At 43.4% G+C, this 281574-nt stretch overlaps 12 protein-coding genes and 1 long non-coding RNA gene across 32 annotated transcripts in view; 6 read left to right on the top strand and 7 right to left on the bottom strand.

The window, feature by feature from the left end:
* MCU (mitochondrial calcium uniporter) overlaps nt 1-21687 on the top strand; it is a 97426-nt gene extending 75739 nt beyond the window's left edge. The window contains exons 2-8 of one of the 2 annotated variants that reach the window (XM_074591085.1): nt 6850-6919; nt 11018-11188; nt 12130-12234; nt 15447-15607; nt 16080-16283; nt 18411-18527; nt 19730-21687. In XM_074591085.1, coding sequence (XP_074447186.1) covers nt 6850-6919; nt 11018-11188; nt 12130-12234; nt 15447-15607; nt 16080-16283; nt 18411-18527; nt 19730-19846 — 945 coding nt within the window. In that variant the 3' untranslated portion in view covers nt 19847-21687. Of the gene's footprint in view, nt 1-6849; nt 6920-11017; nt 11189-12129; nt 12235-15446; nt 15608-16079; nt 16284-18410; nt 18528-19725 lie in introns of both variants that reach the window. The other variant, XM_074591086.1, reaches the window with a different exon arrangement.
* On the top strand, nt 20228-52214 carry OIT3 (oncoprotein induced transcript 3). 2 transcript variants are annotated; one of them, XM_074591080.1, is made up of 10 exons: nt 20228-20364; nt 21785-21928; nt 30478-31447; nt 31934-32044; nt 36057-36179; nt 39074-39196; nt 43974-44134; nt 44796-45211; nt 49635-49734; nt 51222-52214. In XM_074591080.1, the coding sequence occupies exons 3-10, from the start codon at nt 31204-31206 to the stop codon at nt 51411-51413; spliced, it is 1470 nt and encodes a 489-aa protein (XP_074447181.1). In that variant the 5' UTR covers nt 20228-20364; nt 21785-21928; nt 30478-31203; the 3' UTR covers nt 51414-52214. The 2 variants fall into 2 exon arrangements, with proteins under 2 accessions (XP_074447181.1, XP_074447180.1); XM_074591079.1 differs by lacking the exons at nt 20228-20364; nt 21785-21928 and adding an exon at nt 21943-27360 and having other exon boundaries at nt 31073-31447.
* A 3331-nt stretch (nt 52215-55545) lies between these two features.
* PLA2G12B (phospholipase A2 group XIIB) lies at nt 55546-69726 on the bottom strand. Its single transcript, XM_074591088.1, has 4 exons — nt 69411-69726; nt 61286-61374; nt 59350-59515; nt 55546-56752 (listed from the first exon to the last, which is right to left on the bottom strand). The coding sequence occupies exons 1-4, from the start codon at nt 69643-69645 to the stop codon at nt 56634-56636; spliced, it is 609 nt and encodes a 202-aa protein (XP_074447189.1). The 5' UTR covers nt 69646-69726; the 3' UTR covers nt 55546-56633.
* Nucleotides 69727-75186: 5460 nt separating this feature from the next.
* P4HA1 (prolyl 4-hydroxylase subunit alpha 1) lies at nt 75187-111679 on the bottom strand. Of its 5 annotated transcripts, none has more exons than XR_012587524.1 (15): nt 111505-111629; nt 104375-104491; nt 103352-103448; nt 100685-100836; nt 98104-98241; nt 95920-96159; nt 94531-94721; nt 93808-93984; nt 89875-89945; nt 84321-84420; nt 82544-82679; nt 80523-80588; nt 79944-80012; nt 79186-79282; nt 75187-78714 (listed from the first exon to the last, which is right to left on the bottom strand). XR_012587524.1 is itself a non-coding variant. In XM_074591082.1 (15 exons), the coding sequence occupies exons 2-15, from the start codon at nt 104460-104462 to the stop codon at nt 78644-78646; spliced, it is 1611 nt and encodes a 536-aa protein (XP_074447183.1). In that variant the 5' UTR covers nt 104463-104491; nt 111505-111679; the 3' UTR covers nt 75187-78643. The 5 variants fall into 5 exon arrangements, 4 of the variants coding, with proteins under 4 accessions (XP_074447183.1, XP_074447182.1, XP_074447184.1 ...); XM_074591082.1 differs by having other exon boundaries at nt 82626-82679; nt 111505-111679; XM_074591081.1 differs by lacking the exon at nt 82544-82679 and adding an exon at nt 82743-82796.
* A 5464-nt stretch (nt 111680-117143) lies between these two features.
* NUDT13 (nudix hydrolase 13) lies at nt 117144-125461 on the top strand. 7 transcript variants are annotated; one of them, XM_074592192.1, is made up of 10 exons: nt 117153-117280; nt 118766-118877; nt 120171-120310; nt 120958-121065; nt 121457-121563; nt 122479-122604; nt 122694-122805; nt 123444-123598; nt 124159-124261; nt 124915-125461. In XM_074592192.1, the coding sequence occupies exons 2-10, from the start codon at nt 118795-118797 to the stop codon at nt 124968-124970; spliced, it is 990 nt and encodes a 329-aa protein (XP_074448293.1). In that variant the 5' UTR covers nt 117153-117280; nt 118766-118794; the 3' UTR covers nt 124971-125461. The 7 variants fall into 7 exon arrangements, with proteins under 7 accessions (XP_074448295.1, XP_074448294.1, XP_074448289.1 ...); XM_074592190.1 differs by lacking the exon at nt 124915-125461 and adding an exon at nt 117415-117499 and having other exon boundaries at nt 124159-124794; XM_074592188.1 differs by lacking the exon at nt 124915-125461 and having other exon boundaries at nt 117152-117280; nt 124159-124591.
* Nucleotides 125462-132307: 6846 nt separating this feature from the next.
* Nucleotides 132308-144445, bottom strand: ECD (ecdysoneless cell cycle regulator). The gene is made up of 13 exons (XM_074592248.1): nt 144207-144445; nt 143870-143987; nt 143578-143665; nt 141789-141967; nt 140861-141053; nt 139840-139968; nt 138596-138721; nt 137569-137654; nt 136672-136778; nt 135635-135812; nt 134147-134214; nt 133798-134018; nt 132308-133189 (listed from the first exon to the last, which is right to left on the bottom strand). Exons 1-13 carry the CDS (start codon nt 144394-144396, stop codon nt 132959-132961), a joined length of 1914 nt encoding a protein of 637 aa, XP_074448349.1. The 5' UTR covers nt 144397-144445; the 3' UTR covers nt 132308-132958.
* A 221-nt stretch (nt 144446-144666) lies between these two features.
* Nucleotides 144667-157742, top strand: FAM149B1 (family with sequence similarity 149 member B1). The gene is made up of 15 exons (XM_074592250.1): nt 144667-144800; nt 145444-145548; nt 146157-146289; nt 147282-147424; nt 148131-148250; nt 148858-149028; nt 149946-150133; nt 150406-150536; nt 151117-151170; nt 151630-151742; nt 152331-152537; nt 154263-154389; nt 154722-154847; nt 155662-155743; nt 157581-157742. Exons 4-15 carry the CDS (start codon nt 147318-147320, stop codon nt 157652-157654), a joined length of 1500 nt encoding a protein of 499 aa, XP_074448351.1. The 5' UTR covers nt 144667-144800; nt 145444-145548; nt 146157-146289; nt 147282-147317; the 3' UTR covers nt 157655-157742.
* Nucleotides 157743-157923: 181 nt separating this feature from the next.
* Nucleotides 157924-164213, bottom strand: DNAJC9 (DnaJ heat shock protein family (Hsp40) member C9). 2 transcript variants are annotated; one of them, XM_074592252.1, is made up of 5 exons: nt 163616-163869; nt 163026-163166; nt 162579-162833; nt 161713-161796; nt 157924-160953 (listed from the first exon to the last, which is right to left on the bottom strand). In XM_074592252.1, exons 1-5 carry the CDS (start codon nt 163793-163795, stop codon nt 160834-160836), a joined length of 780 nt encoding a protein of 259 aa, XP_074448353.1. In that variant the 5' UTR covers nt 163796-163869; the 3' UTR covers nt 157924-160833. The 2 variants fall into 2 exon arrangements, with proteins under 2 accessions (XP_074448353.1, XP_074448354.1); XM_074592253.1 differs by lacking the exon at nt 157924-160953 and having other exon boundaries at nt 160996-161796; nt 163616-164213.
* Nucleotides 164214-164452: 239 nt separating this feature from the next.
* Nucleotides 164453-173239, bottom strand: TFAM (transcription factor A, mitochondrial). Its single transcript, XM_074592254.1, has 7 exons — nt 173100-173239; nt 172866-172996; nt 170707-170777; nt 169268-169417; nt 168010-168105; nt 166866-166922; nt 164453-165373 (listed from the first exon to the last, which is right to left on the bottom strand). The coding sequence occupies exons 1-7, from the start codon at nt 173165-173167 to the stop codon at nt 165167-165169; spliced, it is 780 nt and encodes a 259-aa protein (XP_074448355.1). The 5' UTR covers nt 173168-173239; the 3' UTR covers nt 164453-165166.
* A 1943-nt stretch (nt 173240-175182) lies between these two features.
* On the bottom strand, nt 175183-193411 carry UBE2D1 (ubiquitin conjugating enzyme E2 D1). Of its 2 annotated transcripts, XM_074592256.1 has the most exons (8): nt 193268-193406; nt 184901-184964; nt 184775-184806; nt 182483-182600; nt 181946-182023; nt 181581-181686; nt 179155-179248; nt 175183-176075 (listed from the first exon to the last, which is right to left on the bottom strand). In XM_074592256.1, the coding sequence occupies exons 4-8, from the start codon at nt 182531-182533 to the stop codon at nt 176030-176032; spliced, it is 375 nt and encodes a 124-aa protein (XP_074448357.1). In that variant the 5' UTR covers nt 182534-182600; nt 184775-184806; nt 184901-184964; nt 193268-193406; the 3' UTR covers nt 175183-176029. The 2 variants fall into 2 exon arrangements, with proteins under 2 accessions (XP_074448357.1, XP_074448356.1); XM_074592255.1 differs by lacking the exon at nt 182483-182600 and having other exon boundaries at nt 193268-193411.
* A 799-nt stretch (nt 193412-194210) lies between these two features.
* CISD1 (CDGSH iron sulfur domain 1) lies at nt 194211-208886 on the top strand. Of its 2 annotated transcripts, none has more exons than XM_074592258.1 (3): nt 194211-194351; nt 200288-200493; nt 205925-208886. In XM_074592258.1, exons 1-3 carry the CDS (start codon nt 194282-194284, stop codon nt 206012-206014), a joined length of 366 nt encoding a protein of 121 aa, XP_074448359.1. In that variant the 5' UTR covers nt 194211-194281; the 3' UTR covers nt 206015-208886. The 2 variants fall into 2 exon arrangements, with proteins under 2 accessions (XP_074448359.1, XP_074448358.1); XM_074592257.1 differs by lacking the exon at nt 194211-194351 and adding an exon at nt 199522-199900.
* Nucleotides 208887-210838: 1952 nt separating this feature from the next.
* On the bottom strand, nt 210839-216603 carry LOC141745100 (uncharacterized). Of its 4 annotated transcripts, none has more exons than XR_012587674.1 (4): nt 216223-216603; nt 215931-215982; nt 214375-214513; nt 210839-212618 (listed from the first exon to the last, which is right to left on the bottom strand). It is a non-coding gene; the product is annotated as an uncharacterized LOC141745100 (long non-coding RNA). The 4 variants fall into 4 exon arrangements; XR_012587675.1 differs by having other exon boundaries at nt 210839-212515; XR_012587673.1 differs by lacking the exon at nt 210839-212618 and adding an exon at nt 213608-214196.
* Nucleotides 216604-216776: 173 nt separating this feature from the next.
* On the top strand, nt 216777-262948 carry IPMK (inositol polyphosphate multikinase). Of its 2 annotated transcripts, XR_012587671.1 has the most exons (7): nt 216777-217020; nt 221717-221802; nt 238796-238892; nt 245067-245239; nt 256390-256471; nt 257053-257775; nt 258930-262948. XR_012587671.1 is itself a non-coding variant. In XM_074592249.1 (6 exons), exons 1-6 carry the CDS (start codon nt 216777-216779, stop codon nt 257685-257687), a joined length of 1317 nt encoding a protein of 438 aa, XP_074448350.1. In that variant the 3' UTR covers nt 257688-262948. The 2 variants fall into 2 exon arrangements, 1 of the variants encoding a protein (XP_074448350.1); XM_074592249.1 differs by having other exon boundaries at nt 257053-262948.
* Nucleotides 262949-281574: the final 18626 nt, after the last annotated feature.

The following is a 281574-nucleotide window of genomic DNA, read 5'->3' as shown; positions in this document are numbered from 1 at the left end:
AATAGCGAAACTGTGATCTAGCATCACAAAGTGCAAGGGAGTGGTTCCAGCCCAGCTTTGGGTTGCCTGCTGCAGATAGGAAAGACTGGGCGAAGTTTAGGTGAAAGAGGGAGTATGGTGATCTGATGTACTGTACATTTCAAGTAGGAATAGCATAATTCGCGGTAAGTGGTTGACATTTGCAATAAAATTAAAAAAAAAGACTGAGAAAAGGTTTTGGTTTGGGGTTTTGTTTTGCTAGGGGAAAAGTGTGGATGGTGACAAGGGAAGCACAGTTAAAAGCAGTACAGACTGCTTGACCAGTGTGTGTCTGTTAAACTTTTTCCCCTTTCATTACCTCCTCTTCCCCCTCTTGCCTCCAAGAGGCTCTATCAAAGCCATCAAAAGCAGTGATATTCCTGTTACAAGACTCATTGTTGCAGCATCTCCACAGCAGCAGTAACGCCTGAGAGAAGGGCGCAATGAAGAACAACTGGCAATTACTTCATCCCTCTTTTTTCTTTTTATTTTTTTTCCCCCTCTTTTCTGCGAAGAACGCATCTTCTTCCTCCTGCCCCTGCCTCTTCCTGGACACTGTGGATTACCTGTTTCTCTTTAGGCAGATGGGCAAAGGAAACAGGATGAGAAGGGAATATTTATAGCTCACCTCCTGTTTATGTTCCTTTCCTAGCAGATGTGATAAAGCTCTGTACTAACACTGGAAGAAGAGAAAATTCAGGCAGGAATGAGAAGTGTGGCAAATGAAGACCATTTGCTAATGTGTAGGTCGTACGAAGTGCTTCCACATGCAAAGATTAACACTTCCTACATCTTACTGGCATTGCCTTTTTTGTGTCCGTCTCCTCAGCCTGATTTTTAAAATAAAAACGAAAAACAAAACCAAAGAGGAACAGTTCTGCAGTTCAGATGGGTTCTCATTTGCTTGACCTTCATCTGCAGAAGCGTTGCCCTATGGAGGCAGCGGGTGCAAAATGTTTTTTTGGGGGCAAAATCTGACCTCTCGAGTGGGATGTGATCAAGGGCGTACTGGCAAAGAGAATGAGAAAAATGACTTCAAGCCAGTGGGATTTAATCAGGCGAGTGCTCGGGTCCTGGGAGACAAGCCTGTATGGTTTAAAAAGACAGCCCTTGCTGTTTTATTGCATACCAGGCTCTCAAACAGAAGCACGGTGTGTGCCTTGAAGGGAGATACTTCACGTAATATTTAATATGCGAACGTATCCAGAGAAAGGTTGGAGGAGGTCTTCCATACGAGGTTACTGATTTGTTGAGGTAAAGTTGGGCTCAATTTCAGAGGAAGATTGAGATTTTTTATTTTTTTTCGAAGGGAAATCATGGAGGCAGGCCAAGGTGTCCAGATGTCTCAAAAGAACGGAGGTGGCGAAGAAGGGGGTGAGAGATGCAGGTGGAGATCTCCAATGCCAGACTGGCCTGTTTTTATCTCTTTGGAGGTTTCTGAGGGTGCTGAAGGAAGGCATGTGAAACTAGCAGGGCTGTGCTTGGGCTCTGGCAGCAGCAGGATCCCTCTTGGCTAGTATCATGGGCGTAAGGGCCACCAACAAGTCTCCTCCCTGTGGCCATGCTGTCCTCAGATCCACGCGAGGGACTGCTGTAGGTGTCCTCCTTGTCTGAGGGCTGGAAAAGTCTTGTCTGTGCTCAGAGCTGTGAGGTGGTTCATAAGCAAAGGGTTTTATTTGCAACCTTTGCTTCAATCGTTGCTGTGTTGGGTGCCCGGGGGCTGAGGGGTCTCTGTGAGGAGAGGCCGGGGCTGCCTCAGGCCGGTTCCAGCTGGTTTTGGCTGCCTCACAGCTGGGCACAGCCCAGCCTCTCAGCCCCGATGGTGCTGCCTTGGCAAATCTGAGGTAAAAAAAAAGAGAAAAATGCTGGGAAGGGGAGAGGAATGAGCAAAAAAGTGTGAGGAACAGCCCTGCAAGCACTGAGGTGGGAGGAGGAGGAGCGGTGGGGTCCTCCATGGGCTGCGGCGCGGATGTTTCCAGAAGGAACCGCCATTCCCTGGCACCCCTCAAGGCGGGAAAAGAGTTGGCAATGAAAGGGTGGGGTAGATCCTGGAAAAAGGGGTGGGGTGAGGGGAAGGTGGGTTAATTTCTGTCTGTTTCTTGCTATTATCTACTTTAATTGGCAATAAATTGGCTTTACCCCAGTTGTCTGCTGTGCAAGCGAGGGCCCTGATCCCTGAGCTTTTTCATCTTGTGTCCTCCCTCCTCTTGAGGAGAAGAGGGAGAGAGCAGCTGGCCACAGCCAATCCACCACAGTTATATGTACTTAAATCCAGCAGGAGCTTGCCTACTGGTGCAAAAATATTAGTAGTTCTGATAAGTTATGTGTTGTGGAGCTTGGGCAGCAGATTTCTGGTCAGAACAGGGTTTCGCTCTGCGTCTCCTCCTTTGCAAATACAGCTGGTGAGAGGGGGAGGCAAAATGGGAGGACAAAAGGGGACTCTACAACTTACGATGAAAGTCCTGTTTCAGAGAGATCAAAATGTAAAGCTGAATACAGGATCAGAAGTAGTTGGAGCCCTGAAGTGAGGGAAAAGATCGATAAACGGAGCTCTTTGTCACTTTTGAGGTGGGTGGTTTGGGTTACTGCGGTTGCTCAGGGAAGCTCGCAGCAATTTTTGTCACTGAGGTGCTGGCCAGGAGGTTTTAGGATAACCACTGTTGGAGCCAGGAAAGACTTTCAGTTTTTCATGCTGTGAGAGTTGGAATAGAGGGGAAAATAGCTGTTGCTTGTTGGAAAGGGTGAGCTGCTTCACATCTGACTTAAGGCAGCTTCATTTAAAGGAGGCCCTTCATACATTGCAAAATAGATGTTGCAGCTGGCACTCGCAAATGTATCTCTTAAAGATTTCAGTCATGGTAAGAAATTTTTACATGGAGAATAGTCTGTTTTTCACAAAAGCTCTACAGCTTTTGCTGCACTGGTTCTCCAGGTAATGACTGAGCAGCATGTTTTACTTGTGTTCTAGATTTAAGATATTCACCTTTTCCGTGCTTGAGGTGTGGGGGTTTTTTCTGGACAACTTCTTTTCTGATTTTAATTAGGCTTTGGAGACTTGGTACCCTAAAGTTGTTATCATTCTATCATTGTTAATTACCTAAAATGCAGAGCATGAGCTCTGCTAGATTGTTCCCTTTTGTCCCATCAGAGAGTACTCGCTGGTAGCTAAAAGGCTGTTTTTTCCAGTAGGTCTTTGATTAACTTTGTCGCCCATGTAGAATTGAGATAGCCACGTTAGGACCTATAGAGATACTGTTATTTTTACCTTTGGATTGTCCAATATAGACCTTGACAAGGCTGGAGGAAGTGTTAGTTTTAGACAAAGGACTGGGATATTTTTTTTTCTCTTGCTCCTTTAATCATTCTGGGAGCGAAGCTGCTGCATAACCCGAGCCTCTTAACATGCATCTTACTGCAGATAAGACAGGAAACAAAGGATCGAATGCATGTGAAAAGTGAATTCCTGCATCTGTTCTCTCGAGACCCAGAAAGTTATCCTGGCGTTTAAAGATTCTAATTTCAGTCGTCTGGCTTTGGTGCTTTTCACACTCCAAATATTGCTTATTTTTGAAGTAGTGGACAAGTCTGTCTTAACTGAAACCTGGATGTAGTTATTCCACATTTTGCTGCTGAAGTGGTGAGCTGTCTGCAGGCAAGCAGTCGTGAGATCCGGTCAGCAAAGCTTGAAACGAGTTCCCCTCCTCCATCCCATGCTGCTTCAGTCCCAGGCTTCAGCCTTCTGGCACATTTCTGTATAGAACTGTTGAATTGCAGACACTGGATAAAGGGTTCAGACATTTCTCTCCATCTCAATTTTAAAACAACAACGACCCTTCAAGGAATAAAAATGATGGATGATTCCTTAAGCTCTCACTAACCTTGGATGACAGGAGATGGCATTTAGGTCTCTGCTGACTTTGAGTTCATTTGTTCCTTTTTTTTCTTCTCCTAACCAGTAGAGACTGTTTTCCTAGATAAGAAACTTTTAACAGCAGCATATATCACAAGGCACAGTTCAGCACTGCAGGAGTGACAGATATGTGTAGTTTAACCAGTGTCTCTTTCTGTAAAATGTAATGGCAACATACTGCTGTGTGGGGTTAATGAAACAGAGTTGGTTCAGACCTGAACCAGGGTAGAAGAATTGTCAAAGAGATTAAATCTGGGGTCCCCTCAGCTTTTTGAGAGTCAGCTAAGATGCCCTGGTTTTCAACCCGTTTTGCCTTTTCCCCTGTTCTTGCCTCTATTGTATGAGGGCAGGAAGCTTCTGGAGCTAGCTTATACCTGTCAAATACTCATGGCTTTAAGGTAAAGTCTTTGCAGATGCTAGCTGATACCTTTGAGTTACGTAGCTGTTTTGCAAGAGGATAACATTGGGTTTAGTGGGCTTTAGGATTCTCTGAAAACAACTACAAAATTTTTGGGCTGCTGTGCAAATCTGGTAGAAGGGCATGCTCCTGATGTGCAGAATTTTAAAAAAAAAAAAAAAGATGATTAATCCATGTAAAAGAGAAGATTAAAGCAGTGAAAAGCATGTATCTGAAAGTGGCAGCTCTGCCATGGGGTCGGGTAAAATAAGTATATAAACAGTGCTTTGTGGTAGTGCTCTCCAACAGGTTTTGTGTCTCACTGTTTAAATTCTGCCCACTTATTGTTGTATCTGGTCTGATGCTATTTTTAGAAGGATTAAAATTGAAGTTGCTGGTTTCAAATAGGAAAAGGTCTTTTTTTTTTTTTAAACTTCCCATAGAGGCTTCCCTTCCTTGGGTCAAATTTGGTTCTGTAAACTGGCTTACATATGGTGCAGCTTCTGATGGTTGAAGTTTCTGACTTTTTTCATGATGTAATAGTGATACTAAGACAGTGGAGCTTGAGTTGTCCAGGATGTGAGGCTGTATCTGTGTTTTGCTTGTGTGTTTTTGAGTTTTAAAACTGGTTTTATTTGGGAGAGAAGGTTCCTGGTTGTTCAGCAGTAGCACATGCGTGTTTGTTAGTCCAGATGATGTGCTATTTTCAAATGTAAAAAGGCAAATTTGCCCTTTGGTTCCCAACACATAGGAGTTTGGTTTGTTTTGTTTTTTTTTAAATTACTTTTGCTAAAACATGCAACTTCCCACTTCAGTTACAGATGTTTAATGCCCAGTTCTGTTTTGCTGTTAGCTGCCTGTTTGACTTGACTGTGGGAAGCTGAAAATGCAATTGCAAGGAGGAAAATTGAAAACGACTTGGGGCATTGGACACAAGCTAGAACATAGGAAGTTCCGTTCAAATACATGGAAAAACTTCTTTACAGTGAGGGTGACAGAGTACTGGAACAGGCTGCCCAGGGAGGCTGTGGAGTCCCCTTCTCTGGAGATTTTCAAGACCCACCTGGATGCAGCCCTGAGGGATGTGCTTTAGGCAATCCTGCTCTAGCAGGGGAGTTGGACTAGATGATCTCTAGAGGTCCCTTCCAACTCTGAAGATTCCGTGATTCTGTGATTTTCATTTCTCAAAACTGACAAAAAAGGAGTGTAAATAGAGCACAAATGAGTGTGAATTTCCAGAGCTGCCAATGCACTGAGTGCCTGGGCCATAGGTCCTGCTCTCAAGAAAGACCAGTGTAGTTGAAACTATCCTCTATTTGCATAACAGGCTTCAGAAAAAAAAGTGAAGTAGTAGATAAAGCTATTTTAAGTAGATTATTGAAAGCAACCTCCCAAAATATGGAGGTATGGACAATTTGGCAGAGAGATAATTAACAGCCTGGGTTTTGTTTGCAAACTTCAGTTAGAAATTTACTTAAAAATCAAGCCCCACCTGTGAGATACCTTTATAGAAATGCAGGTTTGGCAGCTGTATTTTAGAAACCAACAAACAAACAAAATCCCAGACCATAGGAATCCCCATATGGGACTGCAACTGATGAAAATCTGAGTGCTAGTCACTGAAATATATACCACTGTAGCCAGATGAGAGCTGGTGTTGCACCTTATTCTTTTTTAAAAGTGGGCTCTTTTGTGCTAGAATTGTAATGTCACTGTTGTTGGGGGAGGATTAGCGTGTAACTAAAATAACTTATTCTAGAAGACAGACTTTAAATCAGTTTGATTCTAGATTTTCATGAACAAATTAGTCCCTTGCCAAGGTTGCAGAACATACGAATCATTCATGAGCTGTCTTGTCTTATTAGGCTCTTCTTTTATATATAGCTCAGTATCACAGTTCTTGTTTTTATCTTGAACGATTTTTTCTTCTATGAAGAGGCATGTTTACTTCTTGTATCTTAGAGTTTGGCTTCCCTCTGTAAGGCAAGAAAAAAAAATACTTGTGAGCAGAGAAAACAAACGAAGAGATTCAACCTCTTTATCTACAACTCCCTAACTATTCCTCATGGTTATGCTAAAACTTTTTTTTTTTAACCCTTGAAGAATGATGTTTTGTGTGATTTCTACTTCCTGTGCCTGTGTAGTAATCTAAATTGATTTCTTAAAACTGATTAACTCAACGTGGCTTTAAAAATACATTTTATGTTAAGGAAAAGAAGAAATCACAGCTGTTGCATTATACCTTCTCACTTTAAATGATGCGCGTTGAGAGTGAGGTGTGTAGAGGTGAACTTGGCTGTGGGAGGAAACCCTACTGGGTGGCAGATGGTAAGAGAAGAGGCTGTTCTTGACAGGCACTCCTGGTTTGTGGTTACCCCTGCGGCGGATGGGAGGAAGTGCCTAGCACAGGCATTGGGGTAGGTGATAGTGGGAGGGGGGGGGACAGGAGGTGGCACTGGGGTGCGACTCCGCGAGACGAGTGGCGCTGAACATTTGTCCTTTTTGCTGTGCTTGTATTTTCTAGGTGCATCAGAGGCTTTCTCCTTGGCAGAGTGTTAGAGTGGTCTATTGCAGTACAGTAGTGCCCTCTGATGGTGAGTACTGACATGGGGAAACTCTTGGCTCACTTAAGACTTCGCTAACTTAAATCATGTTCCCTGACCCCTTTCCTCGTTGAGGCTTTTTTTTGGCTAGGTAGTAATCCAGCTTTGAATTAAGGAAGTGACAGAGAACAAAGTCAGTCAAGAAGAATTAAGGAAATGATCAACTTTTTCTAATAACTGTCTTTACAAAACTGGACAGGCCTTATAAAGAAAGATGTAATTGTGTGCAAACATCCAAATTTTTTTGGCAGGCTTTTTCCTGTTGTAGCTGTGAGGACTGTGAGATGCCTAACTTTCGATGTACTGTGTGCCCTGTTAACTTTATTTATGTAATGATAGTGCAGTTCATACCAGCTACTTGCTCAAGCGTTTGAAAGCACTGTTTGCTGCAGTGAATAAGTTGTGAAACCAAGGCAATTTTATTCCTTTATTTAAATTCTGGGACAGCTCAGACATTAAGCTTTTTTAATAAGGTTGTCATAACATAAAGCAAAAGAATACCGTAGTGGAACTTTAAAAATCTCAGTATGCTAGAATGCAAAGAGGAAACAAGCAGCTTTGAGATCACTGCCTGAACACCTGCATGCTGTGCGCAAAGACTAGAACGCTTACACTGACTGACAGAGGCGGTTAGCAGATCCTCTCCCCGTTAAGGCTTGTTAATAAAGCCTGAAAGCTAATAAAGTAAAGGGTTCTGGCACAACGGCTTCCCCTGCCAGGATAGTGAGTGTGTGCAAACACAAAGAGAACATGACTGCTGTGAAGAACTCAAAATGAAAACCTGAAGGCTTAAGTAGGTAGAAGTGTAGAGGATAAATGTAAGGTTGAGAGAATAATGTAAGTGTGTGTCTGCTTGCCTGGTTGATTTTTACCTCTCCTCATATTGTGCCTGAATATTTCTTTTGTTATTTCTTCCAATAACCTCACCTTTACCCATAGTAAATGTTCAACACTGACTTATTTGGCCACACCCTTTTTTTTACTGTACCTTGTTTTGGCTTAATGTATTGCTTAAACTGTTCTTATTCAAGAACAGAAATCTTTAAAAAATACCAGTGACCTGTTACTGGTGTACATATGGTTGAGTCAAAACTTTGTGGTGCTTGGGTGCGATTCATACCTCCAAAGCAACCTCACGCTTAATATGGTGTGTAGAGCTTTTAAAATCCTCTATCGTCTTATTTAGCAGCATCTCTGGCCAGGGTTGTAGCTGTCTGTAAATCGAAGTGAAATACTGTTGTATACAATTACTTTTTTTTACTTGTCCCATGTATTTTAACACTGGTTTAAAATTTAGTCAGCGAAGATTAAGCAAAATGTTAGCTCTATAATTAGTGAAGTGTCCACTTAATGACTTGTAGCTGCCCTCATGCATGAAATCCACAGGGCTGTCAGAGCAGAGAAGAGCAAGGCAGACAGCTGTATCACAGTGTCTTGTTAATAACTCTTACTGGAGCTGTCTCTTAGGTTTGTGTTACTGACATGTCCTTCGGATTTTTTCTTTTTTTGTATTTGCCTCTGAGGTCTTCCCTCTCCAATGCAGTAAAAATCTGACCAGACATTACTTGTGTGGGAGGTGATGAGAGGATCAAACTGGAATTATGGACTTTCCCCACCGGTGAATTAGTCTACCAAATTACTTTTACAAGCATTTTGTAAGGAAAACATAAACCATCTGTAATTCCAGACTTTACTGAGCCTGTCCTCTGTAAGAAAGAATTTGGTCTCTAGCACTTCACCTGAGCTGGGAGATCCTTGAGAAAGACTTTGTGTGCTACCAATGCTGATGATGCTTGGTGCAGTCTGACCTATTGCATTTATTGCTGTGGTCTCTATCTGGTCAGTAGAGGATTAAAATGCATCAGGGCTGGTGGTGGTAGGCACTTCCTCCCCACCTGGCAGTCACAGAGCTGCGGTTGTTGTGTTGTACCAATGGGGATATGCAGAAAAATGTTGATGCACTGTGATCTGTTCTGCTCTACAATGAACTGGCTCGCTGCCTGTATAATCAAGGTAGCGTTTTAAATAAAGAATGATTTTCATGTCTTGTGGTTGTGTAAGCAGTACGTAAGTTAATGTTGTATATGCTGCTTACAGAACCACAGAATTCAATACTTAAGTGGCTATTTTAAGCTTCTAGACATGTTGATCATTCCATTTGAGCCTGCTATCGCAAGTGTAGCTAATGGTAATCTATTTCTTACCAGTCTCTTGCTAAAATACTTCAGTGAAAGAATGCAAAAATCTGATAGCTGGTGTCATAACAGCTGTTGATAAAGAGCTTGAAATTCTGTCTAACTGTCCAAATAAATTGGCAGTCTGCTTTATTTTTTCCAGTAAATATCTGACTGTTGTCTCTGAGTTTTAAGCTTTGAAACACTAAAGCTACTAAAATCATGTCAGTGGTCTGAGTCTTGAGAATAGGCATCTATAGGCTTCCAAAAACTGGGGCCTCTTGGGATGCTTTAGTCATTTTAGATGTCCACACTTGGTCACTTCCACCTAGTCTATAAACATGAGGTGAGGACCTCTTTGTCAGCACTGGGTAGCAATTCTCTGGAAGAAGAGGGGGGAAAAAAACCTTTGTATGCTTGATTGAATTCATGAAGGCATGTGACAGTAAACTCAAAAGCCTGAGAGAACTCTTTTGGCTCCATAAAAGTGTACTTGGTGCATCCTTTCTCAACAGCCATGAGCCTCCCTTTTCACAAAGGCATATTGCCCCAAGAGTTGTCCTAACATGCAAATGATCCTTTGATAAACAATTCCCTCATCTGGCAGCAGACCGCTGGTATAAAGGAGGTTGGTGGCAAAACTTTCTGAACAGTGGCATGCTGAGATATAGTTTCCTTTGATAGTCAAAATTACATTATTTGCTTCTATTTCTACTTGCATTGACTTCTTTGACCCAACTAGTTTTGATGTCAGCTGCTTAAATTGACTTGGCATGTCAATACATGAGTTAGATGAGTTTAAGTAAATGGCGTGGTTCATAGAGTTGGCCAAAGCTACAACAGGTGGGAATACTGAGCCAGATGCAGCGTGGGTGGGTGTGACTGTACAATCCTTGAGACATGGCAAATGCTCTGTGCAATAAAAAAGACCTTACGTGTTTTACATAAGAAAAATACGTAGCAATCCAAAGTGAATCATTTTTAGGTGTGCTGCTATATCTTAGCAACTACTGCACTTTGGTAAAATTTGGACTGTTTGTGACTCAGTAGGGGGCTTAGGGAATATGAACTCTTAACTTTTTTTCTATGTATGGATATCCTGAAGCATACAGAGTGGGCTGTCTTCTGGCAGTAAAATAATAACTAGCTTACAGTTCATACCGGTCACTACCGTAAATCTTAGAAAGGTGCACTGAAATCCATAAGAATTTTCTTGAAAAAGCTCCTGACAGCACTAAAGAAATGGAAAATGTTGTTTTATCTACACCTAAGTAGTAATGTCTATCTTCTGAAGTACAAAGTGTATTGATTCCATGAATTTTAGATGAAATGACCTTGAAGCTTAAACTCAGCGCTCTTCCTACAACCTCATACTCCTGACTGCTCTCTTAAATATTTGTTGTCTTAGGACAACCAGGAGGAAACCAGTACTAAACAAGAATAAAAAGGTTTGAAGTAGGTCCTTCCTTGATGTTTCCGAATATACACAGTCTGCCTTTGTATTATGGGCTATAAAATCCTGATAAATTGCACAGTGTTTTGTCTTCTGAAGTCCAAATTACTTTGATTCTCAAAAACTAATCAAAACATACTGTGCTGCCATATTGTGGCTTTTAGATATCATGTTGCCTTTAGTGTAAATGTGATTGTGCTTGGAGTAAACGTATTCTACTTTTCCACAAAGCACAGAAAGTTTAACAGATACTGCCAAGTCGATGGGAGTGAAAACCTCTGTCATCCCTCCATTTTTCTTTGATGGACACATCTCTTGATAAAAGATGAACCAAGAATTTAAAGTCTCTTTCATATTCAGCTCATAACCTTGTTTGCCTTTCTCCATGGGACAAATACAGAACTATTACGAGAAGATCTGTTAATTTTTAATGAGAAACTTGCATTTTTGTCATCTTTGTAGAAGTGACGGTGGTTTACCAAAACGGGTTACCTGTGATTTCTGTGAATCTTCCATCCCGGCGTGAACGTTGCCAGTTCACGCTTAAACCGATCTCGGACTCTGTTGGTGTGTTCTTACAACAGCTGCAAGCAGAGGACAGAGGAATTGATCGGGTTGCAATCTACTCAGCAGGTACTGCTGTTTACAAACTAATTGATTTACTTGCTTGCCAGCTATTTTCATCAGCCTTTTGCTTTTTAAGTAAAAGCTTGTTATGGTGTGAGTTCCTTAATGTTCCTGAAAGAGTAGAAGGTAGAAATGCCATTCCTAGAGTAAGAATATTGTTAGCTGTCCCTTTACAGTCAGGTCTGCCAAGGAAATCTGACTGTAGAGTGGAGGAGGAGAAAAACATTCCTAATGCTTAGCTTACCTCCATTAGGACTAACATCTATGTTTTTGGTGAGTTTCCTACTATTTAGATGAAAGATCCAAGCTATGCAACCTATGTAAATATTCTAATTGATTTGTAAGTAATTGGGTGTAAACGCGATATGACGGAAACAGTATCTTGCTTAGCTATGAAAATTCAGTCATATTTGACTTAATGTCGTGTTTTGCTATGTTTTGCTCAATTGCTACGTGTCTGCTAGGCACTACAGCTCTGAAACGATGTGAGGATATCTTCTGAAAATGCTATCAAAGCAGATATTTCCTTAAAAGTCTTGGCCTGAGAGGGAGGTGTTTGCTAGGTTAGTAAAGTCAAAGCTGTCCGATACCAGAGATTGAAATAATCACTTCTAATGCTACTGGGGAGAGATAAAGGTCACTTAAGTGGATTGTATTGCAAAACATAGTAAAATATTCAAACTATGTGGGATGACATGAACTGCTTTTTATAAGATGGCCCAAAATATCACAAATTTAGAAGAGCAGCTGCATACATAGCTCAGCTAGTATTAGCCATGTTAAGGTCCCCCAAAATCTATATATCTGTCTTGACGAAGAGTATTGTCTGTGGGAAAATGCGTAAGTCCAACAACAGGATTTGGGATGGCATTACGACTTGCTTAGCCACAGTGTGTTTAGGTACTTTGTTTTCACTGTTTAATGAGTCACCTGTGTTTGCCTTACAGATGGCACACGTGTCGCCTCCTCCACAGGCATAGATTTGCTTCTGCTGGATGACTTCAAACTGATCATTAATGATGTCACATATCATGTTAGACCACCAAAGAGAGGTAAACAAGCCTGGTTCTGGTAAACATCAGAAATAAATTTCAGTATTCAGTTTCCTGTTTAATCGCAGCATGCTTTATTAACATTAAGAACATGAAGTGTATTTCTGAAGGAAACCTTGCAGTTTCAAATCCTGCCCTTGGAGTCTAATTTAGTGATATCCAAGTAATCGTAGCAGTCTGTAATGAAAAGCAAATATTCATTCTGCTCAAAGCCAGTAGCCCCCATAAGAGGAATAAAGAAAGAAATGTAACTTCTTTTAATTTATACATTTTTCTTTTTTTTTCTAATTACTGAAAAATAATTTAATTTAACTCATTCTGAAGGATTACAATGTAAAATGGGAATTAGATTGAAACTTATGTTAACTGATTTGGAAGAATAAGTCGTTCCCTTACCTGACAGTTAACATTGTTTCCTTTTAAGTGTGGTACTTTTAATATTGCAAATAAACCTTGAAACCTTATTAGCTAACAAACAGTGAAATAAATGAGACCTTACAAGGTTACATTACTAAGAATTAAATAGGAAGGGAAACCAACCTATTTTGAATCGATTAAAAAAATCTTTTTAGAGTAATGGGCTTTGGATGTGAAAACTTGCAAGAAGCTTTTGAGACACTCCAGAGTTACTGGCAAAGGCAGGAATTTGGTATTTTCATCTATCATCTACTCTTTCTCCTAGGCAACTTTATAGGCTTCATAAAGCACCAGCTTCTTGCATGCCTGTACTTACCTCTGAGGACTTAAACGAAAGGATCAGTTTTGGAAATGTTTCCCTGCTTGTTGCTTGACTCACAGACAGTGGGGGATATTTGTTGTTCTGTTATTGTTGCGGGCAATAACACAAAGTTTGCAAGCAGTATTTCTCTAAGAGGAATTTTTAGCCCTGTAGACAAGAAAATAAATTAGTAAGGATCTTTAACTTGACTTGCATGTCCAGTTGAGGTTAGATGGTGGAAATGCCTTCCCCTATTTACCTGGATGTTTTCCCTAGTGTTTGGGCCTTCCTCTCTTATGCCTCTCTTCAAGCAGTAGATAATGAATAAAATAATTCATAAGGCAAAAGCTGTGAGAGAGCTGTTAATGTTCCTTTTGCCTTAATAAGGCAACATGCTAAAGGAAGCTGATCTATCAAAAATCAGACCGACCATATCTTTTGGGTCTGAGACTGCCCTGGGCGGCTGACTTCTAGGAAGATCTGCTGATATGTGCCATCTTCCTCTGTAGATGTAGTTACCTTCTGAGGACATTTTTGCAAGGAAAATAATAAAAATGTATTCTAGCGTTTTATTGTTCACAATATAAAAATACCAAGTGAAAAAAGGAATTTCTGACTGGAGGAACTTTGTGCAGCCACTTGTCCTTAGCGTGCAGGAGTCTCTGGAATTGGGAATTCAGCACTGGGTGAGATGATGTTTCTCCCCTATCTGTGGAGACCTCCACTAGCGATGTGTTTTTTTTTCCAATCTCCTTAACAGCACCTTGACAGAAAACTCTCCATTAAGACTGGATATCTAAATCACTGGATATCTCACACACACAAAAAGTTACTCTCTGCTGTCTCTTACCTTACTGCTCTGTGTCCCGAATGTGGTGTTTTCACACACTTATAAGATATTGTAAACCGGAGAAGTGGATTGGGTATTTTAACAAGGTATCTCTTCCAACTGTTAGCCCCTGAGAGCAAGTGATGGTATCAAGCCTAGCTGGTCTAGTCTGTAATTTGTAATACCACTAAATGAGAATGCAAAGCTGGTGTCTCTTTCTGCACTGGAGAAATTGCTGTCCCATGATAAGGCAATCCATACATCCCACTAACATAGTGTTTGGGAGAGCAAAGTCTGTGTCTGTGAGTCTGTGTATTTTTGGTTAGCTCACTTGTGTGATATACCCATTGTGCGCTGGTAGGTGAGCTCTGGGATCACCTAGGTTACATGAAATGCTGCCTCTGATTCATTTGCCAAGGAGATTTCTATAGTTAGCTTGTATTAAAAGGAATGTGCCCCTAAATAGGCACTGAGATTAGTTCTGTTAGACTTTTCAGCAATTGCTTTTCCATTTTTACAAAATCACCTCGTGTATTTTGAAATGGAAGTGCCAGAACACTGTAATCTTAAATACTAAGTACTTTTTGATGGTCATTTCATAGGAATACTCTTTTTTTTCTTTTCTTTTTTTTTTCAGAGGGGGAACAGCAGCCCTTTAGCTGGGGCAGGGAATATGGTGTGCTTCGTGTGCCTCGGCATAGAGAACTGAGTCACTTCTTTCCCCTGAGCTGACAGTGTTAAAATTTAAGCTGTCCATAGCTTTTTATGAATCTAAACTCTTTCACTTGTTGTTCGTTTGAGAGTTGCAGACAAAGTCTAGATGGGTTGTTGCAGCTCTGCCATGTCAGTTCTGTTTTCTGTGTTGATAAAAATCGTATTTTAAGGTAACAGAAGGAACAAGCCCAAGGATGCTACCAAAAAAAATAATTTTTTTTTTTTAGATTATTTGGCTAATGTCAAGTTCTTTTTGCTTTAATTTGAAACTTGTGGGTTTTTTTCCATATGGAATGTGTAATATACCACTAGTCACAACTGCTTTACAAGTTGATGTCCTTTAGGAATCCTTTTTGTGTTGAAATGCAGGGATAAAAGCAGTTTCAATTAGTGGCCCTGTTACTGTCTTTTTTTAAATACTGTGAGGAAGAATTTCATTGTCCTGTAGGCATCACAGCATGGGGATCCCCACAGAGTGCTGAGAAACAATTCCTGGCATTGATACTCAAAACAATTATCATAAGACTGCGTGTTCTAGGGTCACGAACCCAAGATCTTCGGCTGCCATCATCAATAACCGTGGTTGCTGATGGTCTGAATTCTGGCTGTTTCTTGACAGCTGGTGTGATGCATCATACTCATTTAGTTGTTCATTTGTCTTTGCTAAGTCTTGTATGTAAATATGGATCAGAAGTAGCTGTTGATAATCTAGCAAACTAATAGCATGTATCTCTTTTCCTTGTTCTTATCAAATTTTAGGAATATCCAGTAATAAAGCCTGGTTTTCTTTGTAAGAAATTTGTATGGTTTTAGAGTGCTGGAATCTTCCAGAGGCTTCTTTGTTGCAAAGATAGTTTAATGTGTTTCCTGTGTAGACTAATAGCATTTTCTGAAGATTATATGAGAAGTTCTGTGGATAAATGCATATAAAGCAGTCTCTTTTTTTCCTAGAGCTCTTAAGCCATGAAAATGCAACGACGCTGAATGATGTCAAGACATTGGTTCAGCAGTTGTATACTGCCTTGTGCATTGAGGAGCACCAGCTGAACAAAGAGAAGGAGCTGATAGGGAGACTAGAGGAATTGAAGGAGCAACTAGCACCACTAGAAAAAGTGAGAAGTTTCTCATTGTATTTTACTTATCCTCCAAATGCAGCCTTAATTTATTTCAAGGTTTTAATTAGGTCCCTGGCATGCTTAAAGATCACTGAAGCAGAAAAGATGCAGTAAGTGTATCCAAACCATATCTGTTTCTGTTTTCTATGGAAGTATTTTGTTTCTTTGCTTTATATAATTGGAAATGAACTTGGTAGTAAATAAAGACTGGGGCTAATGCAACAGAACATCTCTGAACATAGAGAAATAAGCAGCCTTGCAAGGTATCCAGAGCATGCTCAGAGTAAAATATGGATGATGGGAAGATACTGATAGAAAAGGAGTCTGGATTTGTCTGTATAACTGAGACTCAAATCGTGTGTCTCAAACAACTTAGGATTTAATATAAATACAAGGTGTTATTTTCACATATCTCTTAATTAATGTAATATTTTTGAGAATGTAAGGCGTGTACTTGTGTCTCCTGCAGGTAAGGATGGAGCTCAGCAGGAAAGCAGAGAAGAGGACAACCTTGGTGTTGTGGGGAGGCCTGGCCTACATGGCCACTCAGTTTGGGATTCTGGCCCGCCTCACCTGGTGGGAGTATTCTTGGGACATTATGGAACCAGTCACCTATTTCATCACCTATGGTAGTGCCATGGCAATGTACGCTTATTTCGTAATGACTCGCCAGGTAGGACTTGTTGTGCTGACATTGACACTTCAGTAGAAGACTTACTTTGAGCTCTACTCTCTAGAAAATTAGGAAAATTGTGCCTGTTAGAAATCGCTTTGCCCCTTCCTTATCCTGTCAGAACCTAATGCCACTTGATTTAATTTGTTCTGTCCAGGAAGGTTGTATATGGTTGTGGGGGTCTGCTGGTGGTGGTCATTGCTGTTTTCTTGCTTGTCCTACCATAAATGCTTATATATGTTCTGTGATTGACTGCTTTAGCTATACAGGTTCATCTACTGACAAGTAATAGTTTCTGCACCCACACACACGCAGCCTCACACACATTGACTTGCACTGGAGGCCTCCAAGTGCTGTGATTTATCATCCCAAACAAACTATGGGTGCATGAGGTACCTTTCTGAGTTCCAAGGAAGAACACATCTCTGACATGAGACACTGGCTTTTTTAAAGAGACAAAGGTTCATGGATCACGTTGGAAATGCTTTTGTGTAGGTGTTCCATGGATCTGGCATCCCATCCATCCAGATGAAAGATCCTTCTCTGGATCTTTGTAGTTGTGACAGACTCTGCATGAATTTCTAGTACACGGTTTGTCTCATCACTCACATTTAAACTTCATAATCCCACCTAAATACTGAGGGAGGGCGGGCTCAAAAGGTCTCTGCTGTCACAAGACCATCAGAAGAGATGCTGCAGGTATTCCAGTGTGGTGTCCCAGGTGTCTTTCAGCTGCATCATTTCAGGGGCTGGGGACAAATGTGCTGCAATAGTTCTTGCCAAGTGCAGGTGGAACTTCTGCCATGTTTGAACTCAGATTTGATGTTTTAATCGTCATCTGTATCAACTAGTACCTCTTCTACTAGACCTTAAAGCCTCAGCGTTTCAGGGATGGCTTGACTCTGAATGCAGCTTTTCTCCACCTGACAGCTGTGATCAATGGATGCATACCAGACACAGGGGCTGTGTGATGTTCCAGTGCAAGGAAGAGTTAACTTCGGCAGAGGCAGACCTGTGCTTTGTAGAGGCTGTGTGGGATTTGGTGTGAACAGCTCTGCTGCTCTGAGTTATCTGCTTTCTCTAAAAAGCTCTGACTTTTTGCACTAGAGTATCCCTGGCAAAAGCTGTGGTATTGGGTTCTTGTTCTCGCTTGCATGGCTTGGTTAAGAAATGAGCTCACAAGCAACTATTGTTGCTTTAATTAGCTACTGCATGTTTATGACCTTAAGAAAAAGAGAGTAAGGGCCATCTTACAAATGCTTATTCTGGTATTTTTAGCTTTTTCTCCCTTTCTTCCCACAAAGTTGTCAGTATTCGAACTCCGAAATGTGTTAGTTTTTGTTCTCTCTGTGTGGAAGGATTCACGCATTCAGGGCGGGAGGGAGGGTGATGGTAACTCACTGCTGGAGTGTAACATACTAGTAGAGAAGCAAATGCCTGACCATACTGGGTCTGGCTGGGGTGGAGTTAATGTTCTTCATAGCAGCTGGTATGGTGCTTGTTTTGGATTTGTGACCAAAACAGTTGTGATAACACGACAGTATTTTTGCTGTGGCTGAACAGTGCTTGCACAGCATCAAGACCTTGTCTGTTTCATGTTGCTTCCCCTGCTCCCCCAGGAACAGGCTGAGGGTGGGTGAGGTGTTGCAAGGGGACACAGCCAGGACAGCTGACCTGAACTGACCAAAGAGATATTCCATACCATATAATGTCTTGTTCAGCAATAAACTGGGGGAGAGTTTCTCCAAAGTAGCTGTTTCTCGGAGACTGTCTGGACACTGGTCTGCTGGTGGGAGGTGGTGAGTGGTTGCTTTTGCATCACTCCTATGGGGTTTTGGTTTTTCTTCACTTATTAAGCTGTCTTTATCTCAACTCTTAAGTTTTTCTTGGTTTTTGCCCCTTTGATTCTCTTCCCCTGTCCAGCTGTGGGGGAGTGAGTGACTGGGTGGGGGCTTAGCTGGGGTCACCCCATCACACTGGGTGAGCTTAGACAGTGCTGTCTGGTCTTGTGCCTTTGCTGACAGGAACTAGTCATCCTCGCAAAACACACCTGATACATACTGTGCTAACGGTATCCTGCGTTGCATCCTGTTGTGGCTTTATTCTTTTCTCCTTTTTTCTTTTTAGGAATATGTTTATCCAGATGCCAGAGACAGACAGTACTTATTATTTTTCCATAAAGGAGCCAAAAAGACACGGTTTGATCTAGAGAAATACAATCAACTCAAGGATGCAATTGCTCAGGTAACAAGAATTTTTCCAGAAATAAGACAAAGAAATTACTGCTTGCAAGTTCGTACCTGCTATTAATAGATGCACCTCAAACAAGAATGGATGTATTATAAGTTTTGAGCCCATTTTCTTGTCACAGCCCCAGTGCAATCACTGAATTGGCTTTGATATGCCCAGGAAAAGAACTGCTGGATGTGTAAATCAACATGAAACTGTTGCCTCTATCTATCTGTAAGGGCCATTTAGAAACTGCTGGCAAATCTTGAGTTGCTTCAGGCACTTCATGCCTCAGAGGAGCCTAATTCAAGATTTCCTTTCTTCTCAGCTCCTACACACCAGATGGATTTAGTGAGGAATGAAGACTTGCATCCATTCAGTTCATGTCTTCCTGACATAGCACTTCAGTGCACTGGGTTGCAGTCCTGGAAAATAACATAAAAAAAATTTAGTTGTATTGTTAGAGGCAATGGGGGCAGATTTCTCATGTCCTGGAGACGGACACTTTTGGCAGACTGTCCCCATTGTGGGATTTGTTCAACAAAGGAGTCAGAGATCTTCCCTTGTGTTTCTGAGAGCCTTTCTGCAGAGGGATAGCATAAGCAGAAAAAGCAGAGCTACCACATTCTTTTTCACTGCTCCATATCATTCTCTGTTTATTTCTAGGCTCTGGAAATGACAGTGTAGGATATCCAGGGCAAGATGTGTTCTCCCCCTGCCTTGGAGAAGGAGCTACGCAAGGAGTAGAGGGAGGTCAGGGCTAGGCTCTCTTGGTATCATGAGAAAACCCAGAAAGATGTCTGGGGTTTCTCATGCTGTGTTGAATGAGATACCCTTGGGTAGCTGTGTTTTCATGGAGCTTTTCTTCTAGAATCAACCATTAATTGGTTGTTTGGTGTTCTGTGTTTTGTTTTGCTTTTTTTAAAAAAAAAAAAAGGTTCCAGTGATTTTTATGGGAATCAGATCTTCCCTGCCATATTCCTTTTAAGTGTCTGCATGTAGACATGTTTAGAGAAGTACAGAGCAAATGTCTTTCAGTAAGTGCTGAGAATGGTTTTCCCAGCTGTAAGCCTGTGACTTTGCTTTACTTTTTGAACACTTCCCTTCTGAACAGGAACACCAAGGAAATATGGAAAAGCTTTCTATTCAGCAAAGGGGATTGGATGAAGGTGTTTTGAGAGCTTGTTCTTTATAATGTGTCTTTTACTTTTAGGCAGAATTGGACCTTAAGAGGCTTCGAGACCCGCTGCAGGTTCACCTGCCCATCCAGCAAATTGATGAAAAGGACTGATCAGCAAAGAAGTTTTGAACCCCAGCAAAAAACCTGTTCATAGCTCTTGCCTTTTTAATTAAAGCATTGCAGGTGGAAGCTGGGAGGTGGTGTGGGGGTGGAGGGTTTTTTACCTTTAATCAAGACGAAAGACTGTAGGGGGGGAATCTCTTAAGTCCGAAGATGGGACATTGTGGAATGTTAGTTCTCAAAAGGGCTTGGCAAATAGTCACATTTAAAAAACCGACTGAATGGCAATTGTGTACAAGTACAGGATTGGGGGGTTCATGAAAAGAATGTAATGCTGGGGTGTAGGGGTGTCTTCTTCCAGCTTTGCAGGGTCTGCCTCTTGAAAAGACACCAGCAGCCTGCTTAGCTTTTTAAATTTTCCTTTACCTGATTCAGATCTCTCTTTCTCTCTCAAAAAAAAGGAGAAAAAAAAAAAAGAACAAAGAATCCAAGCCACCTGGAGCTATGGCTGGTGATCAGAACTTGCACTCCACCGCCATTAACACGCACACTTCTGATCAGACCTGGTCTCTTTTATAAAGTTACTACAAGACTGCTTTCTACTGGAAAACCGTGAGCTTCCCCTTCCCAGCCCACCCCATGTGCTCCACTGACTTCCTCCTTTGCTTATTTGTAGCACAGATTGGTTGTAGCCAAGTGAGAGAAGGAACACGTTTTCTTCTGGACATTTGATAATTGATATTTTGGATTATTCCATAATAATTATATAAACTTTGCGTCCCATTGCCCTTGAGCTCCTTCTAGAAATCAATGGCAGCGTTGCATGAGAGGTTTTTTATCTTCAGTCTTAAGGGAGGGAGATTCCCCTCTTCCTACCCCAAATCTGATAGCCACCTGGACTATGAAATTCTGAATGTTTAAAAGATCATGAAACTCTCGCAGAATTGTGACTCCTGCTTAAATGAACAGTTTTGGAACATGGAATAATTAAACTTGATATTTGACTGCTTGTGTAACGGGATAAAAGGTCTCATATATGGTCAAAGCATTTTCCTTGCCCAGAGGCTTCTTGAAAGCCTGGGGCTTCTACAGTGCAAGACACAGAACTACTTCAGTTCTCTAGCACTTTCCCCTACTTAAGTAGCTTTAAATGAACTTTGCACCCACAGGTCAGAATTTCTTAGGAGTGGCTAATGACATCTCTTGTTCTTAGCTAAAAGAAACAGAGGAAGGAAAGTCAACCCGTTGCCCTCTCTTCTAGCCAAGGCTGGCTGATTTCTAAGCAGATAAACATCTCTTCATTCAAAGCGGGTCAGTCTGTTTTAGCATCCTGCTGATAAATACTGTGGAGACAGGATGAAGGTGGGAGAAGGGCACTAAGCTTTATATACAGAAAGGCTGGCTGCTTTTTTGATGTTTCACTACTACTCCTCACTGTGTCATGGAAAGAGGCTTCTGCGGTTTTTGGAGAACCATGTTTAAAAAAAAAATAGGAAAGGAAAAAACAAATCAGTATTAACTAGATGCCAGGTGCCTTGCAGATGTGGAAACACAGCTGGGATTGCTGCCTCTTCTCACTCAATGGCATGTTGGACCGAATGGGTGCATGTTTCTAGGTTGTTTTTTCCCCCTTCCCCTTTTCCTCTGTCTTTCAATTTAATTACATTGTGTGATTATTTTTTTATCTGTTTTATCCTGTTTGTGTGGTGAGTTTTAAAGGGGAAAAAAATGAACACGATCCTGTAGCTGAATCCTTGGTGTGTGTTTGGGATGAGGGAGGGAGCATGGAGAAAAGTCCTTCTTTAAAAAAAAAAAAAAAACAACAAAAGAAAACAAAAAAAAACCTGAACATGTGTAAAATCCTGTATCATTTATGAAATATGTATAAAAGAGCAATGTACTTCTGGAACAATAAATAACTATTCAATTTTTGAATCAGTGCTCTTGAATAATGTTATTTTCCCCATATGAGAAGAGAACATTGTATGTGTGGCAGCTGTCTCCTGAGTTTCCTCCATTTCTTTTTGTTTAGGTTGTTTCTTCTTGACCTTACATCACCGAGGCCATGATGAATGCAGATAATAGCTTTCCTGAAGAAGCTCGGATGGAGATCTTGGTGCCATGCCTAGCTGCGTAACACAGGGATCTCAGGAGCAGTTGAGGTGGTGAGGTAGAGGTAGAGATGTTTGGTCTAACAAAGATCTGCCTTTGTTTGACTGGCACAGTAGCTCTATGTGGTGGCTGACAAAACCTGGAGACATGTGGCACGTTGCAGGATAAGAATATATATGAGCGTGTAACGCCCAGCAACCTAAAATGTACCAAGTGGTGTCCGTGTGTTTCTGTATTGCATTGAAGTGCTGTTTCGGAGGAAAACTGGTTTTAAGCTTCTGTTACTGTCTTTCTGGGCCCTTGAATGGCTGTGGTCTGATTTGTCATGGTGACGTATCATTTGCTCATTAATTTTGGGAATCATCAGACTGTACTTTGTTCTAACTTTATGGGATGTTAGCTTGAGACATTTAGTGACAGAAGATTTTTATCATGTCCATCAACTGTTTAAAAAAAAAAAATAATCCATGATTGGCCAGTTCCTAAAATAGCCAGCTCTCTCCTGTGTTTTTCTTGAAGTCAGAGAGGAGGGGCTGGAAGCTGGTAGTTGTTGCGACCTACTGACAAACCCTCTTCTTCCAAGCAGCCCTCAGTCTGCTGCTGCGTACAGATGAGCTGCTGCCCTTCCTAGCCAAATTGCTTGGAACAGTTGCATAAGAACTCGTCCATTTTGGTTTCCAGAAGAACTGAAGACTTTGACACCAAGGACCATTGTCCCCATTTTGAAAGCAAGAAAATGGTGTGACAAAATTGTTCTTGCACATGCTTTAACGTTGTTCTAGGGATGACATGGGAAAAGGAGTAAAATAAGAGTCTACAATTGTACCCTTAAATATGGGCTGTCCAGTGGGTCTTACTAGTCTGTACCTCTGGAAGACTGCTGTCTCACTCCTCTCTGCACCACCAGTGCACACGTGGTCTCTGCTGGGGGTTGATCACATGCCACAAACCTCAGACTCAAACCTCAGTGTCTCTGCTAATATTGATGATGTTTGCTCTCCGGATATACACTGTTGTATATCAACACCAACAAACCCTCTTGCAGTAGCTATTTCGTGCCTCAGGGCCAGGCAGGTAACAGGGTCCTGTCCCACTGGCAGCACTGTAGAGCAAGCGGTGCTGCCTGAATCTTAATGTAACACTGCATTCTTAAGAACCTATGAAGGATAAACAGCAGCGTGTATTGCAGTGTTCAGATGTTGCTTTTTCTACTAATTTTGTTATTCGTTTGGTTAGCCTCTGTTCCCTGCTTTTTCTAGGAAGGAACTTTCAAATAAATACATGTCAAATTCAAAATTGTCTGGAGAAATGTATTAGGTTTCCTTTTTGACATGCCTGTGAGGCTCTACCTTGCAAGCCTCTCCAGGGGTGGTGCTCATGGCTCCTTTTTCCTGAAGAGCAAAGAAAAAATCCTTTTTCTTTTCCCCTGTAACTCTTCTGACCTGGCAGACAGTGATGATGATCACCTTGCTGCAAGTTCTTACACCTCCATGTTGACTCTAAGAGGGTTTGCATGATGCTCTGAAGCTGCTGTTGGCTGTCAGACCCTGGCACTATGTCAATCAAGTGAAGCTGGCCAAGTTGTCCTGTCTTTCTGAACAATTTCTTTGATCTCATTTGTGGTTTTTGTGTGGAGTTGTGAATGCTCCTCGCTGCTTTCTTCTCTGCCACGTTGTATGACTTTATTTTCACGTAGGAAGGAGATTTTTATATCTTAAGTATTTTTCTGCCTATCCCAAGAGATTCCAATTACTCCCTTTAAAAAAAAAAATCAGTTTTATTCCTACACTGACATTAAGGGAGTAAAAAGTAAAATACAGGAATAAAAATTAAACTTGCAGTGTATCTAAGCCCTGAAGTATAGGAGAAGCTGGTGTTAAGGTGTCTCATCGTGGCTCTGTGAACTTGTAAAAGATGAGTCCTAGTCCTGTTTCTGCCCCTGACTAGTTTTGCAATTGTGGGTGTGCTGTCTATGCCCTAATTTCTCCATCTAGAAATTGAGGATCAAGGAAAATACACTGGGTTCTGTAGGACCTGTGGAAAAACACTCTCAAAATACCAAGTTCTGCATCACAGGGCTCCACTAAGGGAAAGGAATTAACTACTACTCTTCACTAGGAGTTACGTGCTTGTCTGATTTTAATGGGTTCTTGGTGTTTTACTTGTTCTTGTGTTGAGTTTGCTCATACTTCAAACTCGTGTTCACTCCCTGATCTCAACAGCCCTTCCCATTGGCACCGTGTCCTGGGACAAGTTGTTTACAGAAACAAGGCCTATCTCTAAGTCCTTGACATCCGTGCAATCCATCTTAGCAGCCTGTCAAGGCTTATTGTGAACATACATCCTCAAATCAATCGCAGACAGGGATCCTGTCGTGCGTGTCGGGTTCTCCTCTCTCTCAGCAGCAGGAAATGCTGATTAGCTCTTCCGCCCACTCCTTCCAAGCAGGCTGCAGGAGTTACTCCTGCACCAAGAGCTGTTCTTCACACACCTCGCTTTCATCAAACGGTGGTATGTCTTGAGCGGTGGCTCTGACAAAGACAAGGCCAGCTTCAGCAAACACCAAAGAATCTTTATTCATTAGTCCATTACAAAGAGCCTGATGCTTTCCAGCCTACCTAATGCTTTGAAGAATTTGAGTTCCTTGTGTAAGGATGGTAAACCCCTCCAAATCTCTGGAATGAGCGAGAAGTGCAGTTGCCAACTGCAAAATAAGCTTTCTTGCTTACATTAAGAACAGACATACCTGGGCTTAGACTGCAGCAAATTTAGAAGATCCTATCTCTTGGGTTACCAAAATAAAATCCTAGCCCTCTATTTTAATATTGTCTTCCCTCTTCCTATCTTTAAAGCTGTGCTGACGAATACTTTTAAGAAATACTGACTTGATTCTGATTCTGCTGGGGAAGTCAGGCTCACTGATCTTTGGATTAGGGAAGTAGAGGTCAGGAACAACAGATTTACCAGATCTGTCTAGAGAGTGCAGGCCCTACAGCATCTAGAGTACTCTGTTAGAGTTGTATCCTCTCTCCAGAGGGTCTGTTTTTTGTTTTATGGGGGTTTTTTCCTCCCTTCCCCTCTAAGGAATAATTTCTGTAGCTCCCTGAGGCATAGATTTGCAGTGGCCTACTCTAATATAAGCTACTATTGTTTGTGGGGGAACTGGAGCCATGTATGTCACCTGAAATAACTTGCAAAGCAAAGAGCAAGTGCTGATAGAAGAGTTGCCACTGCTGGTGCTTCTTCCAGAAGACTGAGACAGGCTTTGTCTTTCCTGTGGATCCCAAAAATGTTTAGAGGCAGCACACTGAATCTTGTCCACCTTTAGACTGTTTCTTGGAATTGATAGTTACAGTGGTTTTAGCATAGCATTATCTCTGGGAATGCTGGGGCATCTCCTGCTTTAATCCCTTTTGGAGAACTTGATATGCTATGATGCAGTTTATTTCCTTATGTTAATTGTCAGTTGTCAGTCACTTACATATAACTGTCAAAACATTGCTAGAGTCAGACCTAATATACCACCTACAAAAATGAAAGTAGCTTGTAATGAAATGGTTCAGAGAAACATACACACCTTTAACACAAATAGAAAATTCAATTCAGACTTGTCAGTTTTATTTACCAAGGACTGTATGTATGAATCAACCTCTCAATGAAAATGGCACAATATAACTTCCTGTGGCTTGGTGTATTATTCTCTGTTCAATTTTAGTTTCTCTTCTGGGAATTCACATAACCACCTTTTGAGGGTTATCTGCCTTGCTAGCTTTGCATAGTGAATTTGTTCTCTTTTCCTGTTGTTGAAAAAACTTTTCTGGTACTGTATAGCTGTCAGCACAATATAGCCACAAAGATTTTTTTAATTTTTTTGTGGTGGGAGTAACGATAGTCATTTTTAAAGCTTCTTTTGATGTTCCCTAGAGTCATTCGCCACTGAAAATGACTCCTCTGCTGGGGTGGAGTAGAGCGTCATATTGTACATCACTGCCAAGGGAACACCCAGACAGAGAGAGGCCATTGAGAACTTTCTATAACATACAATCTCTACAAAGCAGGCAAATACCCAACTCCTTGTCTCAGGCAAACTCAATATGAAAATAACGCAGCTAATTTTTTCCTACTGGGATTTGAAGCTACTGCATCAACCTTGATGTTATCCCTTAGGCCAGCCTCCTGCAGAAACACAGGGTGCAAAGGAAATGGGGAAATGCCTACATTTGTGTGATTGTGCAATTACTGTATTCTTTGCTGATGGAGAGCTTTCTGCCTGCCAGAAATCCAGACGATTTCCTGGAGTATGACCATTGTTCATAAGCGGGGAAGGACCTGTAGATGTGTATATGTATGTATATGCTAAAAACAGAGTTTTAAGTCTATTCTCTATAATAAGATCTACAGCTAGTGGGATGAGAGAGAAGATCCCTTTCTATTTGTTCATGCTGTCCTTGGTATCTCTTACTGCCAATCGTGGTGATTGGTTTGCTTTAGTGGAAAACAGATTTCAGTGTACTAGGTCTTATCTATAGCCAGAGCTTGTGGTTATGACCTGCATTTCAACCTAGTTTGGTTTGAACTGGTAAGGCAGAGGTTCTTAATTACTCAGTTTTGCATGGAAGTTAATTCAGTGTTGTTGGGTTTCTTGATTGTTGGTTTGGTTTTGGGTTTATCTGTTGGTTTTTGTTGGTTGGTTTGTTTTGCTTGTTTTAAAGACAGAGATCATAAGACTGCTGCAGAAAAATGTCTTTATTTGCCTTGTTTGATAATCTCGCTGCAACAGTCAGGTTGTGTGACCAGGAGTGGAAAGGGTCTTTGTGAAGCATAGGAACAGCTTATTTCCCTGTGGGACATCAGTCTTTCACTTTGACTGATGTTCCCATTGTAGCTCTGCTCCACACACTCATCTGCAATCTCTGCTCGGAAGGATCAGTTCTCCTCCTTTGGCCACTATTTCCTGCAGTTAAGCCTCTCTTGCTGGTGTTTTCTGCCTGTAGGGAGCCATGAAGTCGTATGACTTGTGGAAGGAGCAGAGATAACAACAAGCACCCATCTGTTCTTCTTTTCCATCCCTTCGGGATGTCCGGGTGTCTCTGGTTAGAATTCTTCTCCAGATAAGATAGAGGAGGTGTCACTGTGGGGTGGTCAGGCTAGAAAACAATAGCGGGTTGAGTCCAAAAAACAAGGTTGATCAGTAAGTACATCTCTGTTGTCAATAAGGGGCAGAACTGCTCTGTGGAGGTCAAGGCTGGAGCTGTACCCCACATCCCTTCAGCTTCTTCCTCTGATAAACTTCCAGGAGAGCTATCACACTTGCTCTTCAGAAAGCTTGGGGTCAGAAGCTCCACCGAGAGGAAGGCTGCAAGAGCCACAGCGTGCGTAAGGGCTTTCAAGCCTCTTTTACTTCAGTGGTAACTGTTCTTTGGCCGAGTGGAATGTCCCAGTACTTGTTATTCTGTATCTGCTTCATCATCCAGTTGCAGCCAGTGTCTTCCATGGGTGAGTAAAGAGGCATTGCCTTCAAGCTTATTCCTGTTTGCCACCTTTAAGGTTCGTGCTGAGCCTTGGTGTTCTTAAGTGAAAGACTGAAAGACATAAGAAATATCCTTTTTCTTTGAAGGTGGTGTGAAATTCTTTCCAATTGGAAAGATCTTTCTGTCACAGAGCTTGAAGCCTCCCATATCCAGAGAATCTCTACTGCCAAGGCGCTGTGGGATTTTCCTCTCCCTTTGGAGGGGAGACTCTGAGTAGATATCATGCTACTTCTTCACCTGCTTCTTTGACAAATCTTAATTTAATTTAGTGTCATAATGCAGTGCTGCTTATTTCATTGCTTAGTCGTGCCACAGCAGAGACCTCCAGTTACACAATACACACAGGATTAATCTCTTTGCAGAATGGTGGGTTTCCGAATGCTTGCTAGAGCCTGATTTGTCATCCAATATATATGCTAGCATGTCAGCTAGAGAACTAATGATATCATCAAGGTTACCAATGGAAAAGCTTTACTTCATAGCTAATGTTTGTCAGGCTGAATTGCTTAGGCCACGCAAGAAGTTTTGGGGAGGAAAAATTGAGCCAAGAAAAATGAAAAATAGAGGGAGTTGGAGACAGTTATACGTCTTGTGCAAAACCCCCGTGCTTTCATTGTTTGGGAAGAAGAGATGAGAGGTTGATTAGCTGCTTATATATTTTTGTGGAGTTTTTTTCCTTAAAAACTCAAGTTAGTTTTCAGTAGACTGTGCTGCCAAGGACTGCTTGGTGTCTGCAGCGAGGTTGGCTTGGGGCAGCCCTGGCAGTCCGAGGGTGTCCGTGAGGCTCTGCAGTGTTCAAAAGAGCACTGTCTGCTTTTTCTGCTTGTCTGTCTCCTCTTCACTTCTGCCTGAAGCTCTCGGAGAAATGGAAGATGGGAGGGTGTGATACCCTGTTCCCCTGCTCCCCTTCTTCCAACTCCCTCTGAGCTGCTGCATGTTCATCTCAGTAAATTTTATCTTTAAATTATCTTCTGAATGTTTAGGAGACAATGTGATCTCCCTAGATGAGTGTTTTCAGAGTCTATCTACAAAGAATATTTCATAAAGTTAATTATACTGTATGAAAGCTAATGAGAGTGTGTGTATTTTTGGTGCTCCCCAGCTGGGAAGCTGACAGGGCATTCCTTGCTTCTCCTCATTTGGCTTTTAACAACACAAAAACCTTTTTATCTTAGTCAGTGACTCACCCTAAGGCCATACCAAATCATCTTGTGGAAACCAAGTGAGTTACACTGAGGGATGCGCAGAGGAAGCTCTGTTCAGCTTCGCGCAAAGAAAGGCAGGACCCGTCTTTCCCTGTCGCAAGAAGTCCTCCAAGCTTTTGGAGGATGGGATTTAACAGTGCTGCTGCTGTCTGTGGGCAAGGGTGGACAAGGAGAGGCAGGTGAAATCAAGAGCTTATGGGGGATTGTCTGGTGAATCTCGGAGATTTTCTGCTGTGGTTCCCCTTCTGTTGCTCAGGGGAACTAAGGGCTGGTTGTGGTGGGGAGTGAATCTGCTCCTCTGTCTGTCTCCTGAATTATGGCACTAGAGATTCCCTTCGTAACCCAGACCCGCGCTCCCTGTGCCAGCTAGCAGCTCTGCAGCACTCTTATGACTACAGCAGCTGCCCCTGCCTTTTAAGCTGGATTCGAGGCCAAACAAAATGTGTCTATGGCTGAGGAAAGCGTAAGGGCGTTTGTCAAGAGAGTTGTTGTATTTGCGAGAAGGTACAAGATAGCATGTCAGTGAGACAGATATTTACAGAGGTTGCAGCTAAATAAGGGTGGCTTGAAGTCCATTCTCTGAAGCACTTGTAGTTCTCACTTCAAAGTCAGTGAAGCAAATCAAAATAATGAACCGAAAAGGTTTGTCTGCATCTGGAACATTCTAATAGAAGCAATATAACGTCTCCCCCCACCCAAATTGCATCATCCTATTGTTTAAATAAAACAAACAGCGCAATTTTAAAACTTGAAAAGAAGTGTGATGTGGAAAGTACAGGGTATGCCAGTCTGAGATGCATTTAATCAGAGTGATTGGTTTTATTAGCCTAATTCTAGCAAATGGTAATCAATTCTTCTTACTCAAGACAGTATTAGCATTCATTTTGCTTAATAGGGAATAGCTAGTCATGGGTAAGTGGTGCTTAATCGCGTATTAGATGTAAGTGGAAATGAAACCTCTGGACTTTTAGTGAGGAAGCTGCCAAATCTGGGTTAATTAGAAGACTGAAAATGTAATGAACACTTCAGTTCTTCATTTTTTGTCTCCCTATGGTATTCTTATGTTTAATTGTTTGCAGAAGGTTCAGAAAGGCCTCTGAAAAGGGACACGCTCTTCAAGCCCTGCACGAACAGACATGCACATACCAGGAGGTCCTTGTGTTTATATCTTGTCCTCATAAACACTCACTTCACTCACAAACATCTGATCTCCTGTGGAGATCAGGAGGGTTTGTGGGCTTGCAAGGAACATGACTGCGTAAAGAATTGAACATTTTGCTCCCCAGAACATCCTGATTCAGACCTTTATCTTCTCTAGATTTTAAGATAATGAAAAGATTTTGGGAAGCTGTTTCAGGTGCAGGGAGGCAGCAACATCTCCTAAAACCACAATAGATACTGTGAATCGTGGAGGTGGTTAGCATTTGGCAGAGAGGGAAATGGGGGACAGTCTCTAAAGGAGACCAGGGCACATCTAAGTGGATCTGTAAATACAGAGGGCTGCCGCCTCTCTCTCTTGCCCCACTGCAGAATTTTACTCTTTCAGCTCACCTTGGCATAAATGTACATAGCTATAGGAGAGCCAGTGGAGAACAAAACTCCAGGAAAATGGAGCAGCGTCTCTTTCTCCTACCTCACTTCTCGAAGCATACACTCTGGTAGAGACAGCCTGCTGGGCTATAGATCAACTTTATTATGACCTGGGATAGCAGTTCTTGTATTTAGCTGTTTAAAATTGTACCCTGAAGTGAGTAGGAACTGATAAATTATGCTTAGAGTGTATATATAAATACAGTTATATAGAGGTCTAATAATTGAAACGGAATATTTTCTTTCTGTACACCTTAAAGGTAATATTCCTGTTGTGTATCTTGCAGTTCATGTTTTAACTGATGCTTTGCAAAGTGATCTCTGGCTTGCGGTTATGGTGACTCAACTGTGAGAGCTGAGGTGGGCTATGGATGGATTTTTACAGAGGCTGCATAACTTGTTTGAACTCTGTTCCTCTTCCCCAAGACGTGTGGGAGGGTTACCAGTGAATTCAGGATGAACTTGCAGGTACTCAGTTAGCATGTCACCAAAGGGTGGATGTCCTAGGTTTGATCCAGTTGTCCCAGGACATATTTCCTAGGGCAAAATCACTCCCTGGACTTCAATTTTATTTATATTACTTTTTTCCCCTGTCGTACTCTACAGCAGCTAAATTGCATGTCAGACTGTTGCATGATGTTGTAAGAGCTCTGTTAATTTACTTTTTCTTCCAACACATTTAAGTTGGGCTGTCAGAATTTTCCATAAAGCAATTAGTTAGCTGGTATCGTTGTTTTTCCCCGGAGATCTCTATCTATCACAATGGTTCTGTTAAGTCAGGAATAGAAAAAGAAATTATTTTGCATTCCTTGCAATTATCAGTCAACAACTTGATTTGATATCTACCAGATGTTCTCTGTTGTGTCTTGCTGCATGTCTCAGCCCTGGACCCCTGCTCTGCCTACATCAGCCTGAATGAGCCCTGGAGGAACACAGATCATCAGATAAATGGTTCCCATGGCCAGCCAACATGTGACAGTCAAATCGATGGGGAATGGTATCGCTTCACTGGCATGGCTGGCGATGCTATGCCAACCTTCTGCATCCCGGAGAACCACTGTGGCACCCATGCTCCCATTTGGCTGAATGGCAGCCACCCGCGAGAGTCGGATGGCATCGTCCCACGCCAGGCCTGTGCCAGCTTCAATGGGAACTGCTGCCTTTGGAATACCACGATTGACGTCAAGGCGTGTCCGGGCGGGTACTATGTGTATCACCTAACCAAGCCTAGCGTTTGTTTCCATGCGTACTGTGGGCGTAAGTAATTGTTGAGATCACTTTTCTGAAACCCCTTTGTCCCTGTGATGCAGGAGGGGTAGTGAGCATCCATGTAGCTGAGAGAGGTCGTGACTGGCTTCTAGCTTTCTCACCCAGAAGCGTGTCAGGTGATGCAGTGCGGATGGTGGCCTGTCTATAAGAGATTGATTAGACTGTTTCACCTCCTTGAATTCTAGCCTTTGTTCAGCTAGTGGAAATCCATAACTGACCTGGCCGCAGTGATTTAATGCTCTCTGTGGGCCCTGTGGTTTGTCTTGGTGTGCTACCAAAGCCAAAATTTACATCTCTGACTTACAGTAATTAAACTAGATTATTTCTCATCAGCTTCAGTGGTTCAGCTTTCCTAAAGTGGTCTAGGTCTGTAACTGATGGACTAGACATAGGGCATGAAGCTGTCGGGACAAATACAGTATTTTTGGTGCATGCTTAGTGGTTTGTGCTGACAACATTCTTGTCGTGCCCTAGATTTTTATGACATCTGTGATGTGGTGGATTGCCAGGACTCCTGCCTGGACACTGGTGACTGCACGTGTTCCCCAGGGACAACACTAGGACCTGATGGACAGACATGTCTTGGTAAGGGTGGAAATAACTTGTGTCAGTTACTGATGCTTTCTTTCCCCTTTGTTTTGTTGCTCACATCTCAATCCATTCTCTTAGAAAGCAGTGTAAAAAAAGGAAGAGTATTCTGAGAGGAGTTTTTCCCCCTGGCTGCCTAGAACAGGTCTTTGATTCTGTAAATGGTTTCAGATATCTCCCCGCAGGGTGAGGTATGACATCCCATGAGCAAATACACTCTGGTGCCCCTGGAGCTCCTTATGTACAGAGGGTAGATTTGCTTTCTGCATGGTGCAGCTGCTGAAGGCAGCAACTTCACTGTCAGTAGCAGTGTCTTTGCAAGATCACAGTTCAGCCTCATTGGTATTCAGGAATGGCTGTGCAGTCTGTCATTAGAGATTTCCTCTCACCCTCTCTGTTGAATGCCTCTTTTCTCCAAGAAAAGTTTTGCTGGCTGGCCTAGGGCTATGCACTAAGCTTCACCATACTTACTACCCTTGTGGGGCATTGTCCAGGGCCTGAGGTTTGAGGAGAGACAAAGAATTGGAGATCACAGCACAGCCTCAGGGGTTCTAGGCAGCAAGGCAAGGTGGTATTCAGGGGGCTGGCGTTTTGTGACTGCACTGGCAGAGACTAACATGACCAGGAGGGAGGTGGAGGGCTGCAAGTGAGAGCAGAGCAGGGAACATGGGCTTCAGGGATTTGTGAACCTCTGAGGTGAGGACAGCTGTGGTTGTGTGTGTGGTGCTGGGAGGAGAGCAGCTGGGCTGCAAGGTCTTAGGAAGAAGGTGGTCTGTGGGGCAATGCAAGGGGCTGGGAAGGGGGGGCAGCTGGGGAGCTGCAGAGCCTCACTGGTGGATAGGAAGAGGTGGCATGGAGGGAGTAAGGGGTGCTAGTGTTTGGGGAAAGTGGGATCACATCGTTGTCTTTGAGGCTTGATTTGGCAGAGAAATTGAAAGCAGGGTTGGTCCAGCAGGCTGCGTGGCAGATGAGTTTCTTCCATATGGACTATAGCTGACAGAGCAGGCGTGGGTGGTCTCTTTCTTCACACTCCTCATGTCTGTGGGCATCAGGGTAGGGGCCACAGTTGTTACAATCTGTGGAGAGAGCAGCCTGGCCCTGCTGCAGATTTACACTTGCTCACACCTATTCTACAAAATGGTTTTGCTAAAGCTGCTCCACATCTCTGCAGCTGAGTGGCTGACTTAGCTCTCTCAGCTAATTAAAAGCATCTATTGGCTGCTTCTCTGCAAGACTTCCAGGCACAGAAGTGCCCTTGACAAGCAGCAGCACCCCATAAATATGTGGCAGGCTCGCAGGAAAGGATTTCCTGCAGCAGGGAGTCATGCAGGAGTCCTGAGTCTGTCCGCATGTGCTGGAGCTGCCTTCATCCCCCCACTGCCAGGCCGGGAAGGGATTGTGCACTGCTGCTTCTCTTGACAATAACCAGATGGCACAACACCTCAGCTGTAATAATCACACTGGTTTACCCACCTGCAGCCTTTCTTGTGTATGGCTCGCTCATCTTTCTAATGACTTTCTGTTGTGCTGAGTAATTGTGCAATCACATATCTGAGAGCAACTGTGCCTTCCAGAGAAAGCAAACAAATCTGTACTAGCCTTTCCTATGTGGAGAATATTCTTCCTTTCCCAGCTCACCCTAAGAGGGGAGCTGAAGATGCTGCAGTAATGCTAAGCAGCTCTGTCTGTGAAGCTCCGTGTGCTAGGCTGACCTCTTCAGTACATTATATGCTTTGAATCCCAGAGTAGAACTACTGATCTGAAGTTTTATTTTCATTTGCTAACTTATTTAGGGGTTAGATTAGGTCTTTGCCTTTCTGTTATGGATCCGCCAACTAAGTGCGTTGCCATTGACCTCTTGAATACCTGGATCCATGTTGGACTAAGGCATGGTTAAATCTGTTCAGTGCACTCTCTGCCCAGTCTCAACAAAACCAGCCTGTATCCCAGAAGTGCTGGTTGTCACTGGTGCAGGAGAGCAGCAACGTATCTGCTGTGTGTTGTAGAGCTTGGAGGACCAGCAAGGTGAATTGTTAGGTACAGTTCTTGACCAAGCCAAGCTCTGGGACCTTCTAACAGCATCTCTATGCCTTTGCCAGTAGCCCTTTCCCTCTTCACCCTGTTTTAAGCCGCTTTAGTTTCATTGTTAGAAAGGAAAGCGTGGAGCCTGTCATATGTGTGAAAAGGGAAGTGTCTGCGTGCGTCTCCTGGACCTGCTTCTTGTCTCCCAAAGCCAGGGTACCAGCCATTTCTTTGGCTAAAAGTATTCAATTCACATTGCTTGTGGAAGGAGACAACACTACCAGCTGCAGGTACTGTGTATGTGTGGGACCACCTATACCTGGGAGAGCTCATCCCTGACCCGTCTCTTAAAATTTTTTTGTTTGTTTGTTTTAAAGCTTCTGACATCTAGTAAATGGTAACTTCTAAGCTGTTTTGGTGAAACCCCACACGACCCTTGATTGATAACCTCAGCATTCTGGCCTGCCTATGAGAAATCATTAGTTTTGTGGCTCAGCGATAGCAATGGCTGTCCCTTCCTCTCTATTTGCAGCCCTGAGTAATGTGCTCTAGGCAATCCTGCTTTAGCAGGGGAGTTGGACTAGATGATGTCTAGAGGTCCCTTCCAACTCTGAAAAATTCCGTGATTCTGTGATTTGATTCACTTTTTGCACACAGAGATTAAATCAGGTTGAAGAACGAGAATCTCGGACAATAAAGTACCTTTTGAAAAAAACAAACAAACAAACAAAAAAAAACAGAAAAAGACAGGCATAGAGGAACTTTAGTCTTTCAAACAGAAAATTAGGAGTTTTCAGGGCTTTACCAAGAGATTCAAAAGCATCTGCTGCGCTTTTTCCTCAGTAAATACCCTCAGCACCCTGGTGGGCTCTAATCTAGAGCTGAATGCAGCCAGCACAGAAATGTGACACAGGTACTATTCATGGGTATATTCCTTTAGGTTATAAAAACTCAGTCCGGGCTCATTACAAGGTTGTTCTGCAACCTTTATTGTGTCTGCTCCAGGAGGTGTGGGATGCCAGCTCGGGCACTTCTCTTTCTTCTGAGCTGGAAAGGTAGGAGCCACAGCTCTCTGGAGGGCTGCAGAGGAGCAGAGCAGGAAGGACCATCGTGGGGAGCTGAGTCCTGAGAGGGAGTAGCTCAGAACTGAGCTCTTCGTCTCATCTTTGGTACAGAGTGTCTAAATAGCCAACAGTTGTGGTGGCCTCTGTGGGCACCAGCACCCAGGTTAGGTCTCACACCATGGTGAGCTGGCATTTCTGTTCTGCAAGAACACCTGAGCTTTCCAGGGCAGGGAGCAGCCAGAGCTGGGGTAAGAAGCCAAAACAGTGACATTTCTCATGACGTGACTTTTCTTGGGGAAGCTTCATGGGGTTCATTGAAATGTTTTCGTTTAATTTCAGCTTTGTTTATATGTTTACAGCTATTTTTTATTCTCATGTCTTTTTTTTTTAAATAAGGGTTGAATCATTTAAAATTGCTATAGGACAGTTGGCCACATGTGGCAGTAGCAGGTGTGATAAAAAAAATAGGGTTTATTTTTGACTGATTCTGGTATTCACCTAGTTTTACTATGCAATGAAGTCATGTTAACTCCATTTTAATTTATTTGTGAGTGGGGTGGAGTGGAGCAGAGTTTAGGATGGGAAGATAAATGACAACATGAACTCCCCAGCATGTGGAACCATGTTTGGAGGTTTCCCAGTGGAACTGTGTCCATCTTCACTCCGAAATGGCTGCTGTGTGCCTGCTGTCTTCTCCCCCAGGTCTGCTGTGTTCCTGAGGTAGACACAGCACAGCAAAACACTCTGCTACTGTCAGTAGACAGTGGTCTTTAGCATTTAGTGGGAATATGCATCTCTGTTGCTCTGATCCAGGTCTCAAGGCCAGGAAAGCCAGTCCGTGGTCCGAGTTCAGTCCCAGTGCTCCCAGCTGTGTGTTTAGCAGGGGCATTTTATGACAGTGTGGTGTGGGTTTTTTTTTTCAGATGAAAATGAATGTGAGCAGAACAACGGAGGCTGTAGCGAATTTTGTGTTAACCTGAAGAACTCCTACCGCTGTGAGTGCGGGATTGGGCGCACACTGGGAAGTGACGGGAAAACCTGTGAAGGTGAGGTTTCAGCTGTCACAGTCTGCTGGAAACTCTATAAATCATTCCCCTTCCCTTGCAGCACTAGTTCCCTCTTGGCTCCTTGCAGCTGGGATTAAATGTCACTCATATCACTTCTGTGCTTGCCAGGGGGGTTGTTACTGAAATATCCTTCTAATCAAGCAGAGAGGAGTCTCCTTGCTGTTTTCCCTGTCTTGTTCATTTCTGTTAGGATTTGCTTGTATTTATCTCCATGGGGGGGAGAGGCAGCAGTGGATCTGGAAGATTGGTTGTCCAGACAGAACTAGTTATTGCTGGAGATGCTGGGATTTGGCTCTGGAGATTTGTATGATAGTTGTGCGGGGGCAGATTTAGTACTGCTGTTTTTTGACAGCTAGCATTAGGTATGGGGTAATGTCATGACATTAGACTGGAGTATGAGGATCACTTAGCCTCCCAGGGCAGAGATTGAGGAGAGGGGATGCCAGTCTGTAAACAAAAGCTCAATTTGAGATGAGAGCTGCATTTTGACTGATCTTTTTTAGGTGCATAGTTGTGGGCTCTGCTATGTGCAGCTGCTACAGTTCCTTCCTTGTGGTGGCACAGCCAGGTTGAAAACCCTTGATGAGTTCAGACTGGTAGTTTAGCAAGGGTTTAAAGACCAAATTGTAGGTTTGACGTGTTGTCACTAATGATTTACAAGTATCATTGAGCAGAAATATGAAAAACCAGCAAAAATTTACTTGTGCCTGATGTTTTCACAGGCAAAGCTGCTGTGTTGTATGTTCACAGATACTGTGTGGCCTCAGACAAGAATAATAGCTACATATGTGCCTCACTTCTGAGCTACCCAGTTGCCAGAACTGAATATGTCTGCAGCCTGCATGCAACTTTACATTAGCTGCTGTTTGGCAGACATCCCTGCTGCAGAGATAGAGAGAGAGGGATTGCCATTGTATTTTTGGACTGGACTCCACCCTTCTTTATGGTTGACTGACAGTTGGCTCCAAGCGGCAGTTTTTGTCCCTGTTTTCCCCCTCCTTGATACCAAAGCATGTTTCGTCTCGCTTCTGTGAAAATCTCCTCTCTCAGCCCTGTTAATAAAACATCACTCATCCAGGCAATGACGCTTCTCTGGGGAAAGCTGCTGTGCAGAGTGCTCCTTAAGTACTTGTTAACTTGTCTAGGGCCAAAAATGATCTGTGGACTTTGTCCCTTCCACATCCAGCACTGAGCTGGTGGGGTGTCACGTAAACCAACTGTGCTACATGGCAGTTTTTATTCCTGAGCTCTTCTGACAGGGCTGGAATAGCCTGTGCTTGAAAACTCGTTTGTTTCTGCCGTTCCCAAAGTTGGATTTTAGGGCCTTTGATATATCGTTTAACTTCCCCTTCCGTAAAAAGGATGGTGCTTTTCACAAGTTTAACACAGCTGCTGGGGATTTTTACAATCTTGTTAGTGAGTTTTATTTCTAAAGATGTGTCCTTAGCTTTGTGAGCCATTAGAGTATGTGATTTACTTGTGAGCCGCCTCACAGCTGTTGCTTTCAGCAAATGCAGGAGATTTAGTTTGATTGCATGAGCTGGTGAGGGCTGAGTAGGGTCGAGGAGCATCTCAAAATTTCTCTTATAATGCTTTACCCATTACTTTGACTCATGCGGAGTGTTCAGGCTGTTGTTTTCCAAGCAACGTGTAGGATTGAGTATGGGATTTTCATTTACATTTCAGTGAAAACTACAGTCCTTTCTGATGGCAGGCTTAGGGAGAAATATTTGGTATTTATGATTTCTTTATATTATATGTGCTGTTGTTTTACTGAGAACTAGCAGAATCTAGCAGCATTCATCCCAAAGGGTTAAAAAAATTAAGCAGTGAAGGTTATTTTTTTTTTTTTAAATCATGATACTTTGTTGTTTTCCTTATAATAGAAAGCCAACAACAACTGGAAACAGCCTTATTTGCCTTAGATTTTCAAAACTTCAGAATGTATTTGGATGACCTTTCAGGCTCTTTTCTGCAGCTCTAGTTGCTAGGAATATGTTTTACACAAAAACTCAGGTCCTTGGAGAATTGCCTCTACCTGAACAGAAAAGATGTAAAAAAAGATATGAGAAATCCCCCAATTAGCTGTGCTGCCCTCTCTCCTCTGCGCTTTAGGATGGGGGAAAATTAGGAGGGGGATTGACCTCACACCATGAACTTGTGTTGTTCTGTCCCTGTGATAATGCATCTCAGGATAGCCTACCTCTAAGCTTAAAACTTGCAAACTCATAAAATTCCTGCTAAACAAACTCCTATGAGCAGAGTTTCATCCAAAGCCTACAAAGGAGATGCAGGAATCCACTACGCCTACCTCCATCACAGCTGGAAAACCCACAGGCAAAGAGTGCATCATCTTCTCTCTGGTGTTCCCTGATGGGAACAGGACCTGGCTACCTGCGAGTCTGTCCTCCCCAAGACACCTCCCATGCAAATCTCAGGGCTTTAATTCTGCTGATGACTAAGGGAGTGAGTATGGTTCCACATGGGAGAAGTTTTAGAAGGATGTTCCCCTCACCTTTTCAAAGTAAGAAACAACATAAAAATTCAGTTTAAGAGGAGGTCTCAGAAGTTAGAAAGGGCCAAGCTGAAGATTGCCTATTCAGCTTTCTTATGTATGCCAGCATGTGATTTAACTTGGTAAGCTTTTGCACGGAATTCCTTCTTAACTTCATCGTGAAATGACAAACACAGGAAATTGTACAATTAAAAATAGGTTTCCACCACATTCTCTTGGAAGCAAGCTCTCACCATGCTGTTGCCTTCGAGCTCTGTGTTGGTCATACTGTGGTTAGTCAGCCAGGAGTATATGTTGGGGCCTGCGTAGCTGCCACGCAGCTGCCTGAGGAGTGTGCTGATTTTCCTTTCTTTTGCAGAAATTGAAGGCTGTCACAATAACAACGGAGGCTGCAGCCATACCTGTATTGAAGTGGAAGACACATACCAATGTGAATGTCCGAGGGGACTTGTTCTGTCAGAAGACAACCACACTTGCCAAGGTAGGTCAGCAAAATCTGCCCAACAGCCTCTGGATGACAAAAGTATGTTTGAAGAAACTTTTCTTCTTGTCTTTGTTGTGTTCTCTTAATCTGTCCTTTACAGAGCTTTGTCATTAGCTTTGTTAATGGAGCTTTGTTGTTAATGACAGATCATCCAAAACTGAGAGCCTGGAGACATTGCTCTTTTTACCAGGCAGGAGAACAGAGACACGGGACCCAGCTGGGTGCCTCTTGCATCACAGGCAGTTTTGGCAGTGTTCACTTACAATTAAGATTGCTTAACATCTCCCATTATATCGCTCTGTTTCAGCTATGTATGCCTTTGACAAATTCATGCTATTAGAACTGAAGTTTTCCATGCTTCAAACCGGGCTTTTAAAATTTCAGCTAAAGTGGTTCACTCTCTTCCAAGAATGGGGTTAAAGAGGGAGGTAGTTTTTTGCCTCAGTATCTCTGTAGCCATTCCAGTATGCATTCCTATGTCTTGAAGCAGGGCACTAGTTCTGACACTAGGTGTTTCTCCTGTCCCTTGGACAAGTGCCCAAGATAGCGTCTGAAAACTGACTGTTGTTTCTGATGCATAGAGGCAAGGGCAATGTAATCCTTGGAAGACTTTCCACCTGAACTTTATTCCATTCCTGTATGCAAGGAGTCCTTTCTGACTCACTTGCATCTATAGCATGCACATGGAATAAACATGTTCCCTATTTGGGTAGCAAGAGCTGAGTAAGATTTCCTTTGCAAATACATCCCGGCTCCCAGGGGTCAATTTAGCTCTGCAGCAGTGAGTGCAGGGAGAAGTTCCTGAGGGCACTGAGAGTTAAGCAGAGGGTCTGTAGCTCCTCATGCAGTGACTTTTTACAATCCAGGACTTTCACCCAGGATTATTCTGTGTCTCATAATCCCATAGCTAGCTGAGCCCCTGAGATGCTGAAAGCATCGAGCAGCCTGTGTGCCTTACAGAGAAGATGTCTACTATGAACCGCTGCTGAAGGGACATTCAGTCAAAACTGCGTGTTGAGGAGAGCTATGTGGGTATGTGAAAGGCAGAGGTAATGTTCTCTGGTGAGCCTCATCTGACTTGCCTGGACACTTCTTAGACCTGTCAGCCTCAGCACAAAGCTGGAGAAGGTACACAACTGTGCTGGTAGAGACAGACCTCATAGCTCTCTGCTTGTGTTCTGCCTTGGTGGGCCCGTGAAGAACTTGTGTGGTTGCTTTCAGACATTTCCATGGGAATTGGCTAATGGGCTGGACTTGGGATTTTAGATGGACAGGACTTGGACATTTTAGATGCCAGAGCGGCACCTAAAATGCAATAAAAGGGAGCCTCTCGTGGGCTTTAGATAATAACAATGAGCTGGTGTTACCTGGTGTGCTCAGAATCTCCCGTAGTCTGATATGTTACAAAGTGCCTGGACATCAATTAGAGGAACAGATCCAGACTTCTTGGTGGCCAACAAGGCCAGGTATGCCTCAGACAGGAAGTTGGAATGGTTCTACTTGATGAAATTTCTGCTTTTTAAGCTTTTTAGAAATGCGGGGTGCTGTTTTCAGGGGTGAACACTGCAGACTTGGGATTCAGTAGTGCTTAGTGTTCCAGCAGAGCCAGGTGGGGAGGAGGAGATGGGGATTTCCAAGAGCTGTGATTATACTTACTGATTGAAGGTCCAATTGATGGATAGAGGCCAGAAAAGAGCTATGTTCTTCAATCCTGGCTCCCTGAGGCAACCCCAGCAGGGTTAGAAGACCATGCGTTTCCCAGGCAGTGTTTGTCCTCCTTCTGAGGCTGCTAATGAGAGCAGCAGCACTGCCGGGTGCCCAGCTGGGGCTCGGGATATGGCATCTCATAAAGTGAAATTTCTTGGTCTTTTGCATTTCCTGATTTTATGTCTCCACGCAGTGGTCTGCAATTTTGAGCAGATATGACAGAAAATATCTGGAACTGTCCCACACAATTTTTTATGGCATCCAATCAGGTTTATAGTGGTACAACTAACAGCGCAGGGCAGGCACAGTTGCCTGAAGCAGTTGGATCTGCAGCCTATCAATCGTCCTCTGCACTGTCTCTGCATTCAGAACAAACATTAATAATCTTCCACAGAAATCACAATCTTGGCTACAATTTGGCTACCAGCCAACGAAATACTTGAAATTTTGCAGACCATCCTAGTACCCCACCTCCTTGTGAAGTGTGGTGGTGAAATGCTTTTCTCCCCTCTCCCATGCCCAAGCCTTGTGTGTGGCTAAGCAGGGTGCAATGGCATAGTTTATTTGTGTTTGTAGCAGTGGTTCAGGGCTCCCCGGCACCAGAGAGCCTGTTCTGAGCAGTCTGTGCAGAAAGATAACCTCTGCTCCAAGCAGCTGTACTTTAAAAGGTCAAGGAAGGAGCCACAGGCTGGACAAGGAACATGGTGCCAACAATAGCAGACAGAAAAAATGAGTGTTGGACTCAGCACAGAAGCTTCCTACCAAGGTCAGGGTACTTGCAGGCGCTGGCACAAAGCGGAGTTTCAAGCAGTAAATGAGGAGGCTTGAGAAAGTACTTACAGATGCTCTGCGGTGTATGAGCATGAAGAACTGAAATGTTTGACTGGCAAAGACTGAGTGAGGCTTTCGGGAGCCTCGCAGGCTGGGGTGAGCCCAGGGCAGGGATGCAAGAGATGGGTACTGGCAGCAAGTCAGGAGAGCGCAGCTCTTGAACGGATGCAAGAAATTGTGAATAAAAGTGGATTCATTGGCACCCAGGATAACTCATTTCTGCTGGGCATCTCAGTCCTGGCAGTCGGGACCTCATCACTTGCCCTGGAATAACATGCCTGCGTGTAGTCACAGCTTCCTTGCCAGCTCCTTTTCAGCTCCCCCTGCAACGCTGTTGCTGGCAGACTGTCTTGGGGTAATTGGTCCTGCTCGGAGCTGAATCATGCTGATGCACGCAGTCTCTCTGCTTGGACCACCACTGTTAAATTGGTAGAACTGAAACACTGTTCTTAGTATTGATTACTCTTGTGTGTACAAATGCCCAGGGTGGTTTGAATTACGTTACCAGTTACTCTGAGATGGTTAGTGTAAGTATTTTCTCAGAGGCTTTTCCCAAATACTGATGAATTGGCTGGAATCAAAAGTGGATCTGCTCACAGGTTTCGGTCACCAGTTTCTGTGCCCAGGTGGTGGGGTGCACACAGGCAACTCCTGCAATGTCAGAGCAGAGGTTAAATAGGTGTCTCCTCTTCCTCCCCCTTTGTGTCCATCAAAGACATTTAGAAACAGAGATAGCCTGAACCAAATTGGTCCTGAACTTTGGAGAATTGCAGTTGGGATCCAAACCCTCTTGCCCTGAATTACACCTTTATAAAAGCATTAAATTTTCTTTTTCGTCAAGGAGTCACTAGAACAGTGAAGCTTTAAATCCACATTGAGCCAATCAGTTCTCCAAAGGATATTCATCGCTGCATTGCACTATGTTCTCAAAGTCCCCTTGTCTCCTTGTGAGCTTTGCCATTTGACATGCTCAGTTATTCCCGCTTACCTTCTACTGCGGATGCAGGAAAAGTTAAGGTAATTCTTAGTTCCTTAATTTTCTGTTCTAACCCAGCAATGTCATTATGAGAGCATATTGCTTTGGGCATACTGCGTACATTTTAGCATATCACCTTGAAAAGATCAACGTTTAATAAAAAATACTCCCTGCAGGTACACAGTAGCTGTTACAAACACCTTAGCTGGGACAGGAGAATTTTTTTAAGGGGGGTAAAAGGCATGTTTTAGCAGCGTGCCTTGTACCCAAGATCCAGAATCCTGGATTATACAATTAAGGAAAAGCAGATCATATGAATGTCAAGGATTGGGACTATAATTAATTTTAGGAAAAAGCTGGGGGATCTAGTATATTTGCAAAAAGTTTTGTCATGTGATTTTAAAATATGATAAATGGAAATTCTGAAGGGGGGTTGTTTTTCTGGCTGAGAAGAGACTGGAATATGTGCACCAGTATGCTTGTCCTGGATCTAACTGAATAGATATGTATACCCAAGGAATATATATAGCAATTACTTTTTTTATTGAAGATTATTCCCTCTTCTTTCCTTTTTCATTTTGTCGAATCTCTCTGTTTTCTCCACTTCTTGTGTAATGGAATTTTAATTAAAAAAAGTTCACATGGAGATCCATATTAAAATTTGAAGGCTGGAAGGAGGTGGAATGAGTGAGCTAATTGGGTTTGTTTGTCAGAGCTGGGTTTATTGCTTATAAAAATATTATGGCATTTTGAGGTGCTTCCATTTTAGCTCAGCATCTCTGATTACTCTGCCTTGTTTTGACATGTTCTGGGTTTGATGTAAAACCTGATAAAGGGTCTTAAAAAATGGCTTTGGCTGGGGTGCTGTGAATCTGAGATCCATATCTGGGAAAGGCTCTTGCCAGGACATAGCAGTGCAAGAGAGATCTATCAAACCTGTGCTGAGTATTAAGTATAGCTGGAAATACTGCATAGCTAAGTTTCTGCTGCAAGTATAGCGGTCGTCATCATCATCTTTTGTGGTTTTACTGCAGCAGGAGAATTTGGAACAGTGGTAGCTTGGGAAGTTTGTGTTGTGTAGATGGGAATGTAAGATAGGTAGTTAGATTACTAAGCTTAGATAGTATCATAAGTGTAGCATAACGATTGCCCTTTCTTTCCCCCAATAGTAATTGGTATAGCCCTTCCCCACCTCCCTGATACTGATACTCCCTGATAGTTTTGTAGTGCAAACTGTTATTCTGGGGACTTTTCTTGCAGTTCCAGTGCTGTGCAAGTCCAGCTCTATTGAGGTGAGCATCCCAAAGGACCTGGTCGGAGGCCTGGACCTTTCCCTCATCAACACTTCCTGCAAAGGAGTATCCAATGGCACTCATGTCAACATCCATTTCTCCTTGAAGTCCTGCGGCACTGTTGTAGATGTATGTATTCCTGTCCTGTCTCTTGGGATCTCTTGGATTTGGGGATTTGGCTGTGGCTTACTTGGGGAATAAAGTTGATTTAGCTGTATCAACAGAGCAGTTTCCTGTGTTGCCATGCAGCTGGCCTCAGACTAGACCTGGGGTGGCATCCCAAAGTAGGAGAGCTTGTTCCATCTCCTCTCCAGTGGTGTGTGTCTCTCAGCATGGGTGCTGCTTTCTGCTCACGCAGCGCTTCACAGAGGCAGCTTTACCATCATTCTGGTGCAGAAAGCACGAGTGGTTTCACTCTTCACCCTCCAGTTGAGACAGAATCTGGTCCCCCAGTAATGTTTCAAAGGTTATACTGGCAACTGGTTGGGAACCAGAGCTCATCTTAGCAGATGGGTAGCAATTGGAAGCAAATTCCTCTGCTTCACGCACTCCTGTACTTCATGTACTCCTTACAGTGCATCAAAATGGACAGCAAACTGATACAGCCCCTTAGGTCGTAGGTGAGGATGAACATCATTCTGGTTGCAGCATATAAATTCAGAAGCTGTCCTTTCAGTGACTAGCTGATGTCTGAGCTTCCTGAACAAGGTAAACTCAGCTGCTAGTCTGAACTTGGGGACGTCTTTCTCTATGATCTCCCCATTCCCTTAAACTCCTGTCTTTGCTGCAGGTAATAAATGATAAAATCATTGCCACCAATCTGGTGACCGGCTTGCCAAAGCAGACTCCAGGAAGCAATGGGGACATCATTGTCCGCACCAGCAAGCTGCTGATCCCGGTGACCTGTGAGTTCCCACGCCGGTACACCATCTCTGAAGGTTATGTACCCAACCTCAAGAACTCACCCTTAGAAATCATGAGCCGCAACCAGGGCATCTTCCCCTTCACTCTTGAGATCTTCAAAGACAAAGACTTCGATGAACCCTACAGGGGTGCTCTTCCCACCCTGAAGCTTCGGGACTCTCTGTACTTTGGGATTGAACCCTTGGTACATGTCAATGGACTAGAGACACTGGTAGAGAGCTGCTTTGCCACTCCCACCTCAAAAATTGACGAGATCCTGAAGTACTACCTGATTCAAGATGGGTGAGTTCATTGTTCCCTCCATTGCTGGCTATTAGAGGGGAATGGGCAACGGGGCTAAGTTGCATTGCCTGTGTGATGCAGGAAACACTATCAGTTCTCCACAGCAGCCTACCTGCTGTGTTCCTGGCAATCACCAGCAACCAGGCCATCAAGCTGAAACCACCTGTCCCATCAAAAGTGATTGGGAGAAACAGTGGGAAGCGGTGAACGAGGTTACTCCCAGTGCAGCCTTTACAGGACATATTTCCCTGCAACTAGCCTTGTGGATAATTGAGTTGGCTCCAGTACAAATATCTTTCCTGATATCCTCTCTCTGCCAGCCTGCAGAGTGCCAAACCAATTGGCACAACCCCCTGACGGCTGTGTGCCACTGCCATGCAGCCACCGCAGCAACTGGAGCAAGTTTCTTAATTTTCCCATAATGGCCTTATTATAGCATGGGCCAGAAGACTCCATGGTTGGTCCTGGTTGGAGCTGCAGGAGCTACCCTTGCTTTGCTCTCTCTGCTGCCTGTCAGCGCAGTAAGCTTGTGTCCCTCGGTCTGGCTGTAATTTTTCAAGGTGTTTGGGTTTAGTGATCTTTCTAGGCTATTGCTAGTAAAAAACTCAGGGTGGATCTGTGGGTTCACTGTGACAGGGTTTGTGTCAGAGGTTTGTGTCTGTGCTCTCTGCTGTGGCTCCTATGATGAGCCCTGTTTTCAGATACTTGTCTGGGTGCTAACATGACAGTGCCACGGTGCAATGTTGCTGTGGAGTGTTTGCATCCAGCAGTGCCTGGCAGCTTAACCAGACAACGCTGTGGAAATGTCACAGTTGGGAACCAGTCTGCTATCCTCTAGGGAGGAAAGTCCAGCCAAAGTAATATGAAAGACATACCCAAGTGTCATAGCTCGACAGTCAAGGGACACTGCTTGTATAAGTCCTGTATTCTGTCTGCCAAACCATCTAATGAGGACAACAATTATTTCCTCAGCTGACAGGCTAAATCATCCACCATTACAACTGGTGATGACAAGTGCTGTGTGATTGTCTTGTAGCAAAAGGGTCCTGCAGAGTACAGTACACAAAAATACCGTTTACATTTCCTTCTGACAAAGGTTTCAGCATTAGCTTGCTCTCCCTCCATCCTAGGCTGCAGTCTTCTGTGCTGACATTTCTGGAGTTTATGAGTGGATTTGTAATGGAAGGATTGATTTATTGACTCCCTGGCTTGTCTGTTCCTGTGGATCCTTCACAGAGTCAAGGCTCCAAACGTTCATTCATTTCTCACCATGAGTGAAAATTATGGGATTCAAAACAGTGGCCAAAACCTGAGCCTAATAAAGGAGGGGGAAGGCAGAAAATGGCCTCTTTTGAATTCACCACAGCACTAACCAGAGGATTTACGGCACCAGCAGCCCCTTTGGTACTGTTATCCTGCAGAGGGCATTAAAACTTCACCGAAGGGAAAAGTGGGCTGGAGCCAGCTGGCTGGAGCCTCATCCAGCCTGCTCCACTCTCCAGCCATCACTGCAGGCCCCAGTGTCCCCAGACATGCCAGCCCCTGTGCTGTATTTAAATTGAACCCCTCACTTAGACCAAAGGCTAATGTTGTGCTATTTATCTAACTGGACTTCTTTGTCTCTCGGTGTGCTCACAGCAATTAAAAAGTAAAATTAGCTGAATACACTGCTGATTTGTCCCTGCTCCAAACAGTTCTGTAATAACCCAGTTTCCTTCCATCAACCCAGCCCCAAAAGCCCAAGGCAAATAAAGATGGGATTTTCAAATCAGTTTGATTATGTAGGATCAGACCTGCAGAAGTTTACTGCAGCTTCCAGAGGGAAACACCGTTTAAATTTGAGGGGATATACCTTAGGCTGAAGGATGGGAAAATTCCCTCTCCTGCCTTCTTCCCTGTTAATTCCCTGCCATCTCCAATTGGCAAGAGGTGGGAGCCTTCTTCTGTGGGACTTCTCAATCCTCTCCCTGTGCTGATGTGACTGTGCTGGAAATCAGACTTTTCGCAGATCCCTCCCTGCTGTCTCTGTAATATCCTGTATTGCTGCTAGCTCAGCCCACCAGCCCCAAAGCAGGTCTCCTGCTTCTGATCTTGCTCTTCCTCTTTCTCAAAACAAAAATAAATAAAAGGCATTGACCGATTGCACAGGCAATAAACATTGCAGCTCTCTGGGGCATGCAGAGCAAGGTCATGTCACTAAGGGCAATCCGTTGTAATCTAATGTGGTCAAGAGCTGCAATTTATCTGAGCATGACGTGGTTAAGGTAGTTCCATCAAAGTTTATCTTGTTACACCTCGGGCTGCCCCTCGTTGGTAGGCTGAGGTGGCTATTTTATTCCAAGCCCTCCTTTCCACCTTGCAATCCCCCAGTAAGAGGGTCGGAGCACAGCTCCCATGGCACAGCTACTCTCTGCTTCCCTAAGCTAGGCACATTACACACAGGAAAGGGTTATTTTCCCTGCATCCTGACCAGGGTCACCCATTTTCCTTCCATACCTGTGCTCCTGCCCCTTCTCACTTCTCCAAGGTGGGAAGAGGGATCTGGGGGTTTCCTATGAGGGTGGGACACGGTATGGCCCCGTGCACAATGCTGAAGGGTTTGACCCTGTCACTTGGAAGGCTTCTGAGCTCTTTTTGTCATGCCATAATGCACTTGTCAGAGTCCTCCGTAAGACATACTTACAGGCGTGGTAGGACTCATTGTATCCCTGCTTCCTCCTTGTTGTCCTTCCATTTTCCCCTCTCCCTAGCCCCAAACCAGTAGGTTTCCTGCCACCAGTGTGGAGAAACTTTGGAGAACCCGGGATTTAGGAGTCAGTTTGAATCTGTGTCTGAGAATCATCACAGTTTATATACTCACAAATGAGGACAGGTCTATGAGTTGACTTTATGGCCCCAAAGCTCAGCCTTTAGGATTTCACTTACAAAAAGTCTTTAACTGTCATTCTTTACAATCAGATGCCTTCAGGAATATGCTACTTTTAAAAGCAATTTTATCCTAAACGACTTAGTAACGGCTAGTGTTTGGCGTGAAGGGAGAGGAATCCATGTCAGTTTTTTCTAGGTGCAAAATGTTAATTTATTAGCTTCCCTTGGATAGCTTTTTATGTTTGCCTCCCAGGCAAGTTAACTAGACAGGCGCTGCCGACAGGGATATCCCTTCAGACCGTGACCTCCACTGGCTGAGAAAAGCTACAGAAAAACACGACGGTGAAAATAATGCTAGGATCAGACCAATGCCTAGTGCTCCCATGAGCATACACTGCTCTACTGTACGTAGCAGAGGGCAATTCTGGGAGGGATTGCAGTAGGCTGCCGCCCATGGAGCCGAGTCAGCCGAACAGTGCAGAGATTTCCAAACACACATTCCAGTGAAAGCAGAGCTCTGTGTAGATGTGGGGTTTGCTGCTGTTTGATAATTGAACGTGTCAAACGTCAGCATTTCTGACAATGCTTTACATATTTCTGGTGTAAAGATGGAAGCTAAAGGTTGCTGCAAGAGTAGGACTTTGAGCTGTCACACTGTTACCTCTTGTGTCTTCCATCACTGCTTTTTTTTTTTTTAAATCTTGAATTAAATTAATCTGGAATTAACTTGGTAGAAAGGACAAGCTGCATTCTAATGTAATATAGAAGCAGCATCTGGGCCTCTCAAAATGCCTAAGGCTTTGCAATAGGCAACAATAAATATCAAGTCACCATAACTTTTTGTCTTGAGGTTTCTCTGTCAAACTCTAAACAGGCTGTGATAGTTTATAAATAGACTGCATCTGAAATGTAACTTTTAAAAAAGTATTTTATTTTCTTGCAATTCTGTGACCTCTCGCATGACTGTATAGTGCTAGTGATGGGGAAATTGAAATTGTGAATTTTAGCTGCAGTGAATTTGAGCTGTCTGCTCAAGTCCAGCAGGAAGAAAAATGTAAATGATATAAAGCGAAGTAGATCTTGATTTTTTTAAAAATATCATTGGTGATATTTTGGTAATGTGGGTAACAGCTTATTCATTTTAAGTGTGAATTATGTGCATATATATGTGTACACAGAAAGTATATAATACATTACGTACTGTGTAAGAGTTCTGTTGATCACCGCAGACTGTTGCACAGGAAGGTGAAATGAGGATATACTTGCCTGCAGCTCTCTGGCAGTCCCTCTGCCAAGGGGACTGGACCATGTCCTGCCAGCTTGCTGCTGCTGAGCTCTTCGTCATCTGGAGATGCTATTATCATCGCTGGTGTTTTTCCCCATCATTCCGAAATTTTCTCCTGCGGCCAAACAGGAAGTAACAAGGATGGTAGCTTAGCTTGAGACAGCCAAGCCCTCCTTTCCTTTCTCTAGTTAAATAGGGTGCGATGGTTTTTCTCTTTGTTTTTCCATTTCTGTGAAACCCATTAAAGCCCCATTCCTCTGCTTTTCTCAGCTGTGTTTCTGATGATTCGGTGAAACAGTACACGTCAAAGGACCATCTTGCCAAGCATTTCCAGGTTCCTGTGTTCAAGTTTGTGGGCAAAGACAACAAGGTAAGCTCAAAACCCCACCTCTTAGATATTGCATCAGCCCTGATCTGACTGAAGAGTCTCAGCACAGTTTGCTGTATTAGAGCGCAAAGGGGAGGGAATGGCTGGCCCAAGGCAGATGCTGCTGTGCCTACTCCAGCAGTTGTGTCTTTCAGGAGCCTGACACAGGTACTTTAGGAGAGAGTGGTGAAAACAACTAAAATGAAATAAAGTATGAAGAACAGTTGTGGAACATTAATGCTATAGCAGGATAAAATCATTGTTGTTTCCAGGGTAGTCTTAGTGGACCCTTGTATGCTGGGTGAGAAAAGTGTACCCAGTCACCAATCAGAAACCCGGGGAGTTAGGCACGTTACACAGTGTCTGATTTGAAAACATGACAGTCTATAGTTTTGAATCTCTTCAACCTTATATCTTCTCTAGCACTTGTTAGTACAGATACCAGATTTCCAGATACAAGGCCACCACACTGTTTAATTCGATGTGAAACCAGGCCATCCAGGCTGGTGGCACTCTGGGGCAGAAGCTTTGTAGTGGGAAGACAATTGAAGGATAATGCCATTTTCCTAATGCAAATAGCTTTCCTTTGCTGTGCTAGAAGAAATCAGGTCTTTCAGTCACTGTTGTTATGCTCAGCCAATGCTGCTTGCTCCAGCTCCTGGAGAGCCTCAGTAGGGTTAAAGCAGATGAGATCTTTCAAAATTCAGAAATATTGCTTGGCCGTCTGATTGCTACTCCTGCCTCTAACCTGCGTCCTCCTGGCCTGTGCAATGGATTTTGCTTCAAACCTCTCCATTGATCAAACATTCACAGATGTTTGCTTCCTTAGTTGGTGCTTGCAGGGATCTTGCTTACTCTCTGTATCGTTTAGAGAGCAGGGAGCAGCAATCCTGTCACCGTCTGCCTTTACTGTGCAGAAAGAAAAGGCAGCTGTCTCCCTGCCCTTTGTGTTCTCCTTCTCCCCTCAACTACCAGTCTTAGACCCCCATCAACTTGCATTTTCCTCCTTTGCCCCTCGGTCTCCTAGTTTTATGTTTTCTCAGCTCATGTCAAATTCTCTTGCACATTTCTATCAGTCCATCTCCTTGTGAGGCTTCGTGCGTTCTTGGCCTGCTTCCTCCCATGCAGCTCCTACCAGTCCATGCCAGCTCTTCCAAGCTTATTCCTGGCATTTTCATCTCTTCCTCTGGAGGATCATTTCACACCTTCATATTCCCTGTCTAGCCCTTGGCTAACAGACAGACGCCATGCTCTGAGATCTCAGCCAGGCACTCTGGAAAACGTGCCCTCTCCTGGGCACATAAGAAAACAGATGGAGCAGCCAGTTTGTCTGTGGATGGTGATGGTGGATAAGGACCTTGTTGATGCAAGGACAGGAATGGCTGTACTATGGGAATGGTCTCGCTCACGGTCTCTGAGAGCTGGCAGCGCTGCCAGTCTGATTCCCAGATCTGCGCATTGACTTGGCCTGCTGTCTCGCCGCCTTCCAGGAGGTGTTCTTGCATTGCCGTATCCTCGTGTGTGGGGCACTGGATGAGAGCTCTCGCTGCGCCCAGGGCTGCCGGAGACGGGTGCGCAGGTCGGCTGCGATGGAGAAGGAAGAGGTGGAGGAAGAGGAATCTGGTCACGTGGCAAACCACATCCTGACAGGCGGCCCCATCAGAATCGACTTTGACGACTAAGATCCACGCACTGGAACAGCATCTCTGCCCGAGACCAGCCTTCCTTATTAATGCCTTCTTTCGTGGTTGTTTGAGAAACAAGAGGTATTTGGTAAAGCCCGACTTGAACCTCAGGACTTGTTTCCCTAACTGCATGATAATTATTTGTGAAGTATGTTGGGCACACAAGGCATCCCTCTGAGTGCAACCCAGACTGCAGAACAGTTTGGTTTTCACCTGTGTTTCTTCCCAACAGCCCTTCGGTCAAAGGGACCCTATTGCTTCGCAGGCCTGACTTTGTCTTTCCCTACATCTGCCTGCAGGCCCCACAGGACTGTTTGTCCTTGACTAAACAAATGTTACTCAAGCCCTTCTTTCATCAGACAATACAAATAGTATCGTAGCTGAACATGTTTGCTGTGTAGTTCTGTGAATGAGGCCGAAGCTTTTGGATATGCTGAGATTTTGGATGACTGTTAATAAAAACATGTATAAAAATACACATCTCATAACGTGTAAGTTCCTTGGAGCTTAAAATGAAATTAATTAGTTGCCATTACAGGCAACTAAAGCTCGAATTTATCATAACCACATTTAAATGTTATTTTTTAAATAGTAAAAGGTATTTAATAAAACTTGATTTTTTGTTCTAAGTGTCATCTGATAATTGCATGCAGTTTAACAGTGTTTCCTCTTGTATTTAGCGTATTGTTATTTTTCTCCCTCTTCTCCCGCCACTAAAAATGTGATGCCTTTAGTAAGTGCTATAGCACCTTGACTGTAAGAAAAACACCATTAAACATCTATAAACACCGCCCCAAAGCGTGCTGCTACCAAGTGTTTGTTTGAAAGCTGAAATGCATTGCCCTGGTCTAGAGAGGCTGTGGCTCTGACAAAGGGATTAGAGCAATGTACATGAAGTATTTATAGCAATCATTTGTAATGGGGGTAGGTCTTGGGACAGCGTTGTCCCCAGTGAGCCTGGTGACAGGAGACATGGCAGCCTTGTTTTGAGTGACTGTGTGCCTTTGCAGTCTCCCGGTGGCTGAGAGCTGGCTAAAGACACAATTACTGGTGATGGTGGCAGCATCGTGCTTGTCAGGGAATCCCTTTGGGCTGTCAAACTCCTTCCAAAGAAAATATAATGGATAATCAGCTTGGGCCCCTCTGGGCTTCATGGAGGAGCAGGAGCGCTGTGTGGTGAAGGATTAGAAATGTAGGGTGAAAGGAAGGAGGCACAGCGAGTAGTGAAGGACAAAGTAGGAGAGGCAGGGGTGGAGGGTGAGAGAGGAAGGCTCCATCTCCACCACTGGCTGTGGCACCACAGTGTGTTCATGAGGTTTTCTCCAAGAAGTTTCACGGTGTGCAGCTTTGTCCTGTGTGTTTGGAGGTGCGCTGGAAGCCCCCCTTAGTCCGCATTAGCTATTTTCTACATCGTTTGGAAGCAGCCAAATTGCTGACAAGGCCAAAATTTCTTGCTGCTCTCCAATGGATGGGAAGTCTGCTTGAAGGGACCATTTAGAAGGGAGTCACAAATCACCTCAGCAATATTCTGTTTTGCAGATTTATTTCTTCTGGTGACTGAGATTCCAGTGAGGAATGGGCATTTGATGGGCTGGGAGTTTCATGATTTTTCTAAATCACTTCATGGCTGCTTTTCCAATTTGGGAATATGTGTGTGCACGTGTGCATGTTAGAATAAATGAAAATGTTTCTATGATGATAAGTGGGTATAAGTGGAAAGACACTTTTCATGTGTTATCTAACCGTGTGTGAAAGAAAAAGAAATGAAAAAGCCTCCTCTTCCATTGCCGTACGTCTCCTGCTTCTGCTGATTCATGTCTGTATTAGGACCAGACGGGCAATTTCCCACTGTCACCTCTTTATTCAGGCAGCCCCTGCTAAATATACTTGTTTTGATAAAACAAGAGCTGGGAAATGAAATTAATTAATTGGTGCCTTCTGGAAAGGCAACTGGTGTTTTTTTGTTCGTGTGAAGGGGACTTGGGGGAGTGGTAGAGAGAGAGATTCGTTTCCTGGCTTAGTTATTGTGCGCATTGTTTGGTTCACCCTGACAAATTCATATGAAGCAGCCTTTCCGCTCTGAAGCTTTTTAGTTAAATAATCTGTAAGAGTAACGAGGAGGAAACACCGGTTTGTGTGGCCACAGTGAATGGAGCAGTCTGGGATGGTGTTTAGTTTGCTCTGCGAGTGGGATAGGTCTACTATCTGCCACTGCCCTGTGGCCATTCCTCCTGTGATGCAGAGGGGATGCCTCCTAGGCACAAACAAAACCATTTTTCAAAGTCTTTTAGCTCTCCCCAGTTTACCTCTTGCTTCCATCTGTCTTCTTTGTCAGCATTACAGCCCGGACGTGAAATCAAAGGCCAAACTCATCTGAGAGCCAAGGGGGTTGTTTGTCTGTTTAATTTAATCTGTCACACCACAGAGTGGGAGCTAAACACACTGCAAAAGCAGGCAGAGCATGTGTGAGAAGACATCGTACCCGACCAGTGCTCCCAAGGGTCTGACCAGCACTGCCAACCATAGCTCAAAGGCCAAGCTGCATCAGCGCTGCCCGACGTGTGCGATTGGTGTTCTGGCTGGTACCACCTCATTTTCTGATGTAAAGTGAAAGTCTGAACATTGAGTGTCCAGGAGTAAACGGTATTACCTGCTGTCCTAGTCCCTGCTTTTATGTCCTCAGCAGAAACACAAAGATTGCTGTTGAGGAACTGGGAGAGAGCCCACTGGCTGAATGGGTTGAACATCAGCAAGAGCTGCAAAAGATCCTGCCAATACACAAAGTCAAGAGGAAGCCATCGGGTGAGCACTGTGTCTTCTTCCTGTTCGGAGCAGGGTGGAGATGAAGATGATGGAGAGTTTGTGCGTTGACCTGTAAAATCCCTTGATCATCTACTTCAGTGGCTATGCACCACTATGTAGCAGAAGCGGCACAGAGGGGAAGTGATTTTTAGTTTGGCTGCAGAAGTTTTACTGTAGTTCACACACTGGTTTTCTCCTACGCAGGATTATCTGGTGATTTTCTTGAGTCGTTGGCACCACTTGAAGGCTCAAAAGTTTCCTTATAGAGCTGCTCATGGGGTTTTTCAGATTACCACAGTTTAACTTTGTAGTGAGAAGTGTGCTTATTCAGTAGCTGCCCTGCGTGCAGCAGTCTGTAGTGTTTCGGGATGATCTGAAAGCATTGGAGAAATTATGATTTATGTTAGTGGTGTCTCCGAAGTGTCAGTGTGTGGCTAGATGGATTTTGTTCAAAACCCTTCAATTTTTCCAGTGTATATCATTATCTGTCATCAGTTGCTTGGCCTGGCTTTAGTCTGATATCACTGGAACTATAAAATGCTTTAAGACATTTGCCAGCCAGTCAGCTATTGAGCATAGACAAGATAGATAATTTTTTAATTTATTTTGTCATTTAATTGTAAAAGTATGCTCACATTTAAAACTGGCAACAGGTACCATTTCACCAATGAAATACAAAATTTGGGATGTGTCTGGAACGAGGAACGTTTCCTTCTCATCCCTAGCCGAAAGTATGTGTTTCTTAGACAGACAATCAGATTGTCTGTCCAGCCTCATTCTCCGATAGACACACACTGTGATGGACCTTGGCAGTGCAGTATTCACTCTCCGGTGGCATTAGCACAGCTGAGAAAGGATGTTATTGTATCTAACCAGTGTAAATTAAGGTCCTCCTTAATGGAAAACATCCCAGTACACCTTGTGTGGTCACTTCCATTTTCCTGGTCTTCATACCCGTGGGCTCTTGTTGTTTCAATCTATCTGAAGCCAGATGAATGTCTCCTTGCTGTTCACTGTAAAGCAAAGATGACTGGCAAGAACAGGAATACAGGGCTTAAATAATTTATAGCTCTGTGCAGGCATTTAAACACAAACTAGAAGAAAAGTAACTAAGACACTTTCCATTCTTGTTAAATCACTCTTGTATGGTCTTAACTTTTCTGTGGCAGATGGAAGAACATAACCATAAATATGTTTGTAGAAGAAGATAAAGTATTTATGTGGCATGGCACGCGCACCCAGTAGCAACTTCCTTCCAACAAGAAACACAGATGAAAGCTGTCTGCAAATGTTATATGCAGATGAAATTCCATATACCTCTTTAAATTCTAATTTTTGCATGCAATAAAAGCTCCCGATAGCAGATGGAAGTATTAACCACGTTTTAGGAAGAATGCTGTCTGAGGCTGCTGATCGCTCCTCAGCTGACAGTGTCTCTGCCCCACAGAGGTAGCGTGTAAGCCCTGCCACCTGACAGATAAGCCTCCGGAATTTTGAATATCTCATCCAAGGCAACTGGGAGCCTCCCCTTTCCCTTGTGCAAAAGATGGAGGTGGATACGCAGCCATTTTCCGTTAAAAGGCATCCTAAGGGAAAAGCTTTGTTAAATGATATAGGAGGAAAATAATTAAATAGATTTGGATGACGCTGCAAAAGAAAAGCAGCTTCCTCTCCTGAGACTGTGGGAGAGTGCTGTGATTTCACATCTCAGACACAATGGGCTTTGGTCCCCTTCTGCCCAAACATGAATTGTGCCTGTATCAGACACACTTAAAGTCCTTCTTGTGCTTACCAAATCCCCAGATGTTTTGAATAGTTTTAGGATCCAACAAGTATTTAAATAAGCAGGGTTATTAGGGGGTGTAATGATAGGATGGAAAATGTCAGGGATGGGTGTGAGCAACATACTGAAAGCAAATTATCCCTCTTCTTCAGTCTGTCACCAGTGGTGGAAAAATGTAAATAGTGTCCATGGACTGGGATTTTCAGGGATTGCAGAAACCTAATGCCTTGCACTGCACGTTAGAGGGTTAAGGGGCAGAGGGAAGTAATATGCGTGTGTCTAAGCAAATGGGTAAAGTCCCTTGTTTATAACCAGTACGCGTCTTGCTTGCCTCTCCTGAGCAGTCTGTAGAGAAAATTGGCGTCGGATCATTCAGGCTGATGGACTTGGAAAGGGGTAGGGCTATTCAACTGCATCTGTGGTGGACAGCAGGCATGGCTGCCCTACATTCGTAGGCTGTCTCCCCTTTCACAGCCCTCCGCCCAAAAGCTGTAGTTGATGTGTATTGCTTGGCCCAGGTCCCCCCATCCCGTGCTCGGCCAGAGGGCTGATGAAAATCACTGTGCTGAAGTGTCGTATCTGAGGGGGGACGCTTGGCAGTGGGCTCATGGAGGCCGGGCATCTGCTCTTCCTCACAATTCATCTCGTTCTTCCTCACTGCAAATGCAGGCGCTCCTTTGGCTGTTCATGAAGGGCCGGCAGCCCAGGGTCCAGACGGCATTGAACACTGTGTCTGCGACGGATTCACAAGCTGCAGAGAAGGAAAAGATCCGTCAGGTACTCGGGTACGTGTGGGGGCTGGGTGGAAGCACCCTAACCTGAGCCCTGCACTGAGTTGTGTGGTGTTTGCAGTTGGAAGGGTGGGCTGTCTTTTTCTCTCTGGCTATTGCATTTTTATAAATCCAGAGGTTCCCTTCTGCTGAACTAAGGGCTGTTTTCTCCCTAGGGTGGCACCAATCTGGCACTAACTTCTCTCCCCTCTTGCTCCCCTTCTTTCTTGCCTCTCTCAGGCTTTTCTTGTTGCTGGATCATTTGGGGCACTACAAATAGTACTGTTTATCAAGCAGATTTCCCAGAAGACCTTCACAGTACTGTCTTTCCTGGCTCCCTCTCCTCTCAGTTGCCTATAGCCACCACTAACCAACCTTCTCTGCCTTTTGGGAATTATAATGCCGGCTGCCAGCCAGCATGAAAAATCCTACTGCGGTTGCAACAGCAAAGCTGTTGATAAGCTCTGCCTGACTACTAGCCCCTCCTCTTCCCAAAAAAACAAGCCTGAAATTGCTTGTCAATAAATAAATAGGCTAGTACCAGGTCTTTTAGGGTCTACTCGCTGGCACAAACATTGATTGCCATATGCGTAATAGGTTTGGGAAGGCTCTGCCTTTGGGACTGCCTCATCCCATCTCAGCCTCTCTGACCACCTCACTCTGCTCCTGCTGTGTTAGGAGTCTGTTCAGTTGGCAGGTGTTGGAGAGGCTGCGGCGAGTCAGTGGGAAAACCAAGGCTTTGCTTAACTGGCACTGCTGCAGCTGGGATGTTTGTGCCCACATGAACGGAGTGCAGCTGCTCTTCCCCTGTTTTCTCTGAACTCCTGGTGACTCAGTGGAAAGGATCCCAGATAAGAGGTGGGATGATGGTGGAGGAGGAGGAGGACTGTGTGATGGGAGCAGCCCTGAGGATAGGGGGTGGCAGGTATAGAACACAAGGCAAGAGGAGGTAGAGCAAGGGGAGGAGAGGAAGGCTCAGAGGTTCATTCACGTTAGCAATGCTTGTCCCTCCTTCAGTAACTGAGTTGGAGATGCTGGAGGAATCTTAGTCCTACTTGACTATAGGCAGAGGTGTCTTGGCTTAGCCAAGGCATGTGGGTGCTCTTTGACCTTAACTCCTTAGGGCCTGTCTGTTGGCTTCACTGCTGCAGGCAGAAAGGAAAAAAAGAGGGATCCGAAAAATTGGCAGGGGAAAATCTGAAGAGACAGGAAGAGGCTGGCTGCACGAGAGCCTGTAGATAAGGGTGACCATGAAACACTGGCTGTACTTGGCCTGTAGCACTTATATGTCAATCCCCATCTTTGTTTTCTCTTGCTGTCCTGGACGCTCTTTCCGAACATTTATCTGTGATGAGGTAGGAAGTTATCTGCACTAGTATCGGTGTCATGCAGACTTGCACGTGTGTCCTAATTAGGCTGCACCTTTGGAAAACAAAAGCATATTTAACTATACCTACAGCAGGACATCAGCCGTGGGGATGACCCCAGAGGGGCTTGCTGTAGTTACCTGGGAGAAACTGGTGGGAGCACCACCAGTTTTATTTGGCTTTGCGAATGGGCTGTTCTCAAGGGCTCTGCTGGTTTTTCAAACCAGATCTTCTGTAAAAATCTTTTAACTGTTTCAGTGTCACCTGCTGTTGGTAGGTCTTGTCTCTGCCTGTCCTGCATTACTGCCACTCAGCCTCTCTGCAAGAGATGGATCCCTGCCTTATGGAGGATGGGAACGCTCTGAAACAGCCTCAGGAGCAGCCTGGGGGAGGCTTTCCTGCCATGGCTGACCTCTGGGAGTGACAGGGCAGATTTTTTTCCCCCTCCTCGCACAGCGCAGAGGTGCTTGATGTTGGCACAGAGGATCAAGAGGCAGGCTCGGGCTATCACATGTGTAACCTTCACAGAGGTTACCAAATGCAGCCTTTACCAAAAAAGCTCTTCTCAAACTTGCAGACCGAGGCTGTTAAAATTAGGCAAAACCAGGGTGGCTCTTGAGCTGCTGACATGTCACTAGAGCTTTGTTAGCACGAGGGCTTCTGAGCAATCCACATCTTCCCTGCAATGGCTGAGCCACCACCCACGCTGTGGTGTGTTCCTGGTGCCATCATCATCTCTTATCTGTGAACCAGATCCCAGAGAGCCTCTGTCCTTGGCTCTTCCAGTCTGTTGGCCCTTGGCCACATACAGGTTTGTGTGTGGCTTACTGGCTCGGAAGGCCTTTTGATCTCCCATGAAGGTGTCTGAACTCTTAGGGAGGGCATCCAAGGGTTGAAGGAATTGCTTCTAGGGTTTTTTTGTTGTGTGGTTTTTGGTTTTGTTTTTCTTTCCACATGTGTTTTGTTATGTTTTCCAAATGTAAATAATTCTAGGTGTCTAGTCTTGGGACAGAACTCTGTATGTGTGTGTAGATCTCAGAACCATGTGTTCTCACTCAGCTCTGACCCATCCGTGACAAGCATAGGACAGATCTGCTGCTCCCTACTGCAGATTTATGTTTCTTTTGGCAAGGAAAGGGCTCCCTGCCCGCACTCTCCCATCCCTGCCATCGCTTGTTCCCTCCACAGGGGATGCAAGCCAGGAAGCCTACCTTCCACCTTGGAGACGAACCCGAGGCTGCGCTTGAGGTCGGAGCAGATGGAGTGGAGGCACCAGCGGAACTTGGCATCGCAGCGGTATTTGTTGGCCCCGCAGGTGTCGTAACAAATGTCCAGCTGATTACAGCACTTGGTCATGGCAGGGATGCCCAAATCTAGCTGGAGAAAGAGAGAAAAGAAGCGTGCCTTGGCTGCATCCGGGCCTCAGGCTCAAACAGCTGCAACTGGGTGAGGTTTTGCAGAGCCCAGCTGGCTTCTTTTCCAGAAGCTACTGCTGAAAGCTGGGGCAGCAGGAGGGAAAACATGCTTCTCCCTCACTGTGTATAAAAGTGGTGACAGTAATGCAGGTACAGTGCACGATAGACTGCATTCCCTTCTCTCGTGTCTGTCGCAGGGGATAAACTTCTGGTAGAGAGGTGGGAAACAGCCCCTCCATGACCATTTGGCAGAACTGGAACAGGCTGCCCAGGGAGGTTGTGGAGTCCCCTTCTCTGGAGACTTTCAAGACCCTCCTAGATGCAGTCCTGAGTAATGTGCTCTAGGCAATCCTGCTTTAACAGGGGGGTTGGACTAGATGATCTCTAGAGGTCCCTTCCAACTCTAAAAAATTCTGTGATTTGCTAGTTCTCGTTTGTCAGAGCTCACCGGAGAGCTTCATGTCCTTGCTAGCAGTGGCAAAGGCCCCTTTTCTCTTTCCTCATTTTCCCACAATCTCGAAAGTCCTGCTTCTTGGCCTAACAAATCTGCTGTAAGTGTTATTAATGCCTTATTTCTCACGGATGCACTTGCAAGGCCCAGGACAAATACAGCTTGGTGAGGGGAGTTCTGCTTGCTTGGAGGTAAACAGCAAGCTTAGCTAATAACCATGGGGGTGATGGGGCAGAAGGCCTGTGCCCTGGAGAGACTGGACTCATTAGCTTGTTATAAATTCTTCCTCTTTTTGGCCTTCCTTATGTAATATTTAGAAGGTGAGTTTTTTCTTCATTGCGCTCAGTGCTGATGACTGCCTGCGTAAGCAGGAGGAACCACAGAAATGCCCACAAGGTTTGCAATGAAATGTAGTTTAAGGAACTAGTCTAACATCAAAAATGGGCTCTAAAGGGAGGGAGTTTCAGAGAAGGAATCTGCCTAATTGCTGCAGACTTCATGTGCAGCTGTAATGCATGAGCTAAATAGTAATTCCTGCTCTTAGGGCCTCCTGGGAGTGTTTTTCCTGGCAATTCTAATATGATTTCATTAATTGCCTTTAAAATAACAAGTGGGTGCAGTATTAAAGCTCACAGGTTTATTTCAGTGCTTGGCAGAGGCAAAAGGCATGAGAGGGGATGAAGGGCCAGGTGTGGAGGATGCATTCCAAGTATTGCTGTTTGCACATTATGCTATGTCGCTGAGCTGCCCAGCGTTGAACATGTTCCCTGTCCTATCACAAGAGCATAGGATTGATCAGGGCCTTTACAGAAATAAATTTCTCCACACTGGTGCTCTGCTTGGCCACGTACCCCATTTTCTTCTTCTAATGCTAACCAGCTCAGGAAGCTTTCTCTTTTGGAGCCTACTGAGACAAACAGAGCAACAGGCCAGTCCTTTGTAAATGTAACTCCTGTCTACATGATTCCTGTTTCACTGCCATCAGCACTTGAGATCTTGATGCCTCCCTGACTGACAGTAAGTTAGGCAGTGACATGTTCACCTTGCTTGCTGTCGGCAGGCAGCCATGCCTTTGGCAGTCCTGGGCAAATAGCTTGTCACCTAACATCACATAAGTGACATCTCCTCCCTTTTCCAGAGCTCTGGCTTCAGCTGTGAAGAGAAGCTGTCGCACAGTTGGTGCGTAACACAGCTACGCATTTTCCTTCCCCAGTATTATTAGCTAGTTACTGTGGTTAGAGAATCACATCATTTGGGGTTTGTGGGTGTGACAGTACATACACTTTCGGGTACCTTGAGCCCCAGGAAATAGGAGCTACAGCCATTGGGTTCTTGGGGCTTGTAGTGAGGTCGCGGCATTGGAGCCTTCCCTGAGAAAGAAAGGAAAAATATTAGGAAAGCCGATTTTCCCAAGAGTAGCACCAAAAAGCAAGGAGTGTCAGGCAGCTCCCCTCTAGTCTGCATCCTCAAACATTTCATTCTCCTCCAGGAGATGCAGGAAGTGAAGGACAGGTACTGGAGCTGGCTGAGACACTGGCCCTGCTCTCAGCTTGGTTCTGTCGAGGCTTTAAAGCCTGACTTGGCTCTTGTTTCCTCTGGCATGGCCACTGGAGCACTGTGTTGTGTGTGAACTGGGTCCCCAGCACTTCTCAAATGTTCAGACTGGGCTGAGTCCAGCCTTAGGTCTGGGACTCTCCCCAGCTCTTACAAATGGTCGAGTCCCTCTTTGCAACGTGGGGTTTTGCAGTTGAGCAGCCCTCCGTGCTAAAGCTAGTGCCTCAGACCTCCCAAATCTCCTAGGAGCTTTTTCACATGCTTCCTGAGAGCTCTGCACAGCTGGGATCACCCAGCTGTGTTTTTAACTCCTCCAAGAAACAACTAGCTTAGCAAGGGGATTCCTTTCCATTCTCAGTTCATTCTGAGTGTTGGTGAGCTATGAATCTCTGCAAAATTGTGCTAGACCTTGCATATCTGATCTTGCTCAGAGTAGGAGGTCGTCTTGGCCTGTTTTCTGCGTGTGGTGATGCACTGCCACGTTTCGCAAATAGTTTCTATCCCTTTTTCTCTGCCCTCCCTTAGTATGCTTCTTAATATGCATAGAGGAGCAAGAATTTCCTCTGTGAATAATTTGTCCAATGTAGAAAGAGATGATCAGCAACAGCTTCAGCAGCAATTTAATCTATAGCAATTGGTAGGCACCCAGGGTTGGGGTGGAAGCGAGACTGGTCTATTCCCTGCCCTGTCTCCTCCTTTTTCTCTCATCCCTGCCTGAACCCCCATCTCCATCTAACCTAACACCTCTGGTTTGGGGATGACAAGTCTCCAGGCTGCTTGTGTGCCTTGACCCAGCTGTGCAAGGATCAAGGTGAGAGAGGATTCTCCCCTGGAGAAGTCGTGGAGTCACGTTTCTCTGTACTGTGTCTTGACTTGTGTTCAGTACTTGTTCCGTTTCTGTCCCAGCTGGATTTATAAAAGGAGGATCTCAAATGCAGAGTGAAAAGTGTTAAAACAAGACATTTGAACCCTGCTCTGGGAAAACTTTGTAAGCTGTGGGAATGCTCCAACAAAAACATGTGTGAGTTGAGGCTTCTGCAAGTCCATCACCTCTAGGGTTAAGTTTCTGCTTCCCTGAGCACTGCTACAGATTTTATATAGACATAAAATAGATCTGATTTAGTCCTTTAGTCAGGATTGGGTTCTTTTAAACTTGATTTCCCCTGTTTTCTTATTGTCATCACTGATAATCATTTAAGACGCTTTTCTGTCAAGGTACCTAAAGTACCGATGGTTAATACAGCCATAAAACTACAGTGTTCTTGAGAAGACCTCACAGCCAAATGCCTCAAGAAGTCTTACGTAGGAATGTTCCCAGCACCTTCTAAATTAAAAATTGCTGGAGTGGTTTTGTTTAAACAACAGATTTGCAACAAACAAACAACAAACTGAAATCCTGTCCAGCTGTGAGATGCCAATAGCCAATTTTCTCCAACCCTACAGAAACGCAGTGTGCACCAAGGATTTAGCGGTCTGCAAGCCAAGATAAAGCTCTCTAGTTGACATTACCACCAGGTGATGGCATTTATGTGGGAAGGTATTTCTCAGTACCGCAGCTACTACTGTGTTTCTACCTTTTTGGCCCCTTTTGAATAGGTCAGATCTGCTTCATGCTCCAGGTGTAATTTTCTAGCGCAGAAAGCATCGTTATTTTGAGCAGGTAGAGCCGAGTTAACAGTAGACAAAAAGCACAAATCAGTTGGTTTCAGCACGCCATCGTTATAGGATTATCGTCACACCAAAACATAACTCAAGTCCATTGAGGTACACTGACACAAGGTATTTTCTGAGTTCACGACACACTGCACATTACACTATTTTGGTGGTTATGCTATAGAGAGAAGGAATTATGTCTAAATATGGGCTAAATCTATAACCCAAGGCTCCCAAGCAATATAATGAAAGGAGTGCTGCACCCGGGTCTCAGTGCAATTCACAGCCTAGTTGCTCTTTTGGAAGGGGGTGAGAATTGGGACTCAGAATTCGAATGTTCTTGAACTGAGGTAGGAGGCAGAGGAAAGTTCAAAATCCAGGGTGGATTTTGCAGGATGGGGTCAAATTTTAAAGACTTGCTTGTAATACTGATGATAAGTTATGTTCCTGCAGCACTTTGTCAATTAATGGCATAAGGTGGCAAGTCAGAGTAGGAGTGAGACGGGATATGGAGATAACTGAGTTTCCAGAGAAAATCTTCCATTAAGCTGAAGTTACAGCTATTATAATTTCTTAGAAAGTTGTCCTGAGAAAAACGAAATCTCACTTGAGAATTGTGGTGATCAACAAAACATTGAACTGCCTTCAAGAGGAGCCCTTGTAGGAAATCTGCCCCCCTCCTCTCTGAAAAACAAAGCTTAATCATTTGTGAAGTGCCCCTTCGTGAACTCTTTCTCAGCTAGATAAAGTCCAAGACACCACAGTTAACCTCTCTCCCACATCTTGTTTTCTAGCTAACAGGAAGACAAAAGCACAGCAGAAATATTAGGCGTTCCTGACGCTATGTGAGCATCGACTCAGTGCTCTTGTTATCGTTTGTTGCTTGCCCATCCTTATTCCTTATAGGGCACATCCGTGATGGAGATGGGACTTGGTGGGTGACACTGGCTGTTTTGCTAGCTGTGTTTCACCAGGGCCCTGTTGTGGTCTGTCTGCTTGTTTCAGGGCAGCTGGGGAGAGAATACCAGAGGCCAGCTGCAAGCACAGCAGGACCTGCGCGGGAGCACGCTGAAGAGCCATGCTGATGTGTAGAAGGCAGCACTGCTGAGGAAGCCTGTTCTTCGGAAGAAGATATATTTCAAGGCACTGCCTTGTTGACGCGGCCTTAGGGGAGAACTGAAGTTGAGTTTGTAGTGGGAAGCAAGTTTCCCTGATGCATTTTAATATCTCCAGGCTGTTGTAGCTATGCCAAGAGACTGGAAACCAGCCAACTGGCTACAACAGCTGCTAGCACTGGAGGAGGTCTCAGACACTGCAGTACTGGTACCCTGGCAGGGGGAAGGGAATGTATTTCTGAGTGAATAGATGGTCTTGGGGCTCCTTGCTCTTTTGTGTGGTCCATTGTTATTTCTCTGCCCCAGGCAAGCAGGCTTCGGGCAGATGTGTCCCATACTCACCACAGCCTTGTAGCACTGTGCTGGAGAGCCTGACTTGGAAGGCTCTATTCCCACAGCCTGGATGTGCCTCCTCATCTTAGGCCCCTTGGGACCAAATGCCAGGCAAAACATTGAAGTCCTGCCTGGTCCGACAGCTGAAGGAAGCTATCAAGGGACTTACTCACAGTTCAGGCTGTTTCCCCCGTGAGATGCCCAGAGAGATTTTGTAAGGAGGAAATACTTACCAGCCAACGCTAGTGTAACCCTAATGTCCTGATTTAAGGGAGTAATCCATCAAGTTGTTTGTTTTCAGACCTCACTAGCTGCTGAAAAATCAGGAGGAGAGTCTTTACAGCCAGAACAGCCAAGCACTTCGTGCTCAGCTGAAGATGGATGTGGCAATCACAGGTGAGTCCTGACCTTTATTGTGGCAAAATAAGCTATTATCGGTGTCTCTTGGCTGAAATGAAAGAAAGTAGAAGGCATAATTTTTGCTTTGTGGCTGGGGAAAAAGCAATCAGGCCCTGATTCAGCAGCAAGATGGTAAAGATACTTTGTGTTCATTCTTCTGGGCACAGACACCTGGTCTCAGTGGTTTAGGATTGTCCCTGCACTTTTTCCACTTGCAGTTTGCAATATCTGCGCTAGAGACCAGCACAGGCAAATGGTCCTGGGAGGGTCCAGCAAGACCCTTGGAGGTATGCAGGCAGCGTTTCAAGAGTTTCCTCCTTCAGCCAGTGATTAATGAGTTGTTCAGCAGAGGATGAGAACAGGGCTAACAATGCTCTTGCTCGTTTTCCTTTCTAGGTGAAGCATTTCTCCAGTAAGACGCAGGGTGCTCTAGGGAGCAGGACGGCATTTGTGCCGCTCTGTGGAGATGCTCTTTCCCCCTGCCCAGGAGCGCAGGGTGGTGGGGACAGCGGCAGGGAGAGCCCCAGCCTCAGGACGTGCCCAAGAGCGTTGTTGCAACTTAGGGAAAAAAAGAGGATCTATGGCCTCTGGAAGGAAGGGCAGGCCACTCAAGACGACTACAAAGAGGTAGTTAAGCTATGTAGGGAAAAAATCAGGAGGGCCAAAGCCCAGCTGGAGCTAAACCTGGCTTCTGTTGTCAAGGACAACAAAAAAAGCTTCTATAAATATATTAGCAATAGGAAGAGGACTAAGGATTATCTCTGTCCTCTAGTAGATAGGGCCGGCAACATAGTGACCAAGGATGAGGAAAAGGCTGAGGTACTTAATGAAGTTTTTGCCTCAGTCTTCAGCAGTAGGACCAGTTGTTCCCTGAGCACCCAGACCCCTGAACTAGAAGACAGGGATGGGGAGCAGAATGAAGCCCCCGTAATCCAAAGGGAAATGGTGAGGGACCTGCTTCAGCACCTGGAGGTGCACAAATCTATGGGGCCGGATGGGATCCACCCAAGGGTATTGAAAGAGCTGGCGGAGGTTCTCGCCAGGCCACTTGGTATCATTTATGAGCAGTCCTGGACAACCGGGGAGGTCCCAGCTGACTGGAGGTTAGCAAATGTGACACCCATCCACAAGAAGGGCCGGAAGGAGGATCCGGGGAACTACAGGCCAGTCAGTCTGACCTCGGTGCCTGGGAAGGTCATGGAACAGATCCTCCTCAGTGCCATTACACGGCACATGCAGGAGAACAGGGTGATCAGGCCCAGTCAGCATGGGTTTGTGAAGGGCAGGTCATGCCTATCAAACCTAATATCCTTCTATGATAAGGTGACCCACTTAGTGGATGAGGGAAAAGCTGTGGATGTTATCTACTTGGATTTTTGCAAAGCTTTTGACACTGTTTCCCACAGCATTCTCCTGGAGAAACTGGCTGCTCATGGCCTGGACAGGTGTACTCTTCGCTGGGTAAAAAACTGGCTGGATGGCCGTGCCCAGAGAGTGGTGGTAAATGGAGTTAAATCCAGTTGGTGTCCGGTCACAAGTGGTGTCCCCCAGGGCTCGGTGCTGGGGCCGGTTCTCTTTAATATCTGTATCAATGATCTGGATGAAGGGATCGAATGCACCCTCAGTAAGTTCGCAGATGACACTAAGCTGGGCGGGCGTGTTGATCTGCTTGAGGGTAGGTCGGCTCTGCAGAGGGATCTGGACAGGCTGGACCGATGGGCTGAGACCAACGGTATGAGGTTCAACAAGGCCAAATGCCGGGTCCTGCACTTGGGACACAACAACCCCATGCAGCGCTACAGGATTGGGGCAGAGTGGCTTGAAAGCAGCTCGACAGAAAAGGACTTGGGAGTGTTGGTTGACTGCCGGCTGAATATGAGCCAGCAGTGTGCCCAGGTGGCCAAGAAGGCCAACAGCATCCTAGCCTGTATCAGGAATAGTGTGGTGAGCCGGACTAGGGAAGTGATCATCCCCCTGTACTCGGCACTGGTGAGGCCCCACCTCGAGTACTGCATTCAGTTTTGGGCCCCTCGCTACAAGAGGGACATTGAGGTGTTGGAGCGTGTCCAGAGAAGGGCTACAAAGCTGGTGAGGGGTCTGGAGGACAAACCTTATGAAGAACGACTGAGGGAGCTGGGGTTGTTTAGCCTGGAGAAGAGGAGGCTGAGGGGAGACCTTATCACCCTCTACAACTACCTGAAAGGAGGTTGTAGAGAGATGGGGGCTGACCTCTTCTCCCTGGTGACAAGTGATAGGACAAGGGGAAACGGGTTCAAGTTACGTCAGGGGAGGTTTAGGTTAGATATTAGGAGACATTTTTTCACTGAAAGGGTTATTAAACATTGGAATAGGCTGCCCAGGGAGGTGGTGGATTCACCATCCCTGGAGGTGTTTAAAAAAAGGGTAGATGGGGCACTGAGGGACATGGTTTAGAAGTGGCTCTTGTCAGGGTAGGCTAAAGGTTGGACTCGATGATCTTAAAGGTCCCTTCCAACCTCAACAATTCTATGATTCTATGACTTCTCCAGGACTTGGCGAGTCCTGAGACTCCCTGAAATGAGCTGGAGAGGGGCTGCTTGATGAGCAAATGGCCTCATCCTGTGCGCTGGCGTGATGCCATGGTGTGCATAGGGGTCTCCTCCTCCAGATGCTGCACCCCGTGGTGCCACCAATGGGCCCCACAGAGCAGCCGGGGCCCTCCTGAGCTGCTGCAGAGAGGCAGCACTGGCTGGGGGGTGCCATGGGGCCCCAGGCTGAGGGACTAAAGCTGCAGGGCTGAGGGACCAGGACCACTGTGGGGCTGAGGTGCCTGGCTTGGTGCTCCTTGTTTGCTGTTGTGTGGGACCTGGGAGGCAGAGCTGGCAGGAGTAGGACAGTTATGAGCAACCTGGTCTAGTGGGAGGTGTCCCTGCCTGTGGCAGGGGGGTTGCAACTAGATGAACTTTAACGTCCCTTCCAACCTAAACCGTTCTGTGATTATATATGTATAAAAATTATTTAAAAACAAAACAATACAAAAAAACCCCAACAACTTTAAACTCTCCTTGTGGTCCCACTTCAGCTAAGGGTGGCCTATCTGCCCTCTCTCTCTGACAGGGAGCTCGGGTCCCAGCCCTGCAGCATCTGTTTCTTCCGGCCCCCTCGCTGCTGGCCTGGGAGGGATGGGAGGTGCTTTCCTCTGCCTGCATCTGTGGGGGAGTGTTACAGGCAGCCCTGCGCAGGCTGGAAAGGCACAGCCTGTGGTCTGGAAGAAATGGGATGCCAACAGACTGAAACTGAGTCAGTGGGATCTCTCCAAAGTGGGGAGTCTGTGTCTGTGAAAACCAATGCTCGGGGAAGGAGGAGGGTTGAAATCGCCTCTGTGCTCACAAGCAGCTTGCCCAGGTGGTCACTAGGGACGTGGGATGAAGCTGGGGGGCAAAGGGCTGTCAGGCAGTTGTGAATGGGCAAGTTGAGGTGACAGAGGATGGTCATTGCTGTGGGGAGAGTTGTAGGAGGCTGGGGAGAGTACACAGTCTGTAGGAAACCTCCTTGCTGTTCCCAAACAGGTTGCTTCAGCGTCAGTACCCTGCTGATGGCTGGTGCTGCCTGTGCCTCCGCCCACCTAGCGCCCCACAGACCTGCACCGTAGGGGTCTGCCTCACTGCACCTCTGCGTGCCCAGTCCCTGCTCTCCCTGAGATGTCACCTCCTTTGTCCTGCCCCAAGGACAAACCAGGCTCTTCCTTTTTGGTAAATCACTCTAAAGTCCAAGGCGAGCAGTAGCTGCCTTGTTCCACCTTGAGTACTAAAGGTTCCTTTATGGTGACAGCAGGTCTCATTTACCTTCCTGTTATCTCCCCTCCTCCAGCCCACGTTATTAGCCAACTTGCAACTGCTGAATAATGACACTCCAAGGTTGCTGAGATTAGGGCCGCTGGCGACACTAACAACCCTTCTGAGTCAGGTCTGCAGGAGCTGCTCGTCCTCCCCTCCAGGACTTTGCTGCCGACCATGGTCCTTCTCTCCAGGGGTCCAGGCAGCTGGGCAGCCTGGTTACCCATATGCCCTTCCTGTAAAACCTGTGTGCTCTCCTCTTGTCCCCTTGCACACAGCACAGTGGCTTCAAGAACAGGCTCAGGCTGTTCTTGGAGAGAGGGAAAGATTGAGGATTCAGTGTCCCCGTGCTGGCACTAGCAGAGGTGTTTTGACTCTCTGCAGTGACTTTTCTGTGCTGGGCAGTGCAGGGGGTCAGGTCGTGGATAGGAGCTGGTTGTGGTCTCGGGGAAGGGGAGGTGCTGCGTATTCCGACACAAGAGGGAAAGAGGGGAAAGGGCAAGGAGAGAGGAGCCAGCAGGAGCAAGGTTCGCTTACCATATCGACATCTGTACTGACAAACACCATTTTTACCCCCAAGCAGTTCCAAGAAGGAGTCGAAGTAGCCGTTAACCGTTTCGAAGCTGTCCCGGATGGTCCCGATGCCCCAGTCTGAATAGAATGACTCTGCTTGGGGAGCTTGGTGAACGGTGTTCTCCTGTGTTGTTTCCTCAGCGCATTGCCCTAAGCCCAGGGTCAGGCACAGAACCGCTGCCTCGAAAAGCAGCCGCATGCTGCGGTCCAGCTCCAGGCCCCGGAGCCCTTGTCCAGGCAGATGTGCAGGCAGGAAGGAGTGGGAGCGATCTGTTGTGTGTAGGAGGCAGGTAAGCACCCCCTCTCCCCTGGACTTTAAACACTGCCGAGGGAGCCGGCATGAGGTCACCACAATCAGAGTGCAAAGTGCACCGGGGAGTTTTGGACCGAGTTTGTCTCGCAGAGAAACACTGGGGTTTGAGTTTGCACAATCCCGCTGGAACAGGCTCAGCCCCTGCGCCACCAGAGCTTCAGCTTCCCCAAAAGGGATGACTCCCTGGGGCGCTGAGCGGGGTCTGTGTGCCCAGGCTGTGTGGCACACGGGAAACCCTCCACCTGCCCCACTGAGGCACTGCGTGGGCTGCCCCCCTCTCTCCCTTTCCTGTTGGGAGGTGAAGAGTATCTCCTTGTCCAAAATTCCCACTGCTCAGGCAATGGGAATAATAGATCAGCAGCAGACTGAGGAGCACACTCTCACCTTTTTCTTAGGCCTCCTGGACACATAATGGGGTGGGACGAGACATCCACCCAGCCTGGCTGCTGTGGGGGATTCCTCCTAGCAAAACCTCTGGGACCGCAGGGCTGACACCCTTGTCATGTGAAGGGACTTCCCACATCTGCATGCCCAGGACAGAAAGACCTCGGAATGCCAGAGCACACCATGTCCTGTTCCATGCCGTGTCTTGCTCTGCCATGCTGTTGGGCCTTGTAGGGGCTAATCCAACTTCTAGAAGTAATTTGGGTTTAGAAACACTGCATTCAGGGCAATCTCTTGGCATGTGCCCTCCAGTTATAGGACCAATGATGTAGATGAGTATTTGCCTTTGATGGGGTTCCTGGAGGCAGATGTTAGATGGTTGGTGGTTACAGCTTTTGTGTAATGCCAGTGTTGCTGAATTAAACACGTAGCATAGATGTCCCAGAGTGAGGAAGGGCTGGCACCAAAACCCAAGTCAGGTAACGGATTTGTGGGGGAGCTGCAGGTCTTGGCTCTGGGGTGGGACTGGCCTGCCAGGACCTGCGGGCCAGCACAAGTGCTGGAGGTTTCGAAGTTACTCATTAAAAGAAAACAACCAAATGAATACCAACAGCAAAAGACAGCATAAACCACTGATAAAGAATAGGGAAGGGAGATGGCATAGGGAGGCTGCGGCTGCTCTCGGAAAGCTTTTGAGCTGTCTCCCAGCACAGCACTGCCTCCCAGAAACAGCCGCTCTGTCGGTAGATCGGCTGATCTCTGTGGACTCCAACGGCCACCTTCAGCAGTCACTTCTGTTTGAGTGTGGAAGTGGCCAGGCTGTCAAACAGAGTCTCTCCGGAGGGTGAAGGGGAGCTGGGCAGTGGGTCTTTCAAATATATGGCAAACATAAGGGAAAATTCTGACATTTTATTGCTTTGCAGGAGACTCAGCCCCACTGCATTGTTACTTTTGAAGCTACAGAGCCCTGCAGCACCTGACTGCCTACGCCTTTCTGCATACAGCCGTGTGTTATGTGCTCCTGCCGTGGTATAAGGAGGAGGGACCACAGCTGAGTCTTGGTTTCTCAGACAGGTAAGTCAGAGAAGTGGGGAAAAGGAAAAACAAGCTGGTTAGTCCCTTTCCTGTGAAATGGTGTGGAGCTGGAGCCAGCTGCTGGCTTCTTGTTGCATCTTGGTGCTTGCCACTGACTGCATTCATGCTCAGTGCCCCTCAGAAGCAGGTATGAAGGTTCTTCAAGTCAGTAGTTGGAGGTGACTTGGTTGTACAGCCCCAGCTGATACCTGTATGGTCCCTCCTTGGATGCTGCTACATAGCCCAAGCTGCACACCCCTGTCCCAGCCCGTGGGAGGACACTTGGCTGAGTTACTGCATGAGGGGACATATAAGGTATGCAGGAGGTCCCAAGGGAGCCTCAAACCAGATTTGTCTTTTGGGAGATGAACCCAAGGAGAGAGACAGAGAGTGTTGGGAAGGGAGGTTGGTAGTGTCTGAGCTGCAGACAAGGAGGGGGAGCACTCTAATGCCTGGTGAGAAATTAGGGTGATGTTTTGGGTTGGGCTAGAGGTGCCAGGTTGCTACTAGATGGTCTGGTTACCTGGAGTCTTTCTTGAACAGGGTGTCATCACTGGCACAAAGCAGTGAGGTGAGGACTCCCATGTGGAGCACTTTGCAGGGCAGAGCTCAGGCCTGTCCTCCTGTTCAAACCATGCTGGGGACTGGTCTGTCAGCCGTGGGTGGAAATGGGCCGCTGTCCCTGGAATTTGTTGTCAAGAAGCCCCAGTGACAGAAGAAATGGGTTCAACAGTCCCACGCTGTGTCTTGCCCTGAGTGGAGCCATTCGTGTCTCTGTCGGCTGAATCACTGCCCTGCGTGACACGCCGGTTTGTGGTCCTGGTGTTCCCCGCCCTTAGAAACAGCCTGGTGGAAGCTAATGTAAAAAAAGAGCAAAATAGCTATTCAGAAATAGCTTGGAAACGTTGTGTAGAGCCCCTGGGTGGCTGTGCTTGGTGCCGTGGTTTTGTGCGGAGCCTTTTAAGGTTGCTCTGGAGGCAATTCCAGAACACAGCTTTTTTCGTCATCCCTTATTCCCTGGTGGCTGATCCATGTGCTGCTGAATACGGAGAGAGAGGGGAAAAAATGCGGGCAGGACTGCAGGGGATGCAGAGCAGAGTGACTGTTGCATGAGCTGTCCATGCCGCGCCAGGCAGAACTTACAGAGCATGGAGCCCGAGACTGTTTGCAAAATCAATCGCAATTCGTTAGGAAAGCTGAGCAGGGCCGGGGCGGGGGAGCCGCTGGCAAAGTGCAGAGCCTGGGAAAAGAGGAGTCAGAAACTTTCCTGCTAGTTCCTCACTTCTTGTCCCAAAGCAAAAGTTTGTGAATAAAAGAGCAGCGTGCTTTCCCCAAACGTGGCAGCCCCTTTGCCCTGCCCTGTGGATGAGCCACTCTCCTTCCTTCCTCCTGCTTCCTTCCACCCCTCCCCACACCAGTCTCCTGAGATGTTTTCAGTCCAGCTGCAATTAGCTTGGTCGCACCCAAACATCAAGATCTAAAGACAAGGAAAAATGTAGGACTGAGTAACGCTAACAAATGCTATACAACACTTTTCCCCCCCCCTCCCCGAGTTATCTCGGGGAATTACTGTCAGGCTCAGCAGCTGCAGGAGTGAGGGCTTCCTGAAGGGGATGTGCAGAGTGGGTACCTGCAGGTTCTCTGACCTTCCTTTGACCTGCTGTGGTTGCAAATACCCTCTCCCTATGCCAATTTTTCTCCCTCTAAAGATTTTAGAGATACAGATGTTGTTTGCCATGATGGTGAACTCTGACAACTGGCTTCTGAACCTCGCCTTGACCTCAGGGTAAGCAGCTCCTGACTCCGTGCATTCATTTCTGACTCTGTAATGCTTAAATATAGAGCAGCCCTCGGGCTGTGATGAGTCACTCACTCCTAATGACACTATCAGACTGTTGGCAGCATGTTCTCATCAGACGGGAGGTAGAGCTGGCTACAGCCGTGTGGGGCAGACACCCGTCCCACAGCAGTGCAGCTGGACGTTCATGCCCATGTTCCCCCACACTAACGGCAGTGTCCCCGTCCCGGATGAAGCTGGGAAACCCTCTTGCTTTCAGGTATCAGCCGTGCCAAAGCAAACACTGACCCTTGCAACCTGGGCTGGGCTGCTGGGAGGGAGGTGCAGGGCCTGTTCCAGCTCCTTTTGTGCATTTCTTTTTCAGAGGCAGAGACACGGGGTCGTGCACTTTGCCAGGATCCTTCCCTTCGCGAGGAGGCAGAGGATGGAGGGACTGAGCTCTTTTTCTCTCAGTTTAGGCTGGCTTGATGAGTTGCTGGTTGATATTTAAGCATGGAAGCACAGCCTAACGGGGGGAACGGGCAGCTTGTGGTTAAGGTTAGTGGGTAATCACAGCCTGGTTTGGGAGCCAGATGACTCACTGATTATTGGAATGAGAAATGGAGCTCGATGATGAAATGCTGAGTCCCTCGCAGAGGCAGGTCAGAGTCCAGCGGCCGGAGGAGGATGGGTGGGTGGTTAAAGACGCTTTCCCTCAGGGAGGCTGCGCTCAAGTCTGTGGCCTGGTCCAGTCTCTCCAGGAGGCCCTGGACAAATCCCATCTGCCTTGTGCTGCCTTGCCCCATCCGTAGGTGCTGATACCATCAGACCCTTTCCTTTTCCTTTGTGTGGTCCTGCCCTGTGGCGATTTGCAGGCCTTTTTCCCTATCCCCACCCCTACCCTGCCTCGTTTAGCTGCCGCAGTTCCCAGTGCCCAGGCAGGGTTCCTCCATGGTGATGTGGTCATGCTCTAGGTGCTGCTGTGCTGGAAGAGCCCTGGATACCCAGGCAGGATGGTGGGAAGCCACAGTCCGTAAGCAAGGTTGAACCACACTCCTCCCCTTCCTCCATGGGAGAGGACAAAGGCCACCTAGGCACCCCCCAACTCCTGGGTGGGTGCCTCAGGCTACATGCAGAAGGCAGGGCAGCCCCTCTGTTGTCTCAGAGAAGAGAGCTGTGGGCTGCATCTCACCCTTTGCTGCCAAAGCCCCTGCGCTGCCGGCTCAGTACCACAGCTCTGTGGCCAGGCTGACCACACCAGCCTCACAAGACAAGTGGCCAGAAGCCCACAAACACCCCAAAAAGCCCAGAGGGTTGGGGTAAGCCCTGTCCTCTGAAAGAGCGCCATCCGGCTGCTCACGTTCCCCTGGCATTGGCCCACCCTGCTGAGGGGCATGGCAGCAGCTCAGCAGCACGGGATCCATTCCACAGGCAAAAGGATCAGGGGTTCTCACCAGCCTTTTCTGTGCTGTTTTGTGGGTTCCCGATGACCCCAAAGTATGCACAAGCTCCTTTGTTTTGAAAGACTGAAGCACAGGAAGCACTGTAGTGTATAAACTGCCTTGGTTATGGAAGAACTCAACCTGACTTTCCTATATGTAAGTGCATGTTCTGTCCCTCTACCGTGCTGTTGATGTCTGTGCTGCAGGACAGGCTGATCTTTCTTCCCCTCCCTGGAACTATTCAGGATAACTAACTGGTTGTTTGACCTCTTGGCTTCAGGAAATGGCAGTATTTGTCATCCCCGGACAAGGGTCTCTCAGCAGCTGACCCTCTGTCGTGCCTGTGTTGAGTTTCAAGCCAGGAGCTCGTGCGGTTCCCGCATCACTATTAATCCCAGACCAGCTACTGACAGAAATCGATGCATTGAGGAGACAAAGGGGCTGAGCCAGGCTCCTCCGGCCGAGCACGTCAGCGCCTTTTTGTGAGTTTTTCTGTACATGAGGCTTTCAGCCCAGCATTACTTGCCCTCCCCTTTTTGCAGTCCATTAGTGCTGTGTGTTCCTAACTGAGACACAAAGTTTGGGTCTGAGAACGTTTTAATAGTAATAATTTGTTGTATGAGCATCTCCGGCACCTGCCCGCCCAGATTATGAAGTGAAACAAATGAGCTCAGGTTCCAGGAAACACAGATGGTGATAAAAATCTGTGTGATCAGATTTACAACAGCTATACACGAGGAGAGTTTGATGTGGAGAATTTTTCACTGCTAATGGCAGTGGCTTTTATTTTAAGCCTTTTTTTCTTTTTTTACATTAAAAATTTTATTACAAAAAAATTTAAACAGTAAGGCAGTTTCTCACTTGTCAGTCACTATGAGCCAGTTTTCAATCATCTTTAATACAAAACCAGATTCACACAGGAGCCACGCTCTTGATCCAAAAGCCCTTGGAGAAGTGAAGGGGTAAGGCAGAAAGCAGCAGCACCACCTGCGTAATCCCTTACACCTTTAGTGCTGGGGGCATGGACGCTGCTGCAGTAGAGAAAAAGGAAATACGGATTGTCTGCAGTTTAGAAAAAAAAAAAAAAGCTTACCCTTTCTAATAATCTATCTGGAACGTTTCGGGCTGATGTGCCTCAGCAGGCTTGAGTTTGAGTTTTGAGGGATTTTTTTTTATTTAAACCAAGTGAAATTTTCCACTGTCAAAAGAGAAACTATTTTTCTTCCCCGAAGAACTGCAAGTCATTGAGTAGTCCACTGCTTTAAAAAGTCCTGCACTAAAACACTTTTACTCCCCAGGCGATGCCTCTCTCGGACCGTTCTTAAAATACTGTTGGACCCTGGCAGTACTCGCTGGGAGGTGAGGGAGGCAAGTGTTTAGCAAACTCCCCCAGACAGTCCACAGCTACTTTCGAGCTTCTCGTTAACCTTTTGGTGTTGGTTAAACATGGGGGGAACATCAAGGGGGAAAAACCAAACCCCATTGCTTAATATAACATAACTGTGATTTCTTCTGGCTTCAACCGTTACTTTCTTCATTCAACATGTAAGAGACCAAAGGGTTTTCTTCCACTACAGCAGTACCTAAAGCAGTCACTGACACTTTTTATTCAGTATTTCTCTTTTACTTTACATAAATTCTCCAATTTTTAGCTTTTAGTTATTTTAATGTATCAGGTAACACCTCTGCAGAATAAACCCAGCTATTCTGGAATAGCAAAACCAGGTGCCATTTCTAAACATGTTCATGGTGGCAATACATTGATTTTGTTTTGCGTTTGTTAACTACGCAGGATTGGCTTTTTAAAAGCATTTATAGATGCCTCGGAGCTACTGAAAGGAAATCAATGCCCCAAAGTAAGACTCCTACCACCACATTGTTCATTGTGTTCTTCTACTTTGCAGGAAAGCAGCAGGACTTACCTGCAGCCATGGTTACCTGCTTTTTGGAGCTTAAGAAAATCAAAAAGAGGGGAAAGAGAAAACCACCGACAGGAAGAGAGATGAATGTCTGACACGGTGTGAAAGGGAGACAGACACTCAGGTAAGTAGAAATGTTATGGGTTTTTTTTAATGATTACAATTTAGTGATCAAAAATATGCTCTGATAACCCACTTCTTTGGTGAATCTGTTTATATCAGATACTGCTCTAGCGTACCAGCTATTTTGCATAAATGAGCAGTACAGACATGAGGTGGCACTATTTCTGATTTTTCTTTTTATTTGTTTTCTTAAGTGCTGAATGGAATTTGTTTCATATCTGCCAAACGCACAGGCCAAATGTAAGAAGGTGCAGGGCTAAGGATAAACAGTTATGTAGGTCCCATTGCTAACAGGCTCAGTAGAAATTTAATAACGCATTTTCCAGCAAAGCTTTTAAAGTGTCTTCTGACAGTATGCAGTTTCTCAAACTATAGTACCTTAAACCGCATTCCCAGCAATTGAGAGGTATTTCTAATACGTTAACAGTTGGGTTTATCTGCCTTTTGGCTCAATTTTCAAGATTTTATTGAGGCAGAAAATCCAATTAACTAAAATTGGAATTTTTTCCTTGGTAAAGACTTCAGGATTGACCCCTAAATCAGTAAAACCGTCATCATCCAGAGAATCACTGTTTAGGCAGAGTCTGGTGCAGCTCACTGATCCTTGTCCTTGTGTTAGTGGAACATTTAGATGTTTTGCTGAAAATCCTGCTGTTGAAGGGAAGCAAATCCCTCTGCAGCCTCTCCCTGCCCTGCTTAGGGAGGCAGCAGGGATGGCTGTTATTCCTCCCACAGGAATCTGACGAGCAGAACAGAAGTTCAGCGGCTGCAGCAGCCACTTTCTTATCCCTTCAGAGGTTTCAGCTTCATCTCAGCGTAAGGATGACTCGTCACAAACTACAGTCCCTGAGAGTCACTGTGAAGGGAGTTCTTCCAGTGCAGACACCGCTGACTTTGGGGACGTTTTCTCTGTGTGGGTGGCGTGAATTCAGAACGGCTCCAGCCCTGGCTCATGGGAAGAGCAGCACCAGCGCCTCAGGAGGAGGCCCCTTCCCAGTGGCGTGAGGTGGAGGCAGCTCCACAAGGTGAGCAACACCGAACCAGCCACAGCAGGCACCTCCTCTGGCACCCGCTGCCAACAGTTGCCCCAGCACTACAGGCTGCAGCCTGCATTCAGCAGCCACAGCACAAAACACATTTGCAAAATAAAAAGCATCTAAAAAAGATTTAGGGTTATAACAGGCCATCTATTTCTCACAAAACCTTAAGAACTGGGGGGGCCGAGGGCGGAGAGCGTTCCATGAGGACTATGTATTACCTCATCACCTGAAGTCTCATAACCAATTTGAAATTCCAGCGTCCTAAGGCACGATTACTCTGATTAATGAAGATGGTAACATTTCCATCCCCACTGCCCAAGGAACAGATGTAAGAGTTGACTACTAAGAGAGAATAAAAGCAGCATTTGTTTATGTGGACAAACATTAAAGGGAAAAAAAAAAAAAAAAAGAGGGAAGATGGGCTGTAACTGCTGTCAGGCTGGCTCTGATGCAGGCACGTGTTTGACACAGCACTGCTGAAGCATCTCATCTACACGTATGTAACTGCTGGCCCATGTTTCCAAGGTTAAGAGCCACGGTCACCACAGAGGCCGAGAAGAAAGACAGTTTAAAAATTGGGGCTTTTGTGGAAGTGGAAAAACAGGCTAAGACATGATGATAACCTGTTCCCCAGAGAAACACCAACTGTGCCCGCAGTTCTCAACAGCAGTGGGCAGGCACTCTAGGAAAGCAAGGAGTCGAATGTCTGGAAATTGAGGATGAACTGGTTTAATTCAGCCTTCCTTAGAAGGGAGCCCTCCCATTATATCATCCTGCCCTTAGCAGACCAACAGTTGCAAGGAGGACTCTGAGCGGACAATCGCTGGCTTTCCATGCTGATCAGAGGGGCGATGGTGAATGGAGCACCACACACAACACCACTGTTTACTTGTGGCCCTGATCTGTATTTTGTCCTTTTTTTTTTCTGTAACACTGATAGACCTTAAAAATCAATATATTCTGTTCATAAAACCTTAAGGGGATATTTTAGAGGGAACTAAAAGCATGTTTGTTTTGTCCACAGATGAAACACTGATGTAGTTGAAGACTGAACCTGTAGTGGAGTGTTAGTCAGTTGTAAACTGCAGGAGACTGAATACAGAAGAGACAAAGGAGGATTCTGCATCATTCCAACTCTGATAAAGTGCACGGCCTTCGGAATTCCTGTCCCCGCTCGTGGAGCCATTTATTGGATACTGCAAAGACATAAAGGTATGTGATCACTGCACCTGCTTAGCTCGTGCTCTATTGAAGCCAAGTGTAGGCTATTGGCCAGCTTTCAGCTAAGCACAGGATTATCTTAGTTTTCTGAACTATTTTAATACACGCACACAAATGTGAAGATGGTCTAATAAATCCCAGAGGGGAAAAAAACCTCCCAGTAGCTGCAAAACTATGAAAGACTATTAAAGTAGATATAGTATTATGCGTGTTTTAGATACATAATAAAAACATGCTACTATATTATATTACTATAACATATCTAGAGAGAGAGATATGAAGCAGATGTAGATATAAAGTAGATTTCTTTATAAAGGACCTAATTTCTGGCTGCTTTTTCTTGCACTGTGATGCCCAGAGGCAAAGGAAAACCAAGACAACCCACCAGCAGGCCCCAGACCTCCAGGTGGCAGCCAGTAAGTGAGAGCAGTGTGAGGCGTACTTACCCCATTTGTTTCCGACTAGTACTGGGCAGGCCGCGTGCCGAGTGCTGTAATCTCCTTCTCCACTGGGAAAGAGATTGTACCAGAATACAGCTGTTCCCTGGAAATTGCAGTGGAAACCCTCAGGATTTTGCTCTGTGTGAAACATGCTCTCACACCAACTTAATGATAAATGTGTATTTGTTTCAGACATTCCTTTTAAATTGAAGGATCTTCTTCATATTGTAACATTTGCTTTCTTAAGGAATGAGTCTCCTTTGACTCATTCTCTGTCTTATATATACTTGGCTGTTAATTTTTTTTAAGCCCTGAGCCAGTTTCATTCAACTCTGACCAATTTTAGACAGCAAGATAATTTACTGAAAATAAAGCAAAGATTTGTGACCCTTCTGAGGAAAAAAATATAACAGGAACACATGATTCCCTACAGACACCCCAAGACTAAACCTACTTACAGATTTGAGTATTTTCAAAATGCGTTGTGAAACATTGTACTGTTTTGCAAAGTCTGTGTATTAGAAGCAGTCAAGTCCAAAACATAACTATGCTTTAACGTGCAGAACATGAGACACCCTTGGAGTCACCGGTACCACTCCAATTGATTCGGTTCATTGTAAGTACCTCTGTGCTCCCATGAACAGTGCTCTAATCTTCTTCATATAAATTCGTTTTAAAGCTTCTTTTTAAGCATTGATACATCTGTTATATTTTTGAGTAGGTGGCGAGAGGAGTGGTTACACTGGATAAAATGCTCCACTTACCTTTTTAGGCCAAACGCTGGCTCCTACTTCAGGAAAGACAGTAGCTCCCCCTGCTGACACATCGCTCATCTGAAAAGGGGGGGAAAGGCACAGGTAAGTTGCAAGCCGATACATCCCCAAGTGTTACATTTTGGTAAAATAAAATTGGGTTATTGAAAACTTAATTTCTACCTCCCAATTAGTGAGCAAAGGCTGCGTGATTAACAGCCTCAAATAAGGCTGAAACCCACCCTCTTTGTTTAAAGCACAACAGCCAGTCCTGTCCCTGAACGTTACATGCTCAAGTGTTTTGGCAGTGAGCACGCTATAAATACTGATGTAGATACAGAAATGAACAGTCAAATAATTTAAGCTGGTGCTCACCTTTGAGGAAAAAAAAAACAAAACCTCCTTAAGAACACATGGAAGAACCATGACTTACAGGTAAGAAGATAGCCCCTGTGTATTACTGCTAAGTGAGTGGCTGCCTTCATTTGCAAGTCACTTCAGTAAAAAAATGTAATGAAATCATGCAATGGCATAGACTATGCAGCAACAGATATTTTTGGCACTAGCACATGACAGAAATATATCACTTACATAAAACAACCAAGTAGCAATTCTGTTGCCTGTTCCCAATTCCTTAAAAGCATCTGGCTCATCTTTCTGTGAATAAAAGCAAGCAGATTTAATAAGCATTTCATTTTGATTATTGAGAGGAGCCAATGACACACAGCTGCAGAGCCAGCAGCAGACAAACTCATGCAGAAAAAATTAATTCAGTCCCTCTATTTGGAAGGAGGGGAGAATGTGGTATGAGCGTATCTATTAATTTAAATAAACCAGGCATTTGAAAATTCTGTAGGACAGAGAAGGCATAAGCCCAAGTTGCTGATGGGTAAGAACTGTACGGTCTGAAAACGCGTATATAAATCCTCTTCACAGCCACAAACTTAATTATTTAATTACACTCACTTATCCCCTCTTGTCCTTGGCCAAGAGGTGCAGCTGCAAGGGCAGCTCTTCAGTCCCAGGTTCACCGGGAACAACGCTCTGGCAGAGCTCTGCTGCAGGGGCAGCTCCGAGCATGCCCTGAGGGCAGCTGCCGGCCCCGCTCCCTTAGGGTGCTTCTGCCTTTGTGGCCCTCACCCCCTCTCCCGCTCCAGCCTTTCCCACCTCCCGCTGGAGCCCCAGGTTGCTGTGCCAGGCAGGCTGCTGTGCGACCTAGCATTGGGAGTGCCATTAAATACCCAGCGAGTGATTCATTAAGCACTGCACGATCCCAGCCCTCCCTGAAGCGTGCAACAGGAGCAAGGCACGTCCCTGCCTCAACACACGAGAACGTGCGTGGTATGGCTGCGACGCCACCAGCCCATCGCTGGGGTAAAAGGGAGGGGCCTCCTCCCCCCCACGCTGCAGCACACGTGTACCTTATGTGTGCATGTTACCCTTGTGCTGTCATTGCAGCTGGGAAGGGGGGAGGAAGCCGAGAGGGTCTCAGCAGAGCAGGAGCTTCTAACAGGCTAAACAACTAGCCCAGTGTGCCATGTGGTAACTAGGAGGGTTTTATCACTTGCCTTACAAGAACAAAACCCCATTTTGATGGGTTAGGATACCAATGTTTGTCACACCTCTATTCTTACTTCTAGAACCCACCCCCTCTGGCCCCTATTTGTGTGTGCTTAAAATTCTGGCAATCCTTACTCCAGAAATTAACCCATGCATTGCCAAACACTGTTAATCATTTGCAATGCTTTTGAGCATGTGTTTACAGAGCAGAGATCCTGATTAATAGTTGGTGACTTGGATTCACAGCATAAGGTTAATCTGAAGGTGTTAAATCACACGTAAGTATGCCCAATAAATAACCAACTGAATTCAGTGGCATTATTTCCAGCAGTCCACAATTTAAGCTGGGAATAGAAAGTGGTTGGGAATTTAAAACAAATAATAAAAAAAAAGGATGGTGCGATGAGAAGACCTCGGTAGGCTTTTTTCCAGTTTCAGGAGTCTGCTAGCGATCAGCATGTAAACTACAGTAACAGAGCACTTGTGTTTTCAAAATTTCTTCAACAGCACACACAATGCCTGCATCGTCTCGGCTCTGGGGAAAGAAGCCCCCTCTCCGCCCGGCAGGCCTGCAGGGTAAGCTGCAATGCAAGTTTTCCTATGCTGCCAACCAGGCCTTCCCCACAGAAGAAGCGTTAGGCTCTGTCCCGTGCAGCCACCTCTGCCTCACCCAGCGCTACAGCGCCTGGAGGCAGCTTCGCTGGTGCCACCATCGGCTGCCACACCTGTCAGGAGCACAGGATACACAGCGAGTTTTTATACAGTTTAGCTGTATATCCTTCAGTGGCTTTAAACAAAATGGCTTTACATGGCCAGCACCTTGGCCAACTAGAATATTTCTAACTGTTTCCTCAGATTTACAGTAAAGCCCTTTGCTCTGTTAAGAACTATCAGTCATCTCCTTAGAATAATTCTCTTTTAGTTATATTTTTGAAGAAAAAAACCCTTGTTGCTCTGTAATGCCTGAAGTGTTTATCAGTTCAGCTGGTGGTTTAGAGGGCTTTCTCCACTAACATGGATTAGAAAAGTTGAAGAGCTACAAAATTTAATACACAGTAAAGAATAAAAACTGTGCCACAGCCACGAGGCCCAGGCTTCACCAGGTGACTATCTCTCCTCCATCTCTTTACTTGCCCGTGCAAAGTCAAAGTGGGGTTCATACTGTCCTCCCACTCCATAATTTGCCACCTGAAAAAGAGAAACACAGTGCTTGTGAAGAAGAAAGAGATGCAGACAGAAAACAGGACTTACCCTTCCAAAATCAAAATGAGGCTCATACTGGCCTCCTACTCCGTAGTTGGCTACCTACAGTGAAAGGAGAAGCACAAAATCTAGTAAAGCAGTATTTTATCCAGACAAGAATGTGACTGTCATCTACAACCTTTCGACGGATGAAGTTTAAAAATCAAACCATAGGAAATTAGAAGTCTCAGCCAGCTAAACTGTAGCGTACACCGCAGAAGGCCTACTGGATTAATTCACTAATAGCTCTGACTTCACCCAGACTCCTCCTCAGCGTAGAGCCAAAACCTGACTGAGCTTTAGGGTCTCAGCCCCTCAGCCTGCCTTCGCAGCTCTCAACTGCACACCAGCTCCCAGCAAAGGCGCAGCTGAACCGTCCCTTTCCCCAGGGTCAGCTTTCCTTGAAAGCTCTTCTCTCTGCCCAAGCTGAAGGGGAAAAGAAGTTCTCCCATTCCTGAGTGCCTGCTACCGTCTGATCTCATGACCCTCAGGTCACGAACCCAACCATGAAACTTTCGAAACTCCTGCAGACCTGGACAGCCACCCCAAGATCTTTGGCTACAAGAGCAGCAGCACATCCAAGACTGGCACTGCAAGATGCGGTGTACTCTGGGGAAGGAATCTGGTCCTGCCCCAGGGTGGAAAAATATTTTTCTTATATAGAAACTTTACAGGTTACATTCTCTTCAAAATAGGTCACAGTACTTTTACATCATTCCAGTTTAAATCCCTCTTTGATCTCTATGTCAATAAAGAGGACCCACCGTCCTTTTTCCTCATTGATTTTTTCATTATTATAGTATCTCTTCTATGTATTCATAACCTCAACTTTCAACCAGATGCTTGGGCATTTTATCATCAGCAGTCTTGATGGAGAGGCACAGTAGCACAACAGCTTTCAGGAACCACTGTCTAGGTGCCGTGCTTCCCAGGTATCAATGCTTTCTCAGAATTGGAGAAGCAGCTGTTTGTTTAAAAGCCTCAAGGAAATGCATAAAAGTACTTCTAAAATAAAATTTACTCAAATTACATGTACAGTTGGTCTCTCCCACATTACAGACACACTGTTGGCCGCCTAGGACCAAGGATGGGATAGAACATCTATTTTTTGATACTTTTTGAACGCCCTTTCCTTTTGAACAACCTTTTGTCCCCTTTCGCTACGTATCAGTCAAGCTAAACTTTTCACCACCACCACAGCACCACCACCACAGCACCACAACACAGCTGATCCTGCAGCAATGCAACTCAGTTTTATTAGTATAAATAAAGAGGAATTACACATCCACTTCCGTGAACATCACGAACAGCAGTTATTACTGTTTCCCTCCAGCGACAGAAAAGCCATTTCCTACTGAAGTGAGCCTTACTTTCTTCCAACTTACTTTCTTCCTCCCTGTCGAAAACAACACCTATTCTTCCCACGGCCTGGAATCAAACCAGCCATCAAATCAGCTGCCCCTGGGCTGAACGAGCTTTTGTGGCCACCTCACCACCACCGCCTGAATGAGCATGGTGCTGCACATGAAGCCACCCACAATGAAATGCCAACTGACGTTCACCATCATCCGAGTCCTAAGAGTTTACCTGCAGCTCCTCTGCTGTGGAGACATCAAGTCCTGTTAGGTCCTGTATCCTCGTGTTAATGCGAGATACCACAGGGCTTTCGTAGCCAGACAACCAAGCACTGCATGGGAGGGAAAAATAATTACTAAAATATGGTAGTAACAGGCAGTAAGCTAGCAGCACAAATCCAACATTTGGAATTACTTTGAATTTGAGATTAATTTTTTAAACTTTTCAAGAATTTGGTAGGATGATCAGAAATATTTCCAGGGCATTATGAAGGCCTGCATTTAATAAACATGTTTTCTAGGAAGAACACTTACAACACTGGTTTAAAGAAGCTCTAAAACTAAGGGCCTTAATTCCCATACTGGACTACCAAAGGACTGAAGAAAACGTTCCAAAAAGTGAAATCTGCTTCAAGCTGTTTTCTAAAACAGGCACAAACCAGTTTTCCTCTTACCCGTTCCAAACAGCTAATTTAGGCTCCACATTTGATGCATTCTGAAGCAGCACTTGGGAAAGGAATAGGTGAGTTACTTTATTTTGCATGGGCAGAGCCTGTGTGACTGCAACTCAGCTCTTCCACATCAAGCACTTACAGGCAAGCGCGCTGGGATCCGTCCTTTCACATTACTTACCTGTGCAATGGTACTAAAAATAATTGTGAGAACAGTTAAATAATGCAGAGAACCCTTTACCATTTTCCCTATTCAACAATTTCTACCAAAATAGCCTATTACGAATTTGGCATTTAGCACGTTTCAGGTACACAATGATTTTTAAGGGGAAAAAAACCAAACCAAAACAACCCAATTATATTTTTTTTTTTAAATATAAATGTGAAAGGTCAGCCTCACAATTCCAAAAGCATCTTCAAAACGTCTGCCTCCTACTGCAAATTAGAACTTTTCAGCCAAAAATACCGCATTTAAACTAACTGGCAAACTAGTCAGCAGAGAAAGGCATGAACAGGTACAGAAGCAGTTCTACATGCGACTCACTGCCTTCACCCAGACCCAGTGGAGCACTTTCTACTCAAAGTGGTTGCTCCTTCTTGTCCGGTGCCTGACTGGCAGCAGCTACGTCACCTGGGATCACGGGGTTTGGCAGAAAAGGGCACAAGCTTAGTATAACCGCAGCTCTGCACGTCCCTGCTGGACCCTTCCCAGCCCTGCGTGAACACATCCAGTTACATGGAAACAAACACAGGCATTTTTCAGCTTTTTACAAGCTAAATGTTTTGTTCTTTTTGGAAAAAAAAAAAATAATCAATTTCATTTAGCCCCTATCTTTTTCTTTTTTCCCTTCTCTTTTTTTAAAGCCACTCATCTGCTCACATGATGCTTGTTTCTCATGCTGCTTTACTCAGCCCGTTCTAGCCCCTGCACCTTTGTTTTACCTGCTCCCTCTTTGCCTTCCCTGGCTCTCTTCTCTGTTTACCTTGCCAGTTCCCTACTAGTCACTAATACCGATCATATTGATGATTTGCGGCCCATGTTTTCCCCTTTTTTGCAGGACAATGGAGACAGCTAGTTCTAGCATCTAACTCGGCCTTTTGGGCTCATTGGTGGTTCCCGCTGCTTTTGCAAGACTGTTGGACAGAAATACCTGTGCCCAGAGCCTGGCTGGCAAGTACGTCATAGCATTGCTACTCAAATGAACTTTCACATCTATGCTAAATTAAGGTTGTTTTCTTCAATTAAAAAAAAAAAAAAAACAACAAAACCCTAATAATTAAAAAAAAAAACCCACCAAAACACTTTGCATGGGAGGAACAGTAGCATGACACGTGACACAAGGCACTGACACAGGTTACAGAATCTCTACGAGCATATTTTTTTTTTAAGTGACAAATGAACTATAGATAAAAGAAATAAGATTTTGCGAGACAGACTTGCACAAACACATACAAAGATTCATACACATCCAAACACTGTTAGTATAAGGAAATGTTACAATGTAACCCTCTTTGATTTAAGGTGGTAGGAGAATGCAAAGACTACTTGCATGAAGCATTCCCCCCCCAAAAGGAAAAAAGCAGCTCTGCAGCCACATGCTCCGCAGCCCTGCTGAACAGGTAACGCTCACAAGCAATCCTAACCTCACACTTAATATACGAGAAAAGCCCCATCAGCTTCAAAGTGCAGGCTCCAGCTCCCTCTGGCCAGGGGTAAAAGAAAGAAAAAAGAAAAAAAAAAAAAGCCAACCCACAAGCATTCTTACTATATTGGTTATTCAGACTTGCAATGAATACTTTCTACAGGGAGAATACTACATCCTTTCACGAAGGGAAAGTACTATATATATATTTATATATATTTATTTTAGAAATAAAATTAATTGCCCAAGGATACAACGAAAGTCTATGAAAGGTGGAGGAAACGGGGAACTGAAACCACATTTCAAGTCCCAGCCCAGCAAAGCATATAGGGCTGAATAGTTTCACCTGAAGAGTTACAGTGGGGTTTAACCCTGTCAGTGTCAGGAAATCTGCTTCCGTGGGGGCAGAGGGCTCAGGAGGGCCTGCAGAACCCTGCACCGACTGGCCAGCATCAGCAGGTCTCTGCGCCTGCCGTGTTTAAGACGCATAGTAAGGGCTTCTGCTGCTCTGCCCAGCAGCCCTACATCCTCCTCCTCTGTTGCTTGGCTGAGCCTTGGGCTTTTGCTGACATCAAAGTAAGCATGTGCCCCAGTTCAAGCCCATTTATAACAGGTATTCCATCACACAAAGGAAGCTTTTTACCCTGCTCTTGTCTATCACACAAAAAAACAGCCCAACCCTCCCTCACCAGTGGTGTATGTGATGCAGAACCACCTTAAATTGTGCTCAAACTTTTTTTTTTCCTTTTAATATATGTGTAGTCCAAGGTTGAGCATGATTCAGTAAATGCACACAGCTCTAATTCTTCACTGTACGTTTGTTCAATTAAGTTGCTTATCTGACACGTTAACTTGCATGAACAGCATTCTGTCATCTTTTTGACCAGCTGACACCTACGAGTCCACTACGGGCAGAAAACTTCCTACAAAAGGGACAAGCTTATTCCTGGGAAGTCAGAAGCATGGCAGTTTAAGATGTGGGTGACTTTAGGAGGATTTGGTATTTACTTAATAACTACCACACCAACCCCCAAAATTCCCTCATTACAAAGGTATGGTATTTTGGTGTCCCGCTTGGCTTTGTAAAAAGACACCTAAGAACTCAGCTAATATGTTATAGAAATTGAAAGAATTTCATTAGCATGCTGAACTGATGCTGGGGGATTGCTTTTCCTCTTCCTCACGCCCCAATCTGGCTTTTAACAACTGTTCTATTCATTACAAACAGCTAGCAGTGATCACATTTACTCCTCCCTCTTAGAATTCTGTATCAGGTATCATATTACAGACTTTTAATAGCACCATACTTATAAGCAGAAATATTTTTGTTTTTTTTTTTTTGTTTTGTACATTTCTAAAACGTAAAAAGTACCAGTAGAGATGCAATAGGGAGTGAATAAAATCACAGGCTGGTATTTCTGAAGTGGAAACTTTAACCTCATATGTTACAAGCTCTGACTGGCTGCTGGGAGCAGAGAAGCAAAAAAAAAAAAAAAAAAAAGGCAGCTTCTTTAGGATCGGTGTGAGAGTGGCTGAGTTTATTCTGGTGCTGCACACAGCAGGGCTCACTGGTGCTCCTCGTATTGCTGGCAAGGCGCCCCCTTTTATACAGCCTGCCACGTACTGCACTGCGAACAGTAGTCCTCTCAAAGAGAGGAATGCTGTAATTTAGAAGCACATTTGCTAGGAAAGAATGTTTGAAGGGGGAAAGCAGTCATCTATTAAAAAAATAAAGCAAGCATTTTTTGGTTTTCAGGAGCAATGATTCATCTGGAATGCAAAGCAGCTCAAACAGCTCTAACAGAAAGATGTTTCATTCCAGTTTCCAGTGAGATACAGAATTACAAAAAACCTTAGCTCAGTAAGATCTGATTTAATTCTGCAAGTTCCTTAGATATGTTGGAAGGAAGTCCCTGACTGCCACCTTTCTGAGCACGAAACCTTAAACATCTGAGGGTCTCACTCAGCAGGCATGAGACGCTGCACCAAGGAGGCAGCAGCTGCCCGTATATTTATCACAGCCCCCCTAGGCAAGGTACAGCGCACGGTTAACTCCAGAGTAAAGCCCTAGGAGAAATCATTATTTTGTTGTGTCACAAAGCCAATAGCAAGGTGATGGCAAACGGGATCTGGCCACCCTATCTGGCTGCACACGTTGGCAAGGCAATCGGCTTTTAATGATGGGTGTTGCCTAGTACTATTTTTTCTGGCTGTTCCCACTAATGAAAAATCAAAACTCTAAACAGAGTTCTTTTACGAAGGCTCATGTATTTAAGTAGAGGCCAAGTATGCATCGCAATTTCAATTAGCGCTCTGATCACCTTCTCTAATTCCTATTATTAGCACATCAAGTTTGACAGAAACCGTGAGGATGTGTTCAAATGGATTAACACACTTCTTCAGTAAACGCCCCAGAGCAGTCTCTGTCAGAGGACAAATCCCGAGACTGAATAAATGCTTTCTTTAAAATGCACAGTCACAGATAGCCACGACAGATAAGACACGGACAGACTTTAAAATTAAAAAAAAAAAAAAATTAAACAGAGCACACATCAAACAGGAAAAGGTATCTCCCTGAAGTTATCCTGGCGGGGACCCGTGGATGGAGGTAGGTTGGGGGAGCGAACCTGTAAGAGCTCACCAGACAATTGCCAGGGGACTCCCACGACCTGCGTGCGCTCTGATAAGTAGCCCGGTGTGCTGCTGAAGGTGCAAGGCAGTTCTCAGGTATAAAAATCAAAGTTTTCAACTTGCCACTACTTGTAACAACTACTTTAAGGATCAGACTTCAGCTACAATGGTTTTCTAGCTCCCATCAGAATTCTAACCACTCCTGAATCAATCAAAATCTTGCAATCCAGTATTTCGAAGCACTTTTATTTTTTTAAAGAAATTCACAGCTAAATGAAGCCCCTTATGCTACTAGCCATTCTAATTTCAGGGGTTTTGTTCAAAGAAGCTGAAAGAACACTACTTTACTGTTAATGAAGCAACTACTTTCAATCATTTAAACCAGGAAATTCTTTAAAATTATCAACTAGCTTTAATTTGCACTATTCCCATGAATGACAGCAGCTCCTCAGCACCTAGTTCAGAGCAGCACGTCTCACTCCCAGGTTTCGTGGCAGAGGTGAGTGATGCCGGCAACTCCTGCCGTGTGTTAGTGCCAGCAGAGCCCCGTGCCGTGCCAACATTTTAGTACGTTAGTCGCACTAGCCAAGCCATGCTAAGCAAAGAGGATGCTTCCATCTTGGCTCCCTCTAATTAGAACTATTTTCTATTTCCGCAGCCCGCTTGCTTTGTTATGTGACAGCTCGGTTTGCTTTAGGCCATTCTCTTTCTTCTAAAGAGAGACTAAGAATAGAAAAGTTATGCAAAAATCCTTATTTGCCCCAGGTTTAGAGATGAAGCAGCACAGTCCCAGAACGGACTTCCTCAGACTGGGCGTACCTCTGGAAGACGCTCCCCTTACCTCTTAGAGACTCTGTAATGTGCTGTGGTCAGTTTCCCAGTCTCAGGGTCATGAACAGTAGCACGGCTCAGCTACAAAAAGAGAAAGGACAAGGGCTTACCCACCTCGTAGGCTGCTTTTTCGCCAAGCCACAGGTGTTTGAAAGGGTTCCGATTGGTCTGGATGGTATGCAATGCTCTTAAATTAGCAATATTAGAAGGGCAACAGAAGCTGTAGCTGCCATGTCCAAATCAAAACAAATTGGTTGCAAAAAATTTGGTTAGATTGTCCTTTCACTTTTTTCCTCCTTTTCTTTTTTCTTTTTCCTTTTTTTTTTTTTGTTTGTTTTAAACTAGAGACTTTCTGGAAGTAATTTATGATGCTGAGTTTCACAGAGAATTCCTCTTCACCCAGAAGTTTAACTCCTTTCAGAATTTGGGGTTAATGCTGATGGAATGCCAATCTTTAATCACTGCTACTAAAACTAGGGGAGGGGGCGGTGGCAGGCAGGGAGCAGGTGGTTTCTTTTACAGCCAGCCAATTTTGGGAAACATTGGCTAAATTCAAGGCTTGTTGTACTTAATAGATGAGTTGCAAAGAACCAGGAGCCCAGTGAAAGAGCCTGCATTTGTGTCAGCAGGAGGTAAGAGCTCCCAGCCAGGAGCATGGGATTATGTGGGACAATGCAACGCTGTGCTTTCCTGCCACTCCAGCTGGCCTACGCGGTGAGGACCTGAGGCAGCTCTTACACATGTCAAGGCACTTCAAGTGGTCTGCTAGATTTTACAAGGGAAGGGAAGACAATTCTTGGTTGGTGAGAAAGGGAGTATTTAAAAAAAAAAAAAAAAAAAAACCCCAATCTAGATCTACTGAAGGTTTTATAGCATCACGTATTTTTTACACTAATTGTAGAGACCTGCTTCTTGTACAGATCATCATTTGAGAATGCGCACTGAGAAGGTGACCAAAAAAAGAAAAAGAAGAAATCAAAATACACCCCCAGAACTTCTAGCTGAAGGAAAAGCCTGAGAAACTCAGCAGTAACAGCCTGTTACAGATCTGCATGTAATAAAGCAGTGGACTACAAAAGCCAAAGTTGTCTTTTTTAGACCACCTTTTTTTTTTTTTCCCCATAATGAGCAGAATCTACACACTCATTACAGGCCCAAAACATCTGGCATAGAGCTCTCTTACCTTTTGCTAATTCTGTAATGTGCCGTCTCCAAGGCTCCTGTTATGGGGTTTGAAATGGTGGCTCGCCTCAGCTGTGAAGCGAACCATCAGAATAGTTGCATTACAAAGCACATACTGCATCACAGCAATCCGACCATTCAGAAGCCTAAGGGGAAACGTCACGCCACCACCACGCAAGCCACCCAGTCACCTCTTGCGTGGTTTTTCTTTAGTGGAGGGGGTGGAAATTCATAAAGCGGTGATGGGGAAGGAGGGGGAGTCTCCAATTTTACTAAAAGAGAGGGTTTTTTGGCTTGTTTATTTTAAACAGAGCATTAGAGAAGATCAGGTTTTCCAGGAAGTAATGTTTCCATTTTGGTAGCAAGAAGAACAGTCGTCTGAATAAAGCAAACTAGAATCTTTCATTTCCTTCATATTGCAACAACTGCTGGAAGCGGTACGACATTATGGCATGTGTACAATTGGTCCTTTGTTAGCACTCTGCACGTAAGATGAGTTTTACAGTTAAACTGAATCCAGGCAACACTGTCATCCTGTATAAGCGACAGACGAATCAACCGCTGCCTTTTTGATTGTCTCTGTACCAAAACCAGCACTGCACTCCTTTAACACTGACTGCTAACACCAACTAACTGCTTAGTCCATGGACATGTTTGCATTGTATTCCTAAATTACAGAGAGTGAGAACTCTTGCTTCAAAGCCTTCCTTTCCCTAAATGCGCTACACTTCCTTGGCGCCATCCCATCTATGTTAATACTCTGACTCAGAACCTTACGTGTGCCCTTTACCTTCGTTCGTGTACTACCAGACACTCTCCATCCTTCATAACCGGAAAGGCTGAGTTGCAGAGCCCAAATTTTGGAAGAGGCACAAATGGCATACCTAGTCCCAAACAATTAGAACTAGTTATTTTTCTACTGTTAAAACAGACCAAGTCAATCAAGGTTATGCCTACTGAGAAGAAAAGGTACTGGGAACTCTTAATATGCTGCTTCTCCTCTCATCCCGTGCAGAAGCATATAAGAACGGAGGCACAAACTACGATTCCTGCGAGACTCCCAAAGCTGAATAACAAGGCTTCATCCTGCCAGCTTATGGCCCAGCACAGCAGAAGGCTGGGCAGAGATCAGACAGCGCTGCCTTCCGGGAGGCGGCGATGGAACGTCCCAAGCATCGGGAAAGAGGAGATGACCTTTCAAGTCTCAAAAAACACGGTTCTCTTGCTACACTCATCACTGATCCCTGCAAGGCCTCGGCCATGGGAAATGCATGGAATGCTAACTGCATACAGATGCTTCTGTGTTAATGAACTACAAATCTCCAAGTCTTTACCACGAGCCAAACATTTGATAGGAAAACAATTATCTCAGCAAGTTCAGAAGGTAAAATCACCACATTCATAGGTTTTTATTTTCAATGCTGAGACTTAGTTCTACTCCATAAAGAAGTGATTCAGTCATATTCCTCAGACGTAATGCCAGAGCTTTTGCAGCAGCAAAGGGGCTTAATCATCTACAGCCAAAACACTGGGACTCTGATTTTCAGACCTGCAGCAAGGCTGCCTGACAGGAGAGCAGGAAGAGATGCTTTACAGATAAGCGAAGAGAATTGCTCGTACTTCTTGCTTACAGTTCAGAAATAGAACGCATCAGCCTTTAGGAAGCTTTAAAATCGCCTTCAGGCTACCTAGTGCTCAGTGCTGTGGCCAAGGACGGGCTCATCCTCGATGTGCCTGTGTATAACCCACAGCGGGTTTACTCTGCAGCGGGCCAAACTAATGGTTTGTCCTATACTTAGTGCACTTATCCCTCCATTTGCTCAGCTTTCTCTGGACAAAAAGCCACGTAGGCTAAAAGTAAAGAAAAATGCAGGAAAATTGCATTTCTGCAAGTTTAAATCTTACTTTAGAAGTAACTGGTAATTAACAGAAAAATAAATCAATTTAACTAACTAATCTGCAACACATCTTGAGATGCGGAGTTGCACCAACTGGATACAGAAGGTAGCAAACTGGTGGAGAAGTTTGTCGTTTGTCTTGGATGCTCCTGTTTGCTCAGACAGCGGAGCTGCCCTGGAGTATTCCACATTCAGAAACAAGAACCTCAGGATCCAGTTTCTGAGCTAGGATTTGACGAGCTGGCATTGGAAATAAGAAGCTGAGTACCACTGATTAAGTACTGCCCTCTTAAAGCTCTTTCATCTGCAAGTGACTTCAAAGCCTGGGAGACAGAAGTCAGTTTTGTACTGAATGGAGAATACAACCACTCATTCTTGTCTACACAATAACGCGGTGGCATTCCAGGACCAGAGGAATGGCTGCCTTTCCCTAGACAGCACTTTTCTCCACGTCACAACTCTGGCATATACAGACTTAAAAAAGAAAAAAACAAAACCAGAAAACCAAACAAAAACCAGATGACAGGCATACTTCAAGGCAACCTAGCTGCAGTACGTCTGTTTTCTGTTGTAGAACATCCTCCTCCTCATCTGAAACAGCACACGCTGAAACTGTGTCTGCCAGAAGAGTCTGACAATCCTGCACTGCTGTTACCTGGCTCTCTTAATTACATAGAATTTCCAGCTTCCCCACTGTCTCCTTCAAAGAATGTGTCACCAAAAGCTACAAGGTGCAAAAAGCAACGTGTGAGCACACTGTACACACAGCTGCGTTCAAGAGGAGACAGAACCACACATACTCACACAGAAAACTACACACAAAATTTTAGATTCCAAAAGGCAAAGAAGTGTAAGGCATTTACCCTCGGCTTTGCTAGTTCTTTCACAGTTTCAATCTCTTCATCAGAGATAATGTCAAGGAAGCGAACAATTCGAGGTTTGTCCCACTCATCTTCCTGTTTGACTGGGCCCAGAATGTATCTAGGATTCCTGTTTCCGTCGTAGTAGCGGCAGAAGAGTCTTTTTTGTCTCTGAGGAGTCTGGAAGCAAAGTGGAGCAAGAGACAGTCAGAGAACTTCCAGATGACACTAGTATCTCTAAGAAAGAGATAGTAAAAAAAAAAGATGTCCTGAGGAGACAGGAACAAGTCACTTTTCCTACCTTAAGGTTATCTTACAAGTTAAAGAGATGCTTTAAATTTGAGAAATTAGTACTTCGAGCACACTAATGTTACTCTGTAATACTGCAACAAACAGTACTTTACGCAGTCCTATTAAAAATAATTTTATCACTAAAAAAACCATGCTCATTCAATTCCGTATGTAATTCTAGACTTCCAGCATCCTTATTCAATTAATTACAATTACGTAGTGCATCCAAGTTAGTCAGCAGTGCCTGCGGCAGTATGACTTTTTGTCTACTAGACAGAATGAAATGGGGAAGAAATCCAACACACACTAATCCTCAGTTCCACGCACTCAGCCAACTGCTGTAACAGCTTCTTGCTTCCACACCACATACAAATTCTGGACATTGTTTTGTCACTGTTGGTTTCACACATTTGAAAACAGTCTACTCCACTTTACCATTTTGAGACCCTCCCCACGGCACAGCATTTCGTACTTCCTTCTCTCGGGCAGGTAATCCTTTTTCTTAACCTCAGTTTCCTTCTCCAGCTGATCTTCTGAATCCGTACTAGACTTATTTGCATCTTTTTCTTTAGCCATGATATATTCGAAGTATTTCATGTTCCCATTTGCTCTTTGATGTTCAGGATCTATTGACAAGAAGCAGACAAGTTATCACTGGCAAGTTTCCAACTTGTGAAGAAGTATCCCAAAGAGGCTATTTACAAAAAGAACAAGAAAACAGATGCTCCCTACTGCTTCTCAAAGAGCAATTAGAAATATCTACTCTGGTTTGAGAGCTTCCACAGGGTGGCTGAAGCGCTGAGCTAAGCTGGAAGTGATGCTAGCCTGCAGCATGCACGTATCCTTACTCATCTGCAGGAAAACACACAATGAGCTTTCAGAGCTAAGCGCAACTCAGTTGCAGTTAAGAAACCGCTGACAGTGAGGCCTGGGTCCTCAGCAAGCACAGGGGCCCACGCACTAAGAAAAAGGGTTTGGCCATTGCAGCCAATCTCACCAGAGATGGAGAGTACAAGGCAATGGGACAAGGAGAGAGCTGGGACAGCACAACCGGCTTTAAACCTAAAAACTTCCCTGATGGGAATTCAGATTTCTGGGGACAAAGCAATCACTAAACTTACAGATTAGCTTCAGCTCATTAATAAAGGGTTCTCACTAGCCTTTGCTATATTAGGATTAGTTCTGAACTTCCCACGGCATCCTTTACGCAGTCAATCAGTGTAATATTTACAGAAGCATAAATACTCTTCATATTTCATTAAACGGACAGAATCTCAGCTCACTGTATTGCATTCTGTATTTCTTATTTTTTCAAGGTTTTCATCTCAAGTATGCTTAATTTGCATTTAAATGATCTGCAGAGATTTTGGTATGACCTATTTAGTTTGAATTTCATTAATTTGTTCTTGCCTGTCCCTAAGGGGGAAGTAATCTCAACACAGCAAAGTAAGACAGAGGCAGAGAACCAACTTTCAGGCAGTAATGACTAAGACAGGTAAGCGGTTAGAAGCCGACAGAGGCAGAAAATAAGTCAACAGAAAGGAGCAATCCTTAACCATGACATTTCCTGACATGGCAGTTGAGACTAGAGCTGTCCATCTAAAAAAACAGTAGCAAAATATGACTTATGGTAATACAAGTCTTATTTTACTGTAAAACTACACACCAAGATATTAATGGTAACACCAGCAATAATCCCTTTTAAAAACCCAAATACAAGTCAGAATGCAGGCAAGAGTGCACCCCTCGGTACGAATCCATAGCCAGCACCTGCTCGAACACAGAGCTAGACCGTGGTGAGCTGCGGGTCCCCCTCTTGCATACCCAGTTCCAGAAGGCGTCTGGTGAGCATCATGGCTTTGCTCAGATCCCCCTGCTGATACACGGCATAACTCAGGTAGTCCAGAATGTAGACTTTATCCGCAGAAGACACTTCTCCCTCATCCAGCTGTTTGAGAGCTTGTTCCATCCAGAGCTCGGTGTGGTAGTAGTCAGCTTCGGTGTAGGCGATCTTTCCCAGCTCAAAGCAATCTTCAGCTGTTAAAAAGGATTTGTGCTTCACACCTGTATTTAAAGCAAAACAAACCAAACAGAGTTTACACAGAATTCCAGACACGTCTTCAGAGGAACATTAGGTTATTTCTTATTCTTCACAGCACAGTTTATTTCCGTTCTTCAACATCTGCCTTCTGGGGTGGCTATTTGTTGAAGACTCAGTTTAAGCATCTAAAGGCTGTAAATCCTTGGCAGAACACATAAGCGGTTAGATGCAGTTTTCCACTGCCAGAATAGCAGCAACTAGCTAAATGTCTTTACCATTAGTGGAAACTAAAATAAGATAAACCTTCCTTCTTCAAAACCCCAAACACTTTGAGCAAGAGCAATAGTAAGCCGAATACGAAGTTTCAGAAATCTGTTTTCAAAAGACATCGTATTATCACTTTCAAAATGTTACTGACGCACATCTTGTCAGCGACAACTTAGTGGCTAAAACATCAGTCAGTAAATTCCCAGCTGCTCAAGATTTTTTGAAGTTAGTCATTTTTAGAAACATTTGAAGAGGCCTCTGAAAGTAGTAAGCAAATTACAGATTCCTATTTTTGCCACTGTAAATTAAGGCCCAATGAAAAACCAAACTTAATCTTGTAAAAAGAAAACAGGACCTGCCAGTTTTACAGCTAAAATTACATTCCTGATTACATCTTAATACATCCTGAATGTCTAAGAGCGGGTCCCACAGCCGTGTTCCAACAAGGGAATTCTTCTGCTGAAGACATCCCTTAAGAGATTAAACAGCTGAAGAGACAGCCCGCCAAACACAGTACCCCACAGAACAACTCTGTTTCTGCTCACTAATTAAACACCTTGTGGTCCATCCTGCGATGGCCAGTGATTTCAACTTTCTGAGCCTGAAGCTGTAAACTCTGAAATAACACAAAGATGAGGGAATGGGGTGTGGTGGTGGCGGAGACAGAGAGATCTCTGGAATGAGTAACAGGTTGCGGGGCCATAGCCTGGTATTTAGAAGCAACATAACATCCACGTGTGATGTGGCAACTCTTAAAAGGCTGCTTAAGACAGCAATCATCAAATAGGGTTGATGGTTAATATAAAGAAACAGCACAGCCTGTAATGCAGGAAAGAGAATTAATAAGCGATATGACAGATTCTGATCAAATCTGGGTGATCCGACCAAACAGAAATTCCCTGGGAAAGAGCACAGACAAGCGTTCCTGCAGGCTGCTCCTCTCTGGAGCTCTGAAGAGACCAACCTATTCCCATTTATACTCTAGAACTTTTGGGTTCTGCAATTACACTTTATTACACACAGTCTGACAGCTTATTGCTTCAAAAGAAGCAATAAACTACAGTCCAGCCAAAGCACTTTGCCTTGTATTTTTGTGCTGGTTTAAGAAAACAATAATGAGCTGCTTATTGTAGTAGAATGAATGTGTACATTTTTGAGACAGGCTGGAACTAAACCCAAAAGCAAGGTTCTACATCATAACGTATAAAGCCAATTACCCTTAATTTTATTAGACATCTGACCACAATGAGTGCTTGCAAAAACACAGATTGTACAGAATTGATTTTTTGCCAGTTGGCACAATACTGTTTCCAAACAGAGGAAACAAGGAAAACTCAGCAGAGAAAGAGTCTTCTAACAAGAAAGAAGTGTCTTCTCCTGCATATGAACCTATTAAAGATTACCTCAGGTAATGCCACATAAACTCAAGTCTGTGTAAGCATGTGATACACCCTCTGTCTTTTGTTTTTCAATTTATACACTCCATAAAGTTTATGCTTAAAGAAACTTCAGTCACTCCCAACGTGAAAGGTCCATCTTACCCGTGTGAGAGGGAAGGGCACAATAAATGATAGAACTGCTTCGTTAAAATGCATTACATTGCGCTATAGAACTAGGTATCTGCTAGGTATCTGATTTGTAATCAGGACATTTAACAGAAGTTCACAGTGTCCCCTGAAAATAACATCGGTAACTCTTACCTGGAAGATTCCCCCTGGAGAGGGTGTCTGTGTCCAAATTATATGTGTCTTGAAGCCGCAAGAGGGCTTTTGCTGCACCGGTCTGATCTTCATCATTTGGGAAAAACTGCCGCTGGATAGTCATGTTGGAGATAAAGCCTGGGAAGACAGGGAGACACTTGGTCATCTTTGTCCCGGCAATTCTATAAACTCTAGGCATGAAATGACTCCCGACTCCGGGGAAAGCTAACATTTCAGGAAAAGCCAGTAACAAGTCAGGAAGAGCTATTAGTCCTGCAGATCACCAACAAATACCATAAGTTTGTTTAAAGGACAGGAGTACCCCTTCAGTGTCACACAAACTATTTCTGTCTTAACAAGTTAAAAAAAAAAAAAGGGAAAAACCAAAACTTACATAGAACAAAAAGACCACCCCAACTCAGAGAACATTACAGATAATATAACAGTAGTTTTTGCAACCATTGCACTCAATCTGCTTTCCAAAAGGCCTTTCATTTGATAACATGGAATTTACAAATAATTTACAAGAGGAGAAAACCAAACAATGCTAAGAATAGCAGTGTAAAGATTAAGGCTGGTCCATAAAAAGAGGAAAAACAAAAATGCTGATGTCTAACTGCAAACAGCTTTTGACAAGACTTTAGGCACCCAAGGAGCCACTGTGAACCTAACTGCTTTCTGTGGAATTGGGCATTAACATATTTACAGAGAAACATGAGAAGCACACAAAGTTAAGAAGGTTTCTCAAGATCCGTCTTCCCACAACTCTGACTTGAACTCAAGACACATGTTGAAAAGTCAGCATCTTTTTTTTTTTTTGTGAAAAGAAAGCGAAGGAACAATCAAAAAGAAATCTTGGGGGCTTTTTAAAGAAGCACCAGGGTTTATGGAACAGAAGACAAGCAGGTTCTAGAAAGTAAAAAAATATTCTCTCTAGGAAGTGTTCCCCGGTCATTAGAGTCACGCGTCGTCGTTTCCCCTGTTACGAAAGGCTCCTACTCCTCTCTGGTGAACACACCCATGGCTACTGCGTTACTCGGAGGGCCCTGCTGTAGAGCTAGTGCATTATCTTCTTCTCGGGGGGAGAACTGACGTTATTTTGCCCCTTCCGCTTCTGCAGAGTCACGAGGCCGGTGAGCTGTTTGCCCTGATGAGGGAAACAGAACTCCAGGGAGCCAGCAGAGCAGCTGAGGAGCACAGAACCAGCATCCTGGTACATGCAGCCACCAGAAGCAACAGCACCAACAGAGTCCACCACAAGCACCTTTCTTTGAACCAACTGACACCCACTCTGGCATTTTCAGAAAAGTAACTTTTCTACTCAACAAACTCTTTCGTCCCAAGATCCAGAAGCACAACAAGCTTTAGAGCATTAACTAAGGATGGTGCCAATATGATTTTGTTAACTTAATCTAATATCCACCAGCAGAAAACTAAGCAGCATGACCAAAACCAGACAATCCATAGTATGCAACACTCAAATGCAAAACCATGCAAAAAATAATGATCTGGCCCAATTTGTGATTTTTGCCACACTCTGGTACTCCTTTTTAACTATTCAGACCTGATAACACTATGAGTTTATGGAAAGGTATTCCTGCTTTAAAAAAATACCATATCCTTTCACTTCTGTGCATCCTTTCTCTTACTACACTATGCTTCTCCCAATATTTTCCTTTTTCGTGACCATTTCCTTAAAACAAAAACAGTCCACTCCTCCCCCACACACACCTCATTCAGAAGAAGGACTTAAGACGCACTGGTGCAGATCTCCGGCTGGCAGGTGCAGGGACCTTTCAGTTGGCATATTCAGTCCCTCACAGCAGCACCAGGGAAGCTGAATGTGCTGAATCCTTATCAGAGACTAACCCTGGGTCTTTTTTGAAAGCTCCACTTTTTTACATTTCTTACTACAAACCTACACCTGGTATTAGTTAGTTGCTGAGACAGATTCTCACAGGCCAAATATTATCATCCTGGCTTCCTCGCTGCTAAAAGTCTCTTTCACAGTCAACTATTTTGTGTCTTGTTCCCTACTGAAGAGCTGCCACTCTTGCAGAAGAGAAGAGGCAGCAAAGTGTTTGCTACACTAATTCAGTTCAGTTCCACAAACACTCAGTCTCTGCCAACATTCAGGTTTTGAACCATCACACCTTAACAACACTGGGCATATCAGCAGCAACAGTACTTGACCACACTCAAAGAGAGCCCCACACGTGTGACACACTGAATTTTCTTCCCTTTTTTCTGTTCAATGGAGCCATCACACTTAAGAGATTAAATTTCCTAAAATGCTAGTTTGCAAGCAGCAGCAGAGTACATGAAGCACGCCCTCATCACTGGCAAAATTTCAAAGTGTCCAAGGAGATTATTCAGTTTAAACATCGCAGTTTTTCTAAATTTTTGTAAAGCTCAAATTATAGCACACTGACAGCCAAACGGCAGGTCTTCTAGGATTACTTTTTATGAAGGCACCTCAAAAGCAGACTTAGAAATCTAATTCAAACCATGACACGTGAAAGACATAGTCAAGTAAACGCAAGTAGAATGTGATCCTTGTTCCTTCTACAGGCACACTTACCATCTGACATGTCCTTCAGAACCAGGCTCTCCAGCTCCCCCCACTCTGTGTTAAGCCGTTTCATCAACTTGAATGCATTCACAGGATGTCCTAAAAACCCCTCTGGGTCTTTCGTAGCAGTATCTGTCAGCTGATCCAATTTCTCTGCCCATCTATAATGAAAATATACATTCATTAGAGTGTCTTGTAAAAGTCTGCCAGGGCACTATAAAACTGATTTCAAGCTACTCAACAGTCTTTGCTAATAAAAATCCAAACACAAATTGCAAGCTTTTATATTATGTATACATAAGGCTCTCCTAGAAGGAACAAAAGGGGCTTTTTTCTTTGCCTGTTTTTTTTTTTTTAAAAAATCTTCTTCCTTAGCTGCAGCCTAAATCTTGTGTTGCTCTTGCGGTCTTTCTTGGAACTGCTGAACGAACTCCTTCCTACAAATACCAAATGCAGTATGCCAGCAGTTCCATTATGAGTTTTCATGCAGGATTAATCAAAAACAAAGCTTCACCCACATTTTTGATCTTTTTTCTAAAGTTTACAAAATGGTAGTTCAATGCTTGTCGCAAATCGTTTTACATTCAGACACACACTCTTAAATCTACAATGCACTCCTTGCCTCCCACCACCCAACTGCCTCCTGTGCTGTACGCTTGTAGTAAGAAACACGTCGTTCCCACGCTCCCAAATGAGGATCAACTTTCCAGTGCTCCAGTTCTGACTCCACAAATGTTTCTAACGCTGTCGGTGACATAAGCCCTTCACAACTCCAACACGCTCTGAAACAAGCACACCTTTCCACAAATACTCTTGTTCATCTGTTGTTTTAACGGAAACATCCAGGGAGTCTGCTGGGAGTCTCAAGTCAGGAAACACGTCAGCCATGCCATAAGCACCAGCGCTATGCTACTACACGGCTGCAAATCAACCAAACTTCCCCTCCCTATCCAAAACAATGCACATCTAGAACACCACCCTGAAAACAGGATAAATCAAGGTTAAAAAAGCCACACCCCACAGAGAATACCAAACAGACACACCAATATAAAGCAAATATGAAATCTGTAGCCTGGAGGGAACTCTGTACACACGCCAGCATCCACCTTGTTCCAGAATTTGCTATGCCTGAACTAAGTTTGCCTGCTTTACCTGAGACAGGTAGATGTTTACAGCTGTTAAAGGGGCCACTCTCTGTGTTCATTCTTCCCACGCTGCCTTTAGTTAGTTGTTTTCTTACACTCTGACAGCCCCTGTCCGGGCTCTTGCCAGCAGCAATGTGAGCGAAGGGGTTTCCTCCAAAATGGAGTGCTCAAAATGCTCCCCTGGACCAACTCCAGCTTCTAGCAAGCCGAAGGCTGAAGAAAGCAAAACTGTGCATTCACATTGCACGTGGTCAAACCCATCGCACATTTCCGACTGCATGACCATCAAACCTAACGAGTGTCCGAAAGTCACTGCAACTGTGAGCCACAACCACAAGGCCAGGATATCTTTCAAGTAGTTTCTGTTTCATAAAAGCCTCTACCACAAACCTCCCACAAGGTGCGAGCCATCCTTCATGTTTCAGTGAATTACCAGCTTTCACTGAGTTCAAGTCAACACAAGCCACCAATATCCTTCAGCCAAAGTATAGGGCCCAACCTCAACAAACTCATATGATGTCGGCATTTTTTCCAGGTTCTTCTACCTCTGAGACAGTTATTTTAACTTTTCTGACCTGACAGCAAGCACCTCTAATATAATAAAACCAGAGCTGCAATGCTTATATGATAAGCTGCATTTACACACTTTTGGATGTCCAGTCGGCATGCTCCCATCTTAATTTGTAGCTATAAAGAATATACTTTTAACATTTCAAACCCGTGAGCAATTCCAACTCTGTATTTTAAGTGATAAAAATAAATACGGTAGGAAAGGAGTATCTTTCTTCCTGGATGGTAGAATGTAATATACAAAGGCTAAAATAAAATCCATGCACTTATCTAAAACTGTTTAAAAATCCTCATGGCAGACTTAAACACATTTTTGAAAGCCGGCAAACCATCCTGTTCAGTGATACAAAATTTTTATTTCTAGCTGTGATAAAATCTGACATTGTGGGCTCTGGTCCTCATACCTATGGAGCCGAGCAACACAGTAATGGCAATGGTCAGGTCTCTTGTTATTTTTAAAAGCAGTAAAGAAGTTTTATTTTTCTTAATTTTACTTTTAAATCTAAATATATCATGTAGAAAGAGACTCTGCTCCGGCAGCAGCTTACTACTATTCATTGGTTAGCCACTCATTGAGCAATATGGCCACACTATTTTTAGCACTTTTACATCTAATGTATCATTGCAGTCCTTGAAATGCTTATTTGGAGACTTCTTGGGTTTTAGTTTCCACTAAGCAAATTGTCAGTCAAAAAACTACATCCCCTCGGGAATTACATGCAAAAGGAGTCCTAAAGTGAAAGAAGGTATTATACCAAAAGCAGGTTGGTTAGATTTCATCATTAGAAAGCTGCATAAAACAAACCACTGGCTCAGAGATAATAACTTAGGACAAAACCTGCTAGTTTAAGCTTTGCCTCAGAGGAAAAATTCCACAAATTTAATCAGCCTTGGGAAGTACTTTTTACATAAGGGTGTACTCATATTATTAACTATTAGCATTATGAAACAAGCTGCTTACTTTTTGATCTGTTCCAGCTTGCTTTCTTCTGCCTTGATGTAATCTTTCAGTGACACCACCAGATCTTTTTCTGTATTAATTAAGTCTGTCATATGACCTAGAAAACAAATGAGTTTGGTTAGACAAGGAGAAACAAAAGAAACCCTGAGAAGTGAGAATTAAGAGGCGTTCTTCCTCTCTTCTACTTTCTTCCCCTCTTCAAATCTCTCTTCCCCAAAGTCCTTCTGCATTTGCTTAAATAATCCTGAAGAAGCATTTGAGTAAGGCTTCTTGCCTTTTATTTTTTTTTTTTTGAAGGAGAAAATCTCATGTTGGACCAAGCTCGTTGCCATGGAAATTAACATAATATCACATATTTATTATTAGAACTAATTTAGCATTCATTTGGAAAAGGAAGTAGGTTGCAAGAGAGTAATCCTTCATCCAAGCATATATAATGTAGAGCAAATAAAGACAAAGCTACAGAAATATACAAAGACTTCAAGTTTGATATACAATACTAATCCAGTGTTTTATTTTTAAGATTACTTGCGTGACTTCAATGGGTCTCCTAACAGACTCTGTTATTAATTAATAATTGCTTCATTTCCTGCGAGGAGGCAGCTGAACTGGTTCATCATGAAGTGATACGGTCCTCATCTTCAGCTGTGTCACAGGCCATCACAGCCCAAGAGGGAGTACGCTAAACATACTGGTATCATTATGTACCCTCAGCAGCTGTTTTGCTTGTTTCTACATACGTGCAACAGTCCACACCAACATTTTGTTTGGAAGTCAGTACCAGCAAGAAGACATAATGAATACAAAGCCTAGCCTGGGCCATTAGACTTACTGGACTGACTTACTCAAAGCATTTTTCTCCCAAGAGAAAGAAGTCAGTAAGGTTCTAAGAACTTGTAAGCAGATTTTGTTCTGTACTAATTAAAGCCTTGCATGTCATTAACACATCATTGCAGAATCAGTTTTGAGAGCTGTCAAGAAATTCTTTTGGCTATGCAGCTTATACACCAAAGCACGTCTTACCAATGGAAGTGAAGAAGTCCGTATGGGCATAAGAAAAAGGCAGCAGAAGTCCAAGGGCTAGAGTATACCAAATCTTGTTGAATGCCATAGTTCAATAGCTGTCACCTCACCACGTACCTACGAAAGAAACATAAAGTAGGTAGAACTTCCCTATTCACCAGAGAGTTGAATCTACCTTCAAAAGAGACGGATTATTCTCTTGGGGCTGCCACTAGTTCTTGATGTAGCAGAACCTTGACAAGTTTGAGCAGCTCTCACAGAGGACTGATGCCCTTCTGCACATTTCCTTACACTCTTGCCTTGTGTGGGAAGAGAAGAAAGAATAGCTTGGAAGCAGAGTCTTCAACAAGCGCTCTTCATCTTTTTTGATATAAGACACACTGCAGACAGAGCTGCTTCACAAAAAGCACCAAAAAACGCAAGACCAAACACTGAAAAAACATGTAATACCAAGTTAAAATACATATGATCAAGTTCATCCACCCAATGGAAAAAAAATAGTTTCCTTTCATCAGTCAAAAAGATGCCAGTGGAACAAGTCTAAATGAAAACCCTGCATGACCAGTCCACAGTGAGTAAGGTACTCGCATGCTTCTGCTCTTCAGCTACCACCAGCAGGAAGCCAGCCTCCATACCTGACACAAAAGGTTTCTCTGTCGGCTGGTTCACAGTCAGTCCCTGGATCAGGCCGTGGCAGGCTCACAGGCAGCGCTTTCTCCCACAAACAGCTGCCAAGCTCTCAGCTTTTCAAGATCCTGAACCCTTTTAACAGCCTAGGATTTCCTCCCTACTGCATACTTTAAAAGTAATTACGCTGTCTGAGAATTCACAAGGTTTACTTTTTTCCAAACACAAAAGCTTAAACTCTCATGTATTGTATCTGGTCAGAAAAATCAAAACAAGCCCATGTACTAACACAAACTGTTTTTACAAGTCTTCCAACAGCAAGACAGCTAATGAGGAGAGAGGAGAGAGGAGAGAGGAGAGAGGAGAGAGGAGAGAGGAGAGAGGAGAGAGGAGAGAGGAGAGAGGAGAGAGGAGAGAGGAGAGAGGAGAGAGGAGAGAGGAGAGAGGAGAGAGGAGAGAGGAGAGAGGAGAGGGCAACATCACAAAGCAAGTCCAGCTACAAAGTGTCTCAGCCTATTTAAGGAAGAAAGCAATATGCTTTTGATGGAGTTGACAGTACTGATAGCAAACAACATAAAACCAGGTATGCCATTCCCACAAGGAAGGTGTAAACAAAATCAGGAAAGTGCAAAAGTCACACCCCACGAAAAATCATCCCACCCACCAGTGGGGGTATGAACAGGAAACTCTCCCTTGACTCCAGAGCACAGGGTCTCTTCTCACATTACACCTGAAGGGTCAAGAAGCGGTTCCCTCCTTTCTTTTCCATCCCCAGCACTACAGAAAGAGCAGTACTCGGGTTCAGATTTTCTGACTCTGTGGACTGCCTCTTGGACAGGACAAGCACAGTTTCACTGGCACTAGCAGGAACAGCAGGAAGCTCCCAAGAGCCTAGAAAAGGAGCACAATCTCCAACTCTTATAAATCATCTGAAATCTGCATGACCAAAATTGAAAGGCTGAAACATTCTGACACATTCACCAGATGAAAGCAAGCTGTAAAGTAAAATTTGGAGAGAGAAGCCTGGAGTCCTGCTTTTTCCCCAAGTCGAGTCAGGCGCCTCAGCAATGCTCTAAACCAGCCCTGCTGTCCACAGTAATATTCCTCACCTCCTCCTTGCTTGCTCATCCCCTCCACAGGCAGCCAGACAAGATCAATCAGACTATTTCAAACATAACTAATCTAAAAGAATCCCCCAAAAGCTCACTTCACCCTGGTTCAGTTCTGATACCGTTCACTAGGTAGCCATGTAACTTCCATGCCAGCAGAAGAGGGCAATTTGGAGGTGGGTACTGGCAGCCGAAGGAAGCCAAAACTGTTGTTTCTGGTAGCAGCACAGGTCCAATCCATTTATGAAATGCCAACCCTAAACACAATGAACAAGTATACAACCCTCCAGCCAGCCTGTAACATTTACCTAGTTTTCAGCATAAACCAGGGATCCTGGTAAGGTCTGTATAACTGTACCTACTTCTTCTGTGACTAATGCCAGTCTCATTAAACAAGAGCTCCAATTGAGTAGTTACTGCTGTAAATTAATGGGTCACTTCTGGAATCAAGTCTTCTTACTGGCAAATTTCCTTTCATTCTTTACTTAAAAGAAGCTGTATCCACATGCGCAAGGACACTGATGTGTACCTGCACTCTTATTAAAAATTCATATTTTGCTCTGCAGAAAGCCAAGTGCCTCCTGCTCATTCAGCACTCAAGCTAATACATCTGTGAATCAATTACAATGCAGAAACAGTTGTACTACGATAAATATTTGTTAATGTTATCAGTACTCAGAATTCATTGAGCTATTTGTTTACTGCACTCAGCAAAACACAAGGAAAGCTTCAGAAAGTTTACTTTTTGCTATTGATCAATATGAACCTTTTCTAAAACACAAACAAGCAAAAATCAAAACACCAAAAGGTGATGAAAATGTTGTCCCCTCTCCACCTACAGCTCTTGGTGACAGTCTCCCACCTCGCACAACAGAATGATGCCAGAAAGCCTGTTTGAGCAGCATGGCTTGGAAACAGTTTTTCCTTTACCTGCCTTTACAGCCCACTCCAATACCGAGACAACTTGGAATGCAGCTGCAACCCTATTCCCTCCTCATACGTTCACAGGCACATGGCAAAAGAACGACTGAGTAGCAATGGTCACAAACAGCAACAAGGGAAACTAAGTAGGTACAAAGAGAAAGTTTCTCACGGTGACGGCAGCTAGGCACTACTAGAGGTTGCCTAAAGAAACTGGATCTCCCATTCTTGGAAGAATTTCAAAACTAAATGGGACAAGTCCGCATGCAGCCTAACCTAACCTCCAAGCTCACCCAGCTTCAAACAGGAGGTTAGACTAGACAACATCCAGAGGTCACTTCCAACTTAATTTTTCTTCCCTTTCCGGCTTTTCTGTCATTTGCAAGGACTCAGACTCCCGTAACAGCTTTCAGCCACCCAAGACTACTTCCCTCCCAGCCAGAATTCAGAGCTGGAAACGGAGCCCAAGGCAGCGGCCAACCAAGCTTTCACTGCCCTAACGGCAGTTGCTAAGTAGCACGGCTTTCAAAACTACTGCAAAAGGATCAGCTACAGGTTCCCAAATCAAAGGAAATAAAGCTCAGTTAAGACAGACGCTGGAAATCTCTTAGACGCACAAGCTGCCAAATAAGTAGGCTTAATGTCTTCCTATCAGTGACATGAAATAAAACAAGATGGAAATCCTCTCTACATTATTCCTGTCAGTCTGACTCTCCTCCTCAGCCGTGTCCCTCAGGCAGACAGGGAGATGGCGGCTGAGCCATCCTGGAGAGGAGGGAATCCACTACCCACGTACAGAAGTGGGAGCCCAGCTGACAGCTTTAACACAGGAGCTTCCCGACTTTCCGTCAGGAGTACATTTCCTAAGCTTTGAAACAGCAAAACATGGCAGAGCAGGAAAAAAAAAAAAAAAAAACATGGGAAAAAAATAGCGAAGAACAAACAAACACAAAGATACAAGTAAAACAAAGCAGCAATTAGACAAATGATACTCCCAAGCACGGCACAGGATTCCACAAAGGGACACACAACAAATGCCATTTCAAATGATGAAACCTAGAGGTGGGTTTTTAGAGGGCTTCTAAAGACTTCTGCTCTGCAACTACCTGCAAGAGTCCCAGGAGAGTGGACATGCATGTAGCACCCATACAAGCAGAAGGAAAAGTGAAATTAATACAAACTACAGAGAGTAATATAACCTCACAACAATCAATGTCATGTTACTTGGTGACCAAAGATTGAAGCATTTAAGTGAAGATACTTATTATACAAGTCTCCTCACCACCGTTCCAAACTATCAGGTGCCAACCAGAATCAGAAAACAAGACAGGTGTACTTCAACATGGAATTATTCTGGAATAGCTCTGAAACAGCTTCTTTACTTAGGTAAGAAATAAGTGACCTATTCAAAATTAAGTCTGCTGCAAGGCCAGGAGTCAAAACTGTATCAGCAAGATCCTCAACTTTTGATTTGAATACTGACCCATTCTCACAATCCTTACTGTATCGCACTGTATGTTTAAAAAGTTAATAAATCAGTTAAACTGAGCTGAGAGGGAGGGGAGAAAGAGAGAGAACAGCACCACAAATGATAGCTGCTCACTGCACCAAAGTTCTCCTCTCTCAAGGACAACTCAAGTTATAGTCTTATGACACAATATGACTGGAAACACTACTCAAAATGAAAGAACTTTCCCAGAGTAAGTACCAGGAACATTTAGCTGTCATCATTGCTTAACAGTCTCACAGGACAGAAACACTAGAAACCAGTTCCCTAAGTTCTCTAGCATGTTATATTTAAAGGCTGTTTTAAAATTAAGATCCAAGCAGTGAGAGAAAAAAGGTTTTCTGGAATTGCTGCTAACAGAAGAATGTGGCATGTTTTAGGCTTTTATTAACAACAAAGTTGTAATATAAGTAATCTTATGCATATAAAAGTAATATAATAATCTAATAAGAGATGAGAATCAATTTTAGAGTCAATTAGGTGACACGTTTCAAGTATGACTTATTGCCAACTTGAAGGCAACATTTATGAGTCTGACTACAGAACAGGCGTGTTCCTACACAGATTTGTGCCCAAGGAACTGAAACTAGTATTTCCTTGGTTTCTTCCAGAATTAGATTGAATGGACACAGCCCTCTCAGAGCCCACTTGTTTTAACTTTCTAAGCCAAGACAAAGAACACTGGCGATGGAGCGGAGCACTTAGCTTATTAGACACAACAAGCAGAAGGCTATCCTTCTATTTATCCTTCTGCTCAAGGATTAGCAGAATATCTATAGAGATATACAGAACGTTTTCAGATATTAAGAGTTATTATAAAGAAAGCAGGGCAATCCCAATGATCTACAGCTGAGACACAGCAACAGAGGAGAGCTCTTTCAGGCTGAGGCTGTAGCCCCGCAGGTGGTTCTGCAGTAGCAGAACGCCTGCTCCTCTCAAGGGGAATGGCAAGTCATTCTAAAGTTATTGCAAGAACACTGCCTAGAAACACACAGCACGAGTGACAGCAAAGATGCTGGTTCAGCACAGACTTTATTTTCAGTCTTTCCCCAGTAAGACAGACACAATTTATCAAGACAGGTTTTTTCAAGAAGTATACTCTTTAAGATCACTTTCTTTAAAAAATTAAGTGTCCTTATCTATATGATCCTCAACATGGAGGTAGAGTTTTCCTCCCACAAACCACGCCTAGGGCTACACAGTAAATTAGCACAGGGTACTAATCCACATCAGCTACTTTTCACTGGGAGGTGAGGTAGCGATTTCCACCCTCCCCCTCATTTCTGATTTGGTTTATCAGATGTACCAGCCCATGTGAAGGGCAGAGATCAGGAACTGCTTAGGACAGCACTGCCACCAGACAGCAGTTCATCAAATGGTGCTGCTTCTCCAGCTTCTACTCCAAATGAGTTAGCAACTAGCAGAGAGGTGCCTGCCTATACCACAACCACTGCTTAAATTGCAGACTTAACACTCTTAGCACAGCAAGATTTAGGCACGTTCCTGTTATTTTTAGTTGGGGGGGGAGGGGGGGGGAGAAAGAGGGGGGGAAAAAAAAAATCAGTACTGGTTCTGTCAGCACATAATTAAGACGCAGTACAGAATATTCTAGGTCTAATCAAACACTTTGCAGTATGGCTCAAGATATTCAAACATATCCAGCAATGATCCAAAAGTAGCAATGGGTGCAGCACAGCACAGCAGAGGACATCTCTAACCCCAAAAGCAGGCCTCTGCTTCCCAGGCAAACTGGGAACTCATCACCTTTACTTTCCACCCCTGCCAGAGCACTGTCTGCATTCATAGCTGCAGAGTCTTTGGCATCGTAAGAAGCTGGATCTAACATTTATCTACTTGCCATAACCAACAGCTTCCTTCATTTATGAAAACCTTGACCACCAAATCTTTACATACACAAAGTAGGTGAACACTTAAGCACTGGAGCGCCTCTGCAGCTCCCCTTACTGAATTCATCAGAAAAAAAATGTGTGAAACTGAATGTGGGGCAAGGTTATCCTTTTGGGAAGGGTATCCTTTTGCTACCTTCTCTCTGTAACCCTGAAGTATCCTTCCTCTAAGGGCATCCAGCTTTTCAGGTAAAGCAGAAGATTTACCTAAGCATAGCTGACATTTTTATTTTCTCTTCATTCAATGGCATCCTCAAGACTCTATGCTGGAGCCTTTCCTTCCAGTCAGGTCACATCCTATCCAGATACCTGCTCAAGGCAGTTTAGTGCCAAGTTAGATGCATGACGGGTTTTACATAAAGCATATTGGCTGACTCCGACCCAAAGTAGTAGAAAGGGAGGGAAATCAAGATAAGCCTTATTCCCTGCGATGTAATCGTTCCACACAGCGCCCGTGACTGCAAACCGGGTGCGCCACAACCCCCGCAGCCCCTCCGGGGCTTGTGCAAAGCGACTTTTTACCCATCCCAGCCCGAAGCCCGGTGCCCGAGCGCTCTCCGCCTCCAAAGGCAGCACCAAGCTCCTCTCACGCAGCAGCAGCAGCTGCCGGCGGGTGCCCGGGACGTGCCACAAGGCCGGGGTGGCACCGGCGGCCACGCACCCCCGCAGGCGACCCGACCCAGGGATGCGCGGTGTGCTCCGAGCTGTTCGGGGCCGCGTTTAAACGCCGGGCCAGGCCCGCGGCTCCCATGAGGCGGCGGAGGCGGCACTGTTGAGTCTGGCAGCCGCGGGGAGCCGGGCGGGCCGGCCGCGGCCCTGCCTGCCGGCGCCCTCCCGCCCCCCTCCGGAGGCTGCCGCCTCCCGTTACGCAACGGCTCCGGGCGGTCCCGGGGCACCGGCCCCTCGCCGGGAGGGCGCCCGCCGCCACCGCAGCGCTGCCACGTATGGCCCCCACCCCCGACGCCCGCACACCGCCCGCCACCGCGCCCGGACCCCGCCGCTCCCCTCACGCCGCCCCGTTCCCCCCGACCTCGCGTTGTCCCCCCGCCCGGGCCTTACCTGAGAGGAAGGTAGGGGGCGGCGGTGCCGTTAACCGCCGCTCGCGAGCTACCCCGTGGCGTAACCGACAGCGCGCGGCCGGCCCCACCGCGGCTTTTTTATAGGCGCCCAGGCCACGCCCCCGCGGGGAGGGGCTGGGCGCGGCGCGGCGCGCGCGCTACGTGCGCTCGGTCACAGCGGCCGCCGCCTCCCACTGCGCAGGCGCCGCCGCTCCACGTGGGCGCGCGGGCCCCGGGGGTCCGTCCCCCCTCCGCCGAAACCCCCCGAAATGGGGCGCCCTGGGAAAAAGCCCCTCCCCGGCTCCCCTGGACCCCCTCCGGGAGACGGAAAGGGGTATCAGGTCTCCCCGCAGCCTCCTCTTCTCCTCCGGAAAACAAGTTGGAATCGGGGACGTTCATACGCAATTTTTCCTTTCTTTTTAGGTGTGATCTTTCAAATAAAGAGTCATCTCCTCACGCCCCTGGACAGCCTGTCATCTTCTAAGGGGGACAGTGTTGGTCACCCCGAGCCGGAGAGCTGTCACAGCAACAATTAATGGGGCTTAGAGCAGCCTGGTCTGGTGGGAGGTGCCCTGGCCCAGGGGGCGGCACTGGGTGGGCTTTAATGTCCCTTCCAACCTAAACCATTCCATGATTCTATGGTTACAGAGTGGTGGAGTCAAAATTCCTTTCTAACACTGGTTCTTCATCAGGGTTAATTTACCTGGAATCCCACCTCCAGCTCTGGGGTCCCCAACAGCAGAAGGACACGGAGCTGTTGGAGCGGGGCCAGAGGAGGCCCCGGAGATGCTGGGAGGGCTGGAGCCCCTCTGCTGTGAGGACAGGCTGAGAGAGCTGGGGGGGTTCAGCCTGGAGAAGAGAAGGCTCCGGGGAGACCTCAGAGCCCCTTCCCGTCCCTAAAGGGGCTCCAGGAAAGCTGGGGAGGGACTCTGGATCAGGGAGGGGAGCTATGGGACAAGGGGGAACGGTTTTACACTGAAAGAGGGGAGATTTTGGTTAGATATTAGGAAGAAATTTTTCACTGTGAGAGTGGTGAGCCCCTGGCCCAGGTTGCCCAGAGAAGCTGTGGCTGCCCCATCCCTGGAGGTGTTCAAGGCCAGGTTGGACGGGGCTTGGAGCAACCTGGTCCGGTGGGAGGTGTCCGTGCCCAGGGCAGGGGGTGGCACTGGATGGGCTTTAATGTCCTTTCTAACCCAAACCATTTCATGGTTCTATGATTCAAACCACCTCATCCATAAGAAGTAACTGGAGGTGGCAGCATGACCCGTAACTAAGATTTCTTCCCTGTACCTAATCCACCACCTCAGCTTCCGTTCCCTCACCAATGTCCTTTAAAGAGCAAACATCACAACGTTGGGTGTTATGCCCCATTTTGGCAAAGGCTAAGAGATATGACATCTCTCGTCTGAGAAACAAACAACATTAAGTGGATGCAGTCATTTCGCATCCAGATGTTGACACAGATGTATCAGCACAGCCGACTGTACCGACAGCACTGGCAAGCGCTGCTGCGCCAGAGCAGGAAGAAGGCCAGCTTTTAGTGGAACTGTCGGTCAAAAAAATAAGCCTTCCTCCTCTCCACTCATTTTGGTCATCTTCCAACAGAAATACAACTCCTACAACTAGCAGGAAACACTGGAACGATATCCAAGCTTCTAACTGAGGCATCTAGTTAAAGCCTTGTTATCCAAAGAGTCCACAGTATCTCGCCAGAGATTTTAACAGCAGCTTCTAGAGATTTGGCAAAACCTCGCACACAGCGGGGGTATCCAGATTCCTTCTAGCGAGATCCGCTGCTTTATCCTCACCTTTTGCGCTATTCAGATATTTTTAGAAAATAACGCAGGCAGAGAACACCACCACCAAGGAGTTTATTAGCGTGTTTAGTAGCGGGCTTGTTTGGCCAGCCTAGGGCTGAAGGCAAAGAAATTTCTGCTAGAAGGGGCCCGGCCTTTTGGCATCTACCAAACAATCAACTCAAGAGCTGTTTCCAATAGTCACCTTGCTCCGTCTCTGTCAGTTCGGTAGAGAGCACTTACTCATTTTCTCCTGCCTTCCTCAACTCCAGCATAGCCACTGTCATTCCAGTTGCATTAAAAGATTGGTTTTTAAACGGCTCTACGCTGGACTTGTGCGTTACCACCTGCTGTCTAATGCTGTCGGGGTTGGGCAGCTTCAGGCAGGCCTTAGCAGCGCGATTCGTTATGTCAGCTCTTGTTAAGAAACACCATCTCTAAGACCAAGTGCAACAGGAACGCTTCTCGAGAGACAACCACAGCAGAACAAGCGGCTTTCAGACTTTCTTTACGATTTGCAAACCCTGTGTGCAGAAACACCTGACTCCTTTGTAGCCTAACAACATCCTTCCTTTTCTGGGAGACCCTGTGGAAGCTCTCCGTAGGCCCTAAGCGGAAGGATGCTAAAAGAAAGGTCCATCTAAAACAAGAACGGAGCACAAGAGGCCTCATAAGAACACGGCTGTAGAGGCTCACACCAAAGCTTTCTTTTAAGCCCATGCTGCCTGGAATAATGTCACAGCCTCCAAACACGTTCAACCTGGGGATGTTCTCCGCCTAATGTGGTCCACCTATTCAGTAACCCTCAACGGAGTTCTCCGTTAAGCATTTCTCCTATCTTGAGCTAGTTCTGCATCCACAAGATCCTTCACTGGGCAGTTGCGCCATCCCTTAGCCAGGCCATGGAAAAGCACTTCTGCTTGTTCACTGGGAACGTGGCTCCAGCTAATTAGATTTGATTAACCAGGCTCCTGCATGGGATAAGACAGCGAACAGCTGGTACCTATCCCTTACGCGGGCTAAAGCGTCAGAGCGTACCTTGTTCCTTCCAGTGGCCGTACTCCAAGCCTTTGATCGTGCTCTTTGTCCTCTCTGAACCTTTTCCAGCTCTTCATCATCCTTTTGGAGACAACGGGCCGTGACCCGCATGCTGTGTTTTAAGACACGGGGTGAGTCATCTTAATATCATTTAAGTCTTTACCTGCAGCCAAGAGGATGGATCCCATATCACCCCTTATTTTGTGCAGTGCAGCCAATTAACGCCAGAATTTCAGGATCTTCCCAAGCCAAAAGCAGCAGGGAGCGGAAAAGACAAAGCACACACACCTGCTACCCCAAGAAGCTGAAGTGAGCAAATCCTCCTAAAAATGTCATTCAGGTGTTCAGATGTCTCCTCTACACCTGTGCAAGCATTAGGAGCACAGAATGCAATCAGCAGTATCAAATTAGACACTTTCTGTCTTTCAAGGTCCCCACCCCAAGTACGAGAAACCGTAGGAGTCCCTCTCCTATACGTAATATGCATGACAAGTCTAACTTTAGGGCAAGGCCAGATTTGGTTAGGGTGCATCTAAAATTTAATGATAGAGGGAAAGAGCACTCATTAACTTTCTCTTTAAAGGAGTGGTTTGTCTTTCCTTGGTCTCTTCCTAAAAAAGAAATGTTTTCTTACCAAGAAGCTTCTTGTGGCTGTACCATAAGTTTTCAATGGGAGTTTGCTAGTTTTAGGTATTTAAAGCAATTAACAGTTGTTTTGCAAGGGCCAGCTGTTAGCAATTCTACTGCTGGTGTCTGCTTATTGGGGGCAGCTGGAAAGACACAGAGCAGAACAGCAAGAAAAAGCAAGGTTACTAGAGTATAACTGTTATTAGCCTAGAATTACATTTTCCAGCCACTTCTTTGGCTTGAGAAATCTTCTACCAAGTGCTAATACCAATATGAGTACTCTACAAATTTTCAAAAAAATAAATCTTAGCAACACAGGAGCAAAGATTTGCCTATTTTGCGATCTTGCCCTGTAAGAGATCACCGGTATTTGTTCGCGCTGCTTGTGTCCTCCTCGCCTGCTCCTTTTGATGGCTCCTCTTGCACCGGGAGAGTCTCAGGGATTCACTTCCTCTGGTGGCCTGCCAAAGCTCAAATCAGTGAGCGCCAGGAAGCTGTCAGAGATGGGTTTATACGGCCAGGCCTCCACTTTCGCTCACAGGATGGCTTCTCCCATGGAGTGTAGCATCTGCAGGGGACAAAGAGCAGCTTAAAGGTGCAATTCACACAACCCAGAGCCCGCCTCGAAAATACTTACAAAGAAGCAACTCAGTGCTAAACTGACAACTGGTATTTGCGCTCCTTACGTTAAAAAATCACGGGAATAAATGATGAGAAAAGCCCCAGTTATTTTCGAAATCCTCTCCCCCTGCTTACATGCTGCAGGAATATTTAATTGGGCAATTTGCAATCGCAAGCAAGTGTATGGACCCATGGAGCAGGCACAAGGAATCTCTCATAGGCTTCCCACTGCTCAGATCACTCACGAAAGTGACTCCGATCTCACCTTCTTTGCATATCTTTGCACGACAGAGGGGCCAGGTATACACCATTGGGCTCATCCGCGATTTTTTTTCAGCTGCGTACAGCAACGAGAGGCTGCAGCACTGCACTGCCTTCGAAGGGGTCTTTACGCCGCAGCGTAGTGCTCTCTGACTTTTAATCCTCAGCGTGGACAGGGCTGCACTTACCAAAGGACCGGCTACTTTGGGCTGAAGGAGGTTGAGAGGCTGCCCCGAGATTCGAGGTCCAAAATATCTCCTCCAACTGCTTCCCCCTAAAGCCAGCTCTTCTTGCAAGATCCATTTCTGGGGGTGATTAGGGTCAATAAATCTGTTGGTTTGTTTTAACAGCAGGGTGGATACTTCCCTTAGAGATTATATTTCAATCCTTTATTTTATTAAAGGAAGATGCGTTTTGTCCATTAATCCAATTAGCCCGGTGGATTAATAAAATTGGGCTTGCTGTTTCAGGAAGCACACAAATAGCAGTCAAGCATAATTAAACATAAACTGGTAAGTAACGCTGGTAACAAGAGTGCTATTTCCCTGCATATTCTATTTATTATTTTTACAAGCTATGCTCTCAAATTACGTGACGCGAATTCTCGATTAGAATGTCTCAATTCACGACCAAAAAGCAAAAGGCTGCCCTGAAAACATTTACTTTCATATGTTTATAAAATTCTCTTTGTGCTAAATATAGGCAGGTAGGTCCTGGCCCAGAATAATGTTTTCAGTACTTGAGAGGAACCTGTTTGTTCAGTTATAAAATATTTGTCATTATTCTGACATCTGTCCTGGCAAAGCCCGCGTTCTAATCAGGGCTATTCACTTGCGAATTCAGCTGCGGCTTCGGGTGCTTGAACACTAAACAGCTCCGTCCTTTAGATACAGGCAGCTCTTGGCATATTTTCCTGTTTGAGGACATATGGTCCTTAACTTTAAACAATGCTCTTACGCTGCTGATACAAAAAACAGAGACACTTGGTGAAAAAAAAGAAAAAAAGAAAAAAAAAGAAAAAAGAAGAGAAAGAAACTAAGAGGAACAAACTCCTCTGCTAAGAACAGCTCAAATTACCACAGTAGCATTGTTCTCGTAACAACTTCTGCTTGGCAAAATACAGCAATGTGGATTTCTGATCGAGTGAAGCAGGTGTGGGGGGGAAAAAAAAAAAAAAAAAAAAGCCAAGAGTTTACTCTCGGGCAGCCTCACTGACTCCAGGAGTTAATCAGAATCCAGAGCCACCCAGCTCTGCCCAGGGCTGGCGAGCAGCCTGTGCAGAACTACATTTCCCAGTGCTCCCAGTGGGGGAAGCTCGGCTCAGCCCCTGTAAGGCTGTTTGCGGTGGGACCCCGGCTTACAACCCAGGTCGCGGTGGGACCCCCACCGCTGATCCCCGCTGCTGGAGGTGGCATTCCTTCTGCTGGGAGCCCAGTAAGTGGGGAAAAGCCATGGGGAATGATAGCCCGAGACCCTGCTCCGTCTGGCGGCGTGTCTGAGACCTGCAGGCACAGCGGGGGAGTTTGGACTGGCCTACTCCCGGCATCAAGATTTTACTGATTTTTCAGCCATCCTCAGCAAAATCTGGCGTTTTGGTGGTTCCTAGGAAGGAAGGGGTTAAGCGCCCACACACACTGCATTTCATCCTGCCAGGTACAAGCTCTTCCTCTTGTCCCCAGCCCGTCCAAAGTGCGGAGCTGTTTGGAAACTCCTCGACTCAAGAGATTTTTTTCGCACGTCAGACTGTATGAGATGGAGGGTGGGAGGGGCGCGGAGGGTTGGAGAAGTGACAGCCACGTAACCGTCGCGCCACAAAATTGTTTCCGACGGGGTCTCTGCGACAGTCACCGTCCTTGCACGCGTTCGCCTGACCGAGCCCGTCATCAGTGTGATGAGTTCCCGCTGTGGGGGCCAAATGGGGATGCCGAGGCTCCCCCATCTCCCTGGGGATCCCAGTGAGGTCCACCCTCAGCTGAGACAGTGGGAAAGAGGGATGCGGGGCAGAAATGTCAGGAGCCACGAGGCTAGAGAAACTGCCTCCATGAAGATGCAGCAGCATCTGCTCAGGCTCGGGAGCCATCACTGACCTTTACCGAAAGGAAGGACTCGCAGCCTCTTCTTTGGCACCGCTTATCCGCGTAAATCGAAGCAAACGCAGCTTCCTCCTTAAAGGGCTTCGAGTTCTATGGTTGAAAAGTTAAATACTCAAAAGAGTGGTTAAAGATTATGGGTCATAGTTTGTTTTTTTGTTGTTTCGGATGACTGCTGGAGGTGGTAGCGTCTCTGGCTGTTTTTTCTGACTTCCTGAAGCTGAGTTCAAACTGCAGTCTGTGACTGCCTGAGCTGAAAATGTGGCTGGATGCTTTGGCACAAAAAAAAAAAAAAAAAAACCAAACCAAAACACTCATGGCTGGAGATGATCCAGTTCAGCTGCGACTGCTGTCTCCCGTCTGACTCGGGGAATTCTCTTCCGCAGCTGATATTTTGTCTTTCATTCTCTTCTGGCATCAGTGCCTTTCCCACAGCTTTGCTGCGCGCTGCGATAGGATGTTCCGTTGGATCGAGGCTGTTACAACTGTGTAGAAAACAAATGAGAGTAGCCACCTTCACTGCTCTTTTCCCCAGGGACACTGGAGTTTAGGGCAGGAACATTTAATCTAGCCTTACAGCAATTTCTCTGCGACCTGTGCACACTCACAGATGGAAGCAAACCGAGGTATCTTTAAATAGTCGTAGAATTTTGCCTGGCACTGGGTTTGATGTGTGACCAAGAGCAAAGTGATCATTTTAGAAAGCAGACGCCAGCACTGTGCAGGCTCTCTGAGAGGGAGATTTCTGGTAGCAGTGAGTTATTGCACATTTTAAATCAAACTTAACTTTGCAGGGCTGCTGTGTTACATTCTATGCTTCTCTTTTTAGGCAGTGACGGCTACCTGTAGGTGTTGGTTATGGCTGCGATTTATCAAGTGGTGAATAGAAGAGCTTCCTCTCTTGCCTGCAGGTTGCACTCTACCTATGTTAGAAAAATGAGGTAAGTTCTCTGATTTTCTTGTGTGCAAGACCCAGATTTTCTTGTGTGAGAAGACCAGAGCTTGGCACTCGTGTCCGCTGTCACAAGCGGCCCTACCTCAGTCTAACCTGGGGTTTAATCTTTTAACAGCTCAGCAATCATCTAGTAATGCTGTGTGAGCTCTGTCAATGATAACCGCCAAAATCTCTCCACTCCCTTCACTGCTAAGAACTGGTTCTCTCTGGTTTTGGGGTTGTTCAGCCTGGAGAAGAGAAGGCTCCGGGGAGACCTCAGAGCCCCTTCCAGTCCCTAAAGGGGCTCCAGGAAAGCTGGGGAGGGACTCTGGATCAGGGAGGGGAGCTATGGGATGAGGGGGAACGATTTTAAGCTGAAAGAGGGGAGATTGAGATGAGATCTGAGGCAGAAATTCTTTGCTGCGAGGGTGGTGAGCCCCTGGCCCAGGTTGCCCAGAGAAGCTGTGGCTGCCCCATCCCTGAAGGTGTTCAAGGCCAGGTTGGATGGGGCTTGGAGCAGCCTGGTCTGGTGGGAGGTGTCCCTGCCCAGGGCAGGGGGTGGCACTGGGTGGGCTTTAATGTCCCTTCCAACCCAAACCATTCTGTGATTCTGTGATTCTCAGACTGAAGCTCTGTTAATGAATGCCTATGCTTGCTCACCTAGCTAAAGATCTCTTAAAATACAAGGCAGACTCATCTCATTCTAAATACTACTTCAAACAGTGTGAAAGCAGCACATCCTGACACCTTTTTTCCAATGCTTTCTTTTCCTAAATCTGGTCCCGCCCAGCTGCGCCCTAAGACTTCAGCTTGGTCTTTACCCTTCATGTCTGCATGACAAGTAGTACATGCCCTGCAGTAATGCGTGTAGCCTAGTGGGAAGCGTATTCAATATCCAAAACGCCCAGTTCACCTTGCCCAATAGGACCTGGAGCCAGCCAGCCAGGGCAGGATAAAAGGGAAGATCCTGCACACAGATGATCATGTCTATAAAGCAGACCTCTTGGATTAAGAGACTGGGTTACTGATCTTCTTGGATGTCCGAGACTTGAGGTTGCTTGTGTAGTAGTAACGATTGCAGTATTTTCTGACACATAGCACCTTCGCTAGAGGCTACAGCCCACCGGACAGTAGACCCAGCTATCGAAAACTCTAGAAGCATGTGGAATATGTAGAATCTGTACTGTCCATTCAGGCCTCCCCCCCAGCTCTGTGCAAAATAAACACATCCAAATAGGCATAACACGGGTAACCTCAACATGACCTGGAATTCATCTTCCCAATTCTTTTCTCGCTGCAGATACTTAAATGAGCTAAAGGAAGATGACAGCCTTTGTAGACAAGCCCAGACCTCAGGAACTTTCTACCTCTTTCACAACCTCTCCCCCTTCCTGCAGAAAGCTGGGAAGAAGTATTTGGTACCACAGCTCGGTGCAGCAGGTAAGCAGGTGTCCGGAAAGAAACACCTCCTGGACCACACAGCTGGAATGATACAGAGCCATTTGCAATAAGCAACCCCCCTTACACAGGGGTTGAAAAATCTATCAAGCTGTGCAGGAACATCCTGCTATATGCAGCAACACTATTTTTTAACAACCAAAGACTATTTAGAGTTAAAACCTTGGAACATGGACACAAGCTCATGCTCTTCACATGCAATGTGGTATCAGCATATACCTGACCTGTTTTGACACAAACATTTGGGACGGTGCCATTTGAAGAGAAAGGGCTGGCAGGAAAACAAGTAAGGTCTAACTGACCATGGCGATTGGGCGTAAGGCAGGAAAAGTTTTCTTTGAGAGAAAGGTATTGGCTGCTGTGGGACAGAAACTGAATGGACAGCTGCTCCCCTAGCATTACAACATTTGCATCTTTAGCCTGACATTGTCAAAACTTCCAACAGCTAGGAGCAAAGCCAGATTTTTGGTCTCCATCCGGGTGGGTCCACTTGGCTGGTCCCCTCTCTCACAGGAGCACCTGCCTCGAGCCAGATTGTGTATGCCTTGAAGATCCAGAGAGCATCGCGGTTGTACAAATTTGCTTTCATCACAGCTTCCCCCCCCCCCCCCTTTTCCCCTGCTCTTTAGAGATGAAAAGGATCCTGGAGAAATTCAAAGAGACTGAACAGTGGATAGAGAAGTCGGTGCTGATCGGTTGTTCAGATGAGCACGTACCACACTTTGCCCTGGATTTAGGTTGGGAAAACTCCTCTTCCGTCTGTGTCAGCGTCACGTTTGATGCACTGAGGTGAAGGTGCTGCTGAGGCAGCATCCCTAGTCCTTGCTGGGTAAACATTTGCTGCCAGAGAAGACTCAGTTGAGTCTCTGTCGGAGCTGTTGTGAGCGTGGTGGGTCAGAGCCACAGAACTGCCCTGCTGTGTTCCTGTGTTAGTAAAGGTGGGCTGTTGGCAGGTCACTTCACATTTGGTAATTTTACCACTGATGTGATGTCACTTCCACGGGAACTTCCAGAAATTGTATACCGGAACAATGAAGGGCGTAAAGTTGGGATAATAACTGCAAATTTATGAGATCAAAGATTTTTTTTGGTGGTGGTGGTTGTTTTTTTTTTTTTTTTTTAAAACAGGAGCCTTGGAGAAATCAGTCATTGAGTCTGAACTCCAGGGATCATTTACTGACATACGAAAGGCTCTCTTCGTAGTGGATGGGAATGATTCTTCTTTGCTGGCTTCGGTATTGTACAGGATTTTTTACTTTAAGAAGCTGCGATTTCTAACATCAACCTTCTCCTTGTCTTCCATATTGTTTTATGATTTAATACATATTATGGAAGTACCTACTGCACACTTTCAGTGACCTAGGTACAAACGCATTGTAAATTACAGCAGTTTTCCCAAATTTGCGATCCCAAAAGCAAGCTGCAACAGGAAGAGAAACAGACAATTGGCTTAAAAATGACCGGAGTAATTAGCCATTTAGCATCAACCTGCTGTACGTCCAGTGTGAAACATACAGATCTTACCAGCAGTCCCAGCAATCCCAGTTTGTCCTCAGCTTAACAACTATCAGACACTAGTCTTCTCTAATCTTCTAGGCAAACTGAATTTCATGAATGAACTTACAGACCTTCTCTCAGAGCTGCTCTTTTAAAACTACTCACTTATAAGCTGTTATTCTGCAGATGCCCTATGTTTGGAAGCCCTGAGAAAAGACCTGGGTGTGAAAATCAGCTGTCCTGACCCATAAGTAGAAATAGCTCATGTTTCTTTTCCTGCTCTACAATGTTTGTGGTGCTTGGGCTATTTTTCAAGAACATATTCAGGGTTGGAGACTCCTTAGAATAGTTCAGTTCCCATTACTACTCCCGTTATAACCCAATAAAGAACAACTCTTCCCCACCTCCCCCAAACATGCTCAGATTTGCATGCTAAAGCAAGAAGCATGAAAAACCAATTGCAGAATCTGCCATTTTTCAAAGCAGTACCCCTACTTCATTTACCTTTCTGAGACTTCCAAACATAATCAAGAGTTTATCCACACAACTGCATGCTGGGGAGAAGACAGCAAAGTGTTACTCAGGGAGACTGCTCTGAATCATCTCTTTGCCCAGCTATAAATAAGATTTTGTTTCTCTCTTGGTGTTCGCAGGCCCAGTCCCTTCTCCGGTGGCACGATTCCCACCAGTACTGTAGCAAAACTGGGCAGCCCACTCAGAAAAATGTAGCTGGCAGCAAGCGTGTCTGCCATGCCAGCGGAATAACCTACTACCCACAGGTGAGCACCTGAACAGCAGAGGTAAGCAACAATTTGCACCTACCCATTTGGTCTGAACTCCATGCTTCGCTTTTTGATGCATTTGCTAGATGTCTCCAGTGGTCATCACCCTGGTGTCTGATGGGAGCCGGTGCCTCCTTGCACGACAGCCCTCATTTCCCCAGGGGATGTACACTGCTCTGTCAGGCTTCTGTGACGTGGGTAAGGCGAGCTCTGGTCCAGCGCGGTGGCCTCGGATGTGCAGGGCACGGGGGCAGAACAATGGGACATCAAGCAAATGCCTGTTCACAGAGGAGGAGGGAAACATAAGTGACAGCAGGGAAAAACATACAGGAATTGAACAGACTGGTGCTGCCATTCAGACAGAATTCAGAACAGTTGCATGTATCTGAAGAAAATGGGAATTAGGGGCGTGGATCAGTTTCTCTAGTCCCTGATGGGGGACTCCCCAGGTTAGGATCCCAGATATTTTTTTAGTCCATTTTGTGTCTAGTGCAGTCTGTCTTAGAAGAAAAACTACAGACCTGTTGTTACAGGAGGGAAAATGGCTTAAAAAGGGAAACAATGAAGAGAGGCGGCATTGTTCTGTCCACCTTTGTCTGTATATAGACAAAGCCAAAAATGTCTCTGATGCCTCTGTTTAAGGGAGGTAGGCATTGTTGACGAATTTAATTGAGCATCCTGCTGACAAGTGTTTCCAGGTCAGCAGTCAGAGCTCCTGGGTGTGCATGAGCGGTCAGGGCTGGAACACCTCAGAAACGAGTGTGCCCACATTTTCTTTGCCACGGTTTGCTGCCCACAGCCAGGCTGTCCTCACACCTAACTTTGGTTGCTTCTAGGCGAGAACGTGGAGGAGACAGTCCGGCGAGAGGTGGCAGAAGAAGTGGGCCTGGAGGTGGAGTCACTCTGCTACTCGGCTTCTCAGCACTGGCCTTTTCCCAGCAGCTGCTTAATGATAGCGTGTCACGCCTCGGTGAGAGCGCAGCAGGCTGAGGTGAGCAGAGTCAGGTTCCCCTGTGGCACTGCGCTGCCTGCCTTACGTAGTAAAATCATCAGATCCTCTCTAAACACAGTTTTCCATCAGCCTCCTCTACAAGTGAAGAACAAACTTCAAAATAATCATATCTTCTGTTGCAATGTGCCAGATTTTGCACAGGTCACTGTATACGTACAAGCCCAGAGCCCCACATCCCTGTATTTTTTTCCTCTGAACTTTGCAGAGGAGATCTCTCTAGTATTAATACCATATTTGCCATAGAACACGCAGATTCTGCCATGTTAATTACTGTGCTCGGCCAGTGGTACATTGCAGGCCATTGCCATGATGAAACAGGGCTACCTGATTTGTGGCTTCCCTACAGAAACCAAGACAACAAAGCACCGGTGGATAGTGATGTCCTTTCCTATATTGGCATCAGCCCTTCATTGGGGCATGGATAAAGCACTCTGGGCATTCTAGCATAGGATATTTGTGGGTGCAAGAACAGGCAAAAGTACCACTGTCCACATTTAAGTCTGATCTAAGGAATTGGTACTTCTCTGAATTCTTTCCAGATCAGTATGAACAGCCTGGAACTAGAGGAAGCCCGTTGGTTTGGCCTGGAGGAAATCGTGGAGGGTCTCAAGAGAGAACCCAGATCTTCAAAGCAAGACGACGGTAGTTTTTTACCCTGGTTCCCTCCCAAACAGGCCATTGCTCACCAGCTGATTTGTGAGTGGGTTAAGCGGCAGACTTCCCAGCTGGCTTAGGCATGACTTCGCCAAGTCTGTGATTCTACCAGAACTACGAAAGCTCGATACAAAAGCTTCCAAAGTTACTGAAGGCAAAGTCTGCATTACAGTGAGGATAGCACCAGACTGATGGCAGTCTTACACTCAGATACATGGACCTAGAAAGCCATTTCTAAGCTGGTCATTCTCAGACATCACCTTTGAGATCCCATGACTTGCAGTAAACGTACAATAAAATTCTTCATTCCAAAGCATCAAACTTATTGCGAGCAGCTGCTGCTGTTGCCCAACAAGTAACAGAACAGCCCCTGGCACCTATGTTCCATTTTCCTCTATTTTATCCATCCTGAATGGATACCAAGTGTCCACTTTTTCCAGAAAAAAAAAAAAAGGGGGGTGGGGACGGACAGTGGCGCCTTTCAATGTTCACATTTACATGGATCTGGAAGAACTATGGGGAAAAAAAAAAAAAAAAAAAGAAGAAGAAAAGCCACTGCCTGTATGCTCTCCCCTTCTTCTGTTTCCCTTCCCATTTCATCTCCCAGTCTCATACAAAACATTCTGGGGTTTTTTTTGCAGATGTTAAATGGGCTCCTATTTTGTTGATGTATCTGAACAACTATAAATATCTCTAGAAGCACCATTTTTCCCACCAGTAAGACAGCGTTACTTCCACCCCAAGGAAGAGAGAACAGAGCTATCTGGTGGTAGAGAGTGGAAGAGCAAAACCCACACGTGAGCATATTAGAAGAACCCAGATAACGCAAAGGTGAGAGGAACTGCTGCAAGAAAGGACTGCGCTTCTGACAGAGAAAAATCCTGAAAGGCACAATGCCTCTCTCTTACCCTGTGCCAAGAGTCTGTGGCTCGCCGGGAGAGCTGGTCTGTTTTTTTCTGATGAAATGGTGTCAATTCTCTGGAGGGAGAGCGATAAAGAGACAGCCTGGGCAAGAAAACCTTGGTAAAAAAGACAGATGGAAGGATGTCTGATAGCATTGAGACATGCTCAGAGTTAATTCTACTTTAGGAGGTTGGGAGGGCATTCTTTCAGGCCGTGGGTGGCATGTGCAAACACCTTTCCCACCCTCACTAACTCTCAGTCAATAAAACCCACGTGTCAGAGCATATCTTTCATGTTTATGAACTCGATCTGTCAGTCACCCTGATAAGAACGTACTCGGTACAGCCAAGGCCATTGCTCCCTCCCCGCCAGCCCAGCCAGACACACCACAGGAGCCCACACACCCCCAAACTTAACTGCAACACTCTGCATCCAATTTCCTTTGAACCATCTCTTGCTGCCTCTCTTAGTAGTAGTTCCTCCTGCTTTCTCTCCCATCACACCATTCTCAATTCCCAGCATTTACCTCTTACCCTCTCATCTCTGCAATCTGCCATTTTCATTTTCAGCCTCCCTCCTTTCTTCCCCTGCTTTGCAGTAGAAGATATTGAAGAGTTAGATACCTGCCAGCAAGATGTTCCTCTCTCCTACTTCTCCTCAATGCCTTCCCAACTCACCCTTATATAGTTCATTAATGTGCCCTGAGTTTGCTTCCAGTGTACAACATCCAGCTCGATGTACTTAGTACTTTTTAATATCCACATATGATCTGTTCTCCCAGTGTCAGAAAAAGGACCAAGAAGTAAAAGCAGCAAAAAGTAGTATGTGTAAGTGAAAGGAGGAACGGCTGTGTGACTTCTGCAGTAATCTGAGCTTTGTGTGTTTTGGTTTTGTACTTTTACAGAACATATTCGCAGTGTATGTCTTTATCAGAGCAGCTGCAGTGTGATCATGTTCAACATCAGAGAAAATTCACCTGTGTTTGGGCAGGCTGGTCACAGGAGGTGTGATCATTACTGCTGCCCCCTCGCTCGACACCGGCGGGTCAGACACTGCCCAGGCTGAAGCTCTTTGCTTCTGTGACTTGCCTTTTAAAACAGCTTTAAACATCTGCATGTTCCTTTTCATTATCAATAAGAAAAAAGTCTTTCCCATCTACTCAAATACTTTTTTTTGGTAAAGCAAGAACAACTACAAGGCAATATTCTCATTGCACCTTTTGAAGAGCCTTAAATTTTAAACTGTTTTATAAAATCCTTAATCCGTACCCTTTGGACTTAGGTACGAAACAATAATGCAATAATGGTGGCCTCTGTTCCTGATGTTAAGAAAGCAGGAATGATTAGAGGCAACTATAGGGAATACACAGCTATGAACAGGACAGGAAAACAAGATGAGAGACACTGTTCCCACTTGCATTTGCCTCAGAAATCTGGCTGAAGCCTGAGTAATACTCCCTGCAGTCAAGACAGAACATGCTCCATGAAGGCAGGTGACTTGGAAAAAGAAACAGACAATTCCTGACAGATGCTTCTTCAACAAAACACAGCAGGGCTTTCCTACGTAAAAGATATCAGGCAGGCAAAAGGGACATAGCAACACATTTCTCTCAAAAACACATCCGTTAAATGAATCCTCTTTGGGGACACTTGGCGTGTATAAAATCACTGGGACTTACAGCAAGGCCTGCCACTGAAAAGCAGTCAGCCTGTGGCTTTACAACCCAGTTGTCTACAAGTATTACCAGTCAGCATGATACACAGGCAGCTATAAAATAACAACATTCCTCTGATTAATTTCAAATAGCTTTCTGGAGAGCAATGCGGGCAGGTTCAGAGCAGCATTCCATCTACCTACCAAAAGCAGGAGGGCATAAAAGTTATGTTTATCGCCAGCAGAGGATTAAAGTAACCAAACCACATGACACAACTTGTCCATCTCTGACTGAGGGAGCTCAGAAAAATCTTACCTGGAAACGATGTGGGTTGAAAATATTTGTTTCACGTACCACATGCTCTGCCATCACCTTGGGCTGCTCTGCTGCTGCACAGAAAGGTCACATTTTCCAGGTAATCATTTTTCGAGTAACCACGAGCTGTTCAACTCGGGCAGCTGCAAGGGACAGGTTATCAGAACAACTTGCAATTACACAAATACAACTGAAATGAACCCAGCAGCCCCAGCCTTCAGCTCCCATTTAAAACTTGTTCACTTTTCAACTTCGCAACAGATGGCAGGTAGCTGCGTAAGGGAAAAAAAAAAATATTGCCAGACATCATTCATGCAACAGTGCAGACACCTGGGAGCAACTGAGCACCACCAAACCTACTTCTGTTAAAAAAAAAAAAAAAACACAAAACAAAATAACAACAAAAAAACCACCAACAAAAGACCAAGTTGCCAATCTGGAAATGGTGCAACTTGCATTTTCTTTAAGAGCCATCAGTGGTATTTTGTAGACAATCAGATGCACACACTCAATGATGTCCAGAATCAACATTACATGGAGAAACTGAAGCTGCCTTCAGCTGTCACAAACATGAGAGAGATCACGGGAGCAAAACACAAAGCCTCCCCGGCTCCCTGCAGGGAGAGCAGTATTGGCACGGGAACAGAAAATGTCCTTCTCCACTGGTCCCTCTGCTCAACCGTACGTCGCATCTTTGTATACAGCATTCTCCACAAAACTTCACATCTGAAGAAAATGCAGCTACGTAGAGGAACAGCAGAAGTTAAGAAGGAAGGCAAGGAAGAGATTTTTCAATAAGAGTTGAAGTGATTGGGGGAAAAGAGTGATACACAGTAAGGTCATTCTAAGAGCAGGAAATGCAAAGGCGGCCTTATTTCTATTAGTGGAAATATTGCAAAGGGACCCAGAAGATTTACTAGTATATTAATAGAAGCGGAAAAAGAAGAAAGATGAGGTTTGGGATAGGGACAGAAGCAAATTCACACCTCGCTTTTATTAATAAAAGTCTAAGAATCTCAACAAGATCTCTTAAGGAATAGGAAGCTGAAAATACATAAGTGTTAAGGTGGATGCTGCAGTTGGGGTGCTAAATAAATGTGTATAGGACCGGGACAGGAGCAGCTATACAGCTTTACCTGTGAAACATTGTTGACTGGTTTGTAGACCAGGCACAGAGCAAAAGCAAAGAGATACTGCACAAAATTCAGTAGCTGCGATCTGTCTGAACAACAAAAAACTGGGAAGTTTTTGTAAGTGAAAGAAAATACGTCTACAGTTACAAGGGGTACATAGCAATGATCTGAGGAAAAGAAGGTCTGGTCTGAACTAATATAGATTAACATCACTGCAGTCATTAGATATCATTACTCCTTTTTTTTTTTTTTCCCCTAACAAATTATAAAGTCTTTACTGGAAATATCTCATTTTCTCCCTCCTACCTGCAACAGTAGTCAAGTCACCTAGGTGTTGTTTTTTTTTCTGAATAAACTGAGCTTTACCTTCACATTAGCTTTGCTTTTCACTTCCCATCCTTGTATGCTTGCAAAATTGTGAATATCCATCTGGGAGTGCTGACCCACTTAAATATAGGCTCTATTCCAAACAGCAATCCACACTTTACACAGGAGTAACATGCAACGTGATTATTCTTCTGCCTCTGTTAAGTTACTTTGCTTCTTAAAGTACAGTTTCACACCAGAAACCTGTATGTTGTTCATAACACCGTTTTCCACAACACTGGAATGCAAGGCAGTTTCCTAGCCTGGAAGCACAGCCAGCTCGTATTCCTACATCTGCCTGTTGTTTCTGTCCTATTTCAACAGGACAAGTTGTTACTGTAAGAATTCAAACACAAGATAAACTGAATCATGACCACAACAGCAATCTCAGTTATTTGTCCTGAAAACACAGTTTTAGCTGTTAATTAATTATCCACTATTGGCACCTGTAATCTGTAATAGGAGACCTTCTCCATCCTGAGGTGGTAATCAGGTTCCTGAGCTGGTGGCCAAGGAACACACTTGACACACATCAACTAAAGCAATGTTTTAGGCTTCACACCCCTGACTTTTCATAGTCTTCAGAAATTCACTTTTTTCCAACAGCTCTGTATTCTGCTGTTTAAGCGGAGGACCCCAACTGCCCTTCACGGTGATATTTTCTTAAGGGAATAAACAAAGTTGGAAAAAGAAGTAAATTTCCATCTTAGATCTGCCAGCACAGATGCTTTTGTGTTCCATTCCAAAGACGTAAATGTCAAGGGGGAGGGCAGCTGTTGCTGCAGCTTTTGCAGTTTCCCAAGGGATCCTGAGATGGTACAAAGGGCCTGCCTGGACTCCCACTGCTATTAAAAACAAGATCAATTTTCTCATGAGAGTTACATAAGTGGCTACAGCAGGAGCGGCGCAAACATTCATAAAAAAATGCTTTTCCACCACTGCAACTACCAGATGCCCTGGAGATAACCATTACTCTGGTAGTGCAGCGTTAGAGAGGAAAGGCAGGAGGCAAGTGTCATACAGGGAGGTGACCTTTCACAGCATTCACTTACATGGCAAGGATGCTGAAAATGGCTTATTTGCAGGAGATCGATGTAAGCACAGGGACTTCAAGTAGCAGGTAGTGCCACTGACACCAAAGTGCACGTGAACACAGCTAGCATTAGTTAAATTAATTAAATACCATTCCTCCCGAGCCACACCTCCTCCCTGCTGACCGAACAGGAGTTAGACTCATGCTGAAGACACTGCTAGCCTGTGGGCTGATGACTTCTGAGGTGAACTACACACCCTCCGTTAACACAGCGCAATTAAAGACCCGCTTCCTTAGGCTCCTCACCATTCCACGAAGCTGCTCAGTGAAAAGAGTGGCAAACAGCCAAACTGCCCAGGTGTTTAGGAAGAGTTTTAACAAGTTAAAAGTCTCCACTGTCCCCTGGGATTAAATTTGATCTCATATGGACGATGAAAGATCCACTGCTTGTTTTCTTGCTTGAAACATACCTGTCAACAACGATGCCATTCAGAACTACAGAGGTCAAGCCACAAACAACAAAACTACATTTCTGGGAAGGGTCAGAAGTTCTAGGATGAACAAAGCTGTACAAAAAGGAGATGCTCAAGTGAGCAAAGTGAATGAATTGATGAATTGTGTTGGAATGCAGTTCTAGTTAAAGTGATTTAGAATATAACAGAAACTTTGATAGCAATCTGTTGAAAGGGAACCACGCTGCACTTGTCTTCCCTAATTAATTCCATCAGGCTTCCTTCACTAAAAATACTCTCTCAAAATTAAAAGCAGAAATGCCTCATATGTTACTTCAAAGCAGTGGAAAAGGCAGCATGGAAATGCTTATTCTTCGATGGCAAATTCTCTGGTGAGCAATTCCAAAGTCTTGAAGGTCTCCACTGTGAAGCTGCTAAACAAATGTAAATAGTTGGAATAAGTACAGACCCACAGAAATAACAGTCCAATTGATGGAAAAGTAAGATTATACAAGAAGCAAGATCAGCTGAAGTGCTTCCAAAGAGCAGCTTTGTTCTGACCATTAGCTTAGAGGTTTTCTTCACATACTACATTAGAAGAGTCCTTTGATCCATTTTGATCTTTTGTATAGTACGGGCCACAAGAGAGTTTAAACATGATCATGTTCTGGAAATTGAATTTTATTTTTTTAAAGTATCTAAACTTGATCTAACTACTCATCAGTGGAGAATTTTATGTAGCTTCAGTGTTAATTACCTTTCCTGTTAAGCATAAACCCTTTTTAAAGTTCAAGTACATTCATTTTCTACCACTAACTGCTGGTTATCCTTATCAGCTAGATTCAAGAACTCCTGTTACTCCCAATTTTTCCAGCGTAGGTTTGTCTAACCTGATCCCATTCCACCCCACTTCTGTGCAATCCAGACTCCTTGAACTTCAGCGGCATCTTTATAGTCCCTTGTTCTTGTAGTCCACCTCTAATCCCGGTCCAACTTGCCAGTACTTTCCCTAAACTGTTGACAAAGTAACTTACACAACATCAACAGAGGACAAACATGGAGGCAGCACAGCCATCATACCCTTCATCCACATTCATTCCATCCATCCAGGTACAGAATCTCCAATATTTATGATATTGTACTGGAGCATTTTACAAGATATTTGTCATTTGCTAAAACAAACAAGTACTTGGGGGAAAAAAAACCAAACACCATGAGCATAGATCAGCAGGGAAGTCAGCAAGCAAGCATTCCTTGTACATTGTCAAGGTCTCATCAATTTCAATGAAACTATGCTAATGTGTGACTTCCAAAGAATTTTCTACGCACTGGTCAAACTCAGTTGGCATGGGCAGCCAGACACCAAAACTCACCATCCAACAAGTGTCCAAGTCCTACATGGAAATAACTTTTGCTACATTCTGCTTTGTCAGTTAAAATAATGCCAACACTTAACACACAGAAAAATTAAACAAAGACTTCCACTAAATGGACTCCTAACAAAAACAGACTAATAGTACTAATTATTAAGTATTATTAGTGTGAAGACTAAAAATAACAACATCAACAATAATAATTATTATTCAGTCCTTTAAAAGAAATTAGGTATGCCTTCAGGATCAATCACACTTTTGTATCATTGAATACTATTTTTCTGAATATGTTTTAAAAAAACCAAACAACAACAACAACAAAAACTCAACCAACGAGCTCCTCTTCTACCAGCTAAGACACTTGATTAATTGTTGTGTGGAAATAAAAATGAAGAAAAGACTCATAAAAACCTAGAAATCGATTCAGATCTGGCAGGACTGTGTTCTTGCTGTCTGTAAATCAAGGATTTCTACATATTTTATTTCAAATTTATCTTGTTAAAACTAAGATACTCTTAGTATCTTAAGAGTAAGATACTAAGAAACTCTTCATATATAGAATAGATTTTTCATTCCATGTGAAAGCAACATGCTGAATGCCTTCTAGCTATGTTTTTCACTGTAAAACAAAACAAAACTGTTCAGACTAGGCTCACATACAGCTACTGTTGGCATGATACCAACATTCAGCAATAACGGAACTCAAAAAATGCCCAATTACGAAAATGCTTTAACTCCAAGAACTTCCGATACTGCACTGAGGAAGTTATGCATACCTTCACAGAAAAAAACCAAACGACCCGTCTTCAGTAATCAAGTTGTATTTATGGTTTTATTTAAATAAATTAAAAAAATACTTATAGCCAATATTTACGTATCAATCCAATTACTCTTCAAATCCTCCTAGTTAATAAAGAACAGATTCTTAAAGTAATTATCAGAGGTTCTTACAATGAAGCATTGTACTTTTGGAAGAGTGATTAAGTGCCTGCTGAACATTTAACCAGCATTCCCAAATCCACAAGAGAGCACTGTTTCTGTAATACAGTATTCCTCCACTTCCCCTGAAGGCAGCAGCATTTTCAGAACACAAACTGCTTTCCAGATACTGAAACCACCTACTAATGGGTAAAAGGACATTTTAGAAATACAGCAAATTGGACCATTCATTTGAAAAACTGAAAATAGGTTTTATTATAAAAGTTTCACTCAAGTCACAACATCACTTTTCAATTTTCTGAAAACATGTTAGCACTGCAAAAATCCAATTTCTATCCAAGATAGTATCCAAACAGACGGCTTTTGCAAGTAAATTCACTTTGCACCTTTAAAGTCACATGTAACTAATGCATAAAATGCTTTAAATTCAAACCTTTCGTCTCTTCTTCCAAATACTGCTAGTCTTTCTGTGCTCCATTTTCTCAATCAGCCACGTCTTCTGAATTAACACAGTCTGTTATCCTGTTGCTCCCTTATTGCAGCCAGTACGATCTGCATTTTCAGGTAAATACACTCCCATGCTCTGTAAAATGTTGGAGGTGGGTCCTGCCAGTCCAGACTGAGCGCTATAGGACTCAAGCAGGTTAGCTACTAGGTTCATATCCACATCAACCGGAGTCAACTCGGTCTCTTCAGCTCCAGAATCAGGGCCAGCACTTTGAGACGTGGCTGCGTTAACAGAACTTGCCTAGAGTAAGTATAAAGAGAAAGTTTTATCAAATTGTATAAACAGGTTTTTAAAAAAAAAAAAAATACGAAAAAGGCAAACCACGAGAGAAAAGAAACAAGGAAACAGTTCTGCAGCCAAAGTTCAGTACCTTCCACACTGTCTTGACAGAGAGGAATTTAGTCACCAGATGCTCATGTCAGTTAAAAATCATCACTTTCATTACAAAGACTAAGTTTCAAGAGAAGGACAGAGAGGGTTAACCGAGTCCTGGCTCAGCTTCCTATGGGACTAATCTACTACAGGAATCAGGAAAGTCAAGCTGCAGCCACTTGCTTTACTACTCAAACAGGGAAATGAAACTAAGTCTTGGAAATGCATGTTAAAGCTTAGCTAAGTTTTTTGTTAGTTGGTTGGGTTTTTTTTCCAAAAAATATACCATGGTGCAACTGCAGCACATTTTGCTTCCATGTGGGATTTATTTTTTTTTAATAATTAGATAGCACACAATCAGAAGACAAAAGTTTTAGACCATGTTACTCAGAATGACCAGTTTCAGCATACTTTCTCTTTCCTACTAAAGCTCTCAAAACTATTGTGCTACAAACTTGAACTCAAGGCATACTCACCCCTTTCTTTCGGGTGGTGAAACTTTTACCAACATTGGTCTGTGCCAGTTCACGGTCCATCTCATTCATATATGACTTGAGACTGCCTATAAGCTCATTAGGCGATATGTTCTCGTCTTCCCTTTGATTTTCAGCATCTAAACCTTCATCATCCTCATCTGAGAAGTCAAACTCCTGCTCTTCATCCAGATCATCAGAATCCAGCTCTTCTGAATCGGCCCCTAGGTATTACTTTGTGTCAGTACAGATAGCAAACAAATCAGCACAGTGCCCATGGGTCCTCAGAAAACCCAGGGAAGCCAAATAACCATGAGATATTCTGACAAAAGAAACAAAGAAGCAACCTCACCTAAAATTCTGTCTAACGCTTTTGTGAAAGAATCTACATCAAAGGTAACATGGGATTCATCAGATGACCTGAAAAATAAAAATATTTTTAAATAACTAAAGCTTTTATGCTTGCATACGCCTGACACAGGCATCAACCATATGGCAGACTGACTTCTGTCAAGCCTAGATGAGAGTTGAGACATTTGAACTGATGGTCTCGGAAGCGCTTAGAAGTCTTGAGGCCGGGATGAATTAGAAATGAGACAGCAAGTGGAACAGCTCCTGGCAGGAAGGTGAAAAGAAAACCAACAACTTTAATTGTTTGTCATGGTGAAACAAAAATTGTACTGAAGGCAAGTAAAATAAGCATGCCTGAATCCTGCTGGAACAAAGTGGTGGTGTTACTCCTTAGACACAGATGTAAAAAGTGCAGAATCTCTGAGGTCTGAGGTCTCCTGCCTAGAAGAGAACTCTAAAGGTTTCATTCTGGTCTCTCATAAGGCTCAGTGGTTTGCCTTTTTTTTTTTTTTTTTTTTTTTGTCATTTGGGGTTTTGTTTTGCTGTTTTTTTGTGTGTGTTTTTTTTTAATTTAAATCCCCTGTAAAAACCTACATTATAATACTGGCATTGACACTAATTAAAAAGGACCAAACAGCTAAGAGCATAAATTAAGACGACCCTTATACGCTTGGTACTTCTTACACAGCATTATTTTCTCAATATTAAAGCTATGAAAAAGAACCTGGACAAAATGCTACTACCTAACTCCTTGTTTTTTAAAATTAAAGGCCTGTCCACACAATATTTGCACACACGCTTTCTTAATCTAGTGGCATTCTGCTGTTGTCTAAATAGTAAAGCATCTTCAGTTAGCACTTTTCTGCCACCGTTGGGAACAATGAGAGGGATCCACAGTCATTCTTTTCTCCTGCTTCTAGGTGTACAGTATGTACCTCAGTGGTGCTAAACCAGGCCCAGCATCTTCAAAATACTAACCTACAGGAAATCTAAATACAGCTGTACCAGAAAAATCAACAGTCTTAATTCAGAGACAGATTCCCTCAACTTAAGTTTCATTTTTATTTCTGCACAGCCTCATCAGAAGCATCTTAGCAGTCTGAATAGTTAGTCCTTCATGGTAGAAAAATTTCAGCACGAGTGAACTTAAAATGTACATTTTAACGGCAGTGCTAAGAACTATGGTAATAAACAACAGTAATCCTTCAACTTAAAAGGGTTAAAAAAATATTTAAAAAACACAAAACCCAACTAAGAGAGCTGGAAAACAGCACAACTTCCAGCATTTTTTCCTGCACCACTGTCAGAATGGTCACCGAGTTGGTTTAAAAGCAATTCTTATTCACTACTAAGATGGGTTTTTTCCAGGCCTCTGCTAAGTAGAATGTTTTCTAACTATGATTCTCTGCATTACAGAATCAACCAAAGGGCTGCAGCAGAATGAAAACACATTCTACACCAGACACCAAACTTAAAAATATTACTATACCATGGCATTTCTGCTCCTTCATGTGTTGAGACTTTGGATACAAAAGCCTTCACGCTTTCAGCAACTGCTTCCAAGTCATATTTCTGCTCTTCCTCATTTGAGGAAGGAGGGGACTCATTTCTTCCTTCCTTCAGCATCTGATCCAGATCATCTGGTGTAATCTCCAGCCAGCTGTCATCTGAAAGAATATAGGACATACTTGTAACTCTGCACAAGTCTGTCTGCACAAGGCCCCATCCAGACAGCTGAGAGTACTGACAGCATTTGGTAGCTTATTTTTGCGCTATTAAGTTTTCCTGCTGATACTGGATAACGCAGGGTATAAGGCAGCGAGAGGCTGAGAAGAGTAGTTCATATTTTGTTTTACTACTTTAAAACTCTGCTTTATATGCAGCTTCAGACTACCAGATATTGTTCTGGTCACAGATAATCCTTCTGCCACTAAATGAAGGAAGAAAAGGCTTACGCTATAAAGGGAGAGCAAATCTAACCTTGGACTATGACCATTAACACTGAATGCTGGAATTATGTGCTACTGCATCATCCAGAAATACAGATGTGACCTGTGCTGTACATTGGCAACAACTACTTTTCTATCAAATAAGTGGAAAAAAAATAATACATAGAGTTTATGCTGGTCTTATATTGGCCATCAGAGTAGACCAGATAGTAATTAACTTCGGATTGTCAGTACTGGAATTGGTTCATGATTATAAAATGTTTAAATACTTTCTGTCTGGTAGACAGTTGACACAAAGTGCTCGATATGATGTAAGTGTGCACAATGTTACTGATCTAGTGGTATCAAATCAGAAAACGGATAGCATATCTTGCCAATTCACAGCCCCAAGCTTTGTAGCTTATACAAATGAACTGATTGCCTCAATCTTAAATGATGGCCCATGAATAACACGTCTAGCAGTCACAGGATAGCAGACAAACTAAGTAGATACAATTACTGGTACAGTACTATCAACGTTCTCACTCCACAAAAAATAATTTGTGATAGGACGAGTCCATCCCTCCATCCTGCTCACCATCCTCTGGAGGAAGACAGGCTGCTTCTCTCTCTAATTCCTTCAAATCAATGGTTGTTGTCTGTAGCAATGTCAAGATTTCATCACCTGGGTTCGCTTCAACAGAGCTGGAAGAAAAAATTTCAGTTTTACTGAAACAGATTTTTACTAGCATTACAATGCAAATGGCATTTCACACTCTAAATGCAGGTTTTCACTCAAATTCCTCGTTATTCCTTCTGTGCAAATACATAAAAAAAGATAAGTGTACTTTGGGGAAGTACCAGAATACTACACAGACATTATTAGCCAAAACAAGACACAGTCAATTAGCGTAATTCCTTGTTGATGGCTCCAAAGCCCATTTCTCATATTTCCTTTGTTCTTTATATCCATTTTGACTTGGTAAACATTAGGATTGCCAGATCCCAAACAGCACAGAGTGGAACTTCAAGCAACTAACAGTCAAGATATTATGAGCTGGCAAACCCTCAGATATTTTTGTAATGATTTATTTTTTGGATTTGATCTTTTGGAGAAATCTACAGCCAGCTGCCTGTCTTGAGTAAAGGAGACAGATTATTCTGTATTTGTTATTCACTGGGATTGCTTTTCAATGAAACTTTTAAGCACTTCCTATAGCCAACCAACGAAATTACGCTTCTCGGTCACCTCTTAACCCACTTGGAACAGCTTAGCATTTTACAAAACCAAGATAAATAGTTACTCAAGCAGTAACTTCTACTAGCAGAGAGTATCCTAGAGGAATTAATACCCATATGTCCTAGCCACAGCACCTATGTTAAGCGTACAATGGAGAAAAGGGTTGATGATTTTGTAACAAGTGTTTAAAAAAGCTTAGTTAAAGTACTCATAGGTACTGTGTACGGTTACTCCTGAATTTCAAGTAGCTCTTACCTTTCTGGCTTGGTAACAGACTGCTGGAAGTAATCTTCTGCCTTATGCAACAGTTCCAAATACTTAGCAGATCCTTCCATTTCTCCCTATTTAACGCAAATCACAAATATGAATCTAAACAGTTCTCCCTCCCCTTCCTTTTCACAGTCAAGCTTCATAATGATGACTATTTGTCACGCAGAAATTTACTGCTGAGAAAATCAAAGTGACACTGACTCGCAGTATATACTTGGAACAGAATATAGGGAATGGGCATAAGGTGCTTTCACAGTCAGGTATGAATTAAAAACATATGCTGCAATATCATGTGGTGTACGCTAAAATCAAAGACAATACTATGATTCCCACAACAGGGTTAATTTACCACGCCCAGGTTACGATTGTACAGGAATTGTGAATAAATCTCTTGGTGTTTAGGAATTATGCACAGAAGTGGCACTGCAGTACTGTAAGAATATTCCCCTTTTCCTACTTAACCTAAGCATTTAGATAGAGTTGTCCAATTTTATAACCTTCAAATAAGTAGTCAATTTATGTCCAATTTATAAATTTCAAATAAGTAGTCAAAGGCATCTTTAAAAAAAAAAAACGCAAAAAACAAAAAACACAAACCCCAAACCCACAAAACCCACACAAACAAAAAATACACTTACATGGGCCATGGGTGTTAAGTATAGATCTTTAAGAATATTTAACTCTAGAGGTATGTAAATGAAATGTAAAACAGTTATTATACTGACACACAACCATACAGTGGCTTCCTTTATTCAAGTGTGTTTCCCCTTTCTTTAGATGAATGAATTTATGCCCAAATCCTGCTCTTTCCTTTTTAATTTCCAAAAGAAATTAATTAATTTCAAAGGAGAACACACTGCACGTACCTCCTTTTAAAGACATTAATTCATTTTTCCATACACGGAAGCATTAAATTTCTTGCCCTGCTATAACTACATACCCAAGTTCAAGAGCTAAAACATGTTTTTCCTGGAATATTAAGAGACACGCATGCGCACACACACTACTTCACCTTGAAATAATGTTTTTCCTTCAGGCTGCTGAGGAATCTCTCCCACAGGGGACCACTTAACACATTTCTCTTGGAATCAGGAGATACTTTGCTGCACTTGGAGCACAAAATTTCAAAGCCGTGAGCCTGTATAAGACATGCAACAACAAGAAGTTATCAAGTGCACCTTTAAATCACTGCATAAATAACTCACTACCATCGAGCTCCTGATGCCGCCATTTGAGAAGTAGGTGCCAATCCCAGTTATATGTCAAGTAGCAGTATCTTGTTTTGGAAGTTGAAATCTGGCTTTCTATAGGAATAATAGACCGTTTTGTCTTTGCAAAGTTTGCCTACATGGCCAAGCCACTGCAAAGCAACCTAGAAGACAGGTCTATAACGCACAAGCTACTCCTCACATAAGCATGAAGACTTTACCTGTACTTCAAATCTGTGCTGATCTGCAAACTTGCTTGCCCTACGCATTTTGTGGATGCAAACCAGCTGTACTGAGGCAGAAGTTTCCGGAGAGGAAATTTCAGAAGAGAAAACTCAGACCCTGCATTTCTACTTGCAGCAATGTCCCAAGGCATGCTGCGCCCAACACCCTTTCTGCCCTTCAAACAGCCAAATCCTCCCTGCCCACATCTCAGATGTTGCCTACGATCATGGTTAACTGTGATGTATAGGCAGTTTAAGTTCTGGATTGCTCTGTGCAGCAAAGATGCATCATAAAAAGCTCTACATGTCCAGTGCCAAATTAGATGTGCAGGACAGGGTCATGCAGTCTGGTGCCTGAGGCATGGCATTTGTAGTTTTGATGCACACTTATGCAGAACTCTAAACTGAAAGGTGAATTTAGTCCACAGAAATGTCTCTGTGCACAAAGGCCATAAACAGCAACTTAGAACATGACAGGATGTGCTGCTTCAGACTGAGGCTAAAATACACCTCATCTATCCTTAGATGGAAACTATTTTCCATATTAAGGGAAAATTAATTGGGTTTGATACCAGTTCAGCTATGGTACTACACACATGTAAATCCTGGCTGGGGTAGTTTCTAGGGGTGGAAGTACAAGAGTGCTCTATTCTGTGAAAGAGAACTCCCACGATACTGTACTTCCAGGAAAATGGTAACTGTGAATTCGCTTGCATTCTTCTGTACAAGTAGGCAATTTACAAGCAGAGGGTAATTTCTTGGACATCTATAAACAAGCAAACGAAACAGACTATGTACGAAATCGCATAAAAAAAAATAATTACCAGTTTCATGCCCAGTTCATAAGCTTTGTACTGAGGGTGAGATGGGAGGGAGAGCGTGTACCCACTGCGTCTGTCTGGAACAAACTTCTGTTGCACCAGTTGTGCATACAAACACTTTGTAAAAGTAACCTGAAAAAGCCAGAGCGAAATAAAAACACTCACTGCAGTCTGACTGTGTTGTGTACAGGCATCAAATTTCCACCAGCCTCATCTGAATTTTGTTTTAAAGCACCCACATTACAAACAATACCTGAGATTGTATTCAAAATACATCTTAGATACATTGGCCTAAGACATGTTGCTTTTCAGATCTTACAAATTATATTCCAAGTTGATATCTGCAAACAAACATGAACTTCATTCAGTCTAAATACATTTAAAAAATCCTCAGCATTCATGCCAACAAGATATATTTTTAAAAATAAAAGGGCTCTTTTCAATTAACAAAATCAAAGCTGAGACTTCAAAAACAGTCTAGAAGTCTAAAACTTGACTCCAAAGCTTATTTTTCAGGAGTTTAGGTGTATAAGTCTGTAATGCAAACATATCAGATACAACACTGCTTGGACAATGCTCATAAAACACTTCATCAAATAGCTTTCACAGAGCTGTGTAAGCACAGCTGAGGTGGTGAGAAGCCTGGGAACAAACAGCTAGGGGTAGTTACGTTATAGAGTAGTTACCATACCCCTTATGTTGGCCAGCAGTGCTGTCAAACTGCTCTGATCACAGAACTAGATCAATTTACTTAGCAAGCATTTCAGCAGAGGAACTATTAGCAGTAAATTCTGATTTCAGAAACACTTATCTCATGATTAGCCATTTCAAAGTCTAGCCAAGGCAGAAAAACTATTAATGTAATGAACTTGAAATTCATGTCTAGCATCAAAAAATTAAATAAATCAGAAAATACGCTATTTTAAAAAAATTAAATACACGTATTTATAATCACTTGACCACAGAACCTCTGTCAATTACAAAACCTAATTAAATGACAAGTTGCATCTGCAGGATCACTTACTACAGTCATCACACGCTCGTCTGGAGGGAAAGTTTGAAAAGAGCGACATGCTCGTAAATCTACAGGATCTCGCAGGTAAAAGGCCTGGACCGCTGGAGCCACCAACGAAGGGCGCTGCCTCAGCACTGCCACAATGCCTGCCGGAAGGTAGCAGTGGGCTCGGTGAAACGAGGCCTGAATTTTCTCAGGATACCTGTATCATACAATAGAAACGTAGTGTATCAAGTGTCTTGCAAGCCCCAAACCACTTCTTTTTAATTATTATTATTCCCATTTTCACTTTAATATTCATCTGTATTATGGGCCAAGTGGCAGAACGTTATTCTAGAGTAAAGTTAAAACTCAGCTACCTAACACCTGGGATGTCTGTATATATATACACATATATAAATATACATGGCTAATAAAAATTTAATCCCTACTTCGGTAAAATGAATCACTATGAACTTGACTAACACAATTAACTGTACAGTACCCTTCACTGCAGCGAGCGTAGAAGTCATCTGGATCACACTGTCAAATCCTTGCAAAAAATTAGGCACACACCAGTGACAAGATGACGCTCTGAAAAGCATGCTGGTGCTACATTTTAGATCGCAATCCTCTTTATCCCCCCCGCAAAGGGCTGCTAAACGCTCACAGAACTTTCAGATTTTTCAGTACAAGGATGTGAAGGAAGAATAACTCTTGTCATTGTCAGGTGTGGCATCATAGCAGTGAATCATTTTCAGAGCCCCCAGATCACAGTACAGCCTACAGGTCCTCCTCTTTGGAAGAATGCCACAGAAAACCCTCTAACTGGTGGTTTCTGAAAAGGAAGCAACTTTATCACATCTAACAGTAAAATGATTGAATGCAAGAAAGTACCCCAGACAGCCCAGAACTAAAACGTACTCTTGCAGAAGACCAAAATAAGACACCCACATACCCACTGATGCGTTTATTCACTGCTGCTCTAATGGGTTCTGCAGCCAGGAACTCCTCCGAACGGCTGGATAACAGCGTTAACGCCTGCGAGATTGTTGGACTGGCAGCAGATAGGTCGCACTCCTGCTCATCAGTCTCTGACAGGGGAATGATGTGCAATTCTCCTTTGTAGAAGAACACCTGCCAGATGGTAACATTCTCATCAGACAGGATAAGAACAGCCCCACACTAAGCAATGGGAAATTTAATTTCATATACAAATGCATTTGTTTAAACACAGAGAATACTGAAGTACAAACAGAGAAATAATACAAGACACAGCACAATTATTTTTAAATGGGAGATGAGGTAAATACAGATGCCAGAGACCATGATCCAACCAGTAAATAAAAACCCCTATTTTAACTGCAACAAGTTTGGTCAAATATATCTTGTTTCCTTAATAACAGTAATACCAAAAGTTTCTTCTCAACTAGAGATTTGCTTCAGGAGAATCAGAGAGCATAACTTAGCTGCTGAAGAGTAGGACAGGGACTAAAAAGCATTATTTCAGGTGCTACACATGACCTCTGTTGGTTCCTGATCCTAAGAAAAGAACTGAATGTAATGTTAACAACTCCCTCAATTCCATCCATTCCCTCAAACGGAAGAAAAATACGGCACTGATAGTCCAGACACAGGTTTGCAATTAATTTTTGTGTTGTGTTCCACCCCTTTTAATTCTTGGGGTAGGAAAAAAAAAATTAAACAAATCTTTGCTAGTGAAAGAGTAAGTTCTTTCCATTTAAATTCACTGCCAAGAAACTCAAGTGACATAACTACTAACAATCATTCACAGCGAGGTGATCTGGCTGTAGGCTCCAGGTGAAGGAGTCTGCTTATTAATTTATCTACACCAGACCCAGTCTGTTTCCTTGTAGAATCAGCAATTCTCCAGTCTTGAGGGTTCCCCAGTCTGAGGCCACCAGACCCTTGTGCCCGAGCACTTGAGAATACAGCAGAAAAAAATCAAAGTGGCTACAGCAGAGCTAGAAAGCTCAGGTGGATCCAAGAGTGCTCCCGAGGAGAGCAGTATGGTATGTTTGGACTACACTGCCATATACATTCCACAGTTCCCACGTCATCCAAGCTCTCCTTGTACCCCAGGAACCTACAAAACAGAAAGCTGGCCAAACTTACTGATTTTACAGACAGCAAAACAGCTTCATGGCCTTCACATTTGCCACCACCAGTAGCAAGTTCTAAAAAGTTCAGTCAACCCTGCATTATAGAACAACTCTCAGAGAACGATTTATGTGCAAGAGTCAGGTTTAGTTGAATGCCACAGACTCACAGCCTAGCAGGCAAGTCTGTAGTCTCCATATGCCATTAGTATAAGAACATATTAGTCTAAAAACTTTCTCTTTCTTCCATCAACAAACCAATTCTAGAACCACTTGATATCTGCGACAATTTCCAGATATCCCTACAGCAGTTTTGCAGGACACACTCACTGTACATAGCATTCTGCAAGCGCACGCAGAGTGGAATTGAGTTATCAGAAGTATCCAGTGGTTAAGTCTCTCATCCACAGCAAGCATAAAGGAACTCATTAAAACCAGACCACGCTGAAAAAAACACACTGTTAATTAAAACAAGTCTTGGGCCCTGACCAGGAGTTTCTTCATTAGCAAGGGATTTTCAGTGGCAGCCACACCACTTGGCTAGATAGAAGCGCAAGAGAAAACACCAACTGGTAAGTTAAAGGCTACTGTGAGCCACTTGCCAACTGGTACATAAGTTTTACTCACCCTGTTGTCACTATTCTCAGGATTCAGCCACTTTGGGAGAAAATCAGCTGCTTCTATCAAGAGAAACTCCCCATCGTTGTCATCAATCCTGGCCAAGGAGAAATTGGCTTCTTATCAGGCAAAGTCTCACACAGCATGATAACTCATGCTTCTAAACACAAGTCTACGTAGTTTTATTTATTTTTCTTTTTTACATTAAGACAGGGCCTTCCACCAGCCCCTACCAGGGAAGTCGCTGCCGCCCCTTCGTCCCCCGGCCCCAACCGCCGCCGCCCTCAGCGGTGCCCGTTACCTGGCCGCCAGACCCGGGAATTCCCTGGTGATCTCCCGGACCAGGTAGACGATGAACCACTCATCCTCCACGTTGTCCCCGAATAGCGTCGTGCCGCCGATGTGCGCCGGGGTGTCACCTGGACGGGAGAGAAGGGGAACGGCTCAACGGGCCCGCCGGGCTCCCCCCTCACACGGACTCGCTTCTCGCCCAGCCTCAACTTACGCCGCTGGGCTCCCCTCTCACGCCGCCCGGCTTCCCGCCCCGTCGGGCTCCCCCTCACACGGACCGGCTCCCCGCTCCTCCCCCTCACGCCGCCCGGCTTCCCGCCCCGCCGGGCTCCCCCCTCAGAGCTCACCCCGCGCCGGCACGCAGCGCAGGCGGAATGGCTGCCGCTGCCAGATGTAGGCGGAGAGCAGCGGCGCCAACCTCACCACAATGGCCTCGGCGCAGCGCCGCAGCAGCGCCTCGCCGCCCGCTCCCGCCGCCGCGAAGAGGCGGTAGCGCACGGCGTCCTCCGCCAGCACCGCCCGCCCGAGCCCCTCCATGGCGCCGGGCCGGGCCGGGCCGAGGCAGGCGGCGGCGCTCCGCCTCCCCGGGGGCGGGGAGCCGTCATGGCGGCAGCGGCGTCGGGCCCGTGGCGGAGCTGAGGATGATCTCGCGATACGCGCGGAAGCCGGTGCCCCCCGGCGCTCTGGAGACGTGAGTCGCCGCCGCCGCCTCTTCTTACTCCTCCCCCAGTCCCGCCGTCCCGGTCCCGCCGTCCCGGTCCCCGCTCCCCTCCTCAGCCCGAACGCCGCGCTCTGAGAGGCCCCGGTTACCGCCGGGCCGCAGGCCGGGGCTGGCGGGCCCGGTGCTGTTGGGGCCTGGGGAGGCGGCCGGGGGGAGGGCAGCCACGGTCCCGGGTGTACAGCCGCGGGCAGCGCGTGGGCCCGCCGATTGAAAAATACGGGTGTGACAGAACGTGTGGAAATCCCTGGTTTTGCATGTTTTTTTTTGCCCCTGATGCTTTTTCGGGGGGGGGGGGGAGGAGGCAAGAGGTTTAAACAGATACCTCAGTTTTGGTAGGTAGCTCGTTTTGGTTCGTGCATTGATACCTCTCTCTGTCTCAAGCTACTGTGACTTTTCTTGTCCCTCTTCCCCAGACATCTAAACTTTAAAAAAAAAACCAAACCACCAACCAAAAACTAGCAAAAGCTGTTTCTGCTAGCTTGCCACTGCTTGGTTTGGTGGCCACTCTTGTTCCATCTGGCTATTTACAGGGACAGCAACGTAATATCTGGTTTTGGAGAGCTGTAGCCCAATTCACAATGACATTTTAAGTTTAAGGGATGGCGCTGATTTCTTTTTTTCTAATTTCTTGATTTCTAAGCAAAGACCTTTAGCTCCGTGTTTAGCCTACAGTTGGCTTTGATACCTTCGTTCTAAACCTTTGGTTAACAAGAATTAGCCTTCGAATAATAATAAATGAGCTCTGGTATGCAATTAGTGCATTCCTTGAAAAGCAGAATAAACCCCTCCCTGTAAAGCTCAGGAACTCTGTAGGTGAGGTGTTTATCTGTATAAGTAATGTAAAGTTTCTCTTCTTGTTTCAGACAAGGACTTCCAAGACATGCCCTGCGGCATCATCCACTGCCAGAACCACAGGCTGAGGTGTGCCCAGACACTCCCACAGCCAAAAGTCCCAGCAAGAGCTCAAGGTACCCATCAAAACATAAAATGATTGTTTTTCCGGAGACAATGGCAAAACCAGGCACCTTTACAGAAGTTGGCAGGCTGAAGCTTTACGTCCCATCCGTAGCATTGCAGAACACATCCTTCCTATTTTGGAAATAATAAAAAGTGTGTAGATTTGTTCTGTTCCCAGCTTGCAAGTAGCCCAGGTCATTTAATTTCATGGCAGAAACAAAAGAAGAAAAGAAAAATAATTCGAGCGGTGTAGAACCGGGACTAAAAGTAGTCCGTGTCTTAACTAAGATAACTTTTGGTAAATCTATGTTTTTGACCTCTAGACTTCCTGTATCATTGAGATTATTGGGAGTTACATTTGTTATAATTACTTGTGTACTATGGCTTCTGCTTAAATGTCTGTGAAGTAAATATTTACCCTATGAAAACTCAGTGCTGTGACCTCTTCTGATATATCTGAGTGCTGAGACCTCTTCTGATATATCTGAGTGCTGAGACCTCTTCTGATATATCTGTGCCTTTTTCTACAAAAAGAAAAGTTTACTTACCCACTTTTTTTGTTTTTGTGTATCGTTGGTGTTTTTTTTCTTCCTTTTTTTCCTCAACATGTGCATTTCAGGGAGTCTGAAGTCTGGAAGGAATCAGATTACCATTCGATTTCTCCAGCTGATGATGGGAATTCATGGTCTGCTAGCCAGAGTCATGCCGATGCCTCCACTGAAGACAGCTCAGTCTTCTCTTGGGGCTATGATGTGAGTAGAATGTAATCATCCAAGCATAGCGTAGCACGTGGAATAGAAAGACGTTTGAAATACCATTGCAGATACGTTTCAGGATAAAAACCAGGATTGGATCTGTCGGTACATCACAATAGTGGTTATAGAAAGAACATCTTTTTTACCTCTTCCGCATCTGTCCTTTCTCTCAGATTGATCATATTAGGCTCCTATTATTCAGTTAATATTCTGTATTTCCATCTAAAACTTGGGAAATGCAAATCATTTAATGCATGAGTGTATCTATACAGCATAATAAATGCTGTTATTGTGGAATCTCAAATATGAGTGGATGACTTTCAGATACTTGATGTGAGTTTGTCAAACTTCTGCATACCCGTAAGTTTCTCAAATTACAGTGAGCCCCTAAAACACTATTTTAATTTAGAAATATTTGTTTTATTCCCCGTCTACCAAAACAAAGCGTGCTATTGCTTTCTTGGAGGTGAGATGGAACTGTTTATATTTAAATTACCCAAGAACCGACCCCATTTTCCAGCTACACGAGAACATGTAACAAAGGTCCTAAGCGTCCCTCACTTCCACAGTGTTTCACACCAGTCTGCATTGCTTTCTGTTTTGCTCTTGTCTATGGACATTGCAAGCAACAAGTTTTCCACTTCATTAAAATATCGTTGAATTTTATCCTTCCTCTTCTGATTTCTTCTATGTAAATTACTATGTCTTTAACTTAATATCCTAATACAGATATTTCAAAATGTTTTAATAGTTTATCTGTTGTGTCAACGTAAGTTTTTTATGTAGCTACCATCAGTCCTAACAGCAGTCTGTGTCATCTCTGGGGGGCAAATGATTTAAAGTTAATGTCTTCGTATGCAAAAGAAATAGAATTGGTTAAATCAGCTTTAAACAAATAGTTGTCTTTTTCGATTATGTAAAAAAAAAACAATTAAAAACCCCTCTGAATGCTGTTCACTAGGTATTTATTGAATAACTTCCCTTTTTAGGAATTCGATAAAGCTGCCACACAACGAGTTGAGCAAATGTTCAGACAAATTGATGAGCTTCTCTATGAGCAGAAAGAAAATGTGCATGTTGAGGGACTGCGGGAAGAATGCCACCAGTGGACAGCCAACTTTCCTCATTTCAGGTATTTTATTAATAGATTAAACATCTCAGGTATTTTATTACTAGCTTAATGCTGGTACCATCACAGAGTTATAAAAGGGTAGGGATGGAAACAGTTGCTTTTCAAACATTAGTAGCAGGGTGGTTTTAGGCAATCATATCGTAGATAAAGATCACTCTGGTAGTCTGCCTGCCGTTGTCGTTAATAATGACATTAATAATAAACATTCTTACCTGTGGTTCTTTACTAGTGGTTTATTGCTGTTTACCTTACCTGTGGTTCTTTACCAGAGGTTTATTGCTGTTTGCAACTGACTTGGCTTTAAGATAGCAAAATTCTCTTAGAAAAGGTGTATGGTATCGCTAAAAGCCAGGCGATTAAAATAATTTTAAAATCTTCCTGCTCTAGCTCAGCAGTCCTTATGGCTATCTGGAAACTTAAATTTTAAATCTTCATGACGCGTATTGGAATAGTTTTGTCCATATTCAGAAGTCCTACAATTAGCAGAGCATAAAAAAAAACAAGCATAATTTTCTTAGTGTATTTACCTGACTTGAAGCAATCTGTACTAGGGAAAACACCTGAAACCACGTTAAACTATCACCAAGAAAACTGCACAGCTTCCCTATAGAACGTTTAGGATTTGCTGCTGTGTATTCTTACACACTTCAATAATCTTACTTTCGACATTTCGTGATGTATTTATCCTTTGCTGTTGCCGTGGCAGGGTTGTGGGGAAGCAGATAGTGATCCCCACAGATGAAGGGTATGGATGGTATTCGAGTTCACCTTCTGGCAGTTTGGGTTCCTCAGATGTAAGTTCACTACGAGAAGAAGATTCTAACGAGTAAGTATGAAGCGGATAACCCAGACCGCACCACGGTGGGAAGGTAATTTTTTTCTCGGTGGACTGCAGCGACAGGCTTCTGAAAGCGTGAAGCCTAACTCCTTTCTATTAGGCTGACTTCTGAATGCAGCATGCTTTATTTTTTTTTTTTTCCCCTTTTTAACTAGAAGTAGTGCATTCAGAATAGCAAGACTATGTATCTGTGCTTGTTGCTAACTACAGTAAACCTGTCAGTAAATAGAAATACCTTTGCTGCTGCTGAGTTCTTAAGAATATGTATGTATTGTAGATGGTGCTGCTGTTAATCATCTGTTAAATTTGTGTAGAACTTCAAAAATACCCAGCACTACATTAGTACTACTTTTATTATTTAGTGTTTTAGAATGTTTTTTAATAGCTTTGATTTTTTTTTCTGAAGTTTCAAGTTCCTTAGCAAGAATTAAAAATATCCAAATGAAGAGTTTAGTAAAAACATGCACAATTCATTGGCCTCCCTACTGCTTGGCCCTAACTTCCATGTTGTCTCTCAGTTGACAAAATGCTGCTATTTGAAGTGGAATAACAAGTTATTTTCATTTCTGCTTTCTGCAACCTGTCACCTGTTCAGATTTAGTGTTTTTGGCAAGAAGGTACCTCTTTCTGTTACTCCCGTTCACAAAAAGGCTGACCGTTCCAAGTCTCCGACCTTGTGTTCTCCAGAGAGTGACGAAGGTGAAGATGGAATAATTGTCTCTGAAGGCGTCATGGAGGAATATTTAGCGTTTGACCACAGAGACGTGTAGGTATTGAATATTAAGACAGCAACTAGTATCAGCGTCCTGGAATTCCTGCTGTTAAGATACACATATTTGGTTTTGATGTTAGCTGATAAAGTATTTGATGAATGGCTTTTTTTAATATACCTTTTCTCTAAAGAACTTTCAAAGGCCTGAGGTTGCTAGGGCACTGGGAATCCTCCCAATCCATTTCCTAGAAAAATTAATTTTGCTAAATTATTTTTCTGAGTTTTTTGTAATTTTTCATACCAGCCATTTTTGCGCCTGGTTTAAACAGTTCATTGCATCATAACTAAGAGCGTGCTATTTATTGGCATAGTTAATAAAACTTGTTTAAATGCCATTTATTTTTTATACTAAGTCGAATTCATTGTTGTTTGTTATACACTAGCAGCGTGCTGCTTTGGTTTGGTACTACATTTTGGGTGGAATTACACCTTTCCAGATTTTCAGTGGTAATATAAGAATTAGAGTGGATTTGATGCTTGCCAAGAAATAATTGACGCTATTTTTATCTTAAGAAGAAAAGATTAAAGGTGACAAAGAGGATTCTTTTTGCGCCTTTACTTTATTCAACCCAACAATATGAACATATGGCCTGAGCAAGGACTCTGGATGGTACTGTCAGTTACTAACTACGTAATTGGTTTTAATAAATACAGGCACTTAGCTGCATGGACCATGAGATTCAAATTGGTAGGTGGCTTGCTTTGACCAGGCCAGAGAGACATTGCTGTGGCAAACAATATTGCTGTCTCTGTAAAATAATGATAGAAGTATTAAATGCGCTTGCATCAGTATTATTTTCTCCCTTCCATTTCTCCTTAGCTGATGTTTTAATCCTATTAAATAAATGCAACAAAATATAGGAGACAAAGATAATGTGTTTATGGTACAGGTAATGTTTACTTTTTTGCAGGGAGGAGGAGTTGCATGAGAGGAAAATGGGACTGTCCTCTGGTAGACGGACATTGGGGTTTCCTCCTCTCTCTCCGTATTCCTGCATGAAGGATTCTGTGCTCACGTTTGTGTTTAATGATGTGTGGAGTGAAGTCCTAGGCTGCATGGAGGAATTAATCTGCAGACACTGGGAAGGGTCAGCCTCTGGTAAGGATCACTGTTAAACTGAAGATTCAAAAGGGGGTTTCAGTTACTTAATTTTGCAAGGATGCAATGAGAAAGAGATGTATTTGGGAATAGTCTCTTCGAGGGGGTGGAAAAAGGTTATTCATTTGGCTAGCAGCATGAGACATGCTTTCAAAAGATTTAATAGAACATCTACGAGGACTCTCTTTAAAAAAATTTGGATTTCTAGTACTGTCCACAACTAGCAATGCCAGTAGTCTGTATTGACAGGAATTCTCTGTTGCGTTGCATAGATGATGAGAAAAATATCATAACGGTAGAAGCAATCAGAGCAGATGCCGAAAGCCCTTTGCAGTTTGATCCTCTGCCAGTGTTGTTACCTCGTGTGCCACAACCTAAAATGCCCCCGGTGACATCAAATCTGGTAAGTATTTTTAGCCATCTGGTTTGTGTAGGGACGAATCAATACGACGCTACCTAAGCAAACAGATTCGACTACATCAGGGAACTGTTTAGATACATAACTAGTTTGGATTTTCTATGAATGCTGACTGTCCTTTCCAACACTTAAGTTCCGTTATTCCTCAGTTGCAAGTTTTAATTCCTACTTTTTTCTTTAAAAACTTAATATTTTATATATTAATTGGACAACCGTGTGGTGACTGTTCATTAATGATGTAGCTCTACATTTTTATGAAGTTTGAACTAAATTGTGAGATCGAGGTTTGCATGCGTGAGTTCCCATTCTCTACTAGCTTATCTGTAGTTAACTCATCAGGCAATAGAGGACAAATCTCAGTGCTGTTGTAAAACAGGTTTTTTTTCCTCAGACGCTGAATTTGACTATATAATCTGCTTTAGATGATCTGCTCCTGGAGTGGTGAACACCAAAGTCTTAATTTGTTTATTCCATTTTAATTAAACTCTTTCCTTCTTATTTCTTTTTATTTCTTTCTCCTTTATTTCTACCCCCTGCCCCTTCCTCATGTGTACTGTATGTGTAGTGCCCAAAACCCAGATGTGGCCGCAAAAGCAAAAAGAGGAGAAAAACACCTCAAGTATGTATGCTGGAGAGATTAAAGCTCTGGTATTTTCTATTTGCTGTCGTTACGGTGGGTGGAATTTGTTGGTTTTCCAGATCAGTCTGTATTCCAGGAAGGGAGTTTGCAGTTCTGTTCTTGACATAAAACGTCAACATACACTGAAAATTAGTTTTGTAAAGCTTCAGGTTATAGCCATTGGTGGAAGATCCTGTCATGCAAATGAGAAGCTCAGTTGGAAAACATGAAGTATGACACAGCATGGTAGGATACACTTTCTAAGCATCACCATTTGCAAGGAAAATGGAATGCTAAGATGCCTGTCTTAGAGCAGGAAATAATATAATAGAGTATATCTCTGGATGTCATGGAAGAAATTAATTTCTTTCCTCCTAAATTACTTACAAGGACAAAATCTTTAAATATGTGTGTATGTCTGCCAAACAGTAATTACTTATTTATGTTTTAAACTTTCAGGTAAATCTCTCTCAAGAGTCAAGTAGCGTCTCTCAACATAATCTAAATGGCTTGATGGTGATACATGGGATCCAGCTACAGCAAAGGAATCTGCCTGTAATAGAGAAAACACTGTAAGAACTGTAGATCATCAGTTGTAAAGTAGAGCACTCTCACAGTGAGAGGGATTCAACCCAAAACACTGTGAGATAATTTTCTACACTGGAGAAAGCAGTGCTCAATTATTTACCTGCTTCCTTGTTTGTTTGTTTATCCTCTATGAAACAGTATGCCTCTAGTACAGGTTTTCTGTTTGCTTGCTGCTGGTTTACCACTTAGTGAACAGCTGTGGTGTTACTGTTGGCACTAGCTGACATCCTGAAAAGAGGTGAAGCTCAGAATTGGATAAAGAAACTGATTTGCTCACTTCTAAGAAGTGGACTTGTGTTAGATCTAAACTATGGGTGTGAAAACTGGTGTTTACATGTTTACATGTGGGGTTTTTTTCATTTGTTCTGTGACTCTTATACTGGAATCTTCAATCAGAAAGTTTGTAGTTCAGTAAAAGAAAATAAAAATAGGATTCTTTTTTCTTTTCCATCCCCTATCCTTTCTAATTTATTATGTAAAAAATGAGGTTCATGTAGAGTAGTACTTTGGTTACAGGGTGGCTATCAGTCATATTGATGATATCTCTCTTGGTTTTGTGATTCTTTTGTTAGGGATCTGGATGACAAACAGCCAGGCTCCAGCTCTGTCCTCTCTACCAGAGTGTGGCCAAATCGTGCTCTAGAGCTCAGCATATCACCCCTGTCACGTTCCACAAGAAGGCGAAACCCACCACCACGTACCCTGCATCCCATCGACACGAGCCACTCTCGTACTGGGACCCCAGGGTCCATGGACGATGTCTTCAGGGCAACTCGATTGTACGTTTCAAAACCAGTTTCTTACTGCAAGTTACTGTATTTAGAGAACGCAGCTTATACAAAGAGCATTCAGTTGAATAGAAAGAACGCAAATTATTGTATTAAAGAAATTAATTGCCCATTAAAGCACAGTCTCCCCTGAGGAAGCTGAGTTGTTGAAGTTGGTCAACTTCAACTCTTTCTCAACGTCAGCTTTCTTTTTCTGTAGCCTATTTTCAAGATGAACTTAGAAGTCCACAGTTTTTGGTGATCAACTGCCCGTTGCTACCCTCGCCCAGACTGGGCTGTAAAGAAGATGCCCATCTTAGATAACCTGTTACCGGTATGACTGAAGATAACCAAAGGGCTCTTACTGACCTGCAATCATGTCTGGAATGTGTTCATTTTGATTGGTATAATGATGTGGTTGAATTTGGTCATTTACAGGGACTACAGGATATTAGGAAACAATGCGGGGTTTAAAATACCGTATTCCCCAGGTTTTGTAAATTTGATGAAAATTTCCTTTTAGTTTTGTGGTTTACCTGTAAACTCATCTAGCCTGTTATTTTTGTCATGTCCTGTTTAGAGATTTGTTCCTTGTCTGTTTGCAGCTGATGTTCCTACACTCTTCTATGCTTCTGTTCCCTTTCCTTCAATCAATTTAACAATTGTTAACATCTCTCCTTTATTATATTAGCATATATATTTAAGCGTATGTAGACAGCACTAGGAAAGTCTTCTTTAAAATGGTGATTATGGTTTGAAGCTTTTCTAATGTATTCTTACCGAGCATCCTTCCTTCAGTCAAATCCAGAACATGCATAGAGCCTTTTGATCATTTCTAGCGCTTCTCAAACATACAGTGATATACAGACACCTTTCACATGAAAAAGGCTTTCATATGAAAAGGCTGTATCTAGAAAATAGACTACATATTCTTTTACATGCCTCCTGTGGCTAAGGCTTAATTCATCTTGTATTTTGGGCGATTAGATTGCTTTAGCTCCCTTTAGAAGGCTTCTAAAAGCCTCTTGGGCCTGGTTCCTTGCGATACTCAAATAAAATATGGAGAAAGTAGAAGCCTTGTTTTACCCCCAGATGTTTTATTTGACATTTACTACAAGTGAAAGAGCTGCAATATGCATTTGCATTATGTAGCTTTTTTTTCTTGCTCTGCTTAAAATATGGCCCGCTGCTGTTTTCTAGGCTCAATGTTTATCTTCAATTGCTAGGCTGTAGTTAGTGATAAGCAGTACTTCATCCTAAAGGATATGAACAAAGAGCAGAAAATAATGCCGTGTCTGGGAACGGGCAGACAAGATTCCACTGTTGTATAGCAACTGCTCATGAAGACACCTTTATGTACACACAGCTTTATTCTGCAATACCAGCTGCACAGCACACTCCTTCAAAATGCACTGGATGAGGTACATTTTAACCACCAACTAGCTTTATATACACCCATTACCAGGATTTCTGCTGGGGTACTCATGCTCAGACTTACTTTGCCTACATACTTAATATTAAACATTCTGAAAACTTCGCCCGCTGCAGAACTCCTCTTTTAAATATGGTCTCCAATAGTCAGCCCTAACAGCAGGATCTTGTAGCAAAATTCTGCAGCCCTTGTTCTCGGTTTTAACATTGTCTACATAATGCCAAACAAACTGAGGATATTATATGTTTACACAATGCCAAACTTTTAAACTGCGTGTTTTTTCTGTTCTCACTGGTGCATTTCAGCCTGACTGCACATGAGCAGCTGACCTCACCCTCCCCACTGCCGCTAAGCCGAAATAACCTCCTACCACCTATTGGTACCACCAGTGTGGCAGAGCACGTGAGCGCTGCTGGGTCCCAGAGGCAAACGGTAATATGCACAATCATTTAATTTTATTAGTGAATCGTCTAAAATTGTAATTGCTGCTGATCAAATTTCCAAACCCAAGGGTTCCAGTTTATTTGTTACCTTGTAAGTGACAGCAACTGAAATAGATGCACAAAAAATGCCATAGCAATTTTGACTAACAGCCTCACCCAGAATCGAATGCTTTAATTCCAATTAATGCTAGAATGTTTTTCCTCCCCATAACTAGGTGTAGAATGATTGACTTGGAAAATTAGCTTTAATTCCTAGGCTAGTTATTTTAAATGTACTGCTGCAATAAGAAAAAGTCATAACTGTGTTATTCTTCAATGCAGAAATCTCGAGGGAACTCAAGTCGAGCTCACAGCGTAACAACACAAGAAGATACCCACCAGCAGCTACAGGAGGGGCTTTTCTTACCTGATCATTTCTCCAAGCCTAACACAACCAGCACGTTCTTGGTAAAGCATGGCAAATTATGCCACATCATCCTTAGTTACTGATTAAGGTGCTTTGACAGTCAATGCCAATTACCTACCGAGTGTCACAAGTTGAAAAACACAAGATTGAGGTGCTTGTGGAGAAAGCTAAGTATTACCTTAGGCGTTAACATTCAATCAGTTATCTGCACTGGTGATCTCACATCTTCTGTGAAGGCTTAAGAAGAGCTGCGGGGCAGGAGCAGATGCTTTAAAGCATCACATAGACATTATGAAGTCATTCCTACAGCTATATTTGGAAAGGCAAGGGTAGGATCATCTTCATTGCTTTCTTGCACAAGTTGGCTGTGCTGCTAATGTCCAGTCTGTTTCAGTGCCAGATGCTCTTGGTTTAATTTATTGAAACACCTACTCTACTGCTATATCTTGCTTAGCTAACAAGGTATTTTTATCTAAGCCTTAAAAGCTATAATTTCAACAATAGCTTTTAAAAAGCTGCTAGTTTGGTTTCTGTGTTTAATTTCAACATCCTTGACTTAGCAGTTAGGAATGTACAAACTTTCTAAAATCTGTTTTGAAACAGAACGATTTCCAGAAGTGGTGAGAACGCCATTAACTGGCCCAGTGATCATTCTAAGTAAGAGGTGTTATAAAAGTATATTTTCTATTCCTAAAGTTGATTTAATCCTCCTTAAATTTGTTAAAGCTCTAGTTAGACCTTTACATCATCTTAAGAATTAGGAAACATGTATGTTTAAGTAGTCTGTAGTTCCATTTTAATCTTGATGTTTAAAATTTTTCATGCAAACATAAATAACTTGAACTGTCTTTTCAGCCAGATCCACTGCACCGCCGTTCTTGCACTGTTATTGATTATAGAAACCGATCTCGGACAAGCAGAGGATCAACAGGTTCAGGTATGCTTATCAGTCACAGAATGCAGTAAGATCAAGCCAAGAGGTAAGCTTTTGGGACAGGGATGCATTTCCTACATATGTGATTACATTGAGGAGGTTTTTCAAAGGTCTATTTCATGCTTTAAATTTTCCATTATACAAGTTTTATACTTGCATAGAGAGTGTGTTTAGTGGTGTGGTTGTTTTTTTATTTTATTGCCACCTAGTATGTTAAATCATTTAAGGAAGCTTAATTTAATCAGGCCCAATGCCTCTCATGTCAAAGTTAAGAGGAGGACTTGCCGATTTAAACAGAACTAGCAACAACTACTTTTTCTCCAAGGATTTTTTCTTCTGCTCAACTATACAACTGAAAGAAATTGCATTATGTCCAAAAGAAACTTATTTGCACTGTATTTGGAAGAGATTGTACTAGAATTGCACTAGATCAACTCAAAAGTATATTTTAAAGCCAGTAACTGTACCAGTACAATTCACATGCATACTCTGAAATCAGAGTATGCTTCTACTCTTTATTTGTAACACTTGGATGAACTTCATGGAGTTACTTGGCATAACCTAAAATTAATCTCATCTAAAATTACTTATTTTTAATTGATCAAAGTATCAAGGCAGCAGGAAGGCATTTGTGTTGTGAATGTAATGCGTACTTTTCCCTTCGGTTTCCCTTCCTTCACTGCAAAGTCATCTCCTTGAATTGTTTACGGTTAATACACTTTGAAAATAGTCTTCATATGTGCTGCAGAATAGCTACACAGTCACAACCACGGTCGTGATTCTTTTTTAATAGTAGGAAGCTACAAGACAAAGGTGCATGTGTGTACACAAGTGTTACGGTAGACTAGTGAACCTTACTTATTTCAACTTGACCTTCAGAGATTTAAGTTTTTCACCTCATGGCACACACAAGGGCGAATCTGGTCAGTTGAAAGTGAGTTATTTCAGAGATTATGGCAGAGCAGAAGTTAACTTTTGTGCCCTGTAAGAGCTTTTCTGAACTCCCACCTGAGTTCACCTTGAGCACTTTCTGTTAACTTTGTATTGATAGTAGGTATCACCTCCACCTGGAGGGGGTGGCACAGAGCAGGGGATTAGATGCACTTTCCGAAAGGTCTGTCAAGACAAGTTACAGTGGATTCCTTTCATCACAGTGTTTTGGGATTCCTTATGGAGTTGTGAGAATTTCCCACATAAAAATACACTAACAAGACAGGACTGAAGATGCGAAAGCAAATGGAAGCTGCCAAGGTCAAGGTAGCAAGTACATGGCTGATCAGTAGAGGACAGGAGGGGCCTTTTTAGCTTGTTTAATAGCAGAATGGCCTACTACCACTAATATAAGTGGTACAAGAGACAATTTGATTTTAACAAAGGCACTAAACTGAAGTAACTTTTTTTTCAAAAAGAAAGGAGTGTTCCTACTGAAATTAAAGTAAATACCTGCTCCCCTCCGAAAGAAAAAAAAACAAACACCCAACCCAGTATCTTTAAATGTAAGATGAGTTTTACAACTGCTGTATTAGCCAAAAAAAAAATAAAAAATTGTATCAGCAGCAGAAGTCTGTAGATTTGAACACTTCATGAGTTATCAAGAAATACAGTAGTTCCCTGCAATGCAGCAACTATGAAAGCATAAACTTTGCCCCTTTTGGAAGGCCAGTCACTCATCTCAAACTTGCTTAAGCTACATATAATGCAGTGGATAGCCACGTATTAAAATAAAAAGCCAAAAAAAAAAAAGGCAGCATTTTAACTTTAAGCTAGAGGAGATGTATTTGGTACTGAGTTTTAATACCTTCCAGAAGTCTTAAAGTTGTACGTGATCTCTGTTTATTAGGTCTTCAGCTGCATGGTTCTGTGAAAGCCCCCAGGCGAAGTGGATCAGTCACAAAAAGCAAAGAGGGGTTCTGAGGTGCCACGAGGAAGTACCCATCCATCTCCAGAGAGCCATGAACCACGTCGCATTCTCAGCAATGTCAGTGTTGTTTACAGAGAGTTTTCAAACACCCTTCCTTAGGAATAATTATTTTTATATAAATCTAAGAAGCAGCTGCCAAAGATTAGAAGCGGTATACTTAAACATTCCCTTTTCTACCAGTAGAAGTTATACTCCAGTGGAAGGGTGAATATACTCCAGTGGACAGTAAAGCCTAGCTCCTAAAAAATCTAGCAAATGCTGTCAGCCATTGCTGTTTTCCCTTTACTGGGTCATGACTGGTTCATGTTGTTATAAGCAGGTACTGCAGAACCTGCTGATTTTTTCCGTTAGCTCTACAAAAGATTAATCGGGCTTTCCATAGCAGTAGTAATTTAAATTTTTAAAGCTATGTTTATATGTTTAAAGCAATACTATACTATCAAAAGCAAGCACTCCACGTGATATGGCTCAACTTAGGCAAGTTATGAATCCTGTAGTATTTGCAGCAGATATTAACACAGTAGCGTAAAAATAAGGTAGTGAACCAGAACTGGCAGTTTTAAGGGTAGCACACCACTGACTCTTCCTGCGTTATATACTTATACCTCTTCCTCAAGTGACTGAAGAAGGTCTAAGAGGCAAAAAGGAGTCTCTTACTACAAGTAGTTCCAGACAGTATTCAAGGAAAGTACATTGTCTTCCTGGTGAGATATGTCCTGGTGATTTCACAGAATAGGTCAGTCTCCCTTTCTAAAAATACCTGCAATTATACAAGATTTTTGCACTCCGCCGTGAAGTTCCACAGCCCACAGATGCACTGTAGCTTTTAGCAAATGATTTCTGCACCGTGTGACAGATGGACCGGAGGTATTCGCTATAGTTGACCTTGTGGCTCCAAATAAGATAAATACATGAAATCCAGGCTTCTCAAAACAAATGATTAGTTGAAGGTCTTACTCCCAAGCAGTAAGCACTGGACTACAAGTAAGCATAACAACAATGTGAGGATAACCACTTACTGTATTTTAACAAAGTCAGGACACTCCACAAAAACAGTTTTTCCTTTATAATCCAGTTAAAGAGCACTTTTTTCCTAAATTTCCTTATTAATATTTTCCAAATTACAATTCATAATGGGAAAAACTTGTCAGTATTCTTTACAAAGCGGCTCCCCTATTCCCCCACTGTGAGTTATGCAATCTGTCAAATATCAGCTAATAATTTTTAATCAATATTGCAGTTCTTGAGTCCAGTTGATCTGAGGATGGTCTAATCAAAAAGAAGGGAAAAGAAAGCAAAGCAGAACTGTGTAACTTTCCTTTCTAGAGGGGTAAAAAAAAAAGCTCTGGGCTCAATGTAAACCTCTGAAGTTTGCACAGAGGTAAACTGATAAAGGAAGGCCTCTATTTGTTAAATTCTTTCAAAATATCATTTCTCTTAACAGCTAAGACTACTAGAACATCGTACAGTGTGTCACTTAGTTATCTCAAGCTAACTGGAGATAACCATCCCGTGCCATTCCTCAGGGACCAAGTTATTTTTTTGTAGCCCTAGCACATAAGAGTTACAAAAATACAGAAGTGAACTTGAACAGACATCTAGTAACATAATGTAGTATTTTATAGCCTAGAGTGTGTTAAAAAAGTGAAAGCATTCTCATGATTGGGTAATTTTTGGTTTCTGTACAGATGGTTGGCACAAGGGACTTCTCCTGGGCTGTCAGGTATCTATTTTTTGTAGTAAAAGTAATGTTCAAGTCATGGGTTATGCAACACAATGACAGGCTGTACTCTCTCAGAATCCGGATAATTTTTGAAAGCAGCCAAGTAAAAGGGAACAGTTACCATCTACCTCTCGCTTCCCCCCAGGAAGCTCTATTAAATAGTCGGGTCCTGAATGGTACCTCACTGATGCAACAAGGACCTTCAACTCAAAAGTGTTCACCTTGTGGCTTGTACACCTTTGAAAAATGACCCACAAAATAAAGCCAGCCTCATTCCTCTGAGCTACAGAGTAAATTGAGAACTAGTAACCCTTCAGATTCATACCCCTGCACACTACGTCAAGTGGTTCAAAACCAGCTGAAGCAAAAACCTTCAAAGTATTTGCACATGTTACAGAAGTAATGAACTTATGAAACAACAGAACTGTTGACAAATATGAAGTAGCTAATCAGTACCATTCGGCAGCAGACTTGACTGTGATGTTATTGAAGTAACACGCAATACGTTTCTAAGCTTTGTCATGGGACATCACGAACCCTAGAAATACACAGAACCAACTCTGTTCTGTGGATTTTTAAGTTTAGTACCTCACCTCAGCGTGTTAGAGAATTTCTGCATAGTCACATGTTTGCTGCAGTCTCATATTCTTCCTAAAGCATCTGCCACAGGCAAAGACCAAACACTAGGTGGCCCTTTTATCTAACATAGCATCACCAGCACTGATGCCACAGTTAATATAGCCATATTTTCAGCTGCTATAGAAGTACGTCGTATTTACTTGACCGAAATCAGTCAAAAGAGTCAACACAATCAGTTTGTTTTGAACAGCTACTTAAAAAGCATAGAGAGCGCTGGGGAAGCAATGTAGCACAGAATTCTGCAAAAACTTCTCATTTATTAAATCTGCAATTTTCCAAAGTATCTTTATAAAACCACTAGAATATCTGAAAACCACCTGTTGAGCTGAAGTGCAAAGACCATTAAAAACAGCAGAAGGTTTGTTACAAAAGAAATGTGTGACTAGCAAAAAGATAAGGTTTCCAACTCAGAAGCTGCAGGAGCCAGCACCGAAGACTCAAAGGTGTGGGATTACATTGTTTTACCCATCAGCTGTGCTGACACCCTTTAGGTGTTTGGAAAGAAGGCGCTTTAACACAAGTTTAATAAGCACCCAGGCATCCCTAACATCACACCACTTCCTTACTGTAACAAAACTTTTCCGTCAAGAATCTGTTTGAGCTTAACTGAGGGGCATCCAAAGGATTTTGAACAGTAGCACCAGAATGCTTTGTCTTTCTTGTTCATGATGTGTTCTGTATCATACTCCCCGTCAGAGCAAGTCCACGCACACACACTCCGAAACAGTAGTCCAGAAAAACTCTGAAGTTCTCCCAAATCCATGTGTTCCCATACAAAATGATACCTGATATTTCAGCCTACAAAGTTCTTTATTTCTTTCCTTTCTTGGCTGCGGTCTTCTTTCCTCCTTTTTTAGCATTATTCCCATATTTTGCTTCCAGTTGGGCCAGAAAGTCATCCATTTCCTTCTTACGATCTTTATTTCTGCTCTGGGGGAGGGTGAAAAAGAAAATAACAACCTCAAAACTTTTATTACTTCCCAATACAGATTATTCTATTGAAGTTAGATAGCCACATAAAATCTCAGGATACATGAAGCAGGGAATACAAGCTACAGGAGGTATATTACTGTCAAGCAAAACCCAACTTGTATACTCTAGTCTCTATACCTAACTTCCAGAAGTATCAAGACAGAGGTAAAGAGTGACTATAAAAAAAAAAAATAATCACAACATAAAGCTAGGGAGAGCAAAGCAACTTCTAGTTTAGACCCAAAACTCTATTACAGTTTGAGGTATGAACATTCTATGAAGTCCCATGGACAATAAGAAAGAAGAAACAGAAAACATTCCGGAAAACATAACGTAAACAGTATGTTTCTTTCCTCGATCCCCAAGATACAAAAGCAAAGTAGTAAGACCTATCAACTTTTACATCCTCATGGAATCCCTCAGAAAGAAAGAGCCATTAGCACTCACTGTCTTAACTGCCTAAAACTAGAAGTTAAAATATTTTGATTGTGTATGCTGTAAGGATATTAGAATAACTTTTGTTAATATTTAAAAAGATGCAGGTAATAAAATACATACCATACTCTGACTATTAATTGAAGTACATGGATATTTAACATTAATGTCAGGTTTTAACCTCAGGAACTCAGAAGAGTTGCAAGGATCCAAAGATGCTCAGGGAAAATACGATTATAAGCCAGTAACATCATTATCTTCAACAGATGCAAAAAGCCTTACTTGAATCAGCGCTTTCAAGTCATCTTCTCCACCAAGGCCCAGTTCATCTTTAGTCTTTTCTGCCTCTCTAGCTTCTTTTTCCGCCTAAAATAGCAAAATAGTTTTTTTAAAAAGTATTTTGCACGTTATTTGACAAAGTCTTACAGTAGTTACCAAACGCGGGTTTTTTTGCATCTGTATACAAATAGCTGCAAGGAAGCACAAACAGTTTCCAGGTTTGGCCACAGATGAGAAATCAGTCAAAGAAAGCCCATTCTGGTTCTGCAGTTTAGTAGAGCATGACAGGTTTTTGCTGTTTCACAATGCTGAATGCCATGTACATCCCTGTTCCCCTCACCCACACTTTTTTTGTCCTAGCAGCTCTTACATTTTCTTTAACTTAAGAGAAAGGTTACTGTGATGTGCATATAACATATTCGATAGCATCTAAAAAAAAAAAAACCCAGGTTGGAGAACCCAGTTTCCATTTAGTTCAAAATGTTATTTCACACTTGCCAAAAGGCAAGCATAATGTGTTTCCCCGCCACATACACTTCTTAACTCCGGCAATTCATGGCTTTGTAAATAAACGCAAGGACATGCTAAACTGTACTAAGCCATTGTGTATAATAACGAAATAAAAGAAAGAAGTAATAGGCAACAGCCCATTACAACTCAAAAGCCTTTCACAACCATTTGGTGGGGGGGTGGGGGTGGAGAACACAGGTGACTAAATGTGAAAGTCAAAGATACTGAGCAAGATCTGTAACCCAGCAATCCTGTGGCAAACATCTGTCTTAAGAATGGTTTCATTTATTTCTACCAAGAGACATTAAAAGCTTATTATAAATAATGTTTCCCTTTGGTCCCTGATTGATATAACCTACCCGCCTTTTTCTCGCGATCATTTTCTGCTTGGCCTCTTTTACAAAACCTTTGTAGGATGGGACTTCTCCAGACTCAATGGCTTTTTCTATGATTTTCCGGATTCTTGGTTCATCTGTATAGTCTGCACACAACACGGACTCCATTATCCTGTCCATGTCACCCTCAAAATCCATGTACGCTGCTTTAATATCAGCTAGCTCTTCCTCTGAATCTTTGTAGCTCTTTTCGAAGTCTTCGATGTCTTTTACGGTGATCTGAAGCAGAGAGGCAACACATCTTGAGTTACAGGATTTATTCACCAGAAGGATTTAAGAGACAGAGTAAGAAAAACCCAGTGTTTTACACAAAGCCCATGAGGGAGACATGGTTACAACTCTGAAGTTGGGTTTCCCCTTCTTGGAGGGCTTGGTGTTCCACCGGTGCCCAGACGCCAGCCCAGCTCTCACCTTCTTGAAGAGCAGCCGCCAGTACTCCTGCCAGTCCCGATCGCCCCTCAGCGCCTCGCCCTCCTCGTCCACCCTGCCCTGCTCATCGTAGACGGCACGCTGCTCCGCATCGCTCAGCACGGCGTACGCCTTGCTCAGGATCTGCGGGGGACACAGAGGCCAGTCAGTCAGTCAGTCCATCCGTCTGTCCAGTCAACCCAGTCCGGCCATCCAGTCAGCCAGCCCCATCAGTCAGTCTGGCCAGCCCAGCTGGCCCAGTCAATCAGTCAGTCCAGCTGAGTAAAACAGTAAGTCTGTCTGTCTGTCCAGTCAGCCCAGTCAGTCAGTCAGTCCGTCTGTCTGTCCAGTCAGCCAGTCCAGCCCAGTCAGCCCGTCCGTCTGTCCAGCCCAGCCCAGTCCAGTCAGCTAGTCTAGCCCACTCAGCCAGCCCAGCCCAGTCAGTCCGTCTGTCTGTCTGTCCAGTCAGCCAGTACAGTCCAGCCCAGTCAGCCAAACCAGCCCAGTCAGTCCATCTGTCTGTCCAGTCAGCCAGTCCAGTCAGTCAGTCAGATCAGCCAGGGCCGGCCGCCCTCCCTCCCTCCCGCGCCCACCTGAAAGCGCCGCGTCGCCTCCTCCTTGTCACGGGGCTCGGCGCGGTCGGGGTGTACGCGGAGCGAGGCGCGATGGTAGCCGCGGCGGATCTCCTCGGGGGAGGCCTCCCGGCGGACGCCCAGGACGCGGTAGAGGTCGGGGGAGCCGAAGGCTGCCTCGCACTGCTCCAGCAACCCCATCCCTCCCCGTCCCGTCCCGTCCCGTCCCGTCCCGCCGCCCCGAAGGCGCCAACCGCCGCCTCTCGCGAGAGTTGGGCGGGCGGCGGCGGGACCGCGCATGCGCGGGGCGGGCGGGACGCTGAGGGGAGGCAGCGGGGCCGGGCCGCGGGCAGTCCCCCACCTCGGGGAAAATTTCGGGATTATCCTTCCTAACCTGCGCGAACCGCCCCCCCCCGCAGCAGGGGAGCCTTCCCGCGGGATGGATTTGAGGGGGAGAACAGGAAGAAGGCGGGAGGTGGGCAGAGGCCTGCAGCGGGGCGGTGCCCGGCCCGGCGCCCCCCACCTGGGTAAGTTTCGGCGGTTTTATTTACATCGGTCCCTCAGGGACCTGCCGGGAACCTGGTGCTGAGCAAGAGCCTCCTGCCTGCGACCTCAGCGTGTGTCCTCCTGCAAAGGAGGAAAGCCAGGAGCACTCAAGACACAGTTACCATCCCTAAATTTAAAATAAAAAAAAGGCAAAGGACTCCCTCTTTGGCTTTCCACCTCCCACAAGCTGTTTGTGGGTTATTCAGGAGGGATGAAATCCACTGCTCGCCTGCATTCTAAAAATACATTCTCCGAAATACCTATGGGACTTTCATTAAGACACACAGACCCCAGGAGAAATAACCAAGCAGCTCTTCAAAATACCTGTATTTATTACATCAAAACCCAAAGTTCTAACAGTTCACCATTGTCTTTTCCTTCCAGGCTGTCCCAAATGTGACAGCAGGAAGGCAAAAGTGTTTCCATGTATCCAAACAAAACCACAGAATAAAAGTCCAATAAAGATTATGTTTATACAAAACCCATATGGTCTTTAATTAAATGCAGTGTAAGTGGTATACACAGATTGACACATACAAAAAAGACAGATGCATAAAATAAAAGTTAGCATTTTCCATTTCTTGTGCCTTTTGTTGAAATGTAGAATGTTTCTCTTCACAACCGATACCATGGAGGGAATAAAACACAGCAGCATTAACTCAGATTTCAGCTCTTATTTACAGAATTTAGATGGTAGCATTGTAGAATATTCTTGCTTTCATAAAAAATTTCTTATAAAAGCTATCTGTTCTCTACCATTATTGGAGAGCTCTGCTGATGTCAGTATCACTATTCACAGCTTGATTAACCGGTTATTGTTGGACAGTCGAGGCTTCCCCTGCAATGATTAATTCAGACAGTTCCGAGAGACACTGAATCCTCTCTTACCTGATCACCTTTTTTTACTTCTCCAGCAGGCCCTTTACGGGGTTTCCAGATTTCAGTGCTAATGCCGACTGCAGCATTAACACAGCAGGAGAAAGACATCACAACCAAAGGGGAGTCAATATAAAATACTTAACCATTTTATTCTTCTGATTTTTTCAACTTTGATTTTGTCTTGCTTTCATGTGAGGAAGCTTTGGCCATTTCAGTTTCAGCAGGATTCTTTTTTGACCTTTGCTTTCTGGAACGTATCAGGTCTTCACGCCCCAGTTCAACCATTTTTGCTTCCCATGACTTCATTTCATTCTCGTACCGGACCTTATCATCTTCAGCGAGCTGCAGGTACGGCTGGAAGAAAATCGGGTATCGACAATTAGGGAAGGGGCTTTGTCAGGGTAATGAAGGCGACGCAGAACAAGACCTGTGCAGGGCACATCTGTCCTGGTTTGAGTGACACAGGACTAATTTCCCTTCTAATGCCTGGGAAAACTGCACTTTTAGAAGGCTCTGGTGCCTGAATTTGTGAAAATATTTACTTTATAGGCAGCTCTGGTGTGTGTGGGTTTCAAGGTCTCGGTGTTTTCGAGCTTCCCAGGCGCAGGGATGAGGAGGAGCGAGACCCGGGCACTTGACCCAAGCTGCCAATGGGATTATTTCATACCACGAGCACCACATTCAATATAAATTAGAAAGTTTGCTCAGGAGTTCTCTCTCTCTTCTACGATCCTGAGAACTCCTTACCCTGGTGCCGGAGCCCTGAGCCCCTCCCTTCCTTCCGAAGCCACAGCACTCGCAGTGTCCCACATTTGCTGTCCCTGCTGGGAATGCACAGCTCCCTGATGAGAGAATTGGCTCAGTATAATCCTCGTATATTTTATATTGGTATTGGGATAAATACTGGTTCTCTAGTATTACTAATGTTAATTACCTAGTCTTGGTCTATTACATCTGTTTATATTTCAACCCTCAGGTTTCCTTGTTTTTTCCCCCCGATTCCCCTTCCAGAGGGATCATCGGGTCATAGAACAATTGTGTTCACTTTCACCTCCAGCAAATTAAAAAAACAAAACATCAAACTTGCACTAAAACCTTAGCATTGAATTATGCTTATATCAACACAGGGTCGTTCCTGAAGAGGAAGTTTATTCAATATTACTCCTAAAAGCTAAGGCTTTTGGAGCACTACCTTGAGAGCTAGCTGAACAGGTATTTCTGCGCAACTACTTCAAATTTTTTTTCTGCAGAAAGAACGTGAACCTAGTGCGTGTTCTAAGTACACATTCGAAACAATCTAGAAGGGCAGCCAGGAGGAAGGATGGAAAAATACAGAACACTTGAAAATTTGGAGGTTTATTCTATTTCAGTATATATTTTCATACACACATCTGCAGGTTCCTATTTCAACATACCAAGAAACCTGGCAGAAAACTATCCCCAAGATAGATTTCTGTTGCTTTTACCTGTCAAAAGCCGTTCCATGAGCAGCAAATGACTATGCTGCCATTTAAACATATTATATATTATTAGAAAAAAATCAAACCATTGCAAATTATTCCACCTTCCTCCCTAGATGCCACTCCGCATCCATTTCCGGGCATACAGAACTGCCATCCTATCCCACGCGCTCACATTTCATCGATGCTGTGAAAGAAATAGTCACTACTATGGAAAAAAGTAATGACAATCGTTTCCAAGACACATAAATAACTTCTCAGAGTATTTTCCTCAGAACTAGTATTTTGAATAACCAAGTCTAAGATTTTCTAAGAATTTATTAATTTTGGCTAAAGTTGGTAATTTTACAATTAGACCAGAGCCTCATGGAAATCCACTGACATACCTGCTTCTGAGAATTGGACAGTTTTCGCCATGAATCAAATAACTGCTTCAGCTTTGCCTACAGGACAAAGAATATGCAATATATTAGGATTATTTCAACAGCAGACTGACCACAGAGAATGCCACACTAGTAAAAGCCAAGTATAAACCAATGTAAAAAAAAAAGCACAAAGTCACGTGGGCTTAATACCTCACCCCCTTAATGTAGGTAAATAATAAATAATATAAGGAGGAAGCAGTGTACGTTACTTAGCCTGCTGCGAAAGCAGACAGACAGAAGGGCTGAGCTGGTTTATAGCAACACAACCACATCCCACCGCGCATATTGGCTTCATTTAAACCAAGCCCTAACTTAAGCCAAGCCCACTGAAGTATTAACCATGTTTATTAACCACGTTTATTAACCACGTTTATTAACCACGTTTATTAACCACGTTTATTAACCACAGGAAACTTTGTACCACTACAGGGGTATTTTGCTGCCTGTGTCTTCAAACCGGGCCTCAGCTGACCGCAGATGCCTGCCCTGTGCATTGTTTGTTCCTTGTTTTTTTTATTTCCACCATCCCGATTTGCTGACTGAATGCACAGGGTAAGGAACATATTAGTTAGGCACACAGGGGAGGTCTTCAGCGCTTCCAGTGCAGCAATCCACCAGCACAACTTAAATCGCCCCAAAGCAGAGTGTTGCGCGCAACTTGTGACTTTGCTGAGAACTTTGCTGGAACTTGTGACTTTTGCTCTTGCACGTTCCATAACGTTGACCGTGCTACAGGAGTACAATAACCACCGCTACAGAAATGGTAGCAGACCACCACAACCGTTTGAAAAACTAATGTGTTTCTACACCAAAACAAAGAAAAGTAGAATTCTCTCCTCACAGAAGGAACAGATGAGGTCTGTAACGCTGAAGTGCAAAAAACAGGGCAAATATTCTAAGTCTGTGTACCCACACAGCGGTTTATATAGGACATGCCACCAGCAGTACAGCCAGAAGTTCACCACAGCCTAAAAAAAAAATAAACCTAAGAAAAGCAAAATCCAGATACCGAATTGTTGAACAGTTTCTTTGAAAGTCACAGAATCCGAAACAGATTTTCTCAGTACAATCTATCTATTTTAAAGAACAATCTTTCCTGGCTTACCACAGGTGAAACTCCCTCACTTTCTTGAAAGTTTTCGGACACAAAAATGTTAAAGCCGCTACGAGGTCTTTTAGGTTTTCCAAGCACAGTCATTTCCTTTAAAAACAACAAGAAAAGTTATTATCTACCAAGCATGCCTTTTTCCAAAACTAAACTTACCATTTGTCTTTATATTTTATACAAAAATCAGATTCAAATTCATATTCATTTTTTTTTGAGTTTTATTCTGTAAACTGGACTGTACGTCAAGACGCTTCGGTTGTTCTCACCGCTTGTCAAGACTAATGCTAAACTATATTAAGAAAAGCTAACAACTTCAATTTTCAGACATCGGACATTAAAAAAAAAAAAAGAAGGCATTTTAAAACTGAGTCTTACTTCAGCTATGTCTTCGAGAAACCAAAGACCGTTACTAAATCCACTAGGTTTCTGCTATCCGAGTGCTCTGCTGACAGGGATGATGCTGAGCGAGGGAAAGTACAGCCAAATGATGGATGCGCTTACTTCCTCTAAGCAGGGGTATTTTAAACCAAATTAATTTCACTTTTGCCAATCGGGGCAACATCACACCAGCAGTTTAATTCGCAGAAATGAACAAGCCGTAAGTAACCCCTTCAACCCATTCTGCCAGTGGACAAACCGTACTATTGTACCTTTACAGACAGTTCTGTCTCTCAGGATTGATAAATAAACCAGCTGAAAGGGAATAGGGAAGATGACCTGTATGAATTAGTCAATAAAGGACACTGAGAGAGGCGTCTAATTCACCATGTCAGCAGCTACACAGGCAGCAAAGTGTCAGAATCCAAAGAAAGGAAGAAATAAGGCTACTTCAAGCAGCTAACAGCATGTAGGGGCCAGTGAAGTAACAGACACACAGCCTTTCTGAAAGCTATTTCTGTATGTCTTCCCAACCAAAGAAAGTGCTGCTGGTTCAAATGTCTTTTATTGCCCATCATTCCTCAGGCAGCTTTAGGAATCGAAGAAAAAAAACACAGAGAAGCCACCTGTGAGCACAAAGATATGTGCCAGTTCTGCTCTTCAAGCGCAGGAAAGCCACTAAAATTACTGCTAACACAGGCAATTATTTTAGTCCATGGATTTTTTTTTGTTTTGTTTTGGGTTTGTTGTTTTCTTTTTTTATTATTCTGAAAGTCGCTTTTATATTTCTAAACATGCCTCAACTCTGCTCTGTATACTAGACAAATAGACTTCAGGTTCCTTGAGAAGAAGGAAACCTGATCTTCCAAATACTTACTCTTTTTGCCCTGAACGATCTTCTTTTTGCCAGTCGTTTTCTCCTTTCTTCTTTCAAAGCCGCAGCCTGGGCTGGAGTTAGCTGTGCTTTGTACGCGGCCAACTGCTCTGAGTATTTTTGCCAGTCTGTCTTTCTAGCGTCCTCGTAAACCTGCAACGCAAACCATCACCAGCCTTAAATAGATGCTTTCAGTCAGAAGCATTTTACCATTAAACAAGCTAATGCTCCTAACCTAATAAAAAATATTACAGACTACACTGGAACATAACATTTTTAAAGTATCGATTTCAATCTGTTTGATTAGCAGAATGGATTCAGAAGAATTCACAAAACCTGTGCTCTTTGCATGAATTATCTCAGTAAATCTGGTAACAGCAGATGAATCTCCAGACGCAGCTCAAAGTAATAAGCATCTTCCATACACAAAGGAAGGATGGTTGAAGTGATTAATTACTCCAAGCGCATATACCCACTGCAGCACACAAGTGCTCCAGTCACTGAAGACGTTCCTACATGGGTCAGTAACAGGTACAAGAGCATCATAAAATCATGGCCTTGGTACCAGGGCACCAAACATCCAGGCAGACCTGAAAAATCACCATCCCATTCTCTGTTTCAGACATACAAATGAAAAGGCATATTTTATACTGAGGCACAACAGAGCCAGAAGTCCAGAAGGGATGTAAGAGCACTCCAATTCTATCGAACAAAGATATTACTTCAGCTAGATAGAAAACTGCAATTAGTTACTAACTGAATCTATTCCTAACGGCAATCAAGGAAGAACGACTGTTACTTTGCTATAAATGGCACTTATAATCAGCAATGGTTCGTTAGCAATTCACAGAGTTGTTTTACATTATCCCTTGAAACCGCCACTTCAAAAGAAAATTCCCTACTTACGACAAAAAATAAGTTAGATGAAACTTAAAGTCACCTGTAAGTTAGCTCTCTAGTTACTGTCTAACCAGCAGAAAAAAATGTTGGTCCTTTCATCAAAATTAACTGAGGTTTTGCCTCGCTTATGCATATGAAAGCAGAACAACTTTACAATACTTATGTTGTTATACATGTAACGCACACATATATAATTACCACTCATAAAGAAATGAGATATCAGTTCCCAGCCCGACAGCTGCTCAGAGCGAGATCTGTCTCATTTGTTTCTCCGGCAACAGATTAAAAATACTAAAAATAAGGTCATGTGTAGAAGTAACAAAGTATCTTCCCCTGAGTGCTTTAAAGCTCTCAATTCTCTTCAGAATTGTTTTTATGTCTGAACCTTTATATGCAAGTGCTTTTTATTATTGTTTAAAAAAAACAAACCAGGAATAAAAAAAACGCACCACAAAAAGCACAGAGGACACCAAATCAAGTAAAACAACCGCAAAGACTCCACTCTACTGTTCCAAGTACACAGGGCAAAGATACAAACTTACCTGCTTCTGGGATGCTGGCAACTCCTTCCAAGCACCTGCTATTTTTTTAACCAGCTCCATGTTGCTCATTTCTGTACATTGAAATTTGAAGGCAAGAAAATAACAGATCAATACTGTATCTTTACTAACCTCCTTCAATTTTTCCCAAGGAAGGCTGTCACTAGTATCTTTTTCCTGTACAAATATATTTGCAGGGGGGTTGGAACTAGATGATCTTTAAGGTCCCTTCCAACCCGAACCATTCTGTGATTCTGTGATAAAACTTAGTGTCACAGTTAAAAAGGATTGTAGTATTTGGGGGGGAAGAGTTCCTGCTCTTGGTTCAAACTTGAATGAAGCACATACTTATAAACTGAAGCACCATCTCAAGACAGACAGCTATTACCACTCCACAACAGTCCTTTTTTTTTTTTTTTTTTTTATATATTTTGAGCTGGATCCTTTTCTATACAATGCAAGATGGTTTGAACTTGTGAGGGAGGCCAGGGAAGAAACCCAAACCCAAAGTAAAATTTCCAGTTCTCAGGTTTTTTGGCAAAAGGAGCCTTCTGGATTCTTCAAAGCAAGCATAACGTGACCTTATCCCCCAATACAGCAGACGTGCTTGATCTTTATTTTAATAAAGCCCTTTATTTACAATATCATTCATCAGAAGTAAGGTTAAAGAAAAAGTAATTTCCTTCTCCCACAAACAAAATTACAGTGACTTGAATTTGCTCTGGTTTTAGCTGACTGCTTTGACCCTGGCCCTTGCGCTATAATCATTTAATGATGTTTCTAAGCCAGACCTGAATTTGTGAAGGGAAAAAAACAAACCAAACCAAACCCGAGGGTGCGGAAACAAGATACAAGTTTTTCTTTTCTTGAAAAATCCTTTACAGGCTTTCCCTCTGCTTCACACTAAAAGAAAAAAAACTTTCTCTCTCCCACCTCAAATGTAAAGTTCAGCCATCTCAACAGTGGAAAACCAGAACTAATCTCTTATCAGTAACCTGACTTCCAGAATTCTGGAAAAAACAAGACAGATGGGGAGATTTTAGTCCAAGTACGCCAATTTAAAAACCTTTGCAAATACGACGCTTTGCCAATGATAAGAGAAAACAAATAAATTATCAGGTTATCTATTAGAACAAGAAAGCCCAAAATTCTCAATTTGCACATGAGATAAGAGTACATCTATTGGCAGATTATTCAAATTTTGGAAACATGTGGAAAACACTGGTGTGACAGGTAACTACAGTAAGCTCGGCCAGTTCAGTTCTCAACCTTTCAGACTGTTGAACTCTTGAACTACCAAGCAGAACAGGGTATCCACTCGTTCCCCCTACTTAAATTTACCTCATGACTTCCCCGATATGACAACAGTTCTTTAAACATTTTAACATTCCTTTCAACAGTATTTTCAAACTCAGCACAGCTTTCCATTTTGCTGCTCTCTGACAAGAGGGGTGACAGTATTGCCTATAAATGAAGTTTTTTATCATAAATTAAGCATATCCACAGAAAACCATTTTTCTCTAAACACATTTACTTTTTCTCCCATATACACTGAGGCAACCCAGTATGTGGAGTTTTTAAATTACTAAGCATTAAAATAAAACCACACACAGCTCATTACAACTGCATACTTCAAATACACACAGATTTGAAAATGACTGAAAACCACAAATCACTGTTAACATATATTGCCCAGGTGAGCTTTTTCTTCAAGCCTTTTTAAAGTTACATGGAAATGATTACTTTTTGGAGTTATTAAGTACAGAAGAGCGAGCTGACAGGTGTACAGGCATCGAGTGTGGCAATACTGAATTTACCTTTGGGATGCTAATGGATAACTGGGGGGGTTTGGTCTCCAGAAATGGGGGCGATTGACTTTATGGCGTTTCGCTTTACAAAGTGGGACTTTGTTCCAGTTTTATTTTTACGCCACACGTTCTGGAGGCAAAACACGGTACGCAGCTAAAGCGGCAGCAGCTTTATGACAGAACCTCTGGCGCACCTGACGCGCTAAGGCTCTATATTTCTAAAAGCAGAACAAAGCCAAGCGGGCGTCCTCTCCTTCCCTTCAGACCGCATACCTAGATTTCGGGATGGGATTTTTTTGCCTAAAAGCAGAGCAGTTTTCTTTCAGGAAACGGGTTTTCCTTCAGGAGACGTACCTGGGTTTTTCTGCCTAAAAGCAGGACGGTTTTCCTTCAGGAAGCGGAAATAGGCCGTCAGAGGCCGCTTCGGGCGCTCCTCCGAGCTGATCCCCCTGCTGAGGCCCCTCTCCGCCGAGCCGCCGCAGGCCCTGCACACAACGCCACCGCCGGTTACCGACACTGCCCGCCGAGGAGGGTGCCCCCCTGCCCTCCCCACAGCCCCGGAGCCCCAATCCCCCCCCCGCCCCGCACCTGAGGAGCCGCCTCCCGCCGCCGAGGAGGGCCGCGGCCCGCCCCAGCAGCGCCAGCGCCGCCGCCATGCCGCCCTCCGCGCCGCCGCCGCGGGGCAGGCTGGGAGCGCGGCCGACGCGATGACGTCAGGCGGCGGGGTGGGGCGCAGGGCGGCAGCTCCGCCCCTTTGGGCGGTAAAGGCCGAGCCAAGGTGACCCCGCGGCGCTGCCAGTGTCACCCTCCCGGGGGACAATGTCACCCCCGCCCGGGTTAAACACCCGCCGGCACGGGCCTAAGGGAGCCTCCGAGGGGACAACAGCCGTCAAGAGAAGGAGACAAGGGATTTCTTCCACGTTTATTGGGAGAAAACAATACAGAGCTGGGAAATTAACGAAGTTGATTAAACAACCAAAAAAAGGCAGTTTCACCCATTTCTAGCTGGTGGCAGCCGAGATGACACATGAAACAGGTGACACCGCTCCTGGGGAAAAAAGGGGGAAAAAAGGATGGGGAGGGAATGGCGTTTTTTTTCCTATCACAGTGAACAGCCCAGGATGGAGCAACCTTTCAACCACTGCTTTTTTCTGCTGTACAATAGCATTAAAAGACAAACGATGAATATAACTGGAGATGCTGATCTCCGTAGATCAAATCTGACCCACTCTTTGAAAGACCGAAATTTTAAGTAATAATGTCTTTATCCCAAGTTTTAAGTAGTAATGTCTTTATCCCAGGTATCACTTCAAAAGCAGAAAGGCAGATCACAAGAATCATAAAGGCTACACCTGTTAAGACAATATTTTTTTTAGAAGTATATAAATAGGCTTTACTTATCATTGCTCCTTGTTTTCTCCATCATCCTGCTGGTCTTGCCCTGTGATGGGAAGTCATTCTGGCACAGAGCAGAAAAATTACCAGCTGAATGAAGTACAAGTGTTTTCAAGTGTTTAACACAAGAAAGCAAGTATTATTCCAAAATGCATATCAAACTTCCAAGTTTCTTCCAAAATGCATATCAAACTTCCAAGTTTCACACAGTTCAATAATACAGATATTGCAAACATTTAAATAACTTCCAGTACTACCGATCTAGGGAAAAAATAAACGCTCTGGGAACACATTCCAATGGTCAGTTTCCTACCACCATTTCAGCAATAAGTACAAAAAACGCTCTGCCTTCCTCACTACATCCGCCTAATTCAAGTATAATGAAGCGCTCATTTGAATAACAACCCCCCCACCTTTACTCAAGCTTACAATCTAAAGTGAATGAGGATATTTTAAGATCAATAGAGCTGCTCTCCATCAGGCTTTGGTTTCAAAACAACCTCATCGGTACATCACAGATAAAAAAGGCAGCGCAGAGGTGACATTTTCCCCACACATGACCAATTTATGCTGTGGGTCACAGGCACAAAGGTAAATATCTTCCATTGTGCACACTTCCCACCCACAACCCAAATTCCAGTCTGGCATTCATTACAGAGAAAAACCCAAACATTTTTGTAGTCTTAAAAATGTATCCTATGATGACAAGTTTCCCAACTGCAAGTCACTTTTCTTTTATGTGCAGGGAAAAAACATTAGTCACGCAGATTTATTTTCAGATACCCTAAAAGAATGTACAGTAGGAAATCAAAATTGTTCTGGTTTTAATCTGCTTTATAAGGAAAGACTGCCTGTCTCCAGCACTATTCGTTTTCCACATGCATAGTCTGAAGCAACCAAAGTACCAGTTAATAGAAAAGTTAGTTTCAAGTGTGAGATGTTTTACTGTAACATTCTGATATTGCAAATACACCACCTTGGCTGAAGCGTCTGACCTTCAAACACTTCTTGTGGTATTTCCTCCATAAACAGATATAACATGTCATCAAACTGTTTGAAATCTTATACAAAACAACGGGCATAGCATGCTAAATAAATTAGGCTAAAGCTAGCATAAAAATTAATTGCAACACAGTTCTAAGTAGTACACTATGCATGGCTTTATCTTCCCTTTTGTCTACAAGACACATGCACACTTAGTATTTTGATTCTCTAATGTTAGAACAAGCACTTTAAGGATATGCATTGTTTAAAGAAAAAAAAAAGCCAAGACAAGTAGTAGAAAATGCATTTTATTTATATGGAAAAGGCTACATTTAGATTTGTAAAAGGTCTGTGATAGTGTTATGTTGCCGACATGTCAAAAATCATTTTGTGAATAGCAACAAAACGGTTATGTATCTTTCTACATAGCAGTGCAATTAGTTCACATTGCAATAAAATTAAGTCAAGTATGCAACAGAATCAAAAAAACAAGTGTTTCTCCATAATCAGCATACAAAGAATTACAGTGCAAAGATCATTTTAGGTTTTAAGATATCTGCAGTCAGTCTTTAGAATATCCTAATGGGTGGGATACTCCAGTTATTTTCATTACTAGCAGTTGTATCTTGTCAATACTGTGCACAAGCAAGTAAGTCTAAAATGAAATGACTTACGTGGTAAATAAAATATTTAGTCTATACAGTAAAAAAAACACATACAAATTATATAAGTGAACTAACAAAATGAAATCTGAACACATTTATGAAACAAACAACATACTTTAAAGACACATATACAGTATTCCTCACATAAAACCAGCTACTTTTTCCAGCAAAAATAATTTGGTTGCTTTACAACTGCATTATGGATCTTGTAGTCTGAAGATGTAGATGTCCAACACTTAAAAACCATAATAAATGTCTTCTGCAAAGCATACAAAGAGGATAAATATTCATATCACAGTCATAAGTTTATTTTTGGAAGTTTGTTCTCCCTTGCTCCAGAAACACACTTACATGGGTGGAAAAAAATTCAAGGGGCATCATGATACACTGAAACAGGTGTTCCATTTCCTTCTAATTTTGAAAAACCCCTAGGACTTACAGTACTTTGTGGTATATGAAAAAGTCTTCTTAAGTTTACATTGCATATTTCTGAGTCCATTCTCTTGCGTATCTGTTGTATCTGTACGTGCAGAAAGAAGGCATAACGGTGAAGAGCTGTTAGTGATACACTGACAATGGCCACATATTTACTTAATACAGATGTTATAGAGCTTTTCAACTTCTAGCATTGATTCAAATAATGTTAAAATAGTCTAAAAGCCAAGAAACAAATACCCACCATACGTTCAGTTTCTAAGGCTACCTATCAGAGCTATTTAAAATAGATTCAACACCAATCTCACAGGTTTGTATCAAAATGCATATCATTGTGCATTCTTAATTTGCATTTCACAACCAGTTCCCTTATTTGTACCTTAACAAGAATTTGTTGTCAATTATTCCTAAATGTGTATACTATTAACAGTCTGACAAAGTTCACACGTTTTAGTTGCATAAAATTCAGTACAATTAACTGTGGGGATAGAAGGCACAATGATTTTTTTTTTTTTTTTTATTCTCCATCCTGCTTTTCAGAACCTGGAAGGAAAATTTCCCGAAAAGCATTTTAGGTCTTGGGTCTCTTCCTTCTGATATGAAGCTGACTAGCACTCCCAAAGGTAAATGTCCTCAGAGAATCAATAACTTTCCTTCTGGTCCTCACATTTATTACATTCCACTCTTCAGACTAGCTTCACTTTCTCCTGGGTCCTCCAGAGAAATCGGTGACAAGTTTTTTTAAATCAATTCAAGATCACTATAGCAACTTGTGTTCTAACTGTTTGGTTTTTTTCTTAAGAATATGCTACCATACGAGTCTTTGGATTTGTACTTATAGCAAAATACCCATAGATAAATGGTCAGGGGTAACCACCCATATCCTTCATTTCCTAAATCCAAACAGAGATTAAAAGAATTTAATAGGTGATCAGCATAAGAGGATAAAGCTGTAGTCAAGACTACACGTTCTGTCACTTTCTCCAGCAATCATTAAATTTCAAGTTCTGGAGATAGAGAAATAGCCCTCATTTGCTTCCTTCAAAAACAGGAGGCACAATGGCTGAAATCACTACTAAGTAAGTGGATGGACAAGAGCCAAGACACAAATGGGCAGAAGCTGAGGCAGAACATCCCCAGCTTGAATATGATCTGCTTTGCAGTACAAGCCTCAGAGTTCAAGCACTTCAGAAGTGGGTTATACGATTTGATTGTACCGGACATTGAATTGTCAGAAAAAGGCCATTTTAGTAATTCTTACTCTGGGGAAGAAATACTAGACCATAGGCTTCCATGTAACTTCTACATCATTCCTTCTCTATCCAGTCCTCAAGGTAAAAGCAATGCTCAAATCTTCATGGGTCTGTGATACGTGAGGAACCACAGGCCACTAGCATGCACTGCAAGAAGTCTTCAATGGCTCAGTACTAAAAAATAGGTACACCAAACAATTTCCTCGGTCAGTTAACTAGAAAGTAAAAAATTCTTCTGGATATCACAAACGTGCCACAGAATGAGGCAAAGCATGTAACAATTAAAATAGTTAACAGCAAGCTTACCAAAAAGCAGCTTAAGTATCAAGAATAAAAAGCCTGCCCCAAACTAAATCCATAATCTTCTCCACAGCTTGAAGAAGTCAGATGAACAGCAGTGGTTAGGCTGTCTACAAATGTAATTTATTGTCAAGGCCATCAGAAAATTTGTGATGGGTTCATTTTGGGGAAGGTTATTCCATTCTTGACAAATTAGGACTGGATGTATTTGGAGAATCATAGAGACTCCTGCTCCTTGTTACTATGCTAAATGGATCTTGTGTTTCAGTCTTTCTTAATTACACACACACAGAAAATCCAGAGGTGCTAAAAACCTGTTAGAAAGGACAGCTCAGGCCATGCTGATAGACTGCAGACTAAGTCCTGGATTGTGCTCAAAACACCTACAGCAGCAGAGTTCAACAGGATCTCCCAGTGGTAAGCAAAATACTTCCTTCCTGGATCACTGATCCTGTAACCTTTTCCATGCATAAAGTCCTTGAGGTTTGTAAGGCCAGGGGAAGCAAGCAGCTGATAGCAGAAACTGATCAGCAGAAAGCAGCTAAGATGGAAAAATCTCACAGATAGTATTTCCTCCATGGAATCCTTTGGAAATCATGAAGTCTAATCTGTGGAACAAAAGGCCTGAGCTTCCTGCCAGCCACAACTGCAAAAACTCTTAAGAAATCAATGCAGAAATCAACACACCACTGCTTTGATATCCATAAATTTCACTATTCAAAGTTTGAGTGGCAAAAGGAGTCACCCTAGAGAGGTTCTGCTCTTGAAAGAAACTCTGCTCTGCCAAGCATCGGGCTTGCTAGCAACCTCTAAATCCTGGTATCTGGTATTGTGAGGGTTCAGCCATGTACGTACTTTAATACAGTATTTCAAAACCTTCCTTCGGATTGATGCACAACAAAGTTAGCAAGCCTTAAAACTGAACTTTGGGAGATCCGGGTGGCTCTGCACTGTAAGTAAGAGACTCCAGCATAGATGTTTCAGTCAGTACAGTACTTTTAGAGTTTAAAACTCCTCAAATGAAAACCAGGTTTGGTCCAGAAGCACATAATGCTTCAGTTACGTTCTGTCCATGTTACCTACCCAAGATCAGAAATGTCCTGCAAATTCTACAGCTGTTCCAGAAAGTAAGAGAGGTTCTTTTTCTCTTTAAAACACTGCAAATTGCAATAAATGTGACGATGATTCTTAATACTAAACAGAACGGAATATTAGTCTACCCTACATTTACAAAATTGTGTCAAAAACATGAGTTTGTTGATTATATCTAACATCTTAAAAGCATAGGTTTTACAGCCAGAGTATCACAGTAACAATAAATAATTCATATTTGGGAAATAATTTTTCATGCAATGAATATAATAAACACACAACACAGAAGGGTGAAGGTTTTATGCAACTAAGTACAAAAAAAGAAATAGTGAGTATCCAACAGCTGTATATGCCTACAGTTTCCTGCTTGCCATTCCACTGATCGGTATTTTCAAGATTTCAAAATCTAATCCTGTGGAAATCTGTGAAAAGGCTATCTTTAAAAGTTAAGATAGAAGCTGCATAGCACATAACCGCCTGCAAGGACCACACACACAAATACATATATGTTATACTCACTTTTCCTTGTCTGACTTGTAGATTTGTGCAATATCCGGTACTAATGGATCATCTGGATTAGGATCACAAAGTAAGGAGCATATGGACAATAAAACTAAATAAAAGAGACACTAGATTAAGCAAGTTAGTTTGCCTTATTTCTATAATCCTTTAATATATTCCAGTACACTGAAGAAGGGTGGTAGAAGGGAGATTGGAAAGAGAATGCATATTAGTATTAAACTTTCCCATAGCAGTTCTGCTCAGGAATGTTTATACAGCATCATTTTTCCAGGTCCTAAGTAAATACCACCTTATGCTAGCCTAGAGAACTTGCAACCCATGGACCTGTACCTTCTGTAATGATCTCTCCCATGTTTTAACCTATGAACATTAAAAAAAACTACAGACTACATAGTTCCCTATAAATATTTGATCAGACTGAGCTCTTCCATCTACAATTATTTGAGATAATTAATATTTTTAATATTACACTGCCATGCGATACTCTTTTTGTACATATCCATCTCCACTTCTGTGCTGAGAGTTATTCTCTCCTTTATGTGAATATTTCACTTAATTTGATAGAAGTGTGACTTCCATTTGGGGAAAATACTTCATCAGTGTCATATGCAGGTATTCATTTATTCATTTATAACTCCATATTCGTTGTCTGGTATTGAACCAAGGATATTTGATTTTTCTAACATTTTCTGTCCATACTTTTCAGGAAATTTATATTATTATACTCAGAATTAACATGAATACGAGAGTATACATTTAAACAATTCTAAACACATAGTGAAAGGGAATTTGACGCTACAATGAGAATCTGCGGTAGAACAGGATTTTTTTTCCTTGCTTTGTCTTGTTACAAAAGAGCCCAGACTAACACCTACTTTCAGCTGTAGCATGTTCGATCACTTCATACTGACATATTTAATTTTATTAAGTGCCAAATACACTAGTAATATTAGAAAAATCAGGTTAGAATACTTGGTCACACCAATCAGAGGTACTATCAGCATGTTGTAATCCTTTGCTTCAGTAAAACAAGAACTATAAAGGAGAAACTTCCACGAGCCACTAAGCCAATTTCCAGTTTATGAAATATATAATGTGTAAGCACATTAAAAGCACGTCAGATCAGAAAATGTAAGACCAGCAGACTGCTCCTCTTTATAACTGAAGGAACACTCAACAAGTAAAGACAGAGAAAAGTGCTGAAGATCTAAAAGCTTAAAGAGTTTTCAGTTGTAAATGCCAACTGTTAAACATGATATAAGTGCCAACTCTCATTTGCGAAATACCTTCTAAATAACTGGAAACAAGACAGTTTTTTCTCAGCAATAAAACAATTGACCAGTTTCTGTGGAAAATTGATAGCAAATACACACAATAGTAATTCACATCTTCAGCAACTACATCAGGAACCAGTATTAAACTAGATTTTATTTAGCTTGTGAGATTACTGCACAGGGTTGTTAGGCATGAGCAGAAGTTGCTCTTCCAAGGAGGTATAGCCATTGTGCTTGCACAGAGCAATTGCCATTGGACAGAGACTAACAATTTTTCCCTTGGTTATACACCAAATGCAATGACACTGTTCTAAAAAAAGACACATGGTTTAGAGAGCTCTCCAGCACATAAGCAAGATATGATACTGTTTAACCTTTTGAGTCACATGAGAACTTTCTGTAAGGTGACTATGAGTGTGCCTAAGCATTTTAAAGATGAGTGAGGAAAAAACAATAATAGCACCCACATTTTAAGCTGCTTTTGAAGTGACACAAAATGCTACACCAGAAGAACTGCTTGACTGTAACCTCAATGTTCCAAAACCCTACAGTGTTACACTGAGAAAGTTTAATTACAGGACTAGAATATTTTAATAAATTGTCTACTGATGACTTTGAAAGCAGCTACATTTTAAAATACTCATCTTACAGAGGAATGCAAACCAGAACAATTTATCTCATTTTAAAATAAAGTCTAATTAAGACCTTAGCCCACACAAGGATGCTCAGGCAACCCAAAGAGGCATCAATAGGCAATCAGGTAAGCCCACACACATGAGTATCAGGGTTTTCCATTTACATCCAAATTAATTTGATTTTGATGCTCTCTTCACCAGTTTCTCCTCAGTTCTGCATGCACAGTCAGCTATAATACAGAAGTTGCATTTCAGGCTAATTGGCCATTTATTATCTTACTCAACTTGTTTTAGAACATTTCTTCACCATGCACATAATATTTTATGTAACATGACACTCCAAATAAACTGTGCAAGATCTTGGATTGTAACAAGAATTCCAATGGAATTTGCCACTTCTGTAACGTGCAGGATAAATGAATTCCCACTGCCACCCTTAGTGCAGTAATACACAAAGAAGCACCACAGCAGAGTATGCAATTTCATAAATCCATTAGCAAAACTGTGAATTTACCTTTAGATACAGTCAGAGCTGGTGACCATTGCGATCTCAGGATATCAAGACAAATACTCCCATTACTATTTATGTTTGGGTGGTATATTTTTGTTGTAAAAGCAATCTGGAATAAAATAAATAGAAAAGTAACATCAATTTCTGTTTATTACATTTGGAACCCTTAACATTGTCCCTTCAGTTCCAGTCATACTAGATTGGCCAATACAAGCTATTGTACAGTCTTATCTGTTCATCCACTATGGACAAGTATCTTATTGCTGGCCTTTCTGGCTTTCACTTCCAAAATTAAGCCTCAAAGAATTAAGACAAAGAAACAAAGCTTTGACCAAAAAATTGCGTAAGTTTTGAGATAAAGGACTTACCTTTGGTGGTTTGAAAGGATAGTCTGTTGGGAAGTGTACTGTGAGAAAAAATACGCCCCCTTGATATGCACTGTCAGGCTGAGGAAACAAAACAAACAAAACATATTAATATATTTCAGTTATGTTGGAGCTTCCCTTCTGAACACAGATAGCCTCCCAAAGCTATGAGTATCTTAGAAAATCCATTTTTTCCCCAGTACACAGCCCATGCTGTGGGCGACAGCCCACTATGGACTGTGTACTGGGAAGGCACAGAGGGAACTGAACCCTCCCACTGGCCTGCTGAGCTACAGCAGAGCCAACCATGGATGGCTACTACTGCAGTAGCACAACATGGATACTCAGTGCTGCCCTTCTTGGGGAGAGAAAGGGAGGAAGCAGTGTCTGACTGGTGGAGCTACAAAAAACTGCGGATCCATCAGCTCCACCGCACCAAGGGGAACACAAAACCCAGAGCAGGTTCTTCCAAATCCTGTCTCCATGCAACACCACAGGTGCTCTGATCCTCCTCCATCCTTAAGCTACAAATATACTCACCTCAAGAAGTGGTTTCTCTTTGCAGATGCAAAGAGTAGGATTTTCCAACATAATTCAGTTGATCATGGTGACATCAGGGAGATTTAAAACACACAACATCTTTGTGACCTGCACAAATCTGTGAACATGCATTTTGTTAGAGAACATGTGCACAGGTTTATGTCCAGGTTGCACAGAGTTAATAGACAGAAATAACTTTGTTGCAGTCATCTGTTGAGGAAAACTTTCATTTTTATTAACTAGAAAAGTGAGGGGAAAAGTCTCAATGCAAAATGATAGAGAGCAGTGCTGCCGTTTCTGATTTAAGGGAAGGAGAAGAAAACCTTTCTCATTACTTGGTAAGTTTAAAACAGCAACACAGGAACTCAATCCCAGCAAAGCTGCAGAAGATCAAGTTTTTTGGTTCTCTTATGGAAGCAGACTGTTTTTTAAATAAAATGTCTACTTTGGAAGTGAGCAAAAAATTACAGTTTTAGAGAGGTCAAGTCACAAATGATCTGCTAGGACATGTCATCTTACACACTCAAAATGCGGACAGTGTTGGAATGTAAGCCAGGTTATATATAGTATTGCTAAGTAGTCAGCATTAGCTAACATCAGAAGAGATTGCTGCTATACTTACAATTAGGTTTGAAAGGACTGCTTGCATGCATACTAAATGGATTTGTCAAAGTTAAAACAAGCTGAAGATGAGAGAAGCTCTGTGTCAGACAGAAGGCAAAGTAAAGTCCCAGTATGTTTTGTGAGTAAGATATGTAAAACAAATTGATGATGCCCATAGGCAGGAACACTGGTTACCCTACTTCCACACATAGGAAGTGAATTCTTTGTGAAGTCCTATGCTTCCCTCAGGCCATCAGGAAACATACAGGATGTGCATCCCTAGTTCCTTATGGTATCAAGACAAAGGATTAACAAGCTGACCATGTTCTTATTGGTAGGTATGACTGAAAAAAGTTGGCAAGAGATGCTTATTCTTATGTTTAACTAGAGGAATCTGAGGAACCTGAAGCAAAGAAAAGAGTATTTTCCACTACAGAATATGGAAGATGAATTGCAAGCTCAAAGACAAAAAAAAAGAATTTATGTGCTAGTATTTCCCTTACTCAGGTCAGAGTCATTCAGGACAGAGACATTATTGGTGGCAATTAGCACATAAGCTTTTGTTAACTCTCAGCTGCTTTGCTGGTTTGCCATTCACCTTTAAGCAGTGCAGAAGGGCAGGGGTCAGAATGACTTTGTATAAGAAATAACACAGTTGTTAAAGAAAAATAGCAAAAGCATTAGTAACCTACAGAAAAACCTGCCACAATCATTTCAGTTGCTGCTGGGCTATTGACAAGTTGGATGACAGACTCCAGAATACACTGGCAAATTAGTAACTCATCTTTCACTGCTTCAGAGCAGCTGTGCTGAAAATGTAGAAATAGCCTGAAAGCAGTCACAATTCCACTTTCTCCAACATGGGATGCTGCATCTTCATGGATTAAGTACTGTCCCAAAATTTCAGCTCACACAGTGGTTCAGCTCATCATCTGAATCAGAAATTCTTCCTTCCAAATCAGTAAATCCAAAACAAAACCACTAGAAATACAAACTCCTTACCATGATATTAATAAACACCCCTTCCCTCAGGCCACATTGTTCTTCATTCTTTATGCTGAAACCCTTTTCAGTTTTCCTTTAAAATTTTCTGTTCTTAAGCTTTATTGTCCTTTCTTATGTAGTTTCCTTGATGAGAGTCATAAATGGGGTCTTTAGAGATCTCCCTCAACCCAAGGAAAGCTGTTCTTTCTCACACAGAAACCAAAAGTACCCACAAATGCTGGTCTACAGTTTGCAAAAGCCATCTGTTTTTGCCAGAGCCACATCACAGACATCAAATAGCCTCTATCTAAAAGCCCCCAAAATCACCCTGTGCACCATCACTCTTGTTTACAGTTACCAACTTTAACGTTGTATCACACCCACACTTCCTCCTTTCAGATGGATCAACCCTCCAGAACTGATCATCTTTGAAAAGCAAACGTTTCACTTTGCAGCCCACCTCACCAATTCAAACATTGCAGCTCACTGATTAAGCACCCCTAACTTCATGAAGACAACAGATTTTTGAACAGTTACAGAACAAAACTAGTACCAGACTAAGAACAACAATACCACCCTAAATCTTTAATCTAGACACAGCACAGCTGAATTTGACTGTCACATTTACAGAAACCCAAATGAATCCTTCCATAACAAAATGGGAAACAAGGTCTACTTTCTAAGCAGCACGAATTATATACTTACAGGTCCCATAATTGTTGCTTGCCAATGAAACACTGAAAGTCAAAAAGGCACAGCAATTAGAGATTTTTCTGAGCTTTTTATAACCAAAAAAAGGTCAGCTGTGACAATGTACTACAAAGAGCTTACAGTCATCTCCAACAGGTCCAGCAGAACAGTGGGCCGGTGGGTCTCGCTGCAGATCACTTAGTTCCTGTAAGAAACAGGCAAATATTTGAAGACATCTACATGGAAATACACACCACTCAGCAGCATCACTTCAAAAGTGAGACTGCAAACAGATTAAATAGACCTGTGGTATTTTTAAAGCAATCACTTGAAATATCCATTGATACTGAAAAGTTGTTTGTTTTTTTTTTTTACCAGATAGGTCTGCACCTAAAGGCAATGTTGTGCTATAAATTAATAGCTGAAAGTATTTAAGAGTTACAACCAAGTTCAGAATGAGATGGATATACTGAAGTAGACCTAAAAATATGAAGAAAATTAAGACTTTCTTGATTCCTTGGAAACTTATGTACTAATCTGCCTGCTACTTTAGCTTTTGATTTTACAAAAGCTTCTTGTACTGGCCTAATCTATGTACACTAGCTGAGTTAAACTAGCTCATAAAATGCTTGCAGTCTGTCTAGAGATGATATATAAAGATAACATGAAGGTTCCTAAGTAAACTAGAAAACAAAGGAAAAATATTAGCTCTACACTTTACTTAACATACCTTGATTTAATTCCCTGGATGTTTGGTTGTTTTTTTTTTTTTTTCTCTGCAAAATAACTACTAAAAAATCCCAAGAAAGTTGAAATTTAGGAGAAGCTTTCAGAGAAACTTTTGTAGGTCAACTGATTTATTTCTTCTACAGAAGTCCACACAGTCCCAAATAATCTAAAATTATTATTTGATTATGCAAAAACAGCTCAGCTTTTCATCTGATTTATCATCACTATATCAAATGCAAAATAAACCAGGCATTAATGTTGGTTTATTTTCCTTGTTTAATTTAATATACCACATTTGATATCTGTACTATACTAACAACACACACCTTCTTCCAATTCTAAGCTGATAGGAACCGTGCTGCGATAAGTTTAGCAATTATGTGTAAATACATTGATTGAAATAAGCTAAAAGACATGTGCTAAGCCACTCTGTGTAAGTCAGTCAACTAATTACTCAAAACATACACATTTAAGTAAACAATAGACATAAGCTGGGCTGCAAATATCACCTTGATTTTAGTGTAAGGAATAAAAGTCAAAACATTTCTACCCAAAAATTATCAGTAAAGACAACTACTTCCAAAAACAAGGTTTAAATTGGAACTAAGTTTAACTCAAGTGTAGAATTTGTGTACGTTGCATGACCAGACCTTATGTACAATTTGAAGGGTTAAAACTCTGCACTTCTCAACTGCTGTGATATATTTATCCATTTACAACATCCAGTAAACATTTCAACTCACACAGTTCTCTCTTTGAGGGACCCAGTTTACCATGGTGCTGGCACCTAAATTCAGGCACACTTCTTACAGGTCCACTCTTGGCCCTGAATTCAAAGACAGGCACTGCTATCTACTTCAGCCAGGTAATAGAGTAGTAATACAACCACTTGCTCTGAAGTCATTCCTCACAATCTTTGGAATTTAAAATAAGAGACAGTTCTTTGATATGTACTGAAATATATCAGGTTGCCAACTAGTGTTACTTGTCTGCCCTCAACGTTATTCTCTTGGTGAAATTGTACACTGGTCCAGAAACAACAATCCAGGCTAGACTTTAACTAATAAAGGCAATAGCAAAACCCTTTAAAAGTACAGTTCCCTTTTTAATCAGAGGATTCAAATTTCACTAAGAGAGTGACACAGAGAAGCAGTAATCTATGCAAAGCCAAGTCCTTGCCAGTACACGAAGGGAGTCAACAAGTCTCAAATTTCCAAGAGTCACAAGAGTTGTAACAAGTGTTACCAGCAGCACAGCAGTTACAGCCACCATCTACTCTTAATTTGCAACTCAAGATCTAACCCAACAAGAGATTAAGCCTTGTACACCCACTAAAACAGAGCCAGCTACACGAGACTGTTAACAACAACAGAGAACTCAAAGCCTAGAAATCATGCTTTTTTAATAGCAGTCATGGCTGACTATTAAATTAAAGACAATGACAGGAAAAATATGTATCTTAACTCCTCAGAGAGTCTCCAAAATACATGCAAACATGCCTTTATGCATATACGAACTGCTAGGCAAGCACTTCATTCTGGAGTCACAAGTCTATAACAGTACAGTCATTTGTTAGATGCTTTCCTCACGACCTTTACATATCCCAAACCCCCACAAATTGTTGTTCATTAGTATGTACACATGCAGTTCACAACTGGCAGGAGCTGGGGAAAGCTCCTCAGGTATACACTTCCCATTTCAGGCTACTAAAGGGACTGAAATTTGTCCATGATAAAAACCCCACGTTTTTAATCATATCTTGATGAGACTCCAAACTATCAACTCCTGTCATTAATAGTTCCCTAATAATGATGAAGAAAAGGCTCTCTTCAACCAACTTCACTAAAAGAGAGGAATGACAGATTCATAGAGCTTCGGCAGCTAGGAAACAAAGCCAGACCAAACTTCAAAATCCCGATAGAGCAAATTCAAGTAATATTTTCCAATCATAAGAAATAATGTATTGAAGCTAATGTGGTTTAAAAATGCAAATGGTAACATGATCAAACTTTGTAAATTGAGTTTGACAGTGTTAACATTTTGAGCCTTTACATAAAGCTCAGATTGAGCTGTGATAAAAAAAGAACTATTCAGCTTTATACTGTTAGTTATGCTGTTTAAGCTCCATATTCAAAGCAAAATTATCTGGAGAATTCTAAGATTTAAGCTTCAAGCTTTCCTCCATCTTTTGAAATGGTGCATGGAGATAGTCAGAATGTTGCCCATAAGCCAGACTGTTTTGCCATTGTCCAGAGCTGAACACTGCAGAACAGCTCCAATGATTCTCTAGCGTAAGTAGATATAGAAAAACTGCTTCATGACTTTACATATTCACAAAAGAATGAGGTGTTGAATACAAGAATTCTCTACACAAAGCAGCAAAGATGCTCTTCGCAAGAAGACCAAAGCCTTGCTGTGTCAAGGGACAAGGGTGAACAGTTACAAAGCACAATGAGCCGAGACCTCACGCAGAAGTGCAAGAGAACTGCACGTAAGGCATTACACAGCCAACAGTAAAGATTTCTTGGTGATTTTTAAGTTAATTAGTTCCAGCAGTTTTGTCCATGTTTTATGGATCATCACTATGTAGCTGCATGATGGGGGCCTGGTTACTTCAAGGCCTTGTCTACACCGCTGTTTTTAGTTACTGGTATAGAAAATGCTGGTGCAAGATTTTGACATATGTAAGCTAACAAACAGGACCTGTAAGTCAAAGCAGTGCAGATTCAGTTTCAGAACAGAAAGTCAACACTACAAATTACGGTGTACACCAGTGCAGTGTCCTTTATGAGACTAGAGAAACCCAAAATTTTGTCTGCAAGAAACACAAACAGAAGTATCAGTTATTTCACACACTGGTGAATGTCACAGCATAAAAGCATCTATCAAGAGCCACGCTATCCCAACACAGCCAGGATAAACGTGTACAGAGAAAACAGCTAAGCTGAAGACAGTGGTAGGAATAAATCTTTTAATCCTCTCAAACATAGGAAATATTACCAAGTAGAATAGAATACTATTAATTCTACACCTCTGAATGGGTGCTATAGCAAACAATTTCTCCTGTTTGTAACTACAGAACAGCAGCAGAGCACAAACATAAGCAGGATCTGTGACCAGGTGTAGTTAATAAAGGAATATTAACGTAACACTACAAATGCTAAATGACAATTCCTGGAGATGAATACAGCAAAGCCTCCAAATTATCACCTTTCATTGCACCGCACACACTGTACAATAAATAGCTCTGTGGGCACCATGAGGCAAAAATTTAAAAATTGAGTTTAACAGATGTAAAACACACACCATGGTAAGCTATAAATGCTGGAAATATTTCTGACCATGCAGACTAGCACTCACTGTCAAAATATAACACAGGATGTATTTCATAAAAGCATAAAGCTGGTGAAGACTGAGAAACCAGTTTAACACTTACACACTTCATTAGCAGTCAGGCGTCTCTCCTAAAAAACTACTAGAACAAGATTGTGAAGGATACTTTGATAACAAAGAGATAAAATATTCCCAGCATAGCAGTCATGGACACTCAATGGCTATGAGCATGAGTAGTAACAAAAAAAAGGCCCTAAAAACATCTCCTGTTTTTTCAATTAAAAAAAACTCAGAAAAAAGACTGCAGACTATCAGAAGACCAAAATAAACTTCAGGCAGCACCACTAAAGGCTATTTTAATTCTCTAAACAACACAAACCGACAAGCAAAGCTCTATTCCACACCACTATTTAAAATACAGGGTTTTGTATTTGCCAGTTATGTTCTTCATTTCTTGCACAAAATGCACCGTAGACCACAGACTCACTTTCTACCAACTCCATGCATACACTGCTACTATTATATTGATGTGTGGAACCATCTGTCAAAAAAATGCCAGTGATTATATTTGGACTTGCTAAAGGATTCTCTGTTCTTCATAAATTTGATAAATGTAAAGCAAATATTTATCATAACATTTCTCAATATAAAGTTAAGTCTTAGTAACACATTCTATTTTATACATTGTTTTAATGCAAAAAATATTGCTGTGACATCACAGCTGATGTTTTGAAAGCAAATTAAAATGTTTTATACTATGGATCCAAAAAAGAAGTTTCCTTAGTATGTTTATTACCATCCAAATACACCATGTGAATCAAGATTTTAAAGTCAAAACATAAACCACAAATATTGATAAAATTGTATTTACTTGGGTGAATTTACAGTAACAAAAGTTATTTTCAACATAAATATTCGAGTCTGTATGTCCTATCACTGTACCCATATGTGAAACACATACAAAAACAGACATGTAGTTCATTGACGTATCTAAATGTTTGAATGCTTCTATTCTTTGGGTTGTGGGAGAAAAAACAATCAAGCACTATGCACCAACAAGATAAAAACCAACAGCTAGTTTTAAACCAGTCTTCAAATGTGTCAGAAAATAGTTTGTCACTGGTGTTAAAGTCTCTCCTAAATCTATTTTTTAGGCCTATAACAAAAGTAAATACTGGTTTTGTACATACTTCAAAACTGCCTGAATCATTACCAAGCATAACATCAACCCCTCGTTAACACTAGAGGAACACCCAGAAGTATAGGATTTATGATGAAAACAGTCTCCTCAACTGTAATACTGAATTGACAGGACAACAGACTTGCAATTAGATATGTAAACAAAGGATTCGGAACAGGAGTCTCAGAAAAACAGTTCTGCACAGGGCAGATGGGCATAACTGACCTATGCGCCAAATTACGTGACCTAACAGCCTGAATTATTTTCTACTTTGCCCAAAAGCCACAATGTCTTAATTTCCAGAGGCGGCAATAACAAAGGCTTCTTTGCAGAGTATCCCTTCCCTACTAAAACCTACACTATTTGTTTAGTTTTCATAACTTGCAACATTTGGAATTTACAATGCCCACAAAAACCTGGGTTATTCTTTCACCAGTGAGTCACAGACTACAGAGAAGCAATTCTGCCCCCAAGGAACATTTATTCTACCTCTCACAGAAAGCAGCCTAAAGTTTTTGACAGCATGGAAATATACTGCCTCTCTTCCATGCTACGCCAGAGTAAAGCACTGACAAGGTAAACTAATACAGGCTCCTCAGCTTAAGATGAATAAGAATCCCCCATCCTCCCAAGAACTCATGAATTTCTCATGGAGGTGCCACTGACAACAGTGCTTGCACCCCAGGGTTCATGTCCTCACTGCTCTTCCACCCTCAGCTTGTTCGCTCATTATTCAGTTGCTTGTATTTTAAGAAAGCTCCCAAGCACAATACAGCTTTCCATTATTAGTGTGTAGTCTTGACATCTGCAGGCTGTCCTCCTTTGAGGAGTCCCTCAAGGCAGATTCATGAAAGATGGGATGAAGCCACACAGATCACAATAGCAATAGCGTTGAGAAATTGGGGTCCCAACTGGTATGAGACAAAAAATGCTTACTAACATTTCTACGTATCTCAGCTTTCCTTCCTCTGTAGGCACTCTCATACTGAACACACATATTATTGTGAACGCACAAAATTATTGTGAACAAACACTCAAACTTGCCACTAAAATCCCTTAGCTGTGTTAAAGCACAATTCTGAACCACCCAGGCTTAACTTGAGACAGTACGTTTAGACTGACAAGCTCCCAAGTAATACCATTGTGTTTTCTGACAGCGCTTTGTTCTCCAAAGAGTTGCTCTAGGCACTTTGTGAAACTATGAAGTCCTTACAGCATTTCCTTTACTCCAGATCTTACCCCTTCCTACCCTGGAGATACAAGAAGATACAACATAGCTATCAACTCTTATAGCCAGTCTGAAATCATACAAGTACAATTCATCGTTTTCAGGAAAGCTCTACATATTATTACAATGACATCAATACATTTTGTCTTTTCAAACTTTTCTAGTTCATTTTAGCTTTCCACTTGAAACAGTCCTATTTCCTTGTCACTTTTCTCTTCTACTGTTGCGGAGGCAGACTCTTAGCCAAATCCCTCTAGTAGTATTTTTTTCATACCCTAGAAAGGCAGTAGAGAGTGATGAGGGTAGTTAACAGAACAAAGAAAGCCAGTGATAGTAATTCCTGCAGCAAACTAGAAGCAAGAGGTAACCAGTTCTGAACCTAACCTCAACTCGTCTGGTAGGTCCTTCCCCAATGTCTCTTCATGTTTCACAGAGAAGTTATTAATCAGAAAATCTTACAGTGCCTTGAAGTCAGCATCCTGGTAAGCATTTCTTCATTTCCAAAGAGTAGAAACAGAATCTAATAAGGCTAACAGGAGAAAAGATACTCCTTCATAAATAGTCCACCTGTAATTTCACATGTATCGAACACAAAGTTTATAAATGCCACACTAAAGAAAACTGTGGCTTTCCAATACATATGGAAGTCTCTAAAGCAGAAAGAAAAGTTACCCAGGGAATGTGATAAGAGTAAAACATTCTATTCTAGCAGGACCTCATTTGAAAGCCAAATGACCACAAACTACCACTCCATCTCAAAAATACTAGAATACTACCAGACTTTCCACTACAGAACTGCTCTTTGTTCACCTTAGCAGCATGAAACTGAACAAGAAAGAAAAAGCATTCAGAACAATCCTTTTCTTAGAAACACAAAGTAAGGAGATACTCAAAAGTAGGAAATTAAAGAGTCAAGAAAACATAAAGCATTTCTATAATACGCAGAAGCATGACAGAACTCTCTGCCAGAGAAAAACAACTGTAGTAATTTATTAATATCTGAAATATCATTCAAATGCAATGTTCATAACAAATATGTGAAGTGAAATAACAAAAAATCTCCCCTAATTACCTGTAAAGGCATAATCAGATTTGTAGCATGAGACCTAACTACCAACTTCCGGTAGAAATCAGTAAAAATAACATAATATCTGCTGTGGTGTACCCCAAACCTTCTCGCTGCAGGGTTAACTACTGATTATAGAATTCTATTCCTATAATACCACCGTGTTCCAATAGCAAAAAGGGCATTCAAAACAAGAAATTACCGCACAGTCACTAAATGAGGATAACACAAACACTGACTAAAACACGGTGCGTCAACAGCAACAAAACACCGCGTATTTTATAACACGGCTAACGCGCTAACGTTAATTCAACTTCTATGTGTACCATTCATAACAGCTTTTTTGTCCGTACTATACAGTGACCAGTTGGGTCTTGCCAAACACCAGGAATCTAGAAGTTTACTCCTCACTGGAAGACTGGCCATTTACAGATATCATCCAAAAACTCTACTACTAGGACACACTCAAAGGTCACAAGGAGTACTGGGCTGACAGCGCTTCCTAATGTGGAAAAAACACAACTTGGTTTGCGCAGAGCAAACCGAGCCCCGCACCACAGGAGTACAGAATTTCGGCAACAGATATTCTATTTACACCTCTACTAAAGATAACTCCTTGGCACAATTTCGCCTTTCACCCAGTGCTTCAGTCACACGGGCCCGGGAAACACCTCAGGGGGTTTCTTAAACGGCACTGAGGGGATGGGGGGAGCTTCAAGAAGGCGAGGGGTCCCAAACCGCACTGACACCGCCAAGAGGCGCCCTTTCCCCGCCTCACGCCCGCTCCCACCGGCAGCCTGGGCCCCTCCACCCCCTCAGGCGACCGGGCGGTTCGCAGCGGGGGGGCAGCGACGGGCCCCAGGCGGGGACAACGCGGGGCGACGGCCCTCTCACGAGCCGCCACCATTCCCCCAGGGACGGAGGTGGACCCTCCCCGCCTTCCCGACCTCCCTCCCCACCAGCCCCACTCACTTTCTGTATCCGCTTCAGCGCCATGGGAGCGCGGGGCGGGCGACGGGGAGCGCGGCCGGGGGGGGGGTGTGGAGCAGTCGGTTAACGGCATCCGCGCGCGCCGCGGCGGCGGGCCCTTTGTGTGTACCTGCGCATGCGCAGCGCGAGGGGGTGGGGTGCCGCTCGCGGGGCACGCCGGGAAGTGTAGTCACCGGGGGGGGGAGAGCTGCCCCCTGGCGGCTGGCGGCGCGCACGGGGCCCGCGGCTGCCACAATGACAGGTTTTCTTTCTTTATACCGTAAAATTTACTGTATTTTGTCAGTGGGTTTTTTCTTTTGATCCGGTCGTCTCCCTCTGGGGGGTTCTGTGGAAACCAAAGGACCATTAGGGCTGTCTGTGTCCGGAGAACAAAAGGTGCAGACGTGGAAGGAACATGAAGAAGAGGAAACTAACCCTATGGAGCTGCATATTCTTTAAGTAAAGACCATTAATTCTCACGCTAATAGCTGAGTTTTGGAGTTTTAAAGCGGCTGTCACTGGGAGAGTATCACTCTCTAGTTTTTGCCTCCACAAACACGCAGGAGGGAGCTTGTTCTCTCCTGTTCTCAAAACAATGCGTTCTGAGGTGTTTGCTGAGTCGTAGAATCATAGAACGGTTTGGGTTGAAAGGGACCTTAAAGATCATCTAGTTCCATCCCCCCTGCCCTGGGCAGGGACACCTCCCACCAGACCAGGCTGCTCCAAGCCCCGTCCAACCTGGCCTTGAACACCTCCAGGGATGGGGCAGCCACAGCTTCTCTGGGCAACCTGGGCCAGGGGCTCACCACCCTCACAGCAAACAATTTCTGCCTCAGATCTCATCTAAATCATCTCCCCTCTTCCAGTTTAAACCAGTTCCCCCTCGTCCCATGGCTCCCCTCCCTGATCCACAGTCCCGTCAGAGGGTTAGAGTCCCTTTGGGGCGGGGAGGCCTCTGAGGGGCGGTCCCGGCCGCCATCTTGCGGGCGGTGGGGCTGTCTGTCCGGCGGCCGGCGCATGCGCGGAGCTGCGCGTGCCCTCTGCGCGGCGGGAGCCATGGGGCCGGGGCAGAACTCTGCCGTGCGGGGTAGGCGCGCGCCCGATGAGGGGCGCGGAGGGGCGGCGGCGGGCGCAGAGGGGGTGGCCGCGTGCACCCCGCGTGCCGGCGCGCGGGGAGGCGAGGGGGGAGCGCGCGCGCAGAGGAGGGGGCGCGGTTCCGCCCCGCCGGACCCCCGGGGACAAAATGGCGGCGGGGAGGCGGGCGCCCCCCAGGGCGGGCTGGAGACGGACGTAGGTAAAGTCGTCCTCCATAACCGGCTGGGGAGGGCGAGGGATCCCTGTCTGGCCCCGGGGACACGCACACACCCCCCTTCCCGGTGTGGCGTGGGCCGGCCCCCGGTGGGAGCGCTGAGCTCCGTGGCAGGCACTCAGGTGCGCTTCGGGCCTCGGAGCCGGCCCCCGCCACGTTTTACCGGCGGCGGGGGAACGGCCTGTTTCAGTGCTGCTTTATTAAAACACCGCTGGTTTATGTCTGCCTTTCCCCCCCGCCCCCCGGCTGCCGGGCTTTGTCTCTGTTCAGGCCCCGTACTTTATGTGAAGTCGCCGGGTGTAAATTTCACAAGAACCTGTAAATTTCTGGGGTTTTAACTTATCCTCAAAGCCCCGTGCCTTACAACAGGGATAACAGCGATACTTGTGCTGTGTAATGACTGACCTAAACCAATTGAAGTAGTGTTGTGTGGTTTAAATGCTGTTGGAATGGGATGGATGGAGGACAGAATGGAAAGTAGAATTATCCCGTTTCCTCTAAAAAATGAGCTTCACCTGCGTGGCTGTGGTTTTGTGGTTGCAAAGCTGTTCATGGTTTATGCTCTTAAGTCATGGGACTCCATCCAAATAGATTGGTTTTTTTGGGGTACGCTTCTGGTATAAAGGATGTTGGCAAAGGTATTGCTATGGTCTAAAATGGGTTATTGTGAAGGAAGGCTGCGCTTATGAAAATAATCAAACCAAAGCCCTGAGGATGACTTGATAATAGCTTGCAGCCAGGCTGCACTCCCAGGGGCAGCTTGCTGTCATTTATAAGCTTGCAAAAATTAGAACAGTTGCTATACACTAGGAATTGAAAAGAAAGCTTAATTTGTGGGGGAAGGAGAAGAGCATGCTGCTAATCGTACTGAAAATATCCTCCTTATCCTGGGAAAGCAAGGGAACAGCGTATGAGAGGAGTCTGGAGCATGCTTTGTTTAGGAGAAGGCGGCGTACAGTTAATGTGATTTCTGTCAAGATTAAACTTGATCAGCAACTGGCAGGTCACAGCTCTGTCTTCATCTCTGTGTGTGTCTCCGGCTGATGGATTTTGGAAATCGTACTAATGCCTTGTTTGCTATTGAACACTAGACACCAGAAACTTCCAATATTTTTGTGGGATTTAATTCCTGGTAGTAATTGGAGATGTAATTTCTTCTGTGCGTATTTATTGGTGTGCGTATGTGCCCAAAAGTTACCTTTTGGAAGGCAGCGAATAGCACAGGTAGTGCTTTTTTGTTGTGAGCAATGTGGTGGTTTGCAGGTGTGACCCCACACTGACCACAGATCTGATCACGGTAACCTGTCTTTTGCTGCTTATCGGCCAGATCTAACAGTCTTTCTCCCTCAGGCGGCCTCTTTACCTTATGGTTTTGGTTAAATTAAACCTGTCATCATCCCATTTCTTGTGGATGCTGTGAAGTGGCAGAAGTGACTTCATCTGCCTGACTGGTTGGCTTTTTAGGCTTTTTATTAGGCTTTCCGTGCAGCCAGTTATCCTGGACGACTCCTCAGTAAGCGAGTGTCACGTGTTTCTCCAGGCTTGGCCTGCAGAAAGGTGGCCTTTCATTGTGGGCAGTTACTGGACTGACATAAACAACTCTTGGACAATAATAAGCCTCTTTTCATTGGTAACCAAAGGGGGAGAACAATGCTTGAAAGTTATAAGCACTTCTGAAGACAAAAAAAATAAGGATTTTCATGTCTGGAGTTACTACTCTGTATCTGACTTTCCAATAACATGAACATTTTTTTAAGCAGCAGAGGTAACTTGAAAATTGCGTCTTAGGGCTGTCTTGGACTACTGTTGTAGGGGTGCAGCTATCCCCCATGTTGTTGTCAGTTCCTGGAAAGTAAATTGATATGTTTTGTAACGAGGATCATGTACTCATGGTGGAGCCAAAACCATCTCAGTTTCTTCATGTGCTTGTCAGTGCAGATGGTAAATGCATGTTCTTCCTGTAGATAAAATCTGAGCTCTCTGCTAGATCCTAAAAGTACCACTGTATCCTAGATCTGTAAACATACAGAGCAATTTTCTAGCTGTTTAGGGAGAGAAGGGAAGAGAAATGTTGTGATCCAAATTCCTTGTCCATTAGGATGTGTCCAAAGAATATAAAAGAAAATAAATTCCCACCATTGGGTTGTTGCTGTTCTCATCTTCTGATTATTTGTTTACTTCTGTGCACTGCCTGCTCTCCGGGGATTGCATTCTTTGGACTTCTGTTTCTTCCTTTCCATCTTTTTTCCCTTCTCTTCTCTCCTTTATGTGTTGATTTTTCTGGAGTTTTAGCCAAACCTTTTCCATCGTATAGTGCATATGACGTGGAAATAATTTTTCAGCCATTTTACAGAGGCCTGTGTAGTGTCTTGTCCTGTAGCAACTTGTAACATGGTGTTTTGGTATTATACCAGAATTAGGATTTGTTTAATAATCACTGAAAAGTTGCTCTCAGCGTTTGTATTTTAAAAAGAAATAAAAACCCTTGACATTCCACATCAATGTCACTCTGTTAACAGACGCCTCTTCAAGTAATACATGCGTGACCTTAAGAGTTTGGCAGCGAACTGTTGAATTGGCACCGGAGGCCTCTTGAAACAGCATTTAAAGTATTTAAAAACTTGTGAAAAGTGTTTTCCCTCCAGGTGCGGTTTTAATGGCTGACTTAGTTTGAAAGATGAAATGGGCATTCCAGCTCTTCCAAATCTGTTTGTGAAACAAAAACAACAGCTGACAACAAAACTTTTTACCTCTGAAACTTTGCAGGATGGTATCATAGTGAGAGAGAGAGTCCATTTGTTAAATTCAAATTGCTTTAATAAATTTACATTATGTTTATTAAGGGAATGCTGAAATTTAAAGAATAAACTGCTTTAAATGTTTGGATTTCATGTATTATTGGTTGATATAATTTTCCACGCTGATACAGCTCCAGAGAAGAGATGAAAAAAAGCTAATGCAGTAAAATAGACACTATAATCTACTATAAGGAAAAAATATATTACGCTGTTTGTATGTACACAATCTGCTTCTGTGTGTTGTAGATGAATCTGGCCCTCGGGAGAAGTAGTAGAGGCTCACTGAAATACAAGATGACAATTGCTTTAAATTAATGGTCTCTGCTTGTTGAGCTGGATGTGCTGTGCATGGGTATGTGGTAGGTGGCCCGAGGGATCTGGGTTAGCTGGAGGTGTGCAGGCCAGCTCTTCTGAATGTGCTGCAAGGCTGCTAAATTTTAGTACAGACTTTCCTGCTTGCTCTGTGAGTCGTAGAAGTATTTTTATCATCAGCATCTTGTCCTCTGCTGGTTTCTTAAGCTGACCTGGGCTTGGATAGGTGCAATAGGAGATCAGCTTCGTTAAGGTGCAGCACCTTAACGGGTGGCTCAGTTAGAGGAGTCATCCTTGATCCTCATTAAAGTCACCTTCCCCTTAGTTTCCTTAAGGGAATGGATACAGTCTGTTGCTCTTCCCTCGTCAGTTATTTTAAAAAAGGTGGTTAAGATTTGATCCATTGGCAACCCACGAGTTATTGGCTTGGACAGTCCTTGCAACTGCTGCTTTTCTGAAGTCCCTAGTATTGGCAGTTGCTTGGTTTTGCCTGCTGCTCTTGTAGCTGCACTTGACATTTCATCAGAAATCACTTTGAACTCGTCAGACCCAGCCTGTCCCTGAACTGGCTGGGTCCCTCCTCCCTGCTGCAGCCCTGACGGGCTTGGGGACACGTGTTCAAGCGAGAAGGGTAAGGGGTGCTGCAGACTCTCTGCAGTGGCTTTCCCTGGGAGAACCTGCAGCCTCTGATTTAAGCTGTGGCTGTTCTTTGGATTAGTTTGCGCTGTTTTGCTAAGTTAAAGCAGATTTTCACAGAATCCCTTCTTTAATTCATCTCCTCACTTCTTTACCCTGTTAAAATTAGTGCACTACTCTGGCTAGTTTGTAATGGGGAGATAAAGAGGTGAGAACTCGATGGATATAAACCACTGAATTCACAATGTGCTCTCTGGTGCTTTTATTGTTTTAAGGAGTTTGGGAGCAGGGAAACCTGCCCTAAATTCTTTGATGTTAAAGATGTTTTTCTGTATCTTAATATCACCCTGTTGTTACAGAGAGGGTTTGTCACTCAGTTGCAGGGGAGGTCTCAGTGTATGTTGGTCTATTCTGCTTCATTTACTAAGAAAATGAACTCTGAAGGATTTCTGCATCTTTATACTCCTTTAGTAAGAATCTAAAGGAGTGCCTGCCTTCCCTGGTCTTACAGCACTGCAGACACCGTACAAATTTTTGCCTAATTCCACATACTGCTGCATCCAGACCCTTGTGGATCAGCACTGTGCATGAGCTGCAATGTTTTAGTTCAGGAAAGGCCTTGGTATGGATTTTAGAAAGGGCTGTGGCGCCGGGCAGAAAACCTTCTGGATCCTTTTAGTGCAAGCTCACAGTGGCAATACAGCAAGTCAGTTGGCTGTGGAAAGTAGCAAGAACTAACAAAGGCTTTTTGTTTCATCTTAGCCTTTAATGTAGTAATGTCTCTTGCTCCAAAGATGCCATCTGGCTTGGCATCTTTGAAATCTGATGTAAACATGGAAGGGCAAGATAAAAATTCCCAACTGGAGACTGTTCTAGTTTTCTTAAGTTGTGTAAATGTGCTAAAACTTAAATTCCTGTTTGAATCATTTGTCTGTAGACAATGATTGTAGACAGATGACATACAGCTGAGCTCTGTATGTCCATGTTACGAGTACATGTGAGAGTAGAAGGCATAGCTAAAAAGCAAAGAAAGAGCAACCACTTGCTGTGCCGAGAGAAACAGCCGGGGCTGTTGCTGCAACCAGAATCTTTGGGCTGAAGTCCAGCATATTTTCACGAGGCAGAGAGAGAACAATAGAACCACAAAACACTAGGAAAACTCCTTGCAGAAAAGGAAACTATACTAAGTGAGCAAGACTGCAAAGATTTTGGAGATAACTAGAGGGAGAAAAGTGAGGATGAGATGTGGTGGAAAGAGGATTTTTTTAATGGAAGCTGTCTTTCAGAGAGTCATGACCTAATCCAGTTAAAATAAACTCATGCAGTTATTCTTAAATATAATCTTTTTGGATCCTTGTTCTTTCCTGTACACCACAGTAGGGATTTAATCTAAGCTGGCTTTTATTACTGGTGGTGGTATATTAAATAATTTCCCCATTGCCAAATACCTGTTAACTTTTTTTAGTTACAAGATGCATTCTGTTAAAAGCTGCTCAGTACCCATACCTTGGGGAGATCCTGCTTGGGTTGTTGGTGCTGGGCGTTCTTCAGTGACTGTCCTGCAACTGAAACAAACAACAGGTATTTTTTTTTTGCTGCTATAGGGTGTATTTATAGCTGGTTTGATGTGCTGAACTTAGAAACACTATACTACCTGTGTTGATATCAGAGGCTCCCAAATAAAAGGTTAAAAAAAAACCCCTAAACCCTGCTAGGTTAATCCTCACCCTCTTGTAGAAGGGACTGGGGTGAAGGGGAACTCTGATCAGTAGAAAGGAGTAGATTAACTAGGTAAGCGTCAGCAGAAAATACTCTTCTAAAGTACTGCGTAACTACTGCAGAACAAAAAGGTCTGCTGGAAAGTAAAGGTGTTGCAACAAGCATGAAGGCATTTACTGTTGAGTGTTAATAGGATGCCGTGGTCAGAAACTGACAGTCTTTCTTTTTTTTCCTTCTGTTCTGTTCTAGTTGAATGGATTGCTGCAGTCTCCTTAGCTGCTGGAGCAGCTGCTGTTGGGTATCTAGCTTACAAAAAGTTTCTCTCTAAAGACAAATGCTGCAAAGCAATGGTGAATCCCCATATCCAGAAGGATAACCCCAAGGTAGTCCATGCATTTGATATGGAAGATCTGGGAGACAAGGCTGTGTACTGTCGTTGTTGGAGATCTAAGAAGGTAAGAGAAGAATAAATGGTCCAGTTTTGTTCATGTGCATGCATCTTTCAGCAATACTATTTTCAAACTGCTTTATTTAGAGGAAGCTAACTTCTTTTCACCTAAACTATCCTGCAGTGAGATGTAGCATTTTTTTTAATCCATGAAACTATGTAAATTATGCTGTTACTCAGAGTAAAGCCTGCAGATCAGTGCTAATAGTGAACAAAATGTTTATGTAGCCCTGAAGAAGGAGATCCCTTAAAAGGAGAGCCACTGTATGGAGCGATTGGAGTCGTGACTGGCAGATACCATTTTGTGTGCTGGCTGTGCTAATACAGAGGCTTATTCAAAACTATTGGCATTAAGAGCTCAGGAACCACAGTCTGAGAGGACCTTAAACACCTTTTATGGGAGGAAGATGGAAGCTTACTCTGTCAGAAAGTACCTTGCTAACAGTTCGTGGTGTTAAGAAGACTTCGATTAAGAAGTCTGTTGATGTACTGGAGCTGGTGTCAAATTGTCACTTGCAATATCTGAGCCCGTCGTTAAATCTTGTAGACAGAGTGAGTGCAGAATTGGTTTGGGTAGAGCCTGACTTGCTCAGATGGTGTTATGGTGGTACTGCTGTTCTGTCCTGAATTTATTGTGGCACTGTTGTGTACTGTCGATAGATCCCTTTTGCCACGTGAATGAGTACAGCAGTGAATTGTTTCCAGTGGTGATGGAGGTAATCTAAAAAGAGGTCATTGTGGTTAAAAGCTTTTGAAGAATCTAGACAGATGGACTTAATGCATTTGTGCCTTAGCAACTCAAAGTAGTTATATGTCTAATCCTAAAGTAAAGCCAGTAAAATCATGATGGCATACTTTAAGCTTTTATTTTTGAGCAATTAAAAGTCTGGCCTAGACACTGGTCCAATTTACTTGCATATGAAGTTGGGTAGCCTCAATTGCCTGAAATTCATGATAGGCATGACACCTAGCCTTCCAATAACACGAAGATCAGATATAAACCTGAGGTAGAGATGTGCAACATTTGATGTAGCTGGAAAGTGTATAATTTATCTGTAGTAGTAGTTCTGGGATCTGTAATGAAAGAAGACAGATTGCATGAGTAGTCCTGTCCATTTACCACTGGTGCATATTTAAAAGCTGTTTCAGCAGTGAAGGTGCTAATGTGTGGAGACTGAAATAATACATGTCTTCAGAGCCAGATAACTGAGGCAAACAGCCTTGAAATCTAGCTCGTTCTCCATCAGTGAGCTGAATACTAGGTTTCTCAAGTCTTAGACGCTGGTCTAATTGGGCCCCACTCAACAGTTTTGCAGGTGCTGTAACTTTCGGTTCTTGCTGTTGTCAGATCTGACTTCAGTACGTTGCAGGTTAAAATAACTCGGGAAGTTACACGTTTGTAGCTCTATTTGGTTTAACACTAAAACACTACTGAGGATTAAACAGCATGATGACTTAAATCTGAAATAGTCCTGTGGAGATGGGCTTGTCTTTGCTCTGCCCAGAGTCTGAACTGAAAAAATTCCCCACCCCACCATTGCCCCAGTGTGCTCCATGGACTAAGTTACATAGTTATGATTATACAACAGGGAAGTGTGTACATTTAAACACAGTGCTGGTGGCTGTACAGCATGCAGGTATCAGGCATGTGTATAGCAGCATTGCTGCTAAATCTTTGTGGTGAGTCTCATCTGACAGCCAGAATCCAGCGTTAGAAGCTGCCATGAGGGCTAGAGCTTCAGAAAAGAAAAAAGGGGAGGAGAAAGGCTTCTCTAAGTAGCTGCACTTTGTTTTAAAATCTGAATTTGGCTTTACCTCAGGTTGAAATTGTGTAGGCACCTCCTTCAGTGCCTCTTGGTGCGGAAAAAGAAAAAAAAAAAAGCAAACCCCACACCAAAAAATGCTAATTTGAACCATGGTGTGGTGTTTGTACTTTCTGCTTGCTACTCTGTTTTCTAAACAGAGATGGAAGATAGTGTTGGGGTTTAGGGGTTGCATTGCAACTCCTGCCAGTATTCTAGCTATTGTTTGATACTATCTTTTTTGCATGAAATAAAAATCTTATGTACGTTTTGGCATATATTGAAGGGGTGTTGTCAGTTCAGGAACATACTGTCCTACTGAGTTAGAGCTCTGTAATTGCACACTAAAAGGAAGTAGATGGGGCTACCTTATAATGAGTCTGTTATTAGAACTCTGACCTGAAAGTCTTGTAAAGGCATTAAGGAGGTCAGTGGAAAATTTTGAAGGCATTTGTTTTCTTTTACTGATGGTTAATAATGGGTATTTTAATCAGCACATTGTGCTTCAAAGACTACAGTTTCCAGTTTTGCTGCCTTCCTCTTGTCCTGATCGGTTGGCCTTGTATGGTGGGTAGCATAATCTTTCAGAGGGTGTGCGTGCTTCTTCTCGTGTTCAGTTATTGCCAAGCAGTAATAAAATACAGAGACACTTCTTCATCATTCTCACATGCTTGTCATCTTTGGAAGTAGTTAGCTGGCATTATCTGTTTCTTACAGTTCTCAAACTAAGATCCTGTTAAAATTTGTAAGGCAATGTTTATATGATGGCAAAATGATAGAATGTGTGTGCTTCCAATGCCGGGAATTACAATTACTTCAAAAACAGTAAGTACCTGCTGTGTTTTTGTTAAATAAATGGCCCATGGGGATCTCTATTCCATATACAGATTAGAAGAAATACCTTCTTGTATGATTGTGTGAGCGCTTCTCATCAGATTTAGCCTCATCTGAGGCTGTTAATAGACCCAGTAGCCTTATGAACCATAGGATATTACGGTGTGCAGGCACTACAGCTAACTTCCCATGGTGTTCCTCCTGTATAGGGAAGAACTGAAGAGTTGGACTATACCGGTGTCACTTGGAGTAACTCTAAAAAAAAAAAAAAGCAGTATTATTTTCAGATGGTTCTTTTTTTCTGAAATAGCATACTTCAAAGGCTCTTTTTGTTTGTGTTGGCCAAAGTCTTTGTGGAGTGCATGTGTTTAAAAAAAAACACACATGATATCTTCAAATAAGTCTGTCTTGGGATGTAATTATCTGTTGAAGTAGGTGGTACGTAGTTCTTTAAATGGCCCTGTCCTATTTAGTGTTGTGCTCTGCAGGCACTTCATAGCACTGCTTGTCAAGTCTTGTGGCAAAAACAAGCGTACAAATTTACCAGTGTAGAGGCAAGAATTTTGTCTTAAACCCAGACTGTAATTAGTCTAAAGTAGAACATGTGTTTTCTTACTCTTCTGCATTTTTAAGTGTGTGAGCTGGGGCGGGGGGGAAGTGCTTCCAGAGAAGTATTAGTCCCCAGGCTGCGGGTCAAGGAATACTGCTGCAGAACATCAGAAAAAAATAGGGGCAGAGAATCTAAACCTGTTCAGTGTCAAGGGAAATGGGCTGAGCTGTCCAGATCACTGCACAGTTCCCTCAGGGGCTTTGGCTGCTATTGCTATCCTGCTTTATCTTAATCAAGGATGAACATGTGTCAGGCCCAGGATCCACCTATTCAGTATCTAGTCTTCAAGGTGACCAAGTGGGTGCTCTGGAAAAGTGCTGTTGGCTTTTTTCTTTTTTTTTTTTTTTCCTGAGAAGCTCAAGTCTAGTGTCCCAGCGTCTGGGAGCCACTGGTTCCGAGATGAGCTGACCTAGAGGATGAGTTCAGAGCAGTCAGTTGGTAGCTGTTAAAGACGTCTCCATGCTCTCTGAAGCCTATGAATCCCACCTTTTTTGTCACTTTCAAACTTGAAGTGATAATGTTACTGTAGCTGAACTGTGGGCTTGTCTCCTTGGGGCATGATGATAATGCGTGACTGAAGCCGGGTCAACACTTCTGTGAAGACCAGTGGACTGTGGTGTTGCATGGAAAAACAACTGGCCTGGGAACATCTGGTTGGAAGCTGGTCGGTGTCCCATGAACATACGTTCTTGTTTGCTCAGACTTTTTCCAAGTATCTGTCAGTACCTACTCATTGAGTCACAAATGACTGATGTGATGATGAAGTTCCTGCATGAATCAGCTTATCCCAGTGTTCTCCAAATTCAGGGTTTCTTTATTCAGAAACATCACCTGCCATTTATAGCGTGGGTTTTGACATTTTGTATCTGAAAAACAAAAAAACCCCACCTCATCTCTCCCTGCAGGGCATGTGGATTTATTTTTAGAGCTCTGAAAATTTTTTTTCGCAAGCATATTGTCTTCATTATGTTGTTTTCATGCAGTACTTTGAAATCTTTTATTCTAACTAACGGGCGATAGGGTGTTAATTTTTTTTTTTTTTTCAAGGGCTGTGACTGAGGCATGAACATCAGGATGAGCGGAGTGTCAAAGACTGTTTGATTGTGACTGTACTGTGAGGGAATATTGCTCTTGCAAAGGCAAAAGCTGAGTAATGCCCAACTTTGATTCCCATTACTTCTAAGCAAACAAAATAGTAACTGAATGCAAAATACTGGTGTGTGATTTCTGTGATCATCTCCAGAGTTTCCTCTGCAGAGGAGGGAGAGCCCTGAAAACACATCCTTGAGAAGTGATGGAATCTAACATTACTCTTGTTGCTTCACAGAATGTCCCTTGGCGCTTGCGTGTGAATAGAGCTGCCCAGGAGCAGAGTGGTATGTCTGGTCTGGGACCTGGGCGGATGCAGCTGGCTAAAGGAATCCCCATGGATCTTGCTCTGACCAGGCTGTTCTAGGGTTCTTTTTTTATGGAAAAAACATTTCTTCAAATTACTTCCTCAGTGCTACCTTTGAGAAGCCTTTGATGAATAGCCATGTCAGTTGGAAGCGCAGTTCATTTCCATTAGCAGGTCAAAATCCTAATGTGGAAGCCAGCTTGCGCAAGGGGACCTTTTGTGTCAATAAGATAAGATAGCTGCATCAGGACAGAGCAAAGGTGGCTTGCAACTCCAGCTGTTTGGAGGCAGGACTAATGTGTAGGTGTGTCTCTTAAGAGACAAGCTAGGGAAACTCCTTTTTCGCATCATGTGCTACAGAAAACCAGGAAAAAAATTCAACTAAGGATCTCCTCCTGTTTCTCTTCCTTACCCCGTTTATCTTCGCCTTGCACTCAACTCTGGTTGTTGCCTGGGAAAACAGTGTGGGGCAAGGTTGAGAGCACGATACTCCAGGTAGGTTACAGTTGAAGGTCAGCTTGGGCTGTGTTTTCCTCATGCTGGCCTGAGGCAGGAATACAAATAGAGTGGAGCTGAGTTGTTGCATTTTCATAACAAGCCTCTCGTCCACTTTGCACTCACGTGGACAACAACGAGTGTTCAGCCAAAACTCAGGGAGACCTGAGACACCAGCACAGAAGTTGTGGTCTGCGGTCATAGTGGATTTAATGAGAAGGCATTCTAATGAACTTTCAACCTAGGTTCCTAATTCTGACTCTGGATGTACTTTAGATGTGTTTATTCTCTCTTTTTTCAGTTCCCGCTGTGTGATGGCTCTCACACAAAGCACAACGAGGAAACTGGCGACAACGTTGGGCCTCTGATCATCAAGAGGAAGGAGGCGTAGAGTGGACAGTAGACGCTACAAAATGAATGTCTGACAAATACTCTGCTCACTTGTAATTGGGGGGAAAAAACCACAAATTCTTTGTCATGTCACTGAAGACTTTCCAGTGTAGTATATACACCAGGCTTCAGCATGTGTATTTTCTCTGGTGCTTGTCTTGTTTTAATCACTACAATGCGTAATTTACTAAATAGTCATGGTTTAAATTTTTTGTCCTGTAAAGTGTGTGTACCCTCTCATCGAGTATGAAACTAAAAGGACGCACAGAATGTACTTCATCAGAAAATAGGTATTAAATTATTTTCAAATATATGTGTACTACTCTGAGGCTATTCAGTAGAACGTGTTTTGAAAAGGTAGATCCTAAAATCCTGGAGGGGTTCTAAAGTCAAAGATCTGGATAGACTTCTATGTAAAAGGCAGCAGCAGGAGAGAAACCACAGTGCCAAAATGCAGCTTAACCTCTGGTTATGCTGCATTTTCTGCAGGTGTCACGTTTCGCCTATTACGCTACTGTTCCATGTGGCTTCTGTAGAAGAAGAAATTCAAAATCGCTAACTATGAACAGACGACATAAAAGGCATATAGCAAGATGGGGCTAAAGGGCAACTTTACCTTTGATTTTACAGCAGTGTTGAAACTTGACCCTACTACCGTATGGTATCAAGAACATACTACCGGAACTGCAGGCCTGTATTTAGAGTAGGATTAGGAGGATGGTCTCTGCAAGAGCTTTCTTAATAGACAAGTGGAATGATACCAAGTGCTCAAAGACTGATGGGCAGGGGGTGGCAGAGTTGTCTTTGCTGCTAGAAAGCCTTAGTTTTACCTGCAGTCTCTGGCAGTGAAGCGAACTTCCCCAGACCATGGGACAGTGGGGGGGGCTATGCTGATTTATTCCAGGAGCTAAAATAAGAACTAGAACCCCACCCATTATTACTGTCTGCTTCATCATTGCTCTGGCTGGTTCCGGAGGACTCCTCCTGCTGTGGAGGGAGGCAGCACACCTTTCTTACTAAGTGGCCTTAGGCTCTATGTGTCTTAAATAACTCCTGCCTCCCTGGGCTAACTGTTAATGTGGTTCAGCTAATTTCACCAAAAGAACTGACATGGACAAGGCAAGGCTTTGGCGACAGCTAGAAAGGAGGGGGAAAGGAAGGATAAGACAAGGGGAGCTCTTGCCCTCCTTTTGTATGGCACTTGTCTGCCTTGTCTGACACAGTTGCATTAATGGCTATCATGTTGGTTTCCTTAAATTAAATAGCTTTGATTTATTAACATGCAAGTGACCACAAAGCAAAACCCAAAGAGTGGGGTCGCAGAGGGCATTTTTGTATTAAACCCAATCCCATTAGTGTAATTGCAGCCTGTGTGAGATTGAGCTCTCAGTGTCCTGGGACAGAGAGACTACCTCAGAGCTAGAAGAAAGGCCTTTTCAAGATGCTGACATTTTAACCTGGACCCTTAAGGATTCTTCCAAATGATTGGGGCAGTAGAGGGGTTATTTTAATTACTTTTTTTTTAAAGGTGTGGTTGGTACGACTGGTTAAGATTGAAGAAAATGTTTTGTATCTTCTTGATGTGAGACTTTTGTAGGCGGAGGCCTTAGCTGCCTGGTCTGAACTTTGGCAGAAGGCACAAAAAGTAGGGAAGGTGTCACAGAGAAAGGGTTTGCAGGTGGAATGCTATTGTCTGTGAGAGACCTCTGCTTGTAAGAAGTTGCAGTCAAATACACTTAGTTTCTATCTTTTCTTCCTGTCTTGACTGTAAAGGTACTTGATATTTTTTACTTGCCCGAGTACTGATACATATGGAAAGTTGTTTTAACCTTAACCTGTCAAATACATTGTTTTTATCCCAAAGTTATTTCTGTATTATTAGACTATGACACCGGGTATTTCTGTATTTTTGTCAAATACACATTAGAGCTCATCTTAATCTCGAGGTTGTAACACCTGTGTTATCTCGTGGGTGTGCTGTTTCTTTCAGGGGAGAGTTACGCTGCGAGTAGCGCTGTACACCAATGCTGCTGTAATCATAAACCTGTGTCTGGACCGGCTTTTCCTTCTGAGCCATCTTTTCCTGTTAGCAGCAAAGCCTGGCGGCTCTTGAAGGAATAAAAGTTGACTGAAAGCTGCATTAATGTTCTGAGAGATGAAGTCGTGAAGTTTCAAATGAGTCTCCTGAGTAATAAAACTGTTTCCTGGAGTTTGGGCATGAGGGAAGTGGGCTCCACGAGGAGTTTTTCTTCCTGGGAAGCAAGGATGTGCAGGCAGAGTCTTTGCTGATTTACGTCCTGGTGAGTTTGTTTCGGACAAATGTCGCATTTATAAATGTTGGCACAAAGTGGTTAAATTTTATTTTGATGTATGTACAGTTTTCTGTACCGTACCTAAAAGTTCCTGTTACTGATGTATGTGAGCAGCTGTTTGAACGTGATAATGAAGAGAGATACTTGAATTTGAGTAAACAACCTTGCCAGCATCACAGAGAACACTTCATTTTTGTTTCCTTAGTACCATAACAGGTTATCGTGTTCTGATAGTCTGAGTGCTTGCCTGCTCCAGTGTTTTCCAAAACCTCTGTTTTTTAGTGCTTTCCTCAAATAATCTCTAGAATATGAATAATGTCTAGAATATGAAGTGAATTGGTTTGGGTTTTTTTGCCAGGTTTTAACCGTAAAGAAATTCTGCAAATGTACAATTTTCACATCACACTGAAAACTCCTACATGAAAATGTGGTTCAAATCCTTCATATCAAAGCTGTGAGAGATTCCTGTCCCAGAGTAAAACTGTATTTTTGTTATGTATTTTTCACCATGTAAGTGTTCATTAGGAAGGTGAACAAATTAAAGCACTGATTCTTCAGTAATTGAGTGTGACTCATCAAAATAGTCTGATGAGGTGGCTGTGAGTGACAGGTATTTTCTGCACGTTTAATTTGAGCACTGTTAATCTAATGGGTAATTTCAAATGGTGGGAGGCCAGCGCTGCAATCACATGCTGGTCCACTAGGAGGAAACAAACACTGTGCAATGGGTGCTCCTTGCTGTGGGCAATTTTTTTATGCATGCATGTATTTATGTATTTTTTTTCCCAGCAGCACTGCTTTCTGTCTGGGACGAGGCATCTAGAAGCGCTACTGGGACTAAGCAGCTTTTCATGCACTTTGAGTCTAGGATTTGTATTGCCAGTTCCCCAACAGCCAGCAGCAGAGCTGACCGTGGCCCTCCTGGTCCTGGTAAAATTTTCACCATATTGTTGCAGTTTGGATCTTTTTCTGGGGTCTGTAAAATTTATTTTGTACAGTTGCACAGCAGTGGGACTGGGATTTTCCTTTTAAGCGTGATACAGCTGGATAAAGACGTGGAAACGTGAGTCACTGCTGTATCACAGTCAGTCACTCCAGTAAGGGAAGAACATTTTATAATACCAGGAAGGATAAGAACGTAGGCGTGAAACTAAACATTGGTATTGCAAAGAAACCTCTCTAGCCGTCCTGAGCATGGAAGCCTCTCTGCAAATTTGGCTTTTGTTTCAACCCCTGAAGCTTCAAGGCTGACAAAACCCATACGGGGCCCCAGCTGGGTTCGGTGTAAGAGCATGACCCCCCATAGCGTGTGGGCGGAGAGGGGATGCCCTGACACGGTGCCAGCGGCCTGAGTTTATCGGTGCTCAGTGCGGTCAGAGCATTTCACACTGACATGCTGAGAAGACGAAATGCCTTTTCCATCGTCTCTGGTGCACCTGAAGCCCAGCAGCGTCGAATACCCCTTCCCCCAGTTGCTTTGTGCACCCAGGCTTGTTCTGCCCTGGTTTTCCCGCATGGGTAAGTGGCTTTTCTGCACCAACAGAAGAATGATCGTTTTCCTAGAGCCATTGCTAATTTAGGATGGGTACCGGGGGCTGCTGCTTGTTTCTTCTGTAGCAGTGTTGTAGCTGTGGTGCTTAGTGCTTTTCTCGGGCAGGATGATTCCCAGGCTGCCTAATGCCGAGGGGAGCTGAATAAAAACTAAATAACAAAAATAAATAAATCAAACGTGCGGAGAGAAACAAGAAGGGGGGAAAAAAGAAGAAATAAAATGGCAGATGGGAGGAGAGCATAAGCTGGAAGAGAAGATGTAACACTGCTAGGTGGTAGCAAAAGGGATAAATCAAAGCGCTGAAAATGATACATTGCATTTCATCATACCTCTTAATAGAGCAAAGCATAAGATGTACAAAGTGGCTGTTGATTAGCTTCTGGGACTAAGCGGTTCTATTAGCCAAAAACAGACCCTGTAGAGCCGAGGGGGTTACGTGCCTGGAGCAGACATCCAGACATCTATTACTGTGGGTTTTCCTCCTCAACTGTTTGTGAATCCTGCAGTACTGCGCAAAAAGCAACATAGGCTTGTGCCGTGGGTCCCCTGTCAGCAGGCTAATGCTCCTCCACGCCCACCTTGGTGAAGTGTTTCATTAGATGTGCACTTATAATAAATAGAAGAAGGATTTATGGCTGTGCTCTCTGAAGTTGGGAAAATCACTGGGTTTACACAACTGTAGCGGAGCAAAATTCAGTCCACGTTTCTCACCTGCGGTTCGGACTGGTAAGAAAGGATTTATCGGGGTTCCCAAGCAACTTCTGTCTTCGATACATCACAGTTGCATATGCCTCACGTAAGCACAGAGAGATTGTTTCTGGTGCTATTTTTTCCCTAGCTGCAGACAGAACCATCCCTCCTCTCTGATTTGACATTGTACTGCCCTTAATCTGCTCCACTCTGCATCCTTTTTTGTCGCGCAGACTGCAGTTTTCTTTTGGTGTTTTTGAATGCATGGCACATTTATTAAAAAAAAAAAAAAAAAGTGCCTTCTGCTCTCTGGGAGAAGCCTGTGCAGAAACGGGGAGCTTCTTCAGCGTGCCAGAAATCATAGCTTTAATGTGCGAAGCACTCAAAATTCAGCACACTGCAAGGATCTGTGCAGTAGCTGGAATGTTTGTGCCGTTCAGTCAAGTCAGCTTGCAACGGAAAGGCAGCAAAATGAATAAGGTCACCGAGTGCGTAACTTTTCTCAAATACTTTTCTGCAGCTGGCAAATATCACCATACATGGCTACGATGTGGTCAAGACGCACTGTCTGTTCACCACTGGGACTCTTGCTCGAGACTCAGATACTGAAACAACAGCCAGAACAGACATTCACTTCAGCAATTATTAAATTTGTTGTTCTTTTCAAATGGTGGGATCTTGCTCTTTCAATCTCATTCTTGGCTCCAACACCTGGGTGTCTTAAATTACTTTTTAAGAGTTGAAATTCTGTTGCTTTGCAGAAAAAGCCCAGGAATGGAATACCATTTAACAGAAGAGACTTCTTAAAATGCCAGTTGGCAGTGGGTTTAGTCAATAAATAGGTGTTTGATTTTACTGCAGGTGGAGGCAATGTAAGTGGACTCTAGGGAAAGACAAAGAGGCATTTTAAATAAGCCTCTTTGCGTGTTAATCATCTTAAATCAAGTACCGGGGTTACCCTAAAGCATTAGGATATGACTGGTAAAATGCCATCATATGTTTGTAAACCCTGAACAGCCCCCAGACAGAGATACAACACCGTACTTTGAAAATCTTTGTTTAGAAGGACAAAGGGAATAATCCTTATCTACCTGCAAGACAGGAGATGGTACTAAAGACTTTGCTCTAATGCCTGTTTCCAAAAGAAGCACAACTTGCCCAAGGATGTCAAAGCACACACATCTCTCATTGTCCTTTTCTAGGGCTGGAGGCAGCTAAAATACATTTCATTTATTCAGGCTCCCCACAAATCGTGGTTTAATTACATCTTCTGCACCGATTAATTAACGGCATGTTCCTATTCTCCGTGAGAGACCAGGCGTGGAAGCTGGACTCAATACGTGGCGTGCTGAGGCTACGCGTAGCAGCAAAATGACGCCTTTTGTTGTCTTCTCAATGCTCTTCCTGATGTTGCCCAATGTTTTGTCGGCTGCTGTTGGCTGCAGAGGCACACTGGGCCGATGATCTCAGACAACTGTCAACAGTGACTTCAGGATGTCTTTCCTGGCCTGTGACAGCCAGTTCCAGGATCAGCATCAAGGAGCTTTGGTTTGGATGAGTTTCCTCTACATGTGGATAAACCTTACGTTTACCCACACTGAAGCTCCCATGCCAACACTGTGCTTTTTGTTCAGTTTTGTGAGATTCTGCAGGATTTCTTTGCCACTGGTGTGGCACTTGACTGCCCTAAGGAGGTCATGGGCATCCGCAGACCTGGAGACTTGGTGCACGCTTCCTTTTGCAGGTCATGAATGAAGATGTTGAATAAAACCAGTCTGAGCACGAACCCACTGCTGCCTCCTCTCCACCCCGAGGTTCTGTTTGTAGAAAAGGTGATCCAGAAAATACCTCACAGTCATTTTTGAAACCTACTGTATTATCTCCAGGGAGCGTGGGTTGGCTTTTGACACTGTCCCTTTGTTTTCATCCTGGAAAACCCCAGATGCACCTGGTTGCCAGGGAGGAGAGTAGTGTCACAGAGTTTGCATCAGTCAGAGCCAAGTAAAATATTAATCATTGTGGTACCTGATGCCGCAGTGACAAGGCAATAGCTAGGAAAGAAATGGATGGCAGCACCATTGAGTTTTACAGCTACAACAAACAAAGGCAGCTTAGATTTTCCTTTACTTAACAAGAACAAAAAAAGACAGCACAAATAGAGGCTGGGCAGAGAATGGATGGAGAGCAGCCCTGAGGAGAGGAACTTGGGGGGTCTCAGTTGATGAGAAGCTCAACATGAGGCAGCAATGTGTGCTGCAGCCCAGAAAGCCAACTGCATCCTGGGCTACATCCCCAGCAGCGTGGGCAGCAGGGCGAGTGGGCAGATTCTCCCCTTCTACTCTACTCTGCTCTGTGGAGACGCCCCTGCAGTGCTGCCTCCAGCTCTGGGGCACCAACAGCAGAAGGACATGGAGCTGTTGGAGCGGGGCCAGAGGAGGCCCCAGAGATGCTGTGAGGGCTGGAGCCCCTCTGCTATGAGGACAGGTTGAGAGCTGGGAGCGTTCAGCCTGGAGAAGAGAAGGCTCCAGGGAGACTTTAGAGCCCTTTCCCATCCCTAAAGGGGCTCCAGAAAAGCTGGGGAGGGACTCTGGAACAGGGAGGGGAGCCATAGGATGAGCGGGAATGGTTTTAAACTTGGAAGAGGGGAGATTTTGGTTAGATATAAGGAAGAAATTCTTTGCAGCGATGCTGGTGAGCCCCTGGCCAAGGTTGCCCAGAGAAGCTGTGGCTGCCCCATCCCTGGAGGTGTTCAAGGCCAGGTTGGATGGGGCTTGGAGCAGCCTGGTCTGGTGGGAGGTGTCCCTGCCCAGGGCAGGCGGTGGCACTGGATGGGCTTTAAGGTCCCTTCCAACCTAAGCCATTCTGTGATTCTATGAACTTCTGTGAATCTATCAAAGGATTAAAAGCCCTGAGCTATTTAAAGAGAGCGCTCTACAGCGGTCCTTCTGCTGCGAAACGGCGAGAAAAAAAGAACTGCAACACGGCTCCAACTTCCACACTGCTGTGACGACATCTGCTGTACCCCAAGTGACACGGATGGGCCCTCCTGCCCGCAGAAGCACTGCTGCAGGTGCTCTTTCTCACCCATCCAGCAAATTATTGGTTTCACCGATTGACATTTCTCATCAGGAGCACAAACGGTCCAGGTCAGCTCCACTGCAATCTGCCCGTCTGGCAGCAGCTATGCAAGCGCGGCCACCCGCTGCAGGAAGTGGCTCTGCGGGCAGCAGGATCCACATCTCCGGTACAGACCTAACGCAGAAGACATGGCTGCTGAGGCAGAGGAGCGGTATTTTTGGCGAGATGGGGAAGAAGCGTCTGGCTGTGAACCGTCCAAAGGGACAGCCAAAAATCCAGCGGTGCTTGCTGTCAGCATGCCTCTAGAATACCGATGTTTTGGCCAAGTCTCAGCCCCACTAATCTGTTTACCTAATGTCCCTCTGCACTTCCACTGAAGTATGAGCTTATTTCCTGTACTAAACCACCCTGCATCTCGCGGTTAGTTATTAACTAGCCGTTGTGTTTGAAAAAAGGGCTTTATTTCAGCAGAAAGCGGTATTTTTGTAATCCTCGCTCAGTTCGGGTGCGCTTTGCAATCTGCCAGTGAGACATCTTCTTGCAGCACGAAGCTGTTTGTGCAAAATAAATGAGTGTGTAATATCTATTGTTATTATAATATTGTTAGTGTTTACATTTTCGTCAGACCAAGTGAGGCAAGACTGTTTCCCAGCAAGAAGTAACCCAGAATTAAGCATAATTTTTTCAAATGTATTTTGTTGGGGGGCGGGGAGGGGGATTCCTACCCACCTGCCTCTTCTTCAGGAGCTGTTTGCAGCCTCTTTCGCTTTCTCTTCGAGTGCAGTTGCACAGCCTGGAGACAAGAAGTTTCCTTGGGAATCTCGCTGGTAGGTTCAGCTTTCAGTGCAGACTCTTGCAGTATCACACCCTGCGGAGAAATTCATTATTTGTCATTTCTGGTATTCTCTGGGTTTCGTTTGTTTTACTTCAGGAGAAGTTCCCAGATAAGATTAGTGAACTCTGTGTGCTGAAGCGTTGAGGGTGGAATGAGTGAGCGGAAGACAGTCTCGCGTCACTTGATTTCTATATGCATAAATCTGAATAAAGCAAATATCAGGGAAAAGGAAATAGTGTTTACTTATTCCAATTACTCATGCTTTCGTATTTCTTTTCATCCCCTCCAGGTCCACTTCTGTTAGCTCCAAGGATATCTAGAAGCTATTAGTTCAGGACTTGGTACTTGAATAGCCTCTAAATTGCACTTTTTTGCTTTTTAATTCCATTTTTTTTTCCCATGAAGACTTCAGGCTCAGGTAGATCGCGGTGTTAAACAGGCACTCATGCAAGTCTGTGGTTTTTTTTAATCATGGCATTTTAATCATGTTTTTCTCTCTGCATTTAGAGCTGGATCAGACAGTCTCTCACATCTCTGCAGGGGGAAATATCTTTCCGCAAGGCTCAGGTTGGCATCCGAACCTTGCAGCAGCTGCCGCTGCCGAGACCAGGAGCTTTCTCACTGCCAGACACATACCACTTGTGCTTTTTTTTCACTCTACTCCTCATTAATTTTTTTGTGTGCAAGGGTTGGCCAATCTGTGGTTTTTCTCTCCTGCGTCAGTGCCCCCCGGGAAACTCCAGCATTGGGGAACCGAAGATAGGAGCTTACGCTTGCAACCATCTGACTCCTAATCTTTAGGGCTGGACAGTAATGAATGGTGAGGACATTCGGGAGGGAGGGATGTAACTTTTCTGACCAGCCTTGTTGCTTCAAAAAGGATCTCGCTGAGTTGCTACCACTGCCTTTGCCATCTTAACCAATTAAGAGAGTGAAACATTGTTCCATGGACAACGAACTAAGGAAACTCAGTTTGGACAGATTTATGTGCTATGCTCCTTCCTCTCACTTTTCAATACCCTCATTTTCCCTGTGACCTTCCTGTCCCTTTGATACTTTAATTTCCCCAGTAAATCCCCCAGACTGCCATCCAGTTCTCCCAAACACATGCCATGTCTCCCAACCATGGGATGGGGCACATAATAGCGAAGCTTGCCGCACTGCTCAACGCTGATTCCTGATGTATATCAGCCGATTTTTATAAAACCTGTGGGAACGTCACGTATCTGCTAAAATTCATTTTCCTATCTCCATTCTTGTTTTCCTGTTCCTGCATCCCACTAACACTAAACACGACTTGATACCGGTGGGTTCTGCAGACAAAGTGCACATCTAATATTCAGAGAGTTCCGCTGATTTTATAAAGGAAAGAAGCAGCCAAAAGAGAAGGCAGTAATTACAGGGTGACAAATATGCCCCAGAGGAAAGAAACGTTAATAAAGTCTCCTACCCAGGCGGTGGGCTCCGGGGTCCTGTGGGCAAAAGCAGGGCTCCTGCTCTCCCTGTGGGGGGTTAAAATTCGGATTAAAATTCGATGAATCCCTCACCCAGGGCCGGGACCTGCTGTCAGGCCAGGTGACCCCGCCTCGAATCCCAGACCAGCACCCACGGAGCATGGCCAGGCTCGTTTTTAGGCTGATTTGAAGGTCTTTTACCCATTTTAAAGGCCTGATACTATTTACATGCCTCGCTTTGCCCTCGCTTATCGTCCCTCCGACCCACTGGAGAGAAAAGAAACAAACCTCGGGGTGTCGGATGTAAAACCGAAGCGGGTTTGGGGCGTATTTCTGGTTTCCGAGGCCCGGCGGAGGCGGATGGGCCCCTGCCCGCCACCACACGCCCCTCACACCCCGGGGGGCCGGCGGCGGGGCGGGGATGCCCACGGGGGCGGGTGTCCCCGGCCCCTCCGCGGGTCGCGGCCGGCTCTGCGGGTGCGCCAGGCCCTGCTGCCTTCGCAGAACCCCGGCGCTGCCCGCCCCGGCCTCACCGGGGCGCCGGGCCCCGGTCGCGGCCTACCCCGGGGACCGCGCCTCGCCGGGCGGCGGCGACGGCGGCCCCCTCCCCGCCTCGGGCCGCGGCGGGGGCGGAGCCGCCTCCGGGGCGGGGCGGTGCCGGGGCCAGTCGCCGCCTCAGCGGCGCGGCGCGGTGCGGAGCGGTGTGGACGCGGGGTGATGGAGCCGTGGGCCCTCGCCGCCCGCGTCCCGGCACGCAGCGCTCGCTGAGGCCCGCCCGCCGCCGCCACAGTGCGGCCGTGCCCCGCCGTTCCCTTGCCTCCCGCCGCCGCCAACCCCGGGAAATGGCCACGGAGCCCCCGCGGCCGGCGCCGCCCGCGGCGGGACGCCCCGAGGGCGGGCGCGGGCGCTGCGCGGGCGGCGGGCGCCGCGAGGCGGAGGAGGCCGCGGCGGCCCAGCCGGCGCTCGGCGCTTCCCCGGGCCCCGCGGCGGCGGCGGCGGCGGCGGGGGGCCGGCGGCGGGGGCTGAACGGCTGCGTGCCGCTGTCGCACCAGGTGGCTGGGCACATGTACGGCAAGGATAAAGGCGGTGAGCGGCGGCGGGGCGCGGCGGTGGCGGCGGGGGGGAGCGCTGGGCCGGGCCGCCCGTGAGGGGGTTCTCCCCTCTCCCGCCCTCCAAACCCGGTTGTGGTGGGGCGGGTCTGGCTTCAGTTCTCACGTCCCGCTGGCGGCGGCCGGTAGCTCCGGTGGTGGCGGTGGGGGGTGTGGGTGAGAGGCGTGAGGGGCTGGCCGGCGGCGGCAGGGGGACATGGCACCTGAGGGGTCGGCCCCCGCCGCCTCCGCCTGCTGAGGTACCGGCACCTGCTGGCCCCCGGGCGCCGCTGGGCGCCGTGCTGGGGCCTGGTGGCCTCCCCGGGCGGGTCTGTGCCCTCTTCAGGGCTGGGGGGGTAGCGGAGGTCACCCGCTGTGAGGTGTCACCGCTACCGAATGGCTGGGGGTTTTGGTGTTTTTTTGTAAATGGTGACGGGGCGTCGGGAAGGGGCAGTTAATGGGTGCCTTTAAGCCAAAGGGACGCTGCGGTTCAGCTGCGTTGTAACAGGCAGCCTTTAAAAAAGCGGGAATTTAGGTAACAACGTGCCAGTACTCTCAGAGAGCATGTGTTGAAGCTATACCTTATCTAAAGGGAACCCCCAAACCAAAAACTGAAGGAAAACATTAGCAAGTGATTTTCCAACCTGGGGTCACCTCTTAGTTGCTTGTTTATTTGGTGGTAAGAGTAAGTTCAACCCAATGGCTTGTAATACAAATATCATGAGGATAGAGAGGATTTTTGAAGTGTGCCTCTGCTGGCTTTAATCTCCTGTTTTAATTCCAGGTTGAGGAGTGAGGTGTTGGCCCTTCTGATGAAGGTGCCTTTTAATGCAGGCAGTGGTCACTGCCAGAGCGAGCGTCCAAGTTATGCCATTTGGCAACCTTTTCTCCCCCTTCCAGGACATCACATTTGGTGTAATTCCTGCCTCTCAGCCAAATGTAAGGTATACGTCCGTTCAGCTCTCAGCGTGCCCTTTGAGAGTGGCCATAACAAGTACCTACTGCCATATTGCCTTTGAACCTTGTTGGTAGGAACGGCCTCTGCCGAATGGGCCAAGGGCTCAACTTCATAACCCCTTTGAAATGTCAGTGAGTGGAATTACAGCACTAATGGCACTGTTAGTTTGTCTTATCTGCAGCCTGCGTCCGTGGCATGTCTTGTTGCTGATAATCTCCACAGCAAAGTAATTCTTGTCCCTTGCCCCTGATGCAGCCGGTGCAATAAAATGTCGAGGGAGGTACATTGGATCCTTGAAGCTGTACGTCTGCCTTGTTTTTCGTATATCATAATACGGGGTGGGATCAGGCAAAAAGGCACACTTCAGGCGGAGCTTCACCTTTGGCATGTCAGTTTTATCGCAGTTGGATCAAGACAACATGGGTGATACACCATCTGTATTGTGGGTGCAGCTCAAATGGATTAGGTAAAGCTGGCTCCACGACATCTCATGAGCAAGACCAGGATTCTTCTGCAGAGTTACCACCACGGTTGATGATCTCATCTTAGAAACTTGAATTTTACATTTTAAGTGAAGACCAGAGCTGCTCTGGCACTCGCAGCTCTCTCATTTTTGTAACTGAATCTTCTCGTTTTATTTCTTTGCAGATGATGTATGTAGGAGTGCAGGCAGTTGAGATGCTAAAGATACAGGGTCATGTATAACTCTGCAGTGCTGCTCCCTGTGGTGTCTTTGTTGTGAAGCTAGTGGCCAGATGTGTGGATATATGTAGTTGCTAATAGCACTGGTAAGGACTATTACAGACAAATCTGTATGCCAGAATCTGAGAACTTTAATTAAGCATGTGTGAGGAGACCAGCATGTCTTCTGCCTTCTCTGTTGCCTCTTCTTACAGCAGTCGCCCTCCTTACTATTTTCCATTCTGCCTTTTTCTACCCCATCAAGCCTTGAGTATTTTAAAAGCATAAATCTATAAAACCAGCGTGCCTTTTTGTCGGGATACCTCTCTTGCTATGCATGCAACGTGGCAGGTGTACCTTGAAGGTTGTACCTGGCTGGTGTTAGTGTCTGAGCTGTTTACCGATTCAAGTTCAGAGCCTTCCTTGTTCTGCCCAGCTTCCTCCTGCATGTCACTGCTGTCCCCTGTGCTCAACTTCCCTTCTGTCCCCACATAGAAACACACAGAGGACGCGTAGGTATCCAAATTATTTTTTAACTGTTTTTTTTTTTTTGTTAAAGTGTGCCTTAAAATTTCTTTGCCGTGGGGTTTCCTTCCTCCTGAATAACGTTTCAATTTTCCCTTTGTTCCCTGTGACTGTTCAGTAGTGCTTTGCCAGGAACAGCATAAATCATGTGTAGTAAGGAAGGTAACCACCTCAGGTTGTGCTTAATTCCACAGGCAGGTGGAGAGAAATGAGCTGATGGGATATGCCACCTTATATCCCACACCTGGCTGCGGTTTGGTGCCCGTACCTGCAAAGTGCTGGAGGTCCCCAAGCCGTTGGTGGGATCCTGTAGCTAAAGGCATCATTCTTTTTTGGTCTGACATGCTCGGTCATGCAAATTGCAAAACTTCTAACTCTGGCTACCGTTTTCCCGATGCAAAGGTCAAGGTGGCACATACATACTGGTCAGTCCTTATTAGATACCCACAGAGGATCTCTTCTAAAGTAAATGTTCAGTGTGTTTGCACAGAACCAGTTTTGTCTATGGTTGAGTGAAGCGTGTGGATTGGATGTGATAATTTTTGTTTAGAAGAGTGCATACTTCTGTATTGGTTATTTTTGCAGTAGGTTTGAGTTTCAGAATGCTAACAAGCTTTGCATGCAAAGCCATAGGGAAATGTTTGTGAGATACTTCAGAATTTTAATATCGGTGTAGTGCTGCTGCTGCTTCAGAAATGTTAAATTGCTTATTCATGTATTAAAACAATATTACTCCCTATCTGTGCCGAAAAAACACAGGAACCCTAGAACAAAACCATGACCAACGTCCATATGTTAGTATGATCTGCAGGCAGTGGTTGTAGATCAGAGGGAAGGTTATGGAGTTTTCATCTTCTTGGTGAGCACTGAAACATGAATTTTTGGTTTCCAGGCCTGCCTCAGGTCTAGAGCATGTTCTCTAGTCTGTCAAGAAATCCAGAGGATGAGGGAACTTTAGACACTGTCAGGTTACATTAAACTCTTCAAATAATATGTATCAATCCCATAGTGTATGCATTCTACTTCCCAGAATATTTGCCTGGTTTTCTACCTTGTAGATTGTCTTCTCATCTTATCAAAGCCAACATGCAGATTTTGAGGAGTATGTGTTTTAAGAAGCTTTTTTTTTTTCTTTTTTTAAATGTTGTAACTGTTAGCAATACAGATTCAAAACAAGTGCTATTCAGGTGCTTTGTGCACTTTGCTAAGTTGTTTCCAGCACACGTAAAAGGGGACGGGGGCAAGAAGCTGTTGTCTCTGGTAGATGTTGTGGTGTTTTGCAGGTTCTTGTGTGGCACTATTTTTCTAGTTCTGGAAAGTACACAAAATCCAGCAAGCAACTTGACTTGAGAGCTGTTTTACACAAATTTTTCAACCTCCTCTTTGTTCATTGGCACAGCCAACTAATGAAGCAACTTTTCTAAGCCTGGTAGTTGTTTTAAAGTAAATATCTTGGGCTCTAAAGATTGTGTTTAGTTTCCAAGACTGCACAACAGAGCCCCTTCAGAGATAATACTTTCTAAAAGGTGAAAGCACAATTGCTGTTACAACTGCAAACTCTTCTTGGGGCTCAAAGCTCCTGGCTCGCTTTACTATGTTTCCTCAAGTGCTAATCTGAAGATGGAGCCTATTTTGGATACAGTTGACGTGTTTGCTTCACTTCTAAACAAAATAAATTACTATCTGAAAAGCTATGAATAAATTCTAGGAGAAAATTTATTTTCCAGAAGTGGGTTTTTCTTTTTCCCTTGCAAACTGATGATCTTGAAATTTAGAGTGCATTTCACAGGGATGCAGTTACTTTTCTCCAGTCTTGCCCATATCAACCTCTTGAGTACCCTCAGATATTCAGTTGCATTTCTTATGCAGCTACTCAGCGATCTTGCTGACTGGAGAGTCATTAAGGCTGTTTTGGGAAGATATTTTGGGTTTTTTTGGTGCCGGCATGATGAAGATGGTTGCCTGGCTGAGGTGAAATTCTGTATTGTGCCATGATTATGGGTGACACAAATAGTAGCACCAGATTAGCTGTATAGGGGTGCTACTTCTAGTAATATAGAAGTGTTTTTTTTCTACGCCACTACTATAGAAATAAGTTCACAGGACGTATATTTGTGTTTAGTTAGTGAGAAATGCATTAAGCTTGGTACTAACTGCTTTAACTTCTTGGCATTGTTGGAAAAACAACTTATTGCTTGTTTACAAAGGGAGTGTCTGTGTAATCTTCCATAGATGAATGGATGGGGTTTTTTGGGTGGAACTTTTTAATGTCAAATCCCAGTACTGCGGTGGCCTTGAGCAGGATTAGACCCAGCATATCATCTGATGGCTAGAAAAAGAGGAATGCAAGCAGACGTCAGCTGAGGGATTTGTGTAGGAGCTGCCGATTTCGACGCTACTGTGCATGTACTGAAAGCAGTGCAACTGAGCAAATAAGCCATCCCTGAGGTGTATTTGCTATTTCTGGGGGAAAAAAAAAAAAAGCTGTATTTCTTAAAACTAAGCCCTGATGGAAATGCTTCTTTTCTAGGTATACTGCAGCATCCAGATGGGACTGTCCTGAAGCAGTTGCAGCCACCACCTCGGGGTCCCAGGGAGCAGGAGTTCTACAACAAGGTGAGGGTTGGCTGGTACGGAGGGAGCTGCCTTGCTGTGGGTGAAACGACGTGTGTGGTTGGTGTAGAAGTACAGCCTTATCGGTGCAGCTGGGAAAGCCCAACTGAAATACCTGAATGGTAGCTCGCTGACAGTCCCGTCATGGCATCACTGTGCTGTCTGGAACGTTCTCCTCTTTGAATGTCCGTCCCTGTGCCAGGCCTGCGTCACTCACAGGGTTTAAGCTTGCTTATTTGCTCATGGGTCAGCGGCGTTTTCACAGCATCTAAGACTTTATTGAAAAGCCTTGTATTATCTCCATCCATGATTGAAGGGTAGTGTGTTTGATCCCGTCTTTCTCATGTTGCTAAGTGTCTCGGAACTGGTTGCATCTAAATTTAGTATGTCTTACACTTTTGTGTAGTCTGGTTTAGTGCTAGAAGTATTGCTCTGTTCACTGTATCAAAATTCTTCACTGTGTGAAAGCTCAGCTCCTTTAAAAAGTCAGTAAAAAAGTGAGACTCTCCAGTTGTTTTAACTTTGGTGGTTTTTTTTTCTTGTTGCTCATCTTCAGTTTGCTGTATCAGTAACTTTAATAACACAAACCAGGAAAGCAGTTGCTTGTTGTCTTAGGAGGGTAAACTGTTTTTAGAGCCCCTTTACCTTACGCACATACCTGCCTGTGATTGTCCATCACGTGTTTTCTCTCGATGGGCTTGATCTGTCATCCCTTTCCATGGCTTATTTGGTATGAAGAACTGTAGCGTAGTCTTAGCGCAGGATGAGAGAGGAGTCTTGAGACCCTCTTTCTGTTGTGTTCAGTTTGTTTTCCTTTATTTTATTTTTTTTTTTCCACCTAGAAGGGTATTATTTTAAGTTACCAAAAGAAGTTATGTATTTTGTGAAAGTGTCCCACATTAAAACAGACTAAGCAATGTGCTCCAAGAGAACAATGTTTTTGCATACTAGCATTACTCGATAATTCTCATGATGGGACTGCTAGACAAAACAGCAGCTCTTGAGTTAGTGGTAGCTCAGCAGGAGCCAGTTAAATCTAAATGTAAATATTTTTCTGAGGTTTCTCAGTGACTGTTCTTTAGATGAGGTTAGGAGAGATGCAATCCAGCCTGAGCGGTAACTCTTCAGTAGGAGAAAGATTGAACAGACTTCTTCCAGTGCCAGGCTACTTACTTTTCTGTGAAATCCTGAGATACAGACAGTAAGGCGTTTTCACTGTCTAAAGCCAGGGGGTGAGAGGGGTAAATTAAGACGTTAACCATTCGCAGCACTGGCTTTATCTCTTTGCCTGTTGCCTAGATTTATGTGACAAGCCCTGGTCAAAATCTTTGAGAAAAATAAGTCTATATTAGTGCCCTTGTTACTCTGCCCTGTCATAGTGGAAGAAGTCGGGTCTCAATGCTAATAACTTGCAAAGTTACCTCCAATTATGTCTTACAGGGCCTTGCCCTGTTGCTTTAGACACTGATTACTTTTTTTTTCCCGTTTATAATCCATTTGGGAAAGGCGTTGCGCAGTTCTTATGATGGTGAAAGGGAAAGATGTATGCACAATTAGTTGTGTGTGGACTAGACTGGCTTTCTGTGGGAGAAGGGAAGGAGAGGAAATGCATGGACATTATGTCGGTGAAAGTACAGGAGAAAGGTCTTGGGGATTTGTCGCTTCTCAATGATTAACTGCTATCATATTTGCTCTCAGGCAAGAACCACGTGATGGGGGATATAGACACCTAAGCACTACATATGGTTGTTAGATGATGAGGATTACTGCGGATTGTGAGGTTCAGTGTAAGGTGCAGTTTCACGTACAGTTTGAGCTGAGACAATAGGGAAAGGCCTTTCTTCCCATTCTTGCCGTTTACCTTGTGCCACAATGGTGCTCTTTTGGACATTGATGAACTGCTTTGACTTATTTAAAAGACAGCAAAACTTCCTTGTTGGTTTTTCCGGTCTTCTCTTAGTGATTAAACTTCTAAGTGGTGGGAACAACAGCAAGACTGCCTTTTCTTTTTTTTTTTTTGGTACCTGAGCTCAGTGCATCTTGTGGTCTATAATCAAAGAGACATTATCACCTTGAAGTAGGCTAATGAGCCTCCAGAGAATGGGGGAAGTAGAATTTTACCACTCCTTGAGACAAGGGGTTGTTTACAATGCAGTCAGGTAAAGTAGATGGTGAGAAACCATGAAGAAATGAACCAAGTGAAACAAGACTGATGAATCCCAGGCTGTCACTTTGCCAGGACTAGACAGCAAGTCTGTTTGTAAGATCAAATCAAGATGTTATCCATTAGTATATGTAGATTAATCATGACCTTTTTTAATTATTATTATTTTTGCACCTATTTTTTCATATGTGCTTGTTCTGTCTGTAGTGATAAATCAGTTATTGCTTCTGTTGCATGCTACATTACCCTGGCCTGAATTAAGATTAGTACCCCAGTACCTGGGCCAAAAGCAAGTGGTTTTTTTTACTTACGGGTAAAGCAAATGTCGGCAGCTATCACAGATCTGAAGCAGAAGTGTCTTCCAATAACCAGCAGTGACCAGGAAGCAGTATTTCAGCGTGCAGTCTGAGTGCATGTGAACTGAAGGTTACAGGGAATGCGTCATGACAGAAGATAATGAGACAAGTTTGAATGTAACCCTGGCAAATTTAACCCAATGCCAGGGTGTATCAGGTAGACACTGTCTTCTATCTGGAAAAGCGAGTCTTTTCTTCTGAAACTGCTGGATTTGCCTTCTGCTGGATGTGTGAACATGCCAGAGGGCCATAGTCTGCGTCAGCAAATCACCAGAAGTCTTTTTCCCCTGGTTATTGGTGGGTTGTTTTCTAGTGAGCAGGAAGCTGAGTGCTTCCATTTTTTGGAATGCAGGCTTGAGCAAGACGTTGTAGCGCAAAATACTAATAGTGATCTGAAACCTGCTCAGAAGTGGGTGGCAATTGGGAAGTTTTGAAGAATTTCACGGGTCTCTGCCAAAGGGGAAAACTGTAAAAAATCTCTCAAGTTAATTCCTACTCAGACTGCCATTAGGTTACTGTTCTGTTTTCCTGACAGTATATTTTCAGTTTCGCAGTTAAAAAACCCAACAAAGCAGCCCACCATCTAAATACAGGTCTTCCTTTATAAGAGATTATTTTACTAAGTAAACCAAACTTTCATCTCTACTACAGCAATATGTGTCATTCTCTACGGATGGGGAAGTGGCTTGCCATGATTCTGTGTTATGAGAGTATGACAAGAGTATCGTGAATACCTTCTGTGATAAAATGCAGTAGAACAATGCGCTGTTTGTAGTCATTGTTAATAACTTACTATGTATTGCTTAATTTATCACTGGAGTGTGACTTTCCATTGGTAATGTCCATTTTCTATTGAGTTCTGTACATCTTGAGTAATTACCAAATCAAAATAATAAAATTTTAGTTTTGTTCCTGCAAATTCCCTTCCTGTACCTGAGGGCATGAACTTCTTTGAAACATTGGCTGCAAAGCCATGGAGTTCTTTACGAGCTCTTCTGGTACCCTTATCTGGGTAAAAAAAAACAAAACTGGTGCTTTTTTAACCTCCAATAGCTACAAAATACTTTGTTTTCAATAGGCATGAGCAGCAAGAGAATGAAAAAAAAATTGAAGTAGCAGGGTCATGGTTTTTTAAGGACTACCTACATTGGTGATCAGTTGTTTCCATCTAATAGAAATACTTGGTGAGAACGTGTGGGCGGAGGCACTCTAAAGGACTGCTTTTAAAGGAGTTTCGTGAGGGAGCAGTATACAGAGATGTGGAAATAGGAAAATAGCGTTGTTTGAAAACACAGTATAATATATTATGTAGTAGTGACCCATTTCCATTAAAGAAAAGAAATCAGTAAAAGGCAGTATGTGTTTGTGGTAGGCTGCCTACACATGCATGCTAAGAAATCCACAAAACAAGGGTACTGTTCAGTGTGTTTTAGTATTTGGCTTCAGCCTGGTCTAGTGGGAGGTGTCCCTGCCCATGTCAGGGGTGTCGGAACTAGATGATCTTTAATGTCCCTTCCAACCTGAACCATTCTATGATTATGCCAGGGTGCATTTATATGTGCTGAAACGGTCTGATTTAATTCAGCAGTGTTGGGAGAGGGAAGGGGAGAAGCCTATCAGCCCTCCTACGGTGATCTCTTCTGGCAGGTGAGTTGGGAACTGCGAGAACAGCATCCTTTGGAAAGGTTAATGCAGTCACTGTGTGAGGTACAACCTCCCTGCTTAGCTGGGAGCAGAGCTCTTGTCTCCAACGTGCCAGGCTGTACCCAGGAGCACGGTGTGCTAGCATATCTCTTTCTCTCTCTTCCTATTTACAAGTTATCTTCAGCGCAGGGTTTTTTCATAATTTGTCATGTCAAGAATGTGGCATTGCAGAAACTACTGTCCTGTTGGTGTCCCAAAGAGGGGGAGGAAGCTGGAATGTCAGGCTTTAAATAGGGCGGCTGCTTTTGTGGGCACAAAAAAGATAGAGCTTGGGCTGCAAATATTTGAAACTGAGGAGGGGAGAATTTACAGTTGTTGAGGTTACCTTCGTGAGTACGATTTCCTACAAGCTGTGTGTTTTAGCAGTAAGAGATGGAATGTTTCTTGTGTTCAACAGAACAAGAGAAGGGCACTGGACTATTTTGAGACGACAGCTCTTTCACTTCTGATGTCTGGCATTCACTCAGTGGGGCTGTAAACCTCTGTTACTGCCCATACCTGTTCTGAGCATGGCATACTGAAGTTTTAAAGGTTGCTAATGCAGTAGCTAATAAACTGGGATTTTATGCTTAACAGATCAATAAATGTTCCTGTAAAATTTTATTTGAATTGCCTCTGCTTTTCCTCTTCTATGGTGACTGCGTGATGCTTGGGGTATGAGTAGTACACCTTCCCCCCTCATCCTGCCTGCCAAAAACAGTCCTGAGAAAGCTCTTGCAGCTTGGACAACTTCTAGCGCTTACCTTTATTTTTTTTAATTTTTTTTCCTGTTTGCTAGTGGCTGCATATCAGAATTGTCATAGCTGGTTCTGGTGATGTTGCCAAGTCATGGCTCCAGATAATTTACCTGCAGTACTATAAGGTTTCCGAGGCTGTTGCAATGCAAGTCGTACCCTAACGCTCAGATAGCCTTGTGCCAGAGGACAAGGGTAATTTGGGGAGTTGGAGTGAAAAGGCAGTCGAGGTTCTCCCGGTCGCAGCTCAGCCCTGGCCACCCTCTACTTCTACCCCAGTGCTTGGGAACCGAGAGAACTGATTCACCCCACATAGCGTTGGGAACAGATAATCGGGCTAGTCATCTCGCCTTTCTGGATAACACATCTCCCACCCATTGGCAATTAACAATGTCTCTGTTAACTGCCATAGCAGTAGTTTGAAAGTTCAGGGTTCAAGCCCTGCTGACATATAATATGAATGCAAGGAAGCTGTTACCACTGTAGATAACAGAAGTTGTTTTTCCCTCTCGTTACATGTCCTGAAAACAAAGCCAGGATGTAAGAGACACAAATAGCTCCAGCATGTAAAAGAGATTTACATTGGTTAGGTGAGAGGCACTTGAAAGCTAGGAAGTAATGGTTTCATGGTTGCCCACACAATTGTTGTTCTGAACTTTTGTCGGATGCACTATAATGCAGCTTTCAACAGGGCAATGACCTGCCTTTCTGTTTTCTTTCCCCTAAAGAACTTACCCATTTTGCAACCTGACATAAGGCAGAATTAATATCGTTTGTGCGACTTCTGCTGTCTCTCTGGTAACAGTTAGTCTTTGAGTTTGCAACTAGAGGGGTAATGTGTTAGTGAAGACCCAATTACATCAATATTCCTGAAGTCATAGTTCCTTGTGCCTTTGTGGTTATGGAGAAGAATTGTGCAGGAAGTATGCCTGTTTGGACCATTATCAATAATATTCTCCTCACTGTTTTATTTATTCCATTCTCAATAACCTGCTGCTACTCCTATGCCATGGCTTTTCGTCGCTGCTTGATGCTTGCTTCTTTTTTGCGTTGTCTAATTTTAATTAGTATTCAAGCAGCTTCAGGCAGTGCAGAAGACTTCTTATGACTTCCCTCCCCCTCCGTGGCATGAAATCAAGCCAGCAGCCTGAAAGATGTGTTTTGGCCTGGAAGCTCTTGCATAGAGTTGCAAGAACTGACTCATACGGCTCAGCCCCCTTTCAGCCTATATAGCACAAATCACGATAAGGCAGCCTGTGTTCTGTAAACTGTTCGCTGCTGGTGACGGAAAAGGAAGGGGATCGGGGAGGCAAAGCGTGTCTTGCTTCAGGATGAATTACCCTATTTTGTAAACTCAGTTAACTGGTTTTATAGTCTTGATTTAGATGATTATCCTTGACTGAAAAAGGAATTGGTGATGACCATCGTGCTGCTATTGTGTACTAAAATATCCTTATCCCGTGATCAAGTCTCCAGCTAAGGTTCTGATTTTCAGTCTTGTATGGACAAAGCTTGGAGAAATAGGATGCAGGGTTCTCTTGACATCTTATTTTTGAGGATGCAGTGCCTTACCCAAACCTTTCGCTACTACCGCATTCAAGGCTGCAGCTCAATATCCTGAGGAGTTCTCTTTGGCTATGCCTTGTTCTGGTACGTCCAGCTCTGCTGCGTCTCCAGAAGAGGTGGTGGTACTGAAGTATACAAATTACCTGTTTGCAAACATTGTGAGCATGTTCTGATACAGCCCATTTCTGCCCTTGGTGTCGTTCCTCCTGCTGAAGAACTCTCTGGGAGGGATGCTGTTTTGCTGGGGAAGTAAGCAAATTTAAGTCCCCAAACCAGCGTGTGAAACTGTCTCATGCTCTATGCTTTAAAACACGAGCCTGGGCAGAAGTGTTGTAATAAAAGGAAGCACATGCAGTACTCCTCAGCTAATAAGAAGAAAATGGCTTTTTGACCAAATTGTGAAATACTGGCAGCTTGTATTCGGGTTTTTTTCTCATTAGGAGTTGTCTGAAAGAGATGAAGGATGAAGTGAAGGTTTAAGAATCTGCTGAGTTCCTACTACTGTCCTATAAACACATTTTTCCTACTTTGGATCACTATTAAATGACTGAAAGCCAACTGTACCAGGATAGTGAGACTTACAAAGTATGGCAGGTTTTTGTGATTCTCGCACTTTGCAGCAAAAACCAGTTTGAAAGGGACACACCACGCAGTGGTTAAGAAGGTTAACCCAGAAGGGTCCGCTGAGCATCTGTTCCCCGTGCTCCTTGTATATTGTGTGCCACAGAATAAGCCACAGCCTGCTTTAATAAATCTAAGAAAACCTCATAAAAAGAGACAGTAAAAGGCCATTATTGCAATTTGATGCTATCGGGGATCTACTGGGTGGAGCTGGTAACAGACTGAGTAGTTTACAGTCCATGCTACATAAGTAAGCAGTAAAAAATAATAATCTAGTTCTCTTATCAACCTGATTTTGAGGAATATTCCTACCCAAGAGTAGATCTGGCCAAAAATAAAGCCAAATTGCATAGCATTAATGTGCACATCCATAGTATGTTGAATTGGATTAAGTTACGGTACAGTGCTCTTGCTGTGCTAGAGGGTCATGCAAGTGATAACTTTTTCAGACGGAATCAAATTTTGTTTAAACTTCAATTAACTTATGAATCTTTCAGACTGCAGATAAACTTACTAAAGTTATGTTGGTGTTATACATTAAATACCGCACTCTGCGCGTTGTAAGCTTATTTAAAAATAAGATATGGTTGGTGGGCTGCCAATATGGGATTGAGGAAAGTGTAGGTTGCCTCCTTGAAAGAAAAGGAAAATAAACTCAGTCTCTGAAAGTAAGAATTCCAGTTTCCAGATGTAAAAAAAAAAAAAAAAAAGGCTTGTAATATGAGAATATTGCATGAAGCCAGGACTCTGTGTGTGTGGAAAGAGATGTGAATCACTGGTGCATATGGTGGAACATAATGTAATGTTTTGGTGCGTTGTTGGTCATCCGCGTACCAAATTAACCATAAGTAAGTTGAAAAGTCCATTAAGTGTTATTTTGAATGTCCCACTGTGTATATAACATGCTTGTTAAAATTCCTGTGATATCCAATACTTAAGGAGCAATTTGGTAGCAATTACTTTTCAGTCTTTGAGTGTTTATTTTTTCTGAGTGTGTTTGTATTAGATACATATATAGAGAGATATATATATATATTTATATATATAAAAATCTTGGCTCACCGTGCTTGAGTGTAACATCCGCTTAACCAGATTTTAATATTTTTTTCCTGCCTTACTGGAACAGACTGTGATCAAAGGCTTCCTAAGGGTTCTTAGTGGTGTTACTACTGTTCTTCTTTTTCACTTCCCTCCCCCCCCACCCCCCGTGTTCTAGCACAAGTTAGCGTTGCTGCTTTCCTTTCCTGCTGATGGTGAGCCAGGGGGGTTGCTCGCAGGTTTGGGAAGCAACAGCCGCTGTACTTCTCCAGCAGACTGGTGAGTGAAAGGAAGATGTGGCCTCATAACTGATTCTGTATCTTCCAGTTTTGCACAGGCTACGTGTAGGTTGGGCTCCAAAAAGTTAATTATTCAAAGCAAACAAAAAATACCGCTAGTTATTACAAAACAGCTGATTTGATGTTTGTGTGTGTTCTCTAACTACTGGTAACCCCTCTACTTAGGTAGAAAACATGAGAATAGCTTTTTAGTCCTTGTGGAAGGAGCTGTTGCATACTTTCCCAAATCATAAGCAATCAACTAAAATTCTTGTTAGTAGGTGCCATTCTTCTCTGTCCATTAAAAAAAAAGTAAAAATAATAAAATAAAAATATTATTACTAGCTGCCTCTGTCTTGGCAAGTGTTCTCATCACAAAGTAGAGCCTGTTGCTGGCAGAGGAGCTTCTGATATTGAAACGGAGACAATAAATCTGATGTAATGCTTGCAGGCTAGCCCTTGAAGTGATCAATTTTGACACCTGGCTGCAGGTGGGAGTTGAGTATTCTGGAATAAGGGCTAAGGTATACTAGGAAGTGGTAAAATACAAATAATAGAGATGAATAAATTTGTCAAAATTAAGGGGAACACAAGCAGGTTTTTTTTCCAAGGAAGGTAAAGATGTAATTTTAAGCATTTCGGAGGTATTGATGGTGGATGTACTGGAAGAGCAGTTTAGACAGAGGGCCTTGGCTGGGCACTTAGGGGGTGAGCCAGCCCAAGGTGTTCAGCAGGTTGTAGGACCACCTGGGTGCTGACATCACTGCTGGGGGTGGGATGAACATGTGTGTGGGACTGTGGTAGCCCTGTCTCAGATTGACTTAAACCACCATGAAAGTGCACCTTTAGGGTAGTGTTGCAGTAAATTCTTTGTGAGGGATGCCTCTTGCAGTGTTAGGGGAAAAAAAAAAAGCAACCCAACTTACATCTGTCAGGATGTGTCTCTGCTTTGAAATGTAAAATTAAATTTTGCCTATTTAAGTATAGCTGCTTCAGAGTTCCTCCCACCCCCTGTTCTCTCTTGCTCCCCAGCTTCAATCTTCAGCTGTGATCAGATGGCTTTCCAGAAACAAAGGGTAATACTTATTTATGTTCTCCGAAAGTGGGACAGCCATACTGGCTGATTTTTTCCATTGTTCTACCATTTTACTTTTCTTTCAGTAATTCCAGTGATAATTTAAGCTTGAACTCTTAAATAGTTGGAATAGCTTAAAGAAAAAGAATTTTCTTGGAGTTTGTATGAAAATACTTTAGCTGCTGTCTTTGTTCACCTTGCTTTTGCGTCTGTGAGGATTTGGATATGTCAGGGTGGTGGTTTCTGACCAGGTCTGTGTCTCCCCTTAAAACGCTAAGCAGTATTTGTGTTGCACCACCACTTTGTGCATTGCAGTAATAGAGCCATCTTTTGGCACAAGAGCTGTCCAGATAGACAAGAAAACTGGTTGTACTGTCCTTCTTCAAGGCAGGTGTGAATTGGCAAAGCGACTTGACTCTTTTTGCCTTGAAATTGGCCGGATCTCTCCGTCCACTGGTAGCTCGAGTGTTTGCAGGGGGTGACGTCAGGACAGCATCGCTACAGCTCTGTTGGGTGAATGGTAGGTGGCGTCAAACTAAGAAGTAAGAGTAAGTAAGAATGGGGGAAGAAGTATTCAGTGTCTTAAAATTGAAACTTCCTTATCAGATGACCAATGGTAGTATGTCTTAACCACTTTCTTTACGCTATGTTCTCTTTATTTTGGCTTCTAGTGGAGAGCATCTAATGTGTGCTCTGCTCCAGTCTGTTGTATGTGCAAATTGATATAACTGAACCAAAGGAATGTAGATTCTGGAGTAGAGACCTGGATGCGCAATTTGCCATGTACTTTTGGACTATATTTACTGAAGAGTCGAAGAGTCTCCTAACCTACTTAAGAGGCTGCTTAACAGGTGTTTGTGCTGTTAATGTAAATATAATCACCTTCACTTTCCTTGGTATCTTCTTTAATAGCTTGGGGTTTTTTTTAAACAAAGAAAAAGATGAATGGGATTGCGGTGTCTGAGGGATCAGGCTTTGTTGCACATTCTGAAAGAAGAATTATCTTTGACTTCAAAGAGCTCTCAAGTTCTTTGAAGACTCCAGCTCTTAAGCAGTTAAAGCTTAACGTTAATATCCGATTGTGCTAGCGAGTTGTGAACCTAGGAGTGACTGAAGGGCAAGAGGAAGCTCAGTTCTGTGGCAAGAGATTAGTGATGAAATGTGGTCTCTAATTTTGCAATTTTGACCAAGATGCCCACTCCCCTGCTCCTGGCTCATTTGGGTGGCTTGCAGCAATTGTATAGGCGGTATGTGGGTAGAGTAAATCATTTAAACTTCCTTTGTTGTTAATTTTTAGTTGCCCAGGAGTTTTGTGGGATGAAAGATGAGATGGGAGTTTGCTGTCTTGTGACCTTTTCCGCTTGTGATGGGGCAGGGTGGGGTTGTGGCCTCACGTCTTTCCAAAATACTTGAGTGCCTTGCCTCTGTAGTAAGTGCTTATTGGAAAGAAAGGGACTGGATGATCTGTCTCTGCCCAGCTTACCTCTGATGGTTTCAGAGCCACTTGCTGCGTATGGTATCTGCGGCTCATCACTCGTGGCTCCGCCACAGTGTTTGTCCAGTGTTGCTGGTGGTGGTGCCCAACTGCTGCCTTTTGGGTTCTTCTGTCTGCTGAAGTTGTGAAGCTCTGCCTCAGAAATGGGTCAGGGTTTGCTTTGCCTCTTGTAAAGGTGATTCCGTGCCTGGGGTTGCAAATCTTGCTAGGATCAGCCTAAATTTGACTGTATAAAACACGTGGAAGTGGATAAAATAAGACCTACTGGTTTTGTGGTGTTGTTAGAGAATGACTGGTTTGATAAACATCACCAAATAAGTATCTCTTTGGGACTCTTTTTTTTTTTTTTCAAGCTTATTTCCACAGCCTTCATTTTTTGGAAGGCAAGATGGCTAACTCCTTGCTGTAATTTTTTTTTTTTTTTCTCCCCTGTCTCCTGGAAGAAGAAGATTGTCACAAGTGCGCCCCATCCTTGTTTGAAAATCCATTGCGAATTATGTGATCTAATTATGGGAATATATTCTGATTATTTTTAAGCTTTTTTTTGTGTCTTTCTGTAGGTATCTTCTGTGAGAATAGTGATTACAATTTCACATATAGTATGGCTATATATTGGATAGTAAAATAAGCAATTCAATATAATAGCATTTAGCATAATAGTATTCACAAATATTTAACTTTTGGAATTACTCTGGTATCATAGAATCATAGGGTTGGAAAGGACCTCTGGAGATCATCCAGTCCAACCCCCTGCCAGAGCAGGGTCACCCAGAGGTGGTTACACAGGAACGCGTCCAGGCGGGTTTGGAATGTCTCCAGAGATGGAGACTCCACGACCTCTCTGGGCAGCTTGTGCCAGGGCTCTGCCACCCTCACCGGAAAGAAGTTCCTCCTCCTGTTTAGATGGAACTTCCTATGCTCAAGTTTGTGCCCATTACCTCTTGTCCTGTCGCTGGCCACCACTGAAAAGAGCCTGGCCCCATCCTCCTGACACCCACCCTTTCAGTATTTATAAGCGTTGATAAGGTCCCCCCTCAGTTGTCTTTTTTTCCAGACTGAAGAGACCCAAATCCCTCAGCCTTTCTTCATAAGAGACATGTTCCAGTCCCCTAATCATCTTGGTAGCTCTCTGCTGTTCCCTCTCCAGCGGTTCCCTGTCCTTCTTGAACCAGGAAGCCCAGAACTGGACACAGTACTCCAGGTGTGGCCATATTCCAAATGTATCAGACATTTGGAATATAAGCAGGGCTGGCTCAATGCCAGTCATATTTGTGGAAACAAATACTACAGACACTTGCAAGTCAAAACAGGCTGGTGCTACTTTGAGAAAGAAGCAAGGGCTCTCTGAGTTACTAATTGCTAAATTCACAGCTGCTGTTTCAACCTCAATTTTTTGGCCCTCTACTTGCCTGGTGTAACTGGGTGATGTAGGAGTCTGGAGGGAAATGCAGTGTGCGCTCAGGTAATTAAAGTCTGTAATATAATGCATACACATTAGGAGACAGAATTAAGGTTGCACTATCACCTGTAAATCTTGCATTTGCTAATTTGAGCACATGAGTCATTAATGGCTCCCCACCCCTCAAGAACACACACCACACCCCCACCAAAATCCAGGTTGGAAACAGAACACTCTGCCTGATGTTGGCAGCTGGTTGTGTATCTGGAGGCTCTGCAAGCCACAAGGGCTACTGTCCCTTTAGGGTTGCTTCAGACTGACATGCAGACTCCTGGCATTTAAACTTTCCTACTCAAATAGCTTTAGAGTATTTAGCAAATTTAAAACATATATTCTTTTAAATCAACTCTTTTATGTACTTTAGAAGGTTCTCTTTAGACTGCATTTCTGTCAAAGTGGTATTTTTTTCATCGGGAAAGTTGAAGACGGGTCTGTACTGCCAGAACTAGTTTCCTGTTGAAGTTTAAACATTTGTTTTGTCCTCCCTCTGTCGTTTATGTGATTAGCTAGTCTTAAGAAAACAAAAAAAAAAACCCCGAATGTCATGCTGCTTTAAATGAGGAAAAAAACATTCCCATTCTCCCAAGCAGACCCTGTTTGCATTAAAAAACAGATGAATCTCTTTGGATCAGGCTTACCAAAACAAACAGAGTGTACTTTGGATTAAAAACTAAGGGATGGTAAATTTGCCTCGGCATTAAAAAGTCCTGAGTAACTGGAAATTATGACTTCATGGTGTCTATTAGACTATCTGAGCTGCCACAGGCCATATCTGGGGCATATTCTTCCTATGACTTAGTTGCTGTAATTTGTAATGGTCTTGTTGTGAGCACTCCAAATGTCAGCATCCTGTTTACTTGCTTTTAAGCCCAACAGTTATTACATTTTCTGTCTCCAGTTTGTGCTATTGGAAGAATGTAGCCTGTGATACATAGACTGGATACCTCCCCTGGCTGAGCTGACACTGAATTGTTTTGCAGTTCTTGATTTGGTGGATGAAGATGTTATGTACAGTTACCAGTAAAGCAGAAATAACTTCTATTTATCAGGGTGTGCTGGAGAAATGGACCTGTTCTTGCATAAAAAAAAAAAAGTGCAACCACTTGAAATGAAATTGAAATATTGCTGATATAAGTAAAAGTATAATGGTTTATTTCTTAAGGTTGCTCTGGGGTAAGTGATAACATGTCTCTTCCACGAGTTTTCCAGCAATATTGGTAGCGGTACCTTTGGGGGCATGAGGTGAACAGTTTATTTTGTGTGTGATTTTTGGAGATGGTTTTGTCATGTATACATTTATGTTTGGTGTTTTGAATGACATCTAAGTGTGTAGCCTGCTACCAGGTTGTATGAAATGAGAGGAAATGCCCATGGTGTGGGGGCTGTTTATGAGGCCCCTCTCTAATGAGCATAAGGCCTGAAATGTCTGGTTTTGTTGCTTTGCCCACACCAGATGACTTCCTCTGATCTTTATTAACTGAGTGCTTATTCTTATTTGACATGCGAATACATTACGGGCTGAGATTGAGGTTTCTATTAAGGTCAAATAAAGTGCTTTGTAAACGTTACGTCAAACTTATGGAGTTTATCACCGTTTCTGGGAGCAAGATAACTCTTGAGAGACAGAAGTAATGCACTTAGTTCTGTTATGCTGAAGTAATGGTACTGAACAATGCATTACTGTGAGTTTTGTCTCCATTTGAGATGTCTTTTATCAGTGTGTTAAAGGATAGACTACTTGGAAGATACAATTCCTGGAGCTCTTTTCCCCATTATAAATTATCTGAATGTCTTTCTTGTGTCCTACTATTTGAAATACACAGGAGCATACTTGTAGTTACTTGCTAAGTGTTTAATACTGGACCCTAATGTTGATGATTAAAAAGTCAAAGCAAGAGTACTGTCTGTTTTACAAAGCGGAAGTGGTCTCCTGACATGTCACTTTCTCAGAGTCCCTTTTTTTTGCCAATGAATTAAGCAAACAAGTTCTTATTATGTTTGCTTATTTTTTCGGTTCTATTCAGTCTTTCTGTTCCTTATCTGCTGTGCTTTTTGCTTCCATCTCTCTGCTCTTTGTCCTGCCCTAAATATCTATACTTGCTCCCATGTGAAGGCTGTGATACTGCATGATGGTTGCTGCCTCTCAGCTCTGCTTAAATTCACCTGGGAAAAGAGTATTTGTGTTGGGCGCAATGCAATTCCCTGTCTTGGCTCTGAGGTGCGATGATAATAAACTACCCCAGGAAACAAAAATTGGATTTGTACTGCTTGTCTGAAGATACCCGCAGCGGGAAGTCATTCCACTGGTCAGTGCTGGAGCCCTGGCCCAGGAGCAGTCATCTGTGCGGTGGGAACAGTGACCTCTCATAGAAAAGGTAGCAGTGGGTGGGTCTGTGCCTCAGCATCTGCGTGGTGCTGATTTTTTTTTTTTCTCTCTTCTCTCCCACCCTGAGTGTTTTTTGGGGTTTTTTTCTTCCTTAAGCTAGTAAGACCAAACTTCTGAGGAATGTACCGTCTCCTGCTGGCAACAGCGGAGGCTCAGCAAAGAAGTGTTGCATGAATAAAAATACACAGCAGCCAGTGATCCCAGGGACAAGCGAGGTTTTCCATCTTGCAGCATGAGAAATCAGCATCCCAGCTTGTGTTAACGTGGAGGAAAACTAGGCCTAGACACACGATTACCTGTAGCCCTCAGAGGGGGTGCCAGCTTGTCAAACCAGGATGTGCGGAAAGAGATCAGTGCCCTGTGATGTGACACTGGGACTTGTTAAGATACACACCCAGCAACTTCTGTATGCTTAAGATAGCAACAGTAGTGGTGGAGGGTGCAGCTGTAGGTGTATGTCCCTGTTTTGTGTCACGCTGTGCACATACCTGTGTGGTTTGAGCTTTGTGGGATTCAACGCCCTCCTTAGGATCTTTAAAACGGGGTTTATGCCATGGTTCAAATGAAATGCTCTGGTGTAAAGTCAGCGTGGATTTGGTTGTAGCCCCTTCTCGGTCACTGCCCAGTAACAGTGTCAGAGTTGTGGCTGGTACAAGCTTGGGAGAGCCCCGGATTAGATGTGCCTGAAGGGCTGTGGAGCAACACCATGTGTTTGAAGCACACTGGTGATTTCAGTTTGCCCAGTTTGAGGTTTCTGCGATGAAACCTAAATTTAGCACAAACCCGCATTGACTAATTTTAACATTCTGCTGCTGCAGGAGGCTCTGTATAGAATTACACGGCATCGATGATCGTAGCTGAGGCTTGCCTTGATGCTCTAAAATAGTAGCTGGGCTGCAGGCCTGGGTTTTTTTTCCTCCCTAAATGTATTAATATTACAATGCTAAAGGCATGTGTTTTGCGATATGTAGTTTCCATCACAAGATGTTCTCCCGCCATGGTTAAATGTATGGATCTCAAAGCAATGAGCTGAGCCACCTCTGCAGAGCTCTCTTAACACCTTAAATAACTCTTTTTTTTTTTTTTTTTTTTTTTTTTTTGCATTGCTTCCAACTTTGCAGCAGGCTGTGAGCACAGTCTTGTGCCTTGCATACTGAAATGAAAGCAGAATCGTTCGCTTGTCCCTGTCGCTCGTGGGTATCGCTGCAGGGCTGAGGGGCAGGACAGGAGTCTGACAGTGTCGGAACCAGGAGAGATGCAAGGCGATTAGGATGAGATGGTTCTCAAAGGCAATAATAATTGGTGGAACCTCTACTTGTGTGGATCTTTTAGTCTGCAGAGTCTGTTGAGCCATGCTGGAGGCCATCCCCCTGTGTCTATAACTAGATTTTCGGGCAGAATGGGGAGAATCAGGTCAAGGGAATGGTTTTGAAACCCTCTTTAACACCACCACTGCAGACTGGTGACAGTCTTGTGATTCTATGGCAGACAGGATCCAAGGCTTGGTTTTAATTCTGCAAAGAATTACTCCTTCAGGAATATCAGCCAGCTGCAGTTCCCAAACTGTTCTTTTTTTTTTTTACCGAAGTTGGGGAAAAAAAAAAAGCAATGTTGAAAGCATTAAAGCAAATGAAAAGAAATATATTTGAATTATATGTTGTCTGTGTCATGTAGTTACAGGATGAGTTGTTTTGGAGGAAATAATAGCCAGTCTGAGCTTGCACGCGCTACCTGATAACTTAAAAAGCTTTGGCTGAACGATACAGTGTAGTAATCCTACTGTCTTGGATTCAGTCTTGGATCCAGGATAGAACACCCCTTTCGCTAAACAGGCTTCAATGCGAACAGTTACAGGTCAGATTTTTATTCAAGTTAAGCCATACGTTATTCTTAGAGTTGATTCATCTTTTCCACTTTAAAATTTGAAAGAAAGGATACCATTCAATTCTGTTGGACTGTGATTATTATCATCTTCATCTTGTATGTTTTTTAAATGTAAAGTAGATACCTTAAACGCATGAAAACAAAGACTGTAAGCAATTATAACTATGGGCCAACTGGAAGTATAAAATGAATGTTTTCAACTGATGATCTCTCCACCCCTCCCTAATTTATTTCAGGTTTATGACTCTGACTGTTGCGACAGCATTCTTCTGGAGCTGCGGGAATATCTGCCAAAATACTTCGGTGTCTGGTCACCACCTACTGCACCAAATGGTACTGTTCTAATTTTATCTGTTAATCCAAACCTCCTGCAAAAATCTTCTGGAGACTGATTTTTGGCAGTTGTGAGCTCCATAGGGTGTTGTTTGGGGTTTTTTTTAATGGTTTTGTTTTCTAACCCTCTAATGTTCCCTCTAACAACCGGTTCCAGTTTGGAGTCCTCTGGCTGGATTAGGTCTTTGGGTGCTTCCTGCCGGGGCAGGTGGGGCATGGGACGCATGTCCTGAGTAGCTGGACCTGATGCATATTGCCCTGGCGCTGCTGCTCCGCTCTGGGTCATGTCAGAGGAGTGGGCTGGGCACATGTTTCTGTCCGGCCAGGCCATCAGAGCAAGAGGCGGCCACTGTGTGGGTGTGTAAGGAAGGAAAAATAGATAGGAACACCTAAGGGGGGGGGCATTAGAACTGGAATCTGCTGCTGGATCTCCAGAAGCTGGATCCCATCACCATGCCATATCATAGACAGCAGTGATTTCAGCTGGTGCCTTGCTGGGGAGCGCTCTGCTTGGCATCCTCTCCTAACTGGTTTGAATGGAACAAAGCTCTGGTATCTTAACTTTGAGTTTGCGCGACATGCTAGGAGTCAGGAAGAAAAAGGTATTTTTGGAGGACAATTGGAAGATTTTTCTCTTCAAGAGAAAATACGCGTTATTGATGTATTGAAAACAGAAACTAGTTTTTCTTCTGCTCGTTCTTATTCACGCTGGGGAAATGGAGCTTCAGGAACATACAGAAACAAAAGGACGCCGTTGAGTCTATTTAAATGCACTGAAACTAGACGCTGTGCTCCTTTAATATACCTCTGTCTTCTTTTGCTGTTGCTGCCACTTGGTAGACTTGTTTTCCAGAGCGAGTAGTAAGATGGTGTCCGAAGACACTGTCTAAACTCTGCGAAAAGAAATACAAGGAGGATTGTGGTAGTACCCTGCACTTTCTTGGCTCAGATTTGCCTTCACACTTTCGTATTTGGCACAAACTCAAATAGCTCTACTGGAGCTGTCTTTTTTCTTCCCTCATAACTTTATGTGTGTCATGGAACTCACTTAATGTCCCCTCCAAACTGCAGATCAATTTTTTTTCTATTCACAGTAGGATCTTAGATGTAAAAATAAGTGGTCCAGCCAAGATAGAGTAATTCAACACATCCCTAGTTTGCCTTGGGAATTCGCTAGCTCGCACTGTGCACCATGGGGCTGAATTTTGGCAGGTCTCCACCAGTAGTCCAGGCGTAGCCAGTAAGAATAACTCTTTAAAGAAGGAGTAACTTAGTTTTGTTTTGGTTCTTGAAAAGACTACGCACTATTGGGAGCCTTCTTCATGAAGAGCTGTGGCAGGGGTTCAAACAAAACACTCCATTGCCAACTTTGTTATCTGTAGTTTAATGAGTTTGTGTAGCCTTGATAGAAATCAAGTGTATCGGAGATAATGGAGTGGAACAGCATGCGTGCGTGCTGGGTACGTGCAAAGAGGAGGAGGTAGCCATTCACCTTGGAAGGCATCTGTTGTTTAGCTGGTATTTTTGCAAATGCAGTTTTGCCTAATGCCAGGTGTGAGGGGAAAACCTTTGTGTTTGCGTGTCGGTACTTGGTGCCAGAAGACCCCAGAGGTGAAAAGAATCACCAGGGGCGTATTTAGACTGCGTAAAAAGTAGGAAATCGAGTTTTGAAAAATAGGAAGAGGAGAAGCAACCACACAGAGGAGGGAGATAGAGGGGAGGCTGTTTTGGGGAAATTGAGGACAAGTCCCTCAATTAGCTGTGGACTGAGCTCTAGTTCAAAAGATTGAACAATATGCTTCGCTGCTGTGGTGTGTCCCAGTGATATTAAAGGAAAGAATCTAGCTGCTAGAAAGGTATCTAGTTATTAAGTTTAGATTTGAAGATGTATATGCAGGTTTTTGCAGTCTTGACATTGTAAGCCTGATTTTTCCTTTGGCAGTCACTGCTCTGTAGGCTCTGGGGACACAGCTCCAGCCAGCCTCTGAGTAGTCAACCCAGTAATTCCTTACTGTTGCTAAATTGGGTGTAGGTGACTTCTGAAAACACCAAAATTAAGCTAAACAATCTATCAGTTACCAAACTGTGCTTGTTGCATGTTCTGAACTGGATATATATGTATTATTTTTTTTTAAGAGTGTTTGTATAGAAGAACAATGGCTTCCGTGGTTTGGCAGGGCAGAGAGAGGACGGCCATTGATGTCCTTGTTTCATATAGTTCTTTCACTTATGAGATAAGGAGGAAGAAGAACTCTTTTTGGTGAATGGTATCTTGTATGTGTAGCATCATAGTCGTTACCTTGGGTAGAGGGTTGAGAGTTTGAATAGACATGGAGAGAATCGTTGGCTTGTGGTAGAAATAAACCAGAGTACCTTAATTTAGGACCGCTCTGAACTTGATCTGTGACCGTCTTGGAGTTTCCACATGAGAGGGAAGCAGGAGCTGCAGTGTGTAAGGTGGAGAGCACAAGGAGGTTATTTTCTTAGAGAAACATTTAGGGAGAAGCATCAATCTTCTGTGCCAAACATGTAGATGAGTGGACAGTTGCTAGCTAAAAGGAGTGAAATGTATTAAGTGTAAATGAGAATATAGGAAGTGTGATAGAAAAGATGGACTGATAGTCACAGTATCCATAACATTTGTAAAATAACTCCTGAACTTTAGGTTCACTGGCATCGTGGGCATTTGGAGTTTATTAATAAAAAAAGTAGAAAAGTTGCTGTAAAGATGCAGGAGCCATGTTAAGCTTTTTATATCTCCTGCTGAGAGTTGTGGGTTTTGCTGCCTACTTGTTAACCCTGCAATTTTTTTTTTTAATTTATTTTAAGTAACTTTACTGCTGCTCATTTCACACTCTGCTCTAATTTTTTTTTCTTGCCTAAACTGAGGACAGGGTAGATAAATATAAGCCAGCTTCAAACCTTTCTTTTCTTCTCTTGTTGCCGGCAGCAACTGAGGCTTTTCCCTGCTTATTCATATGTTTTGAGAGATGACTTGTAAGTTATGAGAAGCCACCAGATGCCTCAAGTTATTTTGTCACTTCTGATTCCAGTGAGGTCTGAAGGCATCAGCACGTACGTGCTGGAGTCTGCAGTGGTTCATGCCATGCATACTTCTGAATTTTGGTGGTCTTTTTGGTTTGTCTCCTTTGGGACTGTAATAAAAGATGTAAATAATATGTCAAGCCACATCTTCCTGCCTCCTTCCCTGCTACTGAAAAATAAAAAAGGGGAGGGCAAGCCTCTGAGGAATGATTTGTTTAAATCCTTGAAATATATAGTCAGGATTATCTCCCAAAGCTAAGATACAAAAATCCTCTTGAATTCTTTTCCCTGCAGGGGATCTTAATGTATGATTTTCAGAAGCACGTCGTGTTAGCAGTATACTCTGTAATAATTTAGAAAATGCTTGAAAAATCTGCATTTTTTTTGTTTAACAAAATGAGGAAGGAGAGGTCTCTAGTTCTCTAGGCTCAGCTGCAGACTTGTTGATGACCTTGGGGTGGGATCCTCGAAGACTATGAGAAGCTTACTGAATCTGCAGCTTGCTTTGTTTGCCCTAGTCTTAATGCTTTGAGATATTGTTGGGGGTTAACGATTGTTAGGTTGAAAGTTGTGGTATCTTCTCATACTGTGGTTTGGGGGTCTCTTTCAGTAGACCATAGGTCTTGAGCACAATGCAAAGAACCAAACAGTGCCAGGAAAAACGAAGCATAAATGCTTGCTGCCTTTTTTTTTTTTTTTCTGAAGCCATAATGAGAAAAAATAACTTGGTGTAATGCTTTATTTGCAGGGGCGTTGCTCTCCCCGCAAGGACAAAAAGCTCTTTTGAGAGTGGGGGTGTGCACTGAACAGATGTAACATAGTCTTAATTCTGAGCTAGCAGTTAGCTAATGATGAAGGCTTAAATAATAATTCAAAAAAGTATGGGAGAGGTGAGTAATTTCTGGATAATTCTCAGGCTTTGCGAAGTAATTCGTATTTCCTGGGTTTAGCTTTATCTCCTGAGTTATTTTAATGCCTAATTTTTTAAAAATAGCCAACTGTTACATTTTTAGGAGGTCACTAAGGGAGATATTCTAGTTTAACAGATCTGAAATGGATGTGGAACTGAAAAGTGGCAGGTATTTAGAACTATTAAATATTTTGGGGGTGTGGAACATTGGTGCTGTAGGCTTAAAAAGAGAGATTTGGACCAGTGGAGCAGAGGACAGCAGATAGCCAGGGCTGCTCTACAAATGCCTTGGGTGGAAAGAGCATGACTATGCATGACATGCACATAGTCTGAAGGGAAATACGCTGGGTTTGGGGAGATTTCAGTTCTGCTTTTTAAGCTAGTTGGTTTTATGGGTTCGTTTTTGTTGCATTATGGAAATAGATGTTTTACACGACTTTATATACCCATATTTTAGGGTTGACAAAAAAGTTGCATCTAAACAATTTGTGTAACTTGTGGTAACTTGCAATTTGTATAATTTCGTATTTGTAACAGTTTGAGTCCAGAGGTGCTCGCGACAATACAAAGCATTTTGGAGTTGGTGGTGAAGGACTGCAGCCGTTTTCTGAGCTTCTCAAAGTTAAGCATGAGTTATTTGAGCTTGGATATCCCTGCAGTTGTAGTTAACAAACCTGTTTTATGGGTGAGCTGGTCTATAATGAAACTCTTTTTGCTGTAGCTAGATTGATTCGGTAGCCCAAAGGACAGTGAGTTAGAAGATTGGTTATTTTTTCAGTAGGATATTGGTTCGACATGCTTTCCTGAGGGTGACTTTACATTAACAATATGCTTAGTCCCATTTATACACAAAGCAGGCATCTAAAGATTAAACCAAACTTATTTCAGATCGATACGTACGTACTTTGGCGAATTGGGACGTTTGATCATCATGGTGTAAAAATTGGAGCTCTAAGTAGGACTTACTAAAGTAATAAAATAAAACTTCATTTCTTATCCTTAAGAAAGTGTTTCTACTTGTTATGTAGAAAATGGGACATTGCTTGTTCCCTTTCTCTTGGCTCTAACTGGTTTTGTTACCTGTCTGTACAGCTATCACAGGGCACTTTTGTCTCTCTTCTCTCTTTAAACTTGAACCGGTTTTGCTTTCTTTGGCCATCAACGTTTTAGATTATGCTGCAGGAATGGGGAATAATACAATGTTTCTGTGTATTCAGATTGCATTGAAGCCAAAGAAATACACTCATGGAATAGGCTGTACTTGAGAGGAAAAAAAACTAACGTGAAGTTTGTGACTGGAAACAGGTGGATTTGCAGAAGCGGGTGTGAAGAACGTGGTGTGCGGTGATGCCGTGTGTTGTCTTGGTGCATACCGTGCCCTGGCAGGGGCCGGAGACCTGTGCGAGCTTCCTCTGAGCAGAGCTGTCTGCGAGTCGAGCAGTTACTGAAGCGTGTTTTCTTGTTGTGTTCTAACAGTTGGTGCCATGGATCACATTGGTAATAGTCTCTGGCCTGCACTGGAGAAAAACACAAACCAGTCTGACCAGGTTTTAGATACTCCTTTCAATCTTTAGGCCCTCCAAGGGCTTGGGGTTTTTTTGGTCCACCCACCCTCCCAAAGGGACTTTTGGAAAGGGATGAAAGGCAGCCTCAGATTTGAGGAGTGTTTTCCCCAAATGGTGTGCCATAAGAAATAAGAACAGAGGGGAGTCGGATAAAAAGGAAGAAAAATGAGATGCTTTTCGGCCCCTGTAGGGTAGGACTCTGAAACATTAATTTCATTTTTAAAATGACACAAAGAAAAATTGCAGTTTTAATTCTATCCCTTTCACACAGCGAAAGAAAACACCATCGCCGTTGCAAAAGCAGCCCTGTAGCAACCTGCAGTTGTATGTGCTCATTAATGCTATTCGAGGTATGCCAGTGGCTTGATAAAAGCTACTCATGAATTTCATCTGGGCAATAATTTAAATTTGAGCACAATGTTAACACACTTTAATTGTACACAATTTTCTAAACAATAAAGCATTTAGAATTTAATGCCAACAGAATTTGTGGGTGTCAATGACCATGGTGTAGTCTGTGCTCTGAGGCAGATTTGACTCTTAAAGAGCTCACACAGCCTTATACGATTCTCCTTCCTCCACAGAAGCTCAGCAGAAACTATATCATTATTTTGCCTTGACCCACTGTTTATGAAAGTTTTGTCTTTTTAACAGATACGTATCTAAAACTGGAAGATGTGACCCGTAAGTTTAATAAGCCTTGCATAATGGATGTAAAAATAGGTCAGAAAAGTTACGATCCGTATGCTTCAGCTGAGAAGATACAGCAGCAGGTCAGCAAGTACCCGCTGATGGAAGAGATTGGCTTTTTGGTACTTGGCATGAGGGTAAGAACTTGTTTTGTTTTCAAATTCAGCTTATGCTCTGGCCTGTTCTCCCACACCAGGCACAGCGGCTAGTTTTTCTAGCAAATGACAGTCCTCTTGAGTTTTACGTAAATAAAGTGTTATCTGAATATGTTGGTAGTACTGGTATCAACTGCTGTGTGAAATATGCTCCAAAACACTGCTCTCCTTCACAGTAAGTGTTTAACTTGGCTGTGTCCCTCCTGGGAATCTATTTGCCACCTGGGTTCTGTGTATGTGTACAAGAAAGGGGTTTGGACGGACCGTAGTTGTTTAAAACTGAATGTAGTTGCACTTAATTCTTCTCACAGGGCAGATGTTTCAAATTATTAAAGTTTTTTTTTTGACCTTAAGTCAGAGATTTACTTACTGAACCAGTCTTTGTAATGATTTAATAACGAGCTGTATCCTCTCCAAATTTTTCATCTTGATTTTTTTTTGAAATAAAAATAATTTTTATGTAATTTTTCTATTTAGGGAAGAGTAAGTTAGCTCTCAGAGGTGATGCGTGTAGTTATAAATAGCTGCTTACGTTCTGCATTTAAAAAAGCTTTCCACCAGAAGAAAACGCCTTTGATGCTTACACGCTCGAGGAACAGCTGTCACTTGAAGGTTAGTTTGAGATGGATGAGGCCCTGCAGGTGTCTGTACTAACTCTGTTACGCTTCCTTAGGTGAGGAGAAACTTGAAGATTCAATATTTGTGTATTGGCTACTGTAAAACTTCAATGTAAAGAAAAGCTGTACAGAATGTTTATGGATCAGTAACATAAAAGTGATGTCAATAATGAATTCCTGATGAAATGAATTTAAAGTACTTTTTTTCTGCTATGATTGTCACAGGAATAATTTTCTTTTTGATAGGAGATTTTTGTTTTCCTTCTCGCATACAGAAAGCCAGGGCTTCCCAAGCTCTGCATCAGCAAGCATAAACGGCTGAAGACATTGATAAGCTTCCCCTTTGCTGTTAGATAGCAGCGGCACACAGATTGCATCATTGTTTGAAATAATTCCAATATCTCCGTAATGTTTTGTACTTAATTGCCTAGGCTCTCAGCCTTAACTCTGTCTTGAGATAAGCTGTTACAGCTATAAATTATAGTGGTCATGAGTAGTAATTATGTAAGCCTATGAGAGAGAACGTGGGAGCGAAGTCAAAAACCAGTCAAACAGTTTAGATGGAGAAGGCAGGCTGGAGATTATAGCTTTGGGTTTGGCTTACATCATTACATTGCATTTCTTATCTCGTGTGTAAAACATGTACTTTACCTCCTTGTTTCATGACAGTGCAAAAGGAATGAGTGCTCACTTCCATGGTGTTTCTGCTTGTGACTCTTGTTCCTACCATTGTCTCTTATAACTTTATTCAGTATCTTCATCCTGTTGCAGACATTCTTTCGATTCCCTAATTCCAGCTGTAATGTATAACGATGGTTCCCCCAAGCATTGCCCTTTCCCATGTGGCACTTAACCAGATGAGATTTATTTTGTGCCTTTGGTAGCAAATTGCGCGTTGAAGTTATTTTCCAAAAAGAATTCAAAAGGTTCCTCCTCCCCTCACGCAACACTTAGCAAAGTCTAAATTCACAAGGCATTTTCTGTGCTCAGCTTGCCGCCTCTTGATTATGGGGTACTCTCTGCCTATCTGCTTGCTTTATTTTTGCAAGATTCTGGCCGTCATGTAAAAACACTCTCCTGTACGGGCATTTATGGCCTCTAGCAGTTAATACGCTGGGTAACGGTTGCTAGTGTTTGCTGGGCAAAACATGGTATAACACGATTCAGAAAGTAGAGGATTTTGGTTTTAATCTCCCCGTTCAGTGTTATTTTTAACACGGAGGTGGGCTTGCTTATTCAGTTTCTATTTTAGAAGAGCAAGAGAAGGCCAGGATAAATAGAAAATGTAGCTATCTATGGTTTTTAAAGCACACATCATATAAGCTGTCATGAAGAGATACAAGCAAAAATGTTGTAGGCGTTGGTTTTTTTTTTTTACCCTAAAATTTATTTATGGTCAGTTTTTATGCCAAAAGCCATTGATATAGCTTTATTTTTTATGCACTGGTAAATAAGCAGTCATCTCTTATATATATAATATATATTTTTTTGTCCTTAAAATAAGCAAGTCTCTAGTCTGGCAGAGCTTTGATTTATGCACATCGTTCTGTCATTTGGCATGTGCTAAACTATTCATCTTAATGCACTGAATAGACAGAAAAAATGGATGGAAATGCATTTAGAAAATACATTCACTCCAATAACATTGGTTAAAAACCCAGTTTCATATTTAGTGGAGAGATTCTTAAGCAGATGAGGACATAGATTTGTTATGAAAGTAGTGAGAGCTTCAATATAAGTTGGAAAACTAAGGTATGGTTCCAATAGCAAAAATACAAGTTGCAACATGGTTTCAGTAGTAGATGTATGAATATATAAGAAATATCTTCACAGTGCACACAGTATTAAAAATAGAGCATTCTGCATGCTGTTGAATACAAGCAGAATGTGTGGGTTGTGATCTCACTTCGGGTTCGCAATCCGTTCAGAATCCACAGTTCCCGTTTTCTGCAGGTTTTCTTTTTCTTCCAGAACATCTAGACTGCACTATCACGTCGTCAATAATATTTCTGAAACATGTTTTTTAAAGCACAAATTGGTGATTACCTAACTTTACCAGTATAATCCATTGTTAATTTACATTGGTTTGTGCCTATATTGTGAACTATTGCATGCAGTAATGCAGATCCCTCATCAAAGGCATGAATTTCCTAACCTACAGCACATGTTCCTGCAAGATATTTTAAAACTGACTGTAGCTGAGTCTGTTTTGTGAGTTCTTTATGAACCCATTCTAGTATCGTGGTAACTGTCATAAGCTCTGATCTGTTAATAAGATTTAGGAGGGGAGGAATAATAAAGCTATTAAATCCTGCATCTAGTGTTCATATTCTTCCACGGTAAAAAAATGTCCAGAGCTGTTTGGGTTTTTTACATTTATAAATCTAATTCAAGCGTTGATGTTTAAGAAAACAGGAAAGACAAAACAAAAACAACAAAAAAAACCCACCATGAAACAAAAACAACCCACAGCAAACCAAAGAAACCAACCAAAGGAAAAAAAAAAAACCAACCCACCTCCAAACAGGCAAGCTCCTTGCAAAAAACTCTGGAAATAGATGTCTGCAGTGGTTGAAACAAGCAATAAACCAAGGCACTGGTTGGTCTCTCTCTTCTGGCTCTGTTACCTCTCTGCATCTCCGCCACCTCTGCTTTTCTCTCCCTGCGCTCTCGCTCCCTGGCTCTTGCAGTTGAGTTTGGCTCATCTGTTTCTCAGTCTGACGGTGCCGAATCCCCGCTGCAGAACGGAACGCAGCAATTCCTCCAAGTCCGGTACCTGCTGGTGGATTGAAGGGTATGTTTCAGCAGTGCTTCATTTGTAGAGTTCAGGAGATCCATTTGTCATCCTCTTACCGTGAGTTCTAACAGATGGGTACCCTGGCATTTTTTTTTTCCCCAGCGGTTTTTCCTTACATGACATTCTCTTCATGTATATGACAGCTGGTCCACTTGTGTCCTCATGGCTGATAAGATTTCCTGGATGTTAGGAAAAAGCTGATGATGGATGAGATGAGAGATGGCCGCTTCCCCCCCCCCGCCATTATATAAAAAGGAGGCATAAAATAAATTTATTCTAATGAGGTGCTCTGTGGAAGTTCTGGGAGTCCAAAATTATGCATTAAGCTGTTTTTTAAAATAGTTAATCATTGAACTTCAGTGTTACTGTTTCTTTTATTTAGGAGTTTATTTTTCTGCCTTTTCACTGAATTTGTTTCAACGTAATTCCATTCTGTAACTTATGTAAGGGCTCCATAAGCTGTGTGAGGATAACTTCCTCACACAGCTGGTAAGTGAGCCAACCAGGGAAGGTGCCCTCCTGGACCGGCTTCTTGTGAACAGGGAAGAGCTTGTGGGGGAAGTAAAGGTTGGTGGCCATCTAGGGCACAGTGATCATGAGATTGAGTTTCTGCTTCTTGGAGAAACAAGGAGAGGGGTTAGTAAAACTGCCACCTTAGACTTCCGGAGGGCAAACTTTGGCCTGTTCAGAAGACTGCAGGACAAAATCCCTTGGGAGGCTGCCCTGAAGGATATAGGAGCCCAGGAAGGCTGGACATACTTCAAGAGAGAAGTCTTAAAGGCACAGGAGCAGGCTGTCCCCGTGTGCTGAAAAACAAGTAGGTGGGGAAGGAGACCGGCCTGGCTAAATAGGGACCTTTGGCTGGACCTCAAGAACAAAAGGAGAGTCTATGACCTTTGGAAGAGGGGGCAGGTCTCTCATGAAGACTATAAGGATATAGCGAAGCTTTGCAGGGAGAAAATTAGGAGAGCCAAAGTGCAGCTAGAGCTCAACCTAGCTGCAGCTGTTAAGGATAACAAAAAATGTTTCTATAAATTCATTAACAACAAAAGGAGGATTAGGGAAAATCTCCCTCCCTCATTGTATGCAGAGGGAAACACAGTCACAAAGGATGAGGAAAAGGCTGAGGTGCTCAATGCCTGCTTTGCCTCAGTCTTTAGCAGTGGAACTAGCTGTTCCCTGGGCACCCAGCCTCGTGAGCTATGAGACAGGGAGGGCAAGCTGGGTGCGGTCATCACAATTAAAGAGGAAGTGATCAGTGACCTGCTGCACCGCTTAGATGCGCACAAGCCTATGGGACCGGATGGGTTACATCCAAGAGTGCTGAAGGAGTTGGCAGACGTGCTCACCAAGCCACTTTCCATTATCTACCTGAAGTCATGGCTAACTGGGGAGGTCCCAATGGCCTGGAAGGTAGCAAATGTAGCACCCATCTACAAGAAAGGCAGATCTGGGAAACTATAGACCTGTCAGTCTGACCTCGGTAGCAGGGAAGGTCACGGAGCAGATCATCTTGAGTGCCATTACAAGCCATATAATGGACAAGCAGGGGATCAGGCCTAGTCAGCATGGGTTTATGAAAGGCAGGTCCTGCCTGACAAACCTGATCTCCCGATTATTGGACGAGGGAAAGGCTGTGGATATTATCTACCTAGACTTTCGAAAAGCATTTGAGACTGTTCCCCATAGAATGCTCATGGAAAAATTGGCTGCTGATGGCCTGGATGAGCATACGATCTGCTGGATCATGCACTGGCTGGATGGGCGGTCCCAAAGAGTGGTGGTCAATGGAGCTAAATCCAGCTGGCGGCCGGTCACAAGTGGTGTTCCTCAGGGCTCGGTGTTGGGACCATTTCTGTTTAACGTCTTTATTGATGATCTTGATATGGACATAGAGTCTATCATCAGTAAGTTTGCAGATGACACCAAGTTAAGCGGGATTGTTGATCTGCATGAGGATAGGGAGGCTCTACAGAGAGACTTGGATAGATTGGATCGATGGGCCAACGCTAATGGAATGAGCTTCAACAAGGCCAAGTGCCAGGTCCCGCACTTGGGCCTCAACAACCCCATGCATTGCTACAGGCTTGGGGCAGTGTGGCTGGAGAGCTGCCTGGCAGAAAAGGACCCCGGGGGTTCTAATTGACAAGAGGCTGAACATGAGCCAGCAGTGTGCCCAGGTGGCCAAGAAAGCCAATGGCATCCTGGCTTGTATGAGAAATAGTGTGACCAGCAGAAGGAGGGAGGTGATTGTCCCCCTGTACTCAGCACTGGTGAGGCCACACCTTGAGTATTGTGTCCGGTTCTGGGCACCTCAATACAAGAGAGATACCGAGGTGCTGGAGCGAGTGCAGAGGAGGGCAACGAAGCTGGTGAAAGGCCTGGAGAATAAATCTTATGAGGAGCGATTGAAGGAGCTGGGACTGTTTAGTTTGAGGAAGAGGAGGCTGAGGGGAGACCTCATCACTCTCTACAACTACTTGAAAGGACATTGTAGAGAGGTTGGTGTTGGTCTCTTCTCACAGGTAATTAGCGATAGAACAAGAGGGAATGGCTTCCAGCTGCAACAGGGTAGGTTTAGACTGGACATTAGGAAAAAATTCTTCCCAGAAAGAGTGGTCAGACACTGGAATAGGCTGCCCAGGGAGGTGGTGGAGTCACCATCCCTGAATGTGTTTAAGACTCGTTTAGATGTGGTGTTGGGGGATATGGTGTAGGGGAGACCTTTGTAGAGTGGGGTTGATGGTTGGATTCGATGATCCCAAGGGTCTTTTCCAACCTAAATGATTCTATGATTCTATGACCTTACTAAAATTTTACATTGATTGTCAGAGCATTTGGTGGTACACTTAATCATATACAGCACTCTGTCAAATACCAGAAGAACAAAGAAAGAAGTAAAACGGATAGAAAAAACAGAATAATATATAAGTATAGTCTTAGAAACAGGGGAGCAGGGGTGCATCCATCCTGTGCTGGATTTTCTAGACAGCAGCAGGCAGGGATGTGTGTACTTGCATCACTTGCGGTCTAGCGACAACAACGAAAGGGTGTTGTGTTGTTTTGCTTTAAAAAAGGGGGTTGTTTAGAGAAATGGATTTAGATAAATGACTGTACTCTCAGTATCAGTAATAGTAACAGCATTACTATAAAGCAGTAGTATCAAATAAGAGAATGTATTTAAAAAAAAGTTCTTTGTTACTTTTTTTTTCTTCAAACTCTTGTTTTACTTTCTTTTGAAAAGAAAAAAAAAAAAAAGGCTTGTTAAAACTTGGTGTTTAAGTCTTCTGCTGTGGCAGACCAGTCCCTGAGGGATCACAGGACTGCAGAGAAACCTGGCTTCTTCAGACCTGAAAGAAACCTGTGTATTTATATAGGGACAACCATGAGGTCAGGGCAATAGGTGCCCAGCTGTGGGTCTCAGCCTGGCGCTGGCGTTGCCCCCTGCAAAGGTGGTGGCCTGGTGCTGAGGCCAGATGTCCTCAGGTGCTGCCTGCTTACCCCCTGCTTTTGGCTCGGCTCCAGTTTCAGCGGCAGGCTGGGTACTGACCTTCAGATGCCAGTTAGGAGCCTGGCTGTAAACAGAAAAGTGTGTAATATTTAAACACTGGCTCGCTCTAACCTGCAGAAGTGTAAAATAGGGGTGACTTAAGTATATTTACAGGAAAAAATGCGAGGGGTGTACAGCTCAGCCCTTTGCGCTCTGAAGTCTGGATGTCTCGGCATCAGAGCCTGTATCTCTGATCTCCCTGTCCTTGCTTAGAAAAGCGTGTCTGGGGCTGCTCTTGTGGGGCATGCGCGGGGAGCAGGGACGGGCACTGTGAGCTCTGTGGGAAACTGCTTCCCAGGCGCTGGCTTGGGAATGTTGGTGGCGCAGGAGTCCGTATGGCGCGTGCAATCGAGCGAGCCTTGGCTCCGCAGGTACCCACTGCGGCACTGCATGAGCCGGCTCAAAATACTTTCTTTCCAGTTCCGTCGATGTGGATTAGTTAATATTTTTTGCAGATGTGAAGGAGGCCTGCAAGTTACTTAATAGAGATTTTTGTTTGTGATAGCCGTATCTCCACCGAACAGGCTAGTCTTAATTAATATGTATTTAAATTACACTTTCTGGAAGCTAGGGAGTTGCCACAGATAATAAGTATTTGAACAGTGTGTGTATTTTTCTGCCTCCCTGTGGAAGTCGGTACTGAATGACTGTAAATAACATTACATAAGGTTGGACGTTTGTTTTCCTAAATCCAGGCTTCAGCTCAACCTCCTAAAGCTGCAGTTGCAAGGTTTCCACACCCTGTATCTCACCACTGAGACCTTGCGAGGGCTGCGCTTGTTTTAAAGAGTGCACCGGACCGGGATTTTTATTTTAGCTCAAGAACGGCAGGCAAACTTAACAGTAATTGAAAAAAGAACACAAAAATACGTGTGCGTATGCAAGCAGCAATAGCTTGACACGTCCTGGGGAAACAAAAGCCAAATGCAGGTTGAGAAAGTCTGAAGATAATTTCCCTTGACGGTTAATCATCTGGCTTTTTTGACGTGCTGCCCATACAGAGTCCCTACTAATGCTAATTAAAAAACTGGAGCTGTTAGCATGCAGGATTCCAGTTCTGTCGATGCAGAAACCTCACCGGATGGGAGCTGCTTGTAGGCACAAGGAGGAGCCTCCGCATTGTCAGCTGAAACAGCTCTGGTCTTGGGTAGTAAGAATGTATGAGAAATCACTGATGAAGCAGGACTTTTCTTGAAGGCGATGTTTTGCAGATCATGTCAGGGGTTTTCTTTGTCTTGCGCTATACAATGAAACACCTTGTGAATACAGAGCAAACAACGTAATGAGCTGTGGCAGATGGAGAAGAAGTGAAATTTTCCTGTCTAATCATTTCTTGGCTGTTTTTAAGGTTCCAGATTTGGCTTATGTGACTTGTCATTGTTTTGATAGAAATGGGCTAGTGCGGACAGCTGCAACAACAGAGGGAGGCTGATTCAAAGGCAAATATCCTTTTGGGAAGGGTTAGTAGGAGATTAGTAGCAGTGAAGGTGTGGACAAAAGCCTGGTGAAGCAAGAGGTCTGTAGACTGGGAAGTTGATTTTAGTCTGCTGGTACTGCAGCACTGCCGTCCCTGTGGTTTTGGGGAGGGGGGGAGGGCGAAGGAAGAACTGGTGAAAGATCCTCTCTGTTTGACCTCAGGTTTCTGTTCCTCTGCTTTCAGGATGGGGCTTAAGGTATTTGTATTTGGCTGAGGTTTTCCAGGAATGTTCCAACTAGTCACTTCCTTGCAGTTGAGGAAAGGCTTGAAGCAGTATGGAGAGACAGCTCTTTGGCTACCATGGAGAACACTTCCATCATTATCTGTAGATGTTGTCTTTTAACGCTGTTGTCTGCAGCCAAGCCCAGTGGTAACCACGGGTGTTCTGAGTCTTCGCTTGTTCACAAGGTAGTTAAATATACACATTCCACGGTAGGTACATGTGTGGCACTTGGTAGTTTGTCATCAACCATTTCATGCAGTTAAAAATGCAAAACATGCCCATCTGCCTGGGTATTCTTAAACTATATATAAAGCCATCTGGGGGGGCAATGGCTTTGTGCAAATTCTAACAGGTAGGGTGCCTTCACGGGAGACGCAGCTCAAAAGCACAGGGGGCTTATGTGCTGCTCCAGCCTTTCTTTGGAAAACAAAATGAGCTTGCAGATCTTAATCGGTGTTTTTAAGCAAGTGCCCGTGTCACAAAAACTGTTAGCTCCTACGGGGAAGAGATAAGGTTCTGGTAAACAACATTATTCGTTCAGGAGTGTGCTGCAGTGCTGGTGTATGGAGGAAGCTGCCCCTAGACCAACTAAATGAGAATGTTTAATATTACTAAAATGAAGATACCACTAGCGAAAACTTAGATGTAGTCATCAGACTCTTGATCCTCTTCCTAAGCAATATATTTATTTTATTCTTGCTTTATTTAATTACCTTTGGCTTGTGGTACTTATTTAAAAAGTTTTTTAAACTATTTGTATGTTTTTGAAAGTAACTTTGGTACCTGAAGTATTTACATAAGTAGTCTTTGGGTTCATATATTGCATGCTGTACCTCTTCTATGTGCTTTGGAAAAAAAAAAAAAGTGGTGAAAAAGGATTGGTTTTGTGAAACCAAAATCACACTTGTCAGATGCTGTTTTAGAATAACTCACTTTTGCTACGATCTTCTGCAGCTTATGGGCATCAGGGCCTCAGTTTCTGTAAGTAATGTAACAGTGGAAACAGGAATTATAATGGTGGAAAGTGTCTCTGCTACCAAGTGAGTTTAAACATTCAGGCTTACAACTGTTAGTTCTTTAGAATAACCAGAATTATTTACTGCCCCTTCAGTTCATGGTTGGTGACTCTAATCAATTGCCACACGCTGTTTTAAGTTTCTTGGGGACCCTGAATTTAATTACTTCTATCTTTTTGTCAAAATAAGAGCTATTTGTGACTTTTCTTCCCAGCTACTCTGCGAAGCAGGAGTTACGGACCTGTGTTTTCACATTGTGCTCATTGTGGTTTGGATGGGGGAGAGGTTTCAGGGCGGGGGGCTGCAACGGAAAAGGAATTTTTTTTTTTTTTTTTTTTTAAATTATTGCTCATGTAGCACTCCTTTTTATGTGCTGATGGCTCACTGTCCTGGACTGTCTCTGTGGGCTACAGCAAGAAGAAGACCCCGAAGGAGGGACTGGGGGACGGTGCCTCGCCCTGACGTGCTTTTCCATGGGATCCTCTCTTTTTTTACGGCGGGTGAAGGGCGGGCAGAGCGCTGCAGCGGGGATGGGTGCCGCAGGGTTGGGTGGTCTGAACGAGTGCCAAGCACAAAGTTTCTGCCAGAGACAACTGCCTGCTTGGTAACACCGTTATTTCTGCAAATAAGAATTGTCTGCACTCTCATAAACAAATTATACTTGGGCCTGGCTGGCTGGCACGTTTCTGCTATGGAAATTATTTCAGTTAGAGAGAAAATGTGTCTCTATGTAAAACATTTTTGAGTTAAGTTGTTAAGCTTGTACAATTCCTGATATGGATAAAACTGTACCCATATGAGTTGCTGCCCTTTCAGGCGGGAGCTGATGTACCGCTAATCAAGGCTGGCACCGAGCTTTCACTCATGTTACTTATTTAATATAACCTTATTTGTCATGTATTTATTATAACCTCATTTGAAACGTCTTAATGTAGTTTCAGGTGCATCTCATGGAGCTGAACCTTTCCGGTCACATCATAGTATTTCTTGTTGTTTAGCTGTTGTGCTAAGTATTTTTATAGTTTTAAGAACTTCAAAATAATCGCATTGAATTTTTCAGCTTTTTACATCTTACCCATGTTACTATGAATATTAAATCAGTAGGAGTAATAAGTTTCAGGTGCTGCATCAAATGTTTTCCTGTAATGGATATGTTGATTTTTGCCAACATAATGATGTCTTTCAAATGCTGTAAATTAGACCTGTAATTAAACAAAAAAACAGAACAACCTAAAAATTAGAAAAATAAATTAAAAAAAGCTGTAGCTTAGACCCAAAGCTGTGAAGGGGGAGGACTGTGCAGATCGGAGCACTAGAGGGCAGTGCTGACCGCTGCAAGGAACCTAAAGCTGAGCAAGGGCGAAACGGTCCCACAGATTTTGGTGCCTCATGGCCCTGCAGAAGTACTGGCGGTGCGCAGTGAGTACAGAGGTACCTCCTTGTTTCTTGCAGGTTTACCACGTCTCTTCTGACAGCTACGAGACGCAAAACCAGCACTATGGAAGGAGCCTGACAAAGGAAACAGTAAAGGACGGTAAGGGAATTTGTGTGCCAGAATGTGGTGCTCTTATACAAACAACAAATAAAAAGGCTACTGTCATACGGCTGTTTGGTGGTGATAGCTATTTCAAATTAGTTATTAATTGACATCTGTTCATCTGTCCCCCACCAAGGGACAGAAGGACACGCACAGAGACACGTACACGCCTCTCCCCGGAGCTGGCACTAACTCGTCAGCTCTGTCACTCATGGTGAAGAGCTGCTTGAGCTTGTTTGTCCCTGGAGAATTTAATGGGTCCCTGCCCCAAACTGTTCAGATGCTTGCTAAAATGATCTGGGGAGCAGGAACCATGTTCATCTACTATTTAAATGATAAATTGATTAGTTAGTTTTATTTATATTCCAAGCTCAATCTGTAGTTTTATACAGCAGGCCTTAGACAGGTGAGGTGACTGAAGTTTCTCAGTTCGCTTTTGATTTAGTTAATAATTGCCTGAAAGGAAACTGTGAATACTGTCTGTTTCTCCAAATCAAGAACTATTCGCATCCCAAAAGAAAAATACTTGATTTCAGAGGTGAATGAAAATAATCCCAAAACGTGTCTATTTCTTGCAGGCATCTCAAAGTTTTTCCACAATGGGTACTGCTTGAGAAAAGATGCAATAGCTGCCAGCATTCAGAAGATTGAAAAAATTTTGGCGTGGTTTGAGGGCCAGAAGCAACTCAACTTTTATGCAAGCTCGTTACTCTTTGTTTATGAAGGTTCGTGTCAGGCAACAACCGTGCGGTTGAGCGATGTGACCTTGGCAGAGAAGAGAGGAGTGCCCAAAGGACTGTTATCGGGTGGCGACATACTGGAGTATAATAATAATATTCATGTAATAAATTCTACAGAGAATGGAAAAATTGAGGCCTCTGTAAGTAAAGGCTTGTCCAAATTTTATGCACTTCACAAAAAGGCATATTCTAAGAGGCACCACAGTCAACTCTCACTGAAAGTTGAAAACTTGGAGCAAGACAACGTGTGGAAAAGCAGCACGTGCATTACACAGGAGCATCTGAACGGAAACGTTATACCCCAACTGGAAAAAGTTTTCTGTCACATGCCAGCAGAGATCAAGGAAAGTGCAAACGTCGAAGTCCGAATGATTGATTTTGCTCATGTGTTTCCAAGCAACACCAAGGATGAGGGCTACATTTATGGTCTGAAGAATTTAATCACAGTACTTCAAAATATTTTGGATAACTAAATTCTTTGCTATGGTTTTTACTGGGGGCCAATGATAAAGAAGAGCAACAACATGAAGAATTTCTGCACTTGTAATGCTGTATAACTGGGTTTGTATTGTTCTATATTTTATTTGTCTTTGTACTTTTGGTAGAAGGGTTTAACTTTTTATAATCTCACTCAGGAAAATAATTGATAGTTAATTAGGGAGTGTGAAAGGATGAAGATACTGGAGATTAAGCAAGATAGGTAAATTAGTAGGATGAAATGTATATGGTTGGCTTAAATCCAAGGAGTACAGTTGTACTATAAGCAAGGGTTATGTTAGTTCCCGTAACGACTTTAGCGTAGATAACATTTGCCCACTTAGCCTTGACACTGAGCCGTATCTCCGTTAACAGGTTTTTAGAAAATGGACTGAAAACTCCTAATGCGCAGGATTGATGTCCTCAGTGCTGCCCTCTTGTGTTTACTTTATTTGAATAACTGGAGTTAACCCCACTTTGAGAGAAATCCCGTTTTGAGTCTGTAGTGTAACCTGGAAGCCAGCATATCAAAAAGTGCTGTTCAATGTCACGGAACGATATTGCTGTTCTTTCAGGCCTGGTGTGGGCCCTTCCCCTCTTGGTGGCTGTCCGTAGCCCATGTTCACCATAGACAAGCTACAACGTACTTTGCGTTGAGGTGCTAACTAAATGCTGGAGTAAAATATCGTAACAGGCTTAAACTGCACAACTGCTAGAGAAGCTGCTTGTTCCTAAGCAAGAGTAAAAGAATGCAAACGCGAGACGTTCCAGGAACTAATTTGGTTTAGGAGATTAAGTCAATCTGTTAATGGAGTGTCTGATGTTGTGACTACGGGAGATGCCTCACTCCTTTGTTCTGATGGCCCTTCTCCAAAAACATTGCTTTTTAAAAGCAAACTAATGGAATGGGGAAACAAGGTGTTTTGAGTAAGCGTACAGAGATTTCCTCTAGCCGTCTGCCGCTTGTATTTTTGTAACAAGCGTTTCACACTTCCACTGCTGGGGAGCACTGACTGGAAAGGACGAGCAATACAGGTGAAGGACCCTTTGCTGAGAAGATCCAGTTCAGCCCTGGAGCAACCAGCTGTACCTCCGTTTGTTGCAGTGGAGTTGGGGCTCTCTTGCCCTGGGCTAAAGCCAATTTTTTTTTTTTTGGAGTTTTTTTTTTTTTTTTTTTTTTACAACACAGAGGCAAGCAGTGTAATTTGAAAGTTGTCCCACTTCCTTCTTTCTCGCAGGAAGAGTCCCAGCTTTCATATGGAATATTTGAGATCAGGATGATGCATCCAAAGCATTTTTGGTGTGTCTCTTCTGTATGCTGTGGCTGTCCTACCATGCCTGTGTAGTCAGCCGTACGGAAAGTGGGGACGGAGGAGTCTTGCCATCTATCGAGCAAGACTTTAACGCTTTAAGCGAGCCCCAGAAGTAAAACTTCTTAGAATGGATTTGGTCATTGGAAACGTACATCTTTTGCACGTGGACTTCGTGTGGCACCGTGGCCTTGCTGCTCTCTCTGTATGATGTCCTGCACTAAGCACTCATTTGTGTACACGTCTTTGCAAGTTCTCTATTTGGCATCTGTTTTCTATATCAGAAAGAGATAAATACTTTTTCAAGCAAATATGCTGTTTTTAAATAAATCTGAAATTGTAGCTCTATTTGAGAACCTGGGTTAATTGGAAGAAACAGGGTATTATATGTAGAACTACATTGTTTAAACTTTAAAGCTAATATTGGCTGATACGTTCAGGAATGAAACCAATCTGTTAGTAACATCATGTTTTTGAAGCATGGGAAAAGACGCTTGCAGGAGGGGCAGTATCATTTTGTTGAAAATTTCGTGCAAATTGTGGTGAAGGCTGAGGGGAAAAGATCAGGAAGAGAAAGTTTGGTTTGGTTTTTTTGTTTTTTTTTTTTTTCTACCTGGTATTTCCATTGCACCATATAGTTAATATATTCCCAACTCTCTGTGAACTAATTTAAGCCATATTCTAGGAAGAGTTTGTGGTTTTGTTTGCTTTGACGCTGGTTTCTCTGTAATGATTTTGTTGTTCTATCCCGTAAATAGTCAACACTAGAGTAGTCTAGGCTGGTAGTGGCCTTGTATGATAAATTCGCAGTGTTTTATAGAACATATAGGGGAAAACACTTATACATCTGAATTTTTGTCCTCTGTAATTCATCTCTTCTGGATTTTAATCCATTTTGTGCCAGAGAAATCAGACATCTGCCTCAAAGAAGTCAGTTATTGGAAAATGATGTGTATGCTCTTAGTATAAGCGCATTCTCCTGTCTCTGCTTTAAGATATATGTCTTCAGTGTTTGAATGCTCTTTAAGTATTGATTGTTGTGTTGACTATGGCAGTGTTTGTAATGCACCTGGAATATTGTTAAACTGTCAGAATATTTTGAATAAAAAAAAAATATAAAATAATTTTATCATGTTTTTTTTACTGCTAGTTATTATGGATGTATTAATTTAAAAAGTAGCTTGAGAGATAACAGTATTTTTAATTGGAAGTTGTGTAAATAAAGCTTGCTGTAGAGGTGTTTTGGCATAGTACCAGCTGTGAATTTATGCCCGCAAAGGCGTTATATTCACGTTGTTCTTGCACACTTTAGATCTGGTGTTTCTAGTGTCTTGTTATCTGATCAGATTGCTTTCAGTTATAGTTGGAGATGTATTCGCAGAACTCATTAAACAGGTTACGTAATTAATTAGAAAATGAAGAGGGAGACGCTGGTCACTAAACGTATGTATTGCCATCGACCGACCGACCTCCCTCCCTCCCAGCAACGTCTCTCTGGTTCTGTGTGTGAAGTGTGTAGGACAGGCGACACTTACCTGGAAATCTTTACAGAAATGGTAACAAGGCTTATAGGGATTTCTGAAATTAACTGCAATATAATAAATAATTGAAATAAAACTGAAATAAAAATGAAAGCAGGTTTCTTCCCCAGAATGGTGTGGTATATCCGTCTTTGATGAAACCTGTCTGTTTTGAATTTTTTTTTTTTTTTTTTTTAGCAATAAGAGTTTGGTTTAGGAGAGTCGATTGTCAAAAGGGAAGATTCAAGGAAGCGCTGTCGTTCATGTACTCTCTGAGGATATACTTTTCTGAAGACTCTCTAGCGAGGTGATTGTGAGAATTGTGTATAGGCTTACCTAACGAGAGCTTGAATTGTATAAAGTTTTATAAAAAAGCATTTACATATATGGTATTTTTGGATATGGGTGGAACTTGTTGCATAAATAACATTGGAAATTATTGTACCATTATGAAATGTTTAAAATATTTTAATCAAATCGTTTTATGAACTAAACCAGAGACTTTACCTATAGTTGTGATTCACATGAAGCTTACGCTGTTTTCTCTTTTTTTCTGCTGTAACGCATACTCAGATTGTTCTTTTCCATAACGCTACAGTTTCATGGAGAATTTTTAAAGTACTCAGTAGATTAGGAAATCACTAATTCCCTTTAGTTTGATTGACAGAGTTGATATTGAAATACTTCAGTGGACGTAGTATTTTAAGTATTGTTAGCAAATTACACATCTAGAGGCCCAGTAAGACACCCTCACCTGTGGAGAGCTCTCGCTGATCTGAGTCTAGATCATGCAGTATTTAAAATGGGCCTTTCTACATGTCGCAGCAGCTGCAAAGGGCACGCGTCACCTGCGCTGGCGCTTACAGCCTGAACTTACCCATCATTGTAGTTGTTTTCCCATTTCACGATGTGAAGTATTATCAAGTATAGGAGGACAGTGGATGTGAGTCTTTATTCTTCCACATCGGCTGTTTCAAGTTACCACTAGTTGTTTATCCTCCCTCCCAATTTATGTTTTTTTCCCTCCAAGTAAGCTTTCCTCCTGAGTGCCTTCTTCAGCCCTTTCCACTTGTAACCTCCCATAGCATCATTGTGGAATGATTTAAAGTGAAATTTTTATTTCCTAAAAAACTTATGCCCCATAACTGCTCTTAGCAGTGCAGGTATTGAAAAACACCAGCAAAATGCCTCAAATCCTGTGGGAAAGGCAATTTCCCTTTTGCATTCTTTCCAGTGAAAGAGTATCAGTGGAATGTCAGTGGAGAGCATACCTCAGTGAGAGACTGGATAGTAGGTTTTGTGAACCTTCTTTATCTGTGTTTTGAAGAGGACGTTTTGGGGGAAAGGTGAGTGCCAGCCAAACTGCATGAAGTTTTCCTTTTCTTACTGCAATGAATATTGAGGTTTGGGTTTAAGAAGAAGGTAGCATAGCGGAAGGCGGTGGAAGTTCAGAAGGAGCCCTGAGTAGGACATCTGGTCAATTCTGCAGTGGAGGTGATTGCTAGGGATAAGATCCGAAGGCTGTGAATCTTCAGGTATCTCACAGGGAGATTATGCTGTGCGCATTAATTGAGTTACAACAGACCATTGTAGGATGCTGTCTGTGAATTACATGCTTCTCCATAGCCACAGGCCAAATACGGCCCATTTTCCATGCTCACAGCCATCTATAAAAGAAAGCTGCAGAGAAGGTTGTCATCCAAAAGACAAATGTAACTGTTTGGGAAGTGTTTGAAAGGGGAACAAATGAGAAAAGCTAAGGACTGTACAGCAGAAAACACACTTCAAGAAATATCTCTTATTGTAGCCTTGTTTAGTGGGGATGGGCCCTGTGTATTTGGAGTTTAATTTGTTTGGTTTATGACATTTAACAGCAAATAGTCAGAACAAAGGTACTTTAAAAACACCTTCGTTTGAACTGTGTTCATTGGTTCCAATAGCTATCATATTTTTTTTAAAAAAGTGACCTATGAAGTAACTTCCAAATATGATGCGTGTTGCACCTGACTATAAACGAAACTAGAGTGCACAAAGGCACTTTAATACTCTGGGAACTGTACTGGAAGAGAAATGAAAGCATGTGAAATTGCACCTGATGTTGTGGTGTTAATTGTTTTTTAAAATCTAAAATTCTACATTAATTATGTTTGATGGATGAATGTATCCAGTCTAGTCTGGCCTCAATTTCTTTGATTCAAGTGTCTAAAGCCATCACTCAATCTCCTCTAATTTGTATGTGTTTGTAATTTCATTTGCTATTTTTTGCCATTATTGGACTGCAGGGGGTATTGTTAATATTACATGTGTTTATTTTATAGAACATTGTACTACGCTATCTACCAACTTTTGTAACTTAATTATAAGTGATATTTAGGGTAATTCTAATAGCTGTATATTTGGCAAATTATTAAAATTTTCTGCAAGTGACTTGCAAGTATAATTGTTTTCTTTTTAATACAGGAAGACTGTTGAGAAAAAGTTTTCTGGAATATACCTGCACTAATTAATCCCTCTTTCATCTCTTTTCCATGAGCTCTGTGACAGGTGTTTACCTTGGATTTACGAGTTTTGCGTTACCACCGTATTTTTGTCATCGCCATGGTTTGTTAGGAATACTTGCCTTAGTATATGAGTCACCTCTATAAAAAGAAAAAAAAATCAATAATAGTCCAAACCACACACAAAAAAAACCAAAACAGAACTTGTTTTTTGAACACAAGTCCATGCTTTGCTGTGTTGCCTGTGAATTGTTGCTCAGCGTTGTATTTGAGTTCCATAGCAGGCCACCAGCCTTTTTCCTAAAACCTTCTTCCCTACTAGGAAGTGCTTCTCTGAATGGAAGGAGGACTGGACAAGACAAAGCCATCCCCCTAATTGAGACACAGGGGAAAAAAAAAAAAAAAAAAAGTTTTTTTTCAGAAATTTGGGCCTTGATGAGCAATTAAGAAATGGCTGTTTTACTCCAGAATAATCGAACGTCAAGATTAACTTTAGTGTTTGATTGAAAGCTGTGGAAAATCACAGCTTAAGGGGGTTAAAGTTGATGTGACTTTTCTCCTTGTTCTTTCAGAAGAGGGCGAGTAGTTGGGCAGTAAAAGGAAGGCAGAGATGAAATTGTGGAGAAGTGACACTTTTCCTTTGTGCTCTGGGTTGTAAAGCAGGATCATGCGAGTTGTCCTCAAAGACACCGTAAGCTGAGCTGTCCATGAAAGAATCTACTGCCCATGTTAAGGTGGGCAACAGAGTTACCGCTTTGCAGATGTGAAAACTAAATTAAATTAATCAACTGGTGAGCATCATGGTTATAATTATATTGGAACAGTTGGTGCCAATTAATAGTAGTTTCCAGCTATTGTGGACAATGCCTGCAGTTATTCTGGAATATAGAGCGCAGCAGTCTTATTTTACACCATACTTTCAAGTAAATGAATTAAATTGTTTATGCAGGGCATCTGTATCTAAAATTTCTATAATCCTTTAAACTCATCCTGGAAAACGCTGAACAGGTTCACGAGAGGCTGTGTATGTTGTTGATTACAAGCCCTTTTCCATCCGGCATCAGGTGTCTAATTCTGAAAGGCTGCAGGAACAGCCTTCCAGTTTCATTGTAAATCTGTTTGGTTTTGGTGGGGGATTTGCTTGTGTGGTTTTGTTTGTTTGTTTTTTTAATGTGTTGTCTTGCTTGTGTACCAAAAGCTTTCTAAATGTGTTCAGACCTGTGGGTCTGCGCAGCCTTCTTTCCTGTGCTCCAGAATTGAAGAAATGACTAAAACCGGGGTGAGGCCACAACTGTGGCAAGAAGCATAGTTTTGTGAGGTTCTAGTTTTTGGGGGGGCTTTAAATTTAAAAAAATCTGAGTGGTGGTTACGCATTAAGAATCCTCTGAAGAAAACCCCCTTTCCCTGTTGGTTTAGAGTGAAGGAGGAACCATGCTCCTTCCTTGCCTGCTCAAAGCGCGTCTCAGTGTGGTACCGCCCAGCTGGGGGTCACCCCGTCTCTCTGCTGTCTCCTTCCTTGTGCTGATGTGAGGGTTTGAACAGCTGCACAGTGAAACGTGTCAGGGAGCTGACGTGGCTGAAAACTGTCTCAAACAAAGGAAAATTACATGTGGGGCAGTGCAGAGGAGAGCTGGGGAACTGCACAGAGGACGCCCCCACCCTGCAAGGAAATCCCATCCAGGATGGATGTGGAGTTCAGGCTGTTTGGATACAGCCCGGTGTGAGGTGCAAACCTACTACTGTTTTATCATAAAGGCCTACTTGCAGGTCTTTGCTAGCACAGCTACTGGGTTTATTTCTTCCTCTTTCCGTCACAAAAAGCGTGACTAATGGTTAATGGATGCCAAACGTTACAATCCCGCTCTTGCCTCGCCCTGGGAAATCTGTTCCTGTGCCCTCTCTAGCTTAGCCAAGGCTTTCTGCAGCAAGTGGGTTTCACCGGAAACCAATCTGACACATAAATTACTAATTTTCTGCTGCCTTGACTTCCTCCATTTGGCTCATTTTGGGGGAGACAAGTGCCTCTTCTGGGTGCAGTGGAAGTGGTGAAAGATTGTGGCTGTGGAAGGGGAATGGGATTGCTAGAGAGCCATTAAGGAGGCTTACCTTTAACATCAGACATTTCTCTTCATCTCCTGTTCATCTCCTATTTCTGCTCTGCTATCTTTGCTTCTACTTTTCTTCCCTCTTGCCATTCCCAAACGTACACTTTCATTAAATGGGACGTTTTAGTTTGTGGATTAGGTCACCACAAGATCTGAGGATAAATGTAATCTAGAATACAAACTGTAAAATATCTGCAGTCAGTATGCGTTTTCCTCTGGTCATCTCTAGGCTTACTTTGACCCTCAGCAGTGCAAATAAATGCACCTATGTACTGTGCAGTGCATTTGAAGGGCAACCTGTGGCCTGCTGCACTGTATGTCCCCACCGCTGGCAGTAAAGAATCGGCATCAGCACATGCGTTGGTTGATGAAGCGTAAGGAGAAATTGAGTGCAGCCCATTTTCCCACAGCTATATGAGCTTTGCAATGTGGCTAGCAATAAAAACTTGATTTTGTTAGCAAATTCAGTGGATATAAATTGGGCAAGCAGATGGGAAGCTATCAAATAGAGACTGTGCCAAAGTACCAATTTTTCAAAATAGCTTTTTAAAAGAAAAGCCAGAAACAAACCAGAAACAGCTATGAAGAAAATACAGACTTCTTGGACTTTGGTCAACACAAACCATTTGTTCTCAAATGCTGTGAGTCTGCAACTAGAGTAGCATCTCCTCTAGGGGGTATTGGCATCCTTTTCGCACACAGAAAGCCATCCCTGTTCATGTAAGTTTGTGGGTAGGAGAGGTAATTCCAGAAAAAACATCATGTTCAGTAGCACTCAAAAACCATTGGGAATTTGTATTGGATCTCTATTTGATTCAAGCATAAAGCATTGTTATGCTACTATGTAAGTCCATAAAAGCAATGGTCCTCCTATGGCTTGAATACTCTGTGTGGTTTTCGAAACATTGATGGAAAGAGGAGCTGGGTGGACCCTCATGCGGAATCACACAGCCTTTTGTTAGGTCTTACACTGTTTAAAGTCACAGTGGTCTCACTTAGCATCGGTGAGGATGCATTTCCTGGGACCCGGCTCAGGTTACCCAGGGCATGTCTCCTCTCCAGCTTTGGTGGTCTGAGCATCTTCCTCCTTTCTCCTCTGCTAAAATCCATCTGGGGGGAAAAAGGCAAGCAGTATTTTTGACTTATAAAGTGCCATGTGATGCTCTGTATCGCAGCCAGCTGGGTTCGCTATCAGAGCCCTCTTCCAGCATTACACTGCCTTCCTTAGCAGGTAGCAAAAGTCCAAAATAACCTATTAAACTACAGTTGTTGCCACAGGCTTAAGCAACAATTATTAATATTGTGTAGTGCAACCTTCTTCATAAAGAAAAATAATGTTCTTGTGAATAGACAGCATGGCCTCAGCCTGCCTGCTTTCTTCTCTTAAATCTGATTTTTAATAACTTGAGTATTAAATCCATAGTTTTAAAATGATCTAAGAGGCATATAATAATTGCTTTTATCAGTTAAACTGTTTTTGTGGTCTGTATGAGGAAAATTAAAGCAATAAAATGGAAAAAGAGCAATCCAGGCATCAAAGCAACAGTTACAATCTGTCTAGGTCAACAGATGTATTTTTATGTGTTTATAATTATCATTGCAAATTATAAAAATGTACTGCATTATAAAAAGACTTAAGAGCTGGGCAGTTTGCACAAGAGCTTGTCTTTGCTTTTGTGTTGTTAAACCAAAATCATGGCCCGTACACATCCTTTTCAATAAATTACAGTTATCCTTAAAGCTAATCAAAATGCATGTAGCTGGATTTTTCAGTCTAATTAAAGCCCAGCAGCTCACACAGGTTTATGGGAGGTGCTTCTGAGACACCCTGAAGGTTCCCAGCAGCTTAGATTGAGCGCTTTCTGAAATCTTGGATCTGACATAAGTAATTCTAGTGCTAATGGCAGTTCCTAAGTTTTACTGAAGTTGAGCATTGTTTACTCATTGCTGTGTAACATAACTGTGAAGCCTTTATTTGTGTTAGACATTTGTGCAGCCACTGAAGGAGAGGTATCCTTGGGGGATGTAAAACATGCTCCTTTCCAGGGCTGGCAACTTTTTGTTCAGTGGCCTTTTTCAAATTAATTGTGCAGAGGGAAATATAACTGTAAAAAAGGAAAAGAGCGGAAGGAGGAGGCAAGTCTCCAGTGCTGTGCTTCCCTTGTGTTCCTCCTTAGTCAGGGCTTTTACAGACTTCAGCCCACTGACTGTAACCATGTGTTGGCATTTAATCAGCTTGAATTGACTTCTTTCCCTGTCTGGTAGCTTTTCGGGCCTATTTTCAACACTGGTACCCAACGTTTTGAGCAAGAAGGCTCCAGGTCTCTGCCCCGCAATGGTGGTGCCTTGGAGGGGGCTGATAACCATCCAGGCTCTGTCACAGCTCAGCTTTCACACCCACTTGGGGCAAGACTTAGAAGCACTAATGTTTTACCACTATTAAAAGTCTGTTTACTTCTGGAGAAGTAAAATGATGAATAATTTGATCTGTAAAAGCTGGTGTGCCTCTAGGAGAACAGCAAAGACACAGAAGTCCTGAGTACACCCTTGATTTACTCTTCTTTATTCACCCTTTTTAATTTTCAAAGTTTCATCTCACCTGGTACTTGCCAGGACAAAAGCAACTGCACTGTGTGTCAGAACAGTTGGCAGGACAGCCGGTGTGGGAAGGCTGAGAAGTGAATCAGAAGGTCTTCGTAATGCAAAACTTTTTTGCCAGCACGAAAGGAATGTGCCACTTTTAGCCCTCAAGTATGTTAGCTTTATCTAAATGAAGGTAGGTCCCAGGGTATAGAAATCAAGACAGAATGGACAGTCAATTAAAGGAGAGGGGGAGAGAACAAGGCAGAAGAGGAGGAACACATTTGCAGGGAACTGGGAGTTTTTCCTTAAGAAAAGTGCATTGAAATAGAAGTTGTTTAACAAAAATAAGGGTTTGTTACTTGTGAAGCATACCAGTGTAATGAGCTAGTAATAGAAATCATTGATTTATTCACACTAAAACAGAGTCTGTGAATTGCAGAATGGCTCCCCTAACTTATTCACACTAAAACAGAGTCTGTGAATTGCAGAACGGCTCCCCTAACTTAATCTGTGTTATCCTTAAATCACAATGCTGGCTCTCCCCATGGGCACCACTGCTAATATTCCACATGACTCTTGATAAAGTGGAAAACTGAGTTCGGTCCAGCCACTTTTGCCTTAAAGTTGCCTTTAAGAGAGAAAATGTGAGCTGTTGCATTTTGTTTGGTACTACTAAACGAAGACTGTTTGGGTCCACTTTTCTCGGGGACATCAGCAGGAGCTTTCCTCTTGGAGTATGTTCGGAAAAGACTCTTTTGCTCCTCTGATCAAATTCAGCGCTATTTTCAATTGTGCACTGCACCCCTGACTACAGAGTCCTGCCAAGTATCCTGAGAGTCTGGAGGCTGATACAATGGTCTGCAGCACCCTCCTAAACCAGCTGCTTCTCTGGGTGAGGCTAAGTGCTGATTTGGGATGTGTCCCTTGTACCCAGCAGGAATGGTGGCATTCGATGTTAGGCCACACTGCTGATTTATTCTTTGTGTGCCTCCTTCCTCCCATTAGGATTTTGCAGGGGGTCAGACCAGGGGAAATGAGCCTTTGGGTTTCCCCTGCAGGGACCCTAGGGCTTGTGTGACCAGGGTGCGGGTCACCAGGGGAAGCTGGTTCATGGGGCAGTTGCGCTTTGCGCTGGCAGCCCTGCATAGGAACCCATTGCTAGTTTTGGTGGTATCTGCACGAGTGTCACTGATGCCCTCGTCGGGCCACAGCTCGGCTTTGCACGCACTTTTCCTGTTCTCAGAGCTGAAGTCTTTTTAGTTATATTTCTTTAGTGCCTCAAGATGAGTATCCTGTTTGTTTGTGGAGAGTGTCCTGAATTCTGGTCCTATTTGGGCACCATGCCTCACAACTCATCTGGTTCCAGAGTTTCTAGTTACCCTCCTGAGATTCTTTCATTGCTTCAGGTTTTTTTTTTTCCTCTTTCCCTGCCTTTCCTTTAGCAGGAGATAAACCCACCACCAACAGTGTTTAATTCCACCATTGGCGCATTTTTTTCCAAAATACATAACAGTAATTCTGGCTTATGCACCACCATCTATTTTTAACATAATAAATATCGTAAGCAGCTTTCTTACACATGGAGAATGCTTGGGGGTTTTTGGGAGATAGATTCTTTTGCATTTTCCCTGGCTGCATTTCCCCCACCACAGAGGGGAGGCCCCGAAGACTCTCAGGTCCCCCTGCACTTTCTGGCACTGCTGTGGCCCCGTTCTTACTGAGGGTGTGAATATCTCACCCGTGCAGGAAGATAAACCCTGGGATGGTTCTGGATGAATACTGTGAAACTCATGGCAGAGATGGCTACTCCCCATGGGGCTTTCAGCTACTGACCTGCAATTCTTTTAATTAAAAATAATTTTAAGGCATTTTTCATCATCAAAGGCTGATCAGATTTGATTTTTTTTCTACAGCAGGATCATTTGTTGGTGATGATTCCTTTTTGTTATTTTTTTACTCAGATGCAGACAGCATGAGCTGGGCTCTACACACTTCAGGAACCTGTGGGAAATGCTGTATATTTGTGTTTCAGCTGTGTGTATCTTTAGCTGCCAAGAAGACATCCCAAAATTAGTGTTCCAGTTACCTGGGGAGGGAGTGACAACACTTGTCAGTCCTGTGCATGGTGTTTGCGTTAAAGTGGAGGTTTGGTTAAATAAGGCTAAAAAGAGGTGGTGGGGGGGGTGCTGCTGAAAACCTCCCTGAATTTCTCTCCTCCTTGGAAATCTACAACTATTTTCTTTGGCAGTAGCAGCTGAGATACTGCCGACAATAAAGGGAGCTGCTCTGCCCCAATAAAATGCTGGAGACAGTGCATTAAACCTGACCGAGACAGGTTTACTACTGTGTATCTCTTGGCTTTATAAATGTATATTAAAGAAACTATTCTATACACTAATGAGATTATTTCACAAGATGCAGAGAAGTAATAGAGCTCTTATATCAGTGGAGTTGTAGTAAATAGTCTTAGGACTAATTATTAATTACTGATAATAAGCAGGAGCACTTTCCCAAGGGAAGGTGTTGCACATGCTTAGTGTAATGTGTTACTGGCAAATATTGATGCGTTTTCTTAAAAAATGTGGTTTTAAGGACATCAATCTATGTTCCCTCAGCTGTGTGGCTGTAATAGATATGTATTTTTAAATGAAAATCTGTGAGGGTTATGCTACCTTACAAAATAACATAACTAAAAAGGAGACCCTCTGGAAGATAAAGGTATGCATATGGGAAATACCAGTTCCTCCAGGAAGAAAAGCTGCTGGCTTTGAATGAGAAATGGAGGGGAATAAAATCCCAAATGCCTCCGTGCAGCCTCATGAGGTGTCAGGCAAAGAGGGGACAGTGGCGAGGGAGGGGGACACGGTTGGCAGCTGGGATATGGAAGAAATCACCGGTTTTGCCTCTGCTTGAGCCTTCATCCTCTCACCCCTCCAGTTAAAGCTCCTTAATCACTGTTTCCTCAACAAATTGGGCCTCGAAAGTAGGTTAGAGATAAGCCCTGCCAGGGTCAAGAGAGAGAGGGTCTTGAGCAAGAGGTCACCTGCAATGGTTTCTCTTGCCTCTGAGGACAATAATCTTTGCCAGCAGCAGGCACAGCAGCCTGGCTGTGAGGAGCGACTTGAACCAGAAACCTTGCTGGAGTGCCTGAGAGCATAATTTTAACCCGCTGACTTCTGGAAAAAGAAGTAAAATGCTGTTTTTTCAAAATCCCTCTATTTATTTAGTAGTGTAATAGTGGAAGTTGAAATAACAGGATTGATTATTTTCTTTCTTTACAGTAGCCTGTGCTGGGTTACAGGCACTTTTGGAAGCAGCTTTGGAATAATTTTCCTTCTTGTTCTAGGACAGCTCTGGGTTTTGCCCTCTGGCAGATCGTTTGTATTCTGTGTTAGGAACAGCATATTTCACAAAATAATTGCTTTTGTAGCTCTTTGCATGTTGAAGATGCTGCCCTGATGCCGGTGCACGTCTGTGTAGCAGCATGGATATTAGGGTTTCTGGCATGCAGCTCTTGCCTGGCCATATTGTATGGGGGATGCAATATGCTGTAGCTTTGCACCACCAAAGACCAAATTTTGGCTGCAAGAGAGCTCCTGAGAAAGGACAGAGGTTGGGAAGACAGAGTGATGTTGGGGGTGGGGGCTTTCTGCCTTTTTCTCCTTTACTGGAGATCCCATCTCCATCACCCCCAATGGATGGGCTTGCAAGAGTTTCCCACTCCTACCACGACTTGGGGAGAAGGTATTTTCCTCCCCAAGGCACCTACAAATGATTAAGCACAGCAACAAGGTGCTGTGCATGCACCTTGTAAGGTGGCCAAGGACTCCATCCTCATCTCCTCTGGACTGGGCAGAGCCCGAGCTTTGAGCCAGAGCTTAAAATGAAGCTGCTCCAGTTTTTTAATCTCTTCAGATGAGTCCTGACTCTGGATAGAACGCTTCCCGCTCCCACCACCAATCAGGTGCCCGGGAGTTTTCCACGGCTGGTCATCTCTAGCTTATTCTTGTTTGCTTACACAGGCACAAGGCTGCCGAAACACCTGACTCTGTAAGGAAAGTGGCTTGTATTTTAAGGAAATACAAAAGGTTGTAAAAGGAAGAAAAATACTAATGCAATTGCAGGCCTTCTGGCTGTTTTGCAGCACTTAGGATCATTAAGAAAGGTGCAAAATAAACCATTTGTGGTAAAAATGAGACTGTTGAAAGTAATTCTGTTTTTCTTTCCTTCTCTGATCCTCTCTTATTTTCCCTGTCACTACTCCTTCCCAGTTGCTCTTGAAATAGCCACAGCACCTATTTTTTATTAAATAGAGGAGAGGCAAAGACTCTGCAGCGCACCCTTCTGCATCAGTGCCAGGACACATACAGCTCTCAATGACAGGAGAGCCTGTTCCTGCTTTTTGCGCACAAATGTACTGATGTCTGGGACTATTCTGGAAGCTGCTGGATAACCTGTTTGGCCATAACTGCCTTCGTTGAGCATGCAGTGCCAGCTGCTCTCCCAGCTAGGAGGGGGAGGCAGCTCTTTTTGGGTTCAGTGTATTGCATTAGGGTGATTCAGTTGATTTTGGCAGAAATATTGGTTACAGCTGCTTCAAGTCCAGCTGAAAATGGCCCATCTAGTAACCAGCAGAAACCCCCCTCCTTTAAAATCCCCAGAGCCTTCAGCCAGTCAGGTATAGCAGTTTGGCTTTTTAGTGCTTATTAGCCTATTGGGAAGAAGTTGCTGGAAGTCTGTGGAAAACATGAAATACATTCCTCTCTTTGCTTTGGTCCCTTATATTGGTTTACAGAGGGCCTGAGGATGCCCTGCTACTAGTCAGCCATCCTCTCTGACCAAGTCCTTTGTAGGGGATGTGTTGTAGTGGAGCGTCCAAGTTCATTGGGAAAGCAGCTCCATGATGCACAAAATGCAACGTTGAAAGAAGAAAGTGCCCTGGCACAGATGTGTGCTGTCTGGCAGGGGTGAGATCTTCCCACATCCCACCCATCACCCCTTCGCACTCCAGCTGCCTCATCAAAGTCTTCCCTAACTTTGTTTGTGTTGGAAAACAGCAAAACACAAAAGAAAAGCTCTAAAGCAAAACATTTCCTGTTCTATTTCACATTATTTAAAAGTTTTCATCTTGTGACAAATACAATTTTTTGTTGGCTTTCCTGAAGGAGTTGGAAACATCAGGGTGATTAATGCTTATAAGGTATTTTTATTTTATTTAAGCATTTAGCATGGGGATTTCTCTTTAAAATCCACCCAGAGGAAATCTGTGGGAATTGGATCACGCACAGGTGAAAAGCTGATGTGGTTCCTCCCTTGCTAAATGCATTTTCTTGCTCTGCCTCTTGTATGAAGGAAGCTGAAGGAGCCAGAGCTGGTCTTGAGGATTAAATATGTGAATAAAGTGAGTAAGGGATCAGTAAAGCTAGGAAAAAACTTCTGATTACCAGTGAAAAGTTGAGGGAGTTACTTAGAGCTCTGCTAGTGCTTGCAGCAGGATTTCAATGTGGGCTCCAGCAACAGAAACTCTGGGAGGAGCTGTAAATGCAGTGTTTCAGTGCAGCTTTGTGGTTTGTTTTTTTTTTTTTTTTCCTCAGCCATAATTGAGCTTTAAAGAGATATTGTGTTGGGTATTTGAAAGTGGCTGTATTTTTGAGTTAGGCGAAAAGAAATTGTTTAACTTACCCCTGCTTCTGTAAGCTGCAAATGTAGTTACTGAAGTCTTTGCAAGCAGAATTCACCTCTGCCTTTGCTGGTCAAATTTAAGTGGTTTTCACCAGTGTATGAGGCCAGCTCTGTTTTCTGTGCTGGATGTCAACTTCATCTGGAATAAATAAAGAAAAGGGTAGGTGAAAGTACAAAATATAGGCAGCAGATGTGGATTTCTTTTTCTCTCTTTTTTTTTTTTTGTAAAGGATTTTCATGGCTTTTGAGTGTTATTGCTGTTTTTGAGATGGTGATTACAGAAGGGGATGGGTAAATTTAGACGATAGCCCCTGAGATGTCATGTGTGCTTAGAAACAAAGCTGACAAAAAGACAGCTCTTGGCTGTGCAATGTTTATAAACTACCAGGAGGACTCTTCTTTGCTTGGCAATTGACTGCTGAGAAGCTATACAACCTCAAATGTGTGGGCGAGAAACACTAAAAAAGGCCTTGTCAGAGGCTGACCTGGAGTTTGGGTGGTTTTTCTCCCCTGTGGGAGTTATCCCCAGCCCTCCAGGTTGCAGCTCGTCCTGCTATCTGGTGGCTTTTTTGGTGAGGGGGAGCCTATTTTTTTTTGTTGTTGTTTTTGTGACAGCTGTTTCTTCCAGGGTGTGCTGTCTGCTCAGGAAGACTCTCCTTTCCTCATGAGTGAAGGAATGGTTTAGGCTGTCCGTCAGACATGGGTCTGCCTGTGAGGAGCTGGGCTTCGGACTCCCGATTCGCAACAGAAACGCCTCACGGTTAAGAAACGCGCTGTTACTTCTGGTGAAGTAGCGCTCCTTTTCACCAAAGACCTTCTCGGTAAAACTTCCGACCGCTTTTTTTGAAGGAAAACAGGGGCTTAAGGAAGGTTTTTGCAGAGGTCGGGCCTGCCCCGGCGGCGCCGCGGAATGGCGGGCTCCCGCCCCGGCGGACCGGCCCCTCCTCGCAGAGGGGTGCCCGCTTGAGGGGGAGCAGGCTGGCCCCCGGCCGGTCGCAGCGTTCCCGCCGTGGGCCAAGCTCACTCTGCGGGTAAGCCAAACCTTACTATTTTAAACATACTTTGTGCCTGTGAGGTGTGTGAGGAAAACAATTTGAGAGGGGAGACAACTGTTAGTGGCGGTGCCTGAGGTAAACCTGAGGCAAGCAGCTGTGTGGTTGGTGAAGCTTTCTTCAGGACGGGCCTCTGTGTCCTCTCTCACTCTGAGGTAAATTTGAAGCTCGCCAAGGCTCAGGCCCATGTCTTCACCACAGCCTTCGAAGCTGGCTCACAGGGTGTTTGTTTTCCCTCTGGCTGAGGGGAAATGTGGGCTGAGCTGAAGGATGAGGGGGAAATGGCTGTCTCCAGTCAGCAGGGTCGGCCATGCAGAGGTTTTGGGGGGAAACCACCCTCGGGATCCTGAGGGATCCCACTTTGGGAGCAGCAGAGGTAATTTGCTGTATTAAATAGTGTATTGCATACTGTGTGTACTGGTCATCTCTGCCTATGTGGCAGAAAACTGGCCCTCAGCTGAAAATGAAGGGGAACACGCATGATTAGATATGTAACACTTCGGATATCTGATCACAGAATCACAAAATGGTAGGGGTTGGAAGGGTCTTTCGGAGATCTACTCAAAACCTCCTGCCAAAGCAGGGTCACCAAGAGCAGGTTGGACAGGAACCCATCCAGGCGGGTTTGGAATATCTCTAAAGAAGGAGACTCCACAGCCTCTCTCAGAGGTTCCAGTGCTCTGCCACCCTCAAAGGAAAGAAACTTTTCCTCATGTGTTCCAGTTTGTGCCCATAGCCACTTGTCCTGTCACTGGGCACCATGGAAAAGAGCCTGGCTCCATCCTCTCGACACCCGCCCTTTAGATATTGATAAGCAGTGATGAGATCCCCTCTCAGTCTTCTCTTCTCCAGGTTAAACAGACCCAGGTCTCTCAGCCTGGCCTCATCAGAGAGATGCATCTGTCCCCTCATCATCTTTGTAGCCCTTTGCTGTACCGTCTCCAGCAGTTCCCTGTCCTTCTGGAACTGGGGAGCCCAGAATGGGACACAGTACTCCAGATGTAGCCTCACCAAGGCAGAGTAGAGGGCGGGAGGATGACCTCCCTCGACCTACTGGCCATGCTCTTTTTAATGCCCCCCAGGAGACCACTGGCTGTGTTCGCCACAAGGGCACACTGCTGCCTCATGGGCAACTTGTTGTCCACCAGGACTCCCAGGTCTCTTTTCCACAGAGCTGCTTTCCAGCAGGTCAGCCCCTAACCTGTACTGGTGCAGGGGTTATTCCTCCCTAGGTGCAGGACCATACACTAGGTTTGCAAAAGCTGTGGATGTGCTAAGTCATAGTGGAACCATACACAAGAAATCATCCCGAGGCCTGCATGCCAGGTGAGCACCAGCTGCTGCTGAAAGGCGGCTCTGGCTCTGCTGTTATTTTGGAAGTAAGCTGTTGTGTATCTGCACTCTAGATGCCTCCTCCTGTGTCCCCTGTGGGTCCTCAGCACAGGCTGTCCTTGAGAAGTGGTGGCTTCTTATGCTTTCAGTCAGATCTAGTCGAGCCAATGCTATTTGGCACATGTCCAGTGGTGGCATGTGCCACACACAATTGAGGGGGGAAAAAAAAAAAATAGTTCCCAGACAGCATTCTGCTCTACATCTATGAAGTGTAGTAATGTGAAAGCTGTCAGAGGAATAGTAATGTTTCATATGAGTCACTGTGGACAAAGTGATATACCTCTTCAAAGAAAAAAATTTAAAAGTCTTGTGCAAAAATTTGATGGAAGAGGACTTGTTAGGGTGTGGGGGAATCAAGTCTGACCCAACTTTGTTCCAAAGCAAACAGGTTTTCAAGGCTTTATCCTGTTGTTTTGGGGGATGATGACCTTGATGGCAGGAGCAAGACAGCTCTAAGTTGGTGTTTGTAAGTTGCTTACTGTTACCCTACTGGACAGCAAGCAAGAGCAGGGTAACAAGGCTAGCAAGGATGCTGGTGATGTACTACTACTCTGCAAAAATAAACATTGTGTCAAGGATGTAACTTTTTTTTTTGGCATGTAAGCGTTTCTTTTTTGTGTGTGTGTGTGAGGGTTGCTTTGTTTGCTGTTATGAAGGTGCAGCCATCAAAAAGGTAGAGCCCGGAACTCATCACATCAGTGTTCTATTAGCAAAGCCAGCCTTCATCCAAGCTCAGATCTCCTTTGAAGTCCTGGAGCGAAATCTTGCCCCACTGACACCAGCAGGGGTGATGCAGTTGATTTTTGGTAAGCCGAGGGCTCAGTTCCTGGTGTTGATCTGGCAGGCTTTGCCTGCACTTTGTCACCTTCTTCTTGGCTATCATCTGTTGCTGGAGACTGAGGAAGGTCATGCACAAGTGAAATTAGGGTACAGGACTGTGAGCAAGCTGTTGCCAGCTGTCCTCATGACCTTTCAAGCTGAAACAATGTCAGATGAGCCAACATCTTGCAGAAGCAAAGATTTCCAAATATTAGTGGGTACTGCAACTCCTTTGTAGTGCATGACTATGAAATAGTGCTTCAAATCTGTACCAACATGGGAAAAGAAAAGCCCTGAATTTTTGTTCTTAAAAAAAACTTAAAATTTTGTTTTAGGGTTGTCTCAAATCTAGTTTTGAGTTCTTTTTTGGAGTAGAAAGAAATGTGTACTTCTGCAGTGTATCAGTTTAACGATAACAAACAGTGGTGTAGCACTAGATGTCAGTAGTGCTTCACCATTTTCTGCGTCAGACCTTAGAGGCTTTATTTGCTGCTGGCTTTTGGCATACAGATGCCCTCCCCTTATTCTGTATTTCCCAGAATAAACACATACAAATATGCTGTCCTTCAAAAATACATTTTCTCTTACTTTGCTGTCTGTGGCGAATAACCACCTTAGGTCACTGACTTCCAAAAATGACATGACACTTCAGTAGATCATGCATAGACTTTTTTGTTCTTAGTGGTCAATATATAAAAGTTGCATTCTGGGCTTGTAACTTGGCAAATATCATCTTTGTTGCAGTTTCTCATTAAAATTCAGGTGTCAAAGTTTCAAAAGCAGTTCAAACTCTACCAAAGAACTTCTTATTTATCAAAAGATACCCTAGATGTAAAAGATACCCTAGATATAAATGTTTAGCTGTGTGCCTTAAACTAGACCACTATCAGCAGATGCTTTAATGAAGTGTCCTTTATCACACCTCAGGAAAGCAAATGTAGAAAGGAGGTAGCGTAATTGGCTAAAGGACTTAGTTTTCTCTTCTTAAAATGCTATAAAGCAGAAGATGCATTTGACACATTTTCATGGTGATCCTAGGCTGTTTCCTGGTTCATAATACTTAATAAAAACTACTACAGTTAGTGTCGTGACAGAAGCCAGATATACAGTCACTTCTTGCTGCTTCTTCCCAAGAAATACTTAATATGTTAACATAAACTTTCTGAAACCAAATTTCCAATGTTATTGGAAGAGTTTTTGGAGGTTGTAGTTATTTCTTAAGTGTAAGCTGTTGTAAAAATTCAACCTGTATCAAATAGTTATGCTGTTTGGCTTCAGGATGGAGTTAAAGTGAGTGTGTCTTAAGTTGACTCTTGTTTTCTTCCTTCAAAGTCACTGTAGCCTCTTGGGGCAGGTGCTGTCCTTGTGTGGTTAAATGCTGGGAAATGTATGGGGTTCAGATCTCAGCTGCGCGTCTTGGACACAGCACTTGTGTCTTGCCTCCATGCACTGTGTAAGCTTAGAAAAGAAGGACGCTTTCTATAGAACGAATTTGCTAAACTCATCAAATGTGCCAGAGGAATCTCAATCGCAGAATGAAACTTTGAAAATTGCTAACTTTCCCAAGATACCAAGAGCAGCAATCTTTCCAATAATCCATGCTCCTCATGCACGCGTTGGATTTAATGAGATGAAAGGACATTCCTCATTTCTCCTAATACAAGAGCTGGGAATGTAACAATTAAATAGTTAGCTGGCAGGTTTGTGGCAAACAAAGTATGTCTTTTACACAAAGCTCAGTGAAATTGAAAAATGCATTCCCACAGGGGCTTGCAAGCAGGAAAATTTTGTGTGCTGAAAAAGGGAATAAAAATTGATGGCAACTCGGCTGAGAGCTGTTAAATAGAGCTAGATCAGGAACAAGGAATCTAGGTATTGCTGATCCATGGAACAGGGGACAGTGTGCAAAGGCCTTGGCAGAGACTGCATATGGGGATAAGCAGATGTTTGTCTGATACATTTAGGGGTATCAAGCATGGGAGGTGAGGCAGCAGGTCCCTCTATCCCTAGCACTCGTCCTGCTTTCTGTCTTTGTGTAATGTAATAATATGTGTTTTGTGAGAATAAGCATTTGGGAAGAGACCTCTGCTGGGAAAAACAAGTTACTCCCATCCTCACTGGAAATGAGAAAACTGGCAGCCCTGGACACAACTTCAGGGGAAGCTGTCCTGCATGAGAAACTTCTTATTTTCAGTAGTATTAGTAAATTTTTAATGCTTAAATAAAACAAGAAGAAAATAACAGTTCTGTGTGAGGGAATGCTGCATTTTAAAGAAGTTTCATCATTGCATATTCCTTACCTGTGTGGTGCATGTATGCACATCTTATCTACACTCCTTATGCTATCAGTTTTAAGGTGGAAGACAAGAGCTGTAATAATTTGCTTTTGTGTCATCTCTTCACCTTCCCTTTGGGTGCAGTATTTTGGTCAGCTACAGTGGTTGCTCCAAGTCAGCTAGCCCTGAGAGTAAGTTTCCTTCTAGTGAAACATGTGTGATCAAAATATGACCTTTTAATCCATTTATCTCTGTTCCTGAGATTTCTTTTTAAAATGCTGTTTCTGTGTACCAGGCTTGCTTTGGTCTTCCAGCTGTGTAGGCTAATTTCTTTGTGTTTATTCAGGATTGGCATCTGTTATGGTCCGTACAGAATAAGAATTGTGGAAAACCACTGGGATGTTTGTGGTATCGTGGGACAGCATAGTGTTCTCCACTTAAGTTACAGAGTAATTAATCCAGGGATGGGTGTTTCTTCTTCATCAAGCAGCTTAAGGCATCCTTAGGAAATAATTCTTTAAGAACAGAAGTAATTCTTGTGAACGTGATGCAAAATGTCTGCAGAAGCCTCTTAACAACTTACTGTTTTAGCAACTTTAGTGCATAAAACCGTCGTTTTTTCAGTACTTGATCACTAGGGTATGACACAGTTTCTGAGGACAAAACTCAGCTGTTCTAGTTGGCCCAAGTCAAAAAGAGTGAAACCTAACAGCAGTGTCTTTTAACTTTTTAATTTACTTTTAGACTACTCTATTGGTTCATGAGTGTGGCTATATCAAGTAATATTACCAAAATGTGCTCAACTGGTATTGTTTTGCAGGAGATGATGTCATGTTGAACCTTACAAGCATGGAGCTTTCCTCTGCTTCGCAGGCTACTCTGAGAGAAGTAAAACAAGGATTAAGAATGCAGATGTGTGTCTAGAAAGTAAAGGTGACAGGCAGAGGAGCTACCAAAAGACCCCCATTCTTCCCTGGGGAATGCCTGAGCAGAGTAGAGAAGCTGGGCAAATGCTGTGTTACATAGTAGGAAGAATACAAAGGAAGCTGACAGGGAAGAGAGAAAGGCTTCACTCCTCTCTATTCAGCAGAGGAGTGAAAGACTGTGCTATGTGTGCTTGGAGGTGTAGTGTCCCGCTCCTTTTTGGCTAAGGATGGGGTGGTGGTTCGTGGCTCCCCAGGCTGTCCCCATGTGTGCCTACTAGGTGGGTGAGCAATTTAGGAGCCGTAGCTTTTGTTTCTTCCTTTTTTCCCCCTTTTTTCTCCCCTCTCCCCACAAAGAGGGAGTGGTATGGGGACTCAAGTCTTCAGATTCCCATCAAATCTATGTCACTGTTGGGGGATTTACAAGGGCTTACACAAAATTATGTTTTAAATCTTCAAAATCTTGCTGCTGCCTGCTTGCACTGCAGTTGTACAGCAGCTCTGCTGGGCTTTACACCAGTCAGTAACAAAAGGGTGACTCTGTCCAGTCTAAATTGCAGGCCAAAGTCTGTGTCTCTTGGCAAAGACCACTGAGTGGGCTGTTTGTAGCTGTTGTCACTTTTAAGACCAACAAACCCAGTGATCTAGAGGAGAAGCTTTTAGCTTCGTTCTCTGTGCTGAACCCTGATACGAAGTCAGTCTGTCTCCTGGAGGGCACACAAGGCAATTTTTGATGTTCCTGGGTGCGGTTCTCATGAACCTGGACGCTTCTTGTGTTTATAGGAGTCTATAGATAGACATACTGATTGTGCAGACAGTACGAGAAGTATTCTTTTTGTAGTGAAGAAGAGCTGAGAAATGAACAGCTAGTGCACAATTTACACAAAGTAATTATACACAATAATTTACACAAAGTATAAATTGTGTAAGGTAGCTGGAATAAACTAGTCATAAAATGACCTTAAATGAAATATGAGGCCTGTTGTCCATTACAGACAGTTGTATGTAACACAGATGCATGTGACATGCAGAATGCGTGCGTATGTTTCTGTGTGCGTATGTTTCATGCACAATCTATTGCAATTCAAATAGGTGTGTGTAGGAGAGGCAGCTGTTACCCAGCGTCACTCTCCTGTCCTGATCTGAGAATGACTGTGACCATCAGCCTGCAAAAAGGTGCAGGTTTACACTGCGGGAGCAATAGCTGGAGTGATGTACTCTCTTATTGCCCAGGAGCAAAGGTGGGAACTCTTAATCACTGTGTGAGAAGAAATGTGTTATCACTTTGAAAGATGGCTGTATCTGGTTGATGGGAACACTTGTGCAATCTTATTGTTCACCTGGTAGTGAATGTTGCTGTCCAGCCCCTGCAAACTGCTGTCAAAGGCTAACCAAAACTAAAGAAAAAGGTTAGGAAAGGCTGTCCAAATGTGAACCTGTGCAAGTGAGTGTCCACTTTGGGATCCCACTGTTCTTAATATAAACCGGTGTTGCTCCATTTAAGGTGCTCTTATGAAAACCTGAGTGTATTCTGTGTCTCTGCTTGGTGGCATCTGTTGAACTGAGTTTTGCAGCTAAAGGACAGGAAAATAATTTTTTTAAAAACTCTGTAGTTACTTTATGTACAGAGACTTTCTCTAAAACAAGTACAATTTTCTTTTTCTGTGTGATTATTTCCAGTATGGGGAATTGGGTCAGGTGTTGCTGTTAAGCTAACGCTTCC

This window comes from Larus michahellis, chromosome 6 (assembly GCF_964199755.1).
Source record: "Larus michahellis chromosome 6, bLarMic1.1, whole genome shotgun sequence".
NCBI classification, from domain to species: Eukaryota; Metazoa; Chordata; class Aves; order Charadriiformes; family Laridae; genus Larus; species Larus michahellis.
Note: the sequence above shows the minus strand (reverse complement) of the source record. Positions and strands in the feature narration are given on the sequence as shown.

Coding starts and splice junctions, on each gene's coding strand:
- OIT3 (XM_074591079.1), top strand. CDS start 27,297: ATGTCCCAGTACTTGTTATTCTGTATCTGCTTCATCATCCAGTTGCAG. Junction 32,045..36,056: donor TGATGGACAGACATGTCTTG/GTAAGGGTGGAA, acceptor TTTTTTTTTCAG/ATGAAAATGAATGTGAGCAG. Junction 39,197..43,973: donor AGACAACCACACTTGCCAAG/GTAGGTCAGCAA, acceptor CTTTTCTTGCAG/TTCCAGTGCTGTGCAAGTCC.
- PLA2G12B (XM_074591088.1), bottom strand. CDS start 69,645: ATGCGGCTGCTTTTCGAGGCAGCGGTTCTGTGCCTGACCCTGGGCTTA. Junction 59,516..61,285: donor GGCTCAAGGTACCCGAAAGT/GTATGTACTGTC, acceptor CTCTTTCTCCAG/CTAGATTTGGGCATCCCTGC. Junction 56,753..59,349: donor GTTCGTCTCCAAGGTGGAAG/GTAGGCTTCCTG, acceptor CCTTCTCTGCAG/CTTGTGAATCCGTCGCAGAC.
- P4HA1 (XM_074591082.1), bottom strand. CDS start 104,462: ATGGCATTCAACAAGATTTGGTATACTCTAGCCCTTGGACTTCTGCTG. Junction 103,449..104,374: donor GGACTTCTTCACTTCCATTG/GTAAGACGTGCT, acceptor TTTGTTTTCTAG/GTCATATGACAGACTTAATT. Junction 93,985..94,530: donor GTGGGGAGGGTCTCAAAATG/GTAAAGTGGAGT, acceptor CTTTGCTTCCAG/ACTCCTCAGAGACAAAAAAG.
- NUDT13 (XM_074592190.1), top strand. CDS start 118,795: ATGGCTGCGATTTATCAAGTGGTGAATAGAAGAGCTTCCTCTCTTGCC. Junction 120,311..120,957: donor ACCACAGCTCGGTGCAGCAG/GTAAGCAGGTGT, acceptor CCTGCTCTTTAG/AGATGAAAAGGATCCTGGAG. Junction 123,599..124,158: donor TGAGAGCGCAGCAGGCTGAG/GTGAGCAGAGTC, acceptor AATTCTTTCCAG/ATCAGTATGAACAGCCTGGA.
- ECD (XM_074592248.1), bottom strand. CDS start 144,396: ATGGAGGGGCTCGGGCGGGCGGTGCTGGCGGAGGACGCCGTGCGCTAC. Junction 143,666..143,869: donor TTCCCGGGTCTGGCGGCCAG/GTAACGGGCACC, acceptor CTCCTTGGCCAG/GATTGATGACAACGATGGGG. Junction 138,722..139,839: donor ATGAACTGGGCATGAAACTG/GTAATTATTTTT, acceptor TGTCTTATACAG/GCTCACGGCTTTGAAATTTT.
- FAM149B1 (XM_074592250.1), top strand. CDS start 147,318: ATGTTCAGACAAATTGATGAGCTTCTCTATGAGCAGAAAGAAAATGTG. Junction 148,251..148,857: donor CGAGAAGAAGATTCTAACGA/GTAAGTATGAAG, acceptor TCACCTGTTCAG/ATTTAGTGTTTTTGGCAAGA. Junction 150,134..150,405: donor CTGGGAAGGGTCAGCCTCTG/GTAAGGATCACT, acceptor TGCGTTGCATAG/ATGATGAGAAAAATATCATA.
- DNAJC9 (XM_074592253.1), bottom strand. CDS start 163,894: ATGCGCGGTCCCGCCGCCGCCCGCCCAACTCTCGCGAGAGGCGGCGGT. Junction 163,167..163,615: donor AGGCGACGCGGCGCTTTCAG/GTGGGCGCGGGA, acceptor TGTCCCCCGCAG/ATCCTGAGCAAGGCGTACGC. Junction 161,797..162,578: donor TGATCGCGAGAAAAAGGCGG/GTAGGTTATATC, acceptor TTGCTATTTTAG/GCGGAAAAAGAAGCTAGAGA.
- TFAM (XM_074592254.1), bottom strand. CDS start 173,167: ATGGCGGCGGCGCTGGCGCTGCTGGGGCGGGCCGCGGCCCTCCTCGGC. Junction 172,997..173,099: donor GGCGGGAGGCGGCTCCTCAG/GTGCGGGGCGGG, acceptor CGTTGTGTGCAG/GGCCTGCGGCGGCTCGGCGG. Junction 170,778..172,865: donor TTTTAGGCAGAAAAACCCAG/GTACGTCTCCTG, acceptor TTCAATGTACAG/AAATGAGCAACATGGAGCTG.
- UBE2D1 (XM_074592255.1), bottom strand. CDS start 193,291: ATGGCGCTGAAGCGGATACAGAAA. Junction 184,965..193,267: donor CGCTGAAGCGGATACAGAAA/GTGAGTGGGGCT, acceptor TGTTTCTTACAG/GAACTAAGTGATCTGCAGCG. Junction 179,249..181,580: donor AGCTCTGACTGTATCTAAAG/GTAAATTCACAG, acceptor TCTTTTATTTAG/TTTTATTGTCCATATGCTCC.
- CISD1 (XM_074592257.1), top strand. CDS start 199,792: ATGCATTCTGTTAAAAGCTGCTCAGTACCCATACCTTGGGGAGATCCT. Junction 199,901..200,287: donor GCAACTGAAACAAACAACAG/GTATTTTTTTTT, acceptor GTTCTGTTCTAG/TTGAATGGATTGCTGCAGTC. Junction 200,494..205,924: donor GTTGTTGGAGATCTAAGAAG/GTAAGAGAAGAA, acceptor CTCTTTTTTCAG/TTCCCGCTGTGTGATGGCTC.
- IPMK (XM_074592249.1), top strand. CDS start 216,777: ATGGCCACGGAGCCCCCGCGGCCGGCGCCGCCCGCGGCGGGACGCCCC. Junction 217,021..221,716: donor GTACGGCAAGGATAAAGGCG/GTGAGCGGCGGC, acceptor CTTCTTTTCTAG/GTATACTGCAGCATCCAGAT. Junction 238,893..245,066: donor ACCACCTACTGCACCAAATG/GTACTGTTCTAA, acceptor TCTTTTTAACAG/ATACGTATCTAAAACTGGAA.